The 288,358-nt window shown below is 44.1% G+C and overlaps 4 protein-coding genes across 4 annotated transcripts; 3 read left to right on the top strand and 1 right to left on the bottom strand.

Annotated features, from left to right (window-relative positions):
- The first annotated feature begins 44,168 nt into the window (after positions 1-44,168).
- On the top strand, positions 44,169-58,239 carry LOC121002153 (endogenous retrovirus group PABLB member 1 Env polyprotein-like). Its single transcript, XM_040433483.1, has 2 exons — positions 44,169-44,193; positions 56,411-58,239. Exon 2 carries the CDS (start codon positions 56,617-56,619, stop codon positions 58,045-58,047), a length of 1,431 nt encoding a protein of 476 aa, XP_040289417.1. The 5' UTR covers positions 44,169-44,193; positions 56,411-56,616; the 3' UTR covers positions 58,048-58,239.
- Positions 58,240-100,831: 42,592 nt separating this feature from the next.
- Positions 100,832-120,247, bottom strand: MRPL38 (mitochondrial ribosomal protein L38). The gene is made up of 9 exons (XM_040433043.1): positions 120,151-120,247; positions 116,905-117,084; positions 115,477-115,614; positions 111,229-111,437; positions 110,817-110,889; positions 109,168-109,213; positions 108,933-109,091; positions 108,233-108,369; positions 100,832-101,364 (listed from the first exon to the last, which is right to left on the bottom strand). The coding sequence occupies exons 1-9, from the start codon at positions 120,212-120,214 to the stop codon at positions 101,228-101,230; spliced, it is 1,143 nt and encodes a 380-aa protein (XP_040288977.1). The 5' UTR covers positions 120,215-120,247; the 3' UTR covers positions 100,832-101,227.
- Positions 120,248-120,419: 172 nt separating this feature from the next.
- Positions 120,420-157,725, top strand: LRRC69 (leucine rich repeat containing 69). Its single transcript, XM_040432402.1, has 8 exons — positions 120,420-120,760; positions 122,876-123,002; positions 143,991-144,063; positions 150,118-150,313; positions 151,397-151,468; positions 153,299-153,400; positions 157,112-157,294; positions 157,508-157,725. Exons 1-8 carry the CDS (start codon positions 120,584-120,586, stop codon positions 157,616-157,618), a joined length of 1,041 nt encoding a protein of 346 aa, XP_040288336.1. The 5' UTR covers positions 120,420-120,583; the 3' UTR covers positions 157,619-157,725.
- A 2,468-nt stretch (positions 157,726-160,193) lies between these two features.
- Positions 160,194-262,602, top strand: SLC26A7 (solute carrier family 26 member 7). The gene is made up of 18 exons (XM_040433260.1): positions 160,194-160,452; positions 171,125-171,235; positions 173,455-173,624; positions 175,548-175,712; positions 176,479-176,631; positions 179,396-179,478; positions 186,558-186,705; positions 188,683-188,796; positions 197,970-198,047; positions 198,131-198,226; positions 209,495-209,601; positions 232,270-232,336; positions 234,893-235,006; positions 240,455-240,503; positions 247,698-247,795; positions 253,397-253,451; positions 253,534-253,628; positions 262,180-262,602. Exons 1-18 carry the CDS (start codon positions 160,251-160,253, stop codon positions 262,222-262,224), a joined length of 1,950 nt encoding a protein of 649 aa, XP_040289194.1. The 5' UTR covers positions 160,194-160,250; the 3' UTR covers positions 262,225-262,602.
- The last annotated feature ends 25,756 nt before the right edge of the window (positions 262,603-288,358 follow it).

Below are 288,358 nucleotides of genomic sequence, written 5' to 3'. Positions count from 1 at the left end.
TACAATAACCAATAAACAAAAAATCTTCTAGTAACTCCCATCAAACTGGAAACCTAATGAGTTAAATCCTGACGGCCTAACTGGCAATAAGCGAAACGCTGACTTTACATCCGCCTTAGCCAGGAAAGCTCTATTCCCAAAATGCCTCACCAAAGCCAATGCATCATCAAATGACGCATATTCCACACAGGACTTAGACTTATCCACCTCGTCATTAAGTGAGCTTTTTTCTGGAAACGACAGATGGTGTATAAGTCTAATTTCCCCCGGTTCCTTTTTGGGAACTACTCCCAATGGTGAAATAGGGAAATTAACAAAAGGAGGATTAACAAAGGGACCAGCTATTCTCCTAGATCTAATTCTTTAAACTAACTTACTTTTGACTACCTCTTTAAAATAAAACGAACCGATTTCATATAATCTATCCAGAAGCAACCCTCACCCAAAAATTCAGGTACTATGAAACCAAAATGAGAAACCTTCAAAAATGTATTTAGCCATCGTTTGATCGGGGTACTGTACTTAACCATGGTAGCATTTCTAAAAGCCCCCCTTCCCACTGGCAACATATCCTTGTTTCTACCCCTGCAGCATTTCTCCTATTTAACCAGTCCTCACTGTAGCAGCATAACCCTCATTTCACTCATCCCTGCCCCCACTTCTAGAATATTTCTCTTTCCACGCCCCCTGAAGTACCTCCTTCTGTGTTTCGTGCTGCCTGTTGCCCAATGAAAAAAAACCAGTTGCTGCAAATTGTCATGAACTTGACATATTGTAATGTGCAGACCAACAGTAATTGATGGCGGTCTTGATGACAGATACAGAATATGTATTCTGAAGACCTTTCGCTTCTTTATAATGAGATATCCAAAAGGGAACTGCCCAGAGGTGAGGCCGGGAGAGAGTACAAGACAGTCCACACTGCAATCATTTAGAATAATGTACCAAATTGGCAGGCAGAAGAGTGTCAAAAATGAGCAAAGGTCAGGGCAGGCAGCAAGCAATCATAGTCCATATGACAGGCCAGTGGGTCAGTGCAGGCAGAAAACAATCATAGTCATATAACGAGGCCAATGGTCCAGGGAGGCAGCAAACAAACAAAGTCCAAAAAAACAGGGCCGAGATCAGGGCAGGCAGCAGGCAAAAACGTCATCCATTATTCAAACCAAGGTCAAAAACCGAATAGTAAATCCGAATATTAGCTGTGTGCTCAGACGGTATACTCGCACACTGCAGGGTGGCGCCACCACTACCATTTCTTGTCAGCAGAAGGGGAGATTTTCCCGTGATATTCTCTGAAGTGGTAAGATGACATCACGGGTAAAGGTGTACCTGACATATTCTCCCTCATGAGTCACATAGACCTCCGATCATCCACCAATGGTCTAGTCAGCATGGCTATCATGATCTTCCGAGACTTATAACCGACAGGGATCCATTGTGGACGTTAGTCAATTGTGTCGCAGTGACCTTAATGTGCGGTGGTAGGGGGTAAGGCGCACTGCAGACTCTATATGTTACTTTTGCTGCTGTCCTCTCTGGGTTGGTATCTCACAGGCAGATGGTTTCCTGTCCAATGAGGGATGGGTCGTTCCTCAACCTGTGTTATGGTGGGCTCTGGTAACCTGATGTTCGCAATATCTCTACCTCTGCCACACAGGGTGTTATCGGCAGTTGGGTCGTGCTGGTGGTAGCGGGTTGGTCCACCCTGCAGCCTAAGGTTACGGCCAGGTTCCTGTCTAGGTGTTGCAAACAGTGTTGTAAAATCTGGCATGATACCTTCTAATCCAGCTGTAAGGCGTCCAAAATAGCAGATGGGTTTTGGCTTCTAGCTGTACTGGGGCCTCCGGGAACGATGGAGATGTCTCTGGGGCTGGAGTTTTCCTCCAGCCCCCGTAGCAGCCAATTAGAATAAATAAATAATTCATTAACCATTAATCAGTCCATTTAACCATTAAACCACAATCCACTCAGCTGTAGCTGAGTGATAATCCCCACTAATAAAGCATGCAACATGAATTAAAAGATTGTTTAGAGGGAGGGCGGGCGCAGATCAAGGTCCATTTCAAACTGGCCCCTAGCACAGCCAAATGCCGCATTATAAAGGTGTCAGTTTCCCGCCGCCACCCGCCACAACAAATCAGGATCCTGGATTTCTCCGCCAGCAACTAATGACAGCCAATCAGGAGAGACCTGGACACTTCACCTAGGACCACTTCAATCCAGATCCAACCGGTCTTCTTTACTCAGTTAAAATTCCTCCTGAGGTAGATTTTACCTGATAAAATACAAAAGGACGGGGGAAGGGGGGGGGGGGGAGAGAAGATAGACACACATACCCCAAAACATATATCTAAAACCTTAAAGGTGTATGTGCCCCCATGTGTCCCCCAAGCTGGGCGCTCTGGGGGGCCTATACATGGAGGCACACTACACCCATCAAACGACAGAATAAGTTACATAACTAAATTATTAAATAAAAACCAACAGACTCCAAGTTTGGAATGAAAAGGCCGCAATGCTTTATTATGAGTTACCCATTAAATTACCATAACATCCATTACTCCCTCAATAAATTAGAATAAATAAATAATTCATTAACCATTAAATCAGTCCATTTTATTATTAAAACCACAATCCACTCAGCTGTAGCTGAGTGATAAACCCCACACGCCAAGCCTTAAAAAGGCGAGGCCACCCCCACAAGCATTGCAGTACTTTCTCAATAGCGCCCTGCAATCCTAAATTAAAAATATCAACCCCAATTTCCGACAGGTGCACGTTATCAGACCTGAAAAGACCTAAAACCTAGCCTTCCAGATCAACGTGCCTGTAAGACATTCCGCCAAGCAATGGCATGAACTTTTCCATGGCTCTATTAATCCTTTTACGGATCTTTTTAAAAAACAAATTTTCTTTTAACGACCAAACTAAGCAAGACACTATCTCAGAAAAAAACTAAACAGTGTCTGGCAACATGCATCTCAACAGCGACAAATCTCTTTTAATTTCCCATAATAGCATACATGTTTTAACTTTACCCAAATCATTCGCGCCCACATGTAAAACCAAAATGTTAGGACGAGGCCATTTTACGTATAAATTCAGAATTTCACGCAAAACACTGCTACAGCCCATCCCTCTAATGCCCCGCCAAAACACATGTAACGATGAGCAATCAAAAGATAAGTTCTCAGTGTATGTTCTCTTGTCTGCTCTCTTCTGTGCCCAGAACACATACGAATGGCCAATAATCCAAACAATTACATGACTTCCTAAGAAAATAAAAAATAATTTAGTCTGGTAATATTAAATCCGGTCTAACATATAATCTAGCTCTATGAGAATCCCAACGCCCTATCCTTCTAATAACTGCTTCATCTAACCCGCACCTAGCTGCCTCAGTTGCTGCACCAATTCTAAAAGATGGCGAATAAATTTTGAAAATGCTCAGACCAAAATCAGACAAACACTTCTTAAGAACTGAACAAAACTGAAACTTAGTCAGAGGAGAACCTTCTTATGCATTAGAAAAGGACCAGGCCAGAAGGACAAACTGAAAGCCAAGCACAGACCAATTTAACTGAACAAAGTGTAGAACCAGACCAAGCATTTAACCTTATAATTCTACCCCTCCCAAATTGATCCATTTTAGAACGCTTCAAAAAGATTTCAACAAAACCATCCTTTAAAACAACCTCATCAACTTCTAAGCCAGAAGACACTGAACGACTGGCAGAAACTAATTCACCAATCCGTAACACTGCAAAAAAGGCCAGAACAAAACTTGTACGAAAAAGCAACACTTCAAATGAATCCAAACAAACAGAAGGCAAAAATTTCATATAAACTCCTCAACAATTCAACAGATATCGGTCTCCTATTATCAATACCTGAGAAACTCCTATGATAACCTTTTAGCATCTGTTTAATAGGAAAATAAGCTGACAGCGGTTTTCTACCAAACAACTTCAGAAAAAAACGAGATTCCTGCAACAGTCCTAGCAACTGACGAAAAAGACATGTTTTTATGAAAAAGACTAGCAATAAATAACATACCACAACCAAGATCATCAACTTCACTGGACAATGCATTAGAAAATAATATCCAATCCCACCATGCAGCTGCGTAAGCAGCCCATGTTCTTTACGCAACCGACTGTTTGATAGACTCCGAAATAGCGTATTATTCGCGAATACTACACCTTTATTATCAGTGTTGAACAAAATCCTTCTACTTTTAAAATAACCTCCCCATAGAACAATTGAGACAAGGACAGGAAAAAATTCTAGAAGAACAATATTACGCGTTATTCCGTTATTAATCCATGAAGCCGGCCAAACCTCTTCCGACCATTTACTATCCCAATATGCACCGTAAGCACAACTCCCTGCTGCGTCTGTAACTAATCCCAGGGCTTCAGCTTCTGCAAACTCCTCTTGCCAACAACAAGCTCCATTATAATTTTCTAAAAATTCCAACCAGATGGCCATATTATCTTTTAAACTTCGACTTAACCTAATATGCGAACTAGGAGATTTAAGACCTCTAGTCGCAAAGTATAGACGCTTGGAAAAAACCCTTCCCTTTGAAATAATACTGCACGCGAAATTCAATGAACCTAATAGCGACTGCAACTCTTTCAATGTGCATTTTTTTTCCTTATTAAAGAAATAAAATAAAAAAGTAATCTTATCAATCTTTTCTAATGACAAACAAAATTCCATTTTCACGGTATCAATGACTATACCCAGAAATTCCAAACAATTACAGGGGGAAACCGTCTTCTCTTCTGCTATTGGGATACCAACAAACAATACACAAACTTCCAAAAATTTAAACAATAACTCTGAACATAGACTAGAACTACAATAACCAATAAACAAAAAATGTTCTAAGTACTCCCATCAAACTGGAAACCTAATGAGTTAAATCCTGACGGCCTAACTGGCAATAAGCGAAACGCTGACTTTACATCCGCCTTAGCCAGGAAAGCCCTATTCCCAAAATGCCTCACCAAAGCCAATGCATCATCAAATGACGCATATTCCACACAGGACTTAGACTTATCCACCTTGTCATTAAGTGAGCTTTTTTCTGGAAACGACAGATGGTGTATAAGTCTAATTTCCCCCGGATCCTTTTTGGGAACTACTCCCAATGGTGAAATAGGGAAATTAACAAAAGGAGGATTAACAAAGGGACCAGCTATTCTACCTAGATCTAATTCTTTAACTAACTTACTTTTGACTACCTCTTTAAATAAAATAACCGATTTCATATAATCTACCCAGAAGCAACCCTCACCCAAAAATTCAGGTACTATGAAACCAAAATGAAAACCTTCAAAAATGTATTTAGCCATCGTTTGATCGGGGTACTGACTTAACCATGGTAGCATTTCTAAAAGCCCCCCTTCCCACTGGCAACATATCCTTGTTTCTACCCCTGCAGCATTTCTCCCATTTAACCAGTCCTCACTGGTAGCAGCATAACCCTCTTTTCACCCATCCCCCACTTCTAGAATATTTCTCTTTCCACGCCCCCTGAAGTACCTCCTTCTGTGTTTCTGTCTGCCTGTTGCCAATGAAAAAAAACCAGTTGCTGCAAATTGTCATGAACTTGACATATAGTATGGGCAGACCACAGTAATGATGGCGGTCTTGATGACAGATACAGAATATGTATTCTGAAGACCTTTCGCTTCTGTTATATGAGATACCAAAAGGGAACTGCCCAGAGGTGAGGCCGGGAGAGAGTACAAGACAGTCCACACTGCAATCATTTAGAATAAAGTACCAAATCGGCAGGCAGAAGAGTGGTCAAAAATGAGCAAAGGTCAGGGCAGGCAGCAAGCAATCATAGTCATATGACAGGCCAGTGGGTCAGGGCAGGCAGCAAACAATCATAGTCATATAACAGGCCAATGGGTCAGGGGAGGCAGCAAACAAACATAGTCCAAAAAAACAGGCCGAGATCAGGGCAGGCAGCAGGCAAAAAAACGTCATCCATTAGTCAAGCCAAGGTCAAAACCGAATAGTAAATCAGAATATTAGCTGTGTGCTCAGACGGTACTCGCACACTGCAGGGGGCGCCACCACTACCATTTCTTGCAGCAGAAGGAGATTTTCCCGTGATATTCTCTGAAGTGGTAGATGACATCACGGGTAAAGGTGTACCTGACATATTCTCCCTCATGAGTCACATAGGACCTCCGATCATCCACCAATGGTCTAGTCAGCATGGCTATCATGATCTTCCGAGACTTATAACCGACAGGGATCCATTGTGGGACGTTAGTCAACTGTGTCGCAGTGACCTTAATGTGCGGTGGTAGGGCGTAAGGCGCACTGCAGACTCTATATGTTACTTTTGCTGCTGGTCCTCTCTGGGTTGGTATCTCACAGGCAGATGGTTTCCTGGTCAATGAGGGATGGGTCTGTTCCTCAACCTGTGTTATGGTGGGCTCTGGTACCTGATGTTCCAATATCTCTACCTCTGCCACACAGGTGTTATCGGCAGTTGGTCGTGCTGGTGGTAGCGGTGGTCCACCCTGCAGCCTAAGGTATCGGCCAGGTTCCTGTCTAGGTGTTGCAAACAGTGTTGTAAAATCTGGCATGATACCTTCTAATCCAGCTGTAAGGCGTCCAAAATAGTCGATGGGTTTTCGCTTCTAGCTGTACTGGTGCCTCCGGGAACGATGGAGATGTCTCTGGGTCTGGAGTTTTCCTCCAGCCCCCGTAGCAGCCAATTAGAATAAATAAATAATTCATTAACCATTAAATCAGTCCATTTAACCATTAAAACCACAATCCACTCAGCTGTAGCTGAGTGATAATCCCCACTAATAAAGCATGCAACATGAATTAAAAGATTGTTTAGAGGGAGGGCGGGCACAGATCAAGGTCCATTTCAAACTGGCCCCTAGCACAGCCAAATGCCGCATTATAAAGGTGTCAGTTTCCCGCCGCCACCCGCCACAACAAATCAGGATCCTGGATTTCTCCCCCAGCAACTAATGACAGCCAATCAGGAGAGACCTGGACACTTCACCTAGGACCACTTCAATCCAGATCCAACCGGTCTTCTTTACTCAGTTAAAATTCCTCCTGAGGTAGATTTTACCTGATAAAATACAAAAGGACGGGGGAAGGGGGGGGGAGAGAAGATAGACACAAATACCCCAAAACATATATCTAAAACCTTAAAGGTGTATGTGCCCCCATGTGTCCCCCAAGCTGGGCGCTCTGGGGGGCCTATTCATGGAGGCACACTACACCCATCAAACGACAGAATAAGTTACATAACTAAATTATTAAATAAAAACCAACAGACTCCAAGTTTGGAATGAAAAGGCCGCAATGCTTTATTATGAGTTACCCATTAAATTACCATAACATCCATTACTCACTCAATAAATTAGAATAAATAAATAATTCATTAACCATTAAATCAGTCCATTTTATTATTAAAACCACAATCCACTCAGCTGTAGCTGAGTGATAAACCCCACACGCCAAGCCTTAAAAAGGCGAGGCCCCCCCCCACAAGCATTGCAGCCCTTTCTCAATAGCGCCCTGCAATCCTAAATTAAAAATATCAACCCCAATTTCCGACAGGTGCACGTTATCAGACCTGAAAAGACCTAAAACCTAGCCTTCCAGATCAACGTGCCTGTAAGACATTCCGCCAAGCAATGGCATGAACTTTTCCATGGCTCTATTAATCCTTTTACGGATCTTTTTTAAAAAACAAATTTTCTTTTAACGACCAAACTAAGTAAGGCACTATCTCAGAAAAAAACGAAACAGTGTCTGGCAACATGCATCTCAACAGCGACAAATCTCTTTTAATTTCCCATAATAGCATACATGTTTTAACTTTACCCAAATCATTCGCGCCCACATGTAAAACCAAAATGTTAGGACGAGGCCATTTTACGTATAAATTCAGAATTTCACGCAAAACACTGCTACAGCCCATCCCTCTAATGCCCCGCCAAAACACACGTAACGATGAGCAATCAAAAGATAAGTTCTCAGTGTATGTTCTCTTGTCTGCTCTCTTCTGTGCCCAGAACACATACGAATAGCCAATAATCCAAACAATTACATGACTTCCTAAGAAAATAAAAAATAATTTAGTCTGGTAATATTAAATCCGGTCTAACATATAATCTAGCTCTATGAGAATCCCAACGCCCTATCCTTCTAATAACTGCTTCATCCAACCCGCACCTAGCTGCCTCAGTTGCTGCACCAATTCTAAAAGATGGCGAATACATTTTGAAAATGCTCAGACCAAAATCAGACAAACACTTCTTAAGAACTGAACAAAACTGAAACTTAGTCAGAGGAGAACCTTTCTTATGCATTAGAAAAGGACCAGGCCCAGAAGGACAAACTGAAAGCCAAGCACAGACCAATTTAACTGAACAAAGTGTAGAACCAGGACCAAGCATTTAACCTTATAATTCTACCCCTCCCAAATTGATCCATTTTAGAACGCTTCAAAAAGATTTCAACAAAACCATCCTTTAAAACAACCTCATCAACTTCTAAGCCAGAAGACACTGAACGACTGGCAGAAACTAATTCACCAATCCGTAACACTGCAAAAAAGGCCAGAACAAAACTTGTACGAAAAAGCAACACTTCAAATGAATCCAAACAAACAGAAGGCAAAATTTCATATAAACTCCTCAACAATTCAACAGATATCGGTCTCCTATTATCAATACCTGAGAAACTCCTATGATAACCTTTTAGCATCTGTTTAATAGGAAAATAAGCTGACAGCGGTTTTCTACCAAACAACTTCAGAAAAAAACGAGATTCCTGCAACAGTCCTAGCAACTGACGAAAAAGACATGTTTTTATGAAAAAGACTAGCAATAAATAAGATACCACAACCAAGATCATCAACTTCATTGGACAATGCATTAGAAAATAATATCCAATCCCACCATGCAGCTGCGTAAGCAGCCCATGTTCTTTGCGCAAACCGACTGTTTGATAGACTCCGAAATCAATCCCAAATTCGATCCCATAGATGGCGAGGGCACGGCAATCCCTCCAAATCCACTTCTGGTGCTAACTCCCGAAATTTGACAAACTGGAAACGAGATAGAGATCCGCTAAGACATTGTATTTACCTTGACCATATTTAGCTTTAACCCAAATATTAAGTTCCATACAGAATAAAACATAACTTCTCAGTAATTTAACTACTATCTCGCACTTAGACGATAGCGTATTATTCGCGAATACTACACCTTTATTATCAGTGTTGAACAAAATCCTTCTACTTTTAAAATAACCTCCCCATAGAACAATTGAGACAAGGACAGGAAAAAATTCTAGAAGAACAATATTACGCGTTATTCCGTTATTAATCCATGAAGCCGGCCAAACCTCTTCCGACCATTTACTATCCCAATATGCACCGTAAGCACAACTCCCTGCTGCGTCTGTAACTAATCCCAGGGCTTCAGCTTCTGCAAACTCCTCTTGCCAACAACAAGCTCCATTATAATTTTCTAAAATTCCAACCAGATGGCCATATTATCTTTTAAACTTCGACTTAACCTAATATGCGAACTAGGAGATTTAAGACCTCTAGTCGCAAAGTATAGACGCTTGGAAAAAAACCCTTCCCTTTGAAATAATACTGCACGCGAAATTCAATGAACCTAATAGTGACTGCAACTCTTTCAATGTGCATTTTTTTTCCTTATTAAAGAAATAAAATAAAAAAGTAATCTTATCAATCTTTTCTAATGACAAACAAAATTCCATTTTCACGGTATCAATGACTATACCCAGAAATTCCAAACAATTACAGGGGGAAACCGTCTTCTCTTCTGCTATTGGGATACCAACAAACAATACACAAACTTCCAAAAATTTAAACAATAACTATGAACATAGACTAGAACTACAATAACCAATAAACAAAAAATGTTCTAGTAACTCCCATCAAACTGGAAACCTAATGAGTTAAATCCTGACGGCCTAACTGGCAATAAGCGAAACGCTGACTTTACATCCGCCTTAGCCAGGAAAGCCCTATTCCCAAAATGCCTCACCAAAGCCAATGCATCATCAAATGACGCATATTCCACACAGGACTTAGACTTATCCACCTTGTCATTAAGTGAGCTTTTTTCTGGAAACGACAGATGGTGTATAAGTCTAATTTCCCCCGGTTCCTTTTTGGGAACTACTCCCAATGGTGAAATAGGGAAATTAACAAAGGGAGGATTAACAAAGGGACCAGCTATTCTACCTAGATCTAATTCTTTAACTAACTTACTTTTGACTACCTCTTTAAATAAAATAACCGATTTCATATAATCTACCCAGAAGCAACCCTCACCCAAAAATTCAGGTACTATGAAACCAAAATGAAAACCTTCAAAAATGTATTTAGCCATCGTTTGATCAGGGTACTGACTTAACCATGGTAGCATTTCTAAAAGCCCCCCTTCCCACTGGCAACATATCCTTGTTTCTACCCCTGCAGCATTTCTCCCATTTAACCAGTCCTCACTGGTAGCAGCATAACCCTCTTTTCACCCATCCCCCACTGCTAGAATATTTCTCTTTCCACACCCCCTGAAGTACCTCCTTCTGTGTTTCTGTCTGCCTGTTGCCAATGAAAAAAAAACCAGTTGCTGCAAATTGTCATGAACTTGACGTATAGTATATGCAGACCACAGTAATGATGGCGGTCTTGATGACAGATACAGAATATGTATTCTGAAGACCTTTCGCTTCTGTTATATGAGATACCAAAAGGGAACTGCCCAGAGGTGAGGCCGGGAGAGAGTACAAGACAGTCCACACTGCAATCATTTAGAATAAAGTACCAAATTGGCAGGCAGAAGAGTGGTCAAAAATGAGCAAAGGTCAGGGCAGGCAGCAAGCAATCATAGTCATATGACAGGCCAGTGGGTCAGGGCAGGCAGAAAACAATCATAGTCATATAACAGGCCAATGGGTCAGGGGAGGCAGCAAACAAACATAGTCCAAAAAAACAGGCCGAGATCAGGGCAGGCAGCAGGCAAAAAACGTCATCCATTAGTCAAGCCAAGGTCAAAACCGAATAGTAAATCCGAATATTAGCTGTGTGCTCAGACGGTACTCGCACACTGCAGGGGGCGCCACCACTACCATTTCTTGCAGCAGAAGGAGATTTTCCCGTGATATTCTCTGAAGTGGTAGATGACATCACGGGTAAAGGTGTACCTGACATATTCTCCCTCATGAGTCACATAGGACCTCCGATCATCCACCAATGGTCTAGTCAGCATGGCTATCATGATCTTCCGAGACTTATAAACGACAGGGATCCATTGTGGGACGTTAGTCAGCTGTCTCGCAGTGACCTTAATGTGCAGTGGTAGTGCGTAAGGCGCACTGCAGACTCTATATGTTACTTTTGCTGCTGGTCCTCTCTGGGTTGGTATCTCACAGGCAGATGGTTTCCTGGTCAATGAGGGATGGGTCTGTTCCTCAACCTGTGTTATGGTGGGCTCTGGTACCTGATGTTCCAATATCTCTACCTCTGCCACACAGGTGTTATCGGCAGTTGGTCGTGCTGGTGGTAGCGGTGGTCCACCCTGCAGCCTAAGGTATCGGCCAGGTTCCTGTCTAGGTGTTGCAAACAGTGTTGTAAAATCTGGCATGATACCTTCTAATCCAGCTGTAAGGCGTCCAAAATAGCCGATGGGTTTTGGCTTCTAGCTGTACTGGGTCCTCCGGGAACGATGGAGATGTCTTTGGGGCTGGAGTTTTCCTCCAGCCCCCATAGCAGCCAATTAGAATAAATAAATAATTCATTAACCATTAAATCAGTCCATTTAACCATTAAAACCACAATCCACTTAGCTGTAGCTGAGTGATAAACCCCACTAATAAAGCATGCAACATGAATTAAAAAAAAATTTGAGGTAGGGCGGGCGCAGATCAAGGTCCTCTTCAAACTGGCCCCTAGCACAGCCAAAATGCCGCATTATAAAGGTGTCAGTTCCCGCCGCCACCCGCCACAACAAATCAGGTCCTGGACTTCTCCCCCAGCAACTAATGACAGCCAATCAGGAGAGACCTGGACACTTCACCTAGGACCGCTTCAATCCAGATCCAACCGGTCTTCTTTACTCAGGTAAAATTCCTCCTGAGGTAGATTTTACCTGATAAAATACAAAAGGACGGGGGGGGGGGGAGAAGATAGACACAAATACCCCAAAACATATATCTAAAACCTTAAAGGTGTATGTGCCCCCATGCTGGGCGCTCTGGGGGGCCTATACATGGAGGCACACTACACCCATCAAACGACAGAATAAGTTACATAACTAAATTATTAAATAAAATCCAACAGACTCCAAGTGTGGAATGAAAAGACCGCAATGCTTTATTATGAGTTACCCATTAAATTACCATAACATCCATTACTCACTCAATAAATTAGAATAAATAAATAATTAATTAACCATTAAATCAGTCCATTTTATTATTAAAACCCCAATCCACTCAGCTGTAGCTGAGTGATAAACCCCACACGCCAAGCCTTAAAAAGGCGAGGCCCCCCCACAAGCATTGCAGCCCTTTCTCAATGGCGCCCTGCAATCCTAAATTAAAAATATCAACCCCAATTTCCGACAGGTGCACGTTATCAGACCTGAAAAGACCTAAAACCTAGCCTTCCAGATCAACGTGCCTGTAAGACATTCCGCCAAGCAATAGCATGAATTTTTCCATGGCTCTATTAATCCTTTTACGGATCTTTTTAAAAAACAAATTTTCTTTTAACGACCAAACTAAGTAAGGCACTATCTCAGAAAAAAACTAAACAGTGTCTGGCAACATGCATCTCAACAGCGACAAATCTCTTTTAATTTCCCATAATAGCATACATGTTTTAACTTTACCCAAATCATTCGCGCCCACATGTAAAACCAAAATGTTAGGACGAGGCCATTTTACGTATAAATTCAGAATTTCACGCAAAACACTGCTACAGCCCATCCCTCTAATGCCCCGCCAAAACACATGTAACGATGAGCAATCAAAAGATAAGTTCTCAGTGTATGTTCTCTTGTCTGCTCTCTTCTGTGCCCAGAACACATACGAATGGCCAATAATCCAAACAATTACATGACTTCCTAAGAAAATATAAATAATTTAGCCTGGTAATATTAAATCCGGTCTAACATATAATCTAGCTCTATGAGAATCCCAACGCCCTATCCTTCTAATAACTGCTTCATCTAACCCGCACCTAGCTGCCTCAGTTGCTGCACCAATTCTAAAAGATGGCGAAGAAATTTTGAAAACGCTCAGACCAAAATCAGACAAACACTTCTTAAGAACTGAACAAAACTGAAACTTAGTCAGAGGAGAACCTTTCTTATGCATTAGAAAAGGACCAGGCCCAGAAGGACAAACTGAAAGCCAAGCACAGACCAATTTAACTGAACAAAGTGTAGAACCAGACCAAGCATTTAACCTTATAATTCTACCCCTCCCAAATTGATCCATTTTAGAACGCTTCAAAAAGATTTCAACAAAACCATCCTTTAAAACAACCTCATCAACTTCTAAGCCAGAAGACACTGAACGACTGGCAGAAACTAATTCACCAATCCGTAACACTGCAAAAAAGGCCAGAACAAAACTTGTACGAAAAAGCAACACTTCAAATGAATCCAAACAAACAGAAGGCAAAATTTCATATAAACTCCTCAACAATTCAACAGATATCGGTCTCCTATTATCAATACCTGAGAAACTCCTATGATAACCTTTTAGCATCTGTTTAATAGGAAAATAAGCTGACAGCGGTTTTCTACCAAACAACTTCAGAAAAAAACGAGATTCCTGCAACAGTCCTAGCAACTGACGAAAAAGACATGTTTTTATGAAAAAGACTAGCAATAAATAAGATACCACAACCAAGATCATCAACTTCATTGGACAATGCATTAGAAAATAATATCCAATCCCACCATGCAGCTGCGTAAGCAGCCCATGTTCTTTGCGCAACCGACTGTTTGATAGACTCCGAAATCAATCCCAAATTCGATCCCATAGATGGCGAGGGCACGGCAATCCCTCCAAATCCACTTCTGGTGCTAACTCCCGAAATTTGACAAACTGGAAACGAGATAGAGATCCGCTAAGACATTGTATTTACCTTGACCATATTTAGCTTTAACCCAAATATTAAGTTCCATACAGAATAAAACATAACTTCTCAGTAATTTAACTACTATCTCGCACTTAGACGATAGCGTATTATTCGCGAATACTACACCTTTATTATCAGTGTTGAACAAAATCCTTCTACTTTTAAAATAACCTCCCCATAGAACAATTGAGACAAGGACAGGAAAAAATTCTAGAAGAACAATATTACGCGTTATTCCGTTATTAATCCATGAAGCCGGCCAAACCTCTTCCGACCATTTACTATCCCAATATGCACCGTAAGCACAACTCCCTGCTGCGTCTGTAACTAATCCCAGGGCTTCAGCTTCTGCAAACTCCTCTTGCCAACAACAAGCTCCATTATAATTTTCTAAAAATTCCAACCAGATGGCCATATTATCTTTTAAACTTCGACTTAACCTAATATGCGAACTAGGAGATTTAAGACCTCTAGTCGCAAAGTATAGACGCTTGGAAAAAACCCTTCCCTTTGAAATAATACTGCACGCGAAATTCAATGAACCTAATAGTGACTGCAACTCTTTCAATGTGCATTTTTTTTCCTTATTAAAGAAATAAAATAAAAAAGTAATCTTATCAATCTTTTCTAATGACAAACAAAATTCCATTTTCACGGTATCAATGACTATACCCAGAAATTCCAAACAATTACAGGGGGAAACCGTCTTCTCTTCTGCTATTGGGATACCAACAAACAATACACAAACTTCCAAAAATTTAAACAATAACTATGAACATAGACTAGAACTACAATAACCAATAAACAAAAAATGTTCTAGTAACTCCCATCAAACTGGAAACCTAATGAGTTAAATCCTGACGGCCTAACTGGCAATAAGCGAAACGCTGACTTTACATCCGCCTTAGCCAGGAAAGCCCTATTCCCAAAATGCCTCACCAAAGCCAATGCATCATCAAATGACGCATATTCCACACAGGACTTAGACTTATCCACCTTGTCATTAAGTGAGCTTTTTTCTGGAAACGACAGATGGTGTATAAGTCTAATTTCCCCCGGTTCCTTTTTGGGAACTACTCCCAATGGTGAAATAGGGAAATTAACAAAGGGAGGATTAACAAAGGGACCAGCTATTCTACCTAGATCTAATTCTTTAACTAACTTACTTTTGACTACCTCTTTAAATAAAATAACCGATTTCATATAATCTACCCAGAAGCAACCCTCACCCAAAAATTCAGGTACTATGAAACCAAAATGAAAACCTTCAAAAATGTATTTAGCCATCGTTTGATCAGGGTACTGACTTAACCATGGTAGCATTTCTAAAAGCCCCCCTTCCCACTGGCAACATATCCTTGTTTCTACCCCTGCAGCATTTCTCCCATTTAACCAGTCCTCACTGGTAGCAGCATAACCCTCTTTTCACCCATCCCCCACTGCTAGAATATTTCTCTTTCCACACCCCCTGAAGTACCTCCTTCTGTGTTTCTGTCTGCCTGTTGCCAATGAAAAAAAACCAGTTGCTGCAAATTGTCATGAACTTGACGTATAGTATATGCAGACCACAGTAATGATGGCGGTCTTGATGACAGATACAGAATATGTATTCTGAAGACCTTTCGCTTCTGTTATATGAGATACCAAAAGGGAACTGCCCAGAGGTGAGGCCGGGAGAGAGTACAAGACAGTCCACACTGCAATCATTTAGAATAAAGTACCAAATCGGCAGGCAGAAGAGTGGTCAAAAATGAGCAAAGGTCAGGGCAGGCAGCAAGCAATCATAGTCATATGACAGGCCAGTGGGTCAGGGCAGGCAGAAAACAATCATAGTCATATAACAGGCCAATGGGTCAGGGGAGGCAGCAAACAAACATAGTCCAAAAAAACAGGCCGAGATCAGGGCAGGCAGCAGGCAAAAAACGTCATCCATTAGTCAAGCCAAGGTCAAAACCGAATAGTAAATCCGAATATTAGCTGTGTGCTCAGACGGTACTCGCACACTGCAGGGGGCGCCACCACTACCATTTCTTGCAGCAGAAGGAGATTTTCCCGTGATATTCTCTGAAGTGGTAGATGACATCACGGGTAAAGGTGTACCTGACATATTCTCCCTCATGAGTCACATAGGACCTCCGATCATCCACCAATGGTCTAGTCAGCATGGCTATCATGATCTTCCGAGACTTATAAACGACAGGGATCCATTGTGGGACGTTAGTCAGCTGTCTCGCAGTGACCTTAATGTGCAGTGGTAGTGCGTAAGGCGCACTGCAGACTCTATATGTTACTTTTGCTGCTGGTCCTCTCTGGGTTGGTATCTCACAGGCAGATGGTTTCCTGGTCAATGAGGGATGGGTCTGTTCCTCAACCTGTGTTATGGTGGGCTCTGGTACCTGATGTTCCAATATCTCTACCTCTGCCACACAGGTGTTATCGGCAGTTGGTCGTGCTGGTGGTAGCGGTGGTCCACCCTGCAGCCTAAGGTATCGGCCAGGTTCCTGTCTAGGTGTTGCAAACAGTGTTGTAAAATCTGGCATGATACCTTCTAATCCAGCTGTAAGGCGTCCAAAATAGCCGATGGGTTTTGGCTTCTAGCTGTACTGGGTCCTCCGGGAACGATGGAGATGTCTTTGGGGCTGGAGTTTTCCTCCAGCCCCCATAGCAGCCAATTAGAATAAATAAATAATTCATTAACCATTAAATCAGTCCATTTAACCATTAAAACCACAATCCACTTAGCTGTAGCTGAGTGATAAACCCCACTAATAAAGCATGCAACATGAATTAAAAAAAAATTTGAGGTAGGGCGGGCGCAGATCAAGGTCCTCTTCAAACTGGCCCCTAGCACAGCCAAATGCCGCATTATAAAGGTGTCAGTTTCCCGCCGCCACCCGCCACAACAAATCAGGTCCTGGACTTCTCCCCCAGCAACTAATGACAGCCAATCAGGAGAGACCTGGACACTTCACCTAGGACCGCTTCAATCCAGATCCAACCGGTCTTCTTTACTCAGGTAAAATTCCTCCTGAGGTAGATTTTACCTGATAAAATACAAAAGGACGGGGGGGGGGAGAAGATAGACACAAATACCCCAAAACATATATCTAAAACCTTAAAGGTGTATGTGCCCCCATGCTGGGCGCTCTGGGGGGCCTATACATGGAGGCACACTACACCCATCAAACGACAGAATAAGTTACATAACTAAATTATTAAATAAAATCCAACAGACTCCAAGTGTGGAATGAAAAGACCGCAATGCTTTATTATGAGTTACCCATTAAATTACCATAACATCCATTACTCACTCAATAAATTAGAATAAATAAATAATTAATTAACCATTAAATCAGTCCATTTTATTATTAAAACCCCAATCCACTCAGCTGTAGCTGAGTGATAAACCCCACACGCCAAGCCTTAAAAAGGCGAGGCCCCCCCCACAAGCATTGCAGCCCTTTCTCAATGGCGCCCTGCAATCCTAAATTAAAAATATCAACCCCAATTTCCGACAGGTGCACGTTATCAGACCTGAAAAGACCTAAAACCTAGCCTTCCAGATCAACGTGCCTGTAAGACATTCCGCCAAGCAATAGCATGAATTTTTCCATGGCTCTATTAATCCTTTTACGGATCTTTTTAAAAAACAAATTTTCTTTTAACGACCAAACTAAGTAAGGCACTATCTCAGAAAAAAACTAAACAGTGTCTGGCAACATGCATCTCAACAGCGACAAATCTCTTTTAATTTCCCATAATAGCATACATGTTTTAACTTTACCCAAATCATTCGCGCCCACATGTAAAACCAAAATGTTAGGACGAGGCCATTTTACGTATAAATTCAGAATTTCACGCAAAACACTGCTACAGCCCATCCCTCTAATGCCCCGCCAAAACACATGTAACGATGAGCAATCAAAAGATAAGTTCTCAGTGTATGTTCTCTTGTCTGCTCTCTTCTGTGCCCAGAACACATACGAATGGCCAATAATCCAAACAATTACATGACTTCCTAAGAAAATATAAAATAATTTAGCCTGGTAATATTAAATCCGGTCTAACATATAATCTAGCTCTATGAGAATCCCAACGCCCTATCCTTCTAATAACTGCTTCATCTAACCCGCACCTAGCTGCCTCAGTTGCTGCACCAATTCTAAAAGATGGCGAAGAAATTTTGAAAACGCTCAGACCAAAATCAGACAAACACTTCTTAAGAACTGAACAAAACTGAAACTTAGTCAGAGGAGAACCTTTCTTATGCATTAGAAAAGGACCAGGCCCAGAAGGACAAACTGAAAGCCAAGCACAGACCAATTTAACTGAACAAAGTGTAGAACCAGACCAAGCATTTAACCTTATAATTCTACCCCTCCCAAATTGATCCATTTTAGAACGCTTCAAAAAGATTTCAACAAAACCATCCTTTAAAACAACCTCATCAACTTCTAAGCCAGAAGACACTGAACGACTGGCAGAAACTAATTCACCAATCCGTAACACTGCAAAAAAGGCCAGAACAAAACTTGTACGAAAAAGCAACACTTCAAATGAATCCAAACAAACAGAAGGCAAAATTTCATATAAACTCCTCAACAATTCAACAGATATCGGTCTCCTATTATCAATACCTGAGAAACTCCTATGATAACCTTTTAGCATCTGTTTAATAGGAAAATAAGCTGACAGCGGTTTTCTACCAAACAACTTCAGAAAAAAACGAGATTCCTGCAACAGTCCTAGCAACTGACGAAAAAGACATGTTTTTATGAAAAAGACTAGCAATAAATAAGATACCACAACCAAGATCATCAACTTCATTGGACAATGCATTAGAAAATAATATCCAATCCCACCATGCAGCTGCGTAAGCAGCCCATGTTCTTTGCGCAACCGACTGTTTGATAGACTCCGAAATCAATCCCAAATTCGATCCCATAGATGGCGAGGGCACGGCAATCCCTCCAAATCCACTTCTGGTGCTAACTCCCGAAATTTGACAAACTGGAAACGAGATAGAGATCCGCTAAGACATTGTATTTACCTTGACCATATTTAGCTTTAACCCAAATATTAAGTTCCATACAGAATAAAACATAACTTCTCAGTAATTTAACTACTATCTCGCACTTAGACGATAGCGTATTATTCGCGAATACTACACCTTTATTATCAGTGTTGAACAAAATCCTTCTACTTTTAAAATAACCTCCCCATAGAACAATTGAGACAAGGACAGGAAAAAATTCTAGAAGAACAATATTACGCGTTATTCCGTTATTAATCCATGAAGCCGGCCAAACCTCTTCCGACCATTTACTATCCCAATATGCACCGTAAGCACAACTCCCTGCTGCGTCTGTAACTAATCCCAGGGCTTCAGCTTCTGCAAACTCCTCTTGCCAACAACAAGCTCCATTATAATTTTCTAAAAATTCCAACCAGATGGCCATATTATCTTTTAAACTTCGACTTAACCTAATATGCGAACTAGGAGATTTAAGACCTCTAGTCGCAAAGTATAGACGCTTGGAAAAAACCCTTCCCTTTGAAATAATACTGCACGCGAAATTCAATGAACCTAATAGTGACTGCAACTCTTTCAATGTGCATTTTTTTTCCTTATTAAAGAAATAAAATAAAAAAGTAATCTTATCAATCTTTTCTAATGACAAACAAAATTCCATTTTCACGGTATCAATGACTATACCCAGAAATTCCAAACAATTACAGGGGGAAACCGTCTTCTCTTCTGCTATTGGGATACCAACAAACAATACACAAACTTCCAAAAATTTAAACAATAACTATGAACATAGACTAGAACTACAATAACCAATAAACAAAAAATGTTCTAGTAACTCCCATCAAACTGGAAACCTAATGAGTTAAATCCTGACGGCCTAACTGGCAATAAGCGAAACGCTGACTTTACATCCGCCTTAGCCAGGAAAGCCCTATTCCCAAAATGCCTCACCAAAGCCAATGCATCATCAAATGACGCATATTCCACACAGGACTTAGACTTATCCACCTTGTCATTAAGTGAGCTTTTTTCTGGAAACGACAGATGGTGTATAAGTCTAATTTCCCCCGGTTCCTTTTTGGGAACTACTCCCAATGGTGAAATAGGGAAATTAACAAAGGGAGGATTAACAAAGGGACCAGCTATTCTACCTAGATCTAATTCTTTAACTAACTTACTTTTGACTACCTCTTTAAATAAAATAACCGATTTCATATAATCTACCCAGAAGCAACCCTCACCCAAAAATTCAGGTACTATGAAACCAAAATGAAAACCTTCAAAAATGTATTTAGCCATCGTTTGATCAGGGTACTGACTTAACCATGGTAGCATTTCTAAAAGCCCCCCTTCCCACTGGCAACATATCCTTGTTTCTACCCCTGCAGCATTTCTCCCATTTAACCAGTCCTCACTGGTAGCAGCATAACCCTCTTTTCACCCATCCCCCACTGCTAGAATATTTCTCTTTCCACACCCCCTGAAGTACCTCCTTCTGTGTTTCTGTCTGCCTGTTGCCAATGAAAAAAAACCAGTTGCTGAAAATTGTCATGAACTTGACGTATAGTATATGCAGACCACAGTAATGATGGCGGTCTTGATGACAGATACAGAATATGTATTCTGAAGACCTTTCGCTTCTGTTATATGAGATACCAAAAGGGAACTGCCCAGAGGTGAGGCCGGGAGAGAGTACAAGACAGTCCACACTGCAATCATTTAGAATAAAGTACCAAATCGGCAGGCAGAAGAGTGGTCAAAAATGAGCAAAGGTCAGGGCAGGCAGCAAGCAATCATAGTCATATGACAGGCCAGTGGGTCAGGGCAGGCAGAAAACAATCATAGTCATATAACAGGCCAATGGGTCAGGGGAGGCAGCAAACAAACATAGTCCAAAAAAACAGGCCGAGATCAGGGCAGGCAGCAGGCAAAAAACGTCATCCATTAGTCAAGCCAAGGTCAAAACCGAATAGTAAATCCGAATATTAGCTGTGTGCTCAGACGGTACTCGCACACTGCAGGGGGCGCCACCACTACCATTTCTTGCAGCAGAAGGAGATTTTCCCGTGATATTCTCTGAAGTGGTAGATGACATCACGGGTAAAGGTGTACCTGACATATTCTCCCTCATGAGTCACATAGGACCTCCGATCATCCACCAATGGTCTAGTCAGCATGGCTATCATGATCTTCCGAGACTTATAAACGACAGGGATCCATTGTGGGACGTTAGTCAGCTGTCTCGCAGTGACCTTAATGTGCAGTGGTAGTGCGTAAGGCGCACTGCAGACTCTATATGTTACTTTTGCTGCTGGTCCTCTCTGGGTTGGTATCTCACAGGCAGATGGTTTCCTGGTCAATGAGGGATGGGTCTGTTCCTCAACCTGTGTTATGGTGGGCTCTGGTACCTGATGTTCCAATATCTCTACCTCTGCCACACAGGTGTTATCGGCAGTTGGTCGTGCTGGTGGTAGCGGTGGTCCACCCTGCAGCCTAAGGTATCGGCCAGGTTCCTGTCTAGGTGTTGCAAACAGTGTTGTAAAATCTGGCATGATACCTTCTAATCCAGCTGTAAGGCGTCCAAAATAGCCGATGGGTTTTGGCTTCTAGCTGTACTGGGTCCTCCGGGAACGATGGAGATGTCTTTGGGGCTGGAGTTTTCCTCCAGCCCCCATAGCAGCCAATTAGAATAAATAAATAATTCATTAACCATTAAATCAGTCCATTTAACCATTAAAACCACAATCCACTTAGCTGTAGCTGAGTGATAAACCCCACTAATAAAGCATGCAACATGAATTAAAAAAAAATTTGAGGTAGGGCGGGCGCAGATCAAGGTCCTCTTCAAACTGGCCCCTAGCACAGCCAAATGCCGCATTATAAAGGTGTCAGTTTCCCGCCGCCACCCGCCACAACAAATCAGGTCCTGGACTTCTCCCCCAGCAACTAATGACAGCCAATCAGGAGAGACCTGGACACTTCACCTAGGACCGCTTCAATCCAGATCCAACCGGTCTTCTTTACTCAGGTAAAATTCCTCCTGAGGTAGATTTTACCTGATAAAATACAAAAGGACGGGGGGGGGGAGAAGATAGACACAAATACCCCAAAACATATATCTAAAACCTTAAAGGTGTATGTGCCCCCATGCTGGGCGCTCTGGGGGGCCTATACATGGAGGCACACTACACCCATCAAACGACAGAATAAGTTACATAACTAAATTATTAAATAAAATCCAACAGACTCCAAGTGTGGAATGAAAAGACCGCAATGCTTTATTATGAGTTACCCATTAAATTACCATAACATCCATTACTCACTCAATAAATTAGAATAAATAAATAATTAATTAACCATTAAATCAGTCCATTTTATTATTAAAACCCCAATCCACTCAGCTGTAGCTGAGTGATAAACCCCACACGCCAAGCCTTAAAAAGGCGAGGCCCCCCCACAAGCATTGCAGCCCTTTCTCAATGGCGCCCTGCAATCCTAAATTAAAAATATCAACCCCAATTTCCGACAGGTGCACGTTATCAGACCTGAAAAGACCTAAAACCTAGCCTTCCAGATCAACGTGCCTGTAAGACATTCCGCCAAGCAATAGCATGAATTTTTCCATGGCTCTATTAATCCTTTTACGGATCTTTTTAAAAAACAAATTTTCTTTTAACGACCAAACTAAGTAAGGCACTATCTCAGAAAAAAACTAAACAGTGTCTGGCAACATGCATCTCAACAGCGACAAATCTCTTTTAATTTCCCATAATAGCATACATGTTTTAACTTTACCCAAATCATTCGCGCCCACATGTAAAACCAAAATGTTAGGACGAGGCCATTTTACGTATAAATTCAGAATTTCACGCAAAACACTGCTACAGCCCATCCCTCTAATGCCCCGCCAAAACACATGTAACGATGAGCAATCAAAAGATAAGTTCTCAGTGTATGTTCTCTTGTCTGCTCTCTTCTGTGCCCAGAACACATACGAATGGCCAATAATCCAAACAATTACATGACTTCCTAAGAAAATATAAAATAATTTAGCCTGGTAATATTAAATCCGGTCTAACATATAATCTAGCTCTATGAGAATCCCAACGCCCTATCCTTCTAATAACTGCTTCATCTAACCCGCACCTAGCTGCCTCAGTTGCTGCACCAATTCTAAAAGATGGCGAAGAAATTTTGAAAACGCTCAGACCAAAATCAGACAAACACTTCTTAAGAACTGAACAAAACTGAAACTTAGTCAGAGGAGAACCTTTCTTATGCATTAGAAAAGGACCAGGCCCAGAAGGACAAACTGAAAGCCAAGCACAGACCAATTTAACTGAACAAAGTGTAGAACCAGACCAAGCATTTAACCTTATAATTCTACCCCTCCCAAATTGATCCATTTTAGAACGCTTCAAAAAGATTTCAACAAAACCATCCTTTAAAACAACCTCATCAACTTCTAAGCCAGAAGACACTGAACGACTGGCAGAAACTAATTCACCAATCCGTAACACTGCAAAAAAGGCCAGAACAAAACTTGTACGAAAAAGCAACACTTCAAATGAATCCAAACAAACAGAAGGCAAAATTTCATATAAACTCCTCAACAATTCAACAGATATCGGTCTCCTATTATCAATACCTGAGAAACTCCTATGATAACTTTTTAGCATCTGTTTAATAGGAAAATAAGCTGACAGCGGTTTTCTACCAAACAACTTCAGAAAAAAACGAGATTCCTGCAACAGTCCTAGCAACTGACGAAAAAGACATGTTTTTATGAAAAAGACTAGCAATAAATAACATACCACAACCAAGATCATCAACTTCACTGGACAATGCATTAGAAAATAATATCCAATCCCACCATGCAGCTGCGTAAGCAGCCCATGTTCTTTGCGCAACCGACTGTTTGATAGACTCCGAAATCAATCCCAAATTCGATCCCATAGATGGCGAGGGCACGGCAATCCCTCCAAATCCACTTCTGGTGCTAACTCCCGAAATTTGACAAACTGGAAACGAGATAGAAAATCCGCTAAGACATTGTATTTACCTTGAACATATTTAGCTTTAACCCAAATATTAAGTTCCATACAGAATAAAACATAACTTCTCAGTAATTTAACTACTATCTCGCACTTAGACGATAGCGTATTAATCGCGAATACTACACCTTTATTATCAGTGTTGAACAAAATCCTTCTATTTTTAAAATAACCTCCCCATAGAACAATTGAGACAAGGACAGGAAAAAATTCTGGAAGAACAATATTACGCATTATTCCGTTATTAATCCATGAAGCCAGCCAAACCTCTTCCGACCATTTACTATCCCAATATGCACCGTAAGCACAACTCCCTGCTGCGTCTGTAACTAATCCCAGGGCTTCAGTTTCTGCAAACTCCTCTTGCCAACAACAAGCTCTATTATAATTTTCTAAAAATTCCAACCAGATGGCCATATTATCTTTTAAACTTCGACTTAACCTAATATGCGAACTAGGAGATTTAAGACCTCTAGTCGCAAAGTATAGACGCTTGGAAAAAACCCTTCCCTTTGAAATAATACTGCACGCGAAATTCAATGAACCTAATAGCGACTGCAACTCTTTCAATGTGCATTTTTTTTCCTTATTAAAGAAATAAAAAAAAAAGTAATCTTATCAATCTTTTCTAATGACAAACGAAATTCCATATTCACGGTATCAATGACTATACCCAGAAATTCCAAACAAGTACAGGGGGAAACCGTCTTTTCTTCTGCTATTGGGATACCAACAAACAATACACAAGCTTCCAAAAATTTAAACAATAACTCTGAACATAGACTAGAACTACAATAACCAATAAACAAAAAATCTTCTAGTAACTCCCATCAAACTGGAAACCTAATGAGTTAAATCCTGACGGCCTAACTGGCAATAAGCGAAACGCTGACTTTACATCCGCCTTAGCCAGGAAAGCCCTATTCCCAAAATGCCTCACCAAAGCCAATGCATCATCAAATGACGCATATTCCACACAGGACTTAGACTTATCCACCTTGTCATTAAGTGAGCTTTTTTCTGGAAACGACAGATGGTGTATAAGTCTAATTTCCCCCGGTTCCTTTTTGGGAACTACTCCCAATGGTGAAATAGGGAAATTAACAAAAGGAGGATTAACAAAGGGACCAGCTATTCTACCTAGATCTAATTCTTTAACTAACTTACTTTTGACTACCTCTTTAAATAAAACAACCGATTTCATATAATCTACCCAGAAGCAACCCTCACCCAAAAATTCAGGTACTATGAAACCAAAATGAAAACCTTCAAAAATGTATTTAGCCATCGTTTGATCGGGGTACTGACTTAACCATGGTAGCATTTCTAAAAGCCCCCCTTCCCACTGGCAACATATCCTTGTTTCTACCCCTGCAGCATTTCTCCCATTTAACCAGTCCTCACTGGTAGCAGCATAACCCTCTTTTCACCCATCCCCCACTGCTAGAATATTTCTCTTTCCACACCCCCTGAAGTACCTCCTTCTGTGTTTCTGTCTGCCTGTTGCCAATGAAAAAAAACCAGTTGCTGCAAATTGTCATGAACTTGACGTATAGTATATGCAGACCACAGTAATGATGGCGGTCTTGATGACAGATACAGAATATGTATTCTGAAGACCTTTCGCTTCTGTTATATGAGATACCAAAAGGGAACTGCCCAGAGGTGAGGCCGGGAGAGAGTACAAGACAGTCCACACTGCAATCATTTAGAATAAAGTACCAAATTGGCAGGCAGAAGAGTGGTCAAAAATGAGCAAAGGTCAGGGCAGGCAGCAAGCAATCATAGTCATATGACAGGCCAGTGGGTCAGGGCAGGCAGAAAACAATCATAGTCATATAACAGGCCAATGGGTCAGGGGAGGCAGCAAACAAACATAGTCCAAAAAAACAGGCCGAGATCAGGGCAGGCAGCAGGCAAAAAACGTCATCCATTAGTCAAGCCAAGGTCAAAACTGAATAGTAAATCCGAATATTAGCTGTGTGCTCAGACGGTACTCACACACTGCAGGGGGCGCCACCACTACCATTTCTTGCAGCAGAAGGAGATTTTCCCGTGATATTCTCTGAAGTGGTAGATGACATCACGGGTAAAGGTGTACCTGACATATTCTCCCTCATGAGTCACATAGGACCTCCGATCATCCACCAATGGTCTAGTCAGCATGGCTATCATGATCTTCCGAGACTTATAACCGACAGGGATCCATTGTGGGACGTTAGTCAGCTGTCTCGCAGTGACCTTAATGTGAGGTGGTAGGGCGTAAGGCGCACTGCAGACTATATGTTACTTTTGCTGCTGGTCCTCTCTGGGTTGGTATCTCACAGGCAGATGGTTTCCTGGTCAATGAGGGATGGGTCTGTTCCTCAACCTGTGTTATGGTGGGCTCTGGTACCTGATGTTCCAATATCTCTACCTCTGCCACACAGGTGTTTTCGGCAGTTGGTCGTGCTGGTGGTAGCGGTGGTCCACCCTGCAGCCTAAGGTATCGGCCAGGTTCCTGTCTAGGTGTTGCAAACAGTGTTGTAAAATCTGGCATGATACCTTCTAATCCAGCTGTAGAGGTCCAAAATAGCCGATGGGTTTTGGCTTCTAGCTGTACTGGGGCCTCCGGGAACGATGGAGATGTCTCTGGGGCTGGAGTTTTCCTCCAGCCCCCGTAGCAGCCAATTAGAATAAATTAATAATTCATTAACCATTAAATTAGTCCATTTAACCATTAAAACCACAATCCACTCAGCTGTAGCTGAGTGATAAACCCCACTAATAAAGCATGCAACATGAATTAAAAAATTGTTTAGAGGGAGGGCGGGCGCAGATCAAGGTCCTCTTCAAACTGGCCCCTAGCACAGCCAAATGCCGCATTATAAAGGTGTCAGTTTCCCGCCGCCACCCGCCACAACAAATCAGGATCCTGGATTTATCCCCCAGCAACTAATGACAGCCAATCAGGAGAGACCTGGACACTTCACCTAGGACCGCTTCAATCCAGATCCAACCGGTCTTCTTTACTCAGTTAAAATTCCTCCTGAGGTAGATTTTACCTGATAAAATACAAAAGGACGGGGGGGGGGGGGGGGGGGGGGGAGAAGATAGACACAAATACCCCAAAACATATATCTAAAACCTTAAAGGTGTATGTGCCCCCATGTGTCCCCCAAGCTGGGCGCTCTGGGGGGCCTATACATGGAGGCACCCATCAAACAACAGAATAAGTTACATAACTAAATTATTAAATAAAATTCAACAGACTCCAAGTGTGGAATGAAAAGACCGCAATGCTTTATTATGAGTTACCCATTAAATTACCATAACATCCATTACTCACTCAATAAATTAGAATAAATAAATAATTAATTAACCATTAAATCAGTCCATTTTATTATTAAAACCCCAATCCACTCAGCTGTAGCTGAGTGATAAACCCCACACGCCAAGCCTTAAAAAGGCGAGGCCCCCCCACAAGCATTGCAGCCCTTTCTCAATGGCGCCCTGCAATCCTAAATTAAAAATATCAACCCCAATTTCCGACAGGTGCACGTTATCAGACCTGAAAAGACCTAAAACTTAGCCTTCCAGATGAACGTGCCTTTAAGACATTCCGCCAAGCAATGGCATGAACTTTTCCATGGCTCTATTAATCCTTTTACGGATCTTTTTAAAAAACAAATTTTCTTTTAACGACCAAACTAAGTAAGGCACTATCTCAGAAAAAAACTAAACAGTGTCTGGCAACATGCATCTCAACAGCGACAAATCTCTTTTAATTTCCCATAATAGCATACATGTTTTAACTTTACCCAAATCATTCGCGCCCACATGTAAAACCAAAATGTTAGGACGAGGCCATTTTACGTATAAATTCAGAATTTCACGCAAAACACTGCTACAGCCCATCCCTCTAATGCCCCGCCAAAACACATGTAACGATGAGCAATCAAAAGATAAGTTCTCAGTGTATGTTCTCTTGTCTGCTCTCTTCTGTGCCCAGAACACATACGAATGGCCAATAAACCAAATAATTACATGACTTCCTAAGAAAATAAAAAATAATTTAGTCTGGTAATATTAAATCCGGTCTAACATATAATCTAGCTCTATGAGAATCCCAACGCCCTATCCTTCTAATAACTGCTTCATCTAACCCGCACCTAGCTGCCTCAGTTGCTGCACCAATTCTAAAAGATGGCGAAGAAATTTTGAAAATGCTCAGACCAAAATCAGACAAACACTTCTTAAGAACTGAACAAAACTGAAACTTAGTCAGAGGAGAACCTTTCTTATGCATTAGAAAAGGACCAGGCCCAGAAGGACAAACTGAAAGCCAAGCACAGACCAATTTAACTGAACAAAGTGTAGAACCAGACCAAGCATTTAACCTTATAATTCTACCCCTCCCAAATTGATCCATTTTAGAACGCTTCAAAAAGATTTCAACAAAACCATCCTTTAAAACAACCTCATCAACTTCTAAGCCAGAAGACACTGAACGACTGGCAGAAACTAATTCACCAATCCGTAACACTGCAAAAAAGGCCAGAACAAAACTTGTACGAAAAAGCAACACTTCAAATGAATCCAAACAAACAGAAGGCAAAATTTCATATAAACTCCTCAACAATTCAACAGATATCGGTCTCCTATTATCAATACCTGAGAAACTCCTATGATAACTTTTTAGCATCTGTTTAATAGGAAAATAAGCTGACAGCGGTTTTCTACCAAACAACTTCAGAAAAAAACGAGATTCCTGCAACAGTCCTAGCAACTGACGAAAAAGACATGTTTTTATGAAAAAGACTAGCAATAAATAACATACCACAACCAAGATCATCAACTTCACTGGACAATGCATTAGAAAATAATATCCAATCCCACCATGCAGCTGCGTAAGCAGCCCATGTTCTTTGCGCAACCGACTGTTTGATAGACTCCGAAATCAATCCCAAATTCGATCCCATAGATGGCGAGGGCACGGCAATCCCTCCAAATCCACTTCTGGTGCTAACTCCCGAAATTTGACAAACTGGAAACGAGATAGAAAATCCGCTAAGACATTGTATTTACCTTGAACATATTTAGCTTTAACCCAAATATTAAGTTCCATACAGAATAAAACATAACTTCTCAGTAATTTAACTACTATCTCGCACTTAGACGATAGCGTATTAATCGCGAATACTACACCTTTATTATCAGTGTTGAACAAAATCCTTCTATTTTTAAAATAACCTCCCCATAGAACAATTGAGACAAGGACAGGAAAAAATTCTGGAAGAACAATATTACGCATTATTCCGTTATTAATCCATGAAGCCAGCCAAACCTCTTCCGACCATTTACTATCCCAATATGCACCGTAAGCACAACTCCCTGCTGCGTCTGTAACTAATCCCAGGGCTTCAGCTTCTGCAAACTCCTCTTGCCAACAACAAGCTCTATTATAATTTTCTAAAAATTCCAACCAGATGGCCATATTATCTTTTAAACTTCGACTTAACCTAATATGCGAACTAGGAGATTTAAGACCTCTAGTCGCAAAGTATAGACGCTTGGAAAAAACCCTTCCCTTTGAAATAATACTGCACGCGAAATTCAATGAACCTAATAGCGACTGCAACTCTTTCAATGTGCATTTTTTTTCCTTATTAAAGAAATAAAAAAAAAAGTAATCTTATCAATCTTTTCTAATGACAAACGAAATTCCATATTCACGGTATCAATGACTATACCCAGAAATTCCAAACAAGTACAGGGGGAAACCGTCTTTTCTTCTGCTATTGGGATACCAACAAACAATACACAAGCTTCCAAAAATTTTAACAATAACTCTGAACATAGACTAGAACTACAATAACCAATAAACAAAAAATCTTCTAGTAACTCCCATCAAACTGGAAACCTAATGAGTTAAATCCTGACGGCCTAACTGGCAATAAGCGAAACGCTGACTTTACATCCGCCTTAGCCAGGAAAGCCCTATTCCCAAAATGCCTCACCAAAGCCAATGCATCATCAAATGACGCATATTCCACACAGGACTTAGACTTATCCACCTTGTCATTAAGTGAGCTTTTTTCTGGAAACGACAGATGGTGTATAAGTCTAATTTCCCCCGGTTCCTTTTTGGGAACTACTCCCAATGGTGAAATAGGGAAATTAACAAAAGGAGGATTAACAAAGGGACCAGCTATTCTACCTAGATCTAATTCTTTAACTAACTTACTTTTGACTAACTCTTTAAATAAAACAACCGATTTCATATAATCTACCCAGAAGCAACCCTCACCCAAAAATTCAGGTACTATGAAACCAAAATGAAAACCTTCAAAAATGTATTTAGCCATCGTTTGATCGGGGTACTGACTTAACCATGGTAGCATTTCTAAAAGCCCCCCTTCCCACTGGCAACATATCCTTGTTTCTACCCCTGCAGCATTTCTCCCATTTAACCAGTCCTCACTGGTAGCAGCATAACCCTCTTTTCACCCATCCCCCACTGCTAGAATATTTCTCTTTCCACACCCCCTGAAGTACCTCCTTCTGTGTTTCTGTCTGCCTGTTGCCAATGAAAAAAAACCAGTTGCTGCAAATTGTCATGAACTTGACGTATAGTATATGCAGACCACAGTAATGATGGCGGTCTTGATGACAGATACAGAATATGTATTCTGAAGACCTTTCGCTTCTGTTATATGAGATACCAAAAGGGAACTGCCCAGAGGTGAGGCCGGGAGAGAGTACAAGACAGTCCACACTGCAATCATTTAGAATAAAGTACCAAATTGGCAGGCAGAAGAGTGGTCAAAAATGAGCAAAGGTCAGGGCAGGCAGCAAGCAATCATAGTCATATGACAGGCCAGTGGGTCAGGGCAGGCAGAAAACAATCATAGTCATATAACAGGCCAATGGGTCAGGGGAGGCAGCAAACAAACATAGTCCAAAAAAACAGGCCGAGATCAGGGCAGGCAGCAGGCAAAAAACGTCATCCATTAGTCAAGCCAAGGTCAAAACCGAATAGTAAATCCGAATATTAGCTGTGTGCTCAGACGGTACTCACACACTGCAGGGGGCGCCACCACTACCATTTCTTGCAGCAGAAGGAGATTTTCCCGTGATATTCTCTGAAGTGGTAGATGACATCACGGGTAAAGGTGTACCTGACATATTCTCCCTCATGAGTCACATAGGACCTCCGATCATCCACCAATGGTCTAGTCAGCATGGCTATCATGATCTTCCGAGACTTATAACCGACAGGGATCCATTGTGGGACGTTAGTCAGCTGTCTCGCAGTGACCTTAATGTGCGGTGGTAGGGCGTAAGGCGCACTGCAGACTATATGTTACTTTTGCTGCTGGTCCTCTCTGGGTTGGTATCTCACAGGCAGATGGTTTCCTGGTCAATGAGGGATGGGTCTGTTCCTCAACCTGTGTTATGGTGGGCTCTGGTACCTGATGTTCCAATATCTCTACCTCTGCCACACAGGTGTTTTCGGCAGTTGGTCGTGCTGGTGGTAGCGGTGGTCCACCCTGCAGCCTAAGGTATCGGCCAGGTTCCTGTCTAGGTGTTGCAAACAGTGTTGTAAAATCTGGCATGATACCTTCTAATCCAGCTGTAGAGGTCCAAAATAGCCGATGGGTTTTGGCTTCTAGCTGTACTGGGGCCTCCGGGAACGATGGAGATGTCTCTGGGGCTGGAGTTTTCCTCCAGCCCCCGTAGCAGCCAATTAGAATAAATTAATAATTCATTAACCATTAAATTAGTCCATTTAACCATTAAAACCACAATCCACTCAGCTGTAGCTGAGTGATAAACCCCACTAATAAAGCATGCAACATGAATTAAAAAATTGTTTAGAGGGAGGGCGGGCGCAGATCAAGGTCCTCTTCAAACTGGCCCCTAGCACAGCCAAATGCCGCATTATAAAGGTGTCAGTTTCCCGCCGCCACCCGCCACAACAAATCAGGATCCTGGATTTATCCCCCAGCAACTAATGACAGCCAATCAGGAGAGACCTGGACACTTCACCTAGGACCGCTTCAATCCAGATCCAACCGGTCTTCTTTACTCAGTTAAAATTCCTCCTGAGGTAGATTTTACCTGATAAAATACAAAAGGACGGGGGGGGGGGGGGGAGAAGATAGACACAAATACCCCAAAACATATATCTAAAACCTTAAAGGTGTATGTGCCCCCATGTGTCCCCCAAGCTGGGCGCTCTGGGGGGCCTATACATGGAGGCACCCATCAAACAACAGAATAAGTTACATAACTAAATTATTAAATAAAATTCAACAGACTCCAAGTGTGGAATGAAAAGACCGCAATGCTTTATTATGAGTTACCCATTAAATTACCATAACATCCATTACTCACTCAATAAATTAGAATAAATAAATAATTAATTAACCATTAAATCAGTCCATTTTATTATTAAAACCCCAATCCACTCAGCTGTAGCTGAGTGATAAACCCCACACGCCAAGCCTTAAAAAGGCGAGGCCCCCCCCACAAGCATTGCAGCCCTTTCTCAATGGCGCCCTGCAATCCTAAATTAAAAATATCAACCCCAATTTCCGACAGGTGCACGTTATCAGACCTGAAAAGACCTAAAACTTAGCCTTCCAGATCAACGTGCCTTTAAGACATTCCGCCAAGCAATGGCATGAACTTTTCCATGGCTCTATTAATCCTTTTACGGATCTTTTTAAAAAACAAATTTTCTTTTAACGACCAAACTAAGTAAGGCACTATCTCAGAAAAAAACTAAACAGTGTCTGGCAACATGCATCTCAACAGCGACAAATCTCTTTTAATTTCCCATAATAGCATACATGTTTTAACTTTACCCAAATCATTCGCGCCCACATGTAAAACCAAAATGTTAGGACGAGGCCATTTTACGTATAAATTCAGAATTTCACGCAAAACACTGCTACAGCCCATCCCTCTAATGCCCCGCCAAAACACATGTAACGATGAGCAATCAAAAGATAAGTTCTCAGTGTATGTTCTCTTGTCTGCTCTCTTCTGTGCCCAGAACACATACGAATGGCCAATAAACCAAATAATTACATGACTTCCTAAGAAAATAAAAAATAATTTAGTCTGGTAATATTAAATCCGGTCTAACATATAATCTAGCTCTATGAGAATCCCAACGCCCTATCCTTCTAATAACTGCTTCATCTAACCCGCACCTAGCTGCCTCAGTTGCTGCACCAATTCTAAAAGATGGCGAAGAAATTTTGAAAATGCTCAGACCAAAATCAGACAAACACTTCTTAAGAACTGAACAAAACTGAAACTTAGTCAGAGGAGAACCTTTCTTATGCATTAGAAAAGGACCAGGCCCAGAAGGACAAACTGAAAGCCAAGCACAGACCAATTTAACTGAACAAAGTGTAGAACCAGACCAAGCATTTAACCTTATAATTCTACCCCTCCCAAATTGATCCATTTTAGAACGCTTCAAAAAGATTTCAACAAAACCATCCTTTAAAACAACCTCATCAACTTCTAAGCCAGAAGACACTGAACGACTGGCAGAAACTAATTCACCAATCCGTAACACTGCAAAAAAGGCCAGAACAAAACTTGTACGAAAAAGCAACACTTCAAATGAATCCAAACAAACAGAAGGCAAAATTTCATATAAACTCCTCAACAATTCAACAGATATCGGTCTCCTATTATCAATACCTGAGAAACTCCTACGATAACCTTTTAGCATCTGTTTAATAGGAAAAGCTGACAGCCTTTTTCTACCAAACAACTTCAGAAAAAAACGAGATTCCTGCAACAGTCCTAGCAACTGACGAAAAAGACATGTTTTTATGAAAAAGACTAGCAATAAATAAGATACCACAACCAAGATCATCAACTTCACTGGACAATGCATTAGAAAATAATATCCAATCCCATCGATATACCCTATTTAGGCGATAATCTTCCGTGTCTCGCAGGAATTTACTGCGTTTCGTGCTTTCCACGTCTTTTCAATGTTGTGCCAGTGTGGCATTGATCTTTTCTTGTACTTTTGAGTATTCCTCTGGCGTCAGAATCACTTGGAGCTGATTCTCTGTCGTTTTAATTAAATCTTGTGTTTCCGTTATTGCTTTTTGTAAAAAAAAGTCAAGGTAAGTGTCATAATATTGAAGGAGCATTTATTCAGGATTTGCTCGAACTTGCTACAATATTCTTTATTATCTTTGAAGAATGTCGGTCTGGTTCGTATCCGTAGACCCCGTGGGATCCGTTTCACCTTCAGGTATTCTGCCATCGTTACACAGTGTAACTCAAAACTGAGCAGTTTTCTGGACTCGCGTTCTAGGTCCCTTGTTTTAAACTTAGAGCTCGGAGTTTGGAGGAAATCACTCGAGAGAGTTACTTTTGACAAGATGGTGTTTACTTCTTCATCTTGAAATGAGAGAGATTCACTTGACACGTTCTCTTTCAACAGGTGCTGATCCAAGTTAGGGAAGATCAATCTTATTGAAACCTTGTCGCACTCTGTTCTGGTTCGCTTGGAGTAGGGTTCCCGCCCCAATTATCAATGAAGAAAAAAGACTCCAGCGTGATTACGATAATCTTGATTGCTTTTTATTGTATAGTTATTGCGGCTTAAATGCTACGTTTCGGCCATGTGGCCTTCTTCACACTGCCGTAAACATAAGATATATCATTTTAGTATACTTTTTATATCATAAAGGGAACATGTAATCATAACTGAACATATAAGTATATGTGCATATCCTAGTATTCCATCTAGGTACATTTCACATTTAGTTCATCTCAAACATATCTGTTCATCACAAAAAATTAATTCATCACAAAAAAGGGAGGGGATCTCAAAAACAAGAGACCCAGTGTTATGTTCCGGAATGATCGTCTTGTAGTATTATCCAGAAATTACATAAATTCATTTCTGTCATTTGTAAGTCTCTTCAAAGTTGACAGTCATGGTACCGCAATCAATCTGGTTGTTAACAAATCTCATTCCCATCCGGATCACATTCCCATCCGGATCATAATGTTATCAGTACATTAATGTGTTAATTAAGGAAAGAAAATTGGCTTCATTATAGCACATGCAGGGAATATCAATATGGTATGCTATAAGTTATATTATTGAGGTCAAGGAGACCTACCGGCATCCGGAACTCACTTACCCAATGCCGCTGGTGAAGGAGGGAGATCAAGCGCAATGTGGAGATAAATTTGCGGAGATACCGCTAGTGAGGACAGCGCTGAGTGCATTAGATAGATCCTGTTATTTGAAGGCAGCCCGCGTCTCTGCCATGTGTGTATCACTTCCGGTATCGGCCGCTTAAACCGGAAGTGAGGTAATCGGTGAACCGCACGTGGAACGCATCGGAGACTTCCGGTAGCGGCCGTCCATACCGGAAGTGAGGTAACCAGTGGAACGCACACACGTGACCCATGGAACGCTGGAACGCACCCTGAGGATCCATGGGACGCCCCAGAGGATGCTAACGTCAGTAAATATAAAGCTAGTAGGAATACATGGAAAATGAGAAGGATATATGAAAAGGATATATCATATCCATTTGTGGCCACAAGGAAGAGGGAAACTATGAATAAAGTTAGAAGGAAATCAGATAAAATGGAAGAGAGAAAAGATTGGTGGGAAGAATGATTAGTAAGAGGATAAGAAGACGAAAAATGGGAGGAAGGACTAAAGGGGAAAGAAAAGGGTACTTATAGATCAGTGTCAAAGGATACTATGCGGCATTAGGGGGGGTCCCGGATCGTCAATAAGCCTGTAAAGGAAACAGAAATAAATGTTATTGTAATTTAGACTTGATATAACAAATTAAGTTATAATAGGCTTTGAATTTCATATTCTCTGTTTAACCCTTTGAGCTCTAGGCTTTCCAATTTATGGATCCAAAACGCCTCTCTTAATTTGAGACGTTTGACTCTATCTCCTCCGCGTCTGGATGCTGGAACATGTTCGATAACTTGAAATTTTAATTGGGAGACAGTTATTTCTCCGTACACAAAAGAAAGGCACTTTCCCGTGCCTCCACTGTATTCAGTGTTCCCATGTACTGAAAGGGGCCAACATTAGCCATCCACAAACAGGCAAATTACTCCCCATTCACGATTTCTTTAGCTGTGATTCAGACTTTGTCATTTATCTTCTAAAATGCCCATGTGGCCTCGTGTATGTGGGAGAAACCACATAAACCATCAGAAACAGAATCTGCCAGCATAAGTCAAACATTAGGAAACAGAATTTATTACTTCCAGTTCCCTGGCATTTCCATCAGGCAACACATAATATCTCCCAATCAAAATTTCAAGTTATCGAACATGTTCCAGCATCCAGACGCGGAGGAGATAGAGTCAAATGTCTCAAATTAAGAGAGGTCGTTTTGGATCCATAAATTGGAAAGCCTAGAGCCCAAAGGGTTAAACAGAGAATATGATATTCAAAGCCTATTATAACTTAATTTGTTATATCAAGTCTAAATTACAATAACATTTTTTTCTGTTTCCTTTACAGGCTTATTGACGATCCGGGACCCCCCCTAATGCCGCATAGTATCCTTTGACACTGATCTATATGTACCCTTTTCTTTCCCCTTTAGTCCTTCCTCCCATTTTTCGTCTTCTTATCCTCTTACTAATTATTCTTCCCAACCAATCTTTTCTCTCTTCCATTTTATCTGATTTCCTTCTAACTTTTTTCATAGTTTCCCTCTTCCTTGTGGCCACAAATGGATATGATATATCCTTTTCATATATCCTTCTCATTTTCCATGTATTCCTACTAGCTTTATATTTACTGACGTTAGCATCCTCTGGTGCGTCCCATGGATCCTGAGGGTGCGTTCCATGGGTCACGTGTGTGCGTTCCACCGGCTACCTCACTTCCGGTATGGACGGCCGCTACTGGAAGTCTCTGATGCGTTCCACGTGCGGTTCACCGATTACCTCACTTCCGGTTTAAGCGGCCGATACCGGAAGTGATACACACATGGCAGAGACGCGGGCTGCCTTCAAATAACAGGATCTATCTTCTGCACTCAGCGCTGTCTTCACTAGCGGTATCTCCGCAAATTTATCTCCACATTGCGCTTGATCTCCCTCCTTCACCAGCGGCATTGGGTAAGTGAGTTCCAGACGCTGGTAGGTCTCCTCGACCTCAATAATATAACTTATAGCATACCATATTGATATTCCCTGCATGTGCTATAATTAAGCCAATTTTCTTTCCTTAATTAACACATTAATGTACTGATAACATTATGATCCGGATGGGAATGTGATCCGGATGGGAATGAGATTTGTTAACAACCAGATTGATTGCGGTACCATGACTGTCAACTTTGAAGAGACTTACAAATGACAGCAATGAATTTATGTAATTTCTGGATAATACTACAAGACGATCATTCCGGAACATAACACTGGGTCTCTTGTTTTTGAGATCCCCTCCCTTTTTTGTGATGAACAGATATGTTTGAGATGAACCGAATCTTGAACTAAATGTGAAATGTACCTAGATGGAATACTAGGATATGCACATATGCTTATATGTTCAGTTATGATTATATGTTCCCTTTATGATATGAAATGTATACTAAAATGATATATCTTATGTTTACGGCAGTGTGAAGAAGGCCACATGGCCGAAACGTAACATTTAAGCCGCAATAACTATACAATAAAAAGCAATCTAGATTATCGTAATCACGCTGGAGTCTTTTTTCTTCATTGATAATTGGGGCGGGAACCCTACTCCAAGCGAACCAGAACAGAGTGCGACAAGGTTTCAATAAGGTTGCCCCATTCCAGTTATGACTTTAGTTGCCCTCCTCTGAAAACTCTTCAGAGTGGCTATGTCTGCCAGAACTGTACACAGTACTCCATGTGTGGTCTGACTAGCGATTTGTAAAGTGGTAGGACTACGTTCTTATCACGGGCATCTTTCCTCTTTTTGATGCAACCCATTATCTTATTGGCCTTGGCAGCAGCTGCCTGACACTGTTTTTTGCAGCTTAGTTTGCTGTTTATTAAAATTCCTAGATCCTTTTCCATGTCAGTGTTAGGCCTCATGCACATGACCGTTGTGTGCATCCGTGGCCGAAGTGTCGCTTTCCGTTTTTTTTTCGCGGATCCATTGAGTTTCAATGAGTCCGTGGAAAAATCTGAAAATGCACCGTTTTGCAGCCGCATCCGTGATCCGTGTTTCCTGTCCGTCAAAAAAATACCTGTCCTATTTTTTTGACGGACAACGGTTCACGGACCCATTCAAGTCAATGGGTCCGTGAAAAAACACTTATGCACACAAGATTGGCATCCGCGTCCGTGGACCGTGGCCGTAGGCTACTTTCACACAGATGGATCCGCAGATCCGTCTGCATAAAAGCACATCCGACAGTATATTCTAACACAGAGGCGTTCCCATAGTGATGGGGACGCTTCTAGTTAGAATATACTTTGAACTGTGTACATGACTGCCCCCTGCTGCCTGGCAGCACCCAATCTCTTACAGGGGGCTGTGATCCGCACAATTAACCCCTCAGGTGCTGCACCTGAAGGGGTTAATTGTGTGTATCATAGGCCCCTGTAAGAGATCATGTGCTGCCAGGCAGGAGGGGGCACACCCCCTCCCTCCCCAGTTTTAAATTCATTGGTGGCCAGTGGGCCCCCCCTCCCTCCCTTGTATTTAACACATTAGTGGCCAGTGCGGCCGGCCCCCCCTCCCTCCCTTGTATTTAACCCATTGGTGGCCAGTGTGGCCGCCCCCCCCCTCCCCTGTAGTTAACACATTGCTGGCCAGTGCGGCCGGCCCCCCCTCCCTCCCCTCTAGTACTGTAGATTCATTGGTGGCCAGTGGGCCCCCCTCCTAATTAAAATCTCCCCCCCCTATTATTGGTGGCAGCGGAGAGTACCGATCGGAGTCCCAGTTTAATCGCTGGGGCTCCGACCGGTAACCATGGCAACCAGGACACTACTGTCCTGGTTACTTAGCAATTTTTAGAAGCATTATACTTACCTGCGAGCTGCGATGTCTGTGACCGGCCAGGCGCTCCTCCTACTAGTTAGTGACAGGTCTGTGCTATAAGCAATGCGCCGGGTCCTGAACCAGTTGGGAGAGGTAATTGTCTTTGGTTATTGCCAAGAACCTGTTTCCTTTATGAGTTATACAAGTTTCAGTTTCCCAGTCTATATATGGGTAGTTGAAGTCCCCCATAATAACCACCTCATTATGATTTGCCACCTTATCTATCTCGTTTAGTAGTAGATTTTCTGTGGACTTTATTATTGTTTTTAGCTCCATGTATCTCTACCCACAGTGACTCCACATGTTCATGTCCCTCACTTATATATTCCCGGAGTGTGTGCTTTAGACAGGACTTTGCATAAAAGCATCCCCCCCCCTCTCCGGTTTTGACGATCCTTTCTAAACAGACTGTAACCTTGTACATTAACTGCCCAGTCATAGCTATCATCCAGCCATGTTTCCGTTATTCCCACTATGTCATAGTCCTCCTCACACATCACTAATTCCAGTTCCCCAGTTTTATTAGTCAGGCTTCTGGCATTAGTATACATACATACATACATTTTAGAGGTTTATGTATATTTTTTACCCTACATCTTTCCTTCTGAACTGTTCTAGTCCCTCCTTCTATTCCTCCCCCAGTCCCACTGCACTATCTTCCCCTCCTATTATGTAATTTCCCTCCCCCCATTCCCTAGTTTAAACACTCCTCCAACCTTCTAGCCATCTTTCTCCCCAACACAGCTGACCCTTCCCCATTGAGGTGCATCCCGTCCCTACGATAGAGAAGTCGGCCCAGTTCTCCAGGAACCCAAACCCCTCCTTCGTACACCAGTTCTTGAGCCACTTGTTAATCTCCCTAATCTCCCGCTGCCTTTCTTGTGTGGGCTGTGGTACAGGCAGTATTTCGGAAAATACTACCTTTGAGGTCGTTGCCCTAAGCTTTTGACCTAAATCCCTGACTTCATTTTTAAGGACTCTCCACAAACCTATAACTTTGTCATTGGTTCCAATATGGACCATGATGGCTGGATTTTCTCCAGCCCCTCCCAGTAATCTGTCAACCCGATCCGCGATGTGTCGAACTCTAGCGCCAGGAAGACAACACACTGTTTGGCGATCATCGATCTCTATAGTTCAGTACGCAGTTCAGGAAGGTAAAGAAACACAGAGATACTAACAGGGAATGTCCCACAGGATTGGCGCATGGCAAATGTGGTGCCAATATTCAAAAAGGGTCCAAAAACTGAGCCTGGAAACTATAGGCCGGTAAGTTTAACATCTGTTGTGGGTAAACTGTTTGAAGGTTTTCTGAGAGATGCTATCTTAGAGCATCTTAACGGAAATAAGCAAATAACGCCATATCAGCATGGCTTCGTGAGGGATCGGTCATGTCAAACTAATTTAATCAGTTTCTATGAGGAGGTAAGTTCTAGACTTGACAGCGGTGAATCAATGGATGTCGTGTATCTGGACTTCTCCAAAGCATTTGACACTGTACCACATAAAAGGTTAGTATATAAAATGAGAATGCTCGGACTGGGAGAAAACGTCTGTAAGTGGGTAAGTAACTGGCTCAATGATAGAAAACAGAGGGTGGTTATTAACGGTACATACTCAGATTGGGTCACTGTCACTACTGTACAGTGTTCATTTTAGGACATGGTCAGATATCATAGTCAAGTATCAAAATAATGCCAATGTGACACCTGACCCTGATACCTGACTCTGACACCTGACCCTGACACCTGACCCTGACACCTGACCCTGACACCTGACCCTGACACCTGACCCTGACACCTGACCCTGACACCTGACCCTGACACCTGACCCTGACACCTGACACCTGACTCTGACACCTGACTCTGACACCTGACTCTGACACCTGACTCTGACACCTGACTCTGACACCTGACCCTGACACCTGACTCTGACACCTGACCCTGACACCTGACCCTGACACCTGACCCTGACACCTGACCCTGACACCTGACCCTGACACCTGACCCTGACACCTGACCCTGACACCTGACCCTGACACCTGACCCTGACACCTGACCCTGATACCTGACCCTGACCCTGACACCTGACCCTGACACCCGACTCTCATATCTGAGTTTGACTTATGCTCTTCATAGGTCAGGGTCAAAGTGAGAATGAGTTATAGATATATATTATGTATTTGTATGCTAAATCACACAACCAAAGTATGTCTATTGCTGAGCTTATAGCTCTGTGCCTAAATTGCTGTAAGCTAACACATTACAGTGTTATGAGCGCATAGCTGATAGCTCAGTGGTAAGGAAGGGAGCAAAGGATTTTAGGTTTACTGTGGTTTTGAATGCTACATCACATAGATGAACAAAATGCCTAAGCCTCATACAAGGCAAGCAGGTAGCTCAGTGGTAATGCTGTTGCCCTATGTCCAGGCTTTCTAAGTTCAAAGCCCCTTTCAGCCTCAAAAAAATATTTACATTTTATTATGCCCTAGATAAGAGGCAAATTTAAATGATGTGTGACACTGATGTGTGGCGCTGATGTCTCACTTCCTTCACTTCTCAGTGTCAAAACATTTTAGCTTTACTGTGGTTTTGTATGCTACATCACATAGATGAACAAAAATCACAAGCTCATACAAGGCAAGCTGGTAGCTCAGTGGTAATGCTTTTGCCCCATGTCCAGGCTTTCTAAGTTCAAAACCCCTTTCAGCCTCTAACTAGTGTTTATATTTTATTATGCCCTAGATAAGAGGCAAATTTAAATGATGTGTGACGCTGATGTGTGACGATGATATCTCAGTCACGTCCTTCATTTGTCAGTGTCGCAAGGGATCTTAGGTTTACTGTGTTTTTTGCTATACTACATCTCATAGATCAAAAAAATCATCACCTTTGGTGTCTAAAGCTATGGCTCAGTGGTAAGACACTTGCTTTGCATGCAGTGTTCATGGGTTCAAAACCCCATATAGGCTATTAATACAATTTTTATTTTATATTTTATTGAGCTCTAGATCAGAGTCAAATTCAAGTGGTGTGTGATGTAACTAGTCCTTTTTTTTATTTTATTAGAAGTACATGGGCAGCACTATAGTAAAGGGGCCCTGTATACAGAGCTGTATCCTGGATTTTACATATCTACTGTATATATGTGTATTATACGCACAGTGTGCTATAGCTTCACCACACTGAGATCTGCTCAGAAAGCTGATATACATTACTGGTTTATCCACAGACACAATATATGATCACAGATGGCAGTACTATGTGATAGCTTCTAAGTATAGAAAAACCATGTGCTAATGTTATAGCTTGGAAGTTACATTAATGGCTTTGCATGTTGAAGTCCCCAGAAAGACATATGTTTTTTTCTTTAATAGCATATACTATAATAAATAATATGTCATTAACCCATAGGATACCAGCGCTGTACATGTAGGTTGCTGGAAACACGGTCACAAATCCCAGCGCCATACAGGTACAGCGCTCTGATCGGGCGGCCACAGGAACTACTCCCGCCCGATCAGCTGCAGGGGTCCGGCAGGCACTAATAGTTGGACCCCTGCTGTATGCACCGGCATCGGTGAAAACACTGATGCCTGCTCATTAACCCTTGCACTGCCGCGGTCAGCGCTGACGGCTGCATGTGCGGTATCCCCGTGGTGCTGTGACGTCAGCCTGGTGTCTAGCCCTGTCAGTCAATGGGGGGAGGGGTGTGTGTGCAGAGCACAGGGGGTGTTATAGAGCATTGCTCAGAATAGGGTTGCCACCCATACGGGAATGACCCGGACAGTCCGGGTTTGCAATCCTGTGCCCGGGTACAAGCCTTTGTCAGACCCGGGCACAGGATCAGCTGTGAATGATGGCGGCGGTGGCTGGGCACAGGGAGATGAGCGCTTCCATTGTGGAAGCGCTCATCTCCATAGTCATCTGTATCGGCGTCCTCAGGACAGCGATACAGACGGCTGTGCTGCGGCGGGGCAGGGGAGGGAGAGGCGTCTCCCTCCCCTGTTCCTCTGATAGGCTGCGGACCTTGTGCCTGCAGCCTATCAGAGGCTGGTGCAGGCGGCGCGATGATGTCATCACGCCGCCTGAGCCATACAGCACGGTACACAGGCCGGGAAGAGGCCTGCATCGCTTCGTTGGAGGTAAGTAAAAGTTTTTTTTTTTTTTTTTAGAGAAGAGAGGCACCTGAAATTGGCACATATGGGGGAAGGGGTGGAAAGAGGCACCTTATACTGGCACATATTGGGGAGGAGGAGAAATGAGGCACTTGAAACTGCCACATATGGGGGGAAGGGAGGGAAAGAGGCACCTTATACTGGCACATATTGGGGGGGGAGAAATGAGGCACTTGATACTGGCACATATAAGGGAAGGGGGGGGGGAAGAGGCACTTTATACTGGCACATATTGGGGGGGGGGAATTGAGGCACTTGATACTGGCACATATAAGGGAAGGGGGGTGGGAGAGGCACCTTATACTGGCATATATTGGGCGGGAGAAAAGAGGCACTTCTTACTGACACATGGGGGCATCTATGGGGGGCACTTCTTACTGGCACATTATTTGGGGGCTTCTACTGAGGCCACAAAGAAGGGGTATTTTATATGGGGGGCTCTGTGTGGTACTACTATTATCAGGGGGTTTATCCGTTTCTGCAGTATAGTATTGGGGAGCACAGCGGCACAGTATTGGGGGTAGTAGGATGATTTGTCCAGAAGATGGGAGAATGATGGAAAAGTAGTAAACTAAGATTTTTATTGTCAAACTGCAGAGACGAGAAATGGCTGAAAAATGGTGTCTGGTCTGAAGGTCTGAAGGGAGAAGATGAGGAAAGAGAACATCTACATCAAAGGAGACGTCACTGGATGTAAGAGGTATGAGGCGCTGTATTTCTGTAGTGACGGGATCAGGGGCGTAACGATCGTGGTGCGTTAGTGACCAGGGGTGGAGGTGGGACATGGGTGTGACTGGAGGCGGGACATGGGCATGGTTGGAGGCGGGACATGGGTGGGGCCTAGAAGGGGGCCCTCCCTCCCTTCTGTTCGGGTTTGGCTTGAAGAAAAGGTGGCAACCCTAAACGCCATGCGCAAAACTCGAGCATGGTACAAAGAAGTTGCGGTCTACTTGGTGCAGGTTGCCTTGTACAACTCTTTTGTGCTGTCCCGGAGTGCTGGCAACACAGGGAAATTCCTTCAGTTCTATGAGGCAGTCCTCAAGGACCTGATCTTTTCTGACCGGGAAAGAGCAGGCCAGAGTACCTCGGGAATTGGAGGCGCCCGGATCGTCCCTGGCCAACACTTTCAAGGTGTGGTTCCCCCATACTGGAAAGAAGGGTCGGTCCCAAAAAATGTGCAGCGTGTGTAACAGGAGGGGGTAACGGAAGGACACCACCACTCAGTGTGACACGTGCCCCAATCATCCGGACCTCTGTATTGACGGTTGCTTCAGGGAGTACCACACTTCCATGGAGTACTAAATTTATAATCCCCTTCCCCAGGGGCGGACTGACATGGTCCGAGGGCCCGGCCGGGATGGGGGCCTGCCGCAGAATAGCATAATGTATTATGCCCAGCGCCCCGATTCCGAATTTTATGCTGGCCTGGTAATGGTGGTAATGGCAGCGGGGCCCGGTGCAGTCACTGTATTCTATCGCACCGGACCCCGCTCACTGTAATACTCATTTTCATATGTGACCAAGAACAAGAGAAATCCTCTGCGATCCTCTCCCTCTCTGTACTCACAAACTCAGTAGCAGGCAGGCCGGGCGGCACCGTAACTCACTGACGTCACGCGCCTGCTCCGCCTGCTTTATTCATAAAGTGGGAGGAGCAGGTGCGTGACGTCAGTGAGTTGCGCTGCCGCCCGGCCTGCCTGCTACTGAGTTTGTGAGTACAGAGAGGGCGAGGATCGTAGAGGATTTCTCTTGTTCTTGTTCACATATGAAAATTAGTATTACAGTGAGCGGGGCCCGGTGCGATAGAATACAGCGACTACACCGGGCCCCGCTGCCATTACAACACCAGATGCCGGCCCCCAGACCCTGTATTGGGGGTCATTCACTCACAGGACACTGTTATGGGGGTATCTGTGGATGACACATATATAGCATAAGGTGCTATATATGTGTCACCCACAGTGCCATCCACAGAGCCCCCACAACAGTGCCATCCACATAGCCCCCACAACAGTGCCATCCACAGAGCCCCCACAACAGTGCCATCCACAGAGCCCCCACAACAGTGCCACCCACAGAGCCCCCACAACAGTGCCATCCACAGAGCCCCCACAACAGTGCCATCCACAGAGCCCCCACAACAGTGCCATCCACAGAGCCCCCATAACAGTGCCATCCACAGACCACCATTAGTTCAAAACCCACCAAAAGCACACCTTTTGGTTCAAAATATTTTTTTCATTTGGCTATTTTCCACCCCTCTTGTAATTGTTCCGCTACTTGTGGGCTGCGCGGGCATGAGTTCAGTCACTTCGGTGCGCTATCCCGTCCTGCAGCGCGTGATCCCGCGAGACCCGCCGCTGTAGGTCACGGGTCTCGCAGGATCACGCGCCGAAGTGACTGAACTCATGCCCACGTAGCCCGCAAGTAGCAGATCAGTGGAACAAGTACAAGGTGGAGGGGACTGTTTCTAACAGAGGCTCACTAATGGACGCTGAGATTAGATCACCCCATACGAAAGCATTGAATCAATGCTTTCCTATGGGGAAAAATCTGACCCTGGAGGTCATCATGCAGGGTGTGAGGACGTCCAGCGTCAGATACCAGACCAAAGGTCTGTTTTACTCCAGGGAGCCCTCAGGTGGCTGCCAGCCACTAGAGGCTGATTTATTGCTGGAACGTAAACAATGCAGTTTCTCTAGAACATTGCAGTTCGATTTGCAAAAGGGACACTGTACCCAGACCACATCAATGAGCTGAAGTGGTCTGGGTGCCTTTTGTGTTGCTTTAACTTTGAAGTCTTATTAAAGATTGTGTAGGGTGTGGCTGGAGGCGGGGCAAGGGTGGGGCTTGCAGCAGAACATGGGTGGGGCCTGTAAGGGGGCCCTTGATTTATTTTGCCCGGGGGCCCTGAGGGTTCTCAGTCCGTCCCTGCCCTTCCCCCATTTTAATTTATTTCTCCACAGTCTTCACAGGAATAGCTGCAAAGTGGAGGAGAAAATTCAAAATCTCCTTTTTTTACACTAACATGTTCTTGTAGCGCCTTTTATTTCATTTTTACAAGGGGTAATAGGAGAAAACGCGCCCAATTTCTCCCGAGTAAGGACATACCCCATATGTGGACGTAAAGTGCTCTGCGGGTGAACTACATGGCTCAGAAGAGAAGTTTCGCCATTGCGATTTTGGTTGTCCAAAATCCCAATAGCGCTCTTTCTCTTCTGAGCCGCGTAGTTCACCCGCAGAGCACTCTACATCCACATATGAGGTATTTTCTGACTCGGGAGAAATTGGGCTATAAACTGTTGGGTGAACAAGTTCGTTTGCTCCACCATCAGATTCACAAATTGTTCACTGAAAAAAAACAAAAAATGTCATATTCAGTGAAGCCCACTGTGTCTGGATTCCTGGTTGGCCAACAAAGTCAGGAATCAAGGGCTCAAAATCCTCTGGGGTACTCCAGCCAAGTTCACCAGTAGAGGGATCAGGTGAATTTGCCTGGTGGGCCGGAAAACTAGTACGAGCCCCAGGGCTGCTCATACTAGTGTGGGCCGCAGGGTTCCTGGCACGGGGGGGCTCCTGGCTCAGCCTGGCGGCGTCTCCGTCGCCTTGGGGCTCATCATCATCACTAGATGATGAGGAGAACGAGGATGACAACAGGAAAGTGGGGTCATCCTCGTCCTCACTGGGGCTCTCGGTGTCGGAGAGCAGCTGGGCATATGCCTCCTCGGCCGAGAACATCCGGCGGGCCATCTTAGAACGCTAAAGGGGAGTGCGTGTGTGTGTAAAACTTTATTTAGTGTGTGTGTGGGGGGGGCAGTGTGTTTTTATGTATACCCTATCCTAACCTAACAGAATCCCCAAAAAATTGCTCACAGCCCAAAAACTCGCTGATCAGCGGTGGGGTGGGCGATGCGCTAACAGTGGCCAGGCGCTCTTTTACAGCTAAGAGTGACGGCCACATTCAGCGCACCTCTGTGGGTGGGGAGAGCGGAGCTCCAAGACGTTATCTCCAGGTCAGTCCCTCCAACCAATCACAGACGATCCTCACCTTCATCCTCCGTCACCGCCACCTCACAGGATCTGCGGAGGGTAATTGGTGGTGTATATTACACCACTGATCACCCTCCTATTCCGGGTCACCGGAGACCTGAATAACCTGGAAATGCTGCAAACCGCAGGTCTGAATTGACCTGCGGTTAGCAGCAATCGCCGATATGGGGGGGGGGGGGGGTCACAGGACCCCCCCTCGGCATTGTCACAGGGTGCCTACTGAATGATTTCAGCAGGCGCACTGTTCCTAACACTGCCCGCCGCACAGCGGTGATCGGAAATACACAGGTGTCCATAAGAGGTTCTGTCACCAGAATCAACCCTATTAGACCATACGTACTGCCTGGTAGGGCTCATTATGCTAAATAGCTGCAGCGATATGCAGAGATTCATATGCAAATAAACAATTTGAGCACTCAGAGGTGTGAGAGTCAAGATTTTAACTTCTCCTGTAGTACACATTTGTCTCCACTAGATGGCAAATACTCAATTAGGAGCCTCATGTACATTCTCTTTGTTCTAAGATCAATTAGTGAAAGAAAGGAGGAGTTAAGTTGCTATTTTTCAAATGTGCCAATCAACTCAGGAATAAAGTTAGTAAACTACTCCCTTTTTGTCACAGAGCCAATAAACTTGCATCTAGGACCACCCATTTGTCTACCTCATGTTGCCTATATAAGTGTATGTAACTGTAATAAAGGATGTGATATTTTCCATGATACCAGCCTGCATTGGTCTCATTAGAGAAAGCTGTATGAGCTCATACTTATAATTCTAACTGATTTGGAGCCACACAAAAGAAGAAGTTGTGTCGTAGATTTTGCAACGACAAAATTGGCGCCCGAACAGGGACCGACGGCTTGCATAACTTCCGATTCAAACGCCAGGAGAGGACTTGCGTAAAACCATCAGACGAGGCATAAACTGCAGTAAGGTAAGAAGCTTTTATTCTTACAACCTCCTCTGAGTCTTTTGCCCAAGTGTTTTCTCAAGAGTTGAATTGGTGTTATCGCGATATAAGGGTTCAAATTATAGCTGATCTGTCCGTTAAAAAGAACCTGTTGAAATATTCCTTCTTTGTGTGGTGGAACATGCTGAAACTAAACTGAAGTTGTTACACAGCTGAGCCGGATATCCTGTGACGTAGATTTAGTTCCCAGTCAAGGTTCTGACGAGAACCTTGGGAAAAGGGTTAATACCAATTGTCTCATAGGCAATTGGAAGTTATTAAGATTTTGTATCCCGGTGAATTGACGAGGGGTCTTCACTTTGAGAGATTGTGGGCTCAATACTATTATATCATTTGATCTTTGTGCAACTGCGCTTAAGTTTGTGGGTTCGGTGGCGATTACTTATAGTAATCGGATTCCGTTTGATCTTTGTGCAACTACGCTTAAGTTTGCGGGTTTGATAAGTAGCAATTGTTTGATCTTCGTGCAACTACAATAATGGGAAATTCGAATGTAGCAGGACAGAGTGAAAAAAGGTTAACAGCGGCTCAGTTGATGAGAGAAAGAGAAGGAAAAGTTTCAGTAACTAAGTTAAAACCGTTCATGCAGGCAATTGGTATGCATGAAACTGGAAGATTAAATGAAAGCTTATGGAAAAATATATTACAAGAAAAGAAAGGGTGGCTGAGAGATAATAATAGGCTGGTGCAAGCAGAGTTATGGTGGAAGTTGTCTGCAGATGTGACTGATGGAAAATTGAAAGAAATTGAGAAGAATGGTCAATATTGGTATAGTAAGATGGAGGATTTGGGTGTGGTAAGTAACAAAGAACAGAACAGTTTGCCATGCGGCATCCCTTCCCCCGCCACCTCTGTTGTAAGTAATCCTGGGTCTTGTGGTCCAACAAACAATGCTATTGCTTCTTGTGTTAGTTCCTCCTCTACACCAGGTGCTGGAATGTGCTTATCAGCACTACCCACTGTGCCTTCTGCTCCCTCTAGGCCAGGGGTACTCAACTTACGGACCGAGGCCGCCAGTTGTCCGGACCCCGGCCATCCTTCAGAGCGCTGCTCCTCTCCTGCACACTGTGCCGTGCAGGAGGAGGAGCTTACCGGCGCACTTCCACCTGTCCCACAGCGCAGTGAGACAGGGCTTCCTCCACATGTAGCGCTCCTCCTCCTGCACACTCTGGCAGCTCTGCTCCATTCAGCGGCGGGGCACAGGAGCTGATAGTTCTCAGCAGCACAGGAGGAGTCTCTCCCTCCCCCCTGTGCTGCTGCTGTCCCCACCGCTGCCAATAAGAAGAGGCAGGAGGAGGAGGGGAGGGGCTGTGGCCACTGCGCCACCAATGAAGAAAACTGACCTGTAATACAAATACAGGAGGCGGGTGCCGGAATCAAATAGCCGGCACCCGACCTCTGTGAAAGGGAGCTGCGATCAGCTGCAGTTGAGTTAACCCTTCAGGTGCGGTACCTGAGGGGTTAATTGTAGCTGATCGCAGCCCCCTGTCACAAAGGTCGGGTGCCGGCTATTTGATTCCGGCACCCGCCTCCTGTATTTGTATAAGAAACGTTGGTGGCACAGTGCGCCGCGCCCCCCCCCCCCAGTATAAGAAACATTGGTGGCGCAGTGCGCCCCCCCCCCCCTTCCCCATTATAATAAACATTGGTGGCTCAGTGGGAAGTGCCAATGAGGGTTAAAAATAATAAAAGAAAATTAACTCACCTCCTCCAGTTCATCGCGTAACTGCCGGTCTCCAGTTCTTACTTCTTTCTTCAGGACCTGTGGTGACGTCACATGGCCCATTACCATGGTGATGGATCATGTGATGAGCTCAGTGATGTCACCACAGGTCCTGAAGAAAGAAGTAAGAACTGGAGACCGGCAGTTACGCGATCAACTGGAGGAGGTGAGTAAATTATTTTTTAACCCTCATTGGCACTGCCCACTGCACCACCAATGTTTATTATATTGGGGGGGGCGCACTGCGCCACCAATGTTTATTATACTGGGGTGATGGGGGGGCGCACTGCGCCACCAATGTTTATTATTTTGAGGGGGGGGCGCACTGCGCCACCAATGTTTATTATATTGGGGGGCACACTGCGCCACCAATGTTTATTATATTGAGGGGGGGCGCACTGCGCCACCAATGTTTATTATACTGGGGTGATGGGGGGGCACACTGCGCCACCAATGTTTATTATACTGGGGTGATGGGGGGGCGCACTGCACCACCAATGTTTATTATTTTGAGGGGGGGCGCACTGCGCCACCAATGTTTATTATATTGGGGGGCACACTGCGCCACCAATGTTTATTATATTGAGGGGGGGCGCACTGCGCCACCAATGTTTATTATACTGGGGTGATGGGGGGGCACACTGCGCCACCAATGTTTATTATACTGGGGTGATGGGGGGGCGCACTGCGCCACCAATGTTTATTATATTGAGGGGGGGCGCACTGCGCCACCAATGTTTATTGTGATGGGGGGGTGCACTGCGCCACCAATGTTTATTATTTTGAGGGGGGGCGCACTGCGCCACCAATGTTTATTATATTGAGGGGGCCGCCAGACGAAAAAGTCGGACATGTAGTACTTTTAGTCTGGCGGCCTCTCACCGTGCTGCGCCGTAACTCTGCCCCCATCCCCATTATAGTCGATGGGCACAGAGCAGCGGCACGGCGAAGTAGTGGCAAGATGGATCTGACAGGGTGAGCAGCCTGTCGGATCCATCCTGCTGCAAGTGTGAAAGTACCCTTACTAATGAGCGCTTCCATCATGGAACGCCCATTAGTACAGCCTTTACCTCCACCGCTACTTGTGCTAGTAAAAAAAATATATATATTTACGCTACCTCCACCTCCATTTGCTCACGCTGTGGAGAACACTCCCTGCTGACTAGAAGCTCAGGACAGGACCTACAAGACGCCATCACGTTAGAGCACCGGTCCTGAGCTTGCAGTCAGCAGCGAATGTTCACCGCAGCCAGGTGAATGCAAATTTTTTATTTTTTTTTGCAAAAGCAGAGAAGGGGGGCATTACTCTTACTGGGGGCACTAATGGGGACATTTATCTTACTGGGGCACTAATGTGGCCATTACTAATTCTGGGACTTACCCGGGGCGCTCCACTATAACGTCAGAGCGCCCCACGCGCATGTATCTCATGATCGCATGGCATCTTTACTGTTGGCGTTCAGCTCGGACCTTCACCTGACTGCAGACCCTGGTATGTGGACCTTTAATAAAACTAGTTGAGTACCCCTGCTCTAGGCTTTCCCCACCCCCTAAAACTCTTACCATAGAGCAGCAACCGCCTCCTTATGGGGGATGGATGTGTGTGTGCAATCACAGGAATGCTGAGACAAATAGCATATGTGTTGTCTGTGGATTTCAAAGACAGGACATAATTCCCAACACTGGATTATATCCAGTGATGTCTGCCAATAACCCTTCCCAATTGTATGTCCCATCAGTTAAAAATGTACCTGCAGTGATTGCCCCTATGATGCCTACTAGAAATATTCCAGACCAGTCTACTCAATCTAGGAATGCACCCATTTTAAGTCCGACTTCAGACTTGAGTGGATATCTATCACAGGAAAGTATAGGGTATCCAGCATCATTTTTGGATATGCGAAATCTGATGCACCCAGTTTCCCCTGTTATAACATCTACGCCAAATCCACCTCGACCTAATCTATCCTATCGTACACCCAGGTACCTTAACCCTGGAGCTGCTCCTCTCAGAGGTCCAAATGACATCCCTGATGAGCCTGTGTATCGCCCTTGGTCCCCTAGTGAGATGCTGGCCATGATGAGTAGAATCCCCAATCCAGAGGACTTACCCATGCCGTTCTGTAGGGAGTTAGCGAAGATACGGAAAGCTTTCTCATGTTGCTGGAGGGATTTAGAAGATTTAGTCCAGTGTAAAGCTGGTGACTCCTTCTCTCAGATTATAGCCTCTGCAGTGGGATCTTATGAGGGAGATGATACTACTTTGTTGTCCGGTGAGCGATACATAGTAAGACTCACGGAATGGGGGAGAAAACGATTAGGTGATCAGTCTGTTACGTTGTCGGATATGCATCAGGATAAAACGGAAAGTGTGGAGAAATTTTACACTAGACTCCAGCAAAGATGGGTGGATTTGGGCTTTGAGTACACCTCAGACATGCATGAGAGAATTTTGAGTGCTGCTTTTGTGGATGGTCTTCGGGAAAGCATTCGCAAGGGTCTGGTATCAGCTAGGCCTGAATGGAGAACTATACAGCCCTCCATTTTGTTACAAGTAGCAAAGGGGGTAGAAGCTGAATTGAACAAAAGACCGAAGGCAGGTGTGGCCGCATACCAGCACTTTCCTCAAAAAGGGGGAAGGAAACCAAGGTATATCTTAAGATGTTTTAACTGTGGCAAGGTGGGGCACTTTATGCGGGATTGCCAGACTCCTAACCCATGGGAGGAGGAAGAGGAGGAGAGAGTTCAGCCCCCTCAAATGCGACGCCCATAGGGAGTTGGCAATCCAGAGTCAAATGCTGTGCCCCTACTAAAAATTCAAACCTTAGGGCCTGCCCCAGTTGTCTCCTTGGCAATCAATGGGGGGGAGCCCATCCCCTTTTTGATTGACACTGGAGCAGCCAAAACTGTTATTCGCAGCAAACACGTAAAAAGATCCCTCATGTCTAAGGATAGTATTCCATGTGTAGGAGTAGATGGTAATGAGGTTCCTACTCCTCTCACAAAGCCAATACAAATTGCATTTGCCCCAAACCAACAAATGCTAAGTCGCCTTTTAGTCAGTGACACCTCCCCTGTTAATTTGCTAGGAGCAGATCTGTTGCAGAGAATATATGCGCAGATAACATATCTTCCTGATTGTACTGTGAAGTTACAAGGCAAACTAGGAGAAGAGGATATATGTCTCCTAGCAGCCTGTGATTATCATCCATTTCACATGTACGTGTCTACACTCTCTGAAGAGGGCGTGTCCCTTCTGCTGCAACAATTACCTGCACATCTGTGGGCCTCCGGACCTACAGATGTTGGCCGTTTATCTGTCCCTCCAATGATGATAGAACGTAAACCTGGTGCTCCTTTACCTCGGAAGGCACAATATCCCCTCAGTATACAACAAACGGATGCCATCACCAAAATAGTACGTGATTTTGTCAGTAATGGGGTACTAATTGAAACCACCTCTCCATGTAACACTCCCTTGTACCCCATTAAGAAAAGGGGGGAAAAAGGTCAGCCAGTGCAGTATAGAATGGTACATGATCTTAGGGCTGTTAATGAGGCTACAGTTTTTAATACCCCTGTGGTACCAAACCCACATACATTGTTGGCACAGATTCCCCACAGCACTACCCATTTCACTGTGGTGGATCTTGCAAATGCATTTTTCTCAGTTCCGTTACATCCAGATTGCAGATATCTTTTTGCTTTCACACATGACAGGAAGCAATACACCTGGACGGTCTTAGCACAAGGTGCCCATAATTCCCCCAGTATGTACAGTACTGCCTTAGCCCAGGTTTTAGCGGATTGGCCCATTCCATCTGAAGGAGTTGTCTTACTTCAATATATAGATGACTTACTTCTTTGCTGCCCGGGAGAGGAGGTGTGTAAACAAACTTCGTTGTCTCTTCTCACCTTCCTGGCTGCAAATGGCTGTAAAGCTTCCCGCAAGAAGCTTCAATTCTGTTGTACCACTGTCACCTTTCTAGGGCACTGTATATCTGCTGGGATTAGACATCTCACCCCAGACCGTATAACTGCAGTCCAACAAATTCCTTTGCCTACTACTGTGGGGGCTCTGAGAATTTATTTGGGTCTAGTCTCATACTGTAGGCCTTGGATCAGAAATGCCTCTGCTCTTCTGCAACCCTTGTATGATTGTCTCACCTCTCTTCCTTTTTCATTGACAGATAAGGCCGTGGAGAACTTCCATACATTAAAACTAGTCATCAGTTCCACACCAGCATTGGGTCTACCGGACTACAATAAAGATTTCAGACTTTATTGCACTGAATGTCTTGGCCATGCTTCAGCTGTTCTCACACAAGCTAGGGCTGGCCAACAGCGTCCAGTGGCGTATTACTCTGCCAGACTCGATCCAGTGGCTAGAGGAGCGCCATCTTGTGTCCGTGCGGTAGTGGCCGTACAACTCATGCTTGACAAAAGCTCTGAGATTGTGCTCAATTATCCAATCACTGTTTTTGTCCCTCATGACATCTCGGCCATTCTCACACAAGTACAGCCTAAACACCTGTCCACTGCCAGACACCTTAGACTAGAATGTGCACTACTTATGCCACCAAATGTCACCATCAGAAGGTGCACAACTTTGAATCCAGCTACTCTGCTGCCTCTGGAGGGGGGAGGGAGTAGTAGTATGAGTCAGCTAGCCGAATATCTTCCTGACCTGGAAGATAAACACGACTGTCTCCAATTAATGTCCCAAGAGACAGCAGGGTTTGATCACGTGGTAGATACTCCCTTAGAAAACCCAGATTTAGAGCTCTTTGTGGATGGATCGCGGTATGGTGTCCAGGGGAAGTTTTATACTGGGTATGCAGTTGTCACTCAGCACGATACAATCAAAGCGGAATCACTGCCCTCTCACATGTCTGCACAGGAAGCTGAACTTAAGGCTTTGGAAGAGGCCTGCAGGTATGCGGAGGGAAAAATTGCAAACATCTATACAGATTCCAGGTATGCTTTTGGGATCACCCATGATTATGGTCCAATTTGGAAGGCTAGAGACTTCCTTACAGCAAATGGCAAGCCAATTAAAAATGGCAAAGGGGTGAAAGCCTTAATGGACGCTCTGCTGTTGCCAACGAGGGTGGCCATTATGAAAATTAAAGGCCATTCGTCAGGAAAAACTCTTGAAGCTCGGGGAAATCATCGAGCTGATCTGGCAGCAAAAGCTGCTGCACAGAAACCCAGAGATGATCCTGTAGGGATAGCAGTAGTACAAGAGCAAATTTCCCTGCCAGTCAACTATGAAACATTAAAAACCTTACAGTCTCAAGCAACCAAAGAGGAAAAGGCAGTATGGATAGAGAAAGGAGCTGTGATAACCCCAAAAGGAACATGGCAACTTAGAGGAAAGCTGTGTTTGCCCCGTGCTTTGTTCCCAGTCACAGCCCAGGCCACTCATGGGAATACTCACCTGTCCAAAACTGCCATGACTGCTCTTGTTAATAGTCACTGGTATGCCCCAGGATTCAGTGTAACTGCAGCCAAATTCACTCAGGCTTGTATGATTTGTGCACATCACAACATAGGAAGGACAGTAAAAACACCTTTGAGGCACACTCCCAGGCCCGATTTTCCCTTCCAAAGACTGCAAATAGATTACATCCAACTACCCAAAGTGGGGACCCTAGAATACGTCTTGGTATGTGTAGATCTGTTTTCAGGGTGGCCAGAGGCCTATCCTGTGGCCAAAGCCACTGCACAAAACACAGCCAAGAAACTTCTGAATGAGATAGTTTGCCGGTATGGGGTCCCAGAGACAATTGAGAGTGACCGAGGTTCTCACTTTACAGGGGAGGTCATGCGTGAAATTATGGGAGCCCTGGGTATTGAACAAGCCTTCCATACTGCGTATCACCCACAAAGCAGCGGTAGAGTAGAGCGACTCAACGGCACAATTAAATCAAAAATACAGAAGGCCATGGCTGAACTGAATAAGCCATGGACAGAGTGTCTACCCTTGGCACTCTTCTCCATCCGGTATACACCTAACCGGAAGACAGGCCTGAGTCCATATGAAGTACTCTTTGGGAATGCCCCTAGACTAGGACTCTATTTTCCACAACAACTCCAGATGCAGCATAATAGTCTTTCAAACAGACTGTCTAATGTGTATTCCCAAGTTTTTGCTTCTCTTCCAGATCCAGACAGCATAGAGGCAACTCATTCTCTACAACCAGGAAATTGGGTAGTGGTGAAACGACACGTGCGGAAAGTTCTAGAACCACGATTTGAGGGTCCACATCAAGTACTGTTAACCACCGCCACTGCTGTCAAGTTGGAAGGAAAGCCTAATTGGGTCCACGCATCACACTGCAAAAAAAGTACCAGAACCTCAAGTGCTGGAATGACTGCAAGGGCCGTAATATCTTTTCATGTCTTACTGTTCATTTTATATTGTACAGGGGAAAATGCACAGTCAGATCAAATCCCAAATTCCATATTTAGAACAATATTAACACAAGGGAATCAGAATACAATTACATCTCCTACAGCTTCACCCATGATTGACAAAATGGCCTTAGAGACAGGGTTTTCAGACACAAATGTATGGCTAGAATGGATCCGCTATACGGTTCTTTCCCAGAAGCGATCCAACTGCATAGCATGTGCTGCAGCTCGACCTCATTTGGGTACGGTACCTTTCCCTTTGAGTGAGCTTACCGATCCTGAGGGTTTCAAGTGCATCCTTAAGATGTACACTGAAACCATTCCCAGTGATGACACCTCCCGCTGCAGGACATTAGAATTACTCTATCCTATTGTTCATGATAAAGATCATATGGGTTTCGGTATAACGCCATACCCTGGAAATTATACCTGTTTCAATCGTAACCATACAGGCAAAGACATTGGTGTTTTCCCTCCAGGATATTGTTCCTATAACATCTATCTAAATGAGACAAGTAGTGACTCTGATGCTTACCCTGACAAATGGTTTGTCCACCAAGGTTATCAACATGCGGATATCTGGTGGTTGTGTGGAGACCTGAAGCTCCGACCCAGGATACGAATGGAATGGATTGGCCAATGTACCTTGATTAAGGTGCTGATGCCATTTGTTCTATTTTCGACTCTTGAGTGGGAGCAAGTCAGTACGCAAGCCAATGTCCGGTCACGGCAAAGGAGGTCACTCCCTGCAGCTTTTGATTCTCATGTATACATAGATGCTATAGGAGTCCCTAGAGGAGTTCCTGATGAATTCAAGGCTAGAAACCAGATAGCTGCTGGTTTCGAATCAATACTTCCAATAATTGGCGTAAATAAAAATGTAGGATGGATTAACTATTTGTATTATAATCAACAGAGATTCGTAAATTATACCCGAGATGCAGTAAAAGGAATATCGGAACAACTGAGCTCTTCATCGGTGATGGCGTTACAGAATCGACTGGCCCTCGACATGATCCTAGCGGAAAAAGGAGGCGTCTGCAAGATGATCGGAAGTTCCTGCTGCACCTTCATTCCGAACAACACTGCTCCTGACGGAAGCATCACAAAGGCTTTGAATGGACTGACTTCTTTATCGAATGAACTAGAGGAAAACTCTGGAATCAACAACCCCATTACTTCATGGCTAGAACAGTGGTTTGGGAACTGGTCTAATGTGTTAGCCAATATGTTAATGACACTGGTGGTAGTACTTGTAGTATTGGCATTAATAGGGTGCTGTGTGATTCCTTGTTTTAGAAAATTTTTTTTAAAATGTTCAACTCAACCACACCAGCAACAACCATGTACATACATTGTGAAACTGACAGACCTAAAGATTACTTAGAGAACCTCTTTGAGGAACGCGATTCCGTCCTAAAACAAATGAAATCTTGTTGATAGTTGCGGAATAAATAGAACCAGATGAAGGCAAACCTGAAAGGGAGTTGGGGGGACCTGGTGAAGCAATAAGGAAAGTCCAGCTCTTCGCCGTTTAGGGCGTTGGGAGAGTACCTCACATTGCTTATTCATCTTGTATCTATTTACCGCAAAAAGGAGGGATTTGTGAGAGTCAAGATTTTAACTTCTCCTGTAGTACACATTTGTCTCCACTAGATGGCAAATACTCAATTAGGAGCCTCATGTACATTCTCTTTGTTCTAAGATCAATTAGTGAAAGAAAGGAGGAGTTAAGTTGCTATTTTTCAAATGTGCCAATCAACTCAGGAATAAAGTTCGTAAACTACTCCCTTTTTGTCACAGAGCCAATAAACTTGCATCTAGGACCACCCATTTGTCTACCTCATGTTGCCTATATAAGTGTATGTAACTGTAATAAAGGATGTGATATTTTCCATGATACCAGCCTGCATTGGTCTCATTAGAGAAAGCTGTATGAGCTCATACTTATAATTCTAACTGATTTGGAGCCACACAAAAGAAGAAGTTGTGTCGTAGATTTTGCGACGACAGAGGCGGGGCTGAATATTCTGAGCAATGCTCTATAACACCCCCTGTGCTCTGCACATACACCCCTCCCCCCATTGACTGACAGGGCTAGACACCAGGCTGACATCACAGCACCACCGGGATACCGCACATGCAGCCGTCAGCGCTGACCGCGGCAGTGCAAGGGTTAATGAGCAGGTATCAGTGTTTTCACCGATGCCGGTGCATACAGCAGGGGTCCAACTGTTAGTGCCTGCCGGACCCCTGCAGCTGATCGGGCGGGAGTAGCTCCTGTGATCAGAGCGCTGTACCTGTATGGCGCTGGGATTTGTGACCGTGTTTCCAGCGACCCAGTATCCAGCGACCCAGTATATGTGCCAGTATCAAGTGCCTCATTTCCCCCCCCCCCCAATAGTACCTGATCAGAGCGCTGTACCTGTATGGCGCTGGGATTTGTGACCGTGTTTCCAGCGACCTACATGTACAGCGCTGGTATCCTATGGGTTAATGACATATTATTTATTATAGTATATGCTATTAAAGAAAAAAACATATGTCTTTCTGGGGACTTCAACCTGCAAAGCCATTAATGTAACTTCCAAGCTATAACATTAGCACATGGTTTTTCTATACTTAGAAGCTATCACATAGTACTGCCATCTGTATGATCATATATCAGGGTCAGGTGTCAGGAGTCAGGGTCAGGTGTCGGGGTCAGGAGTCAGGGTCAGGTGTCGGGGTCAGCTGTCAGGGTCAGCTGTCAGGGTCAGGTGTCAGGTGTCAGAGTCAGGTGTCAGGGTCAGGTGTCACATTGGCATTATTTTGATACTTGACTATGATATCTGACCATGTCCTAAAATGAACACTGTACTACTGGAGTACCTCAGGGGTCAGTATTGGGCCCTATTTCCTTCAATATATTTATTAATGATCTTGTAGAAGGCTTGCACAGTAAAATATCAATTTTCGCAGATGACACTAAATTGTGTAAAGTAATTAACACTGAAGAGGACAGCATACTACTACAGAGGGATCTGGATAGATTGGAGGCTTGGGCGGACGTGAGATATCAGCGTCACACATCATTTTAATTTGCCTCTTATCTAGGGCATAATAAAATGTAAATATTTTTTTGAGGCTGAAAGGGGCTTTGAACTCAGAAAGCCTGGACATGGGGCAACAGCATTACCTCTGAGCCACCAGCTTGCCTTGTATGAGTTTGGGCTTTTTGTTCATCTATGTGATGTAGCATTCAAAACCACAGTAAACCTAAAATCCTTTGCTCCCTTCCTTACCACTGAGCTATCAGCTATGCGCTCATAACACTGTAATGTGTTAGCTTACAGCATTTTAGGCACAGAGCTATAAGCTCAGCAATAGACATACTTTGGTTGTGTGATTTAGCATACAAATACATAATATATATCTATAACTCATTCTCACTTTGACCCTGACCTATGAAGAGCATAAGTCAAACTCAGATATGAGAGTCAGGTGTCAGAGTCAGGTGTCAGGGTCAGGTATCAGGGTCAGGTGTCAGGGTCAGGTGTCAGGGTCAGGTGTCAGAGTCAGGTGTCAGGGTCAGGTGTCAGGGTCAGGTGTCAGGGTCAGGTGTCAGGGTCAGGTATCAGGGTCAGGAGTCAGGGTCAGGTATCAGGGTCAGGGTCAGGTGTCAGGGTCAGCTGTCAGGGTCAGGTGTCAGGTGTCATGGTCAGGTGTCATGGTCAGGTGTCAGGTGTCAGGGTCAGGTGTCAGGGTCAGGTGTCACATTGGCATTATTTTGATACTTGACTATGATATCTGACCATGTCCTAAAATGAACACTGTACTACTGGAGTACCTCAGGGGTCAGTATTGGGCCCTATTTTCTTCAATATATTTATTAATGATCTTGTAGAAGGCTTGCATACGAAAATATAAATTTTCGCAGATGACACTAAATTGTGTAAAGTAATTAACACTGAAGAGGACAGTATACTACTACAGAGGGATCTGGATAGATTGGAGGCTTGGGCAGATAAGTGGCAGATGAGGTTTAACACTGACAAATGTAAAGTTATGCACATGGGAAGGAATAATGCAAGTCACCCGTAAATACTAAATGGTAAAACACTCGGTAACACTGACATGGAAAAGGATCTAGGAATTTTAATAAACAGCAAACTAAGCTGCAAAAAACAGTGTCAGGCAGCTGCTGCCAAGGCCAATAAGATAATGGGTTGCATCAAAAGGGGCATAGATGCCCGTGATGAGAACATATTACTACTTTACAAATCATTAGTCAGACCACACATGGAGTACTGTGTACAGTTCTGGGCTCCAGTGAACAAGGCAGACATAGTAGAGCTGGAGAGGGTCCAGAGGAGGGCAACTTAAGTAATAACTGGAATGGGGCAACTACAGTACCCTGAAAGATTATCAAAATTAGGGTTATTCACGTTAGAAAAAAGACGACTGAGGGGAGATCTAATTACTATGTATAAATATATCAGGGGGCAGTACAGAGATCTATCCCATCATCTATTTATCCCCAGGACTGTGACTGTGACGAGGGGACATCCTCTGCGTTTGGAGGAAAGAAGGTTTGTACACAAACATAGAAAAGGGTTCTTTACGGTAAGAGCGGTGAGACTATGGAACTCTCTGCCTGAGGAGGTGGTGATGGTGAGTACAATAAAGGAATTCAAGAGGGGCCTGGATGTATTTCTGGAGCGTAATAATATTACAGGCTATAGCTACTAGAGAGGGGTCGTTGATCCAGGGAGTTATTCTGATTGCCTGATTGGAGTCGGGAAGGAATTTTTTATTCCCCTAAAGTGAGGAAAATTGGCTTCTACCTCACAGGGTTTTTTTGCCTTCCTCTGGATCAACTTGTAGGATGACAGGCCGAACTGGATGGACAAATGTCTTTTTTCGGCCTTATGTACTATGTTACTATGTTACTAAATAGAGTTTGGAAGTAGGCAGAGTAAGTAGTAATTGCCTATTTATTAAAATTATTAATATTAAATCCCAAATATTAATAATTAATATGTCCTATAACAGGGGCACTGTAGGGGGCTATATTACTAATGAGGGCATTCTAGAAGGGAATTATTATTGGTGGGGCTTTGAGGAGCACAATTACTATGGGGGGAACTATCTCTTTGGAACTATTATTTCTTCTGGATAGTATTTGGGGGTATTGGAGAGCACAGAGAGCAGCAGGATAATACTTGTGGGACTGGAGGATGGGGAGAATGATAGAAAAGTGAGGAACCTAAGATGTCTATGTGGTAATCTCTGCAGAGATGAGGCACGGCTGAAATAAGTTGTCTAGGAGAAGATGAAAGAAAACATCTACATCAGAGTAGACGTCACCTGGGAGGCTCTGGATGTGAGAAGTATGTGCTTCTGAATAGTCCTGTATGTTTGATAGTGTCTATGCAGCAAGTAAAGCAATTAAAGCTACTTTCACACTTACAGCAGCAGAGTCCAGCAGGCTGTTCCAGCGGAGGAACAGCCTGCCGGATCCGTGCTAACGCTAGCCCACCATGCTGCCGGAAGTCTGCTCCGGCCCCAATCACTACAATACCTGCTGGACCCTGCTACCGCAAGTGTGAAAGTAGCCTAAAATGCTTTTAATGCTAGTACGAGCGGTGGGGTGTTGACTGGAGCCATATGCATTGGGGCTTGGGCCCTGGATCTTTTGAAACCCCAGCAATGCCCCTGACTGGTGGTGTTTTATAATTTTTATAAATTTTTACATTTATTGTTTAACATTTCTTTTAATTGCTGATTTCTCCTGTAACAGAGACCAACATATTAGCCCCAGCTAAGGGGTAATAATGCTTCTGCAGCTGCATGATGTCCTTGCAACTGCTAAGGCTAATTTCACATCTGCGTTTTTGCTGTATCCACCATCCGTCACAATTGTGAGTCATGGGATCCGTCTTGCTCTGCATCCCAGGACGCACTCAAAAGCGCTGCTTGCAACATTTTTGTGTGTGTCATTGGAACACAATGAAACGGAACTGAATGCATTTTGGTGCACTCTGTTCCCTTCAGTTCAGTTTTGTCCCCATTGACAATGAAAGTACAGTCTTGATCAAAAGTTTAAGACCACTTGAAAAATGGCAAAAAATCATATTTAGCATGGCTGGATCTTAACAAGGTTCCAAGTAGAGCTTCAACATGCAACAAGAAGAAATGGGAGTGAGACAAAACATTTTTTGAGCATTCAATTTAATGAAAACAACAAATAAACTGAAACAGGCTGTTTTTCAGCTGATCAAAAGTTTAGGACCACACCTCCAAAAAAAAAACTATACCCCCCCCCCAAAAGACAAAATTCAACTTCCAAACATGAACTCAGTAATGAGTAGCACCGCCATTATTGTTTATCACTTCCAAAATTCATTTCGGCAGGCTTTTCTTTATTGATATACAAAACAAATACACAAAAGAAATTCAAACTTAGTGTAATTAATACTATTTTTCCCCTAAACCCCTTCCCCCCCTGTGATGCGTCCGCCCCCTCCTTTCCCCCCCCACCCCCCTAAAAAGGGCAGAGAAAGAAGGGGAGAAGGAAGAAAGGGAGAAAATAAAAAAATATATATGTTAGTAACTTCCAGATACAGTTAAAGCAGAACTTCCAGTCGTCCCATATCTTAATCCATTTCTCTAGTACATCTCTCTGCTTATAAAGAATCCGTTCATAGTTTTTAACCTTATTAACCAGATTTATCCAATTGTTTACCTCTGGAGTATGGCGTGCAAACCAGCTCCGACTAATCAGGACTCTGGCCAGTAATAGTATTCTACCTAACAAGATCTTTTGATATTTATGGCTACCTAGTGACGAAAAATCTTTCAGTAAAAACAATTGTGGCTCAAGAGGAATCCATATTTTTAATTTATGGATGAGGAGATTATTAATACCATTCCAGTAAGCTCCAAGTTCTGGGCATGCCCAGATCATGTGCAGATAATCCGCACCTGCAGTATCACATCGGGAGCATTTGAAGGTATCTCTCCACACTTGTTTAACCAAATGGGGGTAACATATAGTCTATGATAAATATTGAACTGTATTAAAACATGATTAAAGTTGTGAGATAATAAGTCAAAGTTAGTAAAAATGCTTCCCCACCCTATCGATTGTATATTTGGGCAATCCATCTCCCAGGCCATTTGTCCAGGCGATTGTGTCTCTCCAAAACGTGACTTAAGTAATAATTTATATATATTTTAAATCTTCATTCTTTGTGATATCTTCCCTAACCACCCATTTAGCGGAGAGGTATTATCTATTTCTAACAGTGATTTATCATTCAAACTAAAAAGTGCCGACCGAAGCTGAAAATACCTAAACCAAGAAAGGTTCGCTATGTTATGTGATAATTCCACAAACGACCTTATCTCTCTATTCTTAACAACCTGTGTGATATAAAAAATCCCATTCTTTTGCCAAAATTGATCTGTTGCTATACCCTCTAGGGTCTGTAAGTGAATATTGTGCCAAAGAGGCATGAATGTAAGTGATCCCTTTACCCCCAACCATCCTCTAGTGGTAGCCCACATTTTCAGTAGTGATTTTGTAGTCTCTTTATGGCCCCGGTCTCTATTAATCAGTAGCCCGGATTCCAAAAGCATAAATATGTTATTTTGTGAGGAGCTTCTCACTAACCTACTTAAAAATTTACTATTTTGCCATTCATGGCATGTCCATAACTGAGCAGCAATAAAATAACCTTTGAAGCAAGGGAGGTTTAAATCCCCCTGTTCCAGAGGTTTTTTATAGATATTCCAATTTGAGTCTCACACGTTTTCTTCCCAAAACTAGGCCATTAATTATTCTTTCCATAAGTTTAAAATATTTATCCTTTATCCAGATAGGCATTTCGGCATTCTTGATGCAAGTGTTTCCATGAGGTGAGTGGGAACATTTCTCCAAGTGGTGAAGACGGCCACACGAAGGCCATCTACTGTCTGGAACTGTTGTCCATTTTTGTAAACTTCCCTTGCCATCCATCCCCAAAGGTTCTCACTTGGATTTAGATCAGAGGAACACGCAGGATGGGCCAAAAGAGTGATGTTATTCTCCTGGAAGAAGTCCCTTGTCCTGCGGGCATTGTGTACTGTAGCGTTGTCCTGTTGAAAAACCCAGTCGTTACCACACAGACGAGGGCCCTCAGTCACGAGGAATGCTCTCTGCAACATCTGGACATATCCAGCGGCCATTCGACGCCCCTGCACTTCCTGAAGCTCCATTGTTCCACTGAAGGAAAAAGCACCCAAGACCATTATGGCGCCCCCTCCACTGTGGCACGTAGAAAACATCTCAGGTGGGATCTGCTTGTCATACCAGTAACATTGGAAACCATTAAAGTTAAATTTTTTCTCATCAGAGAAAAAAATAATTCTTCCACCTTTGAATGTCCCATGTTTGGTGCTCTCTTGCAAAGTCCAAACGAGCAGTTCTGTGGCTTTCAAGGAGACGAAGTCTTTGATGATGTTTTTTGTTTTTGAAGCCCTTCAGTCTCAGATGCCGTCTGATAGTTATAGGGCTGCAGTCAGCACCAGTAAGGGCCTTAATTTGGGTCGAGGATCGTCCAGTGTCTTGACGGACAGCCAATTGGATCCTTCGGCTCAGTGCTGATGAATTTTTTTTGGGTCTTCCACTTGACTTTTTTGTTCCATAACCCTAAGGATCATTTAAGAAATTACAAATGACTGTCTTATTGCGTCCCACATCAGCGATGGCGCGCTGTGGGAGACCCTGCTTATGCAGTTCAACAACCCAACCACGTTCAAAAAGGGAGAGTTTTTTTGCCTTTGCCATCACGACGTGTGACTACCTGACAGAAAATGACAATTAATCCACATCTTTGCACAGATTTGGCCTTTTAAAGGCATGTGGTCATAAAATTTGGATCAGCTGAAAAACAGCCTGTTTCAGTTTAATCGTTATTTTCAATTAATTGAATGCTCAAAAAAAAATATTTCTCACTCTCATTTCTTCTTGTTGCATGTTGAAGCTCTACTTGGAACCTTAAGATCCAACAATGTAATGCCATTTTTCAAGTGGTCTTAAACTTTTGATCAGGACTGTATTAATGGACAATGAAAGTATTAATGGAAAATACTTCTGTATTGGAATGCATTGGCTGTAAGAGTAATACAGTGTGTATTACTCATACAGCTTCCGGCCTGTGAGATCCAGGGGGCTGGATCTCACAGGCTCGTCACCGGAAGGCAGCGCCGATGCCTAAGGAAGGCATCGCGCTGCCTACCATGCCATCGGGTCCCCCCTACAGCTGCACGGGGACCCGATGGCACCGCTGCCAGCCGCAACCTACAGTAAAAGCCACAAACCACGTGGCGGTGATCGGAAATACACTGGGCATACAGGTATGCCCTGTGTCCTTAAGTACCAGGACATCAGGGCGTACCTGTAGGCCCTATGTCCCAAACAGGTTAAGGGTTCCCGCAGGGGATTACAATAAAGTAATATTACAATATATTGTAAGATTACAATATAGTCACATACAGCATGCAAAGAGAATGTAGTATTGAACATGGTAAACAACCAATCAGAATGCGAGAAGTCATTTTCCAGAGATATGTATCCTTGTCTTCTGTCTTCTTGGAATGTGGGGGTGTTGATGGTAGGCTCGACGGGATGTCAAGATATGAGATCTTCTTGTTATAAAAGTTTGTATGCGTATATAAGTATAATTCTCTCAAGCACAACAGAATATATTATTAATATGAATAAAATTAGATTACAGCCAGGCAGGGTATCAGAAATAATTTATTTCTTTAACATTTTTCACCATTTTGATCATTACATTATTACACATATGCATTTCCCATTGATTTATTAGATAACTATCTAACCTACCTGTCTAGAAAATGGCCCCTTAGACTGCCAGTACTTCATGAAGTATACAGATAAGCTGCATAGATCATGGGATGTTAGACATCCATTCCTGGCCGCCTCATAGTAGCCATTTCATCTGAACATTCACACATCTTTATGGAGTTGTTGACAGCACACACACACACACACACATCCTTATCTACCTAAAAGGATGACGACAGCCAGCCAGAGGTGCATCCCAACACAAGGACCACCCCGGAGTAATCCCCGGTGAAATCACGCTTTTAGGGCATTGACTCTTCTTGTAGGAGTGGTGCTCAAACTGCTAGGGTGCATCTGTGGGACCCTCTTTCAGAGATGATGTCCTCCACCCAACTCTCAAAAAGCTGAGGGGTCTTCAGGAGAGGTGGGCAGTCGAGCTGGGCTATCAGACGGTCAACTCTGTAGCTGTGATGTCATCCTTCCTACAAAATGGACATATCCACGCCCTCAACTAAAAATATAACATATTAATCATTTCCAGGCAATAATTGAATGTTGTATCAATAGAGGAGAAGCAGGAAAGTGGAAAGAAACCAGACATGAACCAAAACCATGATAATGACTGATACAAGAAATCAGAGTTACTTCTTTCTTTTCACATTTTCTCTTCTTTTGATCATTAGATTATAACTCATATATGCATTTCTAATTGATTTGTTAGCTATCTATCCTAGCTGTATAGAAAAGGCCCCTTAAACTGCATGTACTGCACGAAGTATCTAGGTAAGCTGTATACATAATAGGATGTTAGACATCCCTTCCTGACCACCTCATAGTAGCCATTTCATCTGAACATTCCCGCTTCTTTATGGGGTTATTGACAGCACACATTTCATTATCTACCTAAAAGAATGACGGACAGCCAGCCAGAGGTGCATCCCAACACAAGGACCACCCCGGAGTAATCCCCGGTGAAATCACGCTTTTAGGGCATTGACTCTTCTTGTAGGAGTGGTGCTCAAACTGCTAGGGTGCATCTGTGGGACCCTCTTTCAGAGATGATGTCCTCCACCCAACTCTCAAAAAGCTGAGGGGTCTTCAGGAGAGGTGGGCAGTCGAGCTGGGCTATCAGACGGTCAACTCTGTAGCTGTGATGTCATCCTTCCTACAAAATGGACATATCCACGCCCTCAACTAGGAATATAACGTATTAATCATTTCCATGCAATTATTGAATGTTATATCAATAGAGGAGAAGCAGGAAAGTGGAAAGAAACCAGACATGAATCAAAACCCTGATAATGACTGATACAAGAAATCAGAGTTACTTCTTTCCTTTCACAATTTCTCCTCTTTTGATCATTACATTATCACTCATAAATGCATTTCTCATTGATTTGTTAGCTAACTATCTCTCCTAGCTGTCTTGAAAAGGCCCCTTAAACTGCATGTACTGCATGAAGTATTTAGGTAAGCTGTATACATCATGGGATGTTAGATATCCCTTCCTGACCACCTCATAGTAGCCATTTCATCTGAACATTCCGCTTCTTTATGGGGTTATTGACAGCACACACTTTATTATCTACCTAAAAGGATGACGACAGCCAGCCAGAGGTGCATCCCAACACAAGGACCACCCCGGAGTAATCCCCGGTGAAATCACGCTTTTAGGGCATTGACTCTTCTTGTAGGAGTGGTGCTCAAACTGCTAGGGTGCATCTGTGGGACCCTCTTTCAGAGATGATGTCCTCCACCCAACTCTCAAAAAGCTGAGGGGTCTTCAGGAGAGGTGGGCAGTCGAGCTGGGCTATCAGACGGTCAACTCTGTAGCTGTGATGTCATCCTTCCTACAAAATGGACATATCCACGCCCTCAACTAAAAATATAACGTATTAATCATTTCCAGACAATAATTGAATGTTGTATCAATAGAGGAGAAGCAGGAAAGTGGAAACAAACCAGACATGAACCAAAACCATGATAATGATTGATACAAGAAATCAGAGTTACTTCTTTCCTTTCACATTTTCTCTTCTTTTGATCATTAGATTATAACTCATATATGCATTTCTAATTGATTTGTTAGCTATCTATCCTAGCTGTATAGAAAAGGCCCCTTAAACTGCATGTACTGCACGAAGTATCTAGGTAAGCTGTATACATAATAGGATGTTAGACATCCCTTCCTGACCACCTCATAGTAGCCATTTCATCTGAACATTCCCGCTTCTTTATGGGGTTATTGACAGCACACATTTCATTATCTACCTAAAAGAATGACGGACAGCCAGCCAGAGGTGCATCCCAACACAAGGACCACCCCGGAGTAATCCCCGGTGAAATCACGCTTTTAGGGCATTGACTCTTCTTGTAGGAGTGGTGCTCAAACTGCTAGGGTGCATCTGTGGGACCCTCTTTCAGAGATGATGTCCTCCACCCAACTCTCAAAAAGCTGAGGGGTCTTCAGGAGAGGTGGGCAGTCGAGCTGGGCTATCAGACGGTCAACTCTGTAGCTGTGATGTCATCCTTCCTACAAAATGGACATATCCACGCCCTCAACTAGGAATATAACGTATTAATCATTTCCATGCAATTATTGAATGTTATATCAATAGAGGAGAAGCAGGAAAGTGGAAAGAAACCAGACATGAATCAAAACCCTGATAATGACTGATACAAGAAATCAGAGTTACTTCTTTCCTTTCACAATTTCTCCTCTTTTGATCATTACATTATCACTCATAAATGCATTTCTCATTGATTTGTTAGCTAACTATCTCTCTTAGCTGTCTTGAAAAGGCCCCTTAAACTTCATGTACTGCATGAAGTATTTAGGTAAGCTGTATACATCATGGGATGTTAGATATCCCTTCCTGACCACCTCATAGTAGTCATTTCATCTGAACATTCCGCTTCTTTATGGGGTTATTGACAGCACACACTTTATTATCTACCTAAAAGGATGACGACAGCCAGCCAGAGGTGCATCCCAACACAAGGACCACCCCGGAGTAATCCCCGGTGAAATCACGCTTTTAGGGCATTGACTCTTCTTGTAGGAGTGGTGCTCAAACTGCTAGGGTGCATCTGTGGGACCCACTTTCAGAGATGATGTCCTCCACCCAACTCTCAAAAAGCTGAGGGGTCTTCAGGAGAGGTGGGCAGTCGAGCTGGGCTATCAGACGGTCAACTCTGTAGCTGTGATGTCATCCTTCCTACAAAATGGACATATCCACGCCCTCAACTAGGAATATAACGTATTAATCATTTCCATGCAATTATTGAATGTTATATCAATAGAGGAGAAGCAGGAAAGTAGAAAGAAACCAGACATGAGCCAAAACTCTGATAATGATTGATACAAGAAATCAGAGTTAATTCTTTCCTGCTACATTTTCTCCTCTTTTGATCATTACATTATCACTCATATATGCATTTCTCATTTGTTAGCTAACTATCTTTCCTACCTGTCCATAAATCGCCACTTAGACTTCCCGTACTGCATGAAGTATACAGATAAGCTGCATAGATCATGGGATGTTAGACATCCATTCCTGGTTGTCTTATAGTAGCCATTTAATCTAAACATTCACAAATCTTTATGGGGTTATTGACAGCACACACCTACATCATTATCTTATAGAATGATGATAGTCAGCCAGAGGTGCATCCCAACACAAGTACCACCCCAGAGTAATTCCCCAGTGAAATCACTCAGGGCATTGACTCTTCTTGTAGGAGTGGTGCTCAAACTGCTGGGATGCATCTGTGGGATCCTCTTTAAGAGATGATGTCCTCCACTTGACTTAAAAAGCTGAGGGTCTTCAGGAGAGGTGGGCAGTCGGGTTAGGCTATCAGACGGTCAACTCTGTATCTGTGATGTCATCCTTCCTACAAAATGGACATATGCACACCTGCAAGGAAGAATACAACATATAAATCATTTCCAGGCAATTGTGGAGGCAATAGAGGAGAAATATAAAACTTGATGTAAACTAGAAATAAACCAAAACCCTGATAACGATTTATGCAAGAAATTTTTTCAACTTCTAGAACAATGGTCTCCAACCTGTGGCTCAGCAAGTGCTGCTGTAGAAATACAACTCCCATCATCCCATAATAGCCTGCAACTGTCCTAACATGTTTGGAGTTGTTTTCCACTAACCAAACATCTCAGGGGAGATTTATCAAGAGCAGGGGGATGCATTTAATTTATCATGAAGTTCATGGAGTAATAAATAGGGTAAGCGAGCACTCACACTATGGCATCAACTATATAAGGTTTATTAGTATAAACAATGTATCAATGGATTTAAAATATATAAAATGAATAAAATGATAGCAGCATATATATATAAGGAGCAGCAGCATAAATTAATAGCAGCAATGTGGTATCACAGTAATAGCAGCATATGAATGAAAAATGGTCTACATAAGGTCGGTGATAATAGGTATTATCTAGATAAGCGACGCACAGCTGAGAAGTTGAACTACAGCCTGCCAGCGATGATCATTCGCTGGCAGGCTGTAGATGCGATTTTTTTTAACGTCAGAAAGGTATATTAGACGCTGTTTTGTTAACAGCGTCTAATATACCTGCTACCTGGTCCTCTGGTGGTCCCTTTTGCTTGGATCGACCACCAGAGGACACAGGCAGCTCTGTAAGTAGCACCAATCACCACACTACACTACACCCCCCCTGTCACTTATTAACCCCTTATTAACCCCTGATCACCCCATATAGACTCCCTGATCACCCCCTGTCATTGATCACCCCCCTTAAGGCTCCATTCAGACGTCCGTATGTGTTTTGCGGATCTGCGGATCCGCAAAACACGGACACCGGCAATGTGCTTTCCGCATTTTGCGGATCCGCACATTGCCAGAACTATATAGAAAATGTCTTTTCTTGACCGCAATTGTGGACATGTTCTATATTATTACGGAACGGAAGTGCGGACCCGGAAGTGCAGATCCGCAATTCCGGATCCGAGCGGGACAAAGTCTGTCCCCATAGAAATGAATGGGTCCGCAATTCCGTTCCGTAAAATGCAGAACAGAATTGCGGACGTGTGAATGGGGCCTAAGGGTCCCTTATCACCGCCAGTTACTTAGCTACTTGTTAGGTAGTTAGCGCCCAGCCCACCGCACCGCAGTCACCGATCAGTCGCTGATTAGCATCATCGCTGTCGCTAATCAGCACTAGTACTATATAGTATCTGTAAGTGATCAAGACTGATCGCAATCAGATCTATATCAGTACATTAGGCTCTACAAAAAACGCAGTGTTTGCCCGATCAGGCCTGATCTTGTGCGCACACTTGCATCCAGTCCGCCCCACCGCAGTGACAGAATTTTTTTTTTTCTGATCACTGCAAAAACACTGTAAAATTGCTGCGGCGCTATAAAGATCACTATTGAGGGGCATGGCGAGTTCATATAAGATTTTTGTTTTGCCACAAGTTAGCGGAAATTGTTTTTTTTTGTTTTTTCTTACAGTCTCATATTCCACTAACTTGTGACAAAAAATAAAATCTTACATGAACTCACCATATGTGTTTTGGGGGTGTATTTTTACATATACCCATACTGGGTGAGAGAAATATCTCTGTAAGAGTACTTTCACACTTGCGGCAGGACGGATCCGACATGCTGTTCACCATGTCGGATCCGTCCTTCCGCTATTTCGCCGTGCCGCCAGACCGCCGCTCCGTCCCCATTGACTATAATGGGGACGGGGGCGAAGCTCTGGCGCAGCACGGCGGTGCACGGCGAAAGCCGCCGGACTAAAAAGTCCAGCATGTCCGACTTTTTAGTCCGGTGGCTTTCGCCGTGCACCACCGTGCTGCGGTCCGGCGGCACGGCGAAATAGCGGAAGGACGGATCTGACATGGTGAACAGCCTGTCGGATCCGTCCTGCCGCAAGTGTAAAAGTAGCCTTAATTGACAACTTTGTATAAAAAAATTTAAAAGTTGTCATTTACAGAGATATTTCTCACACACAGTATGGGTATATGTGAAAATACACCCCAAAACACATTGCCCTACTTCTCCTGAGTACGGAGATACCACATGTGTGACACTTTTTTGCAGCCTGCGCACTTTTTTGCAGGTGCGCAAAGGGGCCCAAATTCCAATGAGTACCTTTTAGTAGGGCATTTTTAGACATTTGGATTCCAGACTTCTTCTCACACTTTAGGGCCCCTAAAATGCCAGGGCAGTATAAATACCCCACACGTGACCCCATTTTGGAAAGAAGACACTCCAAGGTATTCCGTGAGGGGTATGGTGAGTTCATGTAAGATTTTATTTTTTGTCACAAGTTAGTGGAATTTGAGACTTTGTAAGAAAAATAAATAAATCATTTTCCGCTAACTTGTGCCAAAAAAAAACTTCTATGAACTCGCCATACCCCTCACGGAATACCTTGGGGTGTCTTTTTTCCAAAATGGGGTCACTTGTGGGGTATTTATACTGCCCTGGCATTTTAGGGGCCCTAAAGTGTGAGAAGTAGTTTGGAATCCAAATGCGTAAAAATGCCCTGTGAAATCCTAAAGGTACTCAATGAAATTTGGGCATCTTTGCGCACCTAGGCTGCAAAAAAGTCTCACACATGTGGTATCGACGTACTCAGAAGAAGTAGGGCAATGTGTTTTGGGGTGTATTTTTACATATACCCATACTGTGTGTGAGAAATATCTCTGTAAATGACAACTTTTTAATTTTTTTTATACAAAGTTGTCAATTTACAGAGATATTTCTCTCACCCAGCATGGGTAAATGTAAAAATACACCCCAAAACACATTGCCCTACTTCTTCTGAGTACGGCAATACCACATGTGTGACACTTTTTTGCAGCCTAGGTGCGTAAAGGGGCCGAAAGTCCAACGAGTATCTTTAGGCTTTACAGGGTTGCTCACAATTTAGCCCCGCCCAAAATTCCAGAACAGTAAACACACGCCACAAATGACCCCATTTCGGAAAATAGACACCCCAAGGTATTCACTGAGGGGCATAGTGAGTCCGTGGGAGATTTTTTATTTTTTTTGCCAGAAGTTAGCAGAAATGGAAACTTTATTTTTATTTTTTTTCCTCAGAAAGTGTCATTTTCCGCTAACTTTTCAAGCACAACAGAATATATTATTAATATGAATGAAATTAGATTACAGCCAGGCAGGGTATCAGAAATAATTTATTTCTTTAACATTTTTCACCATTTTGATCATTACATTATTACACATATGCATTTCCCATTGATTTATTAGATAACTATCTAACCTACCTGTCTAGAAAATGGCCCCTTAGACTGCCAATACTTCATGAAGTATACAGATAAGCTGCATAGATCATGGGATGTTAGACATCCATTCCTGGCCGCCTCATAGTAGCCATTTCATCTGAACATTCACACATCTTTATGGAGTTGTTGACAGCACACACACACACATCCTTATCTACCTATTTTTTATTTTTTTTGCCAGAAGTTAGCAGAAATGGAAACTTTATTTTTATTTTTTTTCCTCAGAAAGTGTCATTTTCCGCTAACTTGTGAAAAAAAATGTAATCATACATGAACTCACCATGCCCCTCCGCGAATACTTTGGGGTGTCTTCTTTCTAAAATTGGGTCATTTGGGGTGTATTTATACTATCCTGGCATTCTAGCACCTTAAGAAACATGACAGGTGCTCAGAAAGTCAGAGCTGCTTCAAAATGCGGAAATTCACCTTTTTGTACCATAGTTTGTAAACGCTATAACTTTTGCGCAAACCAATAAATATACACTTATTTCTTTTTTATTAAAGACATGTAGCACAATAAATTCTGACACAAACTTGCATAGAAATGTAATTATATTTAAACAATTTTACCAGAAAAAGTTAAAAATACACTTTTCTTGAGAAAATTGCGGTCTATTTTGATTAATATCAGAAAAACGAAAAATCTCAGCAAAAAAGAAAAAAGCTGTATTTGGCCTCATGCACACGACAGTATTTTGTCACGGTCCGCAAAACGGGGTTCCGTTGGTCCATGACTGTTTTTTCGTCCGTGGGTCTTCCTTGATTTTTGGAGGATCCACGGACATGAAAAAGTTTTGGTGTCCGCCTGGCCGTGCGGAGCCAAACGGATCCGTCCTGACTTACAATGCAAGTCAATGTGGACGGATCCGTTTGACGTTGACACAATATGGTGCAATTGCAAACGGATCCATCCCCCATTGACTTTTAATGTAAAGTCAGGAGTTAATATACCATAACTGTGTACATGACTGCCCCCTGCTGCCTGGCAGCACCCGATCTTTTACAGGGGGCTGTGATCCGCACAACTAACCCCTCAGGTGCCGCACCTAAAGGGTTAATTGTGCGTATCATAACCGCCTGTAAGAGATCAGGTGCTGCCAGGCAGGAGAGGGCAGACCCCCTCCTGCCTATAGCACAGACCTGTCACTTACCAGTAGGAGGACCGCCCGGCCGGTCACAGACAACGCAGCTCGCAGGTAAGTATAATGCTTCTAAAAATTGTTAAGTAACCATGGCAACCAGGACTGCAGTAGCGTCCTGGTTGCCATGGTTACCGATCGGAGCCCCAGCGAGCGATTAAACTGGGACTCCGATCGGAACTCTCCACTGCCACCAATGATGGGGGAACGTGATTTTAACTGGGGGGGGGGGGAGATGTGAGGCTGCACTGGCCACCAATGATGGGGGATTCGGAACGTGATTTTAACTAGGGGGGGGATGTGAGGCCGCACTGGCCACCAATGATGGGGTATTCGGAACGTGATTTTAACTAGGGGGGGGGGGGAGAGGGGAGGCCGCACTGGCCACCAATGATGGGGGATTCAGAACGTGATTTTAACTAGGGGGGGGAGATGTGAGGCCGCACTGGCCACCAATGATGGGGGATTCGGAACGTGATTTTAACTGGGGGGGGGAGAGGGGATGTCGCACTGGCCACCAATGAATATAATATTGGGGAGGGAGGGGGCCTGCCCCCTCCTGCCTGGCAGCACCTGATCTCTTACAGGGGGCTATGATACGCACAATTAACCATTTAGGTGCGGCAAATGAGGGGTTAATTGTGCGGATCACAGTCCCCTGTAAAAGATTGGGTGCTGTCAGGCAGCAGGGGGCAGTCATGTACACAGTTCTCAGTATATTCTAACTTGAAGCGTCCCCATCACTATGGGAACGCCTCTGTGTTAGAATATACTGTCGGATATGAGTTTTCACAATGTGAAAACTCATATCTGAAAAAGCTTTTATGCAGACGGATCTGTGATCCATCTGTGTGAAAGTTGCCAACGGCCACGGATCACGGACGCGAATGCCAATCTTGTGTGCATCCGTGTTTTTTCACGGACCCATTGACTTGAATGGGTACGTGAACCGTTGTCCGTCAAAAAAATAGGACAGGTCCTATTTTTATGACGGACAGGAAACACGGATCACGGCCGCGGATGAACAACGGTGCCTTTTCCGAGTTTTCAACTGACCCATTGAAAGTCAATGGGTCCGCAGAAAATCACGGAAAACGGAACAACGGCCACGGATGCACACAAAGGTCGTGTGCATGAGGCCTTTGTGAGAAGAAAAGGAGGTAAAATTCATTTGGGTGCCAAGTTGCATGACCGAGCAATAAACCGTTAAAGTTGTGAAGTGCCGATTTGTAAAAAAGGGCCTGGTCACTAGGGGGGTATAAACCTGTGGTCCTTAAGTGGTTAAACAGAATTTGCAACTTTTGTATATCAGTTTTCTGGTGGAATGATAAATCTCTCCTTGTGCTGTGCTGTGAACTACCAAAAGCAGTGGACATAATAATTAGGCTACTTTCACACTCGCGTTTGGTGCGGATCCGTCATGGATCTGCACAGATGGATCCGTTCAGATAATACAACCGTCTGCATCCGTTCTGAACGGATTAGTTTGTATTATCTTTAACATAGCCAAGACGGATCCGTCTTGAACACCATTGAAAGTCAATGGAGGACGGATCCGTTTTCTATTGTGCCAGATTGTGTCATAGAAAACGGATCCGTCCCCATTGACTTACATTGTGTGTCAGAACGGATCCGTTTGGCTAAGTTTCATCAGACGGACACCAAAGCGGAATAGAGATAGAACAAAGGCAAACTGATGCATTCTGATCGGATCCTTTTCCATTCAGAATGCATTAGAGCAAAGCTGATCCGTTTTGGACCGCGTGTGAGAGCCCTGAACGGATCTCACAAACATAAAGCCAAAAATGCCAGTTTGAAAGTAGCCTTAATCATCGCCTCTCCTGACCTTGGTGTTATCATGGTTGCTGTTGTTTGTGTGACCAGTGAAATAGGGGGAACATTGACCAGTAAGATAGAGCAGCATCCAGGAAGATAGGGGAGACAATAAGCAGTAAGATAGGATGAATAATAACCAGTAAGATAGGATGAATAATACCCAGTAAGAGGGTAATGACCAGTAAGACAGGACAGTGGAAATGTCAGACTATTAAGACCACTGATAGATACGATAATTAATAATGGGTAAGTTGTGAGAGTCACCCAAAATACATATCATCCATAACCCCAATTGTAGTATCAAAAAACTGATTTTACTGATTCGTGACCATACCCAAAAACAGGACATTGAGATAACCCATAATTCCCAACATATCTTCTCTGGTGTTCTATATCATCAATCTCAGTGAATTGGAGATAGGACAGTTAGCAGTAAAATAGGGCGGATAGAGACCAGTAAGGTAGGGTAATAACCAGTGAGTTAGGACAGTGACCAGTAATATATGGAAGTGAATTGTAAGATAAGGCAGTGATCTGTAAATTAGGGTGGGAAGTGACCAGTACGATGAAGGGGGCAGTGAATAGATGAACCAATTGGCTGCTATGAACAAGCTCCACTCGTCTTATGCAGTGGTTTAGATGAACCTCTTCATACACAGAAATCATCCCATACAGTTCCCTGGTGCAGTAATGATCCCCCTCCTGCAATGTCTGACTGAGAACTTACCATGATCTAAAGAGGGTCGCAGACTTCACTACAGACACACGGACGCTTCTCTCCTGCAGACAGAGAAGGGAGACATCTTCCTCCTCCTGCAGCCGGTAACCAGGAATGACAGTTGGTAACAGCAATTATCATTCAGGTTTCTGAGGGGAAGTGCTGATTGGTTGATCAGATTCTAATCCACCAATCAGCAGCTCTCTCTTCTCTACAGCCTGGGACTGGAGGAGCAGACAACAGGCCGAGCCCTGAGTGCAGCACAACCGATGTGTGCGACTGTGAGGTGGAGCAATTATTACCCCCAGAGAAAAGTGTTGGCATTAAGTTCCTGAAGTTGATTTACTGGAAGCAGGAAAAAGGAGTAAGGATTTGAGTGATTTTGACAAGAACCAAATTGTAGTTGACAGACAACTGCATGGTCGGACTGGGGATTCTTGGGCCCACCAGAGCAAATTTTCTGGGGGCCCAAACCCCATATCATCAATAAAGTCTATCAGATTTTGATTGAAAGAAATAGACGCTAGTGGCAACATATTGGCTCAAAAGGCAGTTCCACATGTTTTTTTTCTCTTGAATCTTTGGGGCCCACTATGGCATCAGATCCTGGGCCCCCCGGAGGATCCTCTGGTTGTCTGGTGGGCCTGTCTGACACTGGACAACTGGGTCAGTATCTCCAAAATGGCAGGTCTTGTGAGGTGTTCCTGGTATGCAGTGATTATTACATACTACAAGTAGTTTAAGGAAGGACAATTGGTGAATCTGACAACAGGGTACCCAAGACTTATTGATGCGCAGGGGGGCAAAGACTAGCCTGTCTGATGCAATCCCAAAGAAACAATACTGTAGCACAGACTACTAGAAAGGTTAATGCTGAATGTGATGGAAAGCAGTCAGAGCACACCGTGCATTACAGTTTGCTGTATATGTAATTGAGACTCCAGACCTGACCTCAGAATTAATTCAGACCCAAACCAGGCCAAAAAATGTATTCTAACCTCTGACCAGAACCCTAAATTAATTCAGACCTCAAAGCAAACCCTGAAGTTAAAGGAGCTGTCACTCCTTCACTCCTTGTTCACTGAAAATGTGGCCGCTGGAGTCATCAGCTGATGTTCTCTCAACATCTCCAGAAAACAGCTGATTTTGCTGGGAGAAGCCTCGACCATCCACATCCAGCCAGGTATTTCATTTCAGATGAATAGCTGTCCCTGTAACAGAAGGGTGACCTAAGTCTGACTGAGTCAGGGATGCTCATACAAAGCAGCTCTTAGAGGGGAGTCCCAAGCCCTAATACAATGTCCTGATGCCAGGTTTCCTTGCTACTCCAGAAGAACGGGAATTCCAGGCCCAAATACAACGTTCTGATGCCAGTTTTTTTTGCTAGTCAGGAAGAACGAACTGCAGTGTGTAACCCCTATCAGTTGTAAGACACTGAGTATGAGGATTGAATGCTGGCAGGGAGTGGGCCCCTGTGTTAGGTGCCAAGGTTAGGCCCCATCAAGCCTGGGAATTTAGGTACGGGGCTATGCAGTGAACTGAATCTTTGTGAAGGAAAGCCTAATTATGATTCTGGAGTCTTGGATGAGGATGACAGGGCAGACACGCATTGTCATGTTTTCTTAAGTGTTTCTGTAAGTATTCCCACGGTCCCAACCACCAGAGAGGCTGACACTTTTTCCTATGGTGTGCAAGCACGACCACCGCTGATGAATTGCAGGGTGGTCATGACTCCTGGATATGAGTAGTGTATGATGTGATTGAAAATTGAATCAAGCCAGCAAAGGAAGCAATATAGACACTCACAATACATTAGTAACTGCCTTTCATTAATTTTGTTTACGTGATATATGTCATTTGTCAAATTAAATTAAAAAAAGTGAAAACAGGCAATTTTCACTTTTTTTCCCCCTTTAAGTCCCCTTTCAATTTCAGTCATTTTTATATAGGGGATACATGGGCGTCAATAAGTAAAAACATTTGAGTTTCGGCCCTGGATGTTTTGTCCTAGGCCCAAATCTACTGCCTGCTGGACCCATATGACTGTACATTTGAATCCCTGCACTGCAGCGCTACCATACTGGATGCTTTGCCCTGGGCCCCCTGCTCAGCTGGTCCACAGATAGTGAAAATACAAGGGTGACTTCTGACCAGGATGCACTGCAGGAGCTGAAAGCAGGGCCGGCCTTAGGGTTGTGCAACCAGTGTGGCAAAACAGGGTGCATTGCCCTGCATTCCTGAAGGGGGCGCCAGAGCAACTTTCCCAAAGGCAATGAAGCTATTCGTTTTCACCTTGCTCCATCCCTCCTTCCCCGTCACCTTGGGGTGTCTTCTTTCCAAAATGGGGTCACTTGTGGGGTATTTATACTGCCCTGGCATTTTAGGGGCCCTAAAGTGTGAGAAGTAGTTTGGAATCCAAATGCGTAAAAATGCCCTGTGAAATCCTAAAGGTACTCATTGGAATTTGGGCATCTTTGCGCACCTAGGCTGCAAAAAAGTGTCACACATGTGGTATCGCCGTACTCAGAAGAAGTAGGGCAATGTGTTTTGGGGTGTATTTTTACATATACCCATACTGTGTGTGAGAAATATCTCTGTAAATGACAACTTTTTAATTTTTTTTATACAAAGTTGTCAATTTACAGAGATATTTCTCTCACCCAGCATGGGTATATGTAAAAATACACCCCAAAACACATTGCCCTACTTCTTCTGAGTACGGTGATACCACATGTGTGACACTTTTTTTCAGCCTAGGTGCGTAAAGGGGCCGAAAGTCCAACGAGTATCTTTAGGCTTCACAGGGTTGCTCACAATTTAGCCCCACCCAAAATGGCAGAACAGTAAACACACCCCACAAATGACCCCATTTCGGAAAGTAGACACCCCAAGGTATTCACTGAGGGGCATAGTGAGTCCGTGGGAGATTTTTTATTTTTTTTTGCCAGAAGTTAGCAGAAATGGAAACTTTATATTTAATTTTTTTCTCAGAAAGTGTCATTTTGCGCTAACTTGTGAAAAAAAATGTAATCATACATGAACTCACCATGCCCCTCCGCGAATACTTTGGGGTGTCTTCTTTCTAAAATGGGGTCATTTGGGGGGTATTTATACTATCCTGGCATTCTAGCACCTTAAGAAACATGACAGGTGCTCAGAAAGTCAGAGCTGCTTCAAAATGCGGAAATTCACATTTTTGTACCATAGTTTGTAAACGCTAAAACTTTTGCGCAAACCAATAAATATACACTTATTTGATTTCTTTTTTATTAAAGACATGTAGCACAATAAATTCTGACACAAACTTGCATAGAAATGTAATTATATTTAAACAATTTTACCAGAAAAAGTTAAAAATACACTTTTTTTGAGAAAATTGAGGTCTATTTTGATTAAAGGGATTCTGTCACCTCCTTTTACGATTTTAAGCTGGCACCATCGCTATGTTGACTAAAGTAGCTTATTTCCAGGACTCTTCTTTTTACTTTATTTTGTTTAGTAGTTTTGATGTAAAAGCGATTTGTATGTTATGCTAATTAGGGTCCAAGGTGCCCAGAGGGGCGTTTTTTTCTCACTCTCCGGTGCCCAGTGACGCCCCCCTGCAGTGCCCAAGACAGCCTCCTGATAGTCAAAACACCTCCCACAGCCCGGCAAACGGTTCCGCCCCCTCACCACGTCATAATCTACCTTATAGATATGCCCCGTCCTCCTTCCTGTCTGCAGCCAGAAAACTCGTGCAGGCGCAGTACCGCCTGCGGCCTGCGCGATCATTAACGTCCTGAGGGCAACAGCGCATGCCCAGTGAGACTTTTGAGGCTGTTGCCCTCAGGAGGTTGATGATCGCGCAGGCCGCACTGCTCCTGCGCAAGTTTTCTGGCCGCAGACAGGAAGGAGGACGGGGCATATCTATAAGGTAGATTATGACGTGATGAGGGGGCGGAACCGTTTGCCGGGCTGTGGGAGGTGTTTTGATTATCAGGAGGCTGTCTTGGGCACTGCAGCGGGGCGTCACTGGGCAAAAAATCTCACCAAAAAAAGAGCTGTATTTGGCCTCATGCACACGACAGTATTTTTTCACGGTCCGCAAAACGGGGTTCCGTTGGTCCGTGACCTTTTTTTCGTCCGTGGGTCTTCCTTGATTTTTTGAGGATCCACGGACATGGAAAAAAGGTCGTTTTGGTGTCCGCCTGGCCGTGCGGAGCCAAACCGATCCGTCCTGACTTACAATGCAAGTCAATGTGGACGGATCCGTTTGTCGTTGACACAATATGGTGCAATTGCAAACGGATCCGTCCCCCATTGACTTTCAATGTAAAGTCAGGAGTTAATATACCATAGGATCAGAGTTTTCTCCAATCCGATGGTATATTTTAACTTGAAGCGTCCCCATCACCATGGGAACGCCTCTATGTTAGAATATACCATCGGATTTGAGTTAAATCGTGAAACTCATATCCGACAGTATATTCTAACACAGAGGCGTTCCCATAGTGATGGGGACGCTTCAAGTTAGAATATCCTACGAACTGTGTACATGACTGCCCCCTGCTGCCTGGCAGCACCCGATCTTTTACAGGGGGCTGTGATCCGCACAACTAACCCCTCAGGTGCCGCACCTAAAGGGTTAATTGTGCGTATCATAGCCGCCTGTAAGAGATCAGGTGCTGCCAGGCAGGAGAGGGCAGACCCCCTCCCTCCCCAATATTATATTCATTGGTGGCCAGTGCGGCCTTCCCTCTCTCCCCCCCCCCAGTTAAAATCACGTTCCGAATCCCCCATCATTGGTGGCCAGTGCGGCCTCACATCTCCCCCCCTTGTTAAAATCACGTTCCGAATCCCCCATCATTGGTGGCCAGTGCGGCCTCACCTCTCCCCCCCCTAGTTAAAATCACGTTCTGAATCCCCCATCATTGGTGGCCAGTGCGGCCTCACCTCTCCCGCCCCCTAGTTAAAATCACGTTCCCCCATCATTGGTGGCAGTGGAGAGTTCTGATCGGAGTCCCAGTTTAATTGCTGGGGCTCCGATCGGTAACCATGGCAACCAGGATGCTACTGCAGTCCTGGTTGCCATAGTTACTTAGCAATTTTTAGAAGCATTATACTTACCTGCGAGCTGCGATGTCTGTGACCGGCCGGGTGCTCCTCCTACTGGTAAGTGAAAGGTCTGTGCGGCGCATTGCCTATAGCACAGACCTGTCACTTACCAGTAGGAGGAGCGCCCGGCCAGTCACAGACATCGCAGCTCGCAGGTAAGTATAATGCTTCTAAAAATTGTTAAGTAACCATGGCAACCAGGACTGCAGTAGCGTTCTGGTTGCCATGGTTACCGATCGGAGCCCCAGCGAGCGATTAAACTGGGACTCCGATCGGAACTCTCCACTGCCCCCAATGATGGGGGAACGTGATTTTAACTAGGGGGGGGGGGGTGATATGAGGCCGCACTGGCCACCAATGATGGGGGATTCGGAACGTGATTTTAACTGGGGGGGGGAGATGTGAGGCCGCACTGGCCACCAATGATGGGGGATTCGGAACGTGATTTTAACTAGGGGGGGAAAGAGGGGAGGCCGCACTGGCCACCAATGATGGGGGATTCAGAACGTGATTTTAACTAGGGGGGGGGAGATGTGAGGCCTGCCCCCTCCTGCCTGGCAGCACCTGATCTCTTACAGGGGGCTATGATACGCACAATTAACCCTTTAGGTGCGGCACCTGAGGGGTTAATTGTGCGGATCACAGCCCCCTGTAAAAGATTGGGTGCTGTCAGGCAGCAGGGGGCAGTCATGTACACAGTTCTCAGTATATTCTAACTTGAAGCGTCCCCATCACTATGGGAACGCCTCTGTGTTAGAATATACTGTCGGATATGAGTTTTCACAAAGTGAAAACTCATATCTGAAAAAGCTTTTATGCAGACGGATCTGTGATCCGTCTGTGTGAAAGTTGCCAACGGCCACGAATCACGGATGCGGATGCCAATCTTGTGTGCATCCGTGTTTTTTCACGGACCCATTGACTTGAATGGGTCCGTGAACCGTTGTCCGTCCAAAAAATAGGACAGGTCCTATTTTTTTGACGGACAGGAAACACGGATCACGGCCGCGGATGAACAACGATGCATTTTCCGAGTTTTCAACTGACCCATTGAAAGCCAATGGGTCCGCAGAAAATCACGGAAAACGGAACAACGGCCACGGATGCACACAAAGGTCGTGTGCATGAGGCCTTTGTGAGAAGAAAAGGAGGTAAAATTCATTTGGGTGCCAAGTTGCATGACCGAGCAATAAACCGTTAAAGGGGTTATCCGAGTTATTTTTTTGTTCTCCCCCTGCTCTGATAAAGGTCGTTTACAAGCCTGTAAACGAGACGTCACTGTGCTGGCCACGCCCCCTTCACTGCCGTCTACTCTCTGCTAGGATTCTTAACCCCTTCAGCTGCACAGCTCTGCAGGCAGTGAAGAGACAATACATACTAGAGAGAGCATTGCACAAGAAGGTAGGGGGAAGATCCTGTGTGTATTAGCAGTGTCATTGTACAGGTGGGACCTGTAGTTCTACACATACAACATGCTGCAGAGTCTCCCAGCACTCAGGGCAGCTCTTGTATTCACTCCTTTAGCAGTGTCATTATACAGCTGGGATTTGTAGTCCTACACATACAACATGCTGCAGAGTCTCCCAGCAGGCAGACATGTCACTCAGGGCAGCTCTTGTATCCACTCCCTTAGCAGTGTCATTATACAGCTGGGACTTGTAGTTCTACACATACAACATGCTGCAGAGTCTCCCAGCAGGCAGACATGTCACTCAGGGCAGCTCTTGTATCCACTCCCTTAGCAGTGTCATTATACAGCTGGGACTTGTAGTTCTACACATACAACATGCTGCTGATTCTCCCAGCAGGCAGACATGTCACTCAGGGCAGCTCTTGTATCCACTCCCTCAGCAGTGCAGGGGGAGGGGCAGAGATTGTTTTTATTGCATGTAAACAAAGGGCCAGAAAAGAACCAGGGAAATGAGAAAATATATATATTTTTTTGGCATAAAACTTGCTTAGCTCAGTTATATATCAGATATTCAGTGCTATATTATTTTTTTTCATAACTCGGACAACCCCTTTAAAGTTGTGAAGTGCCGATTTGTAAAAAAGGGCCTGGTCACTAGGGTAGTATAAACCTGTGGTCCTAAAGTGGTTAAACAGAATTTGCAACTTTTGTATATCAGTTTTCTGGTGGAATGATAAATCTCTCCTTGTGCTGTGAACTACCAAAAGCAGTGGACATAATAATTAGGCTACTTTCACACTCGCGTTTGGTGCGGATCCGTCATGGATCTGCACAGATGGATCCGTTCAGATAATACAACCGTCTGCATCCGTTCTGAACGGATTCGTTTGTATTATCTTTAACATAGCCAAGACGGATCCGTCTTGAACACCATTGAAAGTCAATGGAGGACGGATCCGTTTTCTATTGTGCCAGATTGTGTCAGAGAAAACAGATCCGTCCCCATTGACTTACATTGTGGATCAGAACGGATCCGTTTGGCTAAGTTTCATCAGACGGACACCAAAGCGGAATAGAGATAGAACAAAGGCAAACTGAGGCATACTGATCGGATCCTTTTCCATTCAGAATGCATTAGAGCAAAGCTGATACGTTTTGGACCGCGTGTGAGAGCCCTGAACGGATCTCACAAACAGAAAGCCAAAACGCCAGTGTGAAAGTAGCCTTAATCATCGCCTCTCCTGACCTTGGTGTTATCATGGTTGAAGTTGTTTGTGTGACCAGTGAAATAGGGGGAACATTGACCAGTAAGATAGAGCAGCATCCAGGAAGAAAGGGGAGATCATAAGCAGTAAGATAGGATGAATAATAACCAGTAAGATAGGATGAATAATACCCAGTAAGAGGGTAATGACCAGTAAGACAGGACAGTGGAAATGTCAGACTATTAAGACCACTGATAGATACGATAATTAATAATGGGTAAGTTGTGAGAGTCACCCAAAATACATATCATCCATAACCCCAATTGTAGTATCAAAAAACTGATTTTACTGATTCGTGACCATACCCAAAAACAGGACATTGAGATAACCCATAATTCCCAACATATCTTCTCTGGTGTTCTATATCATCAATCTCAGTGAATTGGAGATAGGACAGTTAGCAGTAAAATAGGGCGGATAGAGACCAGTAAGGGAGGGTAATAACCAGTGAGTTAGGACAGTGACCAGTAATATATGGAAGTGAATTGTAAGATAAGGCAGTGATCTGTAAATTAGGGTGGGAAGTGACCAGTACGATGAAGGGGGCAGTGAATAGATGAACCAATTGGCTGCTATGAACAAGCTCCGCTCGTCTTATGCAGTGGTTTAGATGAACCTCTTCATACACATAAATCATCCCATACAGTTCCCTGGTGCAGTAATGATCCCCCTCCTGCAATGTCTGACTGAGAACTTACCATGATCTAAAGAGGGGTCGCAGACTTCACTACAGACACACGGACGCTTCTCTCCTGCAGACAGAGAAGGGAGACATCTTCCTCCTCCTGCAGCCGGTAACCAGGAATGACAGTTGGTAACAGCAATTATGATTCAGGTTTCTGAGGGGAAGTGCTGATTGGTTGATCAGATTCTAATCCACCAATCAGCAGCTTTCTGTTCTCTACAGCCTGGGACTGGAGGAGCAGACAACAGGCCGAGCCCTGAGTGCAGCACAACCGATGTGTGCGACTGTGAGGTGCAGCAATTATTACCCCCAGAGAAAAGTGTTGGCATTAAGTTCCTGAAGTTGATTTACTGGAAGCAGGAAAAAGGAGTAAGGATTTGAGTGATTTTCACAAGAACCAAATTGTAGTTGACAGACAACTGCATGGTCGGTCTGGGGTTTCTTGGGCCCATCAGAGCCAATTTTCTGGGGGCCCAAACCACAAACCCCATATCTGGGGGCCTGTCTGACGCTGGACAACTGGGTCAGAGTATCTCCAAAATGGCAGGTCTTGTGAGATGTTCCTGGTATGCAGTGATTATTACATACTACAAGTAGTTTAAGGAAGGACAATTGGTGAATCTGACAACAGGGTACCCAAGACTTATTGATGCGCAGGGGGGCAAAGACTAGCCTGTCTGATGCAATCCCAAAGAAACAATACAGCAGCACAGACGACTAGAAAGGTTAATGCTGAATGTGATGGAAAGCAGTCAGAGCACACCGTGCATTACAGTTTGCTGTATATGTAATTGAGACTCCAGACCTGACCTCAGAATTAATTCAGACCCAAACCAGGCCAAAAAATGTATTCTAACCTCTGACCAGAACCCTAAATTAATTCAGACCTCATAGCAAACCCCTAAGTTAAAGGAGCTGTCACTCCTTCACTCCTTGTTCACTGAAAATGTGGCCGCTGGAGTCATTAGCTGATGTTCTTACAACATTTCCAGAAAACAGATGATTTTGCTGGGAGAAGCCTCGACCATCTACATCCAGCCAGGTATTTCATTTCAGATGAATAGCTGTCCCTGTAACAGAAGGGTGGCCTAAGTCTGACTGAGTCAGGGATGCTCATACAAAGCAGCTCTTAGAGGGGAGTCCCAAGCCCTAATACAATGTCCTGATGCCAGGTTTCCTTGCTACTCCAGAAGAACGGGAATTTCAGGCCCAAATACAACGTTCTGATGCCAGTTTTTTTTGCTAGTCAGGAAGAACGAACTGCAGTGTGTAACACCTATCAGTTGTGAGACACTGAGTAAGAGGATTGAATGCTGACAGGGAGTGGGCCCCTGTGTTAGGTGCCAAGGTTGGGCCCCATCAAGCCTAGGAATTTAGGTACGGGGCTATGCAGTGAACTGAATCTTTGTGAAGGAAAGCCTAATTATGATTCTGGAGTCTTGGATGAGGATGACAGGGCAGACACGCATTTTCATGTTTTCTTAAGTGTTTCTGTCAGTATTCCCACGGTCCCAACCACCAGAGAGGCTGACACTTTTTCCTATGGTGTGCAAGCACGACCACCGCTGATGAATTGCAGGGTGGTCATGACTCCTGGATATGAGTAGTGTATGATGTGATTGAAAATTGAATCAAGCCAGCAAAGGAAGCAATATAGACAATCACAATACATTAGTAAGTGCCTTTCATTAATTTTGTTTACGTGATATATGTCATTTGTCAAATTAAATAAAAAAAAGTGAAAACAGACAATTTTCTCTTTTTCCCCCCTTTAAGTCCCCTTTCAATTTCAGTCATTTTTATATAGGGGATACATGGGCGTCAATAAGTAAAAACATTAGGGGTTTTGGACCTGGATGTTTTGTCCTAGGCCTGAATCTACTGCCTGCTGGACCCATATGACTGTACAATTGAATCCCTGCACTGCAGCGCTACCATACTGGATGATTTGCCCTGGGCCCCCTGCTCAGCTGGTCCACAGATAGTGAAACTACAAGGGTGACTTCTGACCAGGATGCACTGCAGGAGCTGAAAGCAGGGCCGGCCTTAGGGTTGTGCAACCAGTGTGGCAAAACAGGGTGCATTGCCCTGCATTCCTGAAGGGGGCGCCAGAGCAACTTTCCCAAAGGCAATGAAGCTATTCGTTTTCACCTTGCTCCATCCCTCCTTCCCCATCATCAGCTCTTACCTAACAACTGTGACGGCCCCTGAGTTTCCTGTGAGCTGTAATGTCTCTTGAGAAGGAAAGCAACAACTGCTTCCTCCCACATGCTGTTTTGTTGGGAGCAGTTTGTGTGGTGCACTGTGCACCTCGTCTGGACACCCCACAGAGATGACCTGCTGGTGCCGGCCCTGACATGCTTCACTAAGTTACTGAAAAGGCTTCTAGTGGTGAGTCTGTCTATATCTACCTGTATCTACATAATCATAGAATGAACCAGCCCCTCCAGGGTTAATAGCAGGTGCAAGCTACCATGCTATGCTAGCCAGCTATGTATGTACAAATAAATAGCAGCACACCACTAAAAGCACTAAGATACAAGTAAGATATCTATCTATCCTCATACTGTAACTATTTATCTCTCATATCTATCCATCCATACCTCTATGTCAGTCTGTCTATCTATCTGCAACGGGCGCCTCCCACCAGGGCCCTCCTATTATGCGTCCCAGATGTAGGAAATGCCGAGTGGTGTAGTGCGGCCTAAATGTCTCTTTATGTGTCACAGTGCTCCTACTTGGATACTGCTGGACCCCAGGGGAACAATTAAGGGATTGGAAAGAACTTTAGTCCAGACCTTCAGATGAAGATTAATGGCAGCTTTACTTTGAATAAACGTTTCTTCAAACAGTTCACAGGCTTTGTCTTGGTTCCAGCAGGATTTAGCATTAACCACCTCAGCCCCCAGTGCTTAAACACCCTGAAAGACCAGGCCACTTTTTACACTTCTGACCTACCCTACTTTCACCGTTTATTGCTCGATCATGCAACTTACCACCCAAATGAATTTTACCTCCTTTTCTTCTCACTAATAGAGCTTTCATTTGGTGGTATTTCATTGCTGCTGACATTTTTACTTTTTTTGATATTAATCGAAATTGACCAAAATTTTTGCAAATAAATGACATTTTTCACTTTCGGTTGTAAAGTTTTTCAAATAAAACTACATTTCTATATAAAATTTTCGCTAAATTTATTGTTCTACATGTCTTTTATAAAAAAAAAAATGCAATAAGTGTATATTTATTGGTTTGGGTAAAAGTTATAGCGTTTACAAACTATGGTACAAAAATGTGAATTTCCGCATTTTGAAGCAGCTCTGACTTTCTGAGCACCTGTCATGTTTCCTGAGGTTCTACAATGCCCAGACAGTACAAACACCCCACAAATGACCCCATTTCAGAAAGTAGACACCCTAAGGTATTCGCTGATGGGCATAGTGAGTTCATGGAAGTTTTTATTTTTTGTCACAAGTTAGCGGAAAATGATTTATTTATTTTTTTATTTTTATTTTTCTTACAAAGTCTCATATTCCACTAACTTGTGACAAAAAATAAAATTTTACATGAACTCACCATACCCCTCACGGAATACCTTGGGGTGTCTTCTTTCCAAAATGGGGTCACATGTGGGGTATTTATACTGCCCTGGAATTTTAGGGGCCCTAAGGCGTGAGAAGAAGTCTGGAATCCAAATACGTAAAAAAAATGCCCTGTGAAATCGTAAAGATACTCCTAGGAATTTGGGCCCCTTTGCCCACCTAGGCTGCAAAAAAGTGTCACACATGTGGTATCGCCGTACTCAGAAGAAGTAGGGCAATGTGTTTTGGAGTGTATTTTTACATATACCCATGCTGGGTGAGAGAAATATCTCTGTAAAAGTCAACTTTTCCAAAAGATTTTATACAAGGTTGTCATTTTAGAGAGATATTTCTCTCACCCAGCATGGGTATATGTAAAATGACACCCCAAAACACATTGCCCTATATCTCCTGAGTACGGCGATACCAGATGTGTGACACTTTTTTACAGCCTAGGTGCGCAATGGGGCCCAAATTCCAATGAGTACCTTTTAGGAGGGCATTTTTAGACATTTGGATTCCAGACTTCTTCTCACGCTAAAATGCCAGGGCAGTATAAATACCCCACATGTGACCCCATTTTGGAAAGAAGACACCCCAAGGTATTCTGTGAGGGGCATGGCGAGTTCATAGAAGTTTTTTTTTTTTTGGCACAAGTTAGCGGAAATAGATTTTTTTTTTTTTCTCACAAAGTCTCCCTTTCCGCTACCTTGTGACAAAATGTTCAATCTTTCATGGACTCAATATGCCCCTCAGCGATTACCTTGGGGTGTCTTCTTTCCGAAATGGGGTCATTTGTAGGGTGTTTGTACTGCCCTGGCATTTTAGGGGCCCTAAAGCGTGAGAAGAAGTCTGGAATATAAATGTCTATAAAATTTTACGCATTTGGATTCCGTGAGGGGTATGGTGAGTTCATGTGAGATTTAATTTTTTGTCACAAGTTAGTGGAATATTGTATAGTAAGGACCAGCACTCGCTCTAATAGTAATTTCAAGTAGATTTAATGGTCACACACAGGTGGTAAGTGACGCGTTTCGGCTACTGTGAGCCTTTGTCAAACATAATGGATACAAGTTGCAAACAATTTAAATAGCCCGCGGTGGAGCCGGAAATGACATCAGGTTACCATGACAACGTTGTAAACAGAGGACACAACAATGCAGAGATAATGATTAAACAAGTGGATGAACAGGTAACTATCATTGCTTAACAGGGCACCATGCTTTGCAGTGCTACATTCTATTGATCATCATAATATTATAATAGTATTCCATACTGGATGCTAGAAACTGTAGCAAACTTATACAGAAGAAAAAAGGAAAAAAAAGAACATAATTAATTCTCAGTGCACCATGCTTTATAGTGCCACATTTTGCTAAACCTTATATAATGATGTAAAATACTGAATGCAGCTGTGCTACAATTTTGCGTGGTAAACTTACGCCCTGATCAAGCACTAAATGACATGGATTGGAGTCAAGTTCTCTGTGGAAGAAAGAGGGAACATGTTGAAAGGGTCACTGCACACTGTAGTTTACAGAAAACTATTTACATCATAATCACGATTTAATCCCTTTGGTTCTAGGGTTTGGAGGCGATGAATTCAAAAGGCTTCTCTTTTTTTGAGCATCTTACACCTGTCTCCTCCTCTCCTCTGTAGTGACACGTGCTCTATAATCTGGAAGCGCAGCTGGGAGATGGCATGTCGGTGTTTCTCAAAATGATATGGGATGGGGAGTAGTACATTTTTCTTTCTAATAGTAGATTTATGTTTGCAGAAACGGTCTTTCATCCTCATGGAGGTCTCACCGACATACACAAGACAACAGGGACACTTCAAGAGATAGACCACGAAATTGCTATTACAGGTAAAGAAGCCATTTATTTTAAATTTTTCCCCTGTGTATGGGTGGGTGAAGTGTTCTCCTTTAATGGCACTCGAGCAGTGTATGCATTGAAGGCATGGGTATGTCCCATTCTTGGGTGTTGAGAGGGTGGCCTGGCGCAGAGTATGTCTGTGCAGCCAACGGTGTGCAGCCATTTTTGTTTTTATAACTTCGGCTGAACCCGTCGAACCCGAACATCCAGGTGTCCGCTCAACTGTAATCATTGAGTCTGTATTGCTGGCTACCATTAACCATTATTATTACTGAACATCCCTGACATTTGGCCAGTCAACCCAGCGTCACCGTACAGGAACCAGTGAGTCCATTAAAGGTGATTGTAACGGCATATTGAGCCTTCATGAGATTGGGGTGAAGTTGGGCTGATCTGCAGTACGAGGCATGCTCACATCTGTATGTATGGCGCTGTGCCTGGAGACACAATGATAGGGCTGCAATAGAATGGTAGGTGGCCATTGTAGGTTATGTGGAGTGCTGCCTCCATGAGGCGCTGAATATGGGACACGGCACCTCTGTTCTTCCAATAAGTGAAGATACCAGCGGTGGGATCCCGCATTCATCACGTTGATATGTCATAAATGTATATGATGGGAATGCCCTTTATCTATCATTGTAGTAGAATTCTCATAGTATATAGCATTACACAATGTATGACTATAATATATTGGAGGGAAAGCAGGCTGACAATCATTATGACCAATTTTGTAGCTCCCAGCAAGGTTGTCAGGTTGTCTGGGCTCCAAGTTTTACTGTAAAATCAAGCTCACAAAGGGGTTATTTGGTTTCAGGGTGAAATCGGACAACCCTCTGGATCAAGCTGCACCAAAGAGTGGGTAAGTACTTACCTCCCAGATCCTGCACTACCACCACGGTTGTCAAGGCCGTGTTTTTATTTATCCTGGTGCAGTGTTGACTTCATGTCGGCAACATGTGACTGCTGAAGCCAATCTCTGGCCTCACCAGCCAAAAATTGGCTGCAGCGGTCATGTGTTGTCGACATGACATCAACGCTACATCAGGATAAATAGAGCTCAGCTGGAGAACCGGAGCACCAACTATGCTGGACCTGGCAGGTAAGTACTTCCCTACTCTTTACTGCAACTTGATCCAGGGGGTTGTCTGGTTGTCCCGGTTATCCGGGAACGATGGAGATGTCTCTGGGGCTGGAGTTTTCCTCCATCCCCCATAGCAGCCATTTTTCTGCCTCTTCCGCAACACACCAGAAACTATGTTTGCGGGAAGTGGTGGGGGATGGGGACAGAAAAAAAAGAAAAAGAAGGGAAATAAGAAATCGCTTGATCTGCAAAAGGTGCTCACCTCTCCTTTCTCCAATATCCTAGCCTCGCTCTAACCGCTCTCACTGAGTGTTCCAGGGATCAGCGGCAACGCTCCTGTAATGTCATAACGCCCAGCTTGGCAACGGTGCACTGCTTCAGGGAGCAGTGTTGCCCATGGCAACCAAACCCACTCTAGCTGTGTAGGTTAGGAGTCTGAAATCTGGATGGATCGGCATGCACAATAGGGCGGGTGTTGAGCACCCAATGTGTGTTTCTTCCATCTTCTCCGTGCTACGAGGAGCCAGAAGAGATGTTGTGGCTTTAAATGTCTGAATCTATACATGTAACTGAATCCCTTCTGATGGTATATGGGCATGCTGGGATCTGTAGTGCACATGACCAGTTGCAATTTAAAATGAAAATCAGTTTGATTTTTGTTACGGAGGGTGATAGTAGAGATGTGATAGCGCCCCCTACAGCTTTATATCACGGCCATATACACTGTCCATAGATGATAGGAGGGATGTGCACTGTCATTTTGTATGGTTACCTAAAATAGAGCTCCAGGTGACTGACTATTGACCTGCGGCTGGTCCTCTGTATGTCCTCCTTTGCTGAGATTTGACACCTTGATTTGACCTCAACTCCGGTCCTCGGGACCCACCTACCGGTCATGTTTTCAGTAATTCCTTAGTATTGAGCAGGTGATATAATTAGTGTCAATGCATCAGGACTTACCACAGGTGTTCATTCTGTGGGATAATCTCCAATCCTGACCGGTAGATGGGTCCAGAGGACCGGGGTGGGGAAACCCTGCCTTAAAGGGGTTCTATCACCAGATTTAACCCTATTAAGCTAGCTGACATTAGCGAGGTGCTAATGTCAGCTAAACCTAACTAGCCTGTTCCTACTTTTATCTGTGCCCCTGTTACACCAGAAATCTAACTTTTATAAAATGCTAATTAGCCTCTAGGAGCGGGGGGGACGACGTTGTTCCTGCTCCTAGAGGCTCCGTTCTCCCACCTTTGTCGCCTCCCTCCAAGTCCGGATTGGCAGGGCCAGGCAGCGCTCGCATCTGTCTGCCAGCCCTGTGCTCTGGTGAAATCTTGCGCCGTTCAGCATTAGCGATGTGCTAATATCCGCTAGCTTAATAGGGTTAAATCTGGTGACAGAATCCCTTTAAGGCTCATGCACAAGTCCGGGGAACACGGACCGTGAAATACCGGCCTGGATTCCTGCTGAGTGCAGGAGCGTATGGCGTCATTGGTTGCCATGACGCCGTGCGCTTCGTGCCACTGTACAGTACAGCAGCAGCGGCACGAAGCGCACAGCGTCATAGCAACCAATGATGCTGTGCGCTCCTGCACTCAGCAGGAATCCAGGCCGGTATCTCACGGTGTTCCACGGACGTGAGCATGAGGCTTTAAAAGGGAATGATTTAATATGGCCACCAGTAACCAGTCCTAGTAACCTGTGTAAGGGCCAGGCCCACTGCAGGAACCTCCGCTGATCAGATGTTTGAGAAGGCAGCAGCGTGCGCAGTAGCTCTCTGAACATCACTGTACATTGTATAGCTGCTGTGCTTGGTAATGCAGCCGAGCCCCATCCACTTCAATGGGGCTGATCTGCACCTAAGCCATGTGAGCGATGAATGTGACGTCACATGGACTAGGAAAAGCTGGAGAAGTCTACACCGCTACTGCGAGCTGCCTTCTAAAACAGCTGATCGGGTGGGGGTCCCTGGTGTCGGACCCCCACTGGAAAACCCCTTTAATCAATGGGAAAGGGCTAAAATAGCTGGCGTTATTTGGTGATGTTATCTCTGCTAATAAAGACTACTGATCTGCCATTGATTTTGCTCATATGGATTTTATCGGCGTGAACACAACCACAGAGTATATTTAGATGTTACAGAAATTCCTGCAACGTGAAGTCTGCTGCACTTACTATATCTGAATGGAAATGTTTTTGCACCGAGCACGTGGATTTTCATTCAGATGCATCGGACAGTTTCCGAATTTTTTGCAACAAATGTGCAGCATGTGAATACTGCAATATTTGTAAGTCGCAATGAACCACAAATAACAACTGACTCGTGGCGGCCGAACACTGCACAGTTATGAAAGCTGCTGCGGGATCAAATTCATTAATTACAGACAAAATGTTGATTTGGTTTTCATTATTAAAGGGGTTGTATCACCCAGGACATTGCTGGCATATCGCTAGGTGAGGGTCCTACTTCTGAGACCCACACCTATCTCTTGAACAGAGTGCCTAAAAATTGGGTGTGTGCACCGCGCCTGCGCAGCAGCTCTCCATTTATTTCTATGGAACAGCACTCTGCTACTTTCGGTGCTCCCATAAAAATGAATGGCGGGCGGCTGCACATGCGCTGTGCGCTCTCTTTCTCTTTGGAAGCTTCGTTCTAGACATAGGTGTGGGTCCCAGAAGTGGGACCTGCACCTAGCTGACATTGGTGGCATATCCCAGTAATATTGCAAGAAAATTTAGACTAGAACCTTCAGAATCACAGGTGCATATCCATGAAGCAAACCTAATTACAAAAAACAAAATGGCTGCACACCGTTATATATACACAAGCAATAGAGCTAAGAAATGGGGGTCATTCTAGATAAATTGCTTGCTTGTATATATAACGGTGTGCAGCCATTTTGTTTTTATATCCCAATATGCCATCCCTAGACACACAGACACGGCATGATCATGTCACTTGGACACAGCAGAACCTTCTCCAATCTGTATACAGTACACACGTAGCAGCAGTTGGATGATGGCAGACAGGGCTGTACTGATCGGACGTATTATACAACTGATCAGATATTCAGGACATATCCTGAGGATCAATAATCAATATCTGATCAGTGGAGGTTCAGGTCCCGGAACCCCCACTGATCAGCTATTTGAAGAGGCCTCTTTCTAGGCCAGTGACATCATCATACATCGGTCACATGGCCTAGGTCAGGGATCAGCAACCTCCAGCTCTCCAGAAACTACAACTCCCACAATCCTCCTTTCACTTCTATAGGAGTTACAAGAACAGCCAAGTAAGTATGCACGCTGGGAGTTGTAGTTTCATGGCAGCTGGAGTGCTGAAGGTTGCTGATCAGTTCCATTGAAGTGAAAGGGGCTGAGCTGCAATACCGAGCACAGCTGCTATACATTGGAAGGCTCTGTGCTTGGTTCCTTAGCGCAGCAGCCTCTTCAGGATGCCAGGAGTTGAGCCCTCGCTGATCTGATATTAATGACCTATCCTAGGAATAGGCAATCAGTAATGTTTAATGTTTTTTTTTACCACAAGCACCTGTATAACATAAGTTATAGCAATGTCTCCCCCCTAAGTTACTTAACCACCTCAGCCCCCAGTGCTTAAACACCCTGAAAGACCAGGCCACTTTTTACACTTCTGACCTACACTACTTTCACCATTTATTGCTTGGTCATGCAACTTACCACCCAAATGAATTTTACCTCCTTTTCTTCTCACTAATAGAGCTTTCATTTGGTGGTATTTCATTGCTGCTGACATTTTTACTTTTTTTGTTATTAATCGAAATTTAACGATTTTTTGCAAAAAAATGACATTTTTCACTTTCAGTTGTAAAATTTTGCAAAAAAAAACGAGATCCATATAGAAATTTTGCTCTAAATTTATTGTTCTACATGTCTTTGATAAAAAAAAAATGTTTGGGTAAAAAAAAAATGGTTTGGGTAAAAGTTATAGTGTTTACAAACTATGGTACAAAAATGTGAATTTCCGCTTTTTGAAGCAGCTCTGACTTTCTGAGCACCTGTCATGTTTCCTGAGGTTCTACAATGCCCAGACAGTACAAATACCCCACAAATGACCCCATTTCGGAAAGTACACACCCTAAGGTATTCGCTGATGGGCATAGTGAGTTCATAGAACTTTTTATTTTTTGTCACAAGTTAGCGGAAAATGATGATTTTTTTTTTTTATTTTTTTTTCTTACAAAGTCTCATATTCCACTAACTTGTGACAAAAAATAAAAAGTTCTATGAACTCACTATGCCCATCAGCGAATACCTTGGGGTCTCTTCTTTCCAAAATGGGGTCACTTGTGGGGTAGTTATACTGCCCTGGCATTCTAGGGGCCCAAATGTGTGGTAAGGAGTTTGAAATCAAATTCTGTAAAAAATGACGAGTGAAATCCGAAAGGTGCTCTTTGGAATATGGGCCCCTTTGCCCACCTAGGCTGCAAAAAAGTGTCACACATCTGGTATCTCTGTACTCAGGAGAAGTTGAGGAATGTGTTTTGGGGTGTCTTTTTACATATACCCATGCTGGGTGAGATAAATATCTTGGTCAAATGCCAACTTTGTATAAAAAAAATGGGAAAAGTTGTCTTTTGCCAAGATATTTCTCTCACCCAGCATGGGTATATGTAAAATGACATCCCAAAACACATTCCCCACCTTCTCCTGAGTACGGAGATACCAGATGTGTGACACTTTTTTGCAGCCTAGGTGGGCAAAGGGGCCCATATTCCAAAGAGCACCTTTCGGATTTCACAGGTCATTTTTTACAGAATTTGATTTCAAACTCCTTACCACACATTTGGGCCCCTAGAATGCCAGGGCAGTATAACTACCCCACAAGTGACCCCATTTTGGAAAGAAGAGACCCCAAGGTATTCGCTGATGGGCATAGTGAGTTCATGGAAGTTTTTATTTTTTGTCACAAGTTAGTGGAATATGAGACTTTGTATGAAAAAAAAAAATAATAAAAAAAAAATCATCATTTTCCACTAACTTGTGACAAAAAATAAAAACTTCCATGAACTCACTATGCCCATCAGCGAATACCTTGGGGTCTCTTCTTTCCAAAATGGGGTCACTTGTGGGGTAGTTATACTGCCCTGGCATTTTCCAGGGGCCCTAATGTGTGGTAAGTAGGTAAATGACCTGTGAAATCCTAAAGGTGCTCTTTGGAATATGGGCCCCTTTGCCCACCTAGGCTGCAAAAAAGTGTCACACATGTGGTATCTCCGTACTCAGGAGAAGGTGGGGAATGTGTTTTGGGGTGTCATTTTACATATACCCTTGCTGGGTGAGAGAAATATCTTGGCAAAAGACAACTTTTCCCATTTTTTTATACAAAGTTGGCATTTGACCAAGATATTTATCTCACCTAGCATGGGTATATGTAAAATGACACCCCAAAACACATTCCCCAACTTCTCCTGAGTACGGCGATACCAGATGTGTGACACTTTTTTGCAGCCTAGATGCGCAAAGGTGCCCAAATTCCTTTTAGGAGGGCATTTTTAGACATTTGGATACCAGACTTCTTCTCACGCTTTGGGGCCCCTAGAATGCCAGGGCAGTATAAATACCCCACATGTGACCCCATTTTGGAAAGAAGACACCCCAAGGTATTCAATGAGGGGCATGGCGAGTTCATAGAAATTTTTTTTTTTTGGCACAAGTTAGCGGAAATTGATATTTTTAATTTTTTTCTCACAAAGTCTCCCGTTCCGCTAACTTGGGACAAAAATTTCAATCTTTCATGGACTCAATATGCCCCTCACGGAATACCTGGGGGTGTCTTCTTTCCGAAATGGGGTCACATGTGGGGTATTTATACTGCCCTGGCATTCTAGGGGCCCTAAAGCGTGAGAAGAAGTCTGGAATATAAATGTCTAAAAAATTTTACGCATTTGGATTCCGTGAGGGGTATGGTGAGTTCATGTGAGATTTTATTTTTTGACACAAGTTAGTGGAATATGAGACTTTGTAAGAAAAAAAAATAATAATTCTGCTAACTTGGGCCAAAAAAATGTCTGAATGGAGCCTTACAGGGGTTGATCAATGACAGGGGGGGTGATCAATGACAGGGGGGGTGATCAATGACAGGGGGGGTGATCAATGACAGGGGGGGTGATCAATGACAGGGGGGGTGATCAATGACAGGGGGGGTGATCAGGGAGTCTATATGGGGTGATAACCACAGTCATTGATCATGCCCCTGTAAGGCTTCATTCAGACGTCCGGATGCGTTTTGCGGATCCGATCCATCTATCAGTGGATCCGTAAAAATCATGCGGCCGTCTGAATGGAGCTTTACAGGGGGGTAATCAATGACAGGGGGGGTGATCAGGGAGTCTATATGGGGTGATAACCACAGTCATTGATCATGCCCCTGTAAGGCTTCATTCAGACGTCCGGATGCGTTTTGCGGATCCGATCCATCTATCAGTGCATCCGTAAAAATCATGCGGACATCTGAATGGAGCTTTACAGGGGGGTAATCAATGACAGGGGGGTGATCAGGGAGTCTATATGGGGTGATAACCACAGTCATTGATCATGCCCCTGTAAGGCTTCATTCAGACGTCCGGATGCGTTTTGCGGATCCGATCCATCTATCAGTGCATCCGTAAAAATCATGCGGACATCTGAATGGAGCTTTACAGGGGGGTAATCAATGACAGGGGGGTGATCAGGGAGTCTATATGGGGTGATCACCACAGTCATTGATCACGCCCGTGTAAGGCTTCATTCAGACGTCCGGATGCGTTTTGCGGATCCGATCCATCTATCAGTGGATCCGTAAAAATCATGCGGACGTCTGAAAGGAGCTTTACAGGGGGGTAATCAATGACAGGGGGGTAATCAATGACAGGGGGGTGATCAGGGAGTCTATATGGGGTGATCACCACAGTCATTGATCACGCCCGTGTAAGGCTTCATTCAGACGTCCGGATGCGTTTTGCGGATCCGATCCATCTATCAGTGGATCCGTAAAAATCATGCGGACGTCTGAATGGAGCTTTACAGGGGGGTGATCAATGACAGGGGGGTAATCAATGACAGGGGGGTGATCAGGGAGTCTATATGGGGTGATCAGGGGCTAATAAGGGGTTAATAAGTGACGGGGGGGGGGGGGGGGGGGGAGTGTAGTGTAGTGGTGCTTGGTGCTACTTTACTGAGCTACCTGTGTCCTCTGGTGGTCGATCCAAACAAAGGGGACCACCAGAGGACCAGGTAGCAGGTATATTAGACGCTGTTATCAAAACAGCGTCTAATATACCTGTTAGGGGTTAAAAAAAACACATCTCCAGCCTGCCAGCGAACGATCGCCGCTGGCAGGCTGGAGATCAACTCTCTTACCTTCCGTTCCTGTGAGCGCGCGCGTTCACAGGAAATCTCGCGTCTCGCGAGAGGACGCGCCGGCGCGTCCACCCAGAAGAGCAGGGCCGCCGCAAAGACGCAATCCTGCGTACGGCGGTCCTGAGGAGGTTAAAAGGAGTCCGTCATGTCATTTTCACCAATGTAACAGCATTGCCCCACAGAAGATTGCAAACACTTTCCAAACATACCTGTGTGCCCTTTGTGTCTGTATTCCATGTCCAGGAAAAGCATTCTCAGGGCTCACGACCGTATGTTTGGTCTGCATCTGATTCACACTTTTTGCGGACTGGATACGGACACATTCATTTCAGTGCTGTCCACATCCATATAATGTTCCGTGGCCCCGCAAAAAAAGATACAACATGTCCTATTCTTCTCCATTTGAGGACAAAGATAGGATATTTTGTTTACATGAAAAACTAAATAAATGGCAGCACGCACCCTCCTAAGCAGCTCTGCAAGTGGAGGCAACCAGTCCTACTCACATACTAGGAAAGGTTGCTGCAGGGATTTTAAATAATTCCCAGATAACCCTTTAAACCCTGTTGAAAAAATATAAGTGAAGACTGACTGGACTTCTGGAGCTGAAGGATTACTAGTGTTGAGTTGGGGACGCCCGGTGACCCGCCCCATAACACATCGATGAATGGATTTTTCTATATGATGACTTTAGGGCTACCAACTATGAAAGCAAGAAAACTCTGGGGCACGTTCCCCGGGGGTCCTGCAGCCTCCCTCCTCTAACCCGCAGTGTCCTAACTGGTGACAACAGTAGTAAAGCATGCAATGTAGCTGAACTAATGCAATATGGTACTGCCGGGGTTGACAGTAGAATTTAGGGAGTGGAAGAAAAAAAGAAAGATAGCAAGTGAAGCTGCATACTGCATATTACATACACACTGTGGAGGTATACACAATATTGTATATCTGAGTCTTGTAAGATATAAAATTACATCAGATTCTGCACTTATATGGTCAGAAAATCTTAACTTCACCAAACGTGACTTTCTTCTCCTTAGGAAACACATGCTGTTTTAAAACAGGAGAAAATGGCATATAACTAGTGACCTATCCACAACTGGAGTTTATAACCAAGGAACAGAAATTGTTATCAACTTTTTTAATACAAAAACTTCTGATGTAACCATTTTCTTCCCGGGGCAGCAGACGTATGCCTGTAAAAGATGGTTCCCTTGTTCAACTGTGTGTCATTAGCACGTGCCCGTGTACAGACATTTACAGTGATTTGCAGGAAGTTCCATATAGATGGCGGCACTGTGTGACCTGAGCACGAGCAGAAAGTCCATCAGTCAGGTAATCACAAGCTCTGATCTGTCTCCCTGTATTAGTAAATTCCATATGTCGGCTCATCAGAGTCCCGATATCGGTCCAAATATCTTAGAGGCTGAAGATGAGGAAATTTCACTTGTGGTGTATGATAAACTGGGGGGAACTGGTGATCAAAGATGGGTTCCTTCATATCTAGGAGGACAGAAGAAAAGCTGGTCATTCAATTGCATTGCACATATTTTCAGTAGCAGTAAATGGCGTCCCAATGTGATACTGTCATGAGGTAATGATTCTCCCTTGGTCTCGGACAATGTTTCATGTGAAAACAAAGACCTCCTTCAGAAAGGAAGAAAACTGCCCTCTAGTGCCAAAGATAGGCGGTTACCTGTAAGTCAGTGTGTGACTGTCTAATCCTTTAAAGACCGGCCTGTTTTGGTCCTTAAAGGGGTTGTCACTTGACAAACACTCCCCTATCCATAAGGCCCCTTTCACACGAGTGTGACGGATTAGGTCCGGATGCGTTCAGTGAAACTCGCACCATTTTGCAATCAAGTTCAGTCAGTCAGTTTTGTCTGCAATTGCGTTCAGTTTTTTCCACGCGAGTTTTGATGCGTTTTTCACGCTCGTGATAAAAAAAAAACTGGTTTACAAACAACATCTCAGCTAATTGCAAGATAAAGAATTTTCCAAAAAAGACGGTAAAGGCCACTTCTAACAGTAATGGCTACTCACATGAGATAAAAACCTTTTTGACTTGCAACAGTAAAAGTGTCATCTATTTGTTAACATGCCCCTGTAACAAACAATATGTTGGCCGCACTAAGAGACTCCTAAAAAAAAGGATCTCTGAACATGTGGCCAACATACACAAGGGGTATGAGAACCACACCGTATCTAGACATTTTAAAATGTGCCATAATAAAGATCCCACTGGCTTGAGTTATATAGCACTAGCCAAAGTAGAACCAGATTGGAGGGGTGGAGATCTGGTAAAAAAGATGTCTAGACTGGAATCGAAATTAATATTCGATTTCGGCTCATTGGCACCCAACGGGTTAAATGCAGATTGGGAATTATTTGGGTTCCTGTGAATGTGTCTCTTCCCCTCCCATGTAAACTTTTCATGGAGGACGTCTATAACCAATTAACATCTATGGTTGAAGCTATATTGGAGGAAAAATTATGTTTTTAATTGTTTTTATGAAATTTTTATATTTTTATAAAATTTATTTGACATTTATCTACTATTCACTATGTTGTACACTGAATTTAAGCAGCTTGAGTACAAAAAACGCAACTTGGCTAAAAAAAAAACTGCATGAGAAACGCATAGCAATCGCAGGTTTAAAAAATCCTGTTTCTTCATGCACCTGTGAGAGAAACATGATTGTGGTATAGTTCTCCTAGTTTTTTAGTTAAATTGGTGGTTTCATTGCACATTTTATCATATATTCTAAAGCTTAATATATTCCAGTACAACCTTTTATGTTTATGGCTGTAATCAGGAATAAACAATGATGCTAACACATACTATAGTGAAATGAAATATACTTATATTTCACAGCTAATCTGTTTGATATCCTATGTAAGCAGCTATGAAAGACACAAAAAACCGCAACTTGATAACAAAAACCGCACAGGAAATATATGGGAGTCATACCATGGAAATCCGGGTTTTACATCTACCTGAGAGTTATCACGATTCCGGTACAGCTTTTGACATGTACCCCAATTTGGAATATAAAAGGAGGAGGGGAAACAGGGCAAGGTTACCACTGAGGAAGGGGCCACGTCCCCGAAACGCGTATGGGCTACACCTTGCACCGGCATGCTGGCAGAGAATCTCCCCTGGATTTGATTAAAGTTCCTGGAACGAAAACTCTGGCGACACTTGACTTCACCGAGCGCAGAATTTGCTGACGATACTGGACACAGAGTCAGCTGATATCTACTTCATCACAGATCACAGAGTCGGCATCGGAAACGGGAAACGAGCGAGTGTAAGGTAACACTGAATGAGCAATTACAACTAGGTGGGACGCCACCCTGCTCACTGCATTGCACCCTCTGGTCTCTCCCGTTATATTGCAAAGACTGGTGACTTATATATATGCGCTAATAGAAGTTAGCCAGGATGAGAACTGTGAAAAATATATGAACCGGAACATAGGCAATTTATTTTAGGAAAGACTTAGGCGGTTTTCCATGGTTGGCTTTTAATTAGTGCTACATTCCCTGTAGGGCTGAAACGATTACTCGATTAAATCGAGTAATTCGACACAAAAAAAATCCTCGATGCAAATTTTTTGCATCGAAGATTCGTTTGTGTCATGTGACCACGGATCGGGAGTGAAGCGCTTGCTATTACTCCCGCTCCGTGGTCTCCTGCGGCGCTTGGAATACTTACCTTTCCAGCAGGCGGCCTCCGGACACTCCACAGTACGTCCATGGTCCCGCGCTGCTCTGACCTCCTGACGTACGCACGCCGTGACCCGACGCACTGTGTGACGTCAGGAGCAGAGCAGCGCAGAACGATGGAGTGTCGGCAGCGCCCCTGCTGGAAAGGTAAGTGGATGAAACCGAGGGGGTGGGGGCGCAACTAAGGCCAGGCGCCTGGAGTGCACAGCGTCATAGAAACCAGTGACGCTGTGCACTACGGGTGTCAGGAGGAGCATGGCAACAGAGCTGATGGCACAATGGGTCAGAGCTAATGGGGCAGAGCTGCTGATGGCACAAGGGGGCAGAGCTGCTGATGGCACTGGGGTGAGGGAGAGCTGATGGCACTGGGGTGAGGGAGAGCTGATGGCACTGGGGTGAGGGAGAGCTGATGGCACTGGGGTGAGGGAGAGCTGATGGCACTGGGGTGAGGGAGAGCTGATGGCACTGGGGTGAGGGAGAGCTGATGGCACTGGGGTGAGGGAGAGCTGATGGCACTGGGGTGAGGGAGAGCTGATGGCACTGGGGTGAGGGAGAGCTGATGGCACTGGGGTGAGGGAGAGCTGATGGCACTGGGGTGAGGGAGAGCTGATGGCACTGGGGTGAGGGAGAGCTGATGGCACTGGGGGATAGTGGAGCTGATGGCACTGGGGGGAACTGATGCACTTGGGCTGATCGCACAGTGGGGAACAAAGGGTGTTGGGGGCTAATGGCAGGGCGTCTGAGTTTTTATAAAGGAAAACAGTATTATTTTTTTCTTATTAGATTACTCGATTAATCGTAAAAAATAATCGATAGAATACTCGATTACTAAAATAATCGTTTACTGCAGCCCTAATTCCCTGCTGCATTTAAAGAGGAATATACAATTTGTACAAAACGCACAATCAGTCTGCGGTTTATGTGGATGGACTTGAATCATCATTGTCTTTTGGTACATTTGTTGCACCACCTACCGCTGCTTGCTGCTATTTGATACTATTTATGCTATTTATGTTCTATTACTGTCATTTTATGCTGCTATGATATTATATATGATTTTAGATAATTGATTGTATTTTATTTAATAAATATCTCGTTTGTTGGCTACATATATAGAGTGCCTGGTCTACTTTTTACATTGATCTCTTAGCAACCAACACTGAAAAACGCATTGCATCCGCACTTGCTTACGGATGTAATGCGTTTTTTACTGAAGCCCCATTCACCTCTATGGGGCCAGGGCTGCGTCAAGAACGCAGAATATAGAACATGCTGCGTTTTTCACGCAACGCAAAACTGATGCATGAAAAAAAAAAATTCCGTGTGGGTGCTATGCGTTCACATCACGCAGTGCACCCGAGCGGAAAACTCGTGTGAAAGGGGCCTAAGGAATCCAAACGCTGAGGAGGAAATAATAAAAAAATAAAAATTTCCACCTTTTTTTTTTTTAAATATTTTTATTTCCCTGATATTTACTGTACAGTTAAAAAAATATATATATAAAAAAAATAATATATATATTCTACAGGTCGGTATGAATGTCAATACCAAATACACTCCTCAATACTGAAATTGCAAGGACAAGCCGTAAGATCATGCAATTCGAGGAAGAGACCTTTGCTTATCACTCCGTTAGATCGCTACCTTCCTAGGGTGAGATGTCAGCGCTGTTCAACATTGTGTGTTTGGTGGTTCGGAGAACGACAACGAACCAGAATGACAGCAAGGGGTGAACCTTTGTACGGATGTATCGTCTGACAAGAAGAATAGCGCGCAGTGATCTATTCTGTACTGCAAGTGGAATCGGACATCACATCCCAAGCCTAGGGCGGCCAACAGTGTCTACACAAACCATCAGAAGGTGTTTGCACATCATTGAGCTACAAGCCAGATGTTCAGCTACAGGTTCTCCACTGACCTCATGCCACCGCTCTCTAAGGCTATCATAGTACTAGGCAATGGAGGCTGGAAAGGAGATCTATCCTCTTCAATGAGGATCCTGCTTTTGGCTTGGATGCAATGATAGCCGGATATTGGTCTGGAGATCACGTGGGCTACTTCACCCCTCTAGTCTTCATTTCAGGTACATTAACAGCTCAGCATTACATTGATTTGGTCATGGAATCAGTGGTATGGACATTTCTCCAGTAACCCAGAAGCCGTTTTTCAAAATGACAACACCAGACCACATGTTACTTATGTTACTGTGAGCAGCCTGCGTGAACTAAACATGCTACATGGCCTGCAGCATCTCCAGACTCGTGTCTCATCAAGCACATCTGGGACACCATAGGTCGGCAATTGCAAAGGGAGCTGTCAGCAGCAGATCTTGATGATTTGCGTGCCCAAGTGCATTCAGCGTGGGAGAACATTCCTCAGACAATTTGCATATCATTAGCACGTCTATCGATTCTGTGATTTTCAGAATTCCATGGCTTTTCCTTCTTGGTGTTGCATTTTCAAGCTTGAGGAGTGGATGTATGATATTACTAAATCTTACTACTTTTGTACAATAAAAACCTTTACCAATAAAACAAAAACAACTTTTGGGTCGCTGCATTCCAAGGGAATGTTTATAACTTACTTTTTAGTCAATGTAATCATGTGAGGGTTTGTTTGTTGCAGGACCAGTTTGGGCTATATCTAATATATTGATAATTTTTTTGGGGAGGGGGAGAGGAAAAAAACATCAAATTTACTATGTTTTTTTCACACCATGCAATATAAATAAGTAACTCTATTCTATGAATCCTTATGATTGCAGCAGTACCAAATTTGTATTTTTTTTATGGTGAACTATTAAAAAAAAAAAAAAAAAAAAAATTATATAGGGTACCAGTTTTTTTTTTTTTTTTTTTCATTTTTCTTCCCTATTTTCCGTGAGCCATAACTTTTTTATATTTCCAGTCACATAGCTGTATGAAGGCTTATTTTTTGCGGGACAAGTTGTACTTTCTCATGCCACAGTTAATTATGGCATAAAATGTAGTAGGAAGCGGGAACAAAAATTCCAAATGGGGTGGAATTGGAAAATAACCGCAATCCCTCCACCGTTTTACTCGTTTTGTTCTCACGGCGTTTTGTTTACGGCAAAACCGACCCATGCCCTTCATTCACCATATTCTGACCCCCATAACTTTTTTATACTTATGTCTACTAAGCTGTTTAGGGGTTATTTTTTTGCGGGACAATTAACAGTTTTTATTGATAGCATTTTGGAGTGTGCATGACTTTTGGATCACATTTTATTTCATTTTTTTGGGGTAAGAGAAGCAATGAAAAAATGGCAAATCGGCCATTTTGACCATTTTTTTCCGTTACGGCATTCGCCGTTTTGTATTTTTTATTTTAATATTACGGGCGTTTTCGGTCGCAGTGATACCCAGGATGTTTATATTTATTGTTATTTAGGATTTTAACTTTTATATTTTTTATCATCATTTTAACGCTCATAAATGACCTTACAAATGATGTTTGTTTGTTTTTTGACCTATAAGGGATTTTTACAAAATGACAATTTCTTTGCATTTTGCTTATTTCTTATGTTGGCCTGCCATCTGGTGGCCAAAATAAGAATTGCAGCATTAATGCTCTGAATTTCTTCATAGAGACTCAGCGCATGTACTAAAGTCCCGTTTTTGCGCATTCAGGTGCTGTGATCTCACTTGATCACGGCATCTAAAGCATTTAATTACCGCCATCGGCATTACTGCCGGTTGCTGTAATTAGCCGCAGGTCTCTGCTGTTTGAAACAGCAGAGACTTGCCGGCCATGACGCCCACTGCACGCGCGAGTGGTACATGTACAGCACTGGTAGCGAAAAGATAAAAAAAAAAAAAAAAGGTTTTATGTATTTTGTGTTTTTTATGGGGGTATACTTTTTGTTAAAATGTACTGACTAACAACGTAATAGACATCAGCCCCGGCCTAATAGGCGATTACTAAGTGCAGACATGGGGAGTTGTTGGTAGGCTGCCATCAGAACCCTTCAACTATGTTGTGGTGGGCTGAGAGTGAGTCTGCCCCCTCTGTGAAACACCTTTGATGCAGCGGTCTTTATTGACCATGGCATCTAAGGGGTTAAATGGTGACGACTGGAGGTTTTTCTGACCTCTGCCATTAGTGCGGGGCTATGGACGAATATTACAGTCATTGGCTCACTCCTGACTGCACTGGCACAGCTGTTGTGCCAGCGGAATAGCAGTATCACTATGCTCATCCTGATGCCTGCTGCTCAGGACATGCATACTTAGCTTACGACTAATTCTGTCATGTGTTACTCAGGCTACAATCGGGTTTAGTTTGTAGTCTGTAACCAATGAGACAATGGTCATGGTTGCAAAATTACACACTCCCTTTAACTACATGTACAATGAGAGGTTATACCCTTTTCCACTACACTCTCGCCGTGTTCAGAAAATTCAACTGGAGCTACAGGAAATACAGCAGCAGCACACAGCGCTCCTGTACTCACCGCAGACCAACTGCTCTCTGTCTACACCAATACACTGTAACAACTCCATCTGCGTGAAAGGAAGACAACCGTTTTGATGCAGTACCTACTGGACTAGAAACAAATTGCAATTCCCTTCAGAAAGCCGAGAACGTGAGAGAAGTTCTGGGATCGGCACTTTGCACTTACGGAGTATATTGTGGAACACATTGGTCACGCTGTCGTCCCATGCACACTGGAAGAAGGCCAGGCCTGCTGGGGTCATCTTGTCCTCGTACTTTCTGTAGAAATCCAAAGTCTTGAATGTTCTTAACTTCAGGCTGTGACTGTAAGACATTTACAAATTAGGCTACTTTCACACCTGCGTCCGGTGCGGATCCGTCTTGTATCTGCACAGACGGATCCGCGCCGATAATGCAAACGCTTGTATCCATACAGAACGGATCCGTTTGCATTATTCTTTAAAAAAAAAAAGTCGAAGTCAAGACAGATCTGTCTTGACTTACATTGAAAGTCAATGGAGGACGGATCCGTTTTCAATTGCACCATATTGTGTCAGTGAAAACGGCTCCGTCCCCGTTGACTTACATTGTAAGTCAGGATGGATCCGTTTGGCTCCGCATCGTCAGGCGGACACCAAAACGCTGCAGGCTGCGTTTTAGTGTTCGCCTTAAAAGCGGAACGGAGACCAAACGCAGCCAAACTGATGCATTCTGAACGGATCCTTATCCATTCAGAATGCATTGGGGCTGAACTGATCCGTTTTGGGCCGCTTGTGAGAGCCCTGAAACGGTTCTCACAAGCGGACCCAAAAAACGCCAGTGTGAAAGCAGCCTAAACAATCTAAATAAAACCAGGAGCATCACCTTAAAATAAAAAAATGTTTTACCAAGGGTTTGGACGCAACTCATCCTTGAAATCAATGCGTTGTTCTTGCTTGAACAGGATGAATATGTATCTGTGGGATCCTGTGCCTTTAGCAGGAAATGCGGGGAAGTAGTGACACAGCTCTTCTCCAGAAAATACTGCGTTACCAGGAATGTTACCTCTACAGAAAACCAAACACCACATCAGAATAGAAGCGGCAGAGTGCAATATAAGGAGCACATGAGACAGATACTCACACCAGCCAGTGCACATATTCCGAGTCTGTCTCCCTCAAGTGGCCATCTGGAAGTACAGCACAGAATTAAAGTGTGTTCATCATGAATCTTATCACTAGACATTAAGGGTCCACTCACACGTCCGCATGTGTTTTGCGGATCCACACAACACGTACACCAGCAATGTGCGTTTCGCATTTTGCGGACCGCACATCGCCGGCACTTAACAGAAAATGCCTATTCTTGTCTGCAATTGCGGACAAGAATAGGCATTTTCTATTTTTTCGGGATCAGAATTGCGGACCCGGAAGTGCGGGTCCGCATTTCCGGTTCCGGGCCGTACATCGTGCGGCCCCATAGAAATGAATGGGTCCGCAATTCCGTTCTGCAAAATGCGGAACAGAATTGCGGACGTCTGAATGGAGCCTTAGGAAATGCTAAAGTCACACAGAGCTCTGGATGCATAAAAGTCTCATATAAGTAACTGCTGGGAATGTCCAGAAGACCCTGAAACAATCTGGGGATGTTCATGGGATTTCCACTAAACTTCACCAGAATAATCACTAGGGAGATTGACTTGTCACATGTAGAGGCGCACATGCTCCTTAACCCCTTCTGGACCAAGACATTTTTCACCTACCTGACACGGCCTAATTTTGAAAATCTGACACTTTATGTGGTAATAACTTTGGAATGCTTTTACTTACCCAAACGATTCTGAGAGTTCTGAGTTGTGTTATCTAATCTAAGCAAACACCTTCAATTGCTTTTCAATGGCTTTTGTCTTAAGATAACGCGATGAGTTAAGAAATTTGAGTTGGAGTGCTGACCCTGCTACATCTGTACTTCATGTTACTGGTGAATTTTGGTCGATATGATTTATGGTAACTTTATTTATAAAACAAAATCTAAAATTTACAGGAAATTTGGAAAAATTTACAATTTTGGAAACTTGAATTTCTTTGCACTTTATACAGAAAGTGATACCTCACAAAATAGTTATTGCTTAACATTCCCCATATGTCTACTTTATGTTGGCATCATTTTGTAAATGTCATTTTATTTTTTTCGGACATTAAAAAGTTCAGAATTCTAGAAGCAATTTTTTAAATTTTCAAGAAAATTTCCAAAGTCAACTTTAAGGACCAATTGAGGTCTGAAGTTACTTCATGATAGAAACCGCCCATAAAGGACCCCATTTTAGAAACTACACCCCTCAAAACAGATTTTAGAAACGTTGTAAACCCTTTAGGTGCTCCACTGGAATTAAAGCAAAATGGTGGTGAAAATGTATTATACATTTTTTTTGTGCGCAGATTTTCCATTTTAATCCATTTGTCCTGTAACACAGCAAGGGTTAACAGAAAAACAAACCTGAATATTGATTACCCTGATTCCGCAGTTGGAGGTTTGCAAGGACCCACCGATCGCATGGCTCTTGCTTCTGCGAGTGTGTTCCGATATGGCAGATAGGTCACCAGTATCTAAACAGTGGGAGTCCTGGGTGTCGGACCCCCAACAATCAGATACTGATGACTTATTTAGAGGATATGTCATCACTAGTAAAATCTCGGAAAACCCCCCGTTTATTACCATGTGGATTAAAAGTACTTTTTTGTTCACAATGAAGGAACGGATTGTGTAGTACACAAAGCTTTTTCCCCACAAACCTGGATTGGTTAGTAATAGGGTCCACAGGGAACCTTCCTCTGCCTTGAATGAAACCTCTGGAGTGGCTGCAGCCTACAAGAAGATAAACCATCAGTCAGGTACTTCTCCAAGTTAAGCTAGGTTCACATCTGTGGCCAAATTGGGTATTCTGTTCCAGCATAGCAACAAAATCACCAGATAAGGCATTCGCCGGGAACCGCCGTCACCTGATGGATCCCATTTTCTATAATGGGGTCTGTTGGATTTCCAGCATGAACACAGGCATTCTGCTGGACAACACACGGACACATGCAGCGGTATTTTGTCCTTTCTTTTACCAGTTTGCAGTGGAAGCTCCTGCCAGAACCTCTATTGCAGATGTGAACCCAGCCTTAGGAGTCTAATATTAGAGCATGATATATGGAAGCCAACCTCTTTCGGAGTAACTACATTGCCGTAGTAAACAGGCATCACTGCATCCTCTTCTGTGTTGTACTGGACTCTTAATGTGACCCTAGGAACAAATGTGGCTTCTCCAAAAAGATCCTGGTACACTCCATAATGCTCTGCCACTCTCTGTATGTGACTGGGGCCACTTGTCCTTTCCCACTCTGCCCGAACTTCATCCAAGGGAATAAGCACTGGGATGAGAAACAAAGAATCAGTGCCCTACTAGCAGAATGATTAACATAGTAAATCATAGTCGCATTATATTCAAAAAAGCTGTGAGTTCACAGGCATAACATCTCAATATCAGGTGGCACAGACAAATGGAAACATCCTAAATGCTCACAGTACAATCTAGTAACACTTGTCGCGCTCACTGGTAGACTTCCATAAGAAAGCAATATTATTACTTCTGTCTGTAGTGGGGATGGAAGTCAACTAATACTGCAGTTTGTCGGTGAAGTGATGGGTCATCGCCGCTTCCTCAGTTTACTGAATAGTGCTCATTGAGGTATACAGGAGAGGAGAAGGCGGAAGCCGTAATAAATTACTTCTGTCTTCTCTTCACTGACAGACAGCAGAGGACCTGACCTCCTTCTAGACTGTAGGAGCTCTAATCCTGTACCATTCATGTAAGGCACTCCAGCACTTGGCTGTGATCAGGTTTAAAAAACAAGTAAAACCCCCTTAAACAGCCCATCATAACTCATTCTGTAGAATGTAAGACAATATAGCTTCCTGCCCTGTCCATTAAACTGAAGTGCATTTCGCACGATATGATTGACAGTCACAAATCTGTTGTTATATGTAGATTTCTCTATGAAATGCTGTATGATCACATACACCTTGGGGGATAGGGGGGATTTATCAAGTCCGGCACTTTCTGCGCTGGTCTTGATATCCCCTGCACTGCCGAAGGATCCACCTAACTTATGACAAGGCTCAGGCCTAACCATAAATTAGACGCATCCTCAGGCAGCCCGTGCCCTAAACAGAAATGTACAACAGCTCAGAGTTGTCTTCATTCACACAGGAAAACCGGGGTAAATGAAGATAAATTTGTCATGGCTGTTGGGCACACTCTTTGCCGTCCTTGCCAGGCCTCCTTTTGCAAAAGTGTCGAGGACGGTGTAAAACGAGGGACTTGTGACTTTCACTAACACACAGCTTGCGACTTTGTGAAGCCATTTTTCTGGTGCAAGGGAGATGATTAATCTCTCCCTTTGTGTCTCCGGAATTAACAGTCCCTTTCGCATCAAGAAGAGCAGACTGGCCCTCATCAGACCTAGGGGATATAGTATTTGGGTTGATACTGTTACATAAAACTTACACTGGGCCTGAGTTATCAAAACAGATGCAAAGGAAGCGTTTGCAAAGTTTTAAAAGGCCTTTAAAATCTGGCAGCTGACCGGTTACGGTCTACGGGCCCTGCTTTTTTTTTTTACACTAGTTTTGAGAAGTGTCCCCCGCTATGTCACCCTCTTCTTACAGATATAAAATAGCGTGAGCACAGTATGGAAACTGTAGGAAGATTCCTCAGTGACGACATCTCTGAGTCACGGCCGTCTTTAATATTGATTGGACCCTGGGCAAGAATTTCCTTGGGCCCCCTGAAATGCTAAGGTCCATCTGTCTTCATGAGTGATTATCGCAGGGAAGGCAGGTTAGTTAGTGTACCCGAGCATTAGATTTTAAGACGCCTGTGGCCACTGCGGGGGCACAGGAGGCAGAAGCACAGCTCCCGCACAGCCCGTCTCCCCTTTTCAAATCGAAGATGGGTGGCCCTTAGCAACACTCATTTCAGAGAGCGCTGCTAAGGGCTATTTCAGCCAGTGTTCTACTAAAATTACACGTATGTATGGCAGTCCCAGTATCATAGTGCCATCCCCCCCCCCCCCACAAAAAAAGTGCCAGTATCAAGAGCCTCTCTCCCCCCCCCCCCCATGTCCCAGTATCATAAGGCCATCTCCCCCCCCTCCCCAAAAGTGCCAGTATCAAGTGCCTTTCCTCCCCCCCCCCCCATGTACCAGTATCATAGTGTCCTCTTCCCCCCCCCCCCCCCCCCCCAAAGTGCCAGTATCCTAGTGCCTCTCTCCTCCCCCCCCCATGTGCCAGTATCCTAGTGCCTCTCTCCTCCCCCCCATGTGCCAGTATCCTAGTGCCTCTCTCCTCCCCCCCATGTGCCAGTATCATAGTGCCTCTCTCCTCCCCCCCATGTGCCAGTATCATAGTGCCAAGCCCGCACCCCCCATGTGCCAGTATCATAGTGCCTCTCTCCTCCCCCCCATGTGCCAGTATCATAGTGCCAAGCCCGCACCCCCCATGTGCCAGTATCAGGTGCCAACCCCCCTCCTCCCCACATGTGACAGTATCAGGTGCCTCCCCATGTGCCAGATCCATGTGTATCATAGTGCCAACCCCCCTCCCCCCCATGTGCCAGTATCAAGTGCCTCCCACTCCCCCCATGGCAGGTATTAATAAAAAATAAAAAAAAACACACTTCTACTTACCTCCATGTCAGCGATGCAGCCTCTTCCTGTGTCCCACCCTGTATGTCCATATATGGAGTCAGTGCTTGTGTATTCTAATTTAGCCTGTATTTCAGAAAAGTTTCTGCTAGGATTCAAACCCACGACCTTCTGTATCAGAGGCAAAGCACCTAACCACACAGCCATAAGAGATGCCTTGCCACTGATTGAAAAAATATAAGACTTCTACTGTTATAGCTGGCTAAGTGTACAGCTATACACATGACAGCTGCCCAAACACACCCAGCTCTGCTACATCTAATACACATGACAGCTGCCCCAGCACACCCAGCTTTGCTACATCTATATATCTCTAAGTATTGCTATACAGTAGATAGATATATAGAGATATAGCAGAGCTGAGTGTGCTGGGGCAGCTGTCATGTGTATAGATGTAGCAGAGCTGGGTGTGTTTCGGCAGTTGTCATGTGTATAGATGTAGCAGAGCTGGGTGTGTTTCGGCAGCTGTCATGTGTATAGATGTAGCAGAGCTGGGTGTGTTTCGGCAGCTGTCATGTGTATAGATGTAGCAGAGCTGGGTGTGTTTTGGCAGCTGTCATGTGTATAGATGTAGCAGAGCTGGGTGTGTTTTGGCAGCTGTCATGTGTATAGATGTAACAGTGCTGGGTGTGTTTGGGCAGCTGTCGTGTATAGATGTAGCAGAGCTGGGTGTGTTTGGGCAGCTGTCATGTGTATAGATGTAGCAGAGCTGGGTGTGTTTGGGCAGCTGTCATGTGTATAGATGTAGCAGAGCTGGGTTTGCTGGGGCAGCTGTCATATATAGAGATATAGCAGAGCTGAGTGTGTTAGGGCAGCTGTCATGTGTATAGATGTAGCAGAGCTGGGTTTGCTGCGGCAGCTGTCATGTGTATAGATGTAGCAGAGCCGGGTTTGCTGCGGCAGCTGTCATGTGTATAGATGTAGCAGAGCTGGGTTTGTTGGGGCAGTTGTCATGTGTATAGATGTAGCAGAGCTGGGTTTGCTGGGGCAGCTGTCATATAGAGATATAGCAGAGCTGAGTGTGCTGGGGCAGCTGTCATGTGTATAGATGTAGCAGAGCTGGGTTTGCTGGGACAGTTGTCATATAGGGCTATAGCAGTGCTGGTGTGTTAGGGCAGCTGTCATGTGTATAGATGTAGCAGAGCTGGGTGTGCTGGGGCAGCTATCATATATGGAGACGTAGCAGTTCTGGGTGTGTTGGGGCAGCTGTCATGTGTATAGATGTACACTTAGCCACCTATAACAGTAGAAGTCTCATATTTTTTCAGTCAGTGGCAATGCACCTCTTATGGCTGTGAGGGTAAGTGCTTTGCTTCTGATACAGAAGGTTGTGGGTTCGAATCCCAGACACATCTCTGCCTCTCCTGAGGACGGCAATACAAATAACTATGCCTGAGCGTACATACCGTAGGGACGCAAGGGCAGGCCTGGGTCGGAGGTCGGGAGGAGGAGCTAGCATGGCACTGGCCGGCAGAGTAAGTAATTGTAATTGACAGACAAGTCCTTCACTAATGCGAGCTGCCCGGAGCCCCCAGGAGCAACTGGGCCCGGGGCAGCTGCCCCTTTTGCCCTGCGGCAAAGACGGCCCTGCTCTGAGTATTAAAAGGATCAAACAGCACCATGACTTTTCCTTTGATCTCTATGAAGAGCCCTGTTTCTGGAACGATCAGGCATACATAAAGAAACACCAAACCAGATGTCCTACATGAGCGCTGACGTGAGGCTTTTTCGAGCTCTGGGTTTTTGTGATTTCCTTTCAGCACTTCCTTCTGGGCCTTTAGTCTTTCTGTCACAGAAGAGGACACCCATGGGAAGCCAATGTCAACCTTCTGCACGCCTTCACCTAGAAGACATATTAAAAGTGGATTATTTCTTTTGAATCAGCAAAAAGAGCAGTGCTGAGTTTTCCCATTTCATGTCCATTAGGATAGGCCACCATTATTACATCAATGGGGGTCTGACTCATAATTGGACGGGGGCTGCAGCCTCTTCATGTAGTGACTGTGTGTGGTACTGCACATAGCCCACTGGGACGGGCTGCAGTACCAGATACAGCCATTACAGAATGTACCGAGCCCCTGGCACTATCTAAGGCTACTTTCACACTAGCATTTCTATTCTCCGGTATAGAGATCCGTCATAGGGGCTCAATACCGGAAAAAATGCTTCAGTTTTGTCCCCTTTCATTGTCAATGGGGACCAAACGGAACTGAACAGGACAGAATTGAGTGCTCCAAAATGCATTCCATTCTCATACCAGAGAGCAGCGTGCTGCGGTTTTCTTTCTGTCCTGGGATGCGGAGCAAGACGGATTTGTCATAACTCACAATGCAAGTCAATGCACGGATCCGTTTAACTCTGATATTATTTGAAACAATAGAAAACGGATCCGTTCCCCATTGACCTTCAATGGAGTTCATGACGGATCCATCTTGGGTATGTTAGAGATAATACAGCCGGATCCGTTCATAACGGATGCAGACGGTTGTATTATCAGTAACGGAAGCGTTTTTGCTGAACCCTGCCGGATCCCATAAAAACGCTAGCGTGAAAGTAGCCTAAGGGTCCATTCACACATCCGTATTGTATTGCGGATCCGCAATACACCCGGCCGGCACCCCATAGAAATGCCTATACTTGTCCGCAATTGCAGACAAGAATAGGACATGTTCTATTTTTTTCCGGAGTTGCGGACCGGAAGATCGGGGCCACGCTCCGGAAATGCGGATGCAGAGAGCACATAGTGTGCTCTCCGCATTCATTCCATCCCCATAGAGAATGAACGGGTCCGCACCCGTTCCGCAAAATTGCGGAACGGGTGCGGACCCATTTGCGGATGTGTGAATGGAGCTTAATAGTGATGCCCTATCCTACGAGCCCCGGACAGTATAGTTTTTCGTGAACCCTCTATTCTCTCCCAGCAGCCACTTGGATGCACAGTCCAGTAGGCATCAGTGTCAGGTCCAGTCCCGTCACATGAGTAGAGCCAAGCATCAGTCAGAAATCTGTTTTATTACCTTCATGCTGCACAATACTGATCCTTAGTATGAACTGTTTTAGCCAAACACATTTTCTCTATCCATACTGAAGCCGCCCGGTACACTGGGGGTAGGGGCCGGTAGTGACACTTTACCTTTGCTCGGGTACAGGAACTGCCTGTACGTCCTCCACCAGTTTGTTTTCTTGCTCTCTCGGTCAGCTTGTCGGTAATACTTTATGAAGCTGCGATACTTCTTCAGTGACTCCAAATCCTTATCCCTAAACTGGTCATTGGGAAGGGGGCCCAAAGGAGCGGCTCGGCGGCACAGAGCAGCTGGGGAGAGAATCCACATTATACATCTGTAGGGGTCACATCATGAACTTTCACTGGACATTGCAGCCATTACCGCTACTTCAGCCTCCACATTAGCGCTTGGCATAACAGCTTGTTCACATGTATGTGGTTTTTGCAGCTGAGGCGGGTTGGCCCCTTGATTATATATATACAGCGGGGTGGCCGGTGCACGCAAAGCCACCTCTCTAACAAAAACGTGGCACCCTAAGTTCTTGGGATTGTGGGAAATCCTAGCAGTCAGACTCCACCAATCAGATACGTCACATAAATTGTACAGAAATGTTAATTGAGGGAAAACCTCTTTACTGTAAACTGCTCATCAGGGCCTGTCCACATACAGCAGCACTGCTGCCGCTTTCCTTTGAGGCAAAACCAGGAGTGGATCTTTAAGGGATTTTCCAGGCTTTTAATATTGATGTCCTCAGGATAGGTCATCAATAGTGCTGAGCAAAGCGAGCTCCAGATGCTTCATCCAAAGTCGTTTTGTCCAAAATTTCGGATTAATACTGTACGGGGATTAGAATGTATGGGCTCTGATGAGCCGAAGTTCGTTATTCACAAAGTCGCGCGTTACTTCGTTGAACAACTTCGGTAGTTGATGTTTAATATGGAAAACCACTTTAAAACTTGAAACAGAACTCGGCTTTGGTTCCGAGGTACAAGTAAGAACCGAGGCAGAGTTCGGCTTCAAGTTTTAAAGTGGTATTCCATATTAAAAATCAGCAACCGAAGTTATTCAACAAAGTAACGCGCGTCTTTGTGAATAACGAACTTCGGCTCATCAGAGCCCATGCATCTCAGTATTAATCCAAAATTGATCGCTTCGCAAAACACAAGTCCTCAAAATCAGATTGGCGGGGGTCCGACACCTGGCACCCCTGCCGATCAGCTGTATGAAGAGAAGGCCCTCTCCCGTCTCTCTTGCCGTTTGCCATAGACATAGCAGTAGCGAGCAGGAAGAGAGACAGGAGACGGTGAGTGCCTTCTCTTCATACAGCTGATTGGCAGGGGTGCCAGGTGTCGGACCCCCGCCAATCTGATATTGATGACATACCGTGAAGATAGGTCATCAATATTAAAAGCCCTGAAAACCCCACACGTCCGTTGTTTCTTTCCTGGTCTGTTCCGTTTTTTGCTGAACAGATCTGGACCCATTCATTTTCAATGGGTCCTGAAAAAAAATCAGACATTGAGCTGTCCGTTTTTTTTCAGGACCCATTGAAAATGAATGGGTCCAGATCTGTTCAGCAAAAAACGGAACAGATCAGGAAAGAAACAACGGACGTGTGAATAAGGCCTTAAACAGTGAAAAAGTAGAAAGGATCATCTAGATCCGGGATGCCCAACCTACGGCCCTCCAGCTGTTTCAAAACTACAACTCGCCACATGCCCTAATAGCTGTAGACTGTTCAGGGATGCTGGGAGTTGTAGTTATGCAACAGCTGGACAGCCGTAGGTTGGGCATCCCTGATCCTTTATTCAGGTGGGAGATAAGCAGCCGCTGGAGAAATCTGCCAGCGACTTCTGCCCCTCACCCTATTAGGGAAGTATGCATGTCTATGGGAAGTCAGGAGGAACAGTGGTTCGTCATCCCCTTTAGGCTCTGTTCACATCTGCTTTTGCAGCTCGGATTTTGTCATATTTGACAGGAAAAACAGCAGTTTATGCAGCAGTATTTATCCCATTAAAATGTCGGTCACTTTGTCGCCAGTGGTATCTGTCATTCCACAGATCAGAGTATGTGATGTGATGGGGTCTCCCCAGTCCCACCTGTCTGCATCCAGGGCAACAAAGAACAGAGCGGAGGCCGTGCATGCTCCGAGCTCAGCCGTTTCTCCCATAGACGTGAATGGCGGGAGCTGCACACAAGCATGACGTCCACCTCTCCGCTCAGTTCCTGACTGGACGCAGTGGCGAGGTGCTGCCTTACCATGTGTGAGGGGGGCATCAAGGGACCCACATTCTGGAGGCAGGACCCGCAGCCATCAGACATTTAGAACATATCTTGTGGATATGCCACAAATTTCAGAGACTGGAGTACCCCTTTAATGGAACTGCACATTACGGCCCCCTAGACAGAGATCTGGAATGTGGCCGGGTACTGTCATTAGGCACTGTTCACATTACATCAAGGACTGCCGTTAGATGTATACATGGGGGGTATTTCCTGGCATATACCTCCAACAAATCCAACAGTATAGATTTAAATGGGCACCGATCGCCCTAGAGTCTCATTATGTGGTCCACCACGTTACTCCATACAGCTAACGCAGGGCCTTGTTTTGGCCTTACTGGGGCCTATGAATATGAAATATATATGGCGAGTATATTTATAAGGCATCTGTCAGCAGTTTTGTAGCTATGACACTGGCTGACCTGTTACATGTGCACTTGGCAGCTGAAGGCATCTGTGTTGGCCCCATGTTCATGTTACCGCATTACTGAGAAGAATGATGTTTTATTATATGAAAATGAGCCTCTAGGAGCAACGGGGGCAATGTGGGCACATATGAACATGGGACCAACACAGATGCCTTCAGCTGCCAAGTGCACATGTAACAGGTCAGCCAGTGTCATAGCTACAAAACTGCTGACAGTTTCATGTGCACTTGGCAGCTGAAGGCATCTGTGTTGGTCCCATGTTCATATGTGCCCACATTGCCCCCGTTGCTCCTAGAGGCTCATTTTCATATAATAAAACATCATTCTTCTCAGTAATGTGGACACATATGAACATGGGACCAACACACAGATGTCTTCAGCTGCCAAGTGCACATGTAACAGGTCAGCCAGTGTCATAGCTACAAAACTGCTGACAGATGCCATTTACACGTGAGGGGAATGCCCCCTGCAAATCCAGCCTTATTACATGTATGGCGGCCACACTGTATTACACTGCCACTTCAGCTTGTGCCGCCCAGTGGTGCTCCTTTCCCTGACAATGTGCGGGTCATCCGACAACGACAGGCAGAAGACGCTCCGGTAACGTGTCTACAGCAGTTAATACAAGTATAATGGCCGCTGCCTCAGTCTTCACTTCCTCACCCGCTGTACTGAGAGTCCTCCCTGTCACCGGCCACACAGACCTTCTAGCCAAGGGCGCCGCCATGTTTCCTGGTCAGTGCGCCCAGAAGGAAGGGGCGGAGAAACAGTTACCAGATTACCAATCAGCGTGCGAGTGTTGTGAAAAACAACCAATAGGAAGTCAGGTATCACATGTACATACATGTGACTACGTTCTGACCAATCAGTATACAAGTCCCTCACGGTGAAGTTACGGAAGGGGAAGGTGGAACTGCATGATGGGCGGAGCTTGTCTCATCCTATCATAGACACGCAAAGAGCGTGACTATAGCTTTGCCATGACTTAGCATGGCCGCTTCGGGTATGCTCGCGCGTCGTTGCCTTGGTAACTGTATCGCGTCTACTTTCTTAACTCTATAATAACCGGTGGGATTATGGTGGGAGCGCCGGGCTCATGGCTGACGTGCTGGTGCTGCGGGCTATCCGGGGAAGAGCCAGGACTCTGAACCTCAATGGGAAAAGGCTGCAGCGAGTGCCGGGGGCAGTGGGCAGCCTCACCCAGCTGACGTCCCTGCACCTGACGAATAACTGTCTGTGCCAGCTGCCCGGAGAAGTGACAGCGCTGAGCAATGTGAGGGCTATGGATGCATGGTATTGTTGTATAGGCAGAATGGACCGTATACCAAACCATTCATTGCAATGGATCCGCAAAAAAAACTGTATGCCTTCCGTTTCCGTATTTCCGTTCCGTTGAAAGATAGAACAAATCACGTTCCGTGGCTCCATTCAAGTCAATTGGGCCGACAAAAACGGAACACATACGGAATGTACTCCGTATGTCTTCCGTATCCGTTCCGTTTTAGCGGAACCATCTATTGGAAATGTTATGCCCAGCCCAATTTTTTCTATGTAATTACTGTGTACTGTATATGCCATACGGAAAAATGGAAAACGGAACGGAAACGGAAACACAACGGAAACAAAAAAAACGAACAACAGATCTGGGAAAAACTGCCTACAAAACAATGAAAAAGCCATACGGCCGTGTGCAAGGGGCCTTAGGGCTCATGCACACGTCCGTGCCGTTCTTTGCGGTCCGCAAATTGCGGCTGCCGTTCGTGTGCCTTTCGCAACAGGAGGCCCATTATAGAAATGCCTATTCTTGTCCGCAAAACAGCCAAGAATAATACATGCCTCATCATTTTTGCGGGGCCACCGAAAGGAGCAATGGGTGCGGATGAGGTTCACGGCTAGCCCCTGGGAGCACCTTCTCGTCCCGTCTTCTCCACCGTCACCACCCCCCCCCCCCTCCCGTACTGACAGGACCAGGCATCCTCATTGCGCATGCACCAGTGAGATTACAGTTAGCGCATGCGTAGTCGATCTCATTCGGCTGCCTCTGCTCTGAGAACCGCTCGTGCGCTGTTTGTAATCTCTGGGTAGAGCAGTACAAACATGTTCTTTGGTGCAGATTTTAGCAGGAGTAGGGTGAACATGATGTTTTATTCTACCAGATCTTGTTCCAGCAAGTGCTCAGGAGGTGGAGCGTCGCTGTGAAATGTTCTCTGTATTAGTGCTCATGCGCACGACTGTATATTTCTTTCTGCATCCATTCCGCATTTTTTGTGGATCTGATGTGGACCCAATGGTTCTGCAAAAGATGTGAACAGCAGGCCGTGTGCTCATTCCGCAGCCCTGCAAAAAACAATAGAACACGTCCGGAGAAGAATAGGCATTTCTGGCAAAGTGTACGGGACCACGGTCATGTGAGTGGGCTCATAAGCTGCTTCACATCTGCTGTGATGTGTGTGGTGGTCTCTGGTTGGATGCTACAGTTGTCAATCAGAGCAGAGGGGAGGGGCTGTGGAGCAGCTCAATGCAGAGAACACTTTACAGTGAAGCTCCGCCTCCTGAGCACTTGCAAGAGCAGAATCGGAGTCACGTGGGTGGTGCCACCCTCTGATTGACAGCTAAGTCGGCATGACTAAGCCTACAGGGAGCGGCACCACCCTCATCACTCTGATGCACAAAAAGAGCAGAGGTTTAAATGAATAAATTGCAAGTTTTACTTTCCCACCAAATTACCGTACACCTCAATCAGCTCAGCTCCTCCTCCTCTATAACCTGCCGCTGGCAGATTGCACTGCGTTTTGTGTCCACAGGTTCCCTTTAACTGACACAAAATAGGTAACCCATTTTAAAGGGGTTCTGCAGTTTATTTAAACTGATGATCTATCCTCTGGATAGATCATCAGCATCTGATCGGCGGGGGTCCGACACCCGGAAACCCCGCCGATCAGTTGTTTGAGAAGGCAGAGGGACCTGGGTCAAAAAGAGGGACTGTCCCTCCAAAAGAGGGACCCTTGGGAGGAAAGTTGTACAGCACCGTACATTGTCTAGCGGCTGTGCTTGGTATTGCAGCTCAGCCCCATTGAATGCCTAGGCCATGTGACCGATGAACGGGACATCCCATGGCCTAGGGAAAGCTCTGAGAAGGACTGTGCCTTCTCAAACTGCTGATCGGCGGGGGTCCTGGGTGTCAGACCCCCACTGATCAGATACTGGTGACCTATGGATAGGTCATCAGTTAAAAGAAACACACTTTGGAAAACCCCTTTAAGACCTTTAAGGCCATTTCAGGCATGGTCATTATGGGGTTGAAGTTACAGGTGACTCCTGTCAATACAGTTGGTTCTGACTTTCTCAGGAGCTTCTCCGGCATTAACCATCGGCTCTGTTTCTACAGCTCACCGTTTTAAACTTGGGGAACAACCAGTTTCAAAGAGTTCCTGAAGAGCTTACGTTCCTCCATTCCTTACAGACCCTGCACATGTTTGGTAATAGGATCACTGAGATCCCAGCCTGTGTATTTGGTAAGTACGGTATCTTCTCAGTACTCTATTAACGGAATGTCCCGTTTTACAGGGGTGCGGGGCTTGTGCATGAAGTGTGCACAGCGGCTGAAACTTTTGTAAGGATGGTGTCACACAGCATTTGGGGCAGTTTTGGTGGTGGGTTTTTGAGCCAAATCTAGAGGTGGATCCGTCAGGAAGAAGTATAAATCCTTCACCTGGAGTGCACGGCTCTCCTTCAGGTCATCCAGTCCTGCTGTGGACTAGTGACCTTAGTCCTTCAAGGGGTATTCCAGTTGTTTGATATTATCCCCTATCCACAGGCTAGGGTATAACTATTAATTTGGTGGGGGTCCTACCACTGGGACCCCCACCAATCAGAAGAACTAGGATCCCCTTCCCCCTGCAGGCCCCCTGAAATGAACGGAGCGGCTGGTTCCGCAGGTGCGTGGCCTCTCCCTTTGATTTCTATGGGACCGCCGGAGATTGCCGAGTACAGCACTGCACTATGTTCGGAATTCCCATAGAAATGAATAGAGAGGCCGCACACATTTAAGGGGGAAGTAGGGAGTGCGGAGCCCCCGTTCTCGTAATCCTAGGTTTCCCAGCAGTAGGACCCCCACCGATCTTACAATTATCTCCTGTCCTGTAAATGGGGGATAACATCAAACAACCAGACGGGTATTTTCAAAGCCACTCTTGATATCCCCTGCGCCAATGGAGGATGCGCTTAATTTAGGACATGGTACACGCATCCTCGTAATGATGCACATGATCCGTGCTCCCAGAATGAAATGAATGCCAGCTTGTAGCTGGCATTGTAGTCCTCATTCATGCAAGAAAACTGGTGTAAATGATAATGAATCTCCACCTACACCACTATCCCAGCCACCCCCTCTTTTCTGAAAGCGGCAAGGGCGGCGTAAAAAAAAGCCATTTGCAACGGGGAGTTAAAAAAGTTGCAAATCTTCATCTTATTTTTTCAATTTGATCTACAAATTTCCCTTGTTACATGTTTTGTGTAAAAAAATTTTTACAATGTTCTTCAATAAAAAGAGATTTGCTAAAGAAATATCTATATATATCCCAACCCACTTCTATACCACAAAGCTGTGTGCGATACCACCCCAAAGCCTTACGCATATGACCATGCTCGCCTTCAGTGTGCAGAACCATTTTTGCAGACTGATATACAGACACTACTGTGTGCATGATGCCTAAATAAGCCTTTTTTTGTTTTCTGATTACCCCTAAGCATAAAAGCATTTTTCACGCAGTGACCCCGAGGACATTATACGGCATGGGGGCTGTGTGCAGAAGGTGAAAGGTGACCGTTCTGTTTTTAATGGCCGTTTTTTTTCCACTGGTGACTTTCTGAGAAGGAGATGTTATATAAAAGGCTTGTGCAGGCCGTACACATTGATGACCGTTCCTCAGTATAGGTTATCAATATCTGATTGGCGGGGGTCTGACGCCCAGCACTCCTGTCGATCAGCTGTTTGACGAGGAGGCGGCGCTCTATGTGAGCGCTACTTCCTGTTCATTACACTGCTCGTCGTCACTGAAGTCTCGTCAGTGCAGCGTAACGACAAGTACTGGCTCCAATCACTTGAAAGGAGCGAGTACTTGTAATTACACTACTACACCACCGCTACAGGGGAGACAACGTGCAGTGTAATGAAGAGGAAGTGGCGCTCACATGCTGATTGGTGGGGATGCTGATTGGCTGGGTGTCAGACCCCGGCCGATCAGATATTAATGACCTATCCTGACAATAAGTCATCCATATATGCTGACTGCACAACCCCTTTAAAAATGGTCCCCTTCAATTCAATGGGGGCTGTTCTATTTCTTGACATCTATTATTCACTGGCTGTAAAAAAAAAAACGCAGTGTGACCAACCCCATAGACTGCCATTGCCATAGACTCCGTGTGAATGTAGCCTAAGAGATTTGGATGGCAACAGCCTTTCCAGGTAACCCTTTAGGATGCGCCAGATTTTAGAAGCTACATTTAAGTTTTTTCCTCCCTGCCTTCCAAAAGCCATAACTTTTTTCTTTTTCGGTTGACATAGCTGTAAGAGGGTTAGTTTTTTGTGGGATGAGTTGTATATTTTAATGTTCCATAAAGTGTATTACAAAAGTGTAAAAAAGTAATTGTCCGGTGAAACGGAAAAATTCAATTCCGCCATTGTTTTTTGGGTTTTGTATGTACAGCCTTAATAATGCGGTATAAAATGACATGAAAACATACATTTTGTGGGTTGGTATGGTGACAGTAAGGCCTCTTTCACACGACCGTGACGGATTGGCTCCGGATGCGTTCAGTGAAACTCGCACCAATTTGCAAGCAAGTTCAGTCAGTTTTGTCTGCGATTGCGTTCAGTTGTTCAGTTTTTTCCGCGCGGGTGCAATGCGTTTTGATGCGTTTTTAGCGCGCATTCTAACAAACTGAAGGTTTGCAAACAACATCTCTTAGCAACCATCAGTAAAAAAACGCATCGCATCTGCACCTTCTTCCGGATGCAATGCGTTTTTCACTGAAGCCCCATTCATGTCTATGGGGCCATCGCTGCGTGAAAAACTCAGAATATAGAACATGCTGCGATTCTCACGCAACGCAGAACTGATGTGTGAAAGCAACGCTCATGTACACAGACCTATTGAAATGAATGGGTCAGGATTCTGTGCGGGTGCTATATGCGTTCACGTCATGCATTGCACCCACGCGGAAAACTCACTTGTGTGAAAGGGGCCTAATGCCATTTTATCTAGTTTTTGATATGTTTTACTACATTGACAAAATTCAAAACTTTTTGACACGCATTACTTTTTTATTTTACCATCTGTCTGAGGGCTTCTTTTTTGTGAGGCGAGCTATAGTATTTATTGGTACCATTTTGGAATGGATGCAACTTTTTCATAATTTTTTTATTCCATTTTTCACGGGTAAAGTGTTTGACGGCATTCACAGCATTTACTAAATAATAGTGCAGATATTTTGGACACATTTATATGAATTGTGTTAATATTTTTGTTGTTCTGTATACTTTAGATGAGAAACAGGCTTTTTAACTTTTTATATTAGTATATTGGTTACTGTACCTATTTTTGAAAACTTGAATAGCACCTTTTTACACTTTTTTTAGTCACTTAGTAGAAAAGTACCATAGTACAATACACTGCAGTACTTCTGTATTGCATTGTATTGTAATTTGACCGACCTCCTCTTACACCCTGACAGAGGCCATAACGATCGCCATCCCATGATTGTGTCACAGGGAGAATTCAGAAGACAGCATGAGCCCCCTCCTGCTGTCTAACCGTTCAGATGCTTCGGTTTCTATCTATCACTATTGCGGGTGAATGTTAGTTGTATAGCACAGCTGGTTCAGCTTGTATGCACCGATAACCTATAGTTATAACATGGTGGGCATTGGGATTGAATGTGTTGGGGCAAAAGCCCCTACCTCTATGATTGTCGGGTTTCCAATTGAAGTGTCCTTATGAGCGCTCAGAGAGCTGACACAGACACACAGCTGAATCAGATTCTCTCTCCTTTATTCCACACAAGTATACATCTTTAAAAAACTACAGATAATCATAGACAAATCTGGCACACCGCCAAGGGGGTGGAAATCGAAACTAACGATTTGATTGGTTATTCATATAAGCCAATACTTTCGCACTATACTAACAAAATTTTAATAATGAAAGTTTCTGCAGCATCTTATCTCAAAGTTAACATTCTCCAGCAGTACATCCCAAAACTCAGAAAGAACATAACTCTCTCTTGTATGTCAAACTCTGATAAGGGAGCGAGGGAGTGGCTACCTTGGCCTTGCAGCTAGGAACATTTGATCTATATACACAAAGACTTCCTACATCCTACCAGCTAGCTCATTAATTTTCCACATATGCACAAGATGTAAGAAATAATCATACAAAATCATCCCTCACAATTCCCCCATTTTGAGATATCTTGGAACTGACATCTTAACCCAGAGGTACTTCAGTTGGGATAAGTCCAACCGCCAGCGGAGGCCAGATTCAGTTCCCAAGGCCTCTCAATAATCCTGGTAGTTTCTCTATTTGGTACAGAACCTGTTGGCGCACATAAACATAAGCTTAATCACAGCATATACTACTATTATACTTTTGATCATCAGGCCCTGGTCTTGTTTGTGAGACAAACTGCCAACAAGACATATGAATAAGTTCTTTAAAAGTCAAAGGGATTGCCAGATAAGGCATAGTTCTTTAACTCACGGGACTGTGAGTACAGATCCAACAGTCCTTCATTTTACTGTCAGTGTCATTGAGTCCTCTAAACAACACCTGGTGGTGTCAGATAAGTGCATTGTCCCAATTATCTTTCAGTTGTTGTTGGTACAGTGCCATTGTTCCCAGGATTAGGGCGGCCATCAGCAGGAGGATCCTCCTCCTTGGGCTTCAGAACTTTCTTGCAGTGAGAAGCATGTATCCAGTTAGGTTTTCCTTCAACCTTTACTGCTGTATGAGTAATCAATAGGACTTGCAAAGGACCATCAAATCTGGGATCCAGACCTTTCCTGACATGTATTTTTATCACCACCCAGTCTCCTGGTTGCAGACTGTGTGTTCTTTCTACTGAATCTGGATCTGAAAGGGAAGCAAACACTTGTTTATGAGTGTGCTCAAGCCTCTTTGTGAGGGCCCGCATGTACCTCGTTAGGCTATCATTGTTCATTTGCAACTGTTGTGGAAAATACAATCCTAATCTAGGGGCGCTTCCAAACAGTCTCAAATCGGGTTAATCCTGTCTGATTCAATAACTTCAGGGACACCATACCTGCACACCAGTTCACTGACCAGTTTCTTTGCTGGTTCTTTTCATTTGCCTTTGCTACTGGGAAAGCTTCCAGCCACCCTGAAAAGAGATAAACACACACAAGGACAAACTCATAAACTCCTACCTTAGGCAGCTGTATATAGTCTATCTGCAGTCTCTGGAACTCGATCCACAACATTGATGTCAGCAAACCACTTACCCACACTGAAGCCACACACGCTGTCTGCCATCTGCCCTGAACAGTGAAAACCGGGACTCATCCGTGAACAGAACACCAATGTGCCAGACGCCATCAAATGTGAGCATTTGCCCACTCAAGTTGGTTACAACAACAAACTGCAGTCAGGTCCAGACCCCGATGAGGACGACGAGCATGCAGATCAGCTTCCCTGAGACGGTTTCTGACAGTTTGTGCAGAAATTCTTTGGTTATGCAAACCGATTGTTACGGCAGCTGTCTGGGTGGCTGGTCTCAGATGATCATGGAGGTGAACATGCTGGATGTGGAGGTCCTGGGCTGGTGTGGTTACACGTGGTCTGTGGTTGTGAGGCCGGTTGGATGTACTGCCAAATTCTCTGAAACGCTTATGGTAGAGAAATGAACATTCATTGCACAGGCAACAGCTCTGATAGACATTCCTGCAGTCAGCATGCCAATTGCACGCTCCCCCAAACGTTGCAACATCTGTGGCATTGTGCTGTGTGATCAAATTGCACATTTCAGAGTGGACTTTTATTGTGGGCAGTCTAAGACACACTTGTGGAATATTCATGCTGTCTAATCAGCACCTTGCTATGCCACACCTGTGAGGTGGGATGGATTATCTTGGCAAAGGAGAAGTGCTCACTAACACAGATTTAGACAGATTTGTGAACAATATTTGAGCGTAATGGGTCTTTTGTGTATGTAGAAAATGTTTCAGATCTTTGAGTTCAGCTCATGCAAAATGGGAGCAAAAGCGAAAGTGTGGCATTTATATTTTTGGTCAGTGTAATTTTGTAAATTGGTCTTTATTAAAAATATAGCGCCCTTTTTTCTGTACAGAGCTGAGATGCTGTAGTAGCTGCCTGTGGATTTTCTGTCATTTGAGGAGCTGACGGACTCCTTATCTCTGCTCTCTGACATTATAAGCACTCATTATGGCTCAGTTCTTATCTTGCTGATAAGAATGTGGCTTAAATAAGTGTTTTGACCTCTTAGTAGTTTAGAGATCAGGGTTATTAGATGACCAAGTGAAAGTACCCTTTGTGACAGAACAGCTCAATATTTTTAATAAAGGCCTTTTGAAAAAAAGATTTTTAGCCAAAAATAAGTAACATGCAATCATAGAAAAAAATTGCCTCCAAAGGTGTACATAGCCTTTTAAAGAACCAGGACAGGAAGTAGAAAATATAGAGTGACCTAAAAAATGATACCCAGAATTTTTTTTTTTACCAATTTGTTTGTAAAAAAAAAATAAAAAATACATATGTGAATATTCTATGTCATAGAAATATTTTGATGGTAGTGTCCCTTTAAGGCGCTTTCATCATGAAATTACTCAGGTAAAAGTTCAGTTGCAAGGTAGCTTTATTTTCATAACTTTAATTTTTATTGAGAAACTTGATACATTCTACAATGCTCGCTGTATATTACAATAAAGTGAGCCCGTGCTTTAAAAGAATAAATCTGGTCTCAGAAATATTTTTCCTTGATGTACAAAATAAAAGGCCAACAACACTAAATATAACTGGCATAAACATAGTGGCACCTTTTCCTTAGTCAATACAGTATTGGAATAAAGAGAAGATAATTATATATTTTTCTTGTCTTTTTTTATTATATATATGTTGCTGCTCAGATAAGAAATATACACTGCTCAAAAAAATAAAGGGAACACTTAAACAACACAATGTAACTCCAAGTCAATCACACTTCTGTGAAATCAAACTGTCCACTTAGGAAGCAACACTGAGTGACAATCAATTTCACATGCTGTTGTGCAAATGGGATAGACAACAGGTGGAAATTATAGGCAATTAGCAAGACACCCCCAATAAAGAAGTGGTTCTGCAGGTGGTAACCACAGACCACTTCTCAGTTCCTATGCTTCCTGGCTGATGTTTTGGTCACTTTTGAATGCTGGCGGTGCTTTCACTCTAGTGGTAGCATGAGACGGAGTCTAGAACCCACACAAGTGGCTCAGGTAGTGCAGCTTATCCAGGATGGCACATCAATGCGAGCTGTGGCAAGAAGGTTTGCTGTGTCTGTCAGCGTAGTGTCCAGAACATGGAGGCGCTACAAGGAGACAGGCCAGTACATCAGGAGACGTGGAGGAGGCCGTAGGAGGGCAACAACCCAGCAGCAGGACAGCTACCTCCGCCTTTGTGCAAGGAGGAACAGGAGGAGCACTGCCAGAGCCCTGCAAAATGACCTCCAGCAGGCCACAAATGTGCATGTGTCTGCTCAAACGGTCAGAAACAGACTCCATGAGGGTGATATGAGGGACCGACGTCCACAGGTGGGGGTTGCGCTTACAGCCCAACACCGTGCAGGACGTTTGGCATTTGCCAGAAAACACCAAGATTGGCAAATTCGCCACTGGCGCCCTGTGCTCTTCACAGATGAAAGCAGGTTCACACTGAGCACATGTGACAGATGTGACAGAGTCTGGAGATCCCGTGGAGAACGTTCTGCTGCCTGCAACATCCTCCAGCATGACCGGTTTGGCATTGGGTCAGTAATGGTGTGGGGTGGCATTTCTTTGGAGGGCCGCACAGCCCTCTATGTGCTCGCCAGAGGTAGCCTGACTGCCATTAGGTACCGAGATGAGATCCTCAGACCCCTTGTGAGACCATATGCTGGTGCGGTTGGCCCTGGGTTCCTCCTAATGCAAGACAATGCTAGACCTCATGTGGCTGGAGTGTGTCAGCAGTTCCTGCAAGACGAAGGCATTGATGCTATGGACTGGCCCACCCGTTCCCCAGACCTGAATCCAATTGAGCACATCTGGGACATCATGTCTCGCTCTATCCACCAACGTCACGTTGCACCACAGACTGTCCAGGAGTTGGCAGATGCTTTAGTCCAGGTCTGGGAGGAGATCCCTCAGGAGACCGTCCGTCACCTCATCAGGAGCATGCACAGGCGTTGTAGGGAGGTCATACAGGCACGTGGAGGCCACACACACTACAGAGCCTCATTTTGACTTGTTTTAAGGACATTACATCAAAGTTGGATCAGCCTGTAGTGTGTTTTTCCACTTTAATTTTGAGTGTGACTCCAAATCCAGACCTCCATGGGTTATAAAATTAGATTTGCATTTTTTTATTTTTGTGTGATTTTGTTGTCAGCACATTCAACTATGTAAAGAAGAAAGTATTTCAGAAAAATATTTAATTAATTCAGATCTAGGATGTGTTATTTTTGTGTTCCCTTTATTTTTTTGAGCAGTGTATATGTATCAATTGTTACATAAAGCAATTACAGTTTGGAAAATTGGATCCAAGGGTCCCAGTATTGCAATAACTTGGACCGGTTGTGTGATTGGTGAGCGTGGATTTTCTCTAGCTCAAAACGTGCATGGACCGTGGATATTAATTCCTTGATCGTCAACGGGGAGCTGGATTTCCAAGATTTGGCTATCATTGCCCTAGCTGCGAGAATAACCTGACCACAAACTAACCTAATCTGTGGGGGGAGGTCTATGAGACCCACAAAGCAGAGGGCCAGGGATGGTGACTTGGGTATATGTACTCCCGTCACTTTCTGCAAGAGAAGAAACACAGCCTCCCAAAATGTGGACACCAATGGGCAGTCCCACTTACATGTTTATACGTGCCTACGAGGCCGCACTTCCTCCAGCAATAGGAGTGATATGAGGAATTAAGCTTGTGAATATGCGAAGGTGTCTGGTACCATCGGAGAAGTATTTTGAATGCCGTCTCCCAATGCGTAGCTCCTGACAATATTTGTTTTACTACAGGGAAGGCTAAGTACCAATCTTCCACTGAGTATTCCTTCCCAATTCCTCTTTCCATTTTAGTACAAAAGGAGGTTTCACAGTTGTATTAGGACATATAAAGATGTTGTAAAAGAAAGAAATGCCCCTAATGGACCCGCTAGTGGATGAGAGAAAGGTTAGAATTGTTGTAGGAAAATCCAGTGAGTAGATATCGTGGCTAGAGATAGCATGCCTTATCCTCAGATATTTATAGAAATCTCTCTGAGGAATGCTAAATTTGCGAGTTAAATTCTCAAAAGTATCCAGGGTTGTGCCCTCAAACAGGTGAGTAATTTTTTTTTTTTAATCTCTGCCATCACCCAATTCTCTAGGAGCAGATCTGGGATCCATGTATTTACATATAGTAAAGGTAGGTTCTTAATAGTAGTTTTGGGTAACGTGGCTAAATATGGAATGAGACTTCTCCATACCATAGCTGATACCTTTTATACTGTAGAGGGGGGCTTGAGTTCCCATACCTCTTCGATGCAAATTAAACAGAGCAATAAGAGTGCTGGGGGATGAGGCCCTTTCTAAACTCGCCCATCTTATTCTACTGTCAGGTGTCCACCATTCTGTCATTTGTGTAAGAACACAAGCCCAGTAATATTTCCTTACATCCGGGATTCCCATGACCCCCCGGTCCACGGTCTTGACATTGTAACGAACATAATTCTGCGTTTTCTCCCAGCCCAGACAAAGTCGGTGAGGAATTTTTGCAATGCTTGGAAAAATGCGGCAGGTAACGGGATCACCACAGTGTGAAAGGTAAATAATATAATAGGAAGCATCATCATTTTAATAACAGTCACTCTGCAGGCCCATGATAATAGTGAATGGGAGTATTTCCGAATTAAATTAGATGTTTTTGACAGTAGGGGTAGACAGTTTGCTGAGTATAGGTCTTTGCTAGATTTGGTAAGTGTGATACCCAAATAAGTGAAGCCTTTCTCTTGCCAGCTAAAGGGATACAAGGAAACCAGTTTCGCTCTCCTGGTGTGGTCCACCCCCACAGTGAATGCTTGGGTTTTCACCAGATTCAATTTGTAGTAGGATACATTCTGGAATTTGTTTATAACTTCCTGTACCCCCTGGAGAGACACCTCCGGGCGTGTTAGTGATAACATGATGTCAGCATAGAGGCCCAGAGTATGAGACTCACCCTTCAATGAGATGCCCAAAATAATTGAGGATTGTCTGACAGTTTCTGCAAAGGGTTCCACGACTAAGGCAAATACTATGGGGGACAAAGGACAGCCTTGTCTGGTTCCATTGGTTATGAGAAACCGTTCCGATAAAAAGCCAGATGTATACACTCTGGCCGATGGGGTGGAGTATAAGGCCATTATAGCTGATTTAATGACGCCCTGGAATCCAAACTTGTCCAGAGTGGCCGACAAATATCCCCAGTACACCCGATCGAACGCCTTCTCTGCGTCCAAAGCTAGGAACAAAGAAGGCGCTCGAGATCTCTCAGCCAATTGAACCAAGTTTATGAATTGCCTAGTACCATCTGATGCTTGTCTCCCCGCTACGAATCCCACTTGGTCTGAGTGGACCGGTAGAGGGATGTAAGTCAACAGTCGTGTTGCTAATATCTTTGCATATACTTTCACGTCCGAGTTCAAAAGGGAGATAGGACGAAAGTTCGCTGGCGTTGTCCGGTCTTTACCCGGTTTAGGGAGGGTTATAACATGTGCCGTTAGCATCTTCTCCGGGAAATTGCCTTCCGCTGCGGCTTTGTTAAAGACCTTCTCTAAATGGGGGGCTAGAGTGGTGGCAAATTGTTTATAGTATACGTTCGAAAAGCCATTTGGGCCTGGTGCTTTATGTGATGGTATTGCTTTGATCGCTTGCTTTATTTCCGCTGATGATAGTTTAGGCAATTGGATAGCTTCAAGGAAAGAGTTAATTGCCTCCTCCATAGGGCGTATTGTTTGGGCGTTATCTTTCAGGTTATATAGGGATTCGTAAAACTGTTTGAATTGATTTGCTATGTGTCGAGGATCTGTGATCTTATGCTCTTGTTTATCTAATAAAATGCACACCTGGTTTTAAAGTCAGTATAAAACTGAGTCTGCTTATATAGAACCTACCAGTAGCCATTTGGCTCCAGGAGAAGTATATGGTGGGCTCAGCGTGCATGTTGGTACTTGCATCCCTGGATCCGATGAAAGCTGTAATGGCACCGGACGGGGTTAAAAGCAGAGTGTGCTTGGCGTGCACGCTGACCTGCATTCCCTGGATTTTGTGTGGCTGTCATGGCCCATGAACAGGTGGGAACTAGTGTTAGGGACCACTCAAATGGAGGCAACCTTGACGCGGTGAGTGGCTTATTACGCTTTGGCCAAAATGTACACCAATGTCTCATCCAGCATGGAGGCAGGGCAGAATGCTGGATATAGAGTGCGATCACATTTGTATTCTCTGTTTGTATATGTATTTCGCCATAGTGATCTGCACCTATATGCAGGTTGTGCTGACTCAATTCCCCCAAATTTTTTCTTTGTAATATGTATTGGAGGCGTGGCGATCTCCTTTGAGTCATGCACACCTGACCAGTCAATCTGTCCTGGAGGCTGGTTTTAAAGTCAGTATAAAACTGAGTTTGCTTATATAGAACCTACCAGTGGCCATTTGGCTCCAGGAGAAGTATATGGTGGGCTCAGCGTGCATGTTGGTACTTGCATCCCTGCATCCGATGAAAGCTGTAATGGCACCGGACGGGGTTAAAAGCAGAGTGTGCTTGGCGTGCATGCTGACCTGCATTCCCTGGATTTTGTGTGGCTGTCATGGCCCATGAACAGGTGGGAACTAGTGTTAGGGACCACTCAAATGGAGGCAACCTTGACGCGGTGAGTGGCTTATTACGCTTTGGCCAAAATGTACACCAATGTCTCATCCAGCATGGAGGCAGGGCAGAATGCTGGATATAGAGTGCGATCACATTTGTATTCTCCGTTTATCTAATAAAAATCCAATCCGGGGGCCGATGTAGACTGTTTAAGCCTTTTGGCTAAAAACGCACCTGCTTTATTGTTGTGCACATAGCATCTTAAATCTTTTAAGGAGGAAGGCGTGTTGGGATGATCATATTGCCTGGAGGCGCCTTCTTAGGTCCCGAAGAGTTGTGGAATGGATGGCGGACATAGAGGCTTTATTTAATGTTTCTATGCTTTTAATGGAAATTATGAAATCCATAATTTCCTTGTTTCGCGCCTTTTTAAAATATGCGCAGCATTGGATAAGATTGCCTCTCATGTCCACCTTGTGTGCGCATTCCACAAGGTATGTGGGTCCATGTCGGGTGTGGAGTTTAATTCAAAATATGAGGAGAGTTTTTTTTAATATCCTATCTTTGTAATCCGTATGGTTGAGGATGGAATCATTCAGACGCCATTGGGATGGAAGCATGGACAAGAATTGTTCTGCTAAAGTGAGTGTAATTGGGGCATGGTCGGACCAGGTAATCGTTTTAATGCTAGAGGAGACTGATTGAAGGAGTGATGTTTTGTTGACAAAAAAAAGTCAATACGGGAGTATGACTGATGGGGGTAGGAAAAAAAGGTATAGTACCTCTCACCTCCATGCTGACACCGATACGAAAATTTGGGGGAACATCTTGTTGGGAAAACTTGGGAGATTTATATTTATGAAAATGAGTTTTTTGCACAAACAATATCTTCCAGTAGAGGTGTCTGGCTTCGTTCCAAACCGTACTGCGTTTATAAGGGCTGTTAAGCCCCTTGACATTAAGTGAGGCTATGGTTATTACCAAGTTGGATAAGTAATTGTGGGGAATACTCCATCTGTACTACAGCAGCTATACCAATCACTCGTTCCAATAAGCTGTAAGGTGCGTATTGATTGGTGCCATATAAAACAAAGAAAAAAACAGAGTAAACAATTAATAGGTTCTTCATGTAAAGCCTGACTAGTATGATGGTTCACTCCAAGGTTTAACCCATGAATATACTGCAGCATACAGGGGGGACAGGGCAGTTACACAACAACGCTCATTATTCAATAAGCTATATAATTAGTAATAAACCTGCTGCTACCAACAACAAGAAGAGATGTGAGCCTTTCTCGTGGTATTACTCAGTCCTTCCAATGGGTACCGGGAACTGAAGACCATTCCGCTTCAGTCGGTGGAGGAGGATGATGCTGGGATTGCTGGGGCGAAGATCTGCCTTCTTGGAGGTTCCACTTCTCCAGAATCTTCAAACCTTCTGCTACGCACGAAATAACCGCGGAAGTTCCATTGCGGGAGATTAGAAGCTTAATTGGGAAGCTCCATGATATCATTATCCCTCAGCACTTTAGTAATTGGAGAAAGTCCCTGCGAGCTTCTAATGTGGCAACTAAAAGATCTGGATACAGGGAGAGTGCGGTGTATGGTTGAGGGAATGAGCCATATTTGCGGGCCTCATACATTATCAGTTCTTTTATGTGAAAGAAGTAAACTCTCACCAGAGTATCTCTAGGAGCTTTCTCAGGGGCAGCTTTGGACTTAGGGATTCTGTGAGCTCTATCTAGAGTTAGATCCATAGGAGTTAGGGCTGGGATGAGCGTCCGGAAAAGGCGTTTAAGATAGTCCATGAGTTCAGGTGCGGAGACTTCTTCTGAAATGCCTCTGATTTTGATATTGTTAGGCCGGGATCTATCTTCGGCGTCTGTAGCTTTTGATTTGAGCCATTTGACATCCTCTTCCAGTGTGTTATGTGCGTCCACCAATTCGTTATGAGCATATGATCAGTGCGCTACCCTATAGCGGTGACATTGGATTGGAGCTTGCGTATAAGAGAGGAAACAGATTTGTTTATGCCATTTTGTAGGACTATCAGCATATCTTTTAAAGTGTACACTGTTACTGGAGCTGAGGATGCCGGAAATTGCGAGATAACGCACTGTGGCAAGACAGAGTTTGCTGTCTCAGCGCCGTCTTGAGTATTGCACTTTTTCTGCGCTGGGCCTATACTATTAGGGGAAGCTGAAGGCGGTGGTGTTGACCTTTTTTCCCCTAAATCTTCAGGGTCCTCTATTAATCGTGTATGTGCCTCAGGGCCATGCAGAGTGGAGTCTCCCACCTCCTGCCTGTCCTCTGGTTGAAGACCTGGGCTTAAAGGACGCGGCGATGGTGTAGTTGATTGCGTCTGGGCCACCATGGCGGTGTCTGCCACCTCAAAAAAGTTTGTCAGCTTTTTAGGTGCAGAGGGCTTCACCCTACGTTTTGTCATGTTCAGCTGGTGGTGGAGTACAATTGCCATCCAAGCAGGTGTAATCTGGATTACTGGCCCAAGATATAGTGGAGAGGGCTCCCTGAGTGTGCGGACCCAGATGCCTGCAGTGGCGCCTTTAAGATACACGCAGCTGAGATGGCCACCTTACTCGGGAAACTAACAGCGGGCTTACCTCCTTTCCTTTTGGGAGCCGTGCAGCCAAGGTGGTCTCTGGTGCTGGGGGACAGGGACTGTGTAAGGGGATGGTGCCTTCAGGTGTTCCTCACTGGAGTTGTGCCGCCGGTCTTATATCCCGTCGGTCCCGCTTTGCATGATGCAGCTGGAGGCGGCGGCAATTTGTAGGTGAGGTCGCTGCTGAGCGGGTGAGCAAATGCCGGTCCTGGAGCTGCCTGCCCGATTAGGGAAGTGCTGGGGCACTTTTGGGAGCTTTATGAGCAGGTCTGAGGTGCTGTGAGCCGCAAGGGAGCGTCGCTATGCAGGAGAGCTTGGATCAAGCGGCCATCTTCTACAGTGGCCAAGATCCGCCCCCCTCCCCCCAAGGTAGCTTTATTTTCATGAGTACAACTGTGTTCTTCAGTTTCACTTTTTGGTATTTTTGCCATTTGACATCTTATTGTTATGAAGGTTACTTTTATAGGAGCACAGACATGTGTCAGTAACTCTCTATCGAAGAAAGAATGCGTAACATATTGAGATGATTTCTTTGACGTTGTATTACATAGGGAGCCTTGCTGAGAGCCCTTCTGTATAATAGCACTCAGTCACGTGTTGGTGGACACTTGAGCACAGTTCCTCTTCAATGGTGGCATGGTGCGCTGGTCCTCTGACTCCTGGAGAGGACCTACTGTACACTGACTGCGGAGCATAACAGGAAACTAGTAGACCTTGTAGGTTAAATGAGGCAATGTAATGATATCTCCTACTTGGACAACAAACCTTCCGTCTCGAGAGCAGAGACATAGTTTAGAGCCTTATATAATAAGTACCTGGCACAGGTGTTCCTAAAGCCGTCAAAACAAGATAAACCAGTTCAATTAATTACTTGTGGAAACAAAATACTGTCTGTGTATATATAGAGGTATTGGATTATCCTATGAAAGAAACTATAAGTATTTGGTCAGTATTAGACTAGCAGGTTTTCCGATAATCGGCTAAAACATTGAGCAGTGTAAATCCTCCTTAAAGGGGTTGTCTCACTTCAGCAAGTGACATTTATCATGTAGAGAAAGTTACTACAAAGCATTTACTAATATATTGTTATTGTCCATATTGCTTCCTTTGGTGGCTAGACTCATTCTTCCATCACATTATACATGTCTCGTTTCCATGGTTACGACCACCCTGCAATCCAGCATCGGTAGCCGTGCTTGCACACTAAAGAAAAAAGCACTGGCTTCTCTGGTAACTTTTTCCTAGGGTGTGCAAACACGGCCACCAGTCCTGGATTGACGGGTGGTCGTAACCATGGAAACGAGACATGTATAATGTGATGGAAAAATTTGTCTAGCCAGCAAAGGATGCAATCCGGATAATAATAACCATTAGTAAGTGCCTTGTATTAACTTTCTCTACATGATAAATGCTATTTGCTGAAGTGAGACAACCCCTTTAAGGCTTATTTCACATGAGCGATACAAGATGAGTCAGGATCTGTTTGATGGTTTTGCAGGCAAGTTCAATCCGTTTTGTGTTTTTTTAAGTCCGGATTGAATGTGTTTTTCACACGTGTGAAGAAAATCAACATCTCCTAACAACCATCAGTGAAAAACGCATTGCATCCGGATTTTTTTCACACAAGCTCCATTCACTTCTGTGGAGTCAGGGCTGCATGAAAAATGCACGATATAGAAGATACTGCAATTTATTTCTGAACGCAGAGATAATTTGTGAAAAATGAATGGGTCAGGATTGAGTCCGGATGCTGCGCGTTTGCTACATGCATCACACCCAGACAGAAAACTCACTGGTGTGAAAGAGACCTAAGGGTCCTTTTAGACTGCCCGATGTTCAGGCAGGACGAGCACCAATCTGTGACACGCACGTTAAAGGGCTTCTGTCACCCCCCAAAAGTCATTTTTGGGCTAATTAAAATCCTTATAGTGCGATTATTCAATATATAGTGCTCTTACCTTTTTCTGTGGCTTAGTTTCTTTAACCACCTCCCGACCGCCTAACGCATGGATGCGTCCTGGAGGTGGTCGATTCATTCCCCCTGGACGCATCCGTGCGTCATCTCGCGAGACGCGAGATTTCAGTCAGAGCCGGCCCGCGCATGCGCATCGCGGGCCGGCAAAAGTTCAAGGAGTATTTAGTCAGCAAGCTGCCAGCCAATGATCGTCGCTGGCAGGTTGCTGATTTTAAAAAAATCGAATCACAAGCCATCTAAGGGCCCTTTCACACTTGCGTTGTCCGGATCCGGCGTGTACTCCATTTGCCGGAATTACACGCCGGATCCGGAAAAACGCGAGTGAACTGAAAGCATTTGAAGACGGATCCGTCTTCAAAATGCGTTCAGTGTTACTATGGCACCGAGGACGCTATTAAAGTCCTGGCTGCCATAGTAGTAGTGGGGAGCAGTATAATTACAGTCCGTGCGGCTCCCGGGGCGCTCCAGAATGACGTCAGAGCGCCCCACTACACTTTACCATGGCTGCCAGGACTTTAGCGTCCTGGCAGCCATGGTAACCATTCAGAAAAAGCTAAACGTCGGATCCGGCAATGCGTCGAAACGACGTTTAGCTTAAGGCCGGATCCGGATTAATGCCTTTCAATGGGCATTAATTCCGGATCCGGCCTTGCGGCAAGTGTTCAGGATTTTTGGCCGGAGCAAAAAGCGCAGCATGCTGCGGTATTTTCTCCGGCCAAAAAACGTTCCGTTCCGGAACTGAAAACATCCTGATGCATCCTGAACGGATTTCTCTCCATTCAGAATGCATTAGGATAAAACTGATCAGGATTCTTCCGGCATAGAGCCCCGACGACGGAACTCTATGCCGGAAGAAAAGAACGCAAGTGTGAAAGAGCCCTAACATTTTTACATATACCCATGCTGGGTGAGAGAAATATCTTGGCAAAAGACAACTTTTCCCATTTTTTTATACAAAGTTGGCATTTGACCGAGATATTTATCTCACCCAGCATGGGTATATGTAAAATGACACCCCAAAACACATTGCCCAACTTCTCCTGAGTACGGCAATACCAGATGTGTGACACTTTTTTGTAGCCTAGCTGGGCAAAGGGGCCCACATTCCAAAGAGCACCTTTAGGATTTCACAGGTCATTTTTTACACATTTTGATTTCAAACTACTTCCCACACATTAGGGCCCCTAAATTGCCAGGGCAGTATAACTACCCCACAAGTGACCCCATTTTGGAAAGAAGACACCCCAAGGTATTCCGTGAGAGGCATGGCGAGTTCCTAGAATTTTTTATTTTTTGTCACAAGTTAGCGGAAAATGATTTCTTTTTTTTTTTCTTACAAAGTGTCATATTACACTAACTTGTGACAAAAATTAAAAACTTCCATGAACTCACTATGCCCCTCACGAAATACCTTGGGGTGTCTTCTTTCCAAAATGGGGTCATTTGTGGGGTAGTTATACTGCCCTGGCATTTTAGGGGCCCGAATGCGTGAGAAGTGGTTTTAAATCAAAATCTGTAAAAAATGGCCGGTGAAATCCGAAAGGTGCTCTTTGGAATGTGGGCCCCTTTGCCCACCTAGGCTGCAAAAAAGTGTCACACATCTGGTATCACCGTACTCAGAAGAAGTTGGGCAATGTGCAAGCAAAGACAAACGGACACGGTCCAGTATACTTATGGACTTGGGTATGACACAAGTGTACCTTGTGATCCTTTCTGACAACTGCAGATGCAATTGTTGGTTATTGTCTGAGAGAGCTATATTCTATGAGCCACACTGACTGTACTAGGCTAATAGAGTCTGGTCTATAGTTCAACCAGTGATCCACACTATGAATATGCCTAAGTAGTCCTTGCGTTTGCTGACCACACACACATTATCCACCCGGCTATGTTTGGAGAGGTCTATTTGTATCACCAGTCATCCAAAACACATGCACCGTACTTGTGTGTTCATTTCATGTGGATACATACATAACCCCCATACACATCAGTGTTTGTAGGCTATCCTCTCAGATTCCCACTATCTTGTTGTCAGTAACACCTAAGTCAGAGGTAAACTCTTGATACTTGTTCACACCCTGCCTTAAGAACCGGGTCCTAAGGACATTGACATCGGCTCTACGCGTTTCCACGTGACATGTATTCGCCACGTATCCTCAGGAGCTAGATTAAAGACTCCTGTATAGAGACAAGTGCCTCGCACTGTTGTATCTGCATGAAATGAACACACAAGTACGGTGCATGTGTTTTGGATGACTGGTGATACAAATAGACCTTTCCAAACGTAGCCGTGTTTAAGTCCATAAGTATACTGGACCGTGTCCGTTTGTCTTTGCTTGCACATTAATAGCAGCCCCTTTCTAGCAAGTTAAGAATTATTCCAGACTCTAATGAGTGTAGAGGGTTATACATAAGTCCCATCTGCACTTGTTAAGTCTGGTTGCCTGATGGTCACGAATTTTGACATATAGGAATTGCCCTATTTTAAATAGATTACAATAAAGATTAGTTTTGTTTTTCTAATGATGATCCTGTGTAATAAGGGATGTTCTGCCTATAATTGTGCATCTTTTATTTTAAATGAAAGAGGCAAATCAGTCAGCAAACTAGAGTCTATTGTTCTAATAATTGGCCTGAAAATCGTCTAGCCTAGGGCCTCTGCATTTTTTGTCGAATGCAGACCGATTTATTTCTGTGGCGCCACAAAAAATGTGAACAGCACACGGATGCCACAAATTATAGAACATGTCCTATTCTTGTCCGTTTTGCAGACAAGAATAGACATTTATTTCTACAATGGGGCCAACAAAGAGTGCGGGATGCACACGGACCACATCCGTATTTTGCAGATCTGTGATGTGCGGACCGATATATTGGTGTGCAGGAAGCCTAAAAGGAATTAAATTTTTTATCAGTAAGGCAGCTTTCACACAGTGTTCGATCAGTGTTTTTTTTGTCATTGATTGTGAGCCAAAACCAGGTGCTTGCCAAAAACACAAAACTGGTCAAACTTTTCCATTATACCATATTTCTGTATAAGCTTTGCTTCTGGATTTGGCTTACAATCACTGATATAACCACTGATTAAAAACTAACCAGTTTTACTTTGGGCTTAAACCTAAGAGCATTTTCCTGGCGGTTCCCTGGTTTTCACCCATTAACCTCTATAAAGGGATCTGGACTTCACTGCAGGGAACCAGCCAGGCCACTACCTCTCGCAGTAGTCTTGGTGTAGGTGGCTGCTGACCCACAGGGGAAAGCGTAGTCTAAACACAATCCAAAGTCAGGGCAGGCTGAGTACTTGCGTACTCCAAATAGCAATTCCAAGGTCGGCGTAGGCACAGTACATGTGTAGTCCAGGTCACAGTTCCAAGGTCGAGGCAGGGTGCAAGGAGCAAAATCGATAGGCAGGTAAGGTATGGTATACGGGTATTCAGACGATAAATTACCTTCACTGGTTACTAGAGACTAGATAACCTGAAAGCTCAGGTGAGCAGGTTGATCCACAGGCCAGCTAAATAGGAAGGCTGAGAACACAAGGAAGGACAGTTCGCTGAGCACTAGTCCCATTTCACACAGGGAGAGTAGAGCAAAGTCTGCGTCTGCCCAGGACAACAAGACAGTGACCGTCATGGACTCCCCTCCCACTTACACCCCTTCTTCGTAGGATCTGATTTTGCTAGGAATTTCTTCAGGATGACTGGAGCATTGATATTCTCTGCAGGCTCCCAAGACCTCTCTTCAGAACCCTTCCAATCCACAAGATAAAAGGCCTTGCCCTTGACCTTCTTCATATCCAATATATTTTTGACCCCAAATTCATCTTTAGCACCAACAGGGACAAGAGCAGAAACAGAAGACTTGGAGTAGCGGATTAATACCAGAGGTCTGAGAAGAGACACAGAAAAGGAATTGAGAATCGCAGAGGGATGGGGCAGACAGGGTTTGTAACAGACTTGATATATAATCTCAAAGTCCCAAAAATGGAGGAGTAAAGTTGCAGGATGGCACCTTGAGGCAAATATTTTTGGAAGACAACCAGACCTTGTCACTGGATAAGACTTGTGGTGGACTTCTTCATGGACATCGTGAACCTAGAAAGAGAAGCCTTTGTCTCCTTCCAGACCTGGAAAAAGTCCCTGGCTGCGGCATCAGCAGCTGGCACCTCAGTGGATAGCTCATAAGGTTCAGGCAACCGAGGATATTGACCATAAACAATAAAGAAAGGAGACTTGTTAGTAGATTCACTGGAGTGATTGTTATGGCAGAATTCAGCCCATGGGAGCAGAGACAGCCAGTCGTCTTGCTGGCGGAACAAAGAAGTGTAGATAGTTCTCAAGAACCTGGTCAATTCTTTCTACCTGCCCATTACTCTGTGGATTATATGCAGAGGAGAAATCCAATTGTCCTCGTAACAACTTGCAGAGAGACCTTCAAAATTTAGAAGTAAATTTTTCTCCTCTATCAGAAACAATGGGGTCCATTTATTAAGACCGGCATTTTAGACACCGGTGGCATTTCAGACACCGGTTCATGTGAGACGGGGGAACAATTCATCCAAAATCATTCACTTAAACGTTTTATGTTTCTGAAACTGTATACTGTTCTGTTAAGTTGTACATCCCAAAAATGTAAATCTGTGCCTAGAAATATGCTCACAAAAAACATATTAACTAGAGATGAGCGAATCGACTTCGGATGAAACATCTGAAGTCAATTCGCTCATCCCTAATATTGACCATATGCAATATGAACTGAGGTTTCTTTGATTATTTATTGAAAATGACTTTTTTTTTTTTTTTTTCAGATGGATTACCAAATCTGAAATCACTAAACCTGAACAACAATTTCATTGAAAATCTTCCTGCGGAAATTGAAAAGTGAGTCAGTTGGTCATCATTAATTCTCAACATATTATATCTGTAATAGATATTAAAGGTCTTATTGTCTCTTCTCTACAACTATATTATAGCATGCATGTTATGGGTGGGGTACTCTTGCTCGGTCGTACGCTATCAGCCGTACAGTGGTCATTGCATTTGCAATGTAAGATTACCGGTCAGTTCTTCAGATGAATGGATGAGCCAGATCTTCCAGAGTGAGAGATTTTGTAAGTGACTCTCCATTCTGACTGATAGAGGGGAGCCCCGAGAGCTGGAGACCTTCTCCTCTATGATGTTCAAATGCCTAGTACAGTATATGGAAAGCAGTGTTCTTTAAATGGGCTACTTTCTTCCTAAAACAGTGCCACACCTCTCCGCAGGTTGTGTGTGGTATTTCAGCTTAATCCCTTCTACTTCAGTGGAGCTGAAATGATATTCCAGACACAACCCATGGACAGGTGTGGTACCTTTTATTGAAAGAAAGCAGATATGTTTTTATAATCCTGGACAACCCTGCTTATATGTTCAAATAGCATACAGTACATATAATTTCATTACTGTTTTATAGTGTTATGTGTGTATGACATGTATAGACTGTCTGGTTGGGCACTGGTCCAGAAAATCTATGCAGCAATGCTTGTGCCACTGTAAGTGCTGTAGCTGCGACAGGATAATATCTACGTAATTAGTCTGGAGGGTGTAACCCTCCTTCTGGATTCTGCATACATTCTTGTCCCTGACATCGGGCCCGAATGTCCTGTTCAGGTATAGGGATCAGCTCTCTTGATCTCTGGATGTTACTGCTAGTTGCATTAGTAATAGCAGTAGTAGTAGTAATAGTAGTTAGTAGTGGTAAGCAATGGGGTATCACAAGGATCCATGATTCTGTTTAATCTCTTTATTAATGGACTTGTGGATGGGATTGGAAATTAAGTTTCTAATGATACATGTTACCACAGTAGGCAGGAACACACGAGCAGTGAGCCCTGATTGAACTTTGCCCGCTTTGCCTGCCTACTCGCAGTGCAAGCCATAGGCTGCGAGTCCGCAACTGGTCGACTTTCCCTACTCTGCTAAAGTGCAAGACAGACACACACAAAAACAGAACAGCACAGAGACAGTGTCAAATGGGAATGGGTCAGAACCAGAAGGACGAAACAGTACAATATCATAACACAGAGAGGGTAGTCACAAAGCCAAGCCAAAGTCAGAACCAGACTGGAAGCACAGTACCAAAACAAGAGACAGAGAGTCGTCACAGGCAAGCCAAGGTCAATAACAATAATAGCAATCCACACACACACACAGAACCAGAGCCAGGAGCACAGCTAGGGAGTCTGAAGCTATCACTGGCAAAGGTGTATGGCCAGGAAGGGGTTTATAAATAGAGCACCGAGTCCCAGGATCAGAACCTGAGAGGTCCATTGTGCGCCATTAGTCAGACACAGTACACAGGAACAGAACAGCTGAATAATCAAGCACTGCTAGTTTTTCTCCAACACTATGGAGAGAAACAGAGCATTGCCTCCTGTTGCTAGGCATGTTGTCGCGTCACCAGGGGACATGGCTTCACAGCAGGTCTCTTCTGGCACTGAGATCTCGCTGATGGGTCCCGGGCTGGTAAGTTTGTGACAATACAAAACTTTGTTTATGCTTGAAAGATTTGTCCCACAAAAATATTCTACATTTTTCAAACCAGCAGCTTGATCTGAATACTTTTGTAAGTGCATGTAATCAAAAATTTTGTATAGCGAGTGAGTTATTCAATATGTATCTATATGGCGCCACATTTTGCTATTTCTCTGTCCACATCAGTAACATTCCTGAGGTGGTCGCACATGCTCATTTCCATCCTTCAACTGCCACAAGCCCTATCTGCTGTCAGAAGCTGTGACGGTTACAAGGGACAGCTGCAGCAGAATGGACAAGCTCCCTGAGAAAGGACAGCCCCCCTCAAGAAAAGAAACATGCCCTCAGCTGCCAGTCTGAAGAGAATCTATCAGAGCATGTAGAGCAATACATTTCTGGATCAATTTGTCATGTACTATATAATGTCTAATTTACATTAATCATGGGATTACCACTTTAGAGGGGTTATCTCACTTAAAGTATCTATTGCCTATCCACAGGATAATGATGGTGGTGGTGGTGGTGGGGGGGGGGGTCATACCAGCAATTCCTGGAACAACAAGTCCCAAGTCCTCATTCTGGACAGAGCAGTAGTGCGCATGTCAGTCGTCTGCTACATTCACTTCTGTGTTACTAGGTTAGTCTCCTAGAAGTGAATGTTGCAGTCGATCTACATGCATACTGCCGCTCCATACACAGAAGGGATTGGGAGACCCTATCGTTGTTGATCACTTATCCTGTTCGATATCAGATCGTGGGGGCCCCCGCCTATCAGCTGTTAGAGACCAGGCGGTCCTCTTCCTAGGCCATGTGATGTCACTGTCCTCATTATCTTTACTAAGATAACCCCTTTAATGTTCTTTAATTGATCTGAGAAAGGTTAACCTTGAAGGCCCTGTGTCTTTTTTTCCATCTATGTAACTAGTAGGGCATTCTGGCAGCATAACTGCAAAGTGCTGAGCCCAATAATGAAGCTAATTACCACCAGGTGAGAATAGCCACCAACACGTACAGTATGACACCCAAAATGTAATATTCATTCATCAGTCTTAAAATAGCTTAACATTATAAATTACAGGAGGTATAATACATAACTAGGACACATTACTGAACAGTTACATCATCAGTTGCACAACTGTCACATCATAAAGTCAAAATAGCTCAGGTTCATTTGTCATATAATATGTTATTAAGGGGAAATTTTCATTACCAGAGTTTATTTGGTATGGATGGCACTGAAGGAGGGGTGTTAGTGTCCATATTTTCACAGTATTGTAATTGATTTCTCAAATGTATCATTACTTTCTAATGGAAGGTGCCTGTGCACATAGCGCTAGTGCAGCTAGTTACAATGTTTTATTGTACTGTAGACAGCGGGTCATATAGTTAGTGTCATGCAAAAGTTTTGGCACCCCTGGTCAAAGTTACTGTTACTGTGAACAGTTAAGCAAGTTGAAAATAAAATGGTCTCCATAAGGCATAAAAGCAGTTCAAAAAGTAATTATGAAATGGCAGTTAACAGGAACAATGAAGGTCAAGAGAAGTTCTGGAAGACCAAGAAACATTTTAGAGACAGCTGCTCATAGGATTGCTAGAAAGGCAAATTAGAACCCCCGATTTAATGCAAAAGACCTTCAGGAAGATTTAGCAGACTGTGGAGTTATGGAACATTGTTCTACTGTTTAGTGACACCTGCACAAATATGACCTCTTATTTGTATTATTTATTTGAAATCACCATTAGTTCCATGGTGCTGTACATCAAGAGAGGGTTATAATATAAAAATAAAATAGACAAGAAACTATTAAGAGACTGGTACAGAGGGGGAGAGGACCTTTCCTGACAGAACTTCCAATCTACAAGAGAAGGGTAGTGAGTGTAAATGTTGCTCATGTGGCTGTGTGGTTGCAGCATGCTTATTACAGGAGGTAGGTTTTCCAGAAAACATTGGTTTTTAGGTTACTTTTGAAGGTTTGAATGTTGGGGGAGAGTCTGATGTTCTGGGGTAGCGAGTTCCAGAGTATGGGAGATGCACGTGAGAAATCTTGTAGTTGATTATGTGAACAGATGAGAGAAGAACAGAGACATAGGTCCTTTGAGGATTTGAGATTAAGTGTAAAGATGTATTGAGAAAGCAGGTAAGAGATGTAAGGAGGGGACTGGTTGTGGACGGCCACATATGTAATTGTTAGTATTTTAAACTGAATTCGCAGGGCAGTGGGGAGCCACTGAAAAGATTGGCAGAGGAGAAATCTGCAAAATGGGTCCGCATCCGTTCTGCAATTTTGCGGAACAGGTGCAGACCCATTCATTTTCAATAGGGCCGGAATGTGCTGTCCGCATCCACATTTGCTTATCCGCACTTCCGCATCCGTGCTTCCGTTTCCGCAAAAAAATAAAACATGTTCTATTCTTGTCCGCAATTGTGGACAAGATTAGGCATTTTCTATTATAGTGCCGGCGATGTGCGGTCCACAAATTGCAGAATGCACATTGCCAGTGTCCGTGTTTTGCGGATCCGCAATTTGCGGATCCGCAGAACACTTACGGACGTGTGAATAGACCCTAACCGAGCAGCAGATTTGAGGATAGATTGGAGGACAGCGAGATTGCTAGATGGGAGGCCACAGAGGAGAATATTGCAGTACTACTGCAGTAGTCCAGGTGGGAGATGACGAGGGCGTGCACCAGCATTTTAGTTGACTCCAGGGTGAGTAAATAGCGTATATGAGAAATGTTTTTAAGTTGAAGCGCCAGAATCAAATCTTATTCCCAGGTGGCGGACCTGTGAGACTGGAGAAAGCATTGCGCTATTAACTGTAATGGACAGGTAAGGGGGCGAGGGCAGAGTGACATGGGGGAAAGACTACAGAAGCCATTGTCATAATTGTTCATCACTTCACCTGTTGATGTTTGTTATGTTATCCTTATGACAAGCAAAGTAGAGCTATAATAATGTATTGTGCATGTAATTTATACTTTACTGTATGTGCCTCTAAGATGAGCTCATTTGAAGGAAATCTGTCATGTAATTTTAGTATATTTAACCCATGGCAATGCATTGTACTGATGCCTAACATAAAAAAACATACCTTTTGTTAGCATTATGCTTATTTCTGAACTTCAGAAAATGAACTTTGGTATGCTAATGGGGCTCAGAGTGCCCAGAGGGGCGTCAAAAATTGTTCAAACAGTCCAGGACCGCCTCCTCCAAGAGGGCAAGACTGCATCTACCAAGTGCCCAAGACCACCTCTTCACTTGTTCCCAGTACGTCTCCTGTGTACCTTCCAGTCTGCCCCTCTCCTGTGACATCACTGTTTTCTTTCAATTCCTGCCTGCGACGCATGCGTTCGAGCTTCAGCATGTCTCATTGAAATTTTGCGCAGGTGAAGACTGAGAATCTGCCTGAGCTTGTACACTGCCTTCCCTGCACCGTTCTTCACAGTAGTTCTAACAGTAGATGGAACGCAGGCGTCGCGTACAGAATTGATGAAAATAGTGACGTTGCAGAAGAGGGACGAACTGGAAGGCACAAAGGGCAGGTACTGGGAATAATTGAAGAGGCAGTCTTGGGCACTTGGGAGAGGAGGTTGATCTTGGGGTCTTTGAACAGTTGTTGACGCCATGCTGGGGACTTTGGGCCTTATTAGCATATTAATCAAAGTTCATTTTCTGAAATTCAGAAATAAGGATAACATTACCAAATGTATGGTTAATTATGTTAGGCAGCACTACATTGCATTGCCATGGGTCACATATGGTACATTTAGCTGAAAAATTCTCTTTAATTTTCAGCAATGTAGCCAACTGATTTAGGCTACTTTCACACCTGCGTTCAGGTGTCCGCTCGTGAGCTCCGTTTGAAGGGGCTCACGAGCGGTCCTGAACGCAGCCGCCCGGCCCTGATGCATTCTCTATGGAGGCGGATCCACTGAGAATGCATCCGCCTGCCAGCGCTCAGCCTCCGCTCCGCAGCGTTCGGGTGTCCGCCTGGCTGTGCGGAGGCGAGCGGATCCGTCCAGACCTACAATGTAAGTCAATGGGGACGGATCCGCTTGAAGATGACACCATATGGCTCAATCTTCAAGCGGATCCGTTCCCCATTGACTTACAATGTAAAGTCTGAACGGATCCGCTCAGGCTACTTTCATACTTAGAAAATTTTCTAAGTTTTAATGCAGACGGATCCGTTCTGAACGGATACAAACGTCTGCATTAAAGGAGCGGATCCGTCTGATGAAACATCAGACGGATCCGCTCCTAACACTAGTGTGAAAGTAGCCTTAGCTATTGCTATATCATCTTATGTGTTTATTACATTTAACCGTTATAAAGCATGCATTTTGTGGTGTTTTTGCATGTATTGCATCCCCAACATGATATCATACAGCACACCTCACTTATTCATGTCATCTTTGTAGGCTGCAGAGTCTTGAAAAGCTCAGTATAAATCATAACTCCTTACAAAACATTCCCAAAGAGTTGTGTGTCCTACAAAATCTGTGTGAGTTGCACCTTGGCAATAACCAGCTGCAGACACTACCAGAGCAGATCGGCTTTCTGAGCAATCTGAAGGAGCTGCACATTTATCGGAACAATCTGGTTGGCCTTCCAGAGGTGAGGACCTTATTATGTGCTAATCACTGTTTAACTAGACCAGGTCATGTACATAGGACGTCTGGTAGATGTCTATAGATCTTCAGATATCCTTTTAACTGGAGAGACTTAATTGTATCCACTAGCCAGCTTACCAAGCTGCTAACCTGGCACAGGCACTATTATGATACCCTCGGCCATCCCCATAATAATAATCTATATATGGCACCAACATATTCTACAGCAATTTACAATTGGGGAACTAAGGGCCCTTTTACACTGTCAGAGGATGGGGCCCGTTATTGGGAATGTTCCTATGAACACTCATTCCAGATTATTGGCCTTTGTAAAGTTGTCACCGGTCACCCGACATATAGGCAATTGCTTGCAACTTTCAAGCGCCACTGGCAATTTTTGCCAGCAAGGGGATGTGATGCTGACATTATGCAAAGTGAACATGAGATGAATGATTGTAATAAAAAATCATTCATACCCATTCATTCTGCCTTTGGGCCATATGAAAGTGCCGATAATTGCTCGTCATTAGCGCTGCATCAGCCCATCTAAGAGGGCATATTCAGAAATTAGGTGCAAGTTCTTGCCCATAAGAGCCTCCATGGAATGTGAGTGACACAGTAAGTGCATGCAGCTAAGCTTATCCAGGGTTGTCTAGCTCCTTGTGGCGGCAAGGGAAATAAATCTTAAATGGACCCATCACAAGCCAAAATCTGAACCTATATAGATATAAAGTTTATGGTAGTTAATTAGAGTACAGGGTGGGCTGGATGGACTACTGTTGTGTGACATAAACCTCCTTGAAGAAATGAGCTCCCCTTGGAACTATCTTGGCCACTGAACACAGGTGGTGCTCATCTGTAATGTTTCCCATTTTTTCTTGTGACCTCTCTTATCTCTGCTCAGATGTTGTCCTTGTTTTGGAGAGTTGTCCTTGTTTTGGAGGATGGGGTCTGCTTAGTGGGTATAAATAGTGCCCATTAGTTTAGTGCTAAAATGCCATTTGGCTGATGCATTAAGAGGCATCTCCTACCCCTAGTTTTCTATATGGATTAAGATATATCTTGCATTACTTTATCTTATCTCTAGGGGCTTTGTCGGTTGAGGAAGCTGAAAATTCTGGATGTCGCAGGAAATCAAATACAAGCATTTCCATCAAGAGTAAGTATTAATTCCTCCAAGTTAAAGTGGTTGTCCAAGAATAAAGAGAAGGGCCTGCCCCTCTCCCCCTTCATCCACAGTCTGTACCCAAATGAAGTGAATGGGGCTGAGCAGTAATACCAGAAATGGCCGTTGAAAAATAGTGGTGCTGTTTCTGGAAAAAAGCAACCGACCCTATTTCTAATCCTAGATTGCCCCTTAAAAGCTAAAACCTGTGTTGGCTCTAGTAAATGTTCTCATGAACGCAGCCATTCAGTTCCTAAGGAAGCACTGACAGAATGAACTAACAATTTTAGCTCTGGAGTTATACAGTCAAACTACACTGACTGTCCCAAAAAAAAAAAAGTTGCCACCAGAAAAAAAAAAAGTCACACACTCTAATATTTAGTTAGACCGCCTTTAGCTTTGATTACGGCATGCATTCGCTGTGGCATTGTTTCGATAAGCTTCTGTGTCACAAGATTTATTTCCATCCAGTGTTGCATTAATTTTTCACCAAGATCTTGCATTGATGATGGTAGAGTCTGACTGCTGCGCAAAGCCTTCTCCAGCTCATCCCAATGATTCTCAATGAGGTTAAGGTCTGGACTCTGTTGTGGCCAATCCATGTGCGAAAATGATGTCTCATGCTCCCTGAACTACTCTTTCACAATTTGAGCCCGATGAATCCTGGCATTGTCATCTTGGAATATGCCCGTGCCATCAGGGAAGAAAAAAATCCATTGATGGAATAACCTGGTTATTCAGTATGTTCAGGTAGTCAGCTGACCTCATTCTTGGAGCACATACTGTTGCTGAACCTAGACCTGACCAACTGCAGCAACCCCAGATCATAGCACTGCCCTCACAGGCTTGTACAGTAGGCACTAGGCATGATGGGTGCATTACTTCATCTGCCTCTCTTCTTGCCCTGATGCGCCCATCACTCTGGAACAGGGTAAATCTGGACTCATCAGACCACATGACCTTCTTCCATTGCTCCAGAGTCCAATCTTTATGCTCCCTAGCAAATTGAAGCCTTTTTTTCTGGTTTGACTCACTGATTAGTGGTTTTCTTACTGCTACACAGCTGTTCAGTCCCAATCCCTTGAGTTCCCTTCGCATTGTGCGTGTGGAAATGCTCTTATTTTCACTATTTAACATAGCCCTGAGTTCTACTGCTGTTTTTCTTCGATTTGATTTCACTAAATATTTAAGTGATTGCCGATCACGATAATTCAGGATTTTTTTCCCCGCCACATTTCTTCCTCGAATACAATTGGTCCCCACTATCCTTCCAGTTTTTAATAATGCGTTGGACAGTTCTTAACCCAATTTTAGTAGTTTCTGCAATCTCCTTAGATGTTTTCTCTGCTTGATGCATGCCAATGAATTGACTCTTCTCAAACAGACTAACATCTTTTCCACGACCACAAGATGTGTCTTTCGACATGGTTGTTTAAGAAATGAGAAGCAACTCATTGCACCAGTTGGGGTTAAATAACTTGTTGCCAGCTGAAAGATAATCGCCCATGCAGTAATTATCCAATAGGAGGCTCATAACTATTTGCTTAGTTAAATCCAGGTAGAAACTTTTTTTTTTGGACAGGCAGTGTACATACCAGTTCTCCCAGTTATTATAATGGGTAAAAGTATCCAAAACAGTAGAAATCACTATTACAGGTCCACACAATCAGTCATTGTGTTCAAGTGACATCAGTGTGGACCTGTTTTTCTATTGTGCAATACATATACCGTAAGTGGCTTAAGATTCAGGCTTTGGGTGCATCTGTGAGCTTCTATTATGTTCACATTTTTGGCTTCCATTAGTAAGTGCACATGTTTTTACAGCTGCATGAAGTCCCTTTACAAGAACTATACTGTGAAGAAAATCCACTGCTTCAAAAGGAACCTGTGTATGCTGTTCAAGATGAAGAAATATTGTCTCTAAAGGTAAAAATGTGCCCACATTCTCACTATCACACAGTTTGAGGTCTCACTGGTTTGGCTGACATGAGCTTATTTCTTTTCTTCCATACTTCTTTGCCATGCAGCCGTGCCTAAAAAATAAATCTCCATTCACCCACTGAGTCTCTTCAACGAGAACTAGTATCCTCCAGAGCTGCATCTTAGGCATCTATCCAGTCTACCAGTAACATTCTCTGTACTAACAACAGGTGCAAGACCTTCTGAAACACCTGTTGCTCTTCCTTTTGGAAGAGTCTTTGATTTGGCTGACATGCGCTAATTTGCATCCAGATGATCCCAAAGTAACATAGAGCTTGAAGTTGATGTTTATAAAGTTCATACAAATGAACACAAAATGATGTTCAACTATAATATACCTTGTGTGCCCAAGTAGTCCACGGGATAAGATGTGGAGATTCTGTGTATGTTGAAACATGCAAGTCCATTCAGCTAGCTAAAGGACAAGCTATTTAACACCGTGAATTCTAAGATCTGGGAATAAAATAGGCTTAACAAGGGTTTAAAAGGTTACTAAACAGTGATAAAATACATTATATATACTAAGACACTTACTGTATGTTTAGAAATTGCATCCATATAGCCTTCCGGACAGAGCTATACCTCTACTACATCTACATCCTTACCAGTTCCTTTGTAAGGGTACTGTCACACTAGTGTTTTTCTTTTCCGGCATAGAGTTCCGTCCTAGGGGCTCCATACCGGAAAAGAACTAATCCGTTCAGGATGCATCAGGATGTCTTCAGTTGAGTCATTTTGACTGATCAGGCAAAAGAGAAAACCGTAGCATGCTACGGTTTTATCTCCGGCGAAAAAAACTGAAGACTTGCCTGAATGTCGGATCCGGCATTTTTTTCCATAGGAAACCAAAATAGCAAGTTCTACCAGGAGTACAGATATTCTAAATTCCCTACTGGGGTTATCTCTACAACAAGTGGTTGAGGAGCCAACCCGGAGGGAGGCCATTTTGGATTTTGTATTCACAAATGGGGATTCGGTATATGATGTCATTGTAGGCGAAACCTTGGGATCTAGTGATCACCAGTCAGTGTGGTTTAATATAAGAACTGTGAAAGAGTCCCACCACACAAAAACAAAAGTTTTAGACTTTAGAAAAACAGACTTTTCAAAAATGAAATTAGTCATAAATGAGTCCTTATCAGACTGGAACGGATTACATGGAGTCCAGGAGAAATGGGACTACTTAAAAGGTGCATTATTGAAGGCAACAGAAAATTGCATTAGACTTGTCAGTAAAAGCAAAAAAAGGAAGAGACCACTGTGGTACTCAGCAGAAGTGGCCCAAATCATTAAAAATAAAAAGCTAGCATTTTGTAATTATAAAAAAACCCAGAGCAATGAAGATAAGGAAATCTACAAGATTAGGCAGAGAGAGGCCAAGCAAGTTATAAGAACTTATAAAGCGCAGGCAGAAGAAAAACTAGCTCAGTCTATGAAAAAAGGGGATAAGACATTCTTCAGATATATAAATGAAAAAAGGAAATTAAAACAAGGAATAACTAAATTAAAAACAAAGGACGGAAGGTATGTAGAAGAGAATAAAGGGCTAGCCGACTGCCTTAATGAATACTTCTGTTCAGTTTTTACAAAAGAAAAAGGAGAAGGACCTCCACTAGAAAGGATGACTAATAAATTGTTTGATGCATGTATCTTTACAGAGGAAGATGTTCTGAGTTTGCTGTCTAAGGTGAAGACAAATAAGTCACAGGGGCCTGATGAGATACACCCAAAATTATTAAAAGAGCTTAGTGGTGAGCTGGCAAAACCGTTAACAGATTTATTTAACCAATCATTAGTAACAGGAGTCGTCCCGGAAGATTGGAAATTGGCAAATGTCGTGCCCATTCACAAGAAAGGTAGTAGGGAGGAATCGAGCAACTATAGACCAGTGAGTCTGACATCAATAGTAGGCAAATTAATGGAAACCCTATTAAAGGATAGGATTGTGGAACATCTAAAATCCCATGGATTGCAAGATGAAAAACAACATGGGTTTACTTCAGGGAGATCATGTCAAACAAATCTTATAGATTTTTTTGACTGGGTGACTAAAATAATAGAGGGTGGAGGTGCAGTAGACATCGCATATCTAGATTTTAGTAAGGCTTTTGACACTGTCCCACATAGAAGACTTCTCAATAAACTGCAGTCATTGAGCATGGACTCCCATATTGTTGAGTGGATTAGGCAGTGGCTGAGTGACAGACAGCAGAGGGTTGTAGTCAATGGAGAACATTCAAAACAAGGTCATGTTACCAGTGGGGTTCCACAGGGATCTGTACTGGGACCAATTTTGTTTAATATCTTCATAAGTGATATTGCAAAAGGCCTCGATGGTAAGGTTTGTCTTTTTGCTGATGACACAAAGATATGTAACAGGGTTGATGTTCCTGGAGGGAAACGACAAATGGAAAAGGATTTAGGAAAACTAGAAGAATGGTCAGAACTCTGGCAACTGAAATTTAATGTGGATAAGTGCAAAATAATGCAGAATATAGAATATTTGACACAGTCCTGACCTCAGTATCTGAGGAAAGGGATTTAGGAGTAATTATTTCAGAAGACTTAAAGGTGGGAAGACAATGTAATAGAGCAGCACAAAATGCCAGCAGAATGCTTGGATGTATAGGGAGAGGTATAAGCAGTAGAAAGAGTGAAGTGCTTATGCCGCTGTACAGAACACTGGTGAGACCTCACTTGGAGTATTGTGCGCAGTACTGGAGGCCATATCTCCAGAAGGATATAGATACTCTAGAGAGAGTTCAGAGAAGAGCTACTAAACTAGTACATGGATTGCAGGATAAAACTTACCAGGAAAGGTTAAAGGACCTTAACATGTATAGCTTGGAAGAAAGAAGAGACAGAGGGGATATGATAGAAACTTTTAAATACATAAAGGGAATCAACTCGGTAAAGGAGGAGAGCATATTTAAAAGAAGAAAAACTACCACAAGAGGACACAGTTTTAAATTAGAGGGGCAAAGGTTTAAAAGTAATATCAGGAAGTATTACTTTACTGAGAGAGTAGTGGATGCATGGAATAGCCTTCCTGCAGAAGTGGTAGCTGCAAATACAGTGAAGGAGTTTAAGCATGCATGGGATAGGCATAAGGCCATCCTTCATATAAGATAAGGGCCGGGGGCTATCCATAGTATTCAGTATATTGGGCAGACTAGATGGGCCAAATGGTTCTTATCTGCCGACACATTCTATGTTTCTATGTGTCTATGAATGTATTAGTGCCGGATCCGGCATTCAAAATACTGCGATGCCGGATCCGTCCTTCCGATCTGCGCATGCGCAGACCTTTAAAAATGATAAAAAAAATAAATACTGGATCCGTTTTGCCTGATGACACCAGAAAAACGGATCCGGTATTGCAATGCATTTTTCTGACTGATCAGGCATCTTTCAGACTGATCAGATCCTGATCAGTCTGAAAAATGCCTGATCAGTCAGAAAAATGACATGCGTTTGCATACAGTTTGCCTGATCAGGCAGACAGTTCAGGCAACGGAACTGCCTCCCGGAATCAAACAACGCAAGTGTGAAAGTACCCTAAGAATTGTTCATATTGTTTTCCTCCTTGTTATTTTTTTTTCTAAAATGACTGCTTTACAATCGTGGTTTACCATTTGTATTATCATCATCTTCCAGGAAATAACAGCGAGACATATTTTAAGTCATCTGCAGAATGGAAGCTCCTTATTATTGCGAGAACAAATAAAACATTTTCCGGATGCTAGAAGACTGCTGAGCAGTAGAAATGTCTGTGCCCTGTGTGGAAAGTGGTTTCTAGATATGTGGTTGGAGTGCGTACAATTTGTGGATGTGAAAAAGGTAATAAAAAATAGATATTATGTAGATAGATAAATATATATTAGATCGATAAATGATAGATGGATAATGACATAGATTAGATAGATACTACAGCACATGGGATATGTGTCCAGTCACAGCACTATCAGCATTAGCCTTTGTGTATGTATTTCTTGATGCCTGTGTATTACATGTGCTTAACAATTTTCATCTTTACTTCTTCGATATGAACAGAAAATGAAGACCTCGAAGAATCTACAGCTGTTACCAGTGAAGATCTTACTTTGTTCCTACCAGTGCTTTGACCAGAGACACAGTGATATTTTTGGAGTAGCAGTCCAGTGAGCGGACTAATATATATATTTTTCAAAGTGGTTTCTAGATGTAATAAACATTTTATTACATGTTATATTATGTAAACCATATGCAGTATTTTAAATAAATATGTTATTTATGTAGTTGTGTGCCACTGGTGTCAGTACTATTGACATGTATAGTATCATTTATATGGGATGTGTCAGGATGAGATACTGTAAATTAAAAGAATATTTCTTTGTTTTATGCACTTATATAGCGCTACTATATTCCGCAGCGCTTTACCCGATGGGGCTCAGAATCTAAGTTCCCTATCAGTATGTCTTTGGAGTGTGTCCATGCAGATGTTGTCCTTGGTCGGATTTGAACCTAGGACCCCAGCGCTGCAAGGCACCAGTGCTAACCACTGAGCCACCCTGCTGCCCAATATTAGACATGACCAAGGAGTTCTGTGCGCGCACAAAAGTGCAGGGCTGGAGGCTGAATACATTTCTACAGTTCACAGAGCTCCGATTTTCTTTATAATTTACTGCAGGGGATACATTTCTCCTTATAATACACACCTCTGCTGCTGTGGAACCTTATTTTAACGAGAAAAAAGGAGACCCCTGACCATCATTTGTTAAGTATTTGGTCTCTAGCAGCTACATTTAATGTTCTGAGGCAGCTGGGAACAGTATTGTATAATACAGGCTGTAGCTGCTGAAGACCCTCTTCTTAAAAAGAAAGACAGCCCAACATGTCAATCAACTAGTGGTTGGCACAGGGGCAGGAACCTCCGATGAAGTCTTTGACACATTAATTTTGCAGGAAGAGATGAGCAGTGCCAAATGTGGCTCCACTTATCACAGAATTGTCAGGTTCTGAATCGTTCTACCTGCAGGAAAGAGACCTGCATACTTCTGTAGAGGGACAACAAAAGGTAGTGGTGGCCATTGACTGACTGCCCCCTTCCCCAAAATATAAACGTGTTTATCCCATACGGTGAACGCTGTAATAGAAAAAAATCTAAATGACCGATTCACCATTTTTTATCACATCTCCTTGCCCCAAATTATTTTTATAAAAAGCAATCAAAAAGTCATGCACACTTCAAAATGGCCTCCGCACGGCCAGGCGGACACCCGAACGCTGCAAGCTGCGTTCAGGGGTCCGCCTGCTGAGCGGAGCGGAGGACAAACGGTGCCAAACTGATGCATTCTGAGCGGATCCGCATCCACTCAGAATGCATTAGGGCTGGACGGATCCGTTCGAGCCCCGAACGCTAGTGTGAAAGTAGCCTCATATAGCTCTGTAAACGTAGATATAAAAATGTTATGGGAGAATATGGCGATGCCAAGAAAAAATAAAAAATTTTAGCTTTTTTTATATATATTAAAACAAAAGAAAAACTATATAAACGTGGTATTTTGTAATCATACTGACCCGCAGCACAAGTACTGCTGTAGAAATAAAACTGTGGCAGAATTCCATTTTGTCCAATTCCACCCAGCTTCCTATTACATCATATGCAAAATTAAATGATGCCATTAGAAAGTACAACTAGTCTGTCAAAAAACAAGCCCTCATACATCTATTTAAACAGAAAAAAAATAAAAATTATGGCTTTGGGAAGGCAGAGAGTAAAAAAACTAAAATCGTAAGGTCCTGAAGGATTTAAGGGCCTTTTTACATGAGCAGAAGTCCATTTATACTTACAAGCATTATTGTTGTCTTCCCTTTACGTTACTCTCAGCAGCAAATCCCCTGTTTACATGGGAAAGTGCTATTGACAAATTAGCTTTTTTATACCCGAACAGAAGATCCGATCAGCTGACGGGTGAGTGCTTGCGTGTTTGTCGGCTGATTGGGGGTATGTTTACAGGTGACATTTCAACAAATATTCATTCCCAGCCTTTGGCTTTAAAAGGATTGTTTTAGATGGTCCGATACCTGGCTATACTGAGCGCCAATCGACGACATAGCAAGTTGATTGGTTCTCGATTTAAGGACTTATTACACAACCAAATACAAACTGTATGAAGATGAATGAGATTGTTCGGTTCCCAAAAAGTTTGCGTATTCTTGGCATGTGGAGATGTGCTGCCAATAATGATGACTTTTAGGCCCACCTAAAAGTCACAACCGGCTAACAGACGTGTTGGCTCGCTTGTCGTCTAAATGCTTCCATGTTCACACTGGCCAGTGATCGGGAAGTGTTCTTATGAATGCTCCTTTACCCAAGCCTTTAAGGTGCCTCTCTAGTGGTTGGAAAGGATGTTCTGCTTACAAGCCCTTTGTGATCTGCCCCCCTCACTTGACCTCTGTATTTTTACCAACCAAGAATGTCACTAAGCCAGTGCTCATGTTTTGGCAGTATTGATTTTGAATGTTTAGGATAGGTGAATGATGAGCTGTGGCTGTCTACACAGGTCCTATAAGGTACCGTATCTGAAAAAATATAAGCATCTATACAAAATCATTCTTCTCATAGAGCTCTGTTACGCATATTGCACAAGGAGTTCTGCCAAATGCACTTGTACAGGGGCGGGAAGCAATGCAAATCAAGAGCCGTCACAGAGTACTTCAGCCGTTCCAGCTCTCAGGTGCTGAGAGGACAGGAGGAAGCAGTATTACACTGGGCAGCAGCGTTCATTTTCATTTGCAAGATTAAGGAGAAGATATGACAAGCGGCAAACCATGCAGGAAAGGTTATCTGCGTTTAGTTTGGGGGCGATTATCGACTATCAGCTTGTCAGAAGTGAGACGATGGTGGCTAAGAAGAATCCCTATACTAGAGTGGGCTACCAGGTATAAACTACAGGAAAACTTCATTCCAGACCTTATCACAGGGATGATGCTGTCTGTCCAGCAGGTGGCACAAGGTAATGACATGTATTTATTGTACTTTGTGTATTAACCACGGGTGACATGATCAGCAGTAATACCTGTTGTATGTAGCATGGTGTACATACTGTCAAATGCAGAATAGATCTTAAATAGGACTAAATGACATCCAATATGTGAGAGAGAGAATCTAGATCGCACATCCTCATTACTATGCTTTTGATATAACAACTGTTTTAAATTTCAGCATGATAAAACATGGCTATACAGGACTAAATGACACATTTGACTACAGTAGGTATTTTGCGTATCTTTGTATTTCCATAGAAAATACAGACAAAAAATTATAAGAACTCCATCTATTGCACATGTTGAAATAGGAGCTAATGACTATAGTCCATGCACTCAAAAGCACTTAAAGGGGTATTCTGGTTAGAGCAAGTTATCTATAACAGTTATCTGTAAGTATTAGATTGGAGTAGGTCTGACCACTGGGACCACAACCAATCATAAGAATAGGGACCCATGTCTCCCATTTGAATAGAATGATGGTCAAACATGTGGACCACTTCTCCATTCAAACCATATGGGACTGCCAGAAATAGCTGAGTGCTGAACTCAACTATGTCTGGCTCTCTCATAGAGATGAATGAAGCAGCAGTGTTCTTGCTCAATCATTGCTCCATTCATACAGGGGCACTGCATGTGATCTTGTAACGGACAGTGGAAGTGGACCCTGCCTGCTTTGACTTTGGGCTTTTCACCCTTTAAACCCTATACAGGGATCTGGTCTTCACTGCAGGGGACCCACCAGGTCTCTACCTCTTAGAATAGTCCTGGTGTGGTTGGCAGCTGACTGATGGGGGTCAGTGACACCGGTGCGAAGCAACGATGGGTCAGGCAATAATACCCTTAGGAAATAGATAAAGGTCATGGCAGGCAGAGTTTGTGTGTATCCATAAAACAAATCCGGGGTCAGGGCAGGCAGAGTTCAAGCGTATCTATAAAACAAGTCCATGGTCAGGGCAGGTAACGGAGGATCAGAGTCGGTAAACAGGCAGAGTTTGTACGTGGGCAGACAGACAGAAAAAGCATACCTTCACCAGGACTAGCAAACACAAGAATACCTAAAGCTCAGGCAAAGAGTTGGAACAAACAGCCCAGAATAAATTGGAGGGTAGATCAGCACCTTAGTTAGCAGCTGAACAGGAAGCAAGAGAAAAGGTTAGCCTCTGCAGTACTACAGACAGGTGTCACTGAATACTAGCCCCAATACACACAGGTTGAGTGGAGTAATACAGTTAACGGTTATAGATAACTTATTGTGATCAGAGTATCTCTTTAATATCTGTACATACAGTACATAGATACTGGCTCATGCAGCTTTATGTGTTCTACCTTGTCTTATAAAGAATGGCTGGGCCACCATACAAAACAAGCATATTTTAGATTTGGTGTCACCTCCATTTTCTCAGATTTTTAGCTCTTGCGAGCAGGTCCCTCACTGCTATTGTTTGAATTATAGATTAGTATGTCACTCTGATGTCTGTACATGTTCCCTTTGATTGTATAGTGCTGCAGAATGTTAGTGCTATATAAACATCATTAATATTATTAAATTCAACTCTTCCTGCAGCCATTACTCGCAGGTACTCTCTGCATTCATATTTATGCAGCTCTCACAGATCATACTAGCTGTAAAAGATCTGTATACATAACTCTCCCCCTAGTGGTGATTACAGGTAAAGGAAATGTATCATTAAACATGTTACGGTACTAGGAACACACTCTACATCTACGATTAGTTTTGTACATGAGCTTAGTCGAGCCCTTATACAAAACCAACATGCATCTTTCATGTCTGGGCTCCTATGGAGCAGGCAGACTGCACATTTATTCACTCTATATGACTTCGTTAAAGGGAATCAGTCATCTATTTCTTCTGTATGTACCTGATGGCAATGTGGTGCTGTCTAACATAATTAAAACTATACCTTTTGGTTTATCAATCTTTCAGAATGCTAGAAAATGAACTTTGGTGTGTAAATTAGGTCCAAAGTGCCCTGTGGGACATCACCAACAGTTCATGAAGCCTAAGCCCAACCATCCCCACAGCTCAAGACAGCTCCTTCACTTGTTACCTTCCCTTGCGCCCTCCAGTCTCTTCTGAGCAGCGATTGAGAAACCGCTGCCCCACGTAACCAACTCCCTCTGAAGGCGATGTCTAAGCACACTCCTAGTTCTTCACACGATACCTCTGATGGTGAGAAGAGACTTTCCCTAGGGGAGTACCAGGTGCTACCACAGAGGGGAATTGAAACACAAGGGAATCGGGACCAGAGTGTGAACCCACTGGACTGACCTCCGGATGACAGAATACACCCAGTGGATGCTGGGAGGCCAGAGGCTGATCAGACAGAAGTGTAGTCAAGGTACAAAGGCAGAACTCAGGGCAGGCGCAGTCAGGCAAAGTCCATAAACTTAGATCAGGGTCAGGGCAGGCAGCAATCAGGCAAAATCTGTAAAACATTGTCAGCACGGCGCATCGCCTGCAGGAGGGAAAGTAAACAGAATAAAATTTTATATATATATATATATATATATATATACACTGCTCAAAAAAATAAAGGGAACACTTAAACAACACAATGTAACTCCAAGTCAATCACACTTCTGTGAAATCAAACTGTCCACTTAGGAAGCAACACTGAGTGACAATCAATTTCACATGCTGTTGTGCAAATGGGATAGACAACAGGTGGAAATTATAGGCAATTAGCAAGACACCCCCAATAAAGGAGTGGTTCTGCAGGTGGTAACCACAGACCACTTCCCAGTTCCTATGCTTCCTGGCTGCTGTTTTAGTCACTTTTGAATGCTGGCGGTGCTTTCACTCTAGTGGTAGCATGAGACGGAGTCTACAACCCACACAAGTGGCTCAGGTAGTGCAGCTTATCCAGGATGGCACATCAATGCGAGCTGTGGCAAGAAGGTTTGCTGTGTCTGTCAGCATAGTGTCCAGAGCATGGAGGCGCTACCAGGAGACAGGCCAGTACATCAGGAGACGTGGAGGAGGCCGTAGGAGGGCAACAACCCAGCAGCAGGACCGCTACCTCCGCCTTTGTGCAAGGAGGAACAGAAGGAGCACTGCCAGAGCCCTGCAAAATGACCTCCAGCAGGCCAGAAATGTGCATGTGTCTGCTCAAACGGTCAGAAACAGACTCCATGAGGGTGATATGAGGGCCCGACGTCCACAGGTGGGGGTTGAGCTTACAGCCCAACACCGTGCAGGACGTTTGGCATTTGCTAGAGAACACCAAGATTGGCAAATTCGCCACTGGCGCCCTGTGCTCTTCACAGATGAAAGCAGGTTCACACTGAGCACATGTGACAGATGTGACAGAGTCTGGAGACGCCGTGGAGAACGTTCTGCTGCCTGCAACATCCTCCAGCATGACCGGTTTGGCATTGGGTCAGTAATGGTGTGGGGTGGCATTTCTTTGGAGGGCCGCACAGCCCTCCATGTGCTCGCCAGAGGTAGCCTGACTGCCATTAGGTACCGAGATGAGATCCTCAGACCCCTTGTGAGACCATATGCTGGTGCGGTTGGCCCTGGGTTCTTCCTAATGCAAGACAATGCTAGACCTCATGTGGCTGGAGTGTGTCAGCAGTTCCTGCAAGACGAAGGCATTGATGCTATGGACTGGCCCGCCCGTTCCCCAGACCTGAATCCAATTGAGCACATCTGGGACATCATGTCTCGCTTTATCCACCAACGTCACGTTGCACCACAGACTGTCGAGGAGTTGGCAGATGCTTTAGTCCAGGTCTGGGAAGAGATCCCTCAGGAGACCGTCCGCCACCTCATCAGGAGCATGCACAGGCGTTGTAGGGAGGTCATACAGGCACGTGGAGGCCACACACACTACTGAGCCTCATTTTGACTTGTTTTAAGGACATTACATCAAAGTTGGATCAGCCTGTAGTGTGTTTTTCCACTTTAATTTTGAGTGTGACTCCAAATCCAGACCTCCATGGGTTAAAAATTTAGATTTCCATTTTTTTTTATTTTTGTGTGATTTTGTTGTCAGCACATTCAACTATGTAAAGAACAAAGTATTTCAGAAAAATATTTAATTAATTCAGATCTAGGATGTGTTATTTTTGTGTTCCCTTTATTTTTTTGAGCAGTGTATATATATATATATACAGGGAGTGCAGAATTATTAGGCAAGTTGTATTTTTGAGGATTAATTTTATTATTGAACAACAACCATGTTCTCAATGAACCCAAAAAACTCATTAATATCAAAGCTGAATATTTTTGGAAGTAGTTTTTAGTTTGTTTTTAGTTTTAGCTATTTTAGGGGGATATCTGTGTGTGCAGGTGACTATTACTGTGCATAATTATTAGGCAACTTAACAAAAAACAAATATATACCCATTTCAATTATTTATTTTTACCAGTGAAACCAATATAACATCTCAACATTCACAAATATACATTTCTGACATTCAAAAACAAAAACAAATCAGTGACCAATATAGCCACCTTTCTTTGCAAGGACACTCAAAAGCCTGCCATCCATGGATTCTGTCAGTGTTTTGATCTGTTCACCATCAACATTGCGTGCAGCAGCAACCACAGCCTCCCAGACACTGTTCAGAGAGGTGTACTGTTTTCCCTCCTTGTAAATCTCACATTTGATGATGGACCACAGGTTCTCAATGGGGTTCAGATCAGGTGAACAAGGAGGCCATGTCATTAGATTTTCTTCTTTTATACCCTTTCTTGCCAGCCACGCTGTGGAGTACTTGGACGTGTGTGATGGAGCATTGTCCTGCATGAAAATCATGTTTTTCTTGAAGGATGCAGACTTCTTCCTGTACCACTGCTTGAAGAAGGTGTCTTCCAGAAACTGGCAGTAGGACTGGGAGTTGAGCTTGACTCCATCCTCAACCCGAAAAGGCCCCACAAGCTCATCTTTGATGATACCAGCCCAAACCAGTACTCCACCTCCACCTTGCTGGCGTCTGAGTCGGACTGGAGCTCTCTGCCCTTTACCAATCCAGCCACGGGCCCATCCATCTGGCCCATCAAGACTCACTCTCATTTCATCAGTCTATAAAACCTTAGAAAAATCAGTCTTGAGATATTTCTTGGCCCAGTCTTGACGTTTCAGCTTGTGTGTCTTGTTCAGTGGTGGTCGTCTTTCAGCCTTTCTTACCTTGGCCATGTCTCTGAGTATTGCACACCTTGTGCTTTTGGGCACTCCAGTGATGTTGCAGCTCTGAAATATGGCCAAACTGGTGGCAAGTGGCATCTTGGCAGCTGCACGCTTGACTTTTCTCAGTTCATGGGCAGGTATTTTGCGCCTTGGTTTTTCCACACGCTTCTTGCGACCCTGTTGACTATTTTGAATGAAACGCTTGATTGTTCGATGATCACGCTTCAGAAGCTTTGCAATTGTAAGAGTGCTGCATCCCTCTGCAAGATATCTCACAATTTTTTACTTTTCTGAGCCTGTCAAGTCCTTCTTTTGACCCATTTTGCCAAAGGAAAGGAAGTTGCCTAATAATTATGCACACCTAATATAGGGTGTTGATGTCATTAGACCACACCCCTTCTCATTACAGAGATGCACATCACCTAATATGCTTAATTGGTAGTAGGCTTTCGAGCCTATACAGCTTGGAGTAAGACAACATGCATAAAGAGGATGATGTGGTCAAAATACTCATTTGCCTAATAATTCTGCACGCAGTGTATATATATATATCTATATATATATATATATTAGCAGTAAAGCTGAGAAATGGGGATCATTCTAAATTCAAGTGGTACTATACCTACTATTGGAATCAATGGAAGCTCTTAGCACACATTTTGATCAAACTTGTGTCGGGCCCATTCACCACGCGTCAAGGTAGCTTCTGCGGAAGGGTCCCTATCACTAACATACCGCCTCTCTTGGACTTATCCAAGTCCACATTATCAGGGCAGTGAAGGAACCAGCTTCATTTGTACTTTGCTCAGAAGCTCCAGGCATATGGGCGTGTGCTCAGTCTAAAAGAGGCGCCACCCTCAGATAAATATTACAAGAAAGTTAAGACTGGAATATTCTTATTCATAATCATAGTCATGGGTGCACATCCATAAGGCAAACATAATAAAAAAAATATTGGCTGCACACACATATTAGCAGTAAAGCTGAGAAATGGGGATCATTCTAAATTCAAGTGGTACTATACCTACTATTGGAATCAATGGAAGCTCTTAGCGCACATTTTGATCAAACTTGTGTCGGGCCCATCCACCACGCGTCAAGATGGCTTCCGCGGACGGGTCCCTATCACTAAGATACCGCCTCTCTTGGACTTATCCAAGTCCACATTATCAGGGCAGTGAAGGAACCAGCTTCATTTGTACTTGGCGGAAGCCACCTTGACGCGTGGTGGATGGGCCCGACACAAGTTTGATCAAAATGTGTGCTAAGAGCTTCCATTGATTCCAATAGTAGGTATAGTACCATCCTGAACGGATTACTCTCCATTCAGAATGCATTAGGATAAAACTGATCAGTTCTTTTCTGGATTTGAGCCCCTAGGACGGAACTCAGCACCGGAAAAGAAAAACGCTAGTGTGAAAAAAAAAAACTGAAGTCTGTAATTCTTGAAATTTAAATATCCCCACCCAGGATACTGGTATATACAGGTTTCCCAGCAACCATCCGCAAAAAAAACCGGATGCAGATGACATACGGATGGCTTCCGTTGGTCATCCGCATTTTTGCGGACCCATTGACTTCAATGGATCCGCAAAACGTTTATTGCGGACAAGAATAGGACATGCAATACTTTTTTTGCGGACGGGAAACACGGACAGCGGACGCGGAAAAGAAATGGTTGACTACACCGCAATTTTAACGGCTCCATAGAAATGCATGGGTAACCATCCGATCAGCCAAAAAAATGGAACGGACGCAGATAAAAACGTTGTGTGCATGTAGCCTAATGCTGTGAGTTTGAGCCAGATGAGGTGCGGCTGGTCAGGGAGATGTCGCTGATACACATGATGTTTTTTCTGGACTGCACATGGTCGTCTGACACTGACTTAGACACAAGCACCCATAGGCCTCCTTCACACACACTTTTCGTCAGTGTTTTGTTTTTTTTTGCTCATGAAAAATCTGTTTTAAATTTTTCATTTGCATTTTTAATGCATTTTTGTTGCCGCTTATAAATTAGTTATGTATGTATGTATGTTTTCTACCATTTTCCATGTCCTATAGTTACGAATTATTGTTGGAAAACTGCTAAAAACATACCCAGGGCATGCTGCGTTTTGAAAAAAAAAAAAAACACCACTGACTCAAACATTTCCGTGTGGGTTTCTCTACGTTCCACGCACAATCCGCAACAAAATCCACATCTGTAACTTGCAGATTTTGCTGCGGATTTCATGTGGTTTTGCTGCAGACCTCACAAATAACCTCCACACCAAGAATCTGCACAAATAATTGACATGCTGTGGATTTCTAAATCCACATGGGAGGTTAATTTCCACACAGAAAGAAAAAGCAAAGTGTACATGAGATTTATCTAATCTGTCATTTATTAGGCTGCTGTTTTTCCACATGTGAAAAAACGGCACATGATCAGCAACGTGTGCAGGTAGCGTTATACTCACTGACAAAAAAAAATGCGTTAAGAAAGAGTTGTTGGAATTAAATGAAATATGTGAATATAGTGATGAAATGTTTTTATGTAAGTGATTACAATATTAGAGCGAAAGGAAAAGTTTAATGGGGAAAACTACAGATGTAAGGAGTGTTTGGATCACTACTAGAGGTGGTCGACTGTTGGAGGCAGGATTGAATTGGTCACCATGAGGCCTCCATACTCTAACCTTACTGTTGGATCCCAAACAGACTATAGGGTTTCAGTCTGTAGCAGTCCAGGCTTCTCATTGACGACACCACTGCAAATGAAGATGGGGATGGCTGACAATGGCAGGACACATGTTGGGTGCCATGACACCAATTTCCTTCTGCTAAGCACCTGGAAATGGTCCAGGCAGAAACAGGGGTGTGTAATAAAGTTGCCCCCTGTGTCTGGATGGTGGACAATGAAACTGCGGGAGCTTCTCCTGCTTGTCAGCAGATCAAACTGCCCTCTCTACTGGTGCTCTGTCTTGGCCACCCAGAGCCTGTTCCCCATGTACAGTACAGACCAAAAGTTTGGACACACCTTCTCATTCAAAGAGTTTTCTTTATTTTCATGACTATGAAGGCATCAAAACTATGAATTAACACATGTGGAATTATATACATGACAAACAAGTGTGAAACAACTGAAAATATGTCATATTCTAGGTTCTTCAAAGTAGCCACCTTTTGCTTTGATTACTGATTTGCACACTCTTGGCATTCTCTTGATGAGCTTCAAGAGGTAGTCCCCTGAAATGGTCTTCCAACAGTCTTGAAGGAGTTCCCAGAGATGCTTAGCACTTGTTGGCCCTTTTGCCTTCACTCTGCGGTCCAGCTCACCCCAAACCATCTCGATTGGGTTCAGGTCCGGTGACTGTGGAGGCCAGGTCATCTGGCGCAGCACCCCATCACTCTCCTTCATGGTCAAATAGCCCTTACTTTCAAAGTTTTCCCAATTTTTCAGCTGACTGACTGACCTTCATTTCTTAAAGTAATGATGGCCACTCGTTTTTCTTTACTTAGCTGCTTTTTCATTGCCATAATACAAATTCTAACAGTCTATTCAGTAGGACTATCAGCTGTGTATCCACCTGACTTCTCCTCAACGCCACTGATGGTCCCAACCCCATTTATAAGGCAAGAAATCCCACTTATTAAACCTGACAGGGTACACCTGTGAAGTGAAAACCATTTCAGGGGACTACTTCTTGAAGCTTATCAAGAGAATGCCAAGAGTGTGCAAAGCAGTAATCAAAGCAAAAGGTGGCTACTTTGAAGAACCTAGAATATGACATATTTTCAGTTGTTTCACACTTGTTTGTTATGTATATAATTCCACATGTGTTAATTCATAGTTTTGATGCCTTCAGTGTGAATCTACAATTTTCATAGTCATGAAAATAAAGAAAACTCTTTGAATAACAAGGTGTGTCCAAACTTTTGGTCTGTACTGTATGTGTGCCCTCATGTAACCACTTCTCCCATCTAGGTCAGAACAGCCTAGATGGCAGACGATTCGTCCAAACGACCATCCTGCTTCTGTAGTGTCCCACTAGGTAAATGTGGGCACTACACAAGGGTCAATTGGGCCACGTTGTTCTCCACCTCCTGTGGGACAGTGGCAGTGTATTTCACAGTACATTTTAATGCATTTTAATATGTATTTATGTATATTTTTCCTGTGATATGTGTAGCAGGCCTATTATGGTGTAGTAGCATCCTAGGCACTAGAGGGAGCTAGGGAACCCCTAGTATATATAGCTAGACCCAGACAGGGAGGAGGAGTCTAGAGTCTGTGGAGTGTAGAGTCAGAGGCCAGAAGACACTTTAGCCAGAGTGGGGCTGAGGTGCAGGTTCTGACATGCAACTAGACAGCCCAGGTTTCTAGTTGACCCCAGGAGGCTAGTGAGTGTGAAGATCAGCCTGCCTGAAGATATTGAGCCAGAGTTAGCTCAGAAGATTTGTCACCAGGGGAAGAGTTGCCTCCTGAGAAACCAAGTAACCATAACCAAGCAGAGCAGAGCCAGTATTCCAGCTAGACAAGTAAGCTTAAGGGCAGAAGTATTTTACCTAAAGCAAGGATATATACCTGAGGAAGTTTGCTACCAAGGATAAAGCCAGCATTAGGGCATACGGGCCTTGGGATAAAGACAGACAGGAGTTCTGAGGAACAGTGTACAGTATTTCTGAGGAGAAGGTACAGCCTGATCTGTGAGTGTTGTTTAACCCTCTGAGTATCTTGCAAAGAACATTGTTGCCTGCCATTGATGTAAAAGCCTGCTTGTGATGTGATACTGCTATGTGGAACTGAACTTACAAAAGACTGTACAAAGTTAACTGTTTCCAGTAAAGGAAGTTTTGGTTCACCACAACAACGTGTCCCTCACTTATTACCACTATCATCAACCGGTGTGCCACCGTTACAGGCACTGGCGTCACGAACCTTAAAGGGACCTTGCCCCCGGCACATTAAACATCTGCAACATCCAGGGCACCTCACCCACCATCGAGGCCTGGTCCCTATATACAGAGAGTGCCCCAGAGGACTTCTGTGCCAGCCTCTCCATCACTGCTGTACACCTGCCCAGGGTCATCCTAGAAACTGTGAGTAACCCATAGCAACCCTCGTTTGCCTAAGTAACCGTGACCTCACATCGCAATACCCTGCAGGGCTGCGTACTGCACTTCTATCAGTCAAGTGATGCCCCCCATTCTAAGCCTGTGAACTGGGCAACATGTCTTTGAGTACGTTGCAGAGGCATATCTAGCAGTCAACAATCTATCACCAAGAGGTACACTCTCCAAAAGTAGCCTCTGAGAAGCTTTTCATAGGACAGCAGGGAAGGCATTTTACACCCTTTTGTGGCAAGACGCTAATTAGACCACACCTATAATAATTTATATATATGAATGAGACATAACTGCAATTTCTGTCTGAGTGCGTTATTTTTCTTTGTTGTCAATAAGTTTATTTTTTTATTGTCGTTTTATATATTTGCAGGTCTTGCCTTTGCAGTGATGTCATCAGTTCACCCTGTGTTTGGCTTGTATGGCTCTTTCTTTTCCCCGTTGATATATGCCTTTTTTGGGATGGGTCGTCACGTTTTTACAGGTGAGAAGATGAAATTTGTATATTGCCACTGCCATAGTGCTTCCAGAGCCGTAAACATATGGCACATGGCAGGAAGGGTTTCTATGTCTACAAAGTGCTTCACTGTGTTATCTACTTTCTAATCATTCTTGCCTACTTTTAAGGAAATTGGATGAATTTATTTTACAGTATGTAAAACCTGCCCCCATAATGACAATGAAAACACTGTAGACTGACAACTGAATTGCTTCCATTGACAACTCCATCTGAGGAACCATATTAAGCGGTGCCACCAAAGTTAGCATTGCAAGCGGTGCCCTGAACATAAACAGTGCCTGGAGGCTGCAAAATCAGATTAGCTCCACTATTGTGCTCTAAACTCTTCTTTTCTACCTTAAAAGGGAGAGGAGCAAGCGACGGAGGGGGGAGCAGAAGGGAGGACTGTCTAATGGCATTACGTAGGTTGCTGTTTGGGAGCCAAAAGAGCCCGCTCTCCTTGCTGAGCTGAACCAAATAATCCAGTTTATTAAGAAGATCCAGAATTCACATCACTATTTCAGCCATTAAAACCAGTCTGTTAGCCTAGCGGGCCGTGCCGGCGCTGCTGCCCCTACCTTCGGGCATAGGCACTGGGCTCCCTCTTTCCATTCTGCTGCCATGCGCCGTTATGACATGCACAGGCAGCAGGTAGCTTAAATATTGCATCTGTGCTCCATACCAGAGTTTGCTTCCTGCTGGAGACCTGTACTGTTTGTTAGGGCTTGCATGAGTGTGTCTCTCCCCACTTGTGAGGCAGCACGTACATGCCCTCTGTCTCACCAGCCTATGGCTGGATTGCAGAAAGTATTTAAAGAGAACCTTTCATGGGTCCAAACATTGTGAGATAACTATCTGGACATGTAGAGCGGCGCCCAGGGATCTCACTGCACTTACTATTATCACTAGGCGCCGCTCGGTTCGCCCGCTGTGGCCCCGTTACCTTCTCCCGTGCTGTATGGTAATTGCTACTATTGGTAAACCAGGGAGGAGTCTGCCCTGTTTCTCCCTGGGCGTTCCTTCTCCCTGGCTGTAGCGCTGTCCAATCGCAGCACAGAGCTCACAGCCTGGGAGTTTTTTTTCTCCATGGCTGTGAGCTCTGCGCTGCGATTGGACAGCGCTACAGCCAGGGAGAAGGAACGCCCAGGGAGAAACAGGGCAGACTCCTCCCTGGTTTACCGATAGTAGCAATTACCATACAGTGCAGGAGAAGGTAACGAGGCCACAGCGGGCGAACAGAGCGGCACCCAGGGATAATAGTAAGTGCAGTGAGATCCCTAGGTGCCGCTCTACATGTCCAGATAGTTATCTTACAATGTTCGGACCCATGAAAGGTCCTCTTTAAATGCACTTCCTACCACAGGAAGATGCCTGAGCAACTCATAGTCACTAGCTTGTCTAGTTCCAAGTGTGAAGGTGTTTTTCAAGTTCTGCTTTGCTGTGTACCGGACCCTGCTTTTGGAATTATCGGATTTTGCCTGTTTGCCGCCTGCCTCTTTTGACCTTGGACTTTGTTTACGGACCTTGCCTGATTGCTGCCTGCCCTGACCCCGGACTATCTGACCACACACTTCCCCTCAGTGCTTGCACCGGTATCTCTGACCCCCTGGTCAGCTGCCACTGACTCGGGACTGCTATGGAGTGGCACCTGGCAACTACCTTAACGGCCCAAGCCTATCCTCACCATCATAGGCTCTAGTGAAGACCAGGTAGTTGCTTAGTCAGACCCCTCCAGAGTATAGCCAGTCAGTGGCGCAGTGGGTCCACACCCACTTGCATAACACAGTGATGAAACCCTGGCTGCCTGGAGTCACCACTAGGGGGAGCTCAATTCATATATATTTAAACAGCTCCCATTGAAATCACGTGAGTAGGCCAATGTATGTATGAGAGCTCCTTTATGCTTCCAGCTTCACACCATGCTGTGAGTATTGCGACTAATCTGCATTTAGCCTTCTTAGATATCAGAGGAAGCTGCCTCCTATTGATGCTTAGAGTATATGAAGGGAGCACCAGAGCTCTGTATAAGAAAAACCAAGAAAAAGTAAAAGTATTCCTCATGTATATTATGTTTGGAAAGTAGAAATTGGCCCTCTTTTCGTTTTCTTTTTAAGTGACCCCTCCGCAGCCATTCTCAGAATTGTTAAGCACCAGGATGTATTTCTGCCAACGCTGTGGTCACGTTCTGTTTGATTTTATTGCAGGCACTTTTGCTATCACATCCCTGATCTCTTGTGCAGCCGTTGAGCGGCTTGTTCCACTAAACAGCAACAATGTCACCAATGCCTCGCTGGATGATATGGGTTTATCTGACTTTGAAATGCAAAGAATAGGAGTCGCTGCAGCTGTCACATTTCTTGGCGGGGTCATCCAAGTAAAAGTCTCATATTTATTCTTATGTCATTTGTATTAGTCAAACATTCTGTGCTATTGTAATGCCGTAACCCAGGTCCATCCCTCTTCAGCTTGTCAGCACCTGATTCAAGGAATAGGCTATTTTATAATACAGTTAGAAAAAAAAAAAAAAAATGAAATAAAACCGTTTTTTCGTCTTAAAAATTATTTTACTGTTTAAAAATAATCCACCCTAATATGGAATTACTGCATTAGTAATGACCAATGGACTCATAGGTTAGTAATGACCCATATGGTTTAGTACACAAAAGTCACTAGGCATATTATTTGTACCACACGGTAAACAGTCTGTAAAAAAAATCAAATTTTTCCATTTCCCTCTCTCAAAAGATTTTTTTTTTAAAAGTTAAAGAATTAATAAAATGTATCCCAAAAAGGTGCCATTAAAGATAGAACTTGTCCTGCAATAAACAAGCAATCGTACAACTTTGTCAACAAGAAAATTAAAAAATGATATCCTTAGCACGACATGTTTAAATCATTCCCCAATTGATGCTCTTTGTAATTTTTTTCCCTAAAACTGATCCCTTCATACAAATACTGTCTATTAGGTGAACTATGTGTGTGAGCAAAACTATATGATAGAATCACTGCTTATAATAGAGTTAAAACACTGGAAGTTGATAAACGTCTTATCAGAGAGTGATTAGGACTGAACACAAAGGGAAGGTCATTGAGGTTATGAACATTCTTATACAGGCAGCACAAAAAGTATACTGAGCACAGCCAGGAGGCCCGTTTGATTCACCATTTTCTACACCGGTTTTAGGCATAAAAATGGTCTAAATGGTCTAAATGACGACAAAGAAGATATCTTACATTTAGAAGTGGAGGAGGATCCGCCAAAGTTATGTAGAGGTCGGCGCTTCTTTATTACTTCGGGGGATTCACCGCCAGGTATAGGGATTATTAACACCGGCGTTTAAAACACCGGTCTTAATAAATGTGTTCCATTATTATAGATCTTTTTTAGTACTGTGTAGAAAAAAACATAGAGGAAATTTTTCATATGCCAGTCATAATCAGAAGTGCGCTGGAGAAAGATGTTCCGTAATTACTAAAGGGCATCTATCAGCAGATTTGTACGCATGAAACTGTCTGACGGCATCCAAATCTATATCAGCTCACAGATTTGCTCTAAAATTTATGCCAGTTGCTGTTAGTAAATTATATAAAATATGTTGGGCATGGGAGGCCACACCCACTTGAATAAAAACCATATTTTTTACATAAAATGCTGCTTGCTCAAAATTTTTAACTTTTTTTTACGTCAATACTTTGTATTGATCTATCACATGAAATCCCAATAAAATACATTTAAGTTTGTGGGTGTAACGTGAAAAAATGTGGAAAAGATCAAGCGGTATGAATACTTATTCAAGGCACTGTATGGCCCGCAGAGTTTGAACCGGATGTACCAGCTATGGTACATGTCACCCCTTGTCAGGGCACCCTTGAAAGCATGTGGGGGTAACCAGGGACTGCGTCTTGGGACAAATACCATCTGTGGAGTGCCTCATAGGATGTCTCCAACATGAGGATGCTGATAGTGAACCCTTCCCTACTCTCCCAGATTTGATTCTATTGTGTGGCTGAACCCAAATCAGCTTCCCTGTGGGGGCAGAGGTTAGTACAAGTGAGCAAAGAGTGGAAACAAGGGCAGGTGTACTGGGGTCGTTTCTACATCTGTGTTCAAAAGTGGGTTTATAAGTTGGTAGGTTTACTCTAGAGAAGGAAACTCCTGGTCACCATTAATGAGAAACAGGATTTGTCCACATTGGATAATTTACTTGGAGGATACAACTATGACAATGAGCTTGACTTCAGCAGAGATGACGAAAGAGATATTTCTGATATAGCGTCATTCTTGTTTCTATCACAGATGTCCATGTTTTTGCTGAATTTGGGCTGTACAACCATCCTGTTATCAGAACCGGTAGTTAGTGCAATGACAACGGGCGCAGCCACTCATGTGGTGACGTCACAAGTAAAGTTCCTGCTAGGAATGAAGATGCCATATATATCAGGACCATTAGGAATGTTCCATGTAAGTATCATGCAGTAATATAGCGACCCACACTACAGATATGGCAGTGGCAAATAGGCCATAGACCTTACAGGGAAATTTCCTGGTGGGCCGATCACCATGGGGCCACCTGAGCCCTCTTCACTGTTAGCCAGTGGAAGTTTTTGGGGATGTATTTTGTGCTGCTGGCAGTATTTTGTGATGGACTGTGGTATTTGGTCTGTTGGGGTGAAAATCAATCTTCCTTTAATTCTCCATTAATTCGGACCTGACTACATAACAGGGCCACTTTAAGTTCCCAGTCCGTTCCTGCCCATAAGGTTATTGGGCTAAAGGGGAGCTCCTGAGTACAATATATATGGACGTCTCTTTTTGCCATTCTTATCAATGTTCTCATTTTGCTATTATAATCTACCGGTAATTGTTTCCAATTAGATTTTTTGCATTAAGTCATTTTCTTGATTTTATTTCTGCTAATTTGATATGTTTTCAAAATAATAAAAATATAATTTCCATATATATTTTCCTTTATTTGTATACCTACCTAATCTAACACCATTTCACCTGCTTTTTAAAACCTTGGATTGTTTGGAAGCTGATTTGTAACTCTCAGATCTCACTGCCATAGAAAAGATCTTGATGCCCCCAGAGTGCCTGCCACTTACTGTATGTTCCCCAACCACTTGTCTACTGCTAGGATTCTCTTTGTCTGACGAACGTGTATTATTATTATTTTTTTATCTTTTCCCATTAATATTTGGGATCCTTTCTATTTTTTTTTTTACAGATTTATATCTATATTTTTAAAAATATCAATCTTGCTCATATAGGAGCTTTGCTTTTATCCATTCTCTCCCTGGTGGTGCTGATTCTGACAAAGGAGCTCAATGAAAAGTTCAAAAGTAAAATCAGATTTGTTATCCCCATTGACCTGGCACTGGTGAGTCCTAACCAGAAGGTGGTGTACTGAAATAATAGTGCATTCTGTAACTGTGTAATATGTTTCTAGAGGGTCTTTTGTGGTTTACAGGTTATTATGTTTCAGTGGTGCGCAGTAGTGGAGGGGTTTAGTAATATACCCAGTGGTCTGCTATAATGGAGAGATTAGAAGGGTTTTCCAGGAGTAAAATAGTGATGAACTGTCCTCGGGTGACGTCACATTCATTGGTCACATGGCCTATGTGCAGCTCAGCCACATTCAAGTGAATGGTTCTTGGCTGTAATACCAAGCACCGCCTCTACACAATGTATGGCGCTGTGCTTGGGGAGCTGTGAGGAGGCCGCAGCACCCACCCGGCCTCTATAATCAGCTGCTTGGTGGGGGTACCGGGAGTCGGATCCCCACAATCTGATATTGACCAATCCTCAGGATGGGTCAATTGCACTCCCAAAAAAGTCCATTAACCTCCTAACAGTTCAGTTAAAATTGGAAAAACCCTCCCAAAAATGTCACTTTTTTATTGTAGATTTTTAATGTTTGTCTGCAGTAAATCTTGTTGGCACACAACTCAGGAGAAACTATTGCATTTTTAACCCCTTATTAACAATTAATTTTAGCCTTAAGGAGCAATAATATTTCCCCCCTTTGTGTTCTAGCAGTCATAACTTTTAAATTTTTTCTTCTATTTTTTTATTTTATTTTGCGGGATTAGTTGTAGGTTTTTTAGGAACCATTTTGGGGTATATATAGTGTATTAAATAACTTTTATTGTTTTCTTTTTAGGGGAAAGATAAAAAACCCAGCAATTTTTACATTATTTTGTGGAATTTTTTTACGGCGTTTACTGTGTGGTTAAAATAACATATTTTATTATGTGGGTCTGTACAGTGATGATGATGTCATATTTCTATATATTTTTACTATTTTTCCTTTCCTCTTGCTCCTTGTCAGCTCCTCCAGGCTGACAGGGAGGGGGGGCTGCTTTAGCTACTGATATCTCTGGATTAGTACCAGTTAGATATATGCAGATATGCTTTGCATTGTTTGAAAGCTGGCATTCCAAGCTTTCAAACAATGCCAGAATGACAGCATTAACCTAAGTTCATGGGAAGATATCACTGTTAGAAATCAGGATGCAGTGAATGCAGCTTAAAGTGAAAGTAAAAGCAGGTTTTACTCGTGATTATTCCCAACTTGATTTCTAACAGTGATATCTCCTGCTTATGTTGTGCTAATGCTGTCATTTTGATCTTGCATAAAAGCCTGGAATTCCAGCTTCGAGCTGCTAGCATTGAGGAGATATCAGCATCTAAAGCAGCCCTCCCCCTTCCACTTCAGCTTGGGCAGAACAGTTTTCTCCCACAGCCTGAGAGCTCGGGCAACACAGTTAGGTGGTCCAGGGTGGTTAAATGATCTCATGAAGTTATCCACTGTCTGTATTTACCATTGGTGTATTATATATATATATATATATATATATATATATATATATATATATATAAAGAGGGATTCTTCTGTGATTGGACCTATTGTGTCCATGTAATAAAAAAAACTGTCTGCACCGCCTGTAGAAGGGATATTTGCAAAAAAGTATTACCCATAATTACATGTGGACGTGGACAAGGGGTATTCCCATCATAGACATTTAGAGCATAATGGCAGGACATAAGGGGTCTGTAATGGTGGGGTTCACTGGATTTAGACCCTTCCTGTCATACTTTTATGACTTGTATAATGGACAGGTCTTATAAGTTAAAAAGTTTAACAACCCATTACTTAAAATTTTATATCAGCATGTCAGACTTTCATTTGGGGACATGTGGAAGGAGGCAAGCACTTCTTTAATTACATGTAATCTACTTACATTTGCTCTGTTGCATCCTCATGCTTCGAGTTAAAGCACAATGTTCCTTTTACTAAAAATTATTACAAAATTCTGTCGTAAGATGCCAGGGAATGGACAGCACAGTGTCATCAGACACTGATAGATTATTGATAAGGACCTTTAAAGGAAATCTGTCACAATTCTGGATTATTATCTCTAGTAATACATGAGTAGTAGTGCAAATAAGGAGTCCAGATTATTTTCTTACTGCTAACCCCCTCTGTTCTACCGCTGTCAGCACTCAAAGCTGCTCTAAAATACACAGTCCGGACTGCTGTGCTGTGCTAACATAATGGAGAGGACTCCGGTGTGCATGCACAGCAGTCCTGACAATGTATTTTAGTGCAGCTTTAAACACTGACAGCAGGGGAACAGTAGGAAAATAAAAAAGGGGCAGTAGGAAAATTAAAAGTAGTGATCTGGACTCCTTACTGCAGTACTAGTCATGTAACACTGCAGTTAATAGTCCAAAATCATAGTGACAGATTACCTTTAACATGTGAATAGATATAATTTATTTTTTTAAAGGTTTCCTGTAAATCCTGTCAGCCTGTTGGATGTGCTCTGTGGTAGTCAGATACCATGGCAGCTATCACATAAGAGACCAGCGCTACAAGCACTTATAACTAGGGATGAGTGAACTTGTGTTTTCAAGTTCGTCGTACAAGGTTCGGGTTCGGGTTATCTAAGAATTCCGTTATGGATTATGCTATCATGGACCATAACTTATAGTCCTCGGTAGCGGAATCCATAACGAAATTGTTAAATAACCCGAACCTTGTATGCCGAACTGGAAAACATAAGTTTGCTCAACAATACTTATAACCTTTTAATATGTATATAGTACTAACTGTTGTAAGGGTCTTTTTTCTCCTACAGATAATTTCGGCTTCTCTTGCTTGTTACTTTGCTGATATGTCCAAAACTCATGGATTTGATGTCATTGGACCTATTCCAAAAGGGTAATCTCTTTTTCTTTAAATTAATATTGATTTTGTTTTAGAAACTGATTAAATAAAGACTCTCATTGAAGAATCGTTCTGTTTGGCACATGACCCTAACCTTCATACATGTAGCTTACCGTGTACCTTCACTTACCAATCATACTACACATTTTAGAGCGGCTGCCTCATTATAGACAACCCCTTTAATATCAGAGTGGCTATGGCTCCCAAGACCCCAGCGCTTACTGTAACAAAAATGTATTATTACATGGCAGCCATCAAAACCAATCACCATCTAGGTCCTGTGATTCACAGAAAGCCCGGGTGCCAACAAGCGATGAGCGAATCAAAGCTGAGGAAGTGGAATTCGATCCGAAATTCTGGAATTATTCGATTCGCACTGAATACGAATTTCCTAACGCTTCGTGGTAACAAATCACATTTTTTCCTAAAATGGCTGCTGCACATGTGAGGACATGGAGCAAGGAACTCCGGGAACAAGGGATCACCCACAATGCCATTCATGCAGCCAATCAGCAGCCAGCCAGCCCTGTGATGTCACAGGCCTATAAATAGCCTCAGCCATCTTGGATTCAGCAATTTTCCAGTGTACTTAGTGCAGGGAGAGATGTTAGCAGGCGCTAGGGACAGTGCTAGGAAAGACTTGAAAACTTAAATTTTGCTCAATAGAAGTTCAGGTAAAGAATAGGGAGGAATCATTCCACAGTATTGAAGCGGAACAGGGTTCAGTAGGGGTGTTTACAGCCTGAATAATAGGAACAATCCTATTACACCTTGCTGCAGTGACTGGGGATCAAAATTTCCATTATACTGCTGCTCATTTTAGGTTTTCAATAGATGATACCTTGATACCTCTGTAATTCCAGCAAACCGTTCTTGTTATTGGGGTCTTATTAGCCCTTGTGCGGTGCAGTTATATATATGTTCTAAAGCCTTTTTTTGGCGTGTATTAGTGGGGAAAAAGAAAAAGGGCTTATTAACCATTGTGTGGTGAAGTGGGAAAATTACTGCCCTTTTTGGCGTGTATTAGTGGCAAAAAAAAAATATTATTTGCTGTTCAGTGGTGAAGTTCCATTGTACTACAGCCATTTACAGGGGGCATTAATAGGATAGATACGTACGTCCTATTAGCCGTTCTGCGGTGAATTGTGATTATCATTTTTTTGAGGTGTATTAATAGCAAAAATAAGTATGTGTTAGCCGTTCTGCAGTGAATTTACATTGTCATTCAGTGGTGAAATTTGTTTGTGATACAGCCTTTTTTTGGGAAAATTGGTCGGTAGCTGTAACTACGGTCAAGGACAATATATCCTTTACGGCCAGCTAGGTAAATGTGGTTCCTGCCCAGCCACACCAGCAACTTGGCCAGGTGACGGCACTTCCGGCTCCACGTTCTCATGCCGTTGGTCCTGCAACAATGTCCGCCTCTGCCTCCTCATCCTCCACCATGTCTTAAGCCTCCACTGCAGGGACAATTCACAGTTCTCCTCCAGCATTCTACATGTGCAGGGCATGGCGGTGTCATGCTGTTCTACACCTCATTTGCCTGGGCGAACAGAGTCACACAGGGGAGGTACTGATCCGTGTCCTTTATCAAGAAATCAAATCCTGTCTTTCTCCGACAACTCAAAATCAGAACCATGGTGACCGACAATGGGAAGAACATGGTGTTAGCGCTGCGTCAAGGAGGGCTGAGCCATGTGCCCTGCATGGCACATGTGTTCAATCTGGTTGTAAAGCGGTTCCTGAAGTCTTCCACCCATCTGCAAGATATGCTAAAAAAAAGTCCAGGAAACTTTTGATGCACTTCAACCACTAGTACACCGCCAAGAACACCCTCCTTGAGCTGCAGCGGCAGAATGGCGTCCCCCAACATAGGCTGATATGTGACATTTCCACCCATTGGAATTCCACCCTCCATATGTTGGACTGACTATATGAACAGAGAAAGGCCATAAACGATTTCTTGATGATCCAAGTGGACAGGAGTACTCCCCTGTGTAACTTCGATGTTAGCCAGTGGCAGCTCATGCGTGACACCTGCCGTTTGCTTGTGCCCTTTGAAGAGGGCACTTTATTTGTCAGTCGCCAGGACTACGGGATGAACAACATCATTCCACTGATTCATATCCTGGAAAAGATGCTGGTAAATCTGTCTGGTCAGGGGACTGGAGACGTGGCGCCTACATCTCACGGCCACATGAGCTCTGTGTGGGCTGAACTGGAGGAGGAGGACAGTATGCAGTATGCAGTGGAGATGGAGACAGGGAGTCCCTCGGAGTCACTTGCGCAAATGGCCCGATGCATGCTCACTTGCTTGCGTAGTGACAGCTGATTTGTCACCATTCTCCAGAGGGATGACTACTGGCTCTCCACCATGTTAGACCCTCGCTACCGGTCCAAAATGGGGGTCTTTTTTATACCTGCTGAGAGGGAGGACAATCTGAACTTCTATAGAGACATCCTATGTAGTCAGTTGGCTTCTGATTATCTGCACCATCGTCCATCCTCTCACAGGTCTGACCGGGGGGGCCCTCTGCGCTCATGTTCCACTGACATAGCTGCTGTGGGGGAGGGGGGGTGGCAGGAGCAATACCAGCTCCATCAGCAGCAGCCTGAGTCTTGAGTCGCTGATGAGCAGCTTTCTTCATCCGCATAGTGCTAGTAGTCACCAGCAGCTAGACATAGAGCAGAATCTGAACCAGCAGGTGGTGGCATACTTGGAGTGCACCCTGCCACCCGTCATCAAAGATCTGCTGGACTACTGGGCAGCCAAACTGAATTTGTGGCCGCAACTGGCCGAGTTTGCCCTGGAAAAGCTGTCCTTCCCGGCCAGTAGTGTGGCATCAGAGCGGGTGTTTAGTGCGGTGGAGGAATAGTTACCCCAAGAAGAACTCGCCTGTCCACCCAAAATGTGGAAAGACTGACCTTTGTCAAGATGATTATATAATACTAATAATTAGCAAGCACTCACCATCTGTATTTCATATATATCAGATTTATTATATAATATTAATAATTATTAATAAATATGATATTATTAGATAAAAGGTTGATAAATAGGTGATAAAAACACACAGCATAAAATAGGACCATATAATAAAACAGTATAATATTGAGTAAAAGAACTAGCATCTAAATACTTGCGGCGTGTGGTAAATATAAAAATAAAAATATGGTGTAAATATATAGTGATCAGATCAAAATGAAAAAAATCTAATAAAAAAATTTAATAAAAAAGCGATGCTCTGTTATTGCGCTCGAATGTCGGCGTCCCACGTGGTATTTGGCTTAAATGGAATACCAAACTACTTGCTTTTTATATAATGTCGATGGTTACATCGAAGACCCGGTTGTTCGGAGTGTTGAAAAGTAGTTTGGAATTCCATTTAAGCCACTGATGAAGAGGTGAGGTCACCTTGAAACGCGTCTGAAACCAAACTACCGAATACAGATCCTGCAGGACTTAAAAGTGCACAATCGACAAAAAAACTGAAAACTTATAAAAGTCGAATAGAACATTTCCATTCGTCTCAAGCATACAATTGCAGTCAAGTCACGTGACCGCCAAATACCACGTGGGACGCCGACATTCGAGCGCAATAATAGAGCATCGCAAAAGAAAAGAGAAAGAGAAAAAAACAGCTCCCGATTGGGTGAGTAGCTGTACTGCAGGTGGGACGCCCCTGCAGTAAGCAACACCAAAGTCTTTTGTAAGTAGAGACAACCAAATATCACAATTATTCTCAAGAAAAATCGCATCTATAAGTTGAAAGATATATCGTTAAGAGCTATATTGTCTGATTATCTGACTCTGGTCCAGCGCTTTTCACCTGTAAATACAGTGGATGAATCACAACACCACCATGGAGGACTAAGTTAAAAGACATTGTTACATTGATATACATACAGTACATCTGGAAGACTACATATACTTTTGTATAAGAATAAAAAAAAATGCAATTGCAATAACGAATGCACTTTACAAAAAGACGGGACTCACCATTGGCACAATATATGGATCTTAACATCAAGTCTTATGCTATATAATTTCTATCAGTGGAGAACCCTCATTTGACTTTCATTAGTTTTTTATTTGATTTTTTTTCATTTTTATCTGATCACCATATATTTACACCATATTTTTATTTTTATATTTACCACACGCCGCAAGTATATTAGATGCTAGTTCTTTTACTCAATATTATACTGTTTTATTATATGGTCCTATTTTATGCTGTGTGTTTTTATCACCTATTTATCAACCTTTTAGCTAATAATATCATATTTATTAATAATTATTAATATTATATAATAAATCTGAAATATATGAAATACAGATGGTGAGTGCTTGCTAATTATTAGTATTATATAATCATTCAAAGTCAAGCGATTAGGTGAATCACTTTTGGCAGAGCACCATTACCACGGTGACAAGAGGGGTGAGCCACTATATTACAAAGCATATTCAAATACTTTGTCAAGATGAATCAGGCGTGGATCAGCCAGGATTTCCACCCACCAATGCCTGATGCATCAGATTACATAATCCATGCTGCCTCACCCAAACCTTGACAAAAGAGACCGTTTCTTCTGGCTACCTGCCTCAGCTACTATTCTGATGCTGCCACCCGCCTGATGCCACACATCTGATGCCAAGTGCTCCTTCTTACATCTACCATCCTCAGCCGGTACTGTTATTGCCACCCACCTCCCTTCTCCATCACCGGGTCACTCTGTGGTCTCCTCATGCTGCTGCTGCTGCCACCTCCACGCTATTTCACCTTGCCACTCTGTGGCCTTCTCATGCTGCTGCTGCCACCTCCACACTCTGTCATTGTGCTACTCTGTGGCCTCCTCATGCTGCTGCTGCTGCTGCCACATCACCACTATGTCACTGGGCCACTCTGTGGTCTCCTCATGCTGCTTCCACCTCACCACTATGTGATTGGGCCACTCTGTGGACTTCTCAAGCTGTTCTCCCACCCTCCCCACTCCATGACTGGGCCACTATTTTGCCTTTTTGGCCTGGATGACATCACCATTTATTTGACCCTTCTTCTGATCTGTCAGAAGGAAGGAAAAATTAGATGCACAATAGATCCTGTCTGTGTTGTAAGGCCTATATGGTCCAATCAGAATGGGCTTATGATTTGGTAGGCAAAAGCAGGAGTGGGTACAAAACACAGAAGACATGCAAATATTCAATTCTTGTGTCATCTCTGTTCTGGATCCACTCCTGTTTTTTTGGCATTAGCAATACTGATGGATTACTAACCAAATGCTGACCGAGTGAAGGCGGATGCTCCACAGACAGGATCTGTTTTTTGTGGGTTATTGTTCTGACAGATCAGAGGAAAGGCAAAATAATCAGTGACGTCAACACAAACTTACTGCTGACACCCTCTCCACTCTGTCGAGGGGTTGTACTTGTATAAGCGTTTAATAGAACAGGTTCTGTAGACATCTATGTGAAATCAGCTGACGATGGTGTAAAAGGAGTGCACTTCTTTTTTACGCTAACATCGACCTGTAAGGCTGAGTTCACACTTGAGTTATTTGGTCAGTTTTGGCCCCGTGACTGCCCTAATAAGTGAAGTGTGCAGTGATTCTAAGAGCGACGCCTGTCATCTGCATGTCATACTGACTCACAGTATTGTTTCACTACCACAGCAGACTCCCTATGCGTGTTACTGCAAGGCACAGTGTTCTACACCACTATAAAGGCTCTCTGCAGCCAGGAAATAGCAGGTTTTTTTACGCGATTTGCGCATCATTTGAATTAAATCTTTTCGGAAAAGTTCGGCGAGCCTGCCGAATCGAATTTTTGAAAAATTCGCTCTTCTCTAGTGCCAATGTATTAGCTGCTTTGTTCTCTGGCTCATACAATGGAGCCTCATCAGAAGGACCAACCCTAATTGGGCATATTGACAAGGGTTGTCCTGAGTAATGGAAGCCACTCAGATTACATGCTTAAAAGGATTACGGTATCCAGGAAAAGATTAAAAGATTATGATGACTTATCCTCAGTATAGATTATCATTATCACATCAGCGGGGGTCTAAGTGCCGCCATCCCCACTGATCAGCTGTTTCAGGGAGCCACTGCGCTAAACAGAGCTCTGGTGAGTGATGCAGGCAGCTTTCCAAGTACAGTGCCGTACATTGTATAGTGGCTGTGCTTGGTATTGCAGCTCAGCTCCATTGACTTGAATGGGACTGAGCTGCAACTAGGCCATGTGACCGATGTACAGTGATGTTACTGGCTGTGGCGCTCAAGGCCTCTTCTAACAGCTGATCAAAGGGGGTCTCGGTCATCACACCCCCGCAGATCTGGTAATGATGACCTATCCTAAGGATAAGTCATAAATATATTTTCCTGGATAACCTCTTTAAAGTAGATTTGTTGAAATCCATGGCACCAAAATAAATTGGTTTAATTTTTTTTTTTTTATCATATAATGTATTTACTGTATCCCATGTTCACCTGGTTCTCCAGGTCCCCTGCTGGGCAGTGATAGGGGAGTGTCTATATAGCTAGCTGGGTGGGAGGAGCTATAAACTAGCTGATGTTGTTGGGGGCAGTGATATGGGAGTGTCTATATAGCTAGCTGGGTGGGAGGAGCTATAAACTAGCTGATGTTGTTGGGGGCAGTGATATGGGAGTGTCTATATAGCTAGCTGGGTGGGAGGAGCTATAAACTAGCTGATGTTGTTGGGGGCAGTGATAGGGGAGTGTCTATATAGCTAGCTGGGTGGGAGGAGCTATAAACTAGCTGATGTTGTTGGGGTGGTGCTGGAGGTTCGACAGAGAAACGAGAAGTGCATCATGGGTTTAGTTGGATACAGCAACAGGAACTGCTATACACAGGATGGAAATAAACCAGAGTGATTTGTTGATCTTGTGAAATGGGTCAGAAGAGTCCAAACTGAATAAAAGCAAAGGGAAAATGTACATGAGGTAAGTAACTACATGACCATATCTTTTAAATACCATAGGAAACCCTTATAATGTGTTTTTTACTGAGATGAAGACTATATCTTATAGTGATGGCTGTCTTTATCTTACTTTATCAGAATACCCCTTCCAAAGGTACCACCAATGGACATCTTACAGCATGTTGTTGTGGAAGCATTTGGGGTGGCTATAGTTGGATATGCGGTGTCTATATTTCTTGCCTACAACTCATCAAAGAAGTTTAAATACCCTGTTTGTGAAAATCAGGTAAATCACACTTATGTTTTATTAATGTGATGTATTTGTACAGTAATTTTTTTTCACCAATGGTCAAGAAGCACCAATGCCACCAGCCTGGCACATGGTTCCAGCACAGACCAGCAAAATAATCTGGAATCTTACAAAATCACAATCCGTTGGGAGACCGGTTCATCCAGAAGAAGAGCTGGGCTCTGGCTAATAGAGGGAGGTCCTGAGTGGGGCAGACCTCTATTACATTTATATGGGATAGTAAGGCATATGAAAAGAGTGTGCTAAAGTAAAAAACGGTCACTGGATGTAAGAGGTATGTGGTGCTGTATTTTCATGTATGTGTAAAAGTCAAGAATGTAAAGTCCATGTAAATATGCCTTTAGCACTAGAGCTTGGATCGAAAATGTAACATATCCCCATTGGGACTTGGGCCCTGAATCTTTTGAGACTTTAGCAAAGCCCCTGAATTCTGGATTATTCTTGACATTTTACTGTAAATAGACAAACTATTTATGACCCAACAATTTGGTTATGGAAAACAAGGATCCAGAACTGCCTTTCTCCGAACTGTAATCTTTATTGAAGCGCACAGATGCAGTTAAAAAAGACTGAGTCACATACATGATCAGGTGAATATCATTAGGTCTCTGCAGGTTCATGACTATTCAAGGAGAGTGGGAGGAGGGGAAGACGCCTATAATAAAAAAAACAATACTTCATATACATGATAACTTCTAAAATGACGTCTATCACTGCTCACCCTACAATAAAGTGCATAATATATCATGATAAAATATCCTACTAATATAAATTAATTTAATAATAATAAATTACATCCTGTCTTTTATTTAGAACATTTGGGGGATCTAATTTCTAACATGAAAATCCAATACGTTTCCCTGGCCAAAAGCTTTCTCCTATGGTCTCCACCTCTAAATGGTCTAGACACCCTTTCAATACCAATAAAAGTAAAGGAGGATAAATCTCCCTTATGGATATCTGTAAAGTGTTTAGACACAGCAGAAATATTCAACGCCTTCTCATTATGGACATCAGAAAGATACTTGCGTCTTCAGGGTGCTTGTGGAAGATATTTTCTAAGTGCTATTGGTATTGAAAGAGGAAAAGGTTTTTGAACTTTACGCAAATTCGCAGCAACGGCATATGTTATGGTTGCATTTAAAAAAAACTTTTGTATCTAACCATGTATAAAGAGGTTTGTCAGGAAAAAAAAAACGTGGCTAAAGTAACGAACCAATAGTAGATGCCCGCTTTGCAACACAATTAACACCTTCCTGCAAGACTCTTGTAAATGTTTCGTCCTGATGTAATATCGGAATATATCTAATGATGATATCTGCTATCTGTCTGTAATCAAGGCTGTATGTTGTGGAGAATGTAATATTCTTGTTTTTTTATTTTTATTTCTTTGGTGTTGGTCTGACACTTGGAGCTGGTAAGGGAGTTTTTCTTCCTTATATCTATTTATTTATTTGAAGTTGCACCGAGCTCAACGAACGATTTGTTAAACCCTTGTGCAGCGGACCGGACCGCAGGGGCAGTATGTGAGTGCACGGTGGGCTGATGGGGGTAGTAGTCGTACTCCTGGTTTTTCAGCTCCCTGGGTCGGCGTGCAGTGATGAGGAAGACAGCACTAAATCCTCCGGGGCACTGCATTTGGTCATAATGAGAATGAACTGGACATTGATAAAAGTACCATGCAAAATCCTGACAACCCTCCCCCAGCCAGTCTGAGCCTCAGAAGTATAGAGGACTGGCTGTCCAAATTTGCATTGATTTTCAGTGGAGATAAGCAAGATAGTCAAGGTTGTTTAGGTTTGAAGGACTTGATGTTACGTTTGGAAGATCTTATGATAAAAGAAACAAAGATCTGGTGGGATTTTACAAATCTGCGCCTGAAATATGGCTAATTTAGGCGTATTTCTGTATAATAAATGACCCCCAATATGTTCTCATTTCTGTTTATTTCAGGAACTCTTGGCTCATGGACTCAGCAATATTATTCCATCATTTTTCTTTTGCATTCCAAATTCAGGAGCCCCAGTCCGATCTTTTCTATCATACAGCGTTGGATCGAAAACCCAGGTCAGCCTCCTACATTATCATAAGGCCTCCTGCACGTGACAGCATCCATTTTGTGGTTCACAAATCACAGACCCACAAAATATGGATGCGGTCAATGTGCATGCTGCAATCTTCACTGGACACATTGTTAAAAAGTCTATTCTTGTCCGCAGAACGGACAAGAATAGGGCAGGTTCTATAATATGCGGCCTGGCAGCAAGGATGCGGACAGCACACAGATGACATCTCTGTGCCGTCCATTTATTTATATTTTTCCGCAGATATGTGATATTTTCTGAAACCATTCCAACATTGGTGGTGGTAAGGGAGATTTCCAGGATTTAAGCAAATAGGCATATAACAAGCGGCTGTTTAAAATATGCAAAGAAACACCCCATAAGGTGGATTTAGACGGGCCAAGCTAAAGCCGATTGTTGGGAAGGAAGCGTTCCTTCCCAACAGTCGGCTGCTTGTTAAGTGGAAGCATGAATGAAGCATTTACATACGTCGATCTCCTTCACAGTATGAGGATGAGGGATGGCTATTGTGATTGCTCGTCCTTACATAACAGCATTGTTTCTGGGCAACAGATTGCCGTTAGACAGCACGATCTGCTGTCCAGAAATGATAATTGATGTACCTTCACTAATGATCATTTCAAGCGTTTTGCCTGTTCATCGGGTGATCAGCTGCCCGCTCGCAGGCAGGTTGTTGGGAATGAGCATTCGCGGGAACATTTGTTCCCAATAATCTGCCAGATAATCTACCTGTGAAAATCACCTTTGCTCACTTTTTATGTGTCCGGCCACTCCAGCGCCACTGCTCCGGTCCCCTCTGGTTCTGCAGCTGTTTTGTGCTGTTCATCGTTCACGCTGTAGTCAGTCCCTGGACTGCATGAAGGACACATGACTGCTGATGCCAGTGATTGGCAGTGCGGAAGGCTGCCCCCAGGGTATAGTTGTAGTTTGGAGTCCAAACTTGGTAAAGTTCAATGGTTTTTACTTGTGTCATCCGAACAATACTCGATCTTTCACTTGGCTCCAGTAGGCTAAGACTGGCAGGTAAACTTGAATACTTTGCTTTCTCTTTCTCTGCTGTGCTATTCTCTGGCTTCAGTCTGGCAACTATTATTTTCAGTTACTGTTTCTTATAAGAGGTATCCTGTGACCTGTTTTGCTGAGTAGGGGTCTTTGGCTCCGTTTTGCCTCTCAGAGGTACCAAGTTCTTTTATATATCAGGTGTGGGCTGCTCTCTGAGCTACTTTCCTAAAGCTCCTGCAGCAGTGAGGGGAAACGCTCCCTCACCACACCATGCTGCTTCACTCTCTCGCTCCAGCTCTCAACTCCACTCTCTACTCCAGACTAACTATAGCTTCCTGCAACCCCTCCCTTGGACTAGCCCACTTCTGCCCAAAAGGGGGAGAATGGAATGGTAAGTTCCATTCTATCTAAAGGCATTCTCTGCCAGAAACACTGCCACCTGCTGGACAACCATGTACATTACATGTAATACAACCACATTACATGTAATACAATACATAACAGTTACATAGCGCCTAATGAACAGACCTGGAAACACAAGGCATGGAGGTGTCCCACATTGATTAGACATTTAAGAAAGTAGCAGGTTGTAGGAATGGTTGCGCCCCCTCTGGGGTACTACAGCAGCACCAAACTCATGAATGACTTCATCATGGCTGGATCAATGGGGACCACAGGGACTGAGACCGCAGAGGTAGTGCTAGTGTGGACATTGAAAAGATGAATAAGATTTTTTTTTTGGTTATTTCGTTTCATACTGCCCCCTGCTCTGTGCCCAATAAAAAATATCTGAAAACGCCTGTAGGGGCATGCCTAATAAAAGGCATCTTGATGACTGTGTTTATTGATTGCCAGTAGAATTGTGAATACAGTTCTATTTTAAAGTATAGGCTCCAGATCATTTAATGCATTCCCAAATAAAATTTAATGTACACATTTATTCAACTCTTTATATAGAAAATATATTTATATAAGCTGTAAAATAGTACTCAGGTGGACATACCCTTTAAGGGAAATCTGTCATCAGGTTTGCCCTGATTATATCAGTGTGTCTCTTGCTTGTTGATGTGGTATAGTGTTCATACAGTTTAATCAGAAGCAGTGTGAACTGAACGATGTGTGAGCCACAGTCCTTGTATTACTTAACTGCAGGTTCCCCCAGCCCTCACACCATTGATAGACAGCCTTCTCCTGTGCCCAGGGAGCAGACTGTCAATCAGTGGGAGCCCACAGCACATGAGTACAGGGGACTCCTGACTGATGCAGAACTTGGTGAAATTTTTTTAAATACAGCACCCCTTGTAAAATCCAAAGAACGGTGCACGCCCTAATAGGAGCTAGGTCCACAATTAGCCCCTTGGAGAGTCAAAAAAAAGAAAGGCAGCACTCATGTTTGCAATGGTGTAAAAAAAAGTTGAGGTCCTTTAATCCATCTTTCAGCAAACCAATAAATGCATGCATTGAAGCAAGATGAATTAAAGGACCTCAACTTTTTTTTACACCATTGCAAACACGGGTGCTGCCTTTCTTTTCTTTTTTTTTTTCTGATGCAGAGCTTGACTTTTGTTTCAACTGATAAACTGTGATTTAAAAAAATAAATAAAAAAAAAACAACACCACCATATTGGCAAGTACAGATGTATCCTTCCTTGCCTTTCTTTTTGGCTGAACATATGACATGTGTGACGACATAGACATCTTTTCAAAACGACATGATTTTGTGATATTGTGTCACAATGTATCTATCCTATACAAATGTGTCTATGTGCAGCCACCCAGTGATTGTGTTGTAAATTGCAGCCTGTCAAGGGGGATTGCTAGTATGTTGTAGTGTTGTATTTAATTTGTTTCCTGAGAAATCAGAGTCCTTAAAGGGGTTGGCCACTTTGTGGCTACTGTTTACCAATGTGTTTGTGAGATGATTATATAGCACTTATTAATATAGTCTCTGTTGAAATTCTGAGAATACTTTATGAAATGAATAAATTGTGCATAATTTAAAAAAAAATTATATTAGTAAGTGCCAAATAACCATCTCACAAACACATTGGTCAACAGTAGCCAAAAAGTTGCCAACCCTTTTAAGCAAACTCAAGCTAAGGTAATGGTGAACAGATGTCATGCCCCGTCCTGACGGTGTGCGGAGGTCGGCCAGAATAGCAGCACGAATTTAGTGTTTTGTTTTGGAGCTGTGCTGGATCCGCCTCCCATCAGGTGCACTGGGTGGGGTTATGAGTTTAAATAGCACTCCACCCCAGTGCTCTGAGCGGATTATATTAATCACTTTGGTCTTGGAAGCTAGGAAGGAAGGTTGTCTGTTCCAGAGCAGAGAGATAAGTGTAGTTTCTTGTTTGATTGTTTGGTGTCATCTCTCCCATCCAGGTTCTGTGCGAGCAGGCTGCTCCTATTTCCCCTCTTCACCATCTCAGGGAATTTAGGGTGTTTCAGTCCAGGCACGAGGACACATCATACCTACCACAAAGGTCTGCATGTGGGCTGAGCAGTGCAGGGAGAGAGGTCAGGGATAAGTTAGGAGGTGACCCTTCCCCTGCCTCTTGCCTAGAGCCTGGTTGGTGGTTTAACTGTTAGTCTGAGTGCACGTCCGCCGTGACATTATAATCCGCCCAAAACTTTGACTGTCATTGCTCAGCGGTTTTGTAATGGCGTCAATTGAGGCATTAGTTGACCGCATGCAGGGGCTATCCCTAGAGGTTGCGGAGCTGCGTGGTTCGGTCGCACGGTGTCTGAGTGCTCTGGCATCAGGAGGAGGTCAAGTTTGTGTGGAGCCTAAAGTGGCTCTTCCTGATCGATTTTCAGGGGGTACGTATGACTTTGTCCTGCAAATTGTACTTTCGGCTGCGTCTATCTTCATCAGGTGATGAGGGTCAGAGGATAGGAATAATTATTTCTCTGCTTAAAGGGGACGTGCAATCCTGGGCCTTTTCTCTGCCGGCTGGTTCTCGGGCCCTCCGGTCGGTGGAGGAATTTTTTAAGGCTCTGGGATTTATCTACGATGACCCAGATCGTGTCTCGTTGGCAGAGTCGAGATTACGTAATTTATTTCAGGGGGAACATACTGCAGAGGCTTATTGTGTTGAATTCAAGAGATGGGCTACTGAATCAGAGTGGAATGATCCTGCGTACGTTGCCAGTTTTGTTAGGGGTTATCTGAAAGACTGAAGGATGCCCTTGCTTTTCATGAATACCCAGACTCTTTGGAGAACGCCATGTCGTTAGCAGTACGGCTAGACAGACGTATCAGAGAGAGGTATAGGGCTTCTCCTGCACGAGGTATCCCTTCTGTGAGTGGTTTCGTCTCTACTGCCTCCCCGGGTGATGTTACAGGTAACGAGGGGGTAGCGGAGGAACCCATGCAATTGGGTCAGATTTCTTTCCATTCGGATAGTAGAGACTTTAGGAAATCGCACAAACTATGTTACTATTGTGGAAAGAGTGGTCATTTTGTTTTTGCTTGTCCTTATGTTAAACCACAGGTGGTAGAGAAAAAGAAAAAAAAAACTTCCCTGGCACTTGGTAGCATGAATGGTGTGGTGGAGCAGGCAGGTATGCAAGCTCCCTGCAGTTCCCGTTTTCTCCTTCCAGCTATGGTGGCGCTGGAGTCAAGAAATGTTTTTTTAGAGGTGTTCCTTGATTGTGGTGCTGGGGTAAACCTAATTGACTTTCTTTTCCTTCAAGATTTAGGACTAAGTACTTGCACTTTAGAGAACGAGATTCGTGTTTTTGCAATTGATTCCTCCCCTCTTTCTCAAAGAAGCCTTACTCACATTGTTCATGGTATTCACTTAAGGGTGGGTGATTCACATGTGGAAATTATTTCTTGTTTTGTCTTGAAGGATTTGCCAGCTCCTATAGTTTTGGGGTTGCCGTGGTTGACTAAACATAACCCAATTATAGACTGGCAAGCGAGACAAATCATCGGTTGGAGTGAGTTTTGTTCGGATAATTGTTTTGGCACTTCTATCTCTGGTGTGTCCACTTCGGCTTTACCTCCGTATCTCTCATATTTTGCTAATGTCTTTTCGGAGGGTGGGGCTCAGGAATTGCCCCCTCATCGTGACTATGATTGTCCAGTCAATCTCATCCCAGGGGCTAAGTTGCCAAAGTCTCGGCTTTATAACCTTTCTCAACCCGAAAGAGAGGTCATGCGAAGGTATATCGCCGAGAGTTTGGCAAAAGGGCATATTAGACCATCTAAGTCTCCAGTGGCAGTGGGGTTGTTCTTTGTGAAGAAAAAGGATGGATCACTGAGACCGTGTTTGGATTTCCGGGAATTGAACCGTATTACAGTCCGGGATCCATATCCCCTGCCTTTGATCTCTGACCTTTTTGATCAGATTGTTGGAGCCAAGGTGTTCTCCAAGTTGGATTTGAGAGGGGCATACAATCTTATCAGAATCAAGGAGGAAGATGAGTGGAAAACGGCCTTCAATACGCACGAGGGTCATTTTGAGAACCTGGTTATGCCTTTTGGGTTGACGAACGCGCCAGCAGTATTTCAGCGATTCGTCAATGACATTTTTCATCATTTGGTGGGGAGGTTCGTAGTAGTTTACCTGGATGATATTTTAATTTATTCTCCTGATCTGAAGACCCATCAGGATCATGTGAGACAGGTTTTGACGATCCTTCGGGAGAATAAATTATATGCTAAATTGGAGAAATGTTTGTTTGCGGTGCAAGAGCTTCCGTTCTTGGGATACCTGCTTTCTGGTTCTGGTTTTCGTTTGGACCCCGAGAAGGTCCGGGCGGTTCTGGAATGGGACCGACCAGAGAATGAGAAAGCCTTGATGCGGTTCTTGGGGTTTACGAATTATTATAGAAAATTTATTTCAAACTATTCTACCATAGTAAAACCTCTCACTGATATGACCAAGAAGGGCACCGACGTCTCTGTCTGGTTGGATGAGGCATTGCAGGCCTTTTCGGCTATTAAGGAGCGTTTTGCGTCCGCTCCCATTCTGGTGCAGCCGGATGTGTGTCAGCCATTTGTAGTGGAGGTTGATGCATCAGAGGTGGGGTTTGGAGCGGTACTGTCACAGGGTTCATCCCCGGGCAAGTGGGTCCCGTGTGCCTTTTTCTCCAAGAAGCTCTTGGTCGCCGAGAGGAATTATGATGTTGGAGATAGAGAGTTGAGGAATTATGATGTTGGAGATAGAGAATTGTTGGCTATCAAGTTGGCCTTTGAGGAATGGCGCCACTGGTTGGATGGGGCAGTTCACCCCGTTACAGTATATACAGACCATAAGAATTTGGCATACCTGCAATCTGCCAAGCGCCTGAAACCTAGGCAAGCCAGATGGTCACTGTTTTTTACCAGGTTCAATTTTGTGGTTACCTTTCGCCCAGGAGTCAAGAACGTCAAGGCAGATGCCTTGTCTCGCAGCTTTCCTGGGGGAGGTGATTCAGAGGATCCTGCGCCGATTTTAGCGGATGGGGTGGTGGTCTCCGCTCTATACCCTGAATTGGAGATGGAGCTGTTGGGAGCCCAGGAGGGGGCTCCTGGTTCTTGTCCCCCAGGGAGGTTGTTTGTTCCTGAGGGCCTGCGATACAAGGTGTTCAAGGAACATCACGATACTGTCCTTGCTGGACATCCTGGTGGTAAGTCCACCTGTGATCTGGTGTCCCGGAGGTTCTGGTGGCCAGGGTTACGTAAGAGCATTGAGAATTACATGACAGCCTGTGAAACCTGCGCTCGGTCAAAGGTTGCTCATACTTGACCGGCTGGTTCACTTCTTCCATTGTCTATTCCGTCTCGTCCTTGGACGCATTTGTCTATGGATTTCATTACGAATCTGCCGAGTTCCTCCGGGAGAACAGTGATTTTGGTGGTGGTTAACCGTTTCAGTAAAATGGCTCACTTTATATCACTAACTAGTCTGCCTAACGCTAAGACTCTGGCGCAGATTTTTGTCGATAATATTGTGAAATTGCATGGTGTTCCTTCGGATGTGGTCTCTGATAGGGGCACGCAGTTTGTCTCCAGGTTTTGGAGGGCGTTCTGCTTTCGGCTTGGCATTCAACTTTCTTTCTCTTCGACTTTTCATCCGCAGTCGAATGGTCAGACGGAGCGTACTAATCAAAACCTGGAGACCTACTTGAGGTGTTTTGTGGCTGAGAATCAGGAGGACTGGTCCTCATTCTTGTCCTTAGCAGAATTTGCGTTGAATAACCGTAGACAGGAGTCCACGGGTAAGTCGCCATTTTTTGGCGCATACGGTTTCCATCCTCAGTTTGGTACCTCTTCTGGGACTGGTTCCTCTGGGATGCCAGAGGAGGAGAGATTCTCTTCTGCCTTATCTTCCATCTGGTGGAGGATTCAAGGGAATTTGGAGAAGATGGGTGAGAGGTATAAACGAATGGCTGACAAGAGACGTGTGACTGGTCCGGACCTGTGTGTGGGTGATCTGGTATGGTTGTCCACTAAGAATATCAAGTTGAGGGTGGCATCTTGGAAACTGGGTCCAAGATTTATTGGTCCGTATAAAATTTCTGCGGTGATCAATCCTGTAGCGTTTCGGCTGGATATTCCGCAGACTTGGAGGATCCATGATGTGTTCCACAGGTTGTTACTAAAAAAATATGTGAAACCAGTGGAACCATCGCCATTGCCTCCTCCTCCTCTTCTGGTCAAGGGAAACTTGGAGTTCGAGATCTCCAGGATTCTTGACTCTAGAATTCTTCGGGGTTCCCTTCAGTACCTGGTGCACTCGAGGGGATACGGCCCTGAGGAGAGGACGTGGGTTACGGCGCTAGATATCAACGCCAGCCGACTGGCGAGGGCTTTTCATAGGTCCCATCCGGATAAGGTTGGTCCGGGGTGTCCGGAGGTCACCCGTAGAAGGGGGGGTACTGTCATGCCCTGTCCTGACGGTGTGCGGAGGTCGGCCAGAATAGCAGCACGAATTTAGTGTTTTGTTTTGGAGCTGTGCTGGATCCACCTCCCATCAGGTGCACTGGGTGGGGTTATGAGTTTAAATAGCACTCCACCCCAGTGCTCTGAGCAGATTATATTAATCACTTTGGTCTTGGAAGCTAGAAAGGAAGGTTGTCTGTTCCAGCGCAGAGAGATAAGTGTAGTTTCTTGTTTGATTGTTTGGTGTCATCTCTCCCATCCAGGTTCTGTGCGAGTAGGCTGCTCCTATTTCCCCTCTTCACCATCTCAGGGAATTTAGGGTGTTTCAGTCCAGGCACGAGGACACATCATACCTACCACAAAGGTCTGCATGTGGGCTGAGCAGTGCAGGGAGAGAGGTCAGGGATAAGTTAGGAGGTGACCCTTCCCCTGCCTCTCGCCTAGAGCCTGGTTGGTGGTTTAACTGTTAGTCTGAGTGCACGTCCTCCGTAACAACAGATCTGTAAGTGACACAGGGTATAACCAGGGTGATTTTCATTACTTTATGCTGCCTTCAGATAGGGCGGCATGAACCTGGTGGCAGATTTCCTTTACAGAGTCTGCCATTGAAGGTTATTCAGTATTAAAGGAATTATAATGACCCCCTAACTCCCAGGCCCCTCATATAGGTAATACTTACCCTGCTCCCCTGCATCCGCGTTGCTCCTGATGCCTGCACGGCCGCCGCTGCATCTCCCTGTGGCACAGAGCAAAACATTCGGCAATGGGGGGGAGCAGCCAATAGCAGGCCACGACAGGGATGAGCCTCCCTAGCATTGCGGGTGATGCTAGGGAGGCTTGCCAGATCTTTTGATCCGCACAATGGGAAGATGCAGTGGCGGGTATCAGGAGTGACGTGGGTCGTCATTGCTCCATGATGTCATCATGGAGGAGTGGAAGAGGATTTCAATGGCAACCTGTGAAGCTCTAGTGAACTCCATGCCCAAGAGAGTTAAGGCAGTGATGGAAAATAATGGTGGCCAGACAAAATATTGACACTTTGGGCACAATTTGGCCCTTTTTACTTAGGGGCGTATTCACTTTTGTTGAGAGTGGTCTAGACCCACACACCAAATTTACATTGTTATACAAGCTGTACACTGACTACTTTAAATTGTATCAAAGTCATATCTTCAGTGTTGTTTAATGAAAATATATAATAAAATATTTACAAATGTGAGGGGTGTACTCAGTTTTGTGAGATACTGTATGTATTGTAATATATAATCTTTGTTCTTCAGGTGGCCTCTCTGATATCATGTGCATTGGTCCTGTTCGTCATTTATTTTGTAGCACCACTCTTATACTGGCTACCTATGGTAAGGGACCCTTATGGTAAGGGAAATAATTGAAAGTACATTTAAATTGAAATCTACTATAGCCTATTACATTTCTATTGCAGTGTGTCCTGGCAGCTATAATTGTTGTGGGGCTGAAAGGTATGCTCATACAGTTCAGAGATTTGAAGAAATACTGGAATGTTGATAAATTTGACTGGGTAAGTAATTGTAAGGTTAGTAGGAAGATAAGGCTACCCCTAGGTTCTCTATGAGGACTTGGCTGCTAGGGACCCAGGTTATGTCTGTGGAGTAAGGTAGCAGAAAACTGGTGTGAGCTCATCAAAAGCAGACCTACCAGAATGACTGTGTGCGGTAGACAAACATGGTCAGAACCAGGAGAGACAGATACAGTCCAAACAGCAGACAAAGGTTTAATCCAGAAACTATCCATGGTCATTACACAGAGGATAAATCAGCAGGTCTAGAGCCAAGATAAAAAAGCACAGAGGTGCAAACTGAGCCAGGGTACATACACAATCACCAGCAGCTGCCAATACTCAGTAGCAGAGTAAAATACCTCACCTAGCTCTTGGAGTAGATACTGAGCCAGGAACCTGGTTAGCTGGACTTTTAGCCTCACTGATTGGTGAACCAGCCTCACTGATAGCAACCATCCCACCATAGTCTTGCACAGGATTTTGGCTGGGTAATCTCCTGACAGTACCGAAAGCAAAGATCTACTCTGCCAAGCTTTCAGATAGTACACAAATATGCATTAAAGAAAACCCCCAACATTTTATTTTTTATTCTCTGACCTGTTAGAAAGGTACCTGATGTAAACTGTAGTGAATATAATCTTACCAGTGTCTGTATTTGTGAGTTATCCCCCCCTTCTAAACCTAAGCTATGTCATGTGACCAGCAAACAGACTTTCCCAATGATACAGCATCTTATGTGTGACAGGAAGTCTGGTTCTGTATATGTTCTGTAAGAAGGTACCTGGAATCATCGTGGATGGAAGATATGTGTCACCAAGGTTTCTGGCCTTGGTGAAGTAAGAGCTGGTATTTTATGTGTCAGCAGCAGCTATTGCTAATTGACACCTTGAGAGTTAGCATGGCTGTCATAGCTGATCTGGGACGGCTCTTACTGGGAGTAGTCAAAGTGCTGGGTGGGTGACTAATCCCCATGTTCCAGGCCAGGTTTTGCCAGGCATAAAAACCAGTCAGCACTGCCAGGTGTGTGGATTTACCTCCCTCTGACAGTGGAGCTTAAGTGTGTGTGTGCTGGGATCTGAGGCTTGTGCCATGCAGGAGGGCTGAGACCTGTGTTTAGGGGAAACAGCCCCCCTAAAAGCCTGCTATGGACTGGAGGTAGAACTCCCAACGTGGTGATTTTTGCTATGTGGACTTTCCATGGTGTGTGAACTAACACCAAGACTGCAAAGTGACGTTTTGTTTTTGCCTTATGTGTGAATAAACACGGAAGTTTGATTTAAGAACTAGTAATTTGCCTCTGTACTGCATCCACATGTCTACCAGAGCGAATCCCCACAATTCCTATGGGAGTCTCAATGTCCATCTCATAGGAATGAATGGAGAAGTAATTGACTTTCTGTCCTGTGTCAGCAATCAGAGTGTCGGTCACATGTCACAGCTGAGGATCAGAAGGGAGGTTATAACTCACAAATACAGTCACTGTTAGGAAGATTACCTTCACTACAGTTTACATCATGTATCATTGTAACAGGTTAGAGAATAAACCTTTTCGTGGGAGTGCTGAGGTAGGAGTCAGGAGCTCACCAGAAGCACCAGGGGCAAACAGAATCACAAAGTCCAAAGCAAGCTAGGCTCAGAGCTGTAGGACCACACGCATCATCAATCCAGGGGCAGAGAAAGTCTTGCTTTGAATAAGCTGTGAAACAAAAGGTCTCAGGAATCCAGGAAAAAGCAATTAACAGGTAAGACAGAAGTCCAAGGGTCAGCAACAATGAGACAACCAGGAAACAGAACCAGGCAAAGTCTGCACATCAGGAAGAGGTTTTGAACCTGCCGCCCATACGTCATATTAAGGTGCCTTATGCCTTGGCAGCCTAGCATGTCATTGCATTAGAGCTTGATCGGAGTCTCATGGAGGTAGAAGATGTAGAATATGTAGAATAATTGGCCCGAATAGCAGAGTAACAATTACTAAAATGGAGTAAATTTTTTTTAAGGAAAATCACAGCAACTGTCCATGGCGCTTTGTCTGGTATACCAGCTGATCCTGATGCAAGTGAATGGGACTGAATCCATGGACAACAGTGGGACTGTTTCTAGAAAAAAGCAGATATAATTGCTTAAAATGTCCTATTATTCACCATAGACATTACAATGAACACAATATAAGAGGAATAGGCAGAAGAATAAATATGTATAGGGATGAAGCCTGAGAAATAAGAACAACCAAGTGTCTGCCAAATTCCCTTTGTAGCCATCTGATCATACACCAACTAAACCAAACCTAAAATCTGCTGTGGCACTTTCATTTATCACAATGTAACTTGAATTGCCTTGCAAAATAGACAGAGCAGTTTGCAAGGGTCTTTAACAAGGACAGAATATGTGCCAGTCAATGATTTACAGCCTGTTGATCGATGGTTGCTTAAAGGGGTTGTGTTACTTCACAAATAGCATTTAGGCTACATGCATACGACCGTATGTGTATTGCGGTCCGAAAATTGCCATACGTTTTTTTTTTGCGGATCCATTGTAACGATGCCTAAAACGGACAAGAATAGGACATGTTCTGTAAAAAGAAGCTGTGGTGATGTCTGCTACATGAGGAGAGGTAAGTGAAGGGAGAGGCAGAGCAATGCTCAGTGTTATGGTTATTTAACTGGGATTGTATGTTAGGGCTGAAGGGAGGGGTGTTATTTACATGGAACTGCGTGTTGGAGGTGGCTGGGGAGGGGGTGATGTTATTTACATGGGAATGTATGTTGAAGGCTGCTGTGGGAGGTAGTGATGTTATTTTCATGGGACTGTATGTTGATGGCAGTTGTGGGAGGGAGTGATGTTATTTACATGGGACTGAATGCTACAGGGGTCTGAGGGAGGGAGGGAGTGATGGTATTTACATGGGACTGAATGTTGAGAGGGTTATGTGTACATGGGATTGCATGTTGGAGGTGGCTGGGGAGGGGGTGATACAGTCCTGATCAAAAGTTTAAGACCACTTTAAAAATGGCAAAAAATCATATTTAGCATGGCTGGATCTTAACAAGGTTCCAAGTAGAGCTTCAACATGCAACAATAAGAAATGGGAGTGAGACAAAACATTTTTTGAGCATTCAATTTAATGAAAACAATGAATAAACTGAAACAGGCTGTTTTTCAGCTGATCAAAAGATTAGGACCACACCTCCAAAAAAAAACTAAACCCCCCAAAACAGAAATTCAACTTCCAAACATGAACTCAGTAATGAGTAGCTCCGTCGTTATTGTTTATCACTTCCAAAATTAGTTTCGGCATGCTTGATGCAAGCGTTTCCATGAAGTGAGTGGGAACATTTCTCCAAGTGGTGAAGACGGCCGCACGAAGGCCATCTACTGTCTGGAATGGTTGTCCATTTTTGTAAACTTCCCTTGCCATCCATCCCCAAAGGTTCTCAATTGGATTTAGATCAGGGGAACATGCAGGATGGGCCAAAAGAGTGAGGTTATTCTCCTGGAAGAAGTCCCTTGTCCTGCGGGCATTGTGTACTGTAGTGTTGTCCTATTGAAAAACCCAGTCGTTACCACACAGACGAGGGCCCTCAGTCATGAGGAATGCTCTCTGCAACATCTGGACATCGCCAGCGGCTGTTTGACGCCCCTGCACTTCCTGAAGCTCCATTGTTCCACTGAAGGAAAAAGCACCCCAGACCATTATGGCGCCCCCTCCACTGTGGCGCGTAGAAAACATCTCAGGTGGGATCTGCTTGTCATGCCAGTAACACAGTGTGTATTACTCATACAGCTTCCGGCCTGTGAGATCCAGGGGGCTGGATCTCACAGGCTCTTCACCGGAAGGCAGTGCAGATGCCTCAGGAAGGCATTGCACTGCCTTCCATGCCATCGGGTCCCCCACACAGCCCCATGGGGACCCGATGGCACCAACGCCGCCGCCGCACCAGGTAAAAGCCGCAAACTGCAGGTCTGAATTGACCTGCGGTTTGTTGTGATCGCCGACATGGGGGGGTCATGGGACCCCCCGCACATTTAGCAGAGGTGCCTGCTCAATGATTTGAACAGGCACCTTGTTCCGACACCGGGCGGCGGTGATCGGAAAAACACATGACTTAACGGTACGTCATGGGTCCTTAAGGACTCGGGAACCATGCCATACCGATACGTCATGGGTCCCTAAGGGGTTAAAGGCATGTGGTCCTAAATCCTAAAAAAAATCAGCTGAAAAACAGCCTGTTTCAGTTTATTCGTTGTTTTCATTAAATTGAATGCTCAAAAAATGTTTTGTCTCACTCCCATTTCTTCTTGTTGCATGTTGAAGCTCTACTTGGAACCTTGTTAAAATCCAGCCATGCTAAATATGATTTTTTGCCATTTTTCAAGTGGTCTTAAACTTTTGATCAGGACTGTATTATTTACATGGGACTGTATGTTGAAGGCGGCTGAGGAGGAGGTGAAGTTATTTACATTGGACTGTATTTTGGAGGGGGCTAGGGGAGGGAGTGATGTTATTTACATGGGACTGTATGTTGGAGAGGGCTGGGAGAGGGAGTGATGTTAGTTACATGGGACTGTATGTTGATGGCAGTTTTGGGAGGGAGTGATGTTATTTACATGGGACTGAATGCTACTGGGGTCTGAGAGAGGGAGTGAGGTTATTTACATGGGACTGTATGTTGAAGGCAGCTGGGGAGGGAGTGATGTTATTTACATGGAACTGAATGTTGAGAGGGTGATGTTTACATGGGATTGCATGTTGGAGGCGGCTGGGGAGGGGGTGATATTATTTACATGGGACTGTATGTTGAAGGCGGCTGGGGAGAAGGTGAAGTTATTTACATGGGACTGTATTTTGGAGGGGGCTGTAGATAGAGAGGGATGTTATTTACATGGGACTGTATATTGGAGGGGGCTGGAGAGATGGTGTGATGTTATTTACATGGGACTCTATGATGGAGGGAGGGAAATAGTGTTATTTATATGGGACTATATATTGGAGGGGCTGAAGGGAGGGTAGTGATGTTATTTACATAGGACTGTATTTTGTAGGGGGCAGGAAAGATGGTGTGATGTTATTTACATGGGACTGTAAGGTGGAGGGAGGAAGATAACTACAGGGGGCACTGCAGGGGGCATTATAAATACTGTGGGCACTTCAGGGTGAGCATTATAACAGAAGGGGGCATTATTAACACTGGGGGCACTTCAGGGCGAGCATTATAACAGTAGGGGGCAGTATAAATACCGGGGGACTGTAGGGGTATTCTAAATCCAGGGGACATTATAGGCGTTCTTATTACTACTGGGGGCTCTATAGGAGGGACTTATAGATCCACCTTATTTCTACTAAGAGCACTATGGAGGGCCTTATTACTACTGAGGGGTCTGTAGAGAGCTTTATTACCACTGGGGGAACAATAGGGGGCCTTATAACTACTGGGGGCTCTGTGAGGGTATTATTATTACTGGAGGGCTCTTCTACTAATGGGGCACTCTTGGGGAGCATCACAGTTGGGGGCACTGTAGTGGGCAGTATTACTAATGGAGGCATTCTTGGGGAGCATTATCACTGTTGGGGGCACTGTAGGGGGCAGTATTACTAATGAGGGCATTCTAGAAGGGAATTACTATTGGTGGGACTATGAGGAGCTATTACTATTACTATGGAAGGGGGACTATCTGTATGGCACTATTATTTCTTCAGGATAGTAATTGGGGGTATTGGGGAGCACAGCGAGCAGCAGGATAACACTGTTGGGACTCCAAGTAAAAAAGAGAAGGGTCCAGCTTCCAAATAACTGAGTCTTTTTAATTATACAGTGCAGTAAAACCATAAACATCCAAGTCACTTGGATATTTATGGTTTTACTGCACAGTTGACTTGAATGTTTATGGTTTTACTGCACTGTATAATTAAAAAGACTCCACGTTATTTGGAAGCTGGACCCTTCTCTTTTTTATTGGATATATACCCTCACGCCCAGGTTCCCGGCGTGGTCCGTGCATCCTCGCTTCGCCTCAGGTGAGCGCACTACTTCTGCTTCTTTCCGTTACTGTTGGGACTCCAGGTTGAGGGAAGATGATAGAAATGTGAGGAAGTTAAGATGTCTCTGCAGAGACGAGGCGGCTGAGAGAAGATGTCCGGACCAAATGGGGAATATGAGAAGATCAGAGAAGATCTACATCAGAGACTCCACCTGGAGGTCCTGTATGTGACAGGTATGTGCTGCTGTATAGCAAGAACTGTAAAATGCAGTGAGGGGGGGACGACGACGACGACTTAGAGAACTGGGCTATATTCATTGGAGCTTGGGCCCCGGATCTTTTGAGACCCTAGCAACGCCCCTGAGTAAGTCTCTTTTATTAACTTTCTCTACATGATAAATTCCACTTGCTGAAGTGACACAATCCCTTTAAGCTCCATTTAAACAGAGCAGCCATCGTAAGACTGCTTTCACACAGTCAGTGTTTGCTCAGTGACTTTCATCGGAGAGGCTACATTCACACAGCATCGTGCCGCAATATATGATGACAGATAGGACACGTCCTATCTTTTGCGGTGCAGAGGCACGGACCATAGAAGGGCTTTCATGTGTTTCTGTGGGCTTCCAGGTCTGTACCTCCACGCTGCAAAAGGTACATATCCTATCTTTTGCCATATCTTGTGGATCACAGACTTATTGAAGTCAATTGGTCACCGCAATGCGAAGTTCACATGGCTGGTGCTCGTGTTTTGCGGTCTGCGTGATTGTAGCCAAATTGTGAGTCAAAACCAAGAGTTAAACCTACACTTGTGGTCGTGGCTCATCAGGAAACCGTGAATCCTACGGGTGACTACGTGACCTGCCTAACTAATAGGACTAAGCGGCTTGAGTTGTGCCATAACCGCTGCGTCGTAGGGGTACCTGAATAAGAGGGCATCCCTAGAGGAATGAAACTGAATGAGGGAGGGTAGGGAGGGTATGCCGAATCCACACAGGACGAGGTGGTGTGGGCGCGCCTAGCTATATGAAGGCGTGGGGGAGGGGAGGGGCGCCCCTCCCACAAATACAGGCCAATAAATCGGCCTTAATACTTGTGGTCGTGGCTCATCAGGAAACCGTGAATCCTACGGGTGACTACGTGACCTGCCTAACTAATAGGACTAAGCGGCTTGAGTTGTGCCATAACCACTGCGTCGTAGGGGTACCTGAATAAGAGGGCAAAGCACCAGAAATGCGAAATTAGGAATTTATTACATACAATTCTTACATCACCAAGTGCTGAAATGCAAGCAACATTTCCTGCTTAGGTTGGGGAATGTATATATTAAAGCAGGAGGATCGCCAGCGGCCTAATTTGCGAATAATATGAGCCGGGACCTTGTTACTGGACGCAGCGGATGCAGCGCCAATCCGGAATGAGTGACCAGACACGGTGGCAGGATTCAACCCTAGATTCGAAACTAAAACACGGACATGCTCAATGAATTGTGAGGTGGTTAACACCCACGTGGGAAACGGCAATAGCGACCCTTAAGGATCATAACTTGCTAGGGTGGTTAGCAAGTGTTGCAGGACCATGACGGGATACCAGGCATGTGCCGTCAGGAAAAAGGTCATCTCTGTAGGGGGACCAGTCTGGGACGTCTTGCTGACCGGTAAGGACAAAACTAGACCATCAGGACTACTGATCAGCTGATTGATTCTAATGAACCTGATATTGGAGTTCTCTACTGTGGCAGTGTTATCGGAAATTAAGACAACAGTGAATTGGGACCACAGGTGACCCCAGGCAAGAACTGGACTGTCTTGGTTAGCTGCATCAGGGAGGATGGCTAGTAACCGAGATATGAATGACCTGCCCAGAGGAATGATTCACATGGCAAAGTTCAGGATGCCCAAGAGTGACTGCAGATCCGCCTTGGTTGTGGCTCTGCCTAGTTTGAACCTGTGAATGACGTCTCTAATCCTGACTAATTTCTCTTCTGGCAACCTAGCTACCATGTTGTCGGAGTCCAACACAATCCCTAAAAAGGTGATGACAGTGGAAGGGCCTTGAGTTTTCTTAGGTGACACGAGAACCCCAAGCTTGGAAAAGACTGCCAACAAGGTGTCAAGGGCCAGCGGAGGTCTGTCAGGGCATTCGATCAATAAGAAGCCATCAAGATAATGAATGATGTGATCGCAGTGGAATTCTGTTTCTAAGATCCAGTGAAGGCTCTGCGTGAACTGGTCAAAAGGCAGGGGCTACTCTTGGAACCAAAAGTGAGCTTGGTGGCGAAATAGTAAAGGTCCCGCCACTTGATGCCATGCCATTGCCATAGCGAAGGCATGATAGGGAGGAGTTTAAAAGTATCGGATATGTCAGCTTTAGACAAGTAGGTGCGGGGCCCACACTGCATTATGGTGGCTATAGCATGGTCAATGGTTGAGTATTTCATGCTCACTTCTTTGGAAGGGATTAGGGAATTGAAGCTGGGAATATGGGAACCGTGAGGGGCAGAGATGTCGTAAATTAATCTTTCTTTATTGCTGAATTTGCCCGTCACTACCCCTACCGGACTGACCCTCCAGCGATCGAACGGTAAGGTCGCGAAAGGCCCTATAAGAAAACCTTTTCCGAGCTTGGTTTGAATCAATGTGTCTATGGCATTGGGTGCTTTATTGGCTGACTGTAGGTTGCTGCATTTGTATGTCACCTCAGGAAGTGCGATCAAACCTATATGGAAGCCCTTCTTGAACCCCGAGATTAGAAAATTAACGAACTCAGGGTCGTGATGACCCTGCAGACAGTGTTGTAAATAATCAATGTCCACTACGCTCAGGTAGGTTTTATCTGGTTTTAAAGTACACACCACCTTGGGGTGAGCCCGGAAACAATTGGTGCACACGTGGAGAAGGCGACATTGACCATAGTAACAGGCTGAGAAATTGTAATTATTACATATTTGGGATCTACCTAGAAATTTGACAGGACGACCCAATTTGTCAACTGTGCCAAAGCCCTTATTGGCCTCTGACGGGCCGGCAGCAGAGGTACTGGGTCTTATGTCCATACATCCAGCTGCCAGGTGACACCAGTCGGCGGTGTGAAAAATAGATTGACACCGAGCACAAGATGGGGCTTTGAGGCCGAAAAAATGTCTACAGAAGAGCTCGGTGTTAATATTGACCCAGTTAGTGGAGAACTGGAACTGACTAAGGGCTTCTGCGGCTTTTGCAGAAAAAAGAGCAATGGTAATCATAAAATGCAGTACCGCTGTACTTGTGCCCCAAGTCAATCACTCTGTAAAGATACAGATCTAGCTCTTCTCTTCTATCTGGGCGTACTGAGCAAATTACATCTTGATACAAACTAAATGCCAGAACAAACTCAGGAATAGTGAGTTTACTATTCTCACGACTCCTGAGAACCACAGAAACGTCACCACAGGCGATGATCTTGTTGTCAGAAATATCCCTGGTGGCAATCAATAAAGATGCGAGATTCATATCTCTGCCCTCTAGAATGTCTTTCTTGATGTTAGCTCGGATGAAATGAGCCAGCATGATGACGGGCACAGAGGGTATGGTACCTGAGGAACCTGCGGCTGAGGTGGAGGCAACTGGAAGATACTGAGAGGGATTACTGGCGGGAACCTCCCAGGCCTCTACAGTCTCTAACCGTGCATGGATGTTATTAATCGAAGACGACAAGTTGTTGACCATTGCATGCAATTGGGTAAGAGAAGTCTGTAGATTCGACATAGACCCCTCCTCTAGCTGTGGGCCTGTGGTACTGGCACCCAGTAAGCGGTACAGTTCAGCCTTCTTAGCCAAAGCCGAGAAGGGGGTACCCCTCTTCAATAACTCAGAAGTAAGCCTAGGAACAGTCCAACTCCGGAGTGACGGAATACTGCCCGCTTCAGAGATCCTGGTGACATTCTCATCCATCGAACCCTCCATGATATCAGACGCATGCGACATTGCTGACTGTGGACAAACATCAGTATTTTAGAATGGTACAGTGTTAAGGTGCGCCGTCACCTGAGTGAACAACCATGCGTGCCATCATGAGTGGGACGTGCATGCGCCGGCACGGAAGCAATTTGAAGAATAGTGACGTGAACCCACTCCCCTGACACAAGAACCACCTATATGACGCTGAACTCGTGACGAGGCGAACACCGTGAAGCCGAGACCGAGAAAAGCATGGGAGAAGAAACTGACAGCAACCATGCCAACGTTGGTCATGGCGTGGACTTACCGAGACTTCAGAAAGAACCTGCATAAATAAAATAACAAAGAACTTATAACGAACATGATAACAGCAAAATGCAACAAAGAAATAGTACCGACCCCTGCACCTGCACATGCAGAGATATATATATTCTCTTTTTTTTTTTCTCTTTCTACCTGATCCAACGGAAAACGAAGCCACGGAAAAGGTGAAGCTGCAACCTAAAAGAAGATGATTGGCAATTACCTTGCGAAAACACGCTGCGGAACCTTAAAGAGTCCCCTTGTATTTGATATATATGTATATATATATCTTTTTTTTTTTTTACAACCCAAACTTCCACTTTCTTTTTTTTTTTAACCACTATCACCTGCTGCCTGGAGGCTCCAGCAGACCAGATGAATCAAGAGCCTACCAGAAGCAAAACAGCCTAGCATGCACCCCTGCCTCACTACGAGCACGGCGGCCCGTGCTATACATTACAATGTGCCGAGAGCGGAGTACCGCTGACTCCTGCAGTCTGCCGCGTGGGGAGCCGATGCTGCCAGGCAGAAATGTTCCGGTGCGGTGGTGCTCCTTCTTACCTAAAGGAGCCGACACACCGCCAGCTGGACTGAGAGGACGAAAGACCGCAGTAAGTCACTTACCCAACCCGGAAGCCGAGAGGCAAGAAGAAACACGTGAAGCAGAGCAGGTGAGCCTCCTCAAGCAGGACACACGTAGCACTCATCAGGATGTCGAATCCACACAGGACAAGGTGGCGTGGGCGCGCCTAACTATATGAAGGCGTGGGGGAGGGGCGCCCCTCACACAAATACAGGCCAATAAATAGGCCTTAATACATAGATAAGGTATAACGGAAAGATTTGCACCTGTTCTGTGTTTTGGACCTGCACTTGGTTTTGGCTCACAATTACTGATGAAAATCACTGATCAAGCACTGTGTGAAAGTGACCTATCTGGGGTAAAATTATTATTAAAACGATCATTCATCCCCTTTCAGTTTGGATTTGTCAGCAGCACATCCCTTGTTTAACTTTACCTTTGATTGCCTTGCTGGACCTTCTTTATTTGTAGGTGATCTGGATTTGCACTTATCTGGTTACAATCTGTTTTGCCGCGAATATTGGTCTCTTATTTGGAGTTGTATTTAGCATAGCAGTTGGAGTGCTTAGATTAACCAGGTAAGAACCGTAAGTATGTATTTTATTGTCTCTGTCTATTAAAGGGGTTATTCCATGACTAATGTACAAAATTAAAATCAGACATCATGTAGTACATGACAGCCTCTTTCTGAGGCTACTTTCACATTAGCGGCAGCCTTCGTCATTTCATACTTTTATTCCGGCCGCCTCTCGCCATGTTTGCCATGCTGCAGCTGGACCTCCGGCCCACCCCCATTATAGTGAACGGGGCAGCAGCGGATTTCCGGCGGCACGCATACAGTAGCATCCAGCGGGTGAACAGCCTGCCGGATCCGTGCTGAACAGCCTGCCTGAGAAGGCTGCCGCTAATGTGAAAGTAGCCTAACAAAGCTAGAACCAGCCCTGGACCCCACATGGATCTAGTGATCTTCACATTCATTGCTCTGCTAGAATTATATCAAGCTGACAGCTCAAGGGGAGTGTCCTTTCTGATGTAGCTAAGGGTGTGAGTCTATGCTCTCCCTATCACAACTCAGGAGGCAGTTAAGAAACTGTGCATGTGCGGCCTTCTCAGTGAGCAAGACAAAGAAATAAGAAAAACAAACAACGTGGGTGGTATGTAAATATATATAGTAGCATATAAATATATATAGTATGTGTGTATATTGTAGGGATTTCCCAAATGGTAGCCTTCAGATAAATACACAGTAGCCTTTTAGTGGTGGAAATCAAAGTAATAAATGTCTTTTATTGTTGGCACACCACAATTCAACAGGCAATAGTGATCAGCTTACTTCAGCTGACACTTAAAGAAAAACAAATCAGTCTTGAATCTGAACTATCACATAGAAAGTTTTAGGGCACAGTACTCCCCACGGAGTGGATGGGAACCTTGCTTTGTCCTTTGCCTCTTGGCAGAGACCCTCTGATTTTCACTCGGCTCCAAAAACACACAGCTACACAGAGCTCCACAATCAGCCAGGTAATCCTCACCCCTGACCCTGCTGGCTGACTTTTTGTAAGCTGTCAAAACCCGGCCTGGACCATGGGGAACAGCCACCCACCCTGCACTTTGGCTGCTCCCAGTAAGAGCCGGCCCGGATGAGCTTTTCACAGCTATGCTTACTATCAAAGTGTCCATCAGCAACTGCTGCGGACATATGCACTACTGGCTCCTACTTCACAGAGGCCAGGAACCTCGATGACACATATCTTCCATCTATGATGGTCCCTTGTGCCTTTCTACATATCCCCCCCACTCTGCCCAAAGCTGGGGGTCTGGGCAACTCCAGCAAACATGCAGTGTACTCTGGATAGGGCATCCGATTTTCCTTGTAGCCTGCCCGGCCTATGCTCTACCGAAAATCTAAAGTCCTGTAAGGCTTGAAACCAACGGGTGACACGGGCATTCTTACCCTTTTTCTCTCTTAACCATTGCAGAGAGGCATGATCCGAGACCAGTGTAAATCTCTGTCCCAGGAGATAGTATCGGAGACAATCAAGGGCCCACTTAATGGCTAAGCATTCCCTTTCAATTATAGAGTAATGCCGCTCTGACGGGGACAGTTTTCTGCTGAGGTAACACACGGGATGTTCCTCCTCATTTATGACTTGAGACATTACTGCCCCTATGCCTACTTCTGATGCATCTGTCTGAACAATAAATTCCCGGGAGAACAGAGGGCGGACTTACGTTTTTGGAAGGCCTCTTCAGCCTCCGGGGACCACTTGATCACAGCAGACTTTCCCCCTTTTGTAAGGTCGGTCAGGGGTACTGCTATTTCTGCAAACTTAGGAACAAATCTCCTGTAGTATCCCACAATACCGAGAAAGGCTTTGACCCGTTTCTTGGTAAGTGGGCGGGGCCATTTTTGGATAGCTTCCACTTTAGTTACTTGGGGTTTTATTATACCTCTTCCCAGTGGCGTACACACAATCCATGGGGCCCCTGTGCGAAACTGATCTATGGGGCCCCCTCCCCGTCGCCCCCCCAACCTGCCTCCAAGCCCCCCCCCCACTACCTCCCCTACTAGTGTTGTAACTATAGTGTAATGGGCCACAGTGCAAACATTTTTACAAAGAACCGGCAGATTTTCTTACTAAGGGCTCTTTCCGTGCAGGTAATCCGCTGCGTGACTGAGAGCCAAGCCCCATTCTGGACAGCAGAGACACGGAGCAGTAACATGATTTACTGTGATCTTTTTACTACAAAATCACGGTGACAACTTTATGTCTCTGTGATTTTGTAGTAAAAAGATCACAGAGAGGCACAGAGCATTACCAATCATGTTAATGCTCCGTGTCTCTGCTGTCCGGAACGGGGCTTGGCTGTCTTTGACGCAGTGGATTACCCGCACGGGATCCGCTCCTGTTAAAGAGCCCTAAGCCCAATGCATGGCTACACTTACCCAGTCCTAATAAAATCTGGTCCTACCTCATCCAGGGTGTCGCTGGTATCGGCGTGATGTCCGCTGGATCCAGAACAAGGTCCCTGTGGTGAGAAAAAAAGAATAATCACATAAGGAAGGGATGGTGACTGCCCCTGTGAAATCACCAGCAGGGGGCACTGTGCTGGCCTGGAAGACTGAGCCATGCCAATGTATAGCAGGGTAATCTAGGACATTTCCCCTAAGTGCACAGTACTAATGCCCACCTTGTGGCCCCTCACAGTAGTTATGCCCACCTTTGTTCCTGTCACAGTAATTATGCCCAGATATGCGCCCCCTCATAGTAGTTATGCCAAATATGTGTCCCCTTACAGTAGTTATGCCCAGATATGTGCCCCCTCATAGTAGTTATGCCAAATATGTGTCCCCTTACAGTAGTTATGCCTAGATATGTGCCCCCTCAAAGTGGTTATGCCAGATTATGTGTCCCCTCACAGTAGTAATGCCAGATTATGTGCCCCCTCACAGTAGTAATGCCAGACTATGTGCCCCTCACCTAGTAACGCCAGATTATGTGCCCCTCACAGTAGTTATGGCAGATTATGTGCCCCTTCACAGTATTTATGCCCGGTTATGTGCCCCCTCAAAGTAAATATGCCCAGATATGTGCCCCCTCAGAGTGGTTATGCCAGATTATGTGCCCCCTCACAGTAGTAATGCCAGATTATGTGCCCCTTCACAGTATTTATGCCCGGTTATGTGCCCCCTCAAAGTAAATATGCCCAGATATGTGTCCCCTCAAAGTGGTTATGCCAGATTATGTGCCCCTCACATTAGATATGCCCACATATGTGCCCCTCACATTGGTTATGCCAGATTACATGCCCCGTCACAGTAGTTATGCCTTCATATGTGCCCCCTCATAGTTATGCCTTTATATGTGCCCCCCTCACAGTAGTTATGCCCACATTAGGTGCTTCCTCAAATTAGTTATGGCAGATTAGGTGCCCCCCTCAAATTAGTTATGGCAGATTAGGTGCCCCTCAGTAGAGATGCCAACTTTTGTGCCCCCTCACTCTTGTTGTGCCCACCAAACCCCCCTGCCCCCAGTCTGCAGCGTTAGAAAAAAAAAAATACACATACTTACCTTCTTCCCTGATGAGAGGAGGCAGATTGCCGGGCTTTCAGGTCTCCTCCCACAGCAAGCAGCGCGATCTGGGGCCAGCAGGGGGAGCTCCTGCGCTCTGAAGATCAGTGAAGCAGGGAGCAGAGAGGTTTCCCTGCTTCACTATGGAAATGGAACTGCCTGGCCGGGTGTGAGTGAGTGTGCTCCCTCCTTCCCCCCCCTCTTCCTTGACCCTCCGCCCCCCCACCCCCATATTATACATGTAATGGAGGCATGGAGCGCTCTGATGGGGCCCGAAATTGCCACTGTACTTCATGCCGGGCCCCATCAGAGCGCTCCATTACATGTGAGTACAGCGGGGGCCCTGCCAGCGGCCTGGTGGGGGGGGTCCACAGGCGGCCGGGCCCCCTGGAGTGCCGGGCCCGGTCGCAACTGCGACCCCTGCGATCCTGGTATGTACGCCACTGCCTCTTCCTACGATATATCCCAAGTATCGAGCCTCTTCCAGCCCCATGGCACACTTACTTGGATTTATAGTGAATCCGGCCTTTCGTAGCGCATCTAGGATGCTCTGAACTTTACTGAGGTGACTCTCCCAATCTTGACTGAAGATCACTATATCATCCAAGTAAGCGGCCGTATATTCCCGATGTGGGCGTAAGATTTGGTCCATAGCTCTCTGGAAGGTGGCGGGGGCCCCTTGCAACCCAAACGGCATCCTAACGTACTGGAAGGACCCTTCCGGTGTAGAAAACACCGTTTTTTCCCTAGCTTCTCTCGACAACGGAATTTGCCAGTATCCCTTTGTAAGATCCAGGGTCGTTATGTATCGAGCTGGCCCTAGTCTCTCAATGAGCTCATCCACCCGGGGCATGGGATAAGCATCTACTTTGGACACCTCGTTTAATTTTCGGTAGTCATTACAAAATCGCCATTCTCCATTGGGCTTCGGGACTAGCACTATGGGACTAGACCACCCACTTTTGGATTCCTCAATTACTCCCAGTTTTAACATTCTCTGGACCTCTTTGGAAACTATCTCCCTTTGGGCCTCAGGTATCCTGTACGGTTTTAAATTTACTCGTGCCTGAGGTTCCGTTAGAATTTCATGTTCTACGACCTTGGTTAAGCCAGGGGTTTCTGTAAACAAGTCCCTATTCTGCTGTAACAGGAGCTGGCATTGGTATTTTTGGGAAGGAGACAGGGTTTCGGCGATTTTTACATTGTCGATGGTGGCGTCTGGTTGGGTCAACAGGCATGGGCTCTCAGGAGGGTCCCTATCCTTCCATGGTTTTAACAAGTTGATGTGGTAGATTTGATAGGGCTTTCTCCTACCTGGCTGATGTACCCGGTAGTTAACTTCGCCAAACCTCTCAGTTATCTCATAGGGCCCTTGCCACTTGGCCAGGAACTTGCTCTCCACTGTGGGGACTAAGACTAAAACACGGTCCCCAGGACTGAACTGTCTAAGACGGGCCGTCCTGTTGTATATGTTTGCTTGCGCCTCCTGTGCCTGGAGCATATGCTCTTTCACAATAGGTGTCATTTGAGCTATTCGCTCCTGCAATGTAGTCACATGTTCAATGACACTTTTGTAAGGCGTGACCTCACTCTCCCAGGTCACCTTAGCGATATCCAACAGGCCTCGTGGATGCCTTCCATACAACAACTCAAAAGGCGAGAAACCTGTTGACACTTGGGGTACCTCTCTGATTGAGAACAGTAGATAAGGCAACAGGTAATCCCAATCTCTGCCATCTTTCTCAACCACTTTTTTCAACATGGCCTTCAAAGTTTTATTGAAGCGTTCCACCAGGCCATCTGTCTGTGGGTGGTACACTGAGGTACGCAACTGGTTAATTTTTAATACTTTACAGAGATCCTGCATGACCCTGGACATGAACGGGGTTCCCTGGTCAGTCAGGATCTCCTTGGGCAGCCCTGTTCTGGAGAAAATCTGAAACAGTTCTCTGGCTATAACTTTAGAGGTAGCTTTCCTCAAGGGCACCGCCTCAGGGTATCGGGTAGCATAATCCATTACCACTAATATATATTGGTGCCCCCTTGCGGATTTTACCAAAGGCCCGACTAGATCCATCGCAATTCTCTCGAATGGTATCTTGATAATTGGTAATGGTATTAGAGGGCTGCGGAAGTTTGCGACTGGAGAGGTTACTTGGCACGTAGGGCAGGATTGGCAGTAATCCTTAATTTCTCTGTAGCACCCGGGCCAATAAAACCTCTGCAAAACCATTTCAAGAGTTTTATCAGCCCCTAAGTGTCCCCCTAATACATGGCTATGTGCCATGTCCATTACCATGCGTCGGTATGCTTTAGGAACCACGAGCTGTTCAACTAATTCTTCCCGGATTTTAGTCACCCGGTACAACAAGTTTTCATTCATTGCAAAGTGAGGGTACCTTTCGTCTGCCCCTGGCTCTTGAGGTGCCCCATTGACTACCCCCACATTGTTTAACCACTTCAGCCCCCAGTGCTTAAACACCCTGAAAGACCAGGCCACTTTTTACACTTCTGACCTACACTACTTTCACCGTTTATTGCTCGGTCATGCAACTTACCACCCAAATGAATTTTACCTCCTTTTCTTCTCACTAATAGAGCTTTCATTTGGTGGTATTTCATTGCTGCTGACATTTTTACTTTTTTTGTTATTAATCGAAATTTAACGATTTTTTTTGCAAAAAAATGACATTTTTCACTTTCAGTTGTAAAATTTTGCAAAAAAAACGACATCCATATAGAAATTTTGCTCTAAATTTATAGTTCTACATGTCTTTGATAAAAAAAAAAATGTTTGGGTAAAAAAAAAATGGTTTGGGTAAAAGTTATAGCGTTTACAAACTATGGTACAAAAATGTGAATTTCCGCTTTTTGAAGCAGCTCTGACTTTCTGAGCACCTGTCATGTTTCCTGAGGTTCTACAATGCCCAGACAGTACAAACACCCCACAAATGACCCCATTTCTGAAAGTACACACCCTAAGGTATTCGCTGATGGGCATAGTGAGTTCATAGAACTTTTTATTTTTTGTCACAAGTTAGCGGAAAATTATGATTTTTTTTTTTTTCTTACAAAGTCTCATATTCCACTAACTTGTGACAAAAAATAAAAAGTTCTATGAACTCACTATGCCCATCAGCGAATACCTTGGGGTCTCTTCTTTCCAAAATGGGGTCACTTGTGGGGTAGTTATACTGCCCTGGCATTCTAGGGGCCCAAATGTGTGGTAAGGAGTTTGAAATCAAATTCTGTAAAAAATGACCTGTGAAATCCGAAAGGTGCTCTTTGGAATATGGGCCCCTTTGCCCACCTAGGCTGCAAAAAAGTGTCACACATCTGGTATCTCCGTACTCAGGAGAAGGTGGGGAATGTGTTTTGGGGTGTCATTTTATATATACCCATGCTGGGTGAGAGAAATATCTTGGCAAAAGACAACTTTTCCCATTTTTTTATACAAAGTTGTCATTTGACCAAGATATTTATCTCACCCAGCATGGGTTATATGTAAAAAGACACCCCAAAACACATTCCTCAACTTCTCCTGAGTACGGGGATACCAGATGTGTGACACTTTTTTGCAGCCTAGGTGGGCAAAGGGGCCCATATTCCAAAGAGCACCTTTCGGATTTCACTCCTCATTTTTTCCTGAATTTGATTTCAAACTCCTTACCACACATTTGGGCCCCTAGAATACCAGGGCAGTATAACTACCCCACAAGTGACCCCATTTTGGAAAGAAGACACCCAAGGTATTCCGTGAGGGGCATGGCGAGTTCCTAGAATTTTTTATTTTTTGTCACAAGTTAGTGGAAAATGATGATTTTTTTTTTAATTTTTTTTTCATACAAAGTCTCATATTCCACAAACTTGTGACAAAAAATAAAAACTTCCATGAACTCACTATGCCCATTAGCGAATACCTTGGGGTCTCTTCTTTCCAAAATGGGGTCACTTGTGGGGTAGTTATACTGCCCTGGCATTCTAGGGGCCCAAATGTGTGGTAAGTAGGTAAATGACCTGTGAAATCCGAAAGGTGCTCTTTGGAATGTGGGCCCCTTTGCCCACCTAGGCTGCAAAAAAGTGTCACACATCTGGTATCTCTGTATTCAGGAGAAGTTGAGGAATGTGTTTTGGGGTGTCTTTTTACATATACCCATGCTGGGTGAGATAAATATCTTGGTCAAATGCCAACTTTGTATAAAAAAATGGGAAAAGTTGTCTTTTGCCAAGATATTTCTCTCACCCAGCATGGGTATATGTAAAATGACACCCCAAAACACATTCCCCAACTTCTCCCGATTACGGAGATACCAGATGTGTGACACTTTTTTGCAGCCTAGGTGGGCAAAGGGGCCCATATTCAAAAGAGCACCTTTCGGATTTCACAGGTCATTTTTTACAGAATTTGATTTCAAACTCCTTACCACACATTTGGGCCCCTAGAATGCCAGGGCAGTATAACTACCCCACAAGTGACCCCATTTTGGAAAGAAGAGACCCCAAGGTATTCGCTGATGGGCATAGTGAGTTCATGGAACTTTTTATTTTTTGTCACAAGTTAGTGGAATATGAGACTTTGTATGAAAAAAAAAACAAAAAAAAAAAAAACAGCATTTTCCACTAACTTGTGACAAAAAATAAAAAATTCTAGGAACTCGCCATGCCCCTCACGGAATACCTTGGGGTGTCTTCTTTCCAAAATGGGGTCACTTGTGGGGTAGTTATACTGCCCTGGCATTTTCCAGGGGCCCTAATGTGTGGTAAGTAGGTAAATGACCTGTGAAATCCTAAAGGTGCTCTTTGGAATATGGGCCCCTTTGCCCACCTAGGCTGCAAAAAAGTGTCACACATGTGGTATCGCCGTATTCAGGAGAAGTTGGGGAATGTGTTTTGGGGTGTCATTTTACATATACCCATGCTGGGTGAGAGAAATATCTTGGCAAAAGACAACTTTTCCCATTTTTTTATACAAAGTTGGCATTTGACCAAGATATTTTTCTCACCCAGCATGGGTATATGTAAAATGACACCCCAAAACACATTCCCCAACTTCTCCTGAGTACGGCGATACCAGATGTGTGACACTTTTTTGCAGCCTAGATGCGCAAAGGTGCCCAAATTCCTTTTAGGAGGGCATTTTTAGACATTTGGATACCAGACTTCTTCTCACGCTTTGGGGCCCCTAGAATGCCAGAGCAGTATAAATACCCCACATGTGACCCCATTTTGGAAAGAAGACACCCCAAGGTATTCAATGAGGGGCATGGCGAGTTCATAGAAATTTTTTTTTTTTTGGCACAAGTTAGTGGAAATTGATATTTTTAATTTTTTTCTCACAAAGTCTCCCGTTCCGCTATCTTGGGACAAAAATTTCAATCTTTCATGGACTCAATATGCCCCTCACGGAATACCTGGGGGTGTCTTCTTCCGAAATGGGGTCACATGTGGGGTATTTATACTGCCCTGGCATTCTAGGGGCCCTAAAGCGTGAGAAGAAGTCTGGAATATAAATGTCTAAAAAATTTTACGCATTTGGATTCCGTGAGGGGTATGGTGAGTTCATGTGAGATTTTATTTTTTGACACAAGTTAGTGGAATATGAGACTTTGTAAGAAAAAAAAAAAAAATTCTGCTAACTTGGGCCAAAAAAATATCTGAATGGAGCCTTACAGAGGGGTGATCAATGACAGGGGGGTGATCAATGACAGGGGGGGTTGATCAATGACAGGGGGGTTGATCAATGACAGGGGGGTTGATCAGGGAGTCTATATGGGGTGATCACCACAGTCATTGATCACGCCCCTGTAAGGCTTCATTCAGACGTCCGGATGCGTTTTGCGGATCCGATCCATCTATCAGTGCATCCGTAAAAATCATGCGGACATCTGAATGGAGCTTTACAGGGGGGTAATCAATGACAGGGGGGGTGATCAGGGAGTCTATATGGGGTGATCACCACAGTCATTGATCACTCCCCTGTAAGGCTTCATTCAGACGTCCGGATGCGTTTTGCGGATCCGATCCATCTATCAGTGCATCCGTAAAAATCATGCGGACATCTGAATGGAGCTTTACAGGGGGGTAATCAATGACAGGGGGGTAATCAATGACAGGGGGGTGATCAGGGAGTCTATATGGGGTGATAACCACAGTCATTGATCATGCCCCTGTAAGGCTTCATTCAGACGTCCGGATGCGTTTTGCGGATCGGATCCATCTATCAGTGCATCCGTAAAAATCATGCGGACATCTGAATGGAGCTTTACAGGGGGGTGATCAATGACAGGGGGGTGATCAGGGAGTCTATATGGGGTGATCACCACAGTCATTGATCATGCCCCTGTAAGGCTTCATTCAGACGTCCGGATGCGTTTTGCGGATCGGATCCATCTATCAGTGCATCCGTAAAAATCATGCGGACATCTGAATGGAGCTTTACAGGGGGGTGATCAGGGAGTCTATATGGGGTGATCACCACAGTCATTGATCATGCCCCTGTAAGGCTTCATTCAGACGTCCGGATGCGTTTTGCGGATCGGATCCATCTATCAGTGCATCCGTAAAAATCATGCGGACATCTGAATGGAGCTTTACAGGGGGGTGATCAGGGAGTCTATATGGGGTGATCACCACAGTCATTGATCACGCCCCTGTAAGGCTTCATTCAGACGTCCGGATGCGTTTTGCGGATCCGATCTATCCATCAGTGGATCCGTAAAAATCATGCGGACGTCTGAATGGAGCTTTACAGGGGGTTGATCAATGACAGGGGTGTAATCAATGACAGGGGGGGTGATCAGGGAGTCTATATGGGGTGATGACCACAGTCATTGATCACGCCCCTGTAAGGCTTCATTCAGACGTCCGGATGCGTTTTGCGGATCCGATCCATCTATCAGTGGATCCGTAAAAATCATGCGGACATCTGAATGGAGCTTTACAGGGGGGTAATCAATGACAGGGGGGTGATCAGGGAGTCTATATGGGGTGATCAGGGGTGATCAGGGGCTAATAAGGGGTTAATAAGTGACGGGGGGGGGGTGTAGTGTAGTGTAGTGGTGCTTGGTGGGACTTTACTGAGCTACCTGTGTCCTCTGGTGGTCGATCCAAACAAATGGGACCACCAGAGGACCAGGTAGCAGGTATATTAGACGCTGTTATCAAAACAGCGTCTAATATACCTGTTAGGGGTTAAAAAAAACACATCTCCAGCCTGCCAGCGAACGATCGCCGCTGGCAGGCTGGAGATCAACTCTCTTACCTTCCGTTCCTGTGAGCGCGCGCGCCTGTGTGCGCGCGTTCACAGGAAATCTCGCCCATCGCGAGATGACGCATATATGCGTGACTCTGCGCAGGGCTGCCACCTCCGGAACGCGATCCTGCGTTAGGCGGTCCGGAGGTGGTTAAGGCCCCTTTTAGAGTCTCATCTCGGAACTGAGCAGTCCCAAAGTTTCCCCGAGACACCGCTAAGTCGGGGACAGTCTCCTCAAGGGCAGACTCTTCCTCATTCTCACCTACCATGGCCGAGAACGGAAAGTCAGGGACCATCTCAGGGTAAAGGGGCACGGGGCTGTCTGCAGCACCAGGGCGTTGCTGCGGTACTGCCTTGGCCCACAGGTCCCAGAACACAGGACAGTCTCGGCCAATGATCATCTCATGCATCAACCCCTGCACTACCCCTACCTGGTGGTATACCGTACACTCTTCTGTTTTTAAGGTCACCTAGGCTATTGGGTAGACCTTGGTATCACCATGAATGCAGGTGACTCCCAAGGTCTTTCCAGGAACCAACTTATGAGGAATACGGGCCGTTAGGAGCGTGACCAGGCTCCCCGAGTCCAGAAGTCCCTTTGTGGGGTTGCCATTCACATTAATTGTACAAAAAGGGAGTCTTCCCTCAACATTAGGAACCGCACTACAGGCAAACAATGAAGTTCGTCTCCCCACAGAACAGTCCATTTGTTCTGGGCTGATGGGACATTGGGCTGCCATATGTCCCAGGCCACGGCACCTCCAGCAGATGACCTCTCTTAAGGATGGCCGTGGCGTTGGTTCTGATAGACTCTTGGCCTCATAACATCCACCCCGGGGGGTTCTAGTCCCTTTTTCTGCACTTTAGTGTCAACCCGTGCTTTCCAGTAGGGGGAGTTCAAGGATCCTGAGGCAGCTATGGTTGGCTCTACGGCATAGTACCTCTCTACCAAGCCTATTAAGTCATCTGCAGTCTGCGGATTTCCTTGTGCAACCCAGCACTGTACCGGCTTAGAGAGAGAATGCAGGAATCGGTTCATTACAACCCGCTCCACCATTTTGGCTGGGGAACAGACATCCGGCTGTTGCCATTTTTGGATGAGGTGCAGTAGATCAAACATTTGGGACCTGGGAGGCTTGCCTCTCTGAAACCCCCACTGGTGCACCCTCTGAGCTCGGACGGTGATGGTTACCCCTAGACGTGCCAAGATTTCTGCCTTTAGTCTGGAGTATTCCCGTGCATCCTGCAACGATAAGTCATAATACGCCTTCTGGGTTTGCCTGAGAGGAAGGGGGCCAGCACCTCGGCTCATTGCTCAGCTGGTAGTCTCTCACACTCAGCGACCCGCTCAAAGACGATGAGGAAGGCTTCTACGTCATCCTTTGCGGTCATTTTTTGTAAGGCAGATTGCACGTTTTTTCTTCAGCCCACATTCTGTTCAGCCACTTACCCCGCTGGTTGTGCTGCCACCCTCTCCCTTAGGGTTGCAATTTGCTCCGCCAGTAGGCGGTTTGTCTCCTGCTGATGTGCATTAGCCTGCCGTTGTTGCTCCAATGGCTGTTGCTGCTGTAGATTGCTCTGCACCATCTGCTTGATAAGATCCTCTATTTTCATTGACTCTTGTTGAAGCTCCGCTGCTGCTTTAACCCAGGACATCAATTGAAAAACTTCCTTTCAGCAAAAAAAATCCATTCAGTAATTTAGGCTACTGGCCTTTTAAGAGTCCAACCAGAGGAAAAAAAAAACTGCTTCTGACATTTAACTGCTTCAAGCAATCCTGGGTGTGCCCGCATCCGACACCAATTGTAGGGATTTCCCAAACGGCAGCCTTCAGATAAATACACAGTAGCCTTTTAGTGGTGGAAATCAAAGTAATAAATGTCTTTTATTGTTGGCACACCACAATTCAACAGGCGGTAGTGATCAGCTTACTTCAGCTGACACTTAAAGAAAAACAATTTAGTCTTGAATCTGAACAATCACATAGAAAGTTTTAGGGCACAGTACCGTACTCCCCACGGAGTGGATGGGAACCTTGCTTTGTCCTTTGTCTCTCGGCAGAGACCCTCTGGTTTTCACTTGGCTCCAAAAACACACAGCTACACAGAGCTCCACTATCAGCCAGGTAATCCTCACCCCTGACCCTGCTGGCTGACTTTTTGTAAGCCGTCAAAACCCGGCCTGGACCATGGGGAACAGCCACCCACCCTGCACTTTGGCTGCTCCCAGTAAGAGCCGGCCCGGATTAGCTTTTCACAGCTATGCTAACTATCAAAGTGTCCATCAGCAACTGCTGCGGACATATGCACTACTGGCTCCTACTTCACAGAGGCCAGGAACCTCGATGACACATATCTTCCATCTATGATGGTCCATTGTGCCTTTCTAATATATATATATATATATATATATAAATTCTCTTAAATTTTTCCCACCACATTCTCTGTCAGAGATGAGTGAATATCTTGAAATTAGTTTTGGGTCTAATTCACACAAATCAGTCATCAGATTTGATTTGGGTATGATTTAATTTGACTCGAACTGAAATTGCTCCAATTGCCCTGTAAGTTGCGTATGACATTATGAGATCTCCTAAACGGGTTGTCTCACTTCACTAAATGGCATTTATTATGTAGACAAAGTTCATACAAAGCACTTACTAATGTATTGTGATTGTCCAAATTGCCTCCTTTGCTGGCTGGATTCATTTTTTATATCACATTATACACTGCTCGTTTCCAAGGGTTATGACCAGTCTGTAATCCAGCAGCGGTGGTCTTGCATGCACACTACAGGAAAAAGCACCGCCTCTCTGGTGTCCAGGCGCACATGTGCAGCAGCTTCCTTCCTGGCCACCACTGCAGCGATGGCCATAACCCCTGGATATGAGCAATGTATAATGTGATGGAGAAAATATAAAGCCAGCAAATGAGGCAATATGGACAGTCACAATAAGAGATTAGCAAACTTTTCAACAATTCGATTCGGACACTTTGCCGAATTTCTCCAATAAATTTTGGTTTGTTACGAATTAAATTAGTCACAAAATCTATTTGTGATACCTAATCTGAGAGTAGGCTTGGCTCCTGAATTTGGCTCACAAGAACTGATGGAAATAACTGACCAAATAACTGAAGTGTGAACTCAGCCTTACAGGTCAATGTTAGCATCAGGTCAAATCTATCGGCATGGACTGAACCATGCAGTGGCCCAAGATTCAAGTAGTGGCCCTGTGACAGAATAGGGAGGATTTCAGCAGTAAGGTTGTGTTGATGTCGCTGTTTATTTTTCCCTGCTTTTGATCCGTCAGAAGAACAGCCAAAAAAAAGCGGATCCTGTATTTTGAACATCCTACTCAATATGGTTAGTATTTGGTTTGCATTTGATCAGTATTTATAAATCAAAAACAGGATTGGGTCCAAAAGAGAGAGAAAATGTGATGGAAATATGTGCGGCCTCATGCTTAAGTTTCATGTGTTTTGTCCATTTGCATCTGAAATTGGTTTTATTCAGATGGAAAAGAAGTCCTGCATGCCGGACTTTAATGGCCTTTATTGTGCGGTCAGTATTTTGTCAATTTTTGGTATGAGTAGTTCATCAACACTTGCAAGGCAAACAGGAGTGGGTCCAAAACAAAAATAAGATGTGATGGAAATATTTGCATGTCTTCTGTGTTTTGGACCCACTCCTGCTTTTGGCTTGCAAATCATGATCAAATCCTGATGCAAAATACTGACTGTGTTTTCTGTTCTTTTGACGGATCAGAACAACAGAAAAATAAATGGTGAACAGTAAATGGTCAGGGACACTAGTGGCCCCGAAACAGACTGGTGAGGGTTGCAACAGTGTGAAGAGTCACAATAGTGGCCCCATAACAGAGTGGTGAGGATGGAAACAGCTTGAAGAGTCACAATAGTGGCCCCAGAATAGAGTGTGTGTGTGTGTGTGTGTGTGCAACAGCAGTGGCAGTAACAGCACAAGATGGTGACATATCACAGTAGAAGGAGTTGGCAGTAGAGGCAACAGGCATGTGGCATGAGGAGGGTGGCAGCATCAGAACAGTGTCAGCAGCACGCGGGCAGAAGTAACAGGCCATTTGTCACAATGTTCTGGTGTGGCAGCACACTATATTCAGATCATTACAGCCAGAATTATATAGTCTGTTGCATTAGGCACCGGTGTCTGTAAATCCTGGTTGATCCAGGCCTGATTCATCTTTATAACGGTTAGTCTCTCAACATTTTGTGTTGAAAGGTGAGTTCTCTTTGGGGTAACTATGCCATCTGCCACACTAAACACTATCACTCCCGGCCAGTAGTGTGGCATCAGAGAAAGCTTGCCAAGGGCAAACTTGGCCAGTTGTGGCCACAATTCAAGTTTGGCTGCCCAGTAGTCCATGGGGTCTGGGTGCAGTCCAAGTATGCCACCACCTGTTGGTTCAGGTTCTGCTGCTGCTGGATGGTTTCTTCAATAGGCGGCTGAAGAAAACTGCTCTTCAGAGATTCAAGGCTTAAGTTGCTTCTGATGGAGCTGGTGCTGCTCCTAGGGGACAGTAGTCATGGCAGTGGAGTGTGCGCTCAGAGAGTGTCCCCAGTTTAACCTTCGTGAGGATGGGCGATGGCGCACATAGGCAGCGATCAACTGACTAAAAGGATGTCTCGATAGTAGTTGAGTTTTTATCCCTCTCAGAAGGTGTAAAAAAGGCCCCCATTTTGAAGCAGTAGTGAGGGTCTAACATTATGGAGAGCCAGTAGTCATCCTTCTGCCAAATGGTGATAATGCATCTGGCCATTTGTGCAAGGGACTCCCTGCCTCCATCTCCACTGCATACTGCCATGGTCTGTTGGGGTCATCTGCATCATCTTTGTCATTGCCCCCTAGCTCCTCATGCTCCTCCTGCATCTCTCCTTTCACTTGGGCAGATAAACCACCTAGTTCTGTATAGAAGTCCTGGACGTTTATGTCCTCCTCCTCATCCTCATCCTCCTCCTCCTCCTCAGCCAGTTTAGCCTTCACAGGGCTCAAGGGACCATGAGATGTAGACGCCACGTCTTCTGTCCCCTCGCCAGTCAGATTTATCAGCATTCCCTCCAAGGCATGGAGTGGAATGACATTATTCATCCCGTAGTCCTGGCGACTGACAAATAAAGTGGCCTCCTCAAAGGGCCTGAGCAAACGGCAGGTGTCATGCATGAGCTGCCACTGTCTAATGTCGAAGGTACAACGGGGTGTAGTCCTGTACATCTGCATTATCAAGAAATTGGTCACAGGTTTTCTCTGCTCGTACAGTCGGTCTAACATGTGGAGCATAGAGTTCCAATGTGTGGAAACATCTCACATGAGGCGATGTAGGGGAACACCATTCTGCCTTTGCAGGTCAAGGAGGGTGTGTTTTGCACAGTATGAGTGGCTGAAGTGCACGCACAGTTTCATTGACATTTGCAAGATGTCTTGCAGTTGGGTGGAAGACCTCAGGGATCGGGATCAGATTGAAGAAGTGCGCCATGCAAGACACATGAGTCAGCCCTCCCTGATGGAGTACAGACAGAATGTTTTTCCTGTTATTGGTGACCATGGTTCCTATCTCCAGTTGGCGAGGAGACAGCCAGGATTCAATTTCTTGGTTGATGACTCAGAGCAGTTCCTCACTGGTGTGAGTCCATTTGCCCAGGCTGACCAGGTGCAGAACCGTGTGACAACGCCATGCTTTGCATAGGTGGTATGCTGGAGGACCACTCAGAACTGTGCCTACAGTGGAGACCGAAGACAAGATGGAGGATGAGGAGGCAGAGGAGGACATTGGTGCAGAAATCCCACGATTACAATGCAGAGGCGTCATTGCCATCACCTGGCCAAGTTACTGGTGTGCCTGGGCCAGAACCACACATCACTGCTGGCATGAACTGTACCAGACACTGACCCGCTAAAGGCCTGCTCCACCTTCTGCTTAACATACGTTTGCAGGGCTGGTACAGCTTTTTTAGAGACGTAATATTGGCTTAGGACTCTCCACCTTGGGTGGGAAAAAGCCAGAAGTTCTCTGAAAGGTGCAGAGTCAATGACTTGGAACGGGAAGGACTGTTGTACCAGCAACTTGGCCAGATGTACGTTCAGCTTCTGCACTGTTGGATGAGTGTAAGTCTACGTATAACAGAACCAATTAAGTATAAATGGCGCAGCAGGTGAACTAGATAAACATGCCTATAAATTAAACCGCCTGTTGAAGCTACATCTGATGCACAGTAAGTCTATGTATAATAGAACATATCAAGGATAAATAGCGCCGCAGGTGAACTAAATAAACGTGCCTATATATTGGATCGCCTGTTGACGCTGAGTCTGATGCACAGTAAGTCTACGTATAACAGAACAGATTAAGTATAAATGGCGCAGCAGGTGAACTAGATAAACATGCCTATATGTTAGACTGTCTGTTGACTCTGAGTCTGATGCACAGTAAGTCTTTGTATAACAGAACAGATTAAGTATGAATGGTGCAGAAGGTAAACCAGATAAACGCACGTATATATTATAAGACTGCCTGTTGACGCTGAGTCTGATGCACAGTAAGTCTATGTATAACAGAACAGATTAAGTATGAATGGAGCAGCAGGTGAACTAGATAAATGTGCCTATATATTAAACTGTCTGTTGACAATGAGTCTGATGCACAGAAAGTTGAACAAGATGCACAGGACGATTACACTAAACCTGGCGCAGTTGAACTAGATAAACGTGCCTTTATATTAGACCACCTGTTGATGCTGATTCTGATGCGCAAGACGATTACACTAAACCTGCCCTGTCCATGCCCTGTCCCAGCACTCTCTCTATCCAATATTCTACAATAAAAAGATTAGTGAAACACTGTCCCTAGCACTTGCCTTGGCAGATTAACCCTTTCTATGCTGTGGTCAGCACTGACCGCACCATTGGAAGTATTTACGGCATATGAGGGAGCCCATCGTGTCCCCGCGCTGCTGTGGCGGGGACCTGATGGGTGAGAAGGCAGCCCGATGCCTTGCAGAGGCTGCCCAATGCCTTGCAAGGCATCAGGACCTGTCTTTTATGGGGGCCGAGGAGATCCAGCCCCAGGTTGGGTCTCCTAGGCAACCTGTTAGTGTATTAGGCTGGGTTCACACGGGCGTTGCGGGTGCGTTGCGAAAAAAGATGTGGGTGCGTTGCGGGAACATGTGCAATTTTTCCCCGCGAGTGCAAAGCGTTTTAATGCGTTTGCATGCACGTGAGAAAAATCGGCATGTGTGGTACCCAGACCCGAACCCGGACTTCTTCACAGAAGTTCGGGTTTGGGTTCAGTACTCTGTAAATTTTATTATTTTCCCTTATAACATGGTTATAAGGGAAAATAATAGCATTCTTTAATACAGAATGCTTAGTAAAAGGTCAATTGAGGGTCAAAAAATAAATAAAAATTAACTCACCTCCTCCAATTGATCGCGTAGCTGCCGGTCTCCTGTTCTTTCTTCAGGACCTGTCAAAGGACCTGTGGTGACGTCACTGAGATCATCACATGGTCCGTCACCATGGTGATGGATCTCATGTGATGAGCACAGTGATGTCACCACAGGTCCTTTGACAGGTCCTGAAGAAAGAACAGGAGACCGGCAGCTACGTGATCAATTGGAGGAGGTGAGTTAATTTTTATTTATTTTTTTGACCCTCAATTGACCTTTTACTAAGCATTCTGTATTAAAGAATGCTATTATTTTCCCTTATAACCATGTTATAAGGGAAAATAATACAGTGAATAGACTTTCATCCTAGCAACCATGCATGAAAATCGCACCGCATCTGCACTTGCTTGCGGATGCTTGCGATTTTCACGCAGCCCCATTCACTTCTATGGGGACTGTTTTGCTAGAAAAACGCACAATATAAAGCATGCTGCGATTTTCACGCAACGCACAAGTGATGCGTGAAAATCACCGCTCATAGCGCCATAGAAATGAATGGGTCCGGATTCAGTGCGGGTGCAATGCGTTCACCTCACGCATTGCAACCGCGCGGAAATCTCACCTGTGTGAAAGGGGCCTTACTCAGGCAATACATTAACAGGCAATGCATTACAATACAGATGTATTGTAATGCATTGCAGATGGGATCTGACACCCCCAAAGTTGAAGTTCAATAGTGGGACAGTAATAAAGTTTTTTTTAAGTAAAAAAGAAAAAAAACTTCCCTTTCCCCTGATTTTATAATAAAAAATAGAAAAAACAAACATATTAGTTATAGCCGAATCCACAACCACCGGCTCTATAAATATATCACATGATCCAACCCGTCCGATAAATACCGTAAAAAAAAAAAAAACTTGCATCACAAAAAGTGCAACATCAAGCGATCAAAAAGGCGTATGCCCCCAAAATGGTACCAATAAAACCGTCACCTCATCCCGCAAAAAATAAGCCCCTACATGAGACAATCGCCCCAAAAATTTAAAACTATAGCTCTCAGACTATGGAGACACTAAAACATGATTTTTTTTTGTTTAAAAAATGCTGTTATTGTGTTAAAGTGAATAAATAAAAAAAAGTTGACATATTAGGTATCGCTGCGTCCATAACAACCAGCTCTATAAAAATATCACATGACATAACCCCTCAGGTGAACTTCGTAAAAAAATAAAAACTGTGCCAAAAAAGCTATTTTTTGTCACCTAACATTACAAAAAGTGCAACACCAAGCGATCAAAAAGGTGTATGCCACCCCAAATAGTACCAATCAAACTGTCACCTCATCCCGTAAAAAACCCTTCTTAAGACAATCGGCTAACAAATAAAAAAACTATGGCTCTCAGACTATAAAAACACTAAAACGTAACTTCTTGGGTTTAAAAAATGCTATTACTATGTAAAAATTAAAAAAATAAGAAAAAGTATACATATTAGGTATTTCCACGTCCATAACGACCTGCTCTATAAAAATATCACATGACCTAATCCCTCAGGTGAACGCTGTAAAAATAAATAAATAAAAACTGTGCCAAAACACCAATGAATGATCAAAAAATCATATGTACCCAAAAATTGTACCAATAAAAATGTCAACTCTTCCTGCAAAAAACGAGCCCCTGCACAAGATTATCAGCAGAAAAATAAAAAAAGTTCAGAAAATGGAGACACAAAAACATAATTTTTTTTCAAAAATGTTTATTATCTGAAACTGGAACAAACAAAGAAGTAGATATATTTGATATAATCGCATCCATAACAACTTGCTCTATAAAAATAGCACATGTTCTAACATGCCAGATGAACATTGTAAAAAACAAAAAATGAAAACTGTGCCAGGACAGCCATTTTTTGGTTAAAAAATTGCCTAGTAATTTGATTTTTATTAGATTATATTATCACATGGGTTTTAACATAATTTGCTATTCGAAATTAGTGACTTTTAAAAATACCTTTATTTAGTTATAGTGCGGGTATAGGTATGCATATACCAACAGAGTGTACTACAATTTCAAAAGGATTATATATAAATTTCTTTTGACAGGGGAGTAGTGACCCCTAGCTAAAACGTATGTTAGTGACACAAAAACTATCAGTAAACTACGGCGGTTCGAGGATCAAAACAAAAATTAGTACATGGTCTGAGGAGAAAAGGGCAGGGCAGACAAGATGCTAACCCTAAAGGCCCTAAAACCTGCTCAGCCCAGGGTAACCCCCTGATGGTGGAGGTTCCCTGTCCCCGAACCTAAAACTGTCAAGTCCCTAGGTTGACCCTAACCGGGGAAAGGTAATAGATATACAGTAACGGTATCAAAAAGAATATACCGGAGGGAAAAAGGTGGTTCAGATAGCCAGGGTCGCCACCTGTCCTCTCCGAAATTCAAACAATACATATAATGAATACAAAAAGTGAGTGGAAGGGGGTCCAGATATTCGGGGGATCACCATTCCTCACCAGTAAACAGTACGCACATTTTAAAATATACACATCTTATAACTCAGACCTCAACGCGTTTCACCTGTATAGAATCAGGCTCATCAGGAGGTAGATAGAAATTTGGACAAACGTCCGGCAATGATATAGATGTGACCAATGATGCGAAACCATTTTTTGGTTACTTTGCTTCACAAAAACGTAATATGGAGTGATTAAAAATCATATGTACCCCAAATAATACCAAATCTGTCACCTTATCCCGTAGTTTCCAAATTGAGTTACTTTTTGGAAGTTTTTACTGCAAGGGTGCATCAGGGGGCTTCAAATAGGACATGGTGTCTAAAAACCAGTCCAGCAAAATCTGCCTTCCAAAAACCATACGGCGCTCCTTTCCTTCTGCGCCCTGCCGTGTGCCCTTACATCAGTTTACGACCACATTACAACATTTTCTTAATTATTGCATTGTACTCATTTTGAGCTAAAAATCTTTTTTTTTCAATTGGTCTTTATAAAAGAAAAATATGGAATCTTTTTTTCTGTACAGAGCTGAGATGCTGTAGTAGCAGCCTCTGGATTTTCTCTCTTTTCCGCATTATGAACACAGAATATTTCTTTTTTGGTGGCAGATGCCTTCTTCTCTGTCTTCTGACCTGTAAAATGGTGGCTGCCATTTTGAGTGATTTGTCTAATATGAACCACAAAATGTTTTGGATTTGCTACAATACAAATTTTTTGGGAACATTCATAATTAATTTGACTTGCCTAGAATTGTTTGGGGATGATTTATCATGATGTGATTTTTTAAAGAAAGTTTTGTAGGAGTCTGCCTTGTTTTAATTTGGGCCAAAGTTATGGAATGTTACTTTTGTTAAATTTGGTGCATCTTTAAGTCTAGCAGTTCTGTCTTGACATGTTATTCCACTTTCTATGCCACCTCTTCAGGTTAATTTCACACAAGCGTATTCAGCCTGGGAAATTCATTCTGTGTGAAAGCAGTATTTCATGGAGTGAGTTTCCCAGGATGAATATGCTTGTGTCAAACTGGCCCTTACTGGGGTAAGAGTGCAACAATTTTCCAACTTTATAAAAAGTCACAGTTCATTAATCTGGCTTAAAGGGATTGTCTCATCTGAGACATTGATGACATATTGCTAGGATATGCCACCAATGTCAGATAAGTCCGGGTCCCACCACTGGCACCTGCATTAATCTCTAGAATGGGACCCCCAAAGAGAAAAAGATCGAACCACGCAAGCACGGTCACCCTCCATTTACTTTTATGGGAGATCTGAAAATTGCCTAGTGCTGGCTTTGCTTTTTCTGACGGTCCCCTAGAGGTGCATGGAGAGGTGGCCGTGCACGTGCAGTGCGCTCTCCATTCACTTCTATGGGACTTCCGAAAATAGCTGAGCACGATCATTCAGTTATTTTCTGAATTGCCAAAGAAGTGAATGGAGCGAATGCTGCTGTGCATGCCAAGTGCCCTCTCATTCACTTTGGGGGCCCTATTGTAGACATTGCAACATGGCACCAATGTCTCAGATGACACAACCCCTTTAAATAGACTTAACAGGATAATGTACATCCACTTTCCCACCAACTTTTCAAAACTGGAGTTAGTTTTGTAAATATGCAAGCTGTCACAAATAAGTCTGAAAAGCTGCAAAACACACATTTTATGACTTTTTGAAGCCAAAAATCTGCGGGGAGGGATAAATTCCCCACAAGGTCTCTGACAACTGTACGTCTGTAAGCAGTAGTGCAATTTTAGGGTAAGGCCAAACAGTGTGGCTACAGCCCATGGCCACATGAAAAATCTGTTGCACCGTTTGGGCCTATCCTTAGGTGTGAGTCCTGTAATATCAAACTATCATATCTCAGTCTAGTAATAAGATCTTAAAAATGTTTTCCAAATATTTAGTGCACTATGAAGGGCCCATTTTCATTTATATCTGGTAGATCACAAGATAACTTGGCCTATGAATTAGTAAAACATCTCCTTAACCCAACAGAGCAAAGATACTGCGTGTAGTAAACATGCATGAAGAATATAGCACGGAGACTGAAGACAAGTATTCGGTAAGGATTTGATTAATCATGCTCAAAACTATAGTTAGGTGGCTTGCATGGGGCTAAAGATCAGTTGCAGATATTTAGGATGAAACTGCTAAGACCCCTCTGATCATGAAAATTAAGGGGTTTTAGAATATTGGCCAAACTTGACCACATTTCCCCATACACGGGGTCTGTGTCCTGCAACGCAACATATCTAGAGGTGCCAAATCGCTAGGATATGCCACCAATCTGAAATAGGTACAGGTCCTACCTCTGGGACCTGCACCTCTCTCTAGAATAAAGCCTCAAAGTGAACAAGAGCACACCACTCATGCATGTCCGCCCTTCATGCATTTTTATGGGAGTTCCAAAAATAGCTGGACTATTACCCGCAGTCCCATAGAAGTGAAAGGAGCTGTGGCTGCACTGGACTGGTGCCCTCTCCATCCGTTTCTATGGGACTTCCGAAAATAGCGGAGCACACTTGCTCAGCTGTTTTTAGAACCCCCATAGAATTGAATGGAGAGCACGTCATGCATGCACCGTGCGCTCTTGTTCACTTTGGGGGCCCCGTTCTAGAGATAGGTGCGGGTCCTACAGGTGGAACCCACACCTATCTGAAATTGATGGTATATTCTAGAGATATGCCACCAATATATGAGGTGACACAACCCCGTTAAGTGAATGGGCTAAGCTACAATATTGGATACGGCACATGGAACAGTGTGACACCTTAGGAATCACGATGATCCCTACATTCTTTCAGATAACGGGTAGGGAGGCCCAGTGGTTTGACCATACCTTACTAGCATTTGAATATTCAATTATGGGGAATTCTGAAATTTTGCCCCTGATCTGCCATGGCTTGACTACAGAACCTACTAGAAACACTCATTTTGGGTCACATACATTGCATAAGTTTTGCGCATTTTAGGTCGACTTCTTGGGACAAGCCTGTTGCATATGACATATCCTATAGATGTATAATCAAAATTCAGGCCAATACAATTTTTTATATTTACTGCGCCTAACAGTGGGATGTAAGGGTAATATTGTTTAGAATACAGTGTATGATTAGGTTATCATATTCAGCTATCATTTGAGATGCAAGTGAATAATTATTAATCACTTATGAGGAAACATTTCATATTATATACAATGATAGGCAAACATTTACCAATGTCTCTATAGAATGAGAGAAGTCCCCTAAAAACATGGAGAGAACAAACTCACTCTGAGAACGAACAAACTGGTGGGCAAATTAGGACCCCTGGCCCCACTAATACAGGGACTTCATTGTAAACAGGATGGACAGATGGAAATATGACAGAAACTGAAGGACCTGGTATAACAGGGTCGTCCATTCATTTCCCCAGCAGCAGTTTGTGCAGTTCGCCAACAGGACATATTTTTTCTGAGTTTTGACTCTTGGGACAAATATTTAAAATTTTTGGAGATGATCACAAGATTATGCTGTAAAACGCTGTCGGTTAGCCCCAACTGCACCAGGTACAGAGCTCTGATTCCCACCATAGAAGAACCATAAGGATGCACCGTCCTTTTTGGGAATGGGGAGGATAAAGTGGCATCTCATCCTAACTTTGCTTGCTAGCTGTAGTTAACTAGCTGGGTTTCTTGGTGCTCATGTAGTAAACGGAATAGGTATCCTAAAACATGGCGGCGCTAATCCTCTTGAAATGTGATTTAGGCCAGGGCTACTTGACGACATGTGTTACCCAATAGCAAGTTCCAGGATCAAAAACATTTGTGTGACTAGTCTGCAACTTGCTGTTGTGCGACTATTTTAGAGCTTTAATTTGGCTTCAAAAACACAGCCAAGTTGCAGAAAGTCACAGGCAAGTCTCATGCAATGTGGTAGATGATGGGAAAGTGGCATGATATTCGCGACCAAAAATCCAAAAATATATTCTTTGCGACTGTCGCGTTGTAATTGTGCCATGTTGTGTGCTGTATTGCAACCTCATTGACAATCATTAGATGCGATGCTGCAATGCGACAACACGATCTTTATGTTGTGCAACACTTGTCTCCATGAAGCCCCAGCCTCAGGGCCCTTTCAGACAGCCGTATGTGTTTTGCGGTCTGCAAATTGCCGGATCCACAAAAAACAGATACATGCCCATGTACGTTCCGCAAAATGTGAAACGTCCTGTGGAAGAAATTACTATTCTTGTCCGCAATTGTTGACAAGAATAGGACATGTTCTATCTTTTTTGCAGCACACGGGGTTCTGTCCGCATCTTTTCTGGCCCCTTTGAAATTAATATGCCTGCATCTGTTCTGCAAAATTGCAGAACGGATGCAGACCCATAAATACGGTTGTGTGAATGGGCCCTTAGTCTTTCTTCCAGAACTATCTGTGTATCCAGCGGAGGAACAGACTGCCAGAGTCCACTGTGCATTGCCAGATCCGCATTCACAATAATGGGATCAGGCGGTGATCCGGCCGCTTACAGCATACAGTATATGCTGGATACAGTGACCGGAACAGAGTGCCAGAGTTAGCAATGCAGATGTGAACCTGGCCTTCATTTTTCATTTCTTCTATCGTTCTTCCAGGAGGTAAAAGTTATCTCTGTTGGGGCACCACTCTTCTTTCTCAATGCCAAGAGATTCCACAAGGACGTCTTGGAGATGAACCGTAAATTTGTAACAAGAAGAGATTCCTGTATGGTGAGTGAATGTATTATTATCAAAAGTCAGTCATGGTTGCTCCTGTATCTTCTGGACCAGTGTTTCTGAACTCAAGTCTTCAAGCATCTTGATAGGTCATAATTTAAAGATACTATGGGAGATATTTATCAACGGGTATAAAGGAACTTTGGCTTAGCTGCCTAAAGCAACCGATCAGATTCCACCTTTCATTTTTCAGAACTCCTTTGCAAAATGAAAGCTGGAATTTGATTGGTTGGGCAACTAAGACAGTTTTCCTTTATACAGTTTTGATAAATCCCCTGTCTGTCTTGGAAAGCCAAATTAAAATACAGCAATCAGTAATTATTTTAAAGGATGATTTCCAATCAGTATTTTTATATCTTGCTGTGTGCCCGGAAAGGAGCATCTGCAGATAATTTGCTATGAAAAACTCAAAATTTAACATTATCAAGGATGCCCCATTGGGGTCTTGAAAATGATAATCTCTATCCATGGGCCATTCTTATCCACTGTATGTTTTAGCTTTGTTCTGTGTATAAGCACAAGCAACTAGGAAATTAATGTAAAGTGAATGTCTGTTTGCAGTACCCCATACCTGGGGGTATCTGCAATGTTTGGTTTGTAATGCAAAGTTACAGTCAGGTCCATAAATATTGGAACATCGACACAATTGTAACATTTTTGGCTCTATACACCATAACAATGGATTTGTAATGAAACAAACAAGATGTGCTTTAACTGCTCACTGCCAGCTTTAATTTGAGGGTATTTACATCCAAATCAGGTGAACGGTGTAGGAATTACAACAGTTTGCATATGTGCCTCCCACTTGTTAAGGGACCAAAAGTAATGGGACAGAATAATAATCATAAATCAAACTTTCACTTTTTAATACTTGGTTGCAAATCCTTTGCAGTCAATTACAGCCTGAAGTCTGGAACGCATAGACATCACCAGACGCTGGGTTTCATCCCTGGTGATGCTCTGCCAGGCCTCTACTGCAACTGTCTTCAGTTCCTGCTTGTTCTTGGGGCATTTTCCCTTCAGTTTTGCCTTCAGCAAGTGAAATACATGCTCAATCGGATTCAGGTCAGGTGATTGACTTGGCCATTGCATAACATTCCACTTCTTTCCCTTAAAAAACTCTTTGGTTGCTTTTGCAGTATGCTTTGGGTCATTGTCCATCTGGACTGTGAAGCGCCGTCCAATGAGTTCTGAAGCATTTAGCTGGATATGAGCAGATAATATATGATCTTGGTCTTATCTGTCCATAGGATGTTGTTCCAGAACTGTAAAGGCTTTTTTAGATGTCGTTTGGCAAACTCTAATCTGGCCTTCCTGTTTTTGAGGCTCACCAATGGTTTACATCTTGTGGTGAACCCTCTGTATTCACTCTGGTGAAGTCTTTTCTTGATTGCTGACTTTGACACACATACACCTACCTCCTGGAGAGTGTTCTTGATCTGGCCAACTGTTGTGAAGGGTGTTTTCTTCACCAGGGAAATAATCTTTGGTCATCCACCACAGTTGTTTTCCGTGGTCTTCCGGGTCTTTTTGGTGTTGCTGAGCTCTCCGGTGTGTTCCTTCTTTTTAAGAATGTTCCAAACAGTTGTTTTGGCCACGCCTAATGTTTTTGCTATCTCTCTGATGGGTTTGTTTGTTTTTTCAGCCTAATGATGGCTTGCTTCACTGATAGTGACAGCTCTTTGGATCTCATCTTGAGAGTTGACAGCAACAGATTCCAATGCAAATAGCACACTTGAAATGAACTCTGGACCTTTTCTTGCTCATTGTAATTGGATAATAAGGGAATAACACACACCTGGCTATGGAACAGCTGAGAAACAATTGTCCATTATTTTTGGTCCCTTAACAAGTGGGAGGCACATATGCAAACTGTTGTAATTCCTACACGTTCACCTGATTTTGATGTAAATACCCTCAAATTAAAGCTGACAGTCTGCAGTTAAAGCACATATTGATTGTTTCATTTCAAATCCATTGTGGTGGTGTATAGAGCCAAAATGTTAGAATTGTGTTGATGTCCAATATTTATGGACTTGACTGTATGTTATGTTTTGCCATACTGTGTAATGTTTGTACTGTACTCCAGCAGGTGGGGCATAAATGGCAATAGAGATGGGACTAACCTTGCCATTCCTCCCCTCTTGGTGGTAGTGGGCTTTTCATACTTCCTGCCAAGAGAGGGCAGAGCTAGTCTAGCAAGTGAGAAGTGAGGAAGCACGACCATCCCCCCCCACTATAGGGTCTCTGGGATCGGAGATCCAGCTCTATCTGTGAGGAATGGCTATAGATATATTTAAAGCTACAGCATTTACTGTCATTAGTGTGACCAGCGACCACAGTTGTACATACAAACCCTACTGCATATGAGGGACTATGGCTCAGACACCATCACACCCATCACCTAGATCCCATCCAGGCCAGACCAACTCATAAAAGACTGAATTTCACAGTGGACACCTACAGCCCCAATTGCCAGCTTTCAGCTGTTAGCCAGAAGTTCGGGAGAGAGACATAAGCAATATAGCATACCAGAGGTGTTATTATCAGCTACTTTGCTAGCCACCATACTTCATCATCTAGGGAAGGAAAAATTGCACTCTATACAACTACTGCTGGGTGTACTCCTATCTTACACTAAGTAAAGTGAGACTTTTATTTTTCTGGCCTAATTTCTTATATAATCTTTTCACGGCACCGATTCCCAGGGAGCAACGTCCTGAGGGAGTACACCATGACACATCATCTCATCAGGGCCACTACCACTCCCATCCTCTGCTCCGGCAACTCAGGGCTCGCTGCACCTTGAAGGGTAGAGTAAACTTCAAGTAACTAAAACCAGTAATGAGAAAAAAGATGAACAGTTACTGTAAATGGTATTGGTACATATATAGTAAAGCAAACAAGCATTGATACGATTTCCGTTTCAAGAAGAAATCTGATGTTGTTTGTTGTCTGACATTGGCAAATGGTGGGTTTCATATTGATGCAGCTTTTTCCACCATTGCCTATATATAGGAATACAATTATTGAGTTCACGTGTGGCTTTATGAAATTGCCAATAAGCGTTTTTATTTTATAAAATATCATGAAGACAAAGAGGAGAAAAAGGTTGCAGGACTTGAATGTCATAAAATGACTGTCACAGTGGATAGTGGGGGAAACCCTCCATCGCACAATACCGGCTGATATTGGGTAACAGCTAGGCTGGAATGAGAAATAAGGGATGGTAGGAGGATTCATACCCACGAACCTCGGGGTCCTACTAACCATCACGGAATCCCTGGGCAAGGCGCAGGGTAGAGACAACCTCTTCCTCCAAGAAACGGACGAACAGGAGTCTCCACCGGCTAGGCTGTAAGGAAAGGAGACCGTATGAAGCCTATGGACTAGGCAGTTAAGCGACAACCACAACACACTAACCTGCCACAGACACACCGTCAGGAACCCGTGCACAAGTGCTGATGTCCACACACCAAAAGGACACAGCACATACACACACACACATGGGAATCCAGAACACACATAGCAGCATACGGATAAATGGTTCCCCCTCCGGGAAACCACCCCACTTCCGGAGGATGCAGCATAAGTCAGGAAATGTCTAGGCAGACATGCTGGACACAACATCAACAGACTAGACATGTAACAACACACTAGACATAAATACACCCTGAATATAACCCACACCAAACAACAAAGGGTAGGATGGGAAGGAGACACCGGGATGACCTTGATGACAACTAGGATGGCCCTCACTGGACGGATGGTAAATCCAGGAACAGTAAACCACCAGCACACACCAAGACTGGAGTAAGACTGAACTTCAGGCTTCCAGCAGAAGCTAAATAAGCACCTAGCACACACATTAACCCCGTGTTCACCAGAAAGAAAAAGGAAACAACACAAAGGGAAATCGCACACACATGCCGAAACAAAACATTGCCGCAGGCAACTGCATGTGAGGCTACCGTGTCACGGCACACACAACATAGGCCGTGACACTGCCCCTGCATGCAATAACAACAACACGTTGCCGCAGGCAACAGTATCACTGCGCCAAACACAGGACGTGACAATGACCTTTTGTTTTTGTGAATTAAATATTAATTTCTACCTAGTCAGACCCATTTAAAATAGCCTTAAAATACTATGGTCCATAATAAGGTTTCAAAACCATAACCAGCTGTTGTTTTACTGAACCAAACTAAAGTCCCACCACTGTAGGCTTCAGTAGAACCATTTTGGACCCTAATTGATTATTTTGAGCTCTTTTCTGTGCCCTGTTTACTTTCCTCCTTGCTCTATCAGTGATCAGTGTAGTGCCCCAGAGCGGGCACTGCCATTCCTACACCCTGCTACTGTCTCTAATGGCTAACAAATAATGTCATCTGTATATTTGCTTCCAGGTCCTTTGATATTGTGCCTTAATAGCATTGCTATGTAACTTATATATTGTGTTTCCTGCACTGTCCCTGGTTCACCAGCAGGTGGCAGTGTGTCTTGCAGAGTATCTTTAGATAGAATGGAACTACCATTACATTCTCACCGTTTTGGGCAGAAGTGGACTAGTCCTGCTTCCTACCAAGAGGTTGCAGGAAGGTATAGTCAGGCTAGTCTAGTCTAAAGTTGATAGTGGAGGTGAGGAGTTGAGTCTTAAAGACCAAAGAGAACAGACATGGCGCATTTAGTCTCCCAAGGGAAGCAGCTTGCAAAGCACTCCAACTCCTTGCAGTTTACAGACAGAGTTTACGAGGGGTCAACAGCCAAAGGCACGCCACTCAAAGGTACCAGAACTGTCACAGACTCCAGCTACAAGACCGAAGCCACAGTCTAGCACAGCAGAGAAACAGAAAGCAAAGTATCCTAGGTTGCCTGCCAGTTTACCCCAAAACCTGCTGGAGCCAGAGAAAGACTAAATATTGTCTAGAGTCTGGACTCTTACGCACCAACTATCACTCTCCCCTTTATCGCTACGGAGCCTAACCCTGGGGAGCAATGGTATCCAGGTAGAAGCACCGTGACAAACACACAAAACTACTAAGGCCTCGTCACCACTCAGTATTCCTAAAACCCTGGGACAGGATCGGCCCTGGTGGGCAGCATGTTGCATCAGTATTACATTTTCCACCCCTGCCGTCATTCATAGTGATTGCTAACTGCGCTTCACCTCTGACTGGAGATGGGCCCCTTTAGATGCTGGGCCCCAGGGCAACTGCTATGTTTCTGAAGTCACTTCTTAAAGTTTGGCAACTATGTGTGACTGCAGTTGCCAGTGTTGAACTGTCCCACCACAGTACCTCTGTACTATCTATCTATCTATCTATCTATCTATCTATCTATCTATCTATCTATCTATCTATCTATCTATCTATCTATCTATCTATGTGTCTCCCTGTCTGTCTTTCTATCTAAAATCTAATAACTTGATTTGTATTTTAGCATACAAATGGAGCTTTACTAATGACAACACCCAAAGGATTCTACAATGGTAAGTAAATACGGAATCTCTTTTTTCAGTGAACTGATGATAGAAATCCATTGTATAGCACTGACATACCTGTAAAGTATTAGATTAGACTGCATTTTGATGTGATGATGACTACTTAGGAGACAACTAATCTTCAGGGTTGTTAATAGTTATGTTAACAGTAGTTTAAAGTTATTTGGGGAAATATGTGTTGCATTCAAAGCTAATATAAAAATTACAGAATTTATCTATCTTTATTGTTTATAGGCCATGTCAATTTTGCAACCCACAAAAAGAGAAGACAATGGGGTTCATTTATTCTTAGATAAACGGCAAGTCTTAAAAAGGGTGTGTGGCATGTGCGAGGAAGGGGGCGTTGTATGGGTAGGGAAGGGGGCGGGCTGGCTGGCCGGTCTCATTTATCATTTTCAACGCCTGTTTTAGGCATAAAAAATTATCTAAACCTATACCAGCAAGGGCGCTGGCCAGTGCCGGAACATAACTCATCAAACATCATGCACCAGCGCAAGGGGCATTAAGACCGGCGTCTAAAATGCTGGTCTTAATAAATGACCCCAAATGTTTGCACCTTTGGATGTTTTCCAGGTAACTCTCTCATGCCTTTTACAACCGTTAATGGCAATTTCACACACAACAGTAACAGGTTTAACTAAATTATACCACCATACCATTATCCAATGATGTGACCATAGAGTAACTGCAAAGTAACCCAATATAGTGACTGAATAATACTACTATACAATGAACATTAAAACCACTAATAATACCACCATGTAGTGACTGGAGAATATTACCGTACAGTGCCCACTAAGCATCATGTAGTAACAAGAAAATATTGTTATACAGTGTGTGGGGATTTACTCCGGTAGACAGGGGTGCGGGTGCAGTATAGAGGCAAATGGAGTCCAGGTAATGAAGCAAAAGAGCGTTTATTTCACACTTGCTCAAACAGAAAAGCAGAACAGTCACTTGGTGTTAGTTCACACACAAAATAACAGAGAGCTTCACCTGGCTCCTTTACTGGAATGAGTCCTGTCCTGGCCGATCGCACAGCCACATAAAGTTTTCTCACAGGATGCTGGGCGCTCGGTACGCCTTTGTCGGGGTCCAGGCTTCAGCTCCACACACTGCAAAAACCACCCAGACTCACAGTGATTTTCCTCCCCTTTCCTCCCAGCTGAGGTAGCTGCCTGGGAATATCAATCCCAGCTCCAAAACCTGGTTCTGGAACGTGGGAAGTAGGCACCCACCCAACTCTTTACCTACTCCCAGTAAGAGCCGGCCCGGATTGGCTTTGCAGCCATACTAAGTATTAAAGGTGTCAACAGCTTCTGCTGTTAACACACAAAACCCGGCTCTTAACTCACCGAGGCCAGGAACCTCGTGACACGTATCTGCCATCCATTACAGTACCCTGCACCTTACCACATACCCCCCCTTTGATCAACCCTGAGGGGGTGGACACACGAAAAACAGTGTACCTGGGAGAGGGCGTCCGCATTCCCCAGTAATCGGCCAGCTTTGTGCTCCACCATAAATTTGTAATTCTGTAGAGACAGAAACCACCAGGTGACTCGGGCATTCCTTTCTAAGGGAAACTCAGCCAAATATACAGATTCCGTAAGTACAGCAGAGAGGCCACACCCATGGAGCAGACAGAGAGGATTAACTCCTAATAGGCAAACAGGGGAGTTAACCCATAAAGAACCACAAACAGCACACAGGAACAGAACTGCAGCGAGAGCTAAGACAGAAGATCACAGCTAGAGGTAACGGCTGTGACACAGATTCCGCCCCCGGTTGTTGCGGCTCACCCTCTACTATCACCACATTTTCCCAGGCCCGAGTCACGGTGGGATCCCGGTGCTGAGCAGTACCAAAATTTTCACCAGAGACGTTGAGGTCTGCCAACTCCGGGCCTGCAACTCCTCCACGTCTTCCACCATCACATTTAGTGTGGTTGTCTCCTCCTCCTCAGAGGTGGATACCCCCACTGCGGGGCCTTCGGCCTCAGGTTCCCAGGGCTCTGGGTTCCCCCCTGAGCAGGGCCACTCTGGTGGGGCTACCACTTGCCGGCCACCGTGGACAAGGTCACCTGGGCGGTGGGATAACCTTTAAGTCCCCATGAATACATACCACCCCCACCTTTTGGCCCGTGTACTCAACGGGCAGCACCAGGGCAGCGCTAACCAGTGTCACCAGGCTCCCTGAGTCCAGCAGCACCACCGCCAAAGTATCTCCCACCTTCACTTGGCACAGGTGGCTTGTGTCTAAGGTCTCAAGGGCACCAGCTGCACACAGTCTCCTGGCATACAATGACTGCCGATAGCCATAGTTGGTGTCCATGGGTTCATCTTGACGGGGACAGTCAGCTCTTGTGACCCGGTTCCTGGCACTGCCAGCAGATAATGGGAGCCGGGTCTGCGGGGGGCACGTCCCGAGCAGGCTTTGCTGGAACCGGCCGTCGGGTCGAAGGCGGGGCTTTCCTGGCTTTAACCGGCCGCCTCCCAAAAGAACTCCCTTGAATTTTTTTTAGTGGCCTCAAAACGCTCCACGAGGTCGACCATCTCTAGGGAATTACCCGGCGATACCTGACCTACCCAGTGTTGGATAGTGTATGGCAAAGCCCCCCAGAAGATGTCAGCCAACAACCGGTCCAGCATAGCAGCGGGGCTCAGTGTCTCTGGCTGCAGCCATTTTTGTAAACGATGCAGCAAGTCATAGTACTGGGGTCTGGCAGGTTCAGCCGGGTTAAACTCCCACAGATGCACCCGCTGAGCCCGTACCAAAACGTTCACCCCCCCAGTCTGGCCAATATCTCACCCTTGACGACCTGGTAATCAGCCACTTGGTCCTCGGGCAGATCGAAGAAAACCTGCTGGTGTCCAGACGACAGGAATGGAGCGAGAATCTCAGCCCATTAGTCTCGGGGCAACTTCTCCCGGATGGCGACTTTCTCAAAAAACCGCCAGGTAGGTGTCGACATCATCAGAGGAACCCATCTTTGGAATGGAGGCCGGAACCGCTTTCCTGGCATCAAAAGTGCTTGGGGTTGCTCCTGCTGCTTGCAATGCCATTACATGTTGTAACAGCAGCTGGTTAGTTTATTGCTGCTGTTTGTTCGCCTCCCGCTGCTGCAGGTTAGCCTCCACAAGGGCTTTCACAACAGCCTCCATCTTGTCAGGGAACTAAGGGCGCTTTGCCAGCTTAATGTATGACATCCACCGGTGTTTAAGACAAAACAAAACTTTCCCGGGCCCTCAGGCCAGCCTCACTGCACCCGCACGCATCCTCCACCAAATGTAGCGATTTACTCCAGTAGACAGGAGTGCGGGTGCAGTATAGAGGCAAATGGAGTCCAGGTAATGAAGCAAAAGAGCGTTTATTTCACACTTGCTCAAACAGAAAAGCAGAACAGTCACTTGGTGTTAGTTCACACACAAAATAACAGAGAGCTTCACCTGGCTCCTTTACTGGAATGAGTCCTGTCCTGGCCGATCGCACAGCCACATAAAGTTTTCTCACAGGATGCTGGGCGCTCGGTACGCCTGTGTCGGGGTCCAGGCCTCAGCTCCACACACTGCAAAAATCACCCAGACTCACAGTGATTTTCCTTCTCCTCCCAGCTGAGGTTGCTGCCTGGGAATTTAAATCCCAGCTCCAAAACCTGGTTCTGGAACGTGGGGAGTAGGCACCCACCCAACTCTTTACCTACTCCCAGTAAGAGCCAGCCCGAATTGGCTTTGCAGCCATACTAAGTATTAAAGGTGTCAACAGCTTCTGCTGTTAACACACAGAACCCGGCTCTTACCTCACCAAGGCCAGGAACCTCGGTGACACGTATCTGCCATCCATTACGGTACCCTGCACCTTACCACAAGTGTTATACAGTACAGTATACTACTTATAATACCACCACGCACATGTGTCAACTTGCCCAAATTCAATGCTGCCAACAAATTGCTTCCATTGTCACACACCACTTTGCCGATCTCCAGTTGGTGCAGGGTCAGCCACTGATCCACCTGTGTGTTCAGGGCGGACAGGAGTGCTGGTCCGGTGTGACTCTCTGCTTTCAGGCAAGTCAACCCCAAGACGGTGTGACACTGTCATGTCCGGGATGTGGAATAGCCCCTGGGGAGCTGGGGGGGGGTGCAGTTGATGTGGAGCAAGACGCAGCAGCAGAAGAGGACTCAGCCAAGGAGGTTAGCGAAGAGGATAGCGTAGGAGGAGTAGAGGAGGTGTCAGCGGGCCTGCCTGCAAGTCGTGGCGGTGTCACCAACTCCTCTGCAGAGCCACGCATTCCATGCTTGGCAGCCGTCAGCAGGTTTACCCAATGCTCAGTGTATGTGATATACCTGCCATGACCGTGCTTTTGCAGACCAGGTATCAGTGGTCAGATGGACCCTTGCCCCAGCACTGTGTGCCAGACATGCCATGACTTCCTTTTCCACAATAGAGTACAGGTTGGGGATTGCCTTTTGTGAAAAAAAAATTCGTCCGGGTACCTTCCACTGCGGTGTCCCAATAGCTACAAATTTTTTGAAGGCCTCAGACTCCACTAGCTTGTATGGTAAAAGCTGGCGGGCTAAGAGTTCCGACAAGTCAGCTGTCTGACTCTGTGACATTGGCTTCTTACGCTTAAACATTTCCTTGACAGACACCTGACTGGGCAGATGAGCAGGAACTGCTGAAGGTGAGAGGCGGAGTGGCGGGTGGTTGAGAGGGGGCAAGGAGGACAGCAGTGGTTGACGTGGCTGAAGATGCTGGACCAGGAGGAGGATGGTGGCATTGAGTTTCTGTGCTGCTTGTACTCATCATGTGTTGATCCCATAGGCGTTTGTGATGTGAGATCATGTGCCTTCGCAAAGCAGTTGTACCTAGGTGGGTGTGGGACTTCCCACGACTCAGTTTCTTTTGGCACAGGTTGCAAATGGCATCGCTGTTATCAGAGGCAGACACACAAAAAAAATGCCACACTGCTGAGCTTTGCATGGACGCCATTCTGGTGGTGGCAACAGCATGCGTTGATTGGCATGCTGTCTAGGACCAAAGGAAATCACAGCACCATGACCACGACGGCCCCTGCGGGGTGGCCTGCCTCTGCAGTCATTTTTTTTAGATTAGTGGTACTATGCGTGCAAGATACTGTGCCACACGATATGAGTGGTGGGCAGTGGGCACAGTACAGTCTGTGGGCCTGACACTCACTGGCAGGCACTGTAATAAATAATACAGAGAAAAAATTTCAATTACTTTTTTATCTGCAAGGTACTGTGCCACCCGTTATGAGTGGTGGGCACTGGCAGTGGGCACAGTACAGTCAGTGGGCCTGACAAACACTGGCAGGCAACTGCAATTATATTAAAGGGTAAAAATCAAATGACTTTTTTATCTGCAAGGTACTGTGCCCACCCAATAGGAGTGGTGGGCACTGGCAGTGGGCACAGTACAGTCAGTGGGCCTGACACCACACTGGCAGGCAACTGTAATTATATTACAGAGAAAAAATGTAATGACTTTTTTATCTGCAAGGTACTGTGCCACCTGATATGAGTGGTGGGCAGTGGGCACAGTACAGTCTGTGGGCCTGACACTCACTGGCAGGCAACTGCAATTATGTTAAAGGGTAAAAATTATATGACTTTTTTTATCTGCAAGGTACTGTGCCACCCGATATGAGTGGTGGGCAGTGGGCACAGTACAGTCTGTGGGCCTGACACTCACTGGCAGGCAACTGCAATTATATTACAGAGAAAAAATTAAATGACTTTTTTATCTGCAAGGTACTGTGCCACCCGATATGAGTGGTGGGCAGTGGGCACAGTACAGTCAGTGGGCCTGACACTCACTGGCAGGCAACTGCAATTATATTACAGAGAAAAAATTAAATGACTTTTTTATCTGCAAGGTACTGTGCCACCCGATATGAGTGGTGGGCACTGGCAGTGGGCACAGTACAGTCAGTGGGCCTGACACACACTGGCAGGCAACTGCAATTATATTAAAGGGTAAAAATTAAATGACTTTTTTATTTGCAAGGTACTGTGCCACCCGATATGAGTGGCGTGCACACAGTACAGTCTGTGGGCCTGTGGCCTCTCACACATGGGCAGACAACTGCAATATATATATTATATATATATATATATAAATAAAAAAAAGCAGACTGATGTACCAGCCCTAAAATGGGCTTTTTGGGGTGCTGTCAGGACGCTGTCCTTACAGCAGATGAGTCTTTGAGGACTAGAGTGGACACAGAACACTGCCTTAGCTAACACTTTCCCTATTAAATCAGCAGCAGCAGCAGCACTGTCCCTGCTCTCACTATTCACTAACACTGCAGCTTCAGAATGAATCTAAGATGGATGCTGTCCTTTCTTTTTGATAGGAGGTGGAGGGTCTGAGAGGGAGGGTATGCTGCTGATTGGCTGAATGTGTCTGCTGACTGTGAGGTACAGGGTCAAAGTTTGCTAAATGATGACGTATAGGGTGCGGACCGAACATCGCATATGTTCACCCGCCGCGGCAAACGCGAGCAGAGCGATGTTCGCCGGCGAATAGTTCAGGACATCTCTAGTTTTGAATACTTTTTGGATGTAGTTTCAAATTGGGGTCATTTATGGACGGTTTCTATTATGTAGCTCTCTCAAAGTCAATTCAACAAATTTTCTTGAAAATTTGAAAAATTGGTTAGTCTTCTTCTAAAAACTATTCTAATAATAATAAAAAATAAATTAAATGGCATTTACAAAATGATTCCTACATAAGTAGACATATATAGAATGTTAATAGCTATTTTATGAGGTATGACTACGTGTCTTAAAAGCAAAGAAATTCAAATTTACATAATGTATAATTTTCCAAATTTTCTGTAAATTTTCAACTTTTTAAAAATAAATAAAGTAAACACATCTCAACCCACTTTGCCACTGACCTGAAGTACAATGTGTCACAAAACAATTGGATAAGTAAGAACATTCCAAGTTATTACCACATAGAGTGACTTGTAAGATTTGGAAAAGCTGTGTCAGGAAGGTGAAAACTGTCCTTGTCTGGAAGGAGTTAAAGGGGTTTGCAATTTTGCTAAGGGGATCTGTGACTAGTTCATGCTGCCCTTAGTTTGGACACCATAGAACCGATGACAGATTTCCTTTAAGAGGCATTGGATACAAATGATCGTTTTTCTTTCAGGACAATTTCAGCACAATGGAAGTTTCAACACCACCTTGATCTTGGACTGCAGTGGGGCACCATTTCTGGACTACACAGGAGTGACTACCCTCACCCAGGTATTCCTAGAAATCATTAACTTTTGTGCTAGAGCGAGTCACATGATCAGACTTTGTATGAAATAAAAATTCCTCGAACATGGCAATTTCTGGTTATTTAAGGAATATTCATCTTTAACAAAGGCCAGAAAGAAGTGAAACTAGAAGCCATCGTGTCATCTGTAATGGAGGAGAAAAACCAGAGAGCGGTACGATTACTGCCTCAAGTGAATTCACTGCTTATTCTCATTGGGATGTCTGGCAGCAGTACATTCCCTGTACTCTCTGGTTGCTTCTAATGACCCCCCAGTACCTCCTCCTGTCACACATAAAGTGGCCTCTAGTTTTCTCTATGGCTAGGCTTACACAGCGACACGTGTCATGGGAAAGTATGTCTCATAACCAAAAATATTTGTACAGCTTGTCTAAGACTTGCCGTTGTACAACTATTTTACAGCTGCAATTTGGCTGTAAAAATTTAATTGCAGATGGGTCACAGGTGAGTAACAGTCGTACGTGATTTGCATTGCAGTCTGTGATGGTAGTGTTTCATGTGCGACTTGTAATCTGTGACCAAGAATCCAACAGGAATAATGTTCTGGGTTGGGGTTGCAATCCTAAACCACTGACAGTCATTAGATGTTATGTAACAATGCACCATTGCGATCTTCATGTCCTGAGCTGCAGTGAGGGTGCAGAGGATGGAGTGGTAGTGGCCCTGATTAGAGTGATGTATCACGTGTTCAGTGACGCTGCTAGGGCTGGTGTCACCCGGTGCGGTAGAAAATGGTGTCACCCCTTCCCCCCCCCTCCCCTCAGCAATTTTTTTTGCCATATATGGGGGCTATGTGGTGCTACTGCCATAGGGGCATCCGTTAGCTCAGCAGACCCCCCCTCTAGCAGTCAGAGCCTGTCTCGGGAGGGCACTTCCAGATTATTTTCTGTCCGCCACCACAAAACAATGGTGCTTATAGAACAGACTCCACAGTGGTAGCGGTATACTGTTATCGTGGGGCACAGTGTAGCGGTATACTGTATATTGTGTGGCACAGTGTAGAGGTATACTTTATATTGTGTGGCACAGTATAGAGGTATACTGTATATTGTGTGGCACAGTGTAGCGGTATACTGTATATTGTGGGGCACAGTGTAGAGGTATACTGTATATTGTGGGGCACGGTGTAGAGGTATACTGTATATTGTGTGGAACAGTGTAGAGGTATACTGTATATTGTGCGGCACAGTGTAGAGGTATACTGTATATTGTGGGGCACAGTGTAGCGGTATACTGTATATTGTGGGGCACAGTGTAGAAGTATACTGTATATTGTGTGGCACACTGTAGAGGTATACTGTATATTGTTGGGCACAGTGTAGAGGTATACTGTACATTGTGTGGCACAGTGTAGAGTATACTGTACATTGTGTGGCACAGTGTAGAGGTATACTGTACATTGTGTGGCACAGTGTAGCGGTATACTGTATATTGTGTGGCACAGTGTAGAGGTATACTGTATATTGTGTGGCACAGTGTAGAGGTATACTGTATATTGTGTGGCACAGTGTAGCGGTATACTGTATATTGTGGGGCACAGTGTAGCGGTATACTGTACATTGTGTGGCACAGTGTAGAGGTATACTGTATATTGTGGGGCACTGTGTAGAGGTATACTGTATATTGTGTGGCACAGTGTAGCGGTATACTGTATATTGTGTGGCACAGTGTAGCGGTATACTGTATATTGTGGGGCACAGTGTAGAGGTATACTGTATATTGTGGGGCACAGTGTAGAGGTATACTGTATATTGTGGGGCACAGTGTAGCGGTATACTGTATATTGTGGGGCACAGTTTAGAGGTATACTGTATATTGTGGGGGCACAGTGTAGTATGCTATATGTGTATAACAAACATATTTCACATAAAAACTTAGTTACTTGGCTCGGCCCTTGGGGATCTCAGACACCACTTCCACACTTTGGCTGGGGGCTCGGTGGAGCTGATGTTGTGTTTTATCCTAATGAGAAAGATTTCATAATAAGGATGTGGAGAAGGGGCAGAGGGATAGCAGAGCAGGGAGAGGCTGGTGCTGCTACTAGGGGGTCATACCATATGGAAGTAATAAAGCCCACCATAAGGCCCCCTCCCCCCCCTAGTAGAAATAATTCTCCTTTTAATGTGACAGTGCAAAAAATACCCCCTTGTAATGCCCCCAGTTGAGCTAATGTCCCCATAGTGCCCCCATAATGTCCCAGTATAAAATACCCCTATATAGTGCCCCCAGTGAATTCCCCCATAGTGCTCCTCTCCCCCCTTCCTGCTAGTGCCCCCCATAATGTACCAGTATAAAATGCCCCATATATAGTGCCCCAGTAGATGCCCTCAGTGTCCGGCCTCTGATAGGCTGCCGGCCTAGTGTCCCCCATAATGCCCCCCAATAATGTGCCAGTAAGTGTCCCCAAAGATGCCCCCCCATCATGTGCCAGTATAAAATGCCTCTCCCCCCCCCACATGTCCAAGTATCATAGTGCCATCTCCCATCTCCCCAATGTGCCAGTATGAAGTGCCTCTCTCCTCCCCCCCACATGTCCCAGTATCATAGTGCCATCTATCCCCCCAATGTGCCAGTATGAAGTGCCTCTCTCCTCCCCCCCCCATGTCCCAGTATCATAGTGCCATGCCATCTCCCCCCCCCAAAAGTGCCAGTATCAAGTGCCTCCCCCCCATGTCCCAGTATCATAGTGCCATTCCATCTCCCCCCCCAAAAGTGCCAGTATCAAGTGCCTCTCCCCCCATGTCCCAGTATCATAGTGCCATGCCATCTCCCCCCCCATGTGCCAACCCCCCTCCCCCATGTGCCAGTATCAAGAGCCTCCCGCTCCCCCCATGGCAGTAACAGTCGGGTATTAAAAAAAATAAAAAAATAAACACTTCTACTTACCTCCATGTCAGCGATGCAATGCAGCCTCTTCCTGTATGTGCATATATGGAGTCAGTGCTTGTGTATTTCAGAAAAGTTTCTGCTGGGATTCGAACCCACGACCTTCTGTATCAGAGGCAAAGCATTTAACCACACGGCCATAAGAACCGCCATGCTACTGACTGAAAAAATATGAGACTTCTACTGTTATAGCTGGCTAAGTGTACATCTATACACATGACAGCTGCCCTAACACACCGCACTGCCTATATCTCTTATGACAGCTGTCCCAGCACACTCAGCTCTGCTATATCTCTATAAATGATAGCTGCCCAGCACACCCAAGCTCTGCAACATCTTATACACATGACAGCTGCACCAGCACACTCAGCTCTACTATATCTCTATATATTACAGCTGCTCCAGCAAACCCAGCTCTGCTACATCTATACACATGACAGCTGCCCAAACACACCCAGCACTGCTACATCTAATACACATGACAGCTGCACCAGCACACTCAGCTCTACTATATCTCTATATATGACAGCTGCCCCAGCAAACCCAGCTCTGCTACATCTATACACATGACAGCTGCACCAGCACACTCAGCTCTACTATATCTCTATATATGACAGCTGCCCCAGCAAACCCAGCTCTGCTACATCTATACACATGACAGCTGCCCCAAACACACCCAGCTCTGCTACATCTATACACATGACAGCTGCCCCAGCACACTCAGCTTTGCTATATCTCTATATATCTATCTACTGTATAGCAATACTTAGAGATATATAGATGTAGCAGAGCTGGGTGTGCTGGGCAGCTGTCATGTGTATAGATGTAGCAGAGCTGGGTGTGTTTGGGCAGCTGTCATGTGTATAGATGTAGCAGAGCTGGGTTTGCTGGGGCAGCTGTCATGTGTATAGATGTAGCAGTGCTGGGTGTGTTTGGGCAGCTGTCAAGTGTATAAATGTACAGCTATAACAGTAGAAGTCTCATATTTTTTCAGTCAGTAGCAAGGCTGCTCTTATGGCCTTGTGGTTTAAATGCTTTCCCTCTGATACAGAAGGTCGTGGTTGAATCCCAGCAGAAACTTTTCTGAAATACACAAGCACTGACACCATATATGGACATACAGGCGGGACACAGGAAGAGGCTGCATCGCAGTGCTTTGCCTCTGATACAGAAGGTCGTGGGTTCGAATCCCAGACACAATCGTTCCCTCTCCTAAGGACCGGCAATAAAAATTATTCGTAAATGCCGGCCCTGCTGGTGTCACCCCCATCAATGGTGTCCCCCGGTGCGGTCCGCACCCCCGCACCCCCCTTGCACGTCCACTGCACGGTGGTACTCCCTCAGGCCGTTACTTCCTGGGGATTGGTGCAATGAAACGGTTTTATAATGAATCAGGCCAGAAGTAGAAGAATAAAAGTCGCTCTTTACTTAGTGCAAGAAAGGAGTTGTAGTACATCCAGAAGTTGTCTATACACAGTGCAGTTTCTCTTCCAGATGATGAGGTATGGTGACTGGCAAGATTGTGCAGATAATGGCACCTCTGGTACATTATGCTGTCTTGCTGATGTCCTCTCTCCTGAACTTCTGGCTCACAGCTGTAAGCTTGCACTTCTGTTTTTTTAAGTTGGCTTGGATGTGATCTAAGTTGATGGGTGTCTGATCCATAGTCCCTCATCTGCAGCAAAGTCTACATAGCTGTGGTTGCTGGTCACTATGCTGACTGATTTCTGTAGCTTTGCAGAATATCTGTAGTTTTGTCTTTCAAGTTTCTCTGCAGTAGCGATCTGACAGATGAGTTTCTCTGTTCCATAAGGCCCTTGTAGAAGGTTAGCCCCATCCTAATGCCAACCATACCTCACCTGCTGGTATACAGTGCAACCTTGACATAATAAATCATACTCTGCAGATACCCACGTCTGTGTGTGGCTCTCAGCCATGGCTCCCGTGCTTCATATGTAATCAATCTTGCAACATGGATTTTGTTAAACATTTCTAAATACAGGTGAAATATAACATTTATGAAGCAACCTGGGTGCAGCAAAGTTGCCACAAGGCCACACCAATGCATTCCCAGTGTCCTCTAGAATAGCGTGATGGACATTTACATTAAACAGCATCATATTATACCCTCATATCCATATAATTACTTAAGTTAGATCTCAAAAGTTCAAGATGTACAGCGTTCCAGAGCCTTTTATGTCTATGTCTGCTATCACATAAGTTCATGAAATCATCAAAATTGAGGAGACCAAAAATCGCCAGGATCCCCCATACCGGTAAATATCTCGATCATGAAGTCGGCAAATGGCCTAATTAATATCAGGCCCCACACAGCCTCTTTTGTTGGGTAAAGATGGGTTAAAGGTGTTCGCACACCAAAATTTACCTTGGTATCTCATTGTTAAACCATGAATGCTGTAGATTTCTGCTCTGAAAACCATGGTAATGCCAATTGGGCACACTGCCTTTAAATACATATTAAGACCTAAAACGGGGTGGTTTAACCTCTTGTGTGTGAATGAATCCCTGTCCTGCAGGGCAGCGTCTGGATATCCACATCAACAAGGGGGCATACGACTTAGCCCCCTCTGCAAATAGATGAACGCACGATTAATGTAATAGGTTGCCTTGAAGAAGATATTTTATCTTATTGTTTATATCAGTTTTCTATGTGTTGTCAGATGTCCCAGGATCTAAGAGAATATGACACGGCTGTACTATTCTCAGGCTGCAGCGGTGAGTGAGGTCCATTATGTGAGGAAGTGACTCCTCTCTACTCTTATACAATACTGAATGGGGTTCTGGTTTATTATTTCAGTGTCACTAGTCAAGGCCCTAAAGTACTGCGGCTCAAAAAACGAACATTTCTTCACTACAGTAAAAGCTGCCCTTGATGCCCTGAAAGTAAAAACGGTAAAACGTAATTCTTGCCGTCAAATATGTTTTTATTTAGTCCGTGTTTATACTGATCTATTGTCACCATTTAGAGAGATCTATCTACTATCTATCTATCTATCTATCTATCTATCTATCTATCTATCTATTATCTATCTATCTATCTATCTATCTATCTATTATCTATCTAATATCTATATATCTATTATCTACTATCTATCATCTATCTATCTATCTATCTATTATCTATCTAATATCTATATATCTATTATCTACTATCTATCATCTATCTAATCTATTTATCTATTATCTATCTACTATCAATTCAATTCAATTAAATTCAATAAAGCTTTATTGGCACGTCAAAGTAAAACATTTAGCATTGCCAAAGCAAAATAAATAATAGGTATTGTAGAGGGGTTTGATTGGGAATTAAAGGGGTGGATGTTGGGTTAAAGGGGCAGTATGGGGGTATAATAGTCCATGGTGTCTCATCTTCCTCTCAGTTGGTGACAGGTTGAGACATATTGGGCAAGCGATCTCCACAGGTGGACTCCTCTTCCCCCAGTAGGATGTGGAGTTTCCTCAGCTCAATCTATGGAGGTGAAATCTGGGATGTGAGCGGAGAGTCTCTATTTATCTATTAATCTATCTATCTATTATCTTTCTATCTTTTATCTATCTATCTATCTATCTATCTATCTATCTATCTATCTATCTATCTATCTATCTATCTATCTATCTATCTATCTATCTATCTATGCACCTAAGGGGAAACGTCACAGCCACCATTGAACCATTGACGCAAGGGGTTTCTGGAGCCAGACAAACAGGGAAACTATGATGAGACAACCCCTGTTTAGGGCCCTGCGCGTACTTTTTGGTGTGTGGCCCTGGGCTTTACACCATACTTGCAGACTCTCCAGGAATTTCTGGGAGGCTACTAGAGAGAGGAGAGGTATCTCCTGGAAGCAGCACTGCATGTATTTTAACTGCATGTAGTGCCAGGATTCAGCATCATTAACGCAACCCCACTGGCCAGAGTGCATCAAAGGGATTCTTTGCGTAGTGCGCAGACAGCTGGTGCATGCGCGCTTGGTTTGTGAGGCTGCTGCCAGGACACCGCGCGTGCCCGGATGAATAGATCCATGAGCATGCGTGAGATTATGGCGCCTAGAAAAAAAAATTCAGCGAGGAGAAGAGTGAATAATTAACAGCGGAGAAGTGCTGGGTTCCGAGATAATGGGCGCGGCTGGGCTCCAACGGCCAGAGGGACAACGCCTTGGGCTCCTTACAGAGGTAATTTGCATATGAATAAAAGCGATTTTTAACCTAAATGACAAGACAGATGGGGGGTTAGACTAGTATATTTTAAACTAAATCGAGGAGACTGATGTGATGATGTGAAGCTCTGTAGCTATAATCCAGATGACAGAATCCCTTTAAGTGTGTGGGGGCACCATACAAAAGGGGGGTGGGCCTGAAAAGGGGCGTGTCCACACATGTAGAAAATTGGCATCGTGGCATTGCGTGGCAGACTTTGGATTCTCCCACAACTTTTGCATGTTGGCAAGTATGTTTAACCACCTCAGCTCCCCTACCTTAAACACCCTTAATGACCAGGCCACTTTTTACACTTCTGACCTACCCTACTTTCACCGTTTATTGCTCGGTCATGCAACTTACCACCCAAATGAATTTTACCTCCTTTTCTTCTCACTAATAGAGCTTCATTTGGTGGTATTTCATTGCTGCTGACATTTTTACTTTTTTGTTATTAATCAAAATTTAACGATTGCAAAAAAATGACATTTTTCAATTTCAGTTGTAAAATTTTGCAAAAAAAACGACATCCATATATAAATTTTTCTCTAAATTTATTGTTCTACATGTCTTTGATAAAAAAAAATGTTTGGGTAAAAAAAAGTGGTTTGGGTAAAAGTTATAGCGTTTACAAACTATGGTACAAAAATGTGAATTTCCGCTTTTTGAAGCAGCTCTGACTTTCTGAGCACCTGTCATGTTTCCTGAGGTTCTACAATGGCCAGACAGTAGAAAACCCCCACAAATGACCCCATTTCGGAAAGTAGACACCCTAAGGTATTCGCTGATGGGCATAGTGAGTTCATAGAACTTTTTATTTTTTGTCACAAGTTAGCGGAAAATTATGATTTTATTATTTTTTTTTTCTTACAAAGTCTCATATTCCACAAACTTGTGACAAAAAATAAAAACTTCCATGAACTCACTATGCCCATCACGAAATACCTTGGGGTGTCTTCTTTCCAAAATGGGGTCACTTGTGGGGTAGTTTGTACTGCCCTGGCATTTTAGGGGCCCGAATGCGTGAGAAGTAGTTTGAAATCAAAATCTGTAAAAAATGGCCGGTGAAATTCGAAAGGTGCTCTTTGGAATGTGGGCCCCTTTGCCCACCTAGGCTGCAAAAAAGTGTCACACATCTGGTATTGCCGTACTCAGGAGAAGTTAGGCAATGTGTTTTAGGGTGTCATTTTACATATACCCATGCTGTGTGAGATAAATATCTCGGTCAAATGCCAACTTTGTATAAAAAAATGGGAAAAGTTGTCTTTTGCCAAGATATTTCTCTCACCCAGCATGGTATATGTAAAAAGACACCCCAAAACACATTGCCCAACTTCTCCTGAGTACGGGTGATACCAGATGTGTGACACTTTTTGCAGCCTAGGTGGGCAAAGGGGCCACATTCCAAAGAGCACCTTTCAGATTTCACCGGCCATTTTTTACAGATTTTGATTTCAAACCACTTCTCACGCATTCGGGCCCCTAAAATGCCAGGGCAGTATAACTACCCCACAAGTGACCCCATTTTGGAAAGAAGACACCCCAAGGTATTTCATGATGGGCATAGTGAGTTCATGGAAGTTTTTATTTTTTGTCACAAGTTAGTGGAATATGAGACTTCTTAAGAAAAAAAAAGAAAAATCATCATTTTCCGCTAACTTGTGACAAAAAATAAAAAATTCTAGGAACTCGCCATGCCCCTCACGGAATACCTTGGGGTGTCTTCTTTCCAAAATGGGGTCACTTGTGGGGTAGTTATACTGCCCTGGCATTCTAGGGGCCCTAATGTGTGGTAAGTAATTTGAAATCAAAATGTTCAAAAAATGACCTGTGAAATCCTAAAGGTGCTCTTTGGAATGTGGGCCCCTTTGCCCACCTAGGCTGCAAAAAAGTGTCACACGTGTGGTATCGCCGTACTCAGGAGAAGTTGGGAAATGTGTTTTGGGGTGTCTTTTTACATATACTCATGCTGGGTGAGAGAAATATCTCGGCAAAAGACAACTTTTCCCATTTTTTTTATACAAAGTTGGCATTTGACCAAGATATTTATCTCACCCAGCATGGGTATATGTAAAATGACACCCTAAAACACATTGCCCAACTCTCCTGAGTACGGCGATACCAGATGTGTGACACTTTTTTGCAGCCTAGATGCGCAAAGGGGGCCCACATTCCTTTTATGAGGGCATTTTTAGACATTTGGATCCCAGACTTCTTCTCACGCTTTAGGGCCCCTAAAATGCCAGGGCAGTATAAATACCCCACATGTGACCCCATTTTGGAAAGAAGACACCCCAAGGTATTCAATAAGGGGCATGGCGAGTTCATAGAATTTTTTTTTTTGGCATAAGTTAGCAGAAATTGATTTTTTTTTTCTTACAAAGTCTCCCTTTCCGCTAACTTGGGACAAAAATTTCAAGCTTTCATGGACTCAATATGCCCCTCACGGAATACCTTGGGGTGTCTTCTTTCCGAAATGGGGTCACATGTGGGGTATTTATACTGCCCTGGCATTCTAGGGGCCCTAAAGCGTGAGAAAAAGTCTGGAATATAAATGTCTAAAAAATTTTAAGCATTTGGATTCCGTGAGGGGTATGGTGAGTTCATGTGAGATTTTATTTTTTGACACAAGTTAGTGGAATATGAGACTTTGTAAGAAAAAAATATATAATTTCCGCTAACTTGGGCCAAAAAAATGTCTTAATGGAGCCTTACAGGGGGGTGATCAATGACAGGGGGGTGATCAGGGAGTCTATATGGGGTGATCACCCCCTGTCATTGATCACCCCCCTATAAGGCTCCATTTAGATGTCTGTATGTGTTTTGCGGATCCGATCCATGTATCCGTGGATCCGTAAAAAACATACGGACGTTTGAATGGAGCCTTACAGGGGGGTGATCAATGACAGGGGGGTGATCAATGACAGGGGGGTGATCAGGGAGTCTATATGGGGTGATCACCCTCATCATTGATCACCCCCCTGTAAGGCTCCATTCAGATGTCCGTATGTGTTTTGCGGATCCGATCCATGTATCAGTGGATCCGTTAAAATCATACGGACGTCTGAATGGAGCCTTATCAGGGGGGTGATCATGACAGGGGGTGATCAGGGGAGTCTATATGGGGTGATCACCCCCCTGTCATTGATCACCCCCCTATAAGGCTCCATCAGATGTCCGTATGTGTTTTGCGGATCGATCCATGTATCCGTGGATCCGTAAAAAACATACGGACGTTTGAATGGAGCATTACAGGGGGGTGATCAATGACAGGGGGGTGATCAATGACAGGGGGGTGATCAGGGAGTCTATATGGGGTGATCACCCCCCTGTCATTGATCACCCCCCTATAAGGCTCCATTCAGATGTCCGTATGTGTTTTGCGGATCCGATCCATGTATCCGTGGATCCGTAAAAAAACATACGGACGTTTGAATGGAGCCTTACAGGGGGGTGATCAATGACAGGGGGGTGATCAATGACAGGGGGGTGATCAGGGAGTCTATATGGGGTGATCACCCCCGTCATTGATCACCCCCCCTGTAAGGCTCCATTCAGATGTCCGTATGTGTTTTGCGGATCCGATCCATGTATCAGTGGATCCGTAAAAATCATACGGACGTCTGATGGAGCCTTACAGGGGGGTGATCAATGACAGGGGGGTGATCAGGGAGTCTATATGGGGTGATCACCCCCGTCATTGATCACCCCCCTGTAAGGCTCCATTCAGATGTCCGTATGTGTTTTGCGGATCCAATCCATGTATCCATGTATCCGTAAAAAACATACGGACGTTTGAATGGAGCCTGACAGGGGGGTGATCAATGACAGGGGGGTGATCAGGGAGTCTATATGGGGTGATCTCCCCCCTGTCATTGATCACCCCCCTATAAGGCTCCATTCAGATGTCCGTATGTGTTTTGCGGATCCGATCCATGTATCCGTGGATCCGTAAAAAACATACGGACGTTTTGAATGGAGCCTTACAGGGGGTGATCAATGACAGGGGGTGATCAATGACAGGGGGTGATCAGGGTGTCTATATGGGGGTGATCACCCCCGTCATTGATCACCCCCCTGTAAGGCTCCATTCAGATGTCCGTATGTGTTTTTGCGGATCCGATCCATGTATCAGTGGATCCGTAAAATCATACGGACGTCTGAATGGAGCCTTACAGGGGGGTGATCAATGACAGGGGGGTGATCAGGGGAGTCTATATGGGGTGATCACCCCCGTCTTTGATCACCCCCCTATTAAGCTACATTCAGATGTCCGTATGTGTTTTGCGGATCCGATCCATGTATCAGTGGATCCGTAAAAATCATACGGACGTCTGAATGGAGCCTTACAAGGGGGTGATCAATGACAGGGGGTGATCAATAACAGGGGGGTGATCAGGGAGTCTATATGGGGTGATCAGAGGTGAATAAGGGGGTTAATAAGTGACAGGGGGGGTGTAGTGTAGTGGTGTTTGGTGCTACATATTACTGAGCTGCCTGTGTCCTCTGGTCGTCCAAGCAAAAGGGACCACCAGAGGACCAGGTAGCAGGTATAGTTAGACGCTGTTATCAAAACAGCGTCTAATAAACCTGTTAGGGGTTTAAAAAAATCGCATCTCCACCTGCCAGCGAACGATCGCCGCTGGCAGGCTGGAGATCCACTCGCTTACCTTCCGATTCTGTGAACGCCGCGCAGCCTGTGGTGGCGCGCGTTCACAGGAAATTCTATATTTTATATTTAATTCTATATTTTATATTTAAAAATTCTATATTTTATATTTAAAACAGCCCTATGTGTCATGAAAAAATGCTGCATGAAAATGAATGCCCCTCCCCCCCAAAAAAGAACAAAAAAAATGGTTGGGGCTCCTAAACCACCGCATAAGTTAAATTGCTTATGGTGTCTAGTCATTTAGGTTTCAGATCCTGCACCACCGCTCTGGTTCTCCTCGCAGGGGTTCTGTTTAGCCCGGCTGCAGCAGTGACATCACATCAACAACATGTACCATTGCGGCCAATCAATGACCTCTTTGGTGCACTGCTGAGGCCAGTGATTGGCTTCAGTGGTCTCATGTTGTTGATGTGATGTCACCTCTGCAGCCAGGGTAAACAGAACCCTGTCGTGAGAATGGGAGTTGTCAGCTAAGTAACGATCTATTCTTTATTTGCAGTGGATCGCATGATTGTTCAGTTGTTTCCTGAAATCAGACAACCTCTTTAAAGAGAACCTGTCACCATGAAAATGCAGTGCAATCTGGCAGGCAGCAGGTTTTATAGAGCATGGAGGAGCTGAGAAGATTGATATATAAGTTTTGTTGATATTACTAATTCTAGGGACGAACTGGCCATAGACCCTACAGGGAAATTTCCCGGTGGGCCGATGCGCAAAGGGCCACCTAAACCCTTCTCTTGGCCAAAAGCCAGGTACAAAAAGATCTGATGCTCTCAGCATTTAGACAGTATTTTGGGCTGCACTGTGGTATCTGAGGCCACTTTTAGTTTTTTTCCAGGGCCACTTTAAGTTCCCAATCCGCCCCTGCTGTCAGTGACATCCTTCCCTGTAAAACTGCGTATACAAAGAAGACTGCAAATATCATAAGATAATGATAAAACCGCCCAATGGGTTCTTAAAGGGGTTGTCCAGATTCAGAACTGAACCCGGACATACCCTTATTTTCACCCAGGCAGCCTCCCTTAAGCTAGCATCGGAGCATCTCATGCTCCGATGCGCTCCCTTGCCCTACGCTAGATCGCGCAGGGCACGGGCTCTTTTGTTTTCAATAACACACTGCCGGGCGGAAACTTCCGCCTGGCAGTGTGTTCGGTGACGTCACCGGCTCTGATGGGCGGCCTTTAGCGCTGCCCTAGCTGTTTTACTGGCTAAATCCCGCCTATCAGTGCCGGTGACATCACCAGGGGTTCCTGGCAGCCCCATGGAGAGCCCCGGTACGTCACCGGATCTCCAAAAAATGCCTTTGCCCGGTGAAAATGAAGGGATGTCCGGGTTCTGAACCGGACAACCCCTTTAAGCCCAGAATATCCAGGAATGTAATTTTTACTGAAAAATTTCCTATAAAAACTATATATGCAGTCTGCTCAGCTCCTTCTGCTCTATAACATGCTGCCTGCAGATTGCTCTGCATTTTTCAGGTTCATTTTAAGAGCAATGCACAATTTACTTCAATACATTGGACATGCCCGAGCAGAAGGATATTAATAATTCACATAAGAAAATGTTTTTCTTGTAATGTGGATTCATACTTACTATGTAATATGTGGAAATCTGTCATCTGTACATCAGATATCTGGTAATATAAATTATATTTGTTTATGGGAGTAAAGTGCCATCTAGTGGTAGTAATGGAGGATGACAATTCTAAGTGGGATGAGCAAAATTATGTTTTACAAGTTCGAGTTCGGGTTTTATTACAATCCGATATGGATTACGTTACAATTAGCCATAATGGAATTCTATGACGGAACGTATAACAGAATGCCTGTTAGGGTCCATTCACATGTCCGTATGTGTTTTGCAGATCCGCAAAACACGGACACCGCAATGTGCGTTCCGCATTTTGCGGACCGCACATCGCCGGCACTCTCATAGAAAATGCTTTTTCTTGTCCGCAATTGCGGACAAGAATAGGACATGTTCAATATTTTTTGCGGAACCGGAAGTGCGGATCCGCAATGAGGACAGCACATTCCGGCCCCATTGAAAATGAATGGGTCCGCACCTGTTCCGCAAAATTGCGGAACAGATGTGGACCCATTTTGCGACGTGCGATTGGACCCTTAAAGGCTTCCGTTATGCATTCCGTCATAGCATTCCATTATGGCTAGTGGTAATGGAATCCATGTCGGAATTGTAATAAAACCCGAACACTGAACTCGAACTTGTAGAACACAAGTTCGCTCATCCCTATTCATAAGATGTATGCCGCAACGAAAGCATTTCTCTGTTGATGTAGCAGCCGTGATAACTACTGTGGTCTCCTTTAACTAAAGGGAGAAAGAGTGCAGCTCAGGGAATGTAAAGGGAGAAATTCTGACAATAAAAATATATCACAGAATTTGTCGTTATGGAACTACCTAATAAACTCTTTAGGTGGTGCCCCTGGACTGCAGCCAACTACACTCATAAGTATATTACACTGCCAATTCTGTTCTTAGACCCTTAGATACTTTCTGGAGAGCCATTTCTTCCTGAACGTTAACTGGTTTTCTTTCTGTTACATTTCTCCAGAGCAGTGGATCCTCTTTGGAAGTTCTTGAGTCATCTGATGCATAGGACCTGATTTGGAGAAGCAATGGACAATATTTATTTGTGTTTTTCTGCTGGGTGAATATGAAGAACACGGCCTATTCTTCATTACTCTTCCTTTGATATGACTTGTAAAGTGGACTTTCAGTAGAAGGCATGAGATTTATGGTGATGTACTATGTAATATCCTCACATGGTCACATCGCATCTTCAGATAAACTTTATACAATATAGACAAGGCGGCCAGTACGTAAGGGTGTGGGTCGCATTTGAAAAGTTTAATAATTTTTCAAGGAGTTAAAAGGGTTTTCCAGGATTTTTTCCTCTGGATAGATCATCAGTATCTAATTAGTTGGGGTCTGAGACTGGGGACTCCCGCCGATCAGCTGTTTTGAGAAGGCCTTCTCTTCTCACCAAGCACAGCGCCGTACATTGTATAGCAGCTGTGCTTGGTTTTGCTCCTAAGCCATGTGACACATGAACGTGTCATCACTCGGCCTAGGAAAATCAGAGAGAAGGCAGACCCCCACCGATCAGATACTGATATCCTATCTTGAGGAAAGGTCATCAGTATAAAAATCCTGGAAAACCCAATTTTCATATATATTCATGACCTATCCTCAACATACATCATCAGTATCTGATAGGTAGGGGTCTGACTCCTGCACCACTGCCGATCAACTGTTGGATAGGGTCATGTTGCTCAGTTGAGCCTTGTGGACCATTTTTGGTATATTTAGGAGAGGCCACAGTTCTAGTCCAAACACTGGGGCCCCTTCAAACAGCTGATCAATGGGGGGTGCTGGGATTGGTGACCAATCCTGAGGATAGGTCAGCAATTTTTAATTCCCAGAAAACCCCTTTATATTAGGGCTACTTTCTGACAATGGTTAACACCACCACTTCTCTAACCACAGGGAAGAGGACTTGCAACTTTTTGTCCCCGTCTTATTTCCATGATTCCACATCCTCGTTTGCTTGCATTGTAAAGATTGTGGAGATGAAATCCTTGCACAAGCTCTCACTATCCATTAAAGTAGTTGTCCACGCCGCAAAGGCGTTTGACAGGATGGAGTTGTCTTTTTTGTGGGCTACTATGTCCCAGTTTGGTCTGGGGAACATATTTATGGAAATGACTCAAATGCTATATGAACAGCCGATAGCATGTATTAATATCAATGGTATTAGTTCCGCTCCCGTTGTGATGCCGCGAGGGATGAGACAGGGATGCCCCCTTTCTCCCCTCCTTTTTGCCCTATTTGAACCGTTGGCCTGTAAGATCCGTTTAGATAATCGTATAGACGGCTTTGGGGTGGCGGGAGTGAGCGATAAAATGAGCCTCTATGCTGACGATGCGATTCTGTTCCTGGATCAGGGATGGAAAATCCTTATGTGATAGAAGCAATAGAGGATTTTGGTAGATTATCGGGTTATTTGATTAATTGGGCTAAGTCATCGCTCCTCCCGCTGAACCGTAAGGCCGTAGATGAGGGGAGTGGAGTCCGCGTTCTTGCTCCTAACGATACTTTGGACTATTTGGGGGTTAAGATTGGGGTTCCTATAAATAGGTTTTAGGAGCTTAATTTGGCCACATTTTTGAATAAAGTTAAATCTAAAATATGCGTTTAGCAGAAATTGATATTGGCACAGACGGATCGAATAGCATTGGTTAAAATGATTATCTTGTCTATTGTGATGTACCCGATGTGTGCTTCCCCTGTCTGGATCGATGATATCTTTTTTCCATAGATTGGAGACTCTTATTAACGATCTAATATGGGGCAGGAAGAGGGTGCGTATAAAGCAGAGATATCTATGGCTGTCGGAGTCAGAGGGTGGGTTATCATTTCCTTTTTTTCCAAGGATATTATTTATATGCACAGGTTCAGCGTTGCTGTAACTTTAAAGAGAGTTCACTTGCACGATATTTGATAAAGGTTATGGATAAACCAATAGAGAATATTTTTACAAGTTTGGAGTCTGGGTATATGGGATTGAGGTAGTCCTTACTGATCCCTTGGACCCTACAGAGGGTCTGGAATAAGCTTAAGGAGATTCTAAAAGTTTCCTTCCCTTTTGCTTTCACCCCTCTGTGGGAGAACAGGGGGCTGGTGGAATTCTTCAAAATCACAGATTTTGTTTATTGGTTACGAAAGGGGGTTGTCAATGTGAGCCACCTCTTTTCTTTGGGACATTTTAAATCGTTTTTGGAATTCAATCTCACTGATAGTTCATCATTAGATCTGTTCATGTATTTACGTTTAAAACACACATATGAGGCCTCTAGGAATAAAGGCTATATTCTTCCACGAGAGAATTTATTTTTTGATTATTGCTATGCCCAGAAAGATGAGAAGGTTAGGATATCTAGATGATACGGCAAACTCCGAATGGCATTGGCAACTGTAACACTCTTTAAAAGCCCAAGTAAGTGTAAGCAAGAATTGCATTGCTCTCCACTACAGTGGACCAGCATCTACAGAAATGTAAGAAAAGCTCCAATTTCCAATGCTCATAGATTAATTCAATTTAAGATCTTGCACCGATTGTACTATACGCCAAAAATGCAAGCGAAATTCCCCCAAAATAAAGGCCGAGATTACTGCTACCCTAAATGTGGATACGTGAATACGGATTACGGCCACCTACTCTGGAACTGTAGTAAACTAAAAAAGTACTGGGAACAGGTTTTTGTAACCCTACAAAAGGAGTCTTCTACGATATATAATCCCGGGATCATCACAGTGATATTGGGATACTTTGCTCCAGAAATGGAAACCTCGGTCCGGGTCAAACAGATCTGGATGAGGGGTGTGATGGCGGCAAAAGTTATTTTAATTAAACACTGGGGCTCTGTGTCCCCGCCCTCGATAAATTAATGGATCCTGTATCTTCAACAAATTAGAATGTTTGAGGATATGGAAAGGAAACGGAGAGCGGCACGTATGACTGTTTAACTATAATTAATATTGTAATTGTGGGTATATTTGATAGAGCTGATTTGACGACAGCCAATTGAGGGGGGGGGGGGGAGCTTATAGTTGTATTTCTCTGTATAATAATTTTGAATTTATAGTGTTATTTATAAGTTAGGCAGGGCCTGCCTTTCTTTATAGGGTAGTTGACTGTTGTTGACAATGTCTATCCTGTGCTGAATGTCTTACTTATAATAATGTACTGTATTTCACTGTGGTCCTTTTTAAAAAAAGAAAATAAATATTTAATAAAAAAAAAAGTGGTTGTCCAAACTATTCAAAAAGCTTTATCACATTTAAGAGCACTGGTGACCTTTTTTTTTAATAAGACAAACAACCCCTTTAACAAATGAGCTCTCTCTCTGCCTCCCTGTAATGTAGGTTCTTTAAGGCAGCTAAAGAATTGTACAGTATATTTCCTTTATAGAAAGAACTGATGCACCTTACATCACCCCTTGTTGGTCCGACGGCGCCTTTCTTTTTTTTTTTTTTTTTTTTACTCTTCAGTGACTTGAGCTAATAACACACAGCTTGTATTAGTCATAAATCACTGCCAGTTGCACTAATGGGGAAACCTCTTAATGGCCTCATTGCATAAGACAACAGCAATGGCGGAACTATAGGAGTCACAGTGGCAACTGGGCCCACAGGCCCACATTCCTACTGTCCACCCTGTTTGATCTCCTTTCTAATTTCCTTTGATGTAAGGCATCCAATGTATCTGATACACTGCAGTGGAGGAGACGGGACAAAAAGATTCATAATGCCGGACATCCCCTACAAAATATATAGTCATGGAAGGGAAGCTGTGCAGAAAAATGAAGATGGACGGCTGAAAGGGTTACAATGTTCTCATAGCACATGTCGGTATGGAAGACACTACTGAACTGTATACTGTAGGAGATTATCCTCCTACCCTGCCACTACTAAAAGCGGTAGTGGTGCGTAGGGCTATCCAGTAACTAACTGAGGTCTATATGAGGACCTACAGCCCAATTACATTAAAGTGAGATATTCATGCACTGGCTGACATCAGCCAGCAAGTGCATGCATAGAACAGCGAAAAATGCACAATGTGGTGTGAAAGTCCCCTCCCTCTGCCAAACTCCCTGGATGCCGTAGTTGCAGTCCTACTACTTGGGGTCCCTTAAAGTACATGTTTTGTCGTGACGCCAGTTGCAGTGAAGCAACAAGGGCACAAGGCCACTTTTAGTGATATTGTGGTAAATGGTACCCAGGTGTAGGCATTCCAGAGGGGTGTAGAGTGGCTTATAATGTCCCTTTAGGTGTTGTGCACGTGTCACGGTGCTCCTACCTGGATACGCCATGTGATGAAGCTGATAATAGCTTTACTTTGCGTAAACGTTCCTCCAAATGATTTACAGACTTTGTCTTAGTTCCCAGCAGGCTTTAGCATTAACTGTGGCAGACAAACTCCTCTCAGCTAAGTTTGTTGCTCTCTGGCTCTGCTATGCTAACAGGCTAACTGTATAACTTAGCTTCTTCTTTATGCTGTACTTCACTCACTGTAATCTGGTCTATCTCTAGCTTTGTTCAGGGAACACTTTACTCCTGGTTTCTGAGGCTTCCAGCTGTGACCTCCATGTCAAGCTGAGCTGAAGGTGCTCCAGCTGGTCTAGGCAGGGCTTGTCCAACAGGGATGTACGTTGGACCTTCCCTTGGCATGGGGTAAACTCGAACTCACTCCTAACTAGAACTCCACCCTCCCTGCAGCAAGTGGGACATGCCCATCACACCACAGAGGGGGGTTAGAATGGAATAGAAAGCTCCATTCACTGTACCTGTAGCTCTGCCATTTATGCTGCCACCTGCTGTTGCACCAGGCACATTTCACGTGAACAAATACATAGCAATATTATGAATACACATTGTGCAGGACCTGGAAATAAATACATAGAATGACATTAGGTTAACCATAGGAGATAGTGGAGTGGTGCAAAGGTGGTAATGCCACTCTGGGGCGTTACACAGTCACCATTTGGAAAGCACATAACTCCAATGAGAGAAGATGTAACTGTGCTGTTATCAGTGGCTGCAAGTGCTGCGTTGATGGGTCACTTAAGATACTGAGCAATGCTGCTAAAAAAAGGTATGGACAGGCTACAACAGGCAAGCGCGGGCAGAAGTTGTGCTGGCGGGCTCAAGCGGAACTTTTGCATCAGGTACGTGAGCCCTTAATGACTCCCCCGGTGACACATTCATACATCAATATTAAAACAATGGGGGCATTTCTTCAAGTTCATGTTGTCATGTGCCATGCACCAAGTGCTGTCCCATAATCAGGCTCAGTCTCTAGTATTTGTCCAGCAAGGTCAACCCACTTTCATTATGTAGTCGGCTGCTGTAACCCCTAACAGGTCATACAGACACAGGTTATCTTGTAGTTGACCTTTTAACTAGAGCAGTGAGTCACATCCAGCAAGGTTCTCGCTCTGGATGACTACTGGAAATTCAGGGTTTTGAAAACAGGGTCCTCCATGGACAGTAGCAGATAATAGAGGAACACACAATACTACGCTGTGTCTGCCATACATTGGATACCAGTGGTGCCTGACAGATCTATCTAGTGGTCCATCAGGGTTCTGTTGTGGTGTGAGGCTCTACACAATCATTTCTGAAGAATCAAAGACTGTTTTATATGAAATAAATTAATGTATGTACAGTAAGATTGGTTATTGTTTATCATATCGACCATCTATTGACCACTATTTGGCAGTTAATATGGGTCGCACCAACTTAGGTTCCCAGTTGTCCTAGCATGGTCAACTCTTTTTAAATATGCAGTCTTGCTGCTTTTAACTTCTCATAGGACATAGACCAAGGGTTGTCTTAAGTTGACAATCCCTTTAACTGGAACAGAGAGTCACATCTAGCATACTTCTCAGTTCACGTTGGTTGCAGGCATCCAAAAAATGTTTTTTTTTGGGGAAGAAATATATTTTTTTTTAACAAAATGGGCCACAAAAGATAAAACCATACTCCCCCCTACTTGATCCTCTGCCACTTTCCAGTGTCAGCGGTGGTTCTGTTCCCGCAGCTCTTCTCTTCCTGGTCGTTGGCTGAGGTGGGTCACCATTACGGCCAGTGATGGTCTAAGTGGACATTTCGGAAGAGCGGTGAAAAAAATGACCAGCAGCAGAATGGTAGAGGCGGGGGTTCGGGTTTGGTTTATTTTTCATATTTAGTATTAAAACCGAGGTTCCTCTATGGATTGTTTCGTCAATCCCTCCCGCAGGGCCAGGGAGGTCCAGGAATTTGGGCTTTGAGATTGATGGGTCTATCTTTTGGCTAGGTTTCATCAATGTTAGATTGGTGAGGGTCTGATCTATTTCACTGGCTAGGCTGAAATATTAGTTTTCAGAGCTTTTCCTACCAATGGTCCCTTGAACATCCACTGACATAACATGATGCCGTTTGTGTTGTGTCACTGGTTCTCATGGACCCATAGGACTTTAGGCTACATTCACACGTCCATGGTGTGGTTGCGGACCCGCAAATTGCGGGTCCGCAACACACCAGCCCCGTCACCCCCATAGAAATGCCTATTCTTGTCCGCAAGCTGCGGACAAGAATAGGACATGCTCTATCTTTTTGCGGAGCTGCGGACCCAAAATCGGGGGGCCGCACTCCGCAATTGCGGGCTGCAGACAGCACACTGGTGTGCTGTCCGCATCCATTCCGTCCCATAGAGATGAATGGGTCCACACCCGTTCCGCAAAATTGCGGAACGGATGCAGACACATTTTGCGGACGTGTGAATGGAGCCTTAAGGTGTGCGTTTGTCTGCATCATGAACCAAAGAAGTGCATGTCACCGTGGTTTTCCACTGACCCATGGTTATAGAACATGACTGATGTGTAAATCAACATAAAATCAATGGGTATGTGTGCTGTCCGCGAAGAGCGTGGACAGAACATGTCCGAAATTCACTGATGTGTGAAAGAGCCATTATAGAATCAGCTGGAATAAGATCTAGATGTATCTAGCTCTTACATTGCAGCAATGCTTAGGAGGATCATAACTATATTGTTTCTAATAAATGTACTTTCACCTCTTCCCTGTTCAATGCTACAGGACATGTTCTTAATAATTAACAGAAAAATGAATTAGAAATGTAGTACATTCATACTGCCAGAAGAATGTCCCTGTTGGTCCTCTCTGCCCCAAAGGGACACTATGACCAAAATATTATTTCTTACCACCATGATTTTTGCATTTTACATTAATTTTAATTTAATTACATTTGTTAATCAGGTATTTGGTAACTCTATGCCTATATTTGGCTGCCGATATGATTTATAACATTTACATCAACACAAACTGTCACTTCATGGGCTTTAGTAATTACTGTATATATTTTAGGTTATTGTTTAGTCATCCTGTTCTAGTGGTAACCCATAGCTGCTAGATTAAAGATGATCTGTAATCTATGAAATAACTATTCTAGAGCATCTTTTTCCACAACCATTATTGTGCCATTCTCTGTTATTCCTCCTAAATATATAAATAAATTGATGACTTACCATTCCCCTTGTCAACTGGGATGTGTCCCTGCTTTATAGGACAGTATCTAATCAGTGGATGACAGTGCAAGAAAGCCCCCGTGGGAGCTGGGGGGGAAGAGGATGGAGTGGTAGTGATCCTGATGTGATGTTGCAGTGTCACGGGTGTCATCCACTCCTGGAGTCCATTGCAGTGAAAGTTAAAGCACTGAAGAATAAAGCCAGAGTTAAAAGTATCAACGTCTTTTTACCTAAGTGCAACACTTAAAATGCATATATTAGTACAGCAGTCTTTAAAGGATTGTCTCCATCTCAGACAATAGGGGGCATATCGCTAGGTGTGGGTCCCACCGCTGAGACCCACACCTATACTGAGAACGGGCCCCCGCAAGTTAAAGAGGGCGCGCTGTGCGATGCGCAACCGCCCTCCAATTCATTTCTATGGGGCCGGGTGAAATGGGCTTGGCTATTTCCGTCGGCCCCATAGAAATGAATGGGAGCCTGGGCCGCGCATGCGCGGTACGCTCCAATTCACTTCTATGGCAGGCAGCGCTTGGTGGTGGACGGACCCTGCTCTCCCTGCCTCCGTTTCTCGTTATAGGTTCGGGTCCCAGCAGTGGGACCGGCACCTATCAGACAATGGGGGCATATCCTAGCGATATGCCCCCATTGTCTGAGATGGGAATACCCCTTTAAGTGCAATTCTCTTCTGGCACTCACTGAGAAGGTATGGTGGCAGGTTGGTTGGCTGCAATTCTGCACTTAGGTGATGCTGGCCTAGTAATTGTTGGGTAGGTGATGGTGTCTGAGCTGTTCTCCCTCACCTTGCAGCAGTGTCTGTAAAGCTGTATCTCGCAGATTACTCTGCTGTCTGAATGTCAAGGTTTTACTTGAGGGTTGTCTTTAGCTGTCATTCCGGCAGGAGACAGGTATCTGGTTCCTGAACTTCCCTCGCCGGGAGTGAGTGCTCTACAACTGCTTCCCAACTCACCCACTATCAGAACAGGACCTCTCTCTTCCCCCATCCTCCTAGCACTCCTCACTAGACTGGAACTCCCCCCTCCTGGCAGGAAGTCGGACCAGCCACTCCTACCAAGACGGGAGGAACAGGGTGGATTACCCCTGTTCCTGTCAACCATTGGCAACTATACCTTCACATGTAAATATATAACATTAAATCATTACATATGAAACACAGCAATTATGTATATATAATAGTAGTAACCCCCACGTCTGAGGTACTACAACAGTTTCATACTACAACACCCTATTGACAAGGGGAGTTTTAACACTCAGTTTTAATTTTACAATGCATTTGGAAAGTCTTTCAAACTCTTTCACTTTTTTTCACATTTTGTTATATTGGGGTCTTGTGCTAAAATAAAAAAGTTTTCTCCCCACATCATTCTGCACTCAATACCCCATAATGACAAAGTGAAAACAGAATTTGAGATCTTACATAGAAACATAGAAACATAGGAATGTGTCGGCAGGATAAGAACCATGTGGCCCATCTAGTCTGCCCCAATATACTGAATACTATGAATAGCCCGTGGCCTATCTTATATGAAGGATGGCCTTATGCCTATCCATGCATGCTTAAACCTCCTTCACTGTATTGCAGCTACCACTTCTGCAGGAAGGCTATTCCATGCATCCACTACTCTCTCAGTAAAGTAATACTTCCTGATATTACTTTTAAACCTTTTGCCCCTGCTAATTTAAACTATGTCCTCTTGTAGGAGTTTTTCTTCTTTTCTACATGTGCAGATCCATTGTAGATATCCAAGGGTCGGTCACATACCCTTATACGAGGTGCCTGCTTGGGTTGTTTCTGCCAAAGAGGACAACACCATGAATTACAGCCACAGAAGAAAATGGCAGATCTGTGATTATGTGCTCAATAAATTATTGCAAAGTCAGTTTGTTTGGCTTTTTCTGTTCAACCAATCACCTTTCTCTTCATATACCTGTTTTAGGTGGTCCTTTAGGGCCCCCTATGCACAAATTAGCCCCTGGCTTTTTAAGTGTTTTTTTTCCCCTACAGAACAGGTATATTTTTTATATTTATTCCCCTATGGAAGAGATGTTAAAACACTAGTGCTTCCAATTCAAGCATAAAAAAAAAATGGGCAGAGACCCCCAAAAAATTACTCCGCCCCAAAAAAAGTGTGTGTCTGGGTTTTATAGACTTTCAGTAAACATCTGGAGTTGGCATTTTTACTGCGAAAAGGCCCCCAAAAATGCAGCCACAAAAACTGCCACTAAAAAAACCTATGTGGCTTTTTGGTCCACATTTGTGCCGTGTGTTTAACACCGTTTTTAGTGCGTTTGTTTCACATTTTCTTCCCTGGGGAAACTACCTGAAACAAATGCCAAACACAAAAAAACCAAAACATGGATATAAACCAAAAAAAATGCAATGCAAGTGAAGAAAAACCATCAAATGTATGTTGTAGTGCATTTCCGTAATTTCCTTTTGGCTTACCAGCTAACATCTACCTGCTGCCTCTTTTGCCACAAAGAAAAAGCTCATAAAAAAAAGTGTGGAAACACCCTTTGGGCCCACTCACACATCATATTTTGACTCCTGAATTTTGGCAAGGATTACGTGCCAAAAAGCTGGTAATGGCCACGTGGAATCCACCTCCCATTGTTTTCAGTGAGAAGCTGTGCTGCAGTTTTTTGAGGTTGGTGGTTTAAAACTGCGATCGTGCCAATAAGGGGACATGTCGCTTTCTTAACACTGTGACTGGACCTCTACCGCAGGAAGCGCATGGTGAATGTCCATTTGCAGTTTATCTCCATTCAGCAGCAGAAAACGTGGCAATTTTGGATTTTCACAGTGTGAAACAGAGCTTTAAAGGGGTTGTCGGGGTTCAGAGCTAAACCTAGACATACCTCCATTGGTCGACCAGGCAGCCCCCCTGACTTGAGCATCGGAGCAGTTTATGCTCCGAAGCTCTCCTTTGCCCTGCGCTAAATCGCCCAGGGCAAAGGCATTTTTAGGAGTTCCGGTGACAAACCAGGCTCTCCATGGGGCTGCCAGAAGCCCGGTGACGTCACTGGCACTGATGGGCGGGCTTTAGCGCTGCCCTAGCAAACGGCTAGGGCCGCGCTAAAGCACGCCCATCAGAGCCGGTGACGTCACCAAACACACTGTTGGGTGGAAGGCTTCCGCCCGGCAGTGTGTTATTGTAGACAAAAGAGCCCTTGCCCTGCGCGATCTAGCGCAGGGTCAAGGAAGGTGCATCGGAGCATGAGATGCTCCGATGGCTAACATCAGGGGGGTTTCCTGATCCAGACAACCCTTTTAAGGGGAGAAGATTGCAAAGAGATTCAAACATACCTATCTGTATTTTGTGTCCTTTATTCCATGTCCAGGAAAACCACTTTTATTCTGAAAAACAGCTCCCAAGTGTCCAGCTGGGGCGGCTTTCCTTGCTCTCTTGAAAACAACAAACCCCACCCTGCTGGACACTTGGGAGGACATTTTTCAGCAGAATAAGGCTAGGTCTACACGACGACATTTGTCGCGCGACATTTTGTTGCACCAATGTCGCGCGACAATTTTTATAATGGCAGTCTATGGTGTCGCACTGCAACATGCAACATGCTGCGACTGCGACAGTCGCAGAAAAATCCATCTCGAATGGATTTTCTGCGACTGTTGCGTCGCAGTCGCAGCATGTCGCATGTTGCAGTGCGACACCATAGACTGCCATTATAAAAATTGTCGCGCGACATTGGTGCAACAAAATGTCACGCAACAAATGTTGCACCCTATCTGTCGCGCAACTATTGTCACGCGACAAATGTCGTCGTGTAGACCTAGCTTAGGCTACATGGCACACGACCGCATGCGTTTTTGCGATCCGCAAATTGCGGATCCACAAAAAAAAGGATGACGTTCCATGTGGCAGCTGTTCTTTTTGCGGATCCATTTTTTTTTGCGGGAATTATTATAATAATGCCTATCCTTGTCCGCAAACTAGAAAAAAATAGACATGCACTATTTTTTTGGCGGGGCAACGGAACGGACATACTGATGCGGACAGCACACGTTGTGCTGTCGTGTTTTTTGCGGACCCATTGATATGAATGGGTCCGCATCCTATCCACAAAAAAAAACAGAATGGACACGGAAACACACAACGTTCGTGTGCATGTAGCCTAAAAGTGCTTTTCTGGACATGGATTACAGTCACAAAGTACACCACACATAGAGTTGCATGCAAGTAGTTGGGCACCTGTGGTCAAATTACTTTCACACTGGTGTTTTGGCTTCCGTTTGTGAGATCCATCATGGGCTCTCATAAGCCGTCCAAACGGATCAGTTTTTGCCCTAATGCATTCTGAATGGAAAAGGATCCGCTCAGAATGTATCAGTTTGCCTCCGTTCAGTCTCCATTCCGCTCTGGAGGAGTCCGTCCTGGCACACAATATAAGTCAATGGGGACGGATCCGTTTTCTCTGACACAATCTGGGCACAATAGAAAACGGATCTGTCCCCCGTTGACTTGACTTTCAATGGTGTTCAAGACGGATCCGTCATGGCTATAGAGAGACATAATACAACCGTATCCGTTCATGACGGATGCATGCGGTTGTATTATTGTAACATAAGCGTTTTTGCTGAAGCAAAACTGTGGACACCCTGCATGGGTTCGTACCTAGTAGCACGCACTTTGGCAAGTATCACAGCTTGTAAACACTTTTGTAACCAGCCAAGAGTCTTTCAATTCTTGTTTAAGGTATTCCAGTTCTGCGAGATTCCTGGCTGTGCATGCACTGCTCTTTTGAGGTCCAGCCACAGATTTTCAATGATGTTCAGATCAGGGGACGTGAAGGTCATGTAAAACCTTCAGCTTGCTCCTTTTGAGGTAGTCTATTGTGGTTTTTGAGGTGTGTTTTAGGATCATTATCCATTGTAAAGCCATCCTCTTTTTCAACTTCAGCTTTTTACAGTTGGTTTTGTTTACTTCCAGAATTTGCTGGAACTTCAATGAATACATTCTCCCTTAACTCATGAAATGTTCCCCTTGCCATTGGCTGCAACACAACCCCAATGCATCAATGCATGAATGATCCACCCCTATGCTTAATGGTTGGAGAGATGTTCTTTTTATGAACTTTTGTGCCCTTTTTCCTCTAAACATACCTTTGATAATTGTAGCAAAAGAGTTCTATTTTAACCTTATCTGTCCACAGGACTTAATTCCAAAAAGCATCAGGCTCGTTTAGATGTGCTTTTGAAAATTTCTGACATTGCATTTTGCGCTGAGGACACAGGAGAGGTTTTCTTCTGATGACTCTTCCATGAAGGTTATATTTGTGCTGGTGTCACTGAGCAGTAGAACAATGTAGCACAACTCCAGTCTGCTAAATGTTCCTGAAGTTCTTTTGCAGTCAAGCGGGGGTTCTGATTTGTCTTTCTAGCAATCCTATGAGCGGATATCTCTGAAATTTTTCTAGACCTTCTCTTGACCTCTGTTCCTGTTAACTTCCATTTCTTAATTACATTTTGAACTGAGGAAATGGTAACCGCAAAAAACTTTGCTATCTTCTTATAGCCTTCTCCTGCTTTGTGGGACTCAACTATTTTCATTTTCAGATTGGTAGGCATCATCTGGCCTTTCATAATGATGATTGTGCACAAGCCTTAAAATGGTTTTCCAAGATTTATATACTGATGACCTATCCTCAGGATAGGTCATCAGTATCTGATCGGTGTGGTCCAACACCCGGGAACCCCACTGATCAGCTGTTTGAAAAGGCACTGGCACTCTAGTGAGCTCCGCGGCCATCTCCGTGCTTATCAAGCACAGCACAGTATGATGTATAGTGGCTGTGCTTAGTATCACGCTCAGCCCCATTCAAGTGAAGCCTAGGCAGCTGCCTTCTCAGCTGATATCGGGGTTCCAAGGGTCAGACCCCCAGCGACCAGATACTGATGACCTATCCTGTGGATAGGCTATCATTATTAAAGTCTCAGAAAACCCTTTTAACTCTATCAAGCTATTTAAGGTCTGAGACCTCATTCAAAAGGTATCTGAGCGCTCAAATCTCCTTGGGTTCCCATACTTTTGCAAGGTACCCCTTTACTTTTTTCACTCTAAAATTGGACAAAACCAAAAAAATACACTTTAACTTTATGCCTTTTGAAGATCATTTCATCTTCAACTTGCTTAACTGTTCACGGTAACAGTAATTTTGCCCAGGGGTGCCCAAACTTTTGAATGTCACTGCTTGTTTGGAATGTGTTTTCAATTTTCTGTGGGACAATGCTGTTAATTATACTGGTGAAAATACAGGTGATGTGACAGACTCCGCTCAAATATGTATATGTCCATATATATTTAAAATAATTAAATAAAAAAATGTTTACAAAATATTTGATTGGTTGCTATGGGCAACTATGCACCAGTTTAATAAATCTCCCTCTTTTGTCTTTTTTTTTTTTTTTTTACATGATTTCATATTCCTTGAGAACCTTTTAACCTTTATTTACTTATGGGGCCTGGAAAGGTGATGGGAGGGGTGTGTGGTTTGCTATGTTTATTCTTTTTTTTCTGTCTTTTATGATGTATGCCATTTTACTATTGTTTTTTTATTCTATAACTCCGTAAAAAAAAGGAACTACTTCCACAACAGTGTAGCAAATTAATCTGAAAAAATATTTTCCCAAAGAACATTAATAAAAAAAAAAACATTTTCTAGACAAAATAAAAAAAAACACAATAAAATGAATCTACATAATACTCATTATAAAGGAACATGAATACGAGTTGACCCTTGACACCCTCTTCTTCGCTGAGCTCAGCTTGATGTTATTACCCATAATTCTTAAGCCAGAAATATTCTGCCGGAGAAGAAAAGCTGAGAGATACCAGCGTGCAGGAAAACAATGGGCTTATAGCATTAATACAGCGTAGAGGAACGCTGATTTTAATTGCGGCATGCTGCCTTGGGAGGCTCGCTATTTAGGTGTATGTTTTGTCTTTGTCCTGTGTTTTGTTCATAATATGCCCCCAAGCAAATATTTGTGATTTGTACATATCCTGACACAAGCCTCTCCCGGGAGGACGTGCAAATGTGCTCAGATTCGCAATTAGTTGTCCAGAAGGATACACCTTATGTTGTTCCAGTCTCCCTCTGTATATCCTCATCTTAGCTCAATAAATAATTTGGTTATCATCAGAAAATTACCACATTAATGTTTGCACGTCCATATGGTTACTAGTATGGCAAATGTGCGCTAACAAAACATCGAAAATGAGACATAAATAACAAAAAATAATGGAGCTGCCCTCAGTGGGATACAGTCAACAAAAGATTTCTGCACATTGCCAGAATTATTCTCAAAGCCATTTGTGCTTTTTCGTGTAATTACCATATGTCTCTTATGAAGCAATATGCGTTAGGAAGATCAGATGCTTGGTGCACATTACAGAATTGATTTGTTTGATTAAGAAAAATTATCCCCCCCCCCCTTCATAAACTTGTGTATTGTGCTTTTTGTGAAATATATAGACGGCATAGATTTATTCTGTTTGCTAAAAACCAATGATTTTCCATTCCCATTATTAGGCGTAATGCACACGACCGTAGTTATGGTCTGCATCTGATCCACATTTTTTGCAGATCGGATGTGAAGCCATTCATTTCAATGGAGCAGCAAAAGATGCGGACAGGACACATGTGCTGCCCGCATCAGTATTTCCATTCCGTTGCCATGCAAACAAAATTAAACATGTCCTATTCTTGTAGCCATTTCTAACAGAGGGCAGGGTCCACCGATCCGCAAAATGCGGAACGCACACAGGTCGGTATCCGTGTTTTGCAGACCCTTGATATGCGTACCACACAAACAGATACGGTTGTATACAGAAGGCCTATATCAGTTTTGTCTCTGAGTGCATTTAGTTGTTTTTTTTCTGCCTGTGTGGCATCAGTAGACCGTCCATTAAAAAAGAATAGAAGCATTTTCTAATAAACATCAGTAAAATACTATACACATAGGGTGTCCGTTTACTGTCCATTTATTTTATTTTTTTATACTGACCCATTCATCTGAATGAGTAATCTTAGCACGAACATTGGACCAAAATACAGAATGCTGTGATTTGCAGACCAATAGGCCTTGAAGAAAATTGGACGTGTGAATTGACCCGTTGACTTTGATGTGTCAGTGTTCAGTCCGTTTTTCACTTGGACAGAAAACAGATAGGATAGTGAACTCCAATATTTTCTCTATACATTCCAGTTTTGATGGCCCACTGGTATTTAATGACTAGGAGCAATGACTACAGGGAGGAGGCTACAAAAAGATGAGTCTTGGACATTGGTGGGTTGGTGGTCCCTATAATTCCTGGGCACTGAGTGGGGGTAGGTAAATCATTCCACCAGTCAGGGTTGAAATAGCCCACCAGAGTAGCAGACAGTCTTTTGGTGGCCCATGCTGTGACACAATAATGGGCCCTGGCTCCTAAGGACAACTCCATTTGGAGCTCACTGTGGAGCCAGTTACTTTCCACTAGGATCGATTTGATGGGTTGATTCCCAATCTAATAGACCTTATTAATATGTTCTTTCTCTGTAAGCTTTACAATGTGAATAAAAGTGGACATGGACATGTTCTGTAGAACACTGGCACCACTAGGTTGCTCTCCTGAGAACAGACTTAGGTTAGCAAACTGACCTTGCACCTGGCACAAGATAGGTAGCCTTGCCTTTGCTGCAGCCCTGCGGGGTATAGCACTTTCAGCTGAAAGAAGTCCCTGTTCACTGCATTAACTAATGCTATGACCCTTCATTTTAAGGATTGTGGGCGCCGGAGCAGTCGAACCTTCATTGATCAGTAGCCGATAGGATATCCTACCGATATGGCTTAAATTTCCATAGTGGTACAACCCCTTCCATTTTTCACTTTATTTATTATTTATATATTCCATATACATATTTCCAAGCCCTCTATATCAAAGTTCTATGAACTGAATGCAGAGGGATTTAAATCCAGGGTCAGAGTGTTGAAAGGCAGCAGTGCAAAGCATACTTCCTGAAATATATATTTCCCTGCTTTTTTCATACAATGGAGATATTGGACCCTAAAGGGCTTGTCCTTTCTAGATATGGTATAGGTTGTGGTATATTGATAGAATATGTCCACCTCTGAGATCTGCTCCGTTGTCAAGAACGGGACTCCACATGAATAGAGAGCATAAAAACCATACATAGTGTCCTCTTCAGTGACTGCTATGTGACTTCCGAAAATAGCTGAGTGACCATGCTTGGTTCTCCCATGGCACTGAATGGAGAGCAAGCCAGAGGTCAGCTAATTTTGGAAGCCTCATAGTAGTGAATAGAGAAAGCCTGCATGCGTGGCTTGTTCTCTATTCATGACGCCCCAATTCTTGAGATAGATGGAGGTCCCATCGCACAGTTATGACATATCCTATCAGTATGCCTTAAATGTCCAGATGAGAATACCCTGGCGGCACACTGCAGAGCTACATGACAGCACACAAACAGAATTGATTTGTCTGATTAAGAAACAAATCAAACAAACTCTGTACTATGGAGCAGTAGGCACTCCGTGTGCATTTGCGTGCTCTTAGAGGGGAATATCTTTAGAATATAATATGGTATGTGATGAAGAATGCCTCTGTATTGGAAGAATATATGAAGGTACAGCAGTAACCTATAAACTTCTATGGATGCAATATTGCAATTCTGTACAACTCAGAAGTTGTTGAAATGATGTTGTTGAAAATGGCCATTTCCATAAGTCCTAAAAGATACAGCAGAAATATTACAAATACAGTTGCAAGAAAAAGTATGTAAACCCTTTGGAATGATATGGATTTCTGCACAAATTGGTCATAACATGTGATCTGATCTTCATCGAAGTCACAACAATTGACAATCACAGTCTGCTTAAAATAATAACACACAAAGAATTAAATGTTACCATGTTTTTATTGCACACACCATGTAAACATTCACAGTGCAGGTGGAAAAAGTATGTTAACCCCTAGACTTATCACATCTCCAAGAGCTAATTGGAGTGAGGTGTCAGCCAACTGGAGTCCAATCAATGAGAGGAGATTGGAGGTGTTGGTTACAGCTGCCCTGCCCTATAAAAAACACACACCAGTTCTGGGTTTGCTTTTCACAAGAAGCATTGTCTGATGTGAATGATGCCTTGCACAAAAGAGCTCTCAGAAGACCTACGATTAAGAATTGTTGACTTGCATAAAGCTGGAAAGGATTATAAAAGTATCTCCAAAAGCCTTGCTGTTCATCAGTCCACGGTAAGACAAATTGTCTATAAATGGAGAAAGTTCAGCACTGCTGCTGCTCTCCCTAGGAGTGGCCGTCCTGTAAAGACTGCAAGAGCATAGCTCAGACTGCTCAATGAGGTGAAGAAAAATCCTAGAGTGTCAGCTAAAGACTTACAAAAGTCTCTGGCATATGTTAACATCCCTGTTAGTGAATCTACGATACGTAAAACACTAAACAAGAATGGATTTAATGGGAGGATACCACAGAGGAAGCCACTGCTGTCCAAAAAAAACATTGCGCACGTTTACAGTTTGCACAAGAGCACCTGGGTGTTCCACAGCAGTACTGGCAAAATATTTCCATGGACAGATGAAACCAAAGTTGTGATTGTTTGGAAGAAACACACAATACCATGTGTGGAGAGAAAAGAGGTACAGCACACCAACATCAAAACCTTATCCCAACTGTGAAGTATGGTGGTGGGGGGCATCATGGTGTGGGGCTGCTTTGCTGCGTCAGGCCTGGAACGGATTGCTATCATCGAAGGAAAATGAATTCCCAAGTTTATCAAGACATTTTGCAGGAGAACTTAAGGCCCATCTGTCCACCAGCTGAAGCTCAACAGATGATGGTGTGTGCAACAGGACAACGACCCAAAGCATAGAAGTAAATCAACAAACAGAATGCTTAAAACAGTAGAAAATACGCCTTCTGGAGTGGCCCAGTCAGAGTCCTGACCTCAACCCGATTGAGATGCTGTGGCATGACCTCAAGAAAGCGATTCACACCAGACATCCCAAGAATATTGCTGAACTTAAAACAGTTTCTGTAAGAGAGAATGGTCAAGAATTACTCCTACCGTTGTGGCACGTCTGATCTGCAACTACAGGAAACGTTTGGTTGAAGTTATTGCTGCCAAAGGAGGTTCAACCAATTATTAAATCCAAGGGTTCACATACTTTTTCCACCTGCACTGTGTATGTTTACATGGTGTGTTCAATAAAAAACAGGGCAACATTTAATTCTTTGTGTGTTATTAGTTTAAGCAGACTGTGATTGTCTATTGTTGTGACTTAGATGAAGATTAGAGATGTCGTGAACATAAAATTTTCCGTTTGCGAATGGCGAACGCAAATTATTTCAAATGTTCGCGAACGGGCGAACCGGGCGAACCGCCATTGACTTTAATAGGCAGGTGAATTTCAAAACCCACAGGGACTCTTTCTAGCCACAGTAGTGATGGAAAAGTTGTTTCAAGGGGACTAACACCTGGACTGTGACATGCCGGAGAGGGATCCATGGCAAAACTCCCAAGGAAAATTACATAGTGTGACCAGAGTTTGGTTTTAATCCATAAAGGGCATAAATCACCTAACAATCCAAATTTTTTTGAACAACGTGGTTTAAAAACATCCAGTGTGTGTATACGATCAGGAATGATGTTGTATCGATCAGGTAAGTGTAAGGGTTACGCCCGCTACAGACATTGACAGACCATAACTCCCCTTTTAATGCACCGCAAACAACCGCAAACAGTCCATTTGCCCAACCGCAAACTCCCCATTTGCACAAGGTTGGATACCAAGCTAGCCATGTCCCGTTGATGTCATTGAAGGTTTCTTCCTCCACCCAGCCACGTACAACACCAAGGGTCCCTGAAAGGTGAATTGAATAGATTTTTCGAACGGGGACATGGTTAAAAAAACGCTGGCTCCCTCCCCTTTGTTTTAATCCACGGTCACTGCGTCTGCGCCGTGCAATTTACTGTCACACCCGATATGAGTGGTATTTTCTGTATACTATTCTCATCAGTTTAATCCTGGTTACGTCCCATATCATTGATTGCCTTTTGTGAAAAAATTTTTTAGGCTGAGTACCTTCGACTGCCTTCACAGTGACAGACCAAACTCTGATACACCAAACTGAATTGATTTTAGGAACCGGGAGATGGAAAAAGCAGCTTGGTCGGTCCTCTTACTCCCAAGTTGGGGCACTGCGAGTGCACAGAACAATCTGCTGTGACACCCTATATGAGTGGTGTCTTAACTAGTACTATTCCTATCAGTTTAATCCCTGTTACGTCCCCTATCCGGGGACGTGTGTCGAATTGACCATTGTCGAATTAACGAACCATTACGACTTCCTGAAATAATTTAGTTCTGAGCTCTGTACTTGCTTTGTATTGGAATTGATGGGGATTTTTTAAATTGTCTGCATTATTTCTAATAAACTATTAAAAGACTTTATTATGATTTTTTTATTTTATGTATTAAAAACCCATACAATATAAAAAAAAAAAATTATGTTTTTTCTATGAAAAATTGTCCAGCCGATCGCTTTTGGTCTGATCATAATGAAGCAACGGCCTTATCATCTGGGGTGTGGCAACATTGCCAACACACTCAGAGGTGATGATCGCTTCATTGTGATACGCAAGCCCCTTCACCACAACAAGGTAACGATCACGAAGGGGAATTGACACTTGTATGTGCCTTTTTTTGTTTTGTTTTTGCAGCCACAGTGCAGCACCAGAGGCCAGAAAAATTAGGCATGCACACATGCCTGAAAAATAATGGTATTGTTGCAGCCGCTGTTGTAGCAGCGGGCGGAAAAATTCATGTTTTCCAGGCAGAAAGGTGACTAAAACATTGCGGCTTGAACCCTAGTTGGTGGCGGAGAATTCACGAAAGTCATCCGGTATGCAAACATTAAATACAGCAGCGTGGGGACCATTTTGAGGCCAAGGCATGTCATCAGGCCTTTTGTTAGTCAAACGTATCCCCCACTGTCAGTCCCTTCGGGATCCATGCCTCATTCATCTTAATGAAGGTGAGGTAATCAACACTTTTTTGACCGAGGCAACTTTTTTTGTCAGTGACAATGCCTCCTGCTGCACTGAAGGTCCTTTCTGACAGGACACTTGAAGCGGGGCAGGCCAGAAGTTCTATCACAAACTGGGATAGCTCAGGCCACAGGTCAAGCCTGCACACCCAGTAGTCAAGGGGTTCATCGCTCCTCAGAGTGTCGATATCTGCAGTTAAGGCGAAGTAGTCTGCTACCTGTTGGTCGAGTCGTTCTCTAAGGCAGGATCCCGAAGGGCTGTGGCGATGTGTAGGACTGAAAAAGCTCTGCATGTCCTCCATCAACAACACATCTGTAAAGCGTCCTGTCCTTGCCGCCGTCGTGGTAGGAGGAGGATTACTTTCACCTCTTCCCCAGTTAGATTCCAGTTGTGCTGTGACATCCCCCTTATAAGCTGTGTAAAGCATATTTTTTAGTTTGGTTTTGAACTGCCCATCCTTTCTGTAATTTGGTAACATTTCCGCCACTTTCTGCTTATACCGGGGGTCTAGTAGCGTGGCCACCCAGTTCAGGTCGTTCTCCTTCATCCTTTTTATACAAGGGTCCCTCAACAGACATGACAGCATGAAAGACCCCATTTGCACAAGGTTGGATGCCGAGCTACTCATTTCCCGTTCCTCGTCCTCACTGATGTCATTGACAATCTGTTCTTCCCCCCAGCCACGTACAACACCACGGGTCCCAGATAGGTGACAACAACGAGCACCCTGGGATGCCTGCTGTGGTTGGTCTTCCTCCTCCTCAAAGTCACATTCCTCCTCTGACTCCTCTTCCTCATACTCCTCTTGCACGTTGCGCTGGTCCGGCAAGCGATGATGACAAGGCTGTTTCTGGTGGTGATGGTGACCACAAGTCTCCTTCCTCTTCACGCTCATCTACAGCCCTGATCCAGCACTCTTCACAGGGCCACGCTCCAGGAAGAAAACAAATGGATGAGGTCGCTGATGGTGCCTTCGGTGCAACTGACTAGTTTGTCACCTCCTCAAAAGGACGCATGAGCCTACAGGCATTGTGCATGAGCGTCCAGTAACGTGGCAAAAAATTCCCAGCTCCGCAGAGGCTGTCCTAGCACCCCGTTCATACAAATACTCGTTGATGGCTTTTCTTGTTGAGCAGGTGTCGAACAGTAGGAGTGTTTAATTCCAACGTGTCGGGCTGTCGCAAATCAAGCGCCTCACTGGCATGTTGTTTCGCCGCTGAATATCGGAAAAGTGCCCATGGCCGTGTAGGAACGCCTGAAATGGCCACACACCTCCTGGCCTGCTTGAGGACGTCCTGTAAGCCTGGTACTTAGACACATAGCGTTGTACGATGAGATTCAACACATAGTGCCATGCACGGCACATGTAATAACTTGCCCAAATTCAATGCCGCCAACAAATTGCTCCCATTGTCACACACCACTTTGCCGATCTCCAGTTGGTGCGGGGTCAGCCACTGATCCACCTGTGCGTTCAGGGCGGACAGGATTGCTGGTCCTGTGTGCTCTCTGTTTCAGGCAAGTCAACCCCAAGACAGCGTGACACTGTCGTATCCGGATGTGGAATACCCCTGGAAGCTGGGGGATTCAGTTGAATGTGCAGCCAGATCCGCAGCAGACGAGAACTCAGCCGAGGAGGTTATCGAAGAGGATGGAGTAGGAGGAGTAGAGGAGGTGGCAGTAGGCCTGCCTGCAAGTCATGGCGGTGTCACCAACTCCGCTGCAGAGCCACGCATTCCATGCTTGTCAGCTGTCAGCAGGTTGACCCAATGCGCAGTGCACGTGATATACTTGCCCTGACCGTGCTTTGCAGACCAGGTATCAGTGGTCAGATGGACCCTTGCCCCAACACTGTATGCCAGAGATGCCATGACTTCCTTTTCAATAACTGAGTAGAGGTTTGGGATTGCCTTTTTTGAAAAAAAAATTCGTCCGAGTGTCTTCCACTGTGGTGTCCCAATAGCGACAAATTTTTTGAAGGCCTCAGACTACCTCTGGCAGGCTAAGAGTTCCGTCAAGCCAGCTGTCAGACCCCGGGCAAGGGGGTGACTCTGTGACATTGGCTTCTTAGATGAGATGGAACTGCTGAAGGTAAGAGGCGGAGTGGCGGGTGGTTGAGAGGGGGCAAGGAGGACAGCAGTGGTTGACGTGGCTGAAGATGCTGGACCAGGAGGAGGATGGTGGCTTTGAGTTTGTGTGCTGCTTGTACTTATGTGTTGATCCCATTGGCATTTGTGATGTGAGATCATGTGCCTTCGCAAAGCAGTTGTACCGAGGTGGGTGTTGCACTTCCCACGACTCAGTTTCTTTTGGCACAGGTTGCAAATGGCATTGCTGTTATCAGAGGCAGACACACAAAAAAAATGCCACACTGCTGAGCTTTGCAATGACGGCATGCTGGTGGTGGCAACAGCATGCGTTGATTGGCGTGCTGTCTGGCTGACCCCGGGTGCCGATACATGCTGTCTGACTGTGCCACTAGCTCCTTGCGACGACCTCCCCCTGATTCCAACTCGTCTCCTCCTTCTCTCTGTCTCCCCTTCTGAACTTTCCCCCTCTTCGAGCAGGCAGCCCACGTGGCATCCACGGACACATTCGTCATCATCAACCACTTCACTTGTATCTGACACCTCAGCAAAGGAAGCAGCAGCAGGTACAACATCATCATCATCACACTGTACGTCATGTGTGTAATCCTGCTGACTGAGACATATCTGTTATCTACATCCTCTTGCAATAATGGTTGCACATCACTAATTTCATCCAACTGATGTGTAAATAATTCCTCTGACGGATCAAGTGAAGCGGCTGTGGTGGTAGTGGTGGTGGTGGCGGCGGGCGGGAGAGTGGTAACTTGAGAGCAGGTGACCGAAGCTGAGCTGGAGGAGGATGGTGCGTCAAGGTTCTTAGCGGAAGCTGTTGAAGATTGGTGTCCTGTGTAAGCCAGTCAACTATTTTCTCTGAATTTTTGGGTTCAGGGTACGTGGCCTCTGAACACTGGGCATTATTCCAGGGCCAGTGGAAATAACAGCTCCACGACCAGCACCCCTGCGGGGTGCCTGCCTCTGCCTGTCATTTTTTTTTAGATAAGTGGTACTATGCGTGCAAGGTACTGTGCCACCCTACATAAGTGGTGGGCAGTGGGCACAGTACAGTCCGTGTGGGCCTGACACACACTGGCTTGCAACTGCGATTATATTTATTACAGAGAAATAATAAATTGAGTTTAGTTTTATCTGCAAGGTATTGTGACACCCTGTAACGGTATGAGTGGTGGCCTGGCCAGTGGCCACAGTACAGTCTGTGAGCCAGCCTCTCACTGCTTGCAACTGCGATTATATCACAGAGAAAAAATAAATTGGCTTTTTTTTATCTGCAAGGTATTGTGACACCCTGTAACGGTATGAGTGGTGGCCTGGCCAGTGGACACAGTACAGTCTGCGAGCCTGCAGCCTCTCACTGTCTGGCAACTGCGATTATATAAAATAAAAAAATGTTGACTTTTTTTTATCTGCAAGGTACTGTCTGTGACACCCTGTATGAATGGTGTGCACACAGTACAGTCTGTGGGCCTGCAGCCTCTCACACATGGGCAGGCAACTGCAATATATTAAAAAAAAAAAAAAAAGCAGACTGATGTACCAGCCCTAAAAAGGGCTTTTTGGGGTGCTGTCAGGACGCTGTCTTTACAGCAGATGAGTCTGTGGACACAGAACACTGCCCTAGCTAACGCTTTCCCTATTAAATCAGCAGCAGCAGCAGCAGCAGCACTGTCCCTACTCTCACTAAGAATGCAGCTTCCGAATGAATCTAAAATGGATGCTGTCCAGGAGGTGGGAGGGTCTGGGAGGGAGGGTCTGCTGCTGATTGGCTGGAATGTGTCTGCTGACTGAGGTACAGGGTCAAGGTTTACACAATGATGACGTATAGGGGCGGACCGAACATCGCATTGTTCGCCCGCCGCAGCGAACGCGAACAAGCCATGTTCGCCGTGAACTGTTCGCCGGCGAATAGTTCAGGACATCACTAATGAAGATCAGATCACATTTTATGACCAATTTGTGCAGAAATCCATGTCATTCCAAAGGGTTCACATACTTTTTTTTGCAACTGTATATAGCATCTTTACAATATTTCCACCATGCCTGAATGTCTATACTAAGAATATATTCATGATCAGCACTGTTACCTGCCGTCCTCTATAGCATTCCCAGTTTTGTATCCGATTCCAACAGTTACACTAGCGACGCAGATGAACCTTTCATTTCCATACTATGACAATAAAAAATTGTACATCTAAAAACAAGACAGGATATTGACTTCCATCTCTATGCGCTGAGTAGTGTTGGTCGAGCACCAAAGTGCTCGGGTGCTCGGGCCGAACACATCAGGATGCTCGGATGTTCTATCGAGCACCCGAGCACAATGGAACTCAATGGGAGAACCCAAGCATTAAACCAGGCAGGCACCCCCTGCTCTGAAGAGGGGAGGGTGTCTGGTTCATAGGAAAAATTCAGAAATTGATGAAAACACCACCGAAATGGTTCGGAAACAGCATGGGGAGGATGTCTTGATGCATCTTGGACTCCCAGGTCGCTGCTGGGAACGATGTTGTCCGAGTAGTACGCCACTTTTACAGACTGACAATAATACGCACAAAACCAAAGATAAAATCGATTTTAGAGGAAAAATTGCTAAGAAACCTTCTTCCCTGAATATTTACTTGTTTATACGGATAACACCAATCAAAATTAACGCCCAAAGGCATGAAGAAGCGACAGCGAGACGCGCGTCGGGGGTCAGGATTTACTGGTCTGTATTTATTAAGATTTGGTATGTTTCACATTTGAACACGGCTGTGTTGTACATTTATAGGTGTTTATTTATTTGTTTATACTGATGTAGCAGGGTTAACACACATGCTTTTGTTTCAAGATAACATGATGAGTTAAAAAAATTGAGTTAAGAGTGTGTGTGTTACCCAAGTGCAAGTGCTGCCAAAAATTTTGTTGGTTTTCAGAACTGGGGCCATGATTAAGAGGGACGGCCGGGGGCATCCATATTGCGCCGCTAGAGGTGACATTCTTGGACCGACGCAAGACGAACCACAGTGAAAGCATTTGTCAAGAATGTTTTCATTAATCAAGAATGAAAGTCGGAGGTTCGAAGACGATCAGATACTGTCGTAGTTCCGACCAGGAACTATGCCGACTGGCGATCCGGCAGCGTTATTACCATAACCTGCCGAGCAGCTTCTGGGAAACCAAAGTCTTTGGGTTCCGGGGAAAATATGGTTGCAAAGCTGAAACTTAAAGGAATTGACAGACGGGCACCACCAGGAGAGGAGCATGCGGCTTAATTTGACTCAACACAAGAAACCTCACCCGTCCTGGACACGGAAAGGATTGACAGATTGATAGCTCTTTCTCGATTCTGTGGGTGGTGGCGCTTTGCCGTTCTTAGTTAATGGAGCGATTTGTCTGGTTAATTCCGATAACGGAAGGAGACTCCTACGTGCTAACTAGTTACTTGACCCC

Source organism: Bufo bufo, chromosome 5 (genome assembly GCF_905171765.1).
Source record: "Bufo bufo chromosome 5, aBufBuf1.1, whole genome shotgun sequence".
NCBI lineage: Eukaryota > Metazoa > Chordata > Amphibia > Anura > Bufonidae > Bufo > Bufo bufo.
This window is presented reverse-complemented; position numbering and strand designations above follow the sequence as displayed.

What these genes read in the sequence shown, in the direction of transcription:
- LOC121002153 (XM_040433483.1), top strand. Translation starts at nt 56,617, where the DNA reads ATGACTGCAAGGGCCGTAATATCTTTTCATGTCTTACTGTTCATTTTA.
- MRPL38 (XM_040433043.1), bottom strand. Translation starts at nt 120,214, where the DNA reads ATGGCGGCGCCCTTGGCTAGAAGGTCTGTGTGGCCGGTGACAGGGAGG. An exon ending in GAGGACTCTCAGTACAGCGG is followed by an intron (nt 117,085 to 120,150) that starts GTGAGGAAGTGA and finishes TTCTCTCCCCAG; the next exon opens with CTGCTCTGTGCCGCCGAGCC. An exon ending in AGCCTCACGTCAGCGCTCAT is followed by an intron (nt 111,438 to 115,476) that starts GTAGGACATCTG and finishes TTCTCATCCCAG; the next exon opens with TGCTTATTCCCTTGGATGAA.
- LRRC69 (XM_040432402.1), top strand. Translation starts at nt 120,584, where the DNA reads ATGGCTGACGTGCTGGTGCTGCGGGCTATCCGGGGAAGAGCCAGGACT. An exon ending in ATCTGGTTGGCCTTCCAGAG is followed by an intron (nt 150,314 to 151,396) that starts GTGAGGACCTTA and finishes TCTTATCTCTAG; the next exon opens with GGGCTTTGTCGGTTGAGGAA. An exon ending in TACAAGCATTTCCATCAAGA is followed by an intron (nt 151,469 to 153,298) that starts GTAAGTATTAAT and finishes ATGTTTTTACAG; the next exon opens with CTGCATGAAGTCCCTTTACA.
- SLC26A7 (XM_040433260.1), top strand. Translation starts at nt 160,251, where the DNA reads ATGACAAGCGGCAAACCATGCAGGAAAGGTTATCTGCGTTTAGTTTGG. An exon ending in ATTGGACCTATTCCAAAAGG is followed by an intron (nt 179,479 to 186,557) that starts GTAATCTCTTTT and finishes TTACTTTATCAG; the next exon opens with AATACCCCTTCCAAAGGTAC. An exon ending in AGACTGAAGACAAGTATTCG is followed by an intron (nt 232,337 to 234,892) that starts GTAAGGATTTGA and finishes TCGTTCTTCCAG; the next exon opens with GAGGTAAAAGTTATCTCTGT.